At 47.1% G+C, this 263,442-nt stretch overlaps 13 protein-coding genes across 14 annotated transcripts; 7 read left to right on the top strand and 6 right to left on the bottom strand.

Annotated features, from left to right (window-relative positions):
- Positions 1 to 14,869: 14,869 nt before the first annotated feature.
- Positions 14,870 to 15,598, top strand: LOC119399027 (zinc finger protein 596-like). Its single transcript, XM_037665843.1, has one exon. It carries the CDS (start codon positions 14,870 to 14,872, stop codon positions 15,596 to 15,598), a length of 729 nt encoding a protein of 242 aa, XP_037521771.1.
- Positions 15,599 to 42,822: 27,224 nt separating this feature from the next.
- Positions 42,823 to 46,405, top strand: LOC119400901 (uncharacterized). Its single transcript, XM_037667793.2, has 4 exons — positions 42,823 to 42,957; positions 43,939 to 44,130; positions 45,137 to 45,265; positions 46,159 to 46,405. Exons 1-4 carry the CDS (start codon positions 42,898 to 42,900, stop codon positions 46,384 to 46,386), a joined length of 609 nt encoding a protein of 202 aa, XP_037523721.2. The 5' UTR covers positions 42,823 to 42,897; the 3' UTR covers positions 46,387 to 46,405.
- An 8,917-nt stretch (positions 46,406 to 55,322) lies between these two features.
- Positions 55,323 to 59,535, bottom strand: LOC119400900 (putative chitinase 1). The gene is made up of 4 exons (XM_037667792.2): positions 59,382 to 59,535; positions 57,939 to 58,187; positions 56,582 to 56,881; positions 55,323 to 55,612 (listed from the first exon to the last, which is right to left on the bottom strand). Exons 1-4 carry the CDS (start codon positions 59,526 to 59,528, stop codon positions 55,367 to 55,369), a joined length of 942 nt encoding a protein of 313 aa, XP_037523720.2. The 5' UTR covers positions 59,529 to 59,535; the 3' UTR covers positions 55,323 to 55,366.
- A 1,134-nt stretch (positions 59,536 to 60,669) lies between these two features.
- On the bottom strand, positions 60,670 to 63,942 carry LOC125759151 (uncharacterized). The gene is made up of 4 exons (XM_049417503.1): positions 63,496 to 63,942; positions 61,442 to 61,729; positions 60,764 to 60,996; positions 60,670 to 60,679 (listed from the first exon to the last, which is right to left on the bottom strand). Exons 1-4 carry the CDS (start codon positions 63,940 to 63,942, stop codon positions 60,670 to 60,672), a joined length of 978 nt encoding a protein of 325 aa, XP_049273460.1.
- A 1,944-nt stretch (positions 63,943 to 65,886) lies between these two features.
- Positions 65,887 to 68,546, top strand: LOC119399938 (cap-specific mRNA (nucleoside-2'-O-)-methyltransferase 2). Its single transcript, XM_037666835.2, has one exon. It carries the CDS (start codon positions 65,887 to 65,889, stop codon positions 68,035 to 68,037), a length of 2,151 nt encoding a protein of 716 aa, XP_037522763.1. The 3' UTR covers positions 68,038 to 68,546.
- A 1,395-nt stretch (positions 68,547 to 69,941) lies between these two features.
- On the bottom strand, positions 69,942 to 83,388 carry LOC119399026 (Bloom syndrome protein homolog). The gene is made up of 8 exons (XM_037665842.2): positions 83,380 to 83,388; positions 81,537 to 83,258; positions 80,005 to 80,646; positions 77,382 to 77,678; positions 75,740 to 75,922; positions 74,850 to 74,999; positions 72,144 to 72,512; positions 69,942 to 70,904 (listed from the first exon to the last, which is right to left on the bottom strand). Exons 1-8 carry the CDS (start codon positions 83,386 to 83,388, stop codon positions 70,446 to 70,448), a joined length of 3,831 nt encoding a protein of 1,276 aa, XP_037521770.1. The 3' UTR covers positions 69,942 to 70,445.
- A 259-nt stretch (positions 83,389 to 83,647) lies between these two features.
- On the top strand, positions 83,648 to 99,062 carry LOC119399939 (lysophospholipid acyltransferase 7). The gene is made up of 8 exons (XM_037666836.2): positions 83,648 to 83,761; positions 86,071 to 86,327; positions 88,018 to 88,144; positions 89,168 to 89,315; positions 89,808 to 89,959; positions 90,827 to 91,035; positions 91,819 to 92,004; positions 93,007 to 99,062. Exons 2-8 carry the CDS (start codon positions 86,110 to 86,112, stop codon positions 93,353 to 93,355), a joined length of 1,389 nt encoding a protein of 462 aa, XP_037522764.1. The 5' UTR covers positions 83,648 to 83,761; positions 86,071 to 86,109; the 3' UTR covers positions 93,356 to 99,062.
- Positions 99,063 to 99,119: 57 nt separating this feature from the next.
- On the bottom strand, positions 99,120 to 111,931 carry LOC119399936 (40-kDa huntingtin-associated protein). 2 transcript variants are annotated; one of them, XM_037666831.2, is made up of 11 exons: positions 111,795 to 111,931; positions 111,577 to 111,623; positions 111,356 to 111,428; positions 109,052 to 109,343; positions 107,685 to 107,742; positions 105,468 to 105,527; positions 105,252 to 105,340; positions 104,160 to 104,247; positions 103,272 to 103,318; positions 103,127 to 103,182; positions 99,120 to 99,822 (listed from the first exon to the last, which is right to left on the bottom strand). In XM_037666831.2, the coding sequence occupies exons 1-11, from the start codon at positions 111,854 to 111,856 to the stop codon at positions 99,759 to 99,761; spliced, it is 936 nt and encodes a 311-aa protein (XP_037522759.1). In that variant the 5' UTR covers positions 111,857 to 111,931; the 3' UTR covers positions 99,120 to 99,758. The 2 variants fall into 2 exon arrangements, with proteins under 2 accessions (XP_037522759.1, XP_049273858.1); XM_049417901.1 differs by lacking the exon at positions 99,120 to 99,822 and having other exon boundaries at positions 103,123 to 103,182.
- A 5,296-nt stretch (positions 111,932 to 117,227) lies between these two features.
- LOC119399935 (uncharacterized) lies at positions 117,228 to 125,995 on the top strand. Its single transcript, XM_037666830.2, has 4 exons — positions 117,228 to 118,125; positions 119,202 to 119,525; positions 121,428 to 121,592; positions 122,996 to 125,995. The coding sequence occupies exons 1-4, from the start codon at positions 117,397 to 117,399 to the stop codon at positions 123,467 to 123,469; spliced, it is 1,692 nt and encodes a 563-aa protein (XP_037522758.1). The 5' UTR covers positions 117,228 to 117,396; the 3' UTR covers positions 123,470 to 125,995.
- A 2,672-nt stretch (positions 125,996 to 128,667) lies between these two features.
- LOC119399933 (acyl-coenzyme A synthetase ACSM3, mitochondrial) lies at positions 128,668 to 157,423 on the bottom strand. Its single transcript, XM_037666828.2, has 16 exons — positions 157,116 to 157,423; positions 156,878 to 156,977; positions 156,197 to 156,300; positions 153,389 to 153,501; positions 152,624 to 152,742; positions 151,952 to 152,010; positions 151,749 to 151,800; positions 145,896 to 146,014; positions 145,047 to 145,200; positions 144,293 to 144,421; positions 141,823 to 141,897; positions 140,017 to 140,097; positions 137,962 to 138,063; positions 136,328 to 136,455; positions 133,069 to 133,288; positions 128,668 to 129,905 (listed from the first exon to the last, which is right to left on the bottom strand). The coding sequence occupies exons 1-16, from the start codon at positions 157,238 to 157,240 to the stop codon at positions 129,807 to 129,809; spliced, it is 1,779 nt and encodes a 592-aa protein (XP_037522756.1). The 5' UTR covers positions 157,241 to 157,423; the 3' UTR covers positions 128,668 to 129,806.
- Positions 157,424 to 157,861: 438 nt separating this feature from the next.
- LOC119399934 (hepatocyte growth factor-regulated tyrosine kinase substrate-like) lies at positions 157,862 to 178,283 on the top strand. Its single transcript, XM_049417900.1, is given in 17 exon segments — positions 157,862 to 158,101; positions 158,650 to 158,734; positions 158,844 to 158,919; positions 159,033 to 159,125; positions 159,925 to 159,936; positions 159,938 to 160,049; positions 161,366 to 161,409; positions 161,411 to 161,488; positions 164,174 to 164,298; positions 165,508 to 165,589; positions 168,396 to 168,497; positions 171,016 to 171,096; positions 171,866 to 172,087; positions 173,316 to 173,532; positions 174,182 to 174,354; positions 174,703 to 175,435; positions 176,572 to 178,283. Coding segments are annotated over 17 exon segments (2,448 nt in total). The 5' UTR covers positions 157,862 to 158,061; the 3' UTR covers positions 176,745 to 178,283.
- A 5,386-nt stretch (positions 178,284 to 183,669) lies between these two features.
- Positions 183,670 to 194,683, bottom strand: LOC119399932 (2-oxoglutarate and iron-dependent oxygenase domain-containing protein 3). Its single transcript, XM_037666827.2, has 7 exons — positions 194,048 to 194,683; positions 192,128 to 192,203; positions 191,281 to 191,388; positions 190,402 to 190,458; positions 189,138 to 189,291; positions 187,338 to 187,464; positions 183,670 to 185,885 (listed from the first exon to the last, which is right to left on the bottom strand). Exons 1-7 carry the CDS (start codon positions 194,328 to 194,330, stop codon positions 185,737 to 185,739), a joined length of 954 nt encoding a protein of 317 aa, XP_037522755.1. The 5' UTR covers positions 194,331 to 194,683; the 3' UTR covers positions 183,670 to 185,736.
- A 6,444-nt stretch (positions 194,684 to 201,127) lies between these two features.
- Positions 201,128 to 240,999, top strand: LOC119399930 (uncharacterized). The gene is made up of 6 exons (XM_037666825.2): positions 201,128 to 201,351; positions 228,104 to 228,276; positions 231,191 to 231,313; positions 236,455 to 236,763; positions 237,602 to 237,853; positions 240,006 to 240,999. Exons 1-6 carry the CDS (start codon positions 201,240 to 201,242, stop codon positions 240,459 to 240,461), a joined length of 1,425 nt encoding a protein of 474 aa, XP_037522753.1. The 5' UTR covers positions 201,128 to 201,239; the 3' UTR covers positions 240,462 to 240,999.
- The last annotated feature ends 22,443 nt before the right edge of the window (positions 241,000 to 263,442 follow it).

Raw genomic sequence — 263,442 nt, 5'->3', positions numbered from 1 at the left:
CAGGATCACGTGTGGAATTGATGCGGTTCAACTGCAAAAAATCATTGAGGTCTTGCAGGTGGTCTCCGAGGGCCCAAGTCGGTCATCTGTTCTAACACGAGCTATGTTACACGAGAATAGAGGGAATGAAATTTAAGGCTTACCGCCAGTCCATATTTCTTTCCCCAAAGCTTCTTTGCCGTATGGTTAAAGATTACAACTCTGTCATAAACAATACTTGCTTATGCAGTAGGTTTGGTCGCAAGCCAAAATTTTCACTTCTGCTGATATTAGAGACCGAACTGTATGCCTCCACTACTGCATCGTGTGTCCTCAACCCATAGGTCGGCAAAAAGTGTGGAGCTCACTCAGACTCACTCACGAAACGTATCTTGCCCTTAGGGCTCACTCGGACTCAGACTCAAACTTTTCCTCAACCGGACTCACTCGGACTCAGACTCAACATATTTTTTATCAACCGGACTCACTCAGACTCAACAAAATATAATTCCCTCGGACTCACGGCTCGATCTCAGTCTGAGTAAGTCGACTCATGAGTCCGTCAGCCTATAATTCACTTTTTCTACCGTAGTATCAATGCTCTTTAACACCAATATCTCGCATGATCGGTGCTCTACTAGCACATGTTGATCTCGTACCTTCAAATACGAGTAATCAGTGTTTGCCATTCAGTAAGGGCATTTTTATTGAAAGAGAAGACTCACTCGGGATATTTTATTGCGATAGCAATTATATGGACAGTCTCGGCCGGATTTTGCCGTCGCCGCCGTCATGCACCGTATATGTATAAGTATGTATATATATATAAAAGCCCCAAAGAAAAATAATTCATAAAAATGCTTCCGAAGCGCGGAATCGAACCAGGGACCTCTTGCTCCGCAGCGAGTGGCGCTATCCACTACGCTACGAAACGCACATCCTCTACGTAGCTAACGGCGAGCGTGATATACACACCCTTTACCGCTGTGCGGACTCAGAGACGGCAGGCGATAATAAGCGTTTTTTCATTACCAGCGAGATGGCGCTAGAAGCGCGACGGGCGCAGAGCCATATATACCCTTCGGGAGAGTTTGGCGATTGTTTCATCTCGCCGCTCTCCGAGCTCCGCCCCAGCGCCGCCCTCTTCTTGTGACGTAAACCCTCTCTCCTCGCCGGCGGCAGCGGGCGGCAGTGCCGACAGCGCGGCGCGGAGTCCGGCGCTGCCGCGACGGAGAGACGCCGGCGCGCCGCACTTACACGATCGCTGAGGAGCGCGCGTAGGTTACGAAGCTTTGTGCGAAGCCGCGCGTATTCATGGCTACTGCTCCTCGCATTCAAGCGTGAATTTATTGCGTGCGATGGGCTGCTGTTGCGGTTGGCTGTTCAAACCGCAGCGCCCATGGTTTCCGCCTTTTAGGCTTCCCAAGGAAAAGAAGCGACGACGCCTTTGGATCAGAAACATCAGACGCAGCAAATGTACCCCGACCGACTGCTCCGTGCTATGAGGGATACGTACTTGAGTATTTAGCTTGAATATTGCTGGTATCATAAACGACGTACCATTAACACACACTTATTATTTGTTGTGCAATGGGGCCCTTTCAGGCGCACAATCTTTAAAAATAATTTTGTCACGCTGAAAAAAAAGGAGTTTTATGGTTCGCGTTTCGATCGCTTGGGCAGACTGAAATTTTGCAGCAAACACGCTGTAAGTGTCAAGCGTGATGTGTTGCGTTTACGTAATTACGTAAGCACGAGCTTGGGATGTTACCGTGATGTTGTGAGGGGAAGACTTATTTCGATATCGCAGGTTAATGCAGCCGCGCGTCAGCTGCGGCGGTATACCTGGCATGTGTTGTACGTTATGTACGTGGTCTGCGTTTCTGTGGCTGTCAGCCTATGATGTCATTTACCGCTGTGTTGCCGCTTGTGTACATGCTACCAGTTTCACGTTTAATTCGCGCATGTAAGTTAATCTGCGCCTCTGTGCTTAGCGAATGTGCCTCGCGCTTTTTAGTCATGCACGTATAGTGCACGATGGCTGTGCTCGTGCAGGAAGCTCTTCAATGAAATTTCGTGATTAGGAAGTATAGAGCGCGAAGAAGTTGATCAGAAAAATGATTTTGTAAAGTAAACCAACAGGATGTCCGCTATCAGACTAGCCGAACGAGGTATTGTTTTCATTTAACACGCGCCTACTGGGGGCCCTGCACCTGGTCTGACGAAACCTGAGATGCCTCCGCAAACGCGAAAATTGACCGCGGGCGTCGGCGTCCCGCGTCGGCAGCGTCAACACGAGGGATGTCAAAAATCATCGCGTAATGACGTGACCATACGACCTAAGATCGTGATGTCATCATGACGTCAATAACGCGACTTCACGCGATGAAGTCAGCACATGACCAGATGTGGTGTAGGAAGATGGCAGTGCCTCCGATCTTGGAGGCAGTGCAAAACAATGTTAGGTCACAAGGCTTTCGAGGGGGGAGGGGGTGGCGTGAGGAACAATACATCAACTGAAGAAAAGGAATACGGCTTTCGCCTTGGAGTGGTCTTAGGCGAATGCATAAGGGACCCTGTGAGTTCCTTTTTTTCTTTTTTATTAGAGAGTTTTAGTGCCGGGGACTCCAAGCCGCTTCTTTATTCACCCTCCTACGTTTTCATTTACTCTCAGCCGCACACTATACAAAGCAATGTAAGGGGCTTACCTGCGCAAGGCACTTTGGGGTCCCGGCACTAAAATTCTCTAAGAGGGAATTTTAGGGCTCGCGATCCCCAAGCCGCTTGTGTACGCCCGCTTTTGCGGTTTTGTGGCCTTAATACAATTACGTGCGCTGGTATCTCTGTTTCTTTTATAAAAGCAGAGTTGTTTAAGCTTGGAGAATTCCCGTTAGTGGCGAATAAAAATTCTCATCATCATGAACCGGCACGCAATCCGTCCTCTTCTTTATCTTCTTTGCTGCCAGAACGCGTGCACAGACTTTTCCGGCGTGGTATGCAATGATTCTCACGTAACACTTGTCACGTGACATGTTCCAAAAATCACACCTGTTGTATATGCTCGTCACAGAGTCAAAACCAATTTTGGTGTATATCAATCTGGCGGAACGGCCGCCATCGCACCATGAGCGTGGCACGTAAGTCATGCTGTACATGACACGCGTGTCATGACATTCACATTAACTCCCGTTATTTATGTTCGTCACACAGTCATGTCGCGCACTACCAATTTTGGTGTATATCAAGCAAGTGAAACGGCCGCCAGCGCGCTCCATGAGCGTGGCACGTAAGTCATGCTGTACATGACACGCGTGTAATGATTTTCACATTAACCCCCGTTATTTATGTTCGTCACAGAGTCATGTCGCGCACTACCAATTTTGGTGTGTATCAAGCTAGCGCAACGGCCGCCAGCGCACCATGAGCGTGGCACGTAAGTCATGCTGTACATGACACGCGTGTCATGATTTTCATAATAACTCCTGTTATTTATGTTCGCCATACACTCTTGTGAAGCCATACCAATTTTGGTAAATATCAAATTAACGAAACGGCCGCATGAGCACCAAGACTGTGGCATGTAAATCATGCTGTACATGACATGCATGTCATGATTTTCATGTTATGACCAGTCATTTATGTTTGTCATACAGTCACATTATGTCATACCAATTTTGGTGTACACCCCATGAACGAAACGGCCAGGAGAGCACAAATTCGTAGGCGGCTAGATAGGTAGATAGATAGATACGCTCAAAGTCGCAGAAGTTCGCTAAGAAATGCTTCGCATTTAAAAAAAAAACATAGACGCAAACCCACAGATCTTCATAGCTCGAAAAGTCACCGATGATCACGATAATCTGTCATGCGAATTCTGAGCGCAGATTTGTGTTGAGGCAACGCGAACTGTGTTTGAATTTCTGGCTATCCGCATTGGAACATTCGTTACATATTGCCACAGAAACTGCCAGTGCTCGAGTGCTACGCACGCCACTCTGTGCATTGCAGGCGTCATCGACATCCCCGTCACGACAAGCGAGACGGTAGCAGCGCACCCACCAGCCCTGCGTGCGCACGAGCTCCGACCGAAGGGCGAGCACGCATGACGGAGGAAGAAAGCGATGCAGTGGCTCGTGATATCGACAGAAGCCACGTTCGCTGTCTTTCGTCCTCGTTCGCTCTATCGGTTACGCCGACTACGCCAACGGCGATGCCGAACAACGCAGGAACAGACGCCTAAGAGCTGCGCTCTAAAAGCACAGCGCGTATCGTAGAACGTCGTGGACTCGAATCGGCGTGCACAACTCAGTTTCACGATTATTTGGACACGTCTAATTCATTCCATATTCTTCATTAAATTTTTATAACAATGTTCTTTCACAATTTCGCTTTCGCAGTTTGTTTAGGAGCGCTAGATTTCACGAATGAACAGCGCGTACATAGCCTCATCCGTGCGCCCGTCGCGCGGAAAGACTATATATGGCGGACGCCGCCGGAGCGGAGGCGTGTCGGTGACGTGAACAGCGTCATCGCCGCGCTGCGACGTCACTGCCCCGCCCATTCGCCAGACTCTCCCCATCGACGGCTCTGGACGGGCGCATTTAAAAGTCGTCGGCGAGCTCGCTCGCTTCTTCTTATATTTGCGCAGGCAGAACCTTGCCCTTCCGCTGTCTGCTCGCGCGGTTTTCTCGTGGTGAGGGAAAGAGTAATGTTTCAAACTTTCACCGTGATGTCCGCGCTCATGTTACGGAGCGTACGAAAGTCACTCGAGCTCAAGGGACGCCGCTAAACGAACAAACAGAAGATGAGCGCGAACTATCAAGTGTCACAGCTCGACACTTGAAGCACGCTAGTTTCCTTCGCTGCCTCGGCCGCCTTCGCAACAGGAGCGCTGTTCAAACTGAGAGTATTCATTGGCGAGCCTCACTTCGTATAGCATTAATTTCTTGCTATCGCATGCATTGCTTCGCCCTTGCGGCGAAACTGTGACTTTTTTTTATCGATGACTTTATGCGCAACTCACGCCTGTGATCATTAAGCATTGAGCTGACGTATGAACAGTAGCCCGTGGAAGTATGTGTGAGTTGACGTGAGTTGACGTGAGTATAAACGTGAGCCGACATAAGGCTGATATTAACGCTGGCGTTGAGATGATAGGACCATAGGTCGGCAAAAAATGTGGAGCTCACTCAGACGTCCTCACCCATGAAAAATATTTTGCCCTTAGGGCTCACACGGACTCAGACTCAACAAACTTTTCCTCAACCAGACTACTCAGACTCAAGAAACATTTCCTCAACCGGGCTCAGACTCAATATAGTTTTTCTCGACCTGACTCACTTGGACCCAGAGTCAGTACAATTTTTCTCAACCGGCCTCACTTGGACTCACACTCACAAAAACATTACTCTGTTAGACTCGGACCCTCCACCGCCCCTGCCATTCCCGCCCTACGCCCTTGGCAAAAGTGTGTAGCAAGATGCGAGTGTGAGCATGAAACTCAGTCGGAGAAGCCATGAGTATGAAGCGAGTGCGACTCATACTCAGTGCGAGTGTGATTGTTCGTATATGAACATCATCGAGTACCTTGCGCCTCAACTGTCGTTCTCCAGAAATCGGGTGACCTCTCCAGTTTTCGGGGTTCACCATGTGAATGCACGCTGATATGTGCGCGTATGGGGGGCAGTTAAGTGGGGCCTAGCATAAGTGTATATTGCGCAATAAGCACGCAGCGATGCAATTGTCCTGTTCGCGCGGGACTGCTGATCATCGATCATTATCACGTTACCGCGTGCATCGAGCAGCGGGGGAGGGGTTTGAACTACGGGTGTGCGAATATTCGAGTTTCGAATTCGAATCGAATAGTTCCTAATCGAATAATTCGATTCGACTTTCGTATACCAGTATTCGAATAATTTGACAGGACGAATATCTAAAACGCAACAAAGGCCAATGGTGCAACTTAGTGAGGGTAGGGTGGCTAAAACTAACGCCAAGGTCGCCGTTCGTTAAACTTTCACTGACAACCTGGTTCAAAAACGAGCGCATATGTTGTTCTTAAAGGAGATTACGTCGTTTCCGCACGTAGAAAAACACGAGAAAACTGTCAGGTCCTTCACAACTTCGCTCCCGAAACGAAGGCACGGACTTAATACGTAGTTCGGTCGCATATGCCGTAAGCGCCGTAAAACGGCGTGACTTTGGCCTGCGAAACCCTCGGCGATTGGCTTTGCATGTAAAAATTTGTTCACGCTGGGCAGTCGCCACTGCCGCACCGCACCACTAGTTCAGAAAATCCCCTTGTTCCGGCTCGCAGTTAAAACGCTGCTGTGAACGGGCTCTCAAAGACTTTTGGGCCCGGAGCCAGGGGCGTAGCCAAGGGGGAGGGGGGTGTTGGGGGGATTCAAACCTCCCCCCCCCCCAAATTTTTCAATTTTGCTTGCTCATATATACACGCACACATACAAACGCACGCACGAACATACATGAAGTATGGTTGAACCCCCCCGCGAAAAAAATTTCTGGCTATTCGCCCCTGCCCGGAGCACCCATGGCGATGAAGCGCATTACCTTTGTCAGATGAGCCACGTTACGCGATGTTACGTGACCACAGGGGAAAAGAAAGACTAGCTACCATACCCCCCTCTGTTAGGAGTGGCGCTGCTGACAGTACTGGCGGTGCGAACGGTGCGAAGACCAGCGCTACCGAAGCGACAGCATTTCCGCCGTCACCCCCATCTAAGAATGGAACCGCCTGAATTCGGCGCGCATCGAGCAGCCAAGGGCCAAGACAACGGCCCGTCTGGATCGCGCCTATCGCCACGGAAGATGGGCCCGTGCGTCGCATGAGGCGCTTTCCCGCCTATTTCTCAGCACGCGGCAAGTGCGGCAGCATTCGGTTCAACTCTACACAACCACTGGGCTCTCTGCAAGCCTTTATCGCAAGGCAGGTATGATGACAACTTCATTTCCCGTTTAATGCTATCGTATGCTAGCCCGGACAAATAATAAACTTGTCACGGAAAGAAGTGCGTTGCTGTTTTGCGTTGTTTTGGTTCACCGTATCCCGTTGATCATCATGCAAATCGAATATGGTATTTTCTTCTCGAAACAGTGGTTCTTTTCTTTGAAGTGAGGGCGACTCCTTTTCGAATATGGTTAGTGATAGCTTTGTAGGCACGCGGCAAGTGTAAAACTCACCATAAGACGCATGCGTCGAATTCGAAAACTACAATGTGGTGGCTAGCCACCGAAACCGCCACAGCGTCATAACCGCGATCTAGAGGAATGGACGCGCCCACTCCAACAGAGGGGCGGCCGGCAAGCCGGAGCGTTTTGGTCGCCGGAGTTTCAGCCGTTCACCTTGGCTGGAATGTAGAATATGTGCGTTCACGCAAGCTGCATTGAATAACCGCTTTTATAACCCTGTTTGAAACTTTCTTCGTAGCACGTTGGAGGGGGATGGCCTTGCGTTGGGGAAGTCGGCCCTGGATCAGCTGACGCTGGACGCAAAGCTACCTACCAACCGTTTATACTCTCCTCTCTGCGTGCTCTTAGAATTGTTTGCTTTTCTCCCATTTCCTCCCGTTTCTGATACCTTAAACGACGGCCGCGTTATTGTAAACTTTTTAAGCAAACCTCGTTATATCGGTGGCGGCATCGTACACGAAAAAATCAAGGCCCCTTTCTTAAAGAAATATGTTTTAACGCGAAGCTTTCTCCTGTGCAAACTGAATCAAAGTCAACGACCACGCCACGAATCCAAAAAATGTGGAGCGACCCGATGCGATGCATTATACGATTTGATTTGCTTGTATTAGGCTTGTGTTCTTTTAACATTGAAGTTGAATGATGACACATTTCGTTAAGTTGTATAGCCTGTATTTTAGATCACGTAGCCGTTGATTACATGCACACATTTACACTTTCACGGACGACTATACATTTCCACAGTATTCCCTTGTGATCGCTGTGGCACACAGCCAGAGGCTCCGCGTAACGTGACACAACCTGCTTACAAACGTGAAATCAATGCAAGAACGGTGTTGAATCGTGGGTCTTTGTACTAATTTTTGTCTATCACAGAGACGATATAAAGACATACGTTTGCTATATTCTTACATCAAGACATACATTTGCAATGTTCTTTTTTTTTTATTTTTTTAAATTTCAAGACATACTGAACATATGTAGCTAAAGATGAGGAAAAACATCGAAATTCTACTTTGAAGATGCGATTGCTCCGATAAACATAGTTTATTTCACATATTTTCGAAGACTTGTCTGCAATTCCGGAGGCTTCTGAGCGCGCGGCGGCTGCACGCCAGCGCACGCGTTTGCGCATCGACGGCCGTGACGTCAAGCGTCCCTGCAACGGAAGCAGGTTGCGCGCTTTCCTGTCCTGCTACTTCCCTTTTCCTCCTCTCCTTTACATCCCAGTCTCCACGTTCCACAAAGCCACTGAGAGATGCTCCACCCGGGAGTATTGTTCCCTGCTGGTGCCGTTCGTACTGGTTCTAGGAATTGTAGGGAGGGCGGAGCGGGTTGAGACGCGGGCGACGGCTAGCATATTTGGCTCGGCCATTTCCGGTGAAGTTTAACGTCACCACCTCTAGTTCACGGCGCGGCCGATAGACGCCGCAGTGTGTGAAAAAAAAAAAACTTATTAAATTTATTTTCCTCCAGTGTACGCCTGAATACGAGGATATGTGTTAACCAATTTCAACAGCCAAGCTTTCAATTGGGCTGGAAGTCTCGGCGGCAAAAGATTTGTTCAGTATACCTTCAAGTCATGGCCTTCTGGCGTCGAGCTATGATAGCTGATTTATGTGCTACTTTTTTAACAGGTATCCGGCCATGGGCAAAGCCAGAAGACGGACGTCTCAACAGGCCGCCAGCCCTGTTCAAAGCTCTCGTAGAACAATCAGCGAGAATCGGAGGCAAGATTCGGCCACCTCGACAAGCGACAAAGGGTTAGTAATTTGCGTGCGTCATACGTTTATGAAATGTTATAAGAAATTTCCTAGTGCTTGATCAATCCAGGTTATTTTCAGTTTATGAAAATTGCTGCTTTCTATCGCGTATTTTTTCATCATGTTTTACTAAACTTTATATTAGCAATAACATTTCAACATCACATTTTAATAATGTACAACATAATACACCTTCCGGAAGTTTAGAGGTTATTACATGGTTTTTTTGTTTTTTTACGAGAGCAGTAACTTAATAAGCTAACCTGCATCGACAGTTTCAGATGTGTGTCGAACTGTACACGATGCGGAAACCCTGTCTGAACCGGAGTTTTAGCCGGAAGTAAAGCCGAACCAACATTCTCAGAACGTGCCGGAACCCGAACTCATCCTGACCGGAAAAAAATAATGGTTACTGGTTCACCTTAGAAATGATTCAAGCATGCAGAGCGAGAATGGGAGCACGACAACATACAGCACGATTCTTCGTCCGCTTCTCCAACTAGCAGATCGTGATGGCTAACGAGTGCAGTAGTCTACACGAATGGCAATGCTTTGTAGATATGGGCTCAAAGCTATACGGATATGTACGCATAGACGCTTCCATTTCTGTACTAAGCCATACCCCTAGCTTTGCGCAGCCGAAACATTGTTCGAAGGAGCTTCGCATAATCGCCAAGTTCCCAATATGGCTGCTAGAATCTCTACTATCTAAGTCACCCCACTACACTGCACTAACCCTACTGCATGCCAAGGCTTGTTTAGGTAATTGTGACCGATTAGGAACAGCACAAAGACAGACTACTTAATAATAAAATTAATTTCATTACTGGCACGAGCAACGAGCGATACTCCTTGTTTCTCTTGTAAACCTTTGAAAGTTTTCGCCGTACATGTACGGCATGGCCTGTATGTTTAAAACGCGCGTCTTTTTCGATCATTTCTCTTGCTTGACATGTGCTCCACACTTAGGGGATACGTGGAATTTTTTTCATGCGCCGATGTCTCTCCGTTGTAGATTTTTGTTTTGCTTCCCAAAGCGGCGCGCCGGCTATCGCTTGCCCATCCGAACGCGTCTGGTTTTAAAGGAACACTAAAGGCAAATGACAATTTATGTCAGAGTGAAAGCTCAGTGTATGACAATGTCTAACACGGCAATATTATCAACATCAGTGCCCTACTTACCGAGAATTTAAGCTGAATGTATCACACGATGAGCGCCACGAGCGGCACATTTTCGAAATGATCCCGATGACGTATGAGAGTCTGCCTACAATTAATCACTAGTAATCAAACTAGCAGCAATAAAAAAAGAACCTTCCGTGCATCAAGAGACGTAATAAAATGCTGTTCGTTTCTGTTTGATTCATGAAAAAAAGAACCTCTTTGGCGTTGCCGTGGGGAACGGCGCGCGTGGATCAAAGGTTCCGTTTTCACCGAACTGCGCTTCGCCCGGCGCCCTGCTACGCTCACGCGGTCGCGTCTCAGTCGTAGTTTCGGTATCGCGTACTGCCGCGTGTGTTATGCGCGCTCGTGAAAGTCACTCTGACAAAAAGTTCGACAAAATCCCGCATGCATGTGATGTTGCCGGATGCCCGAATGGTGCACGCCGCCAGTGCACGCCCCCGCTCAGTAAAGGCGGGCAACGTTGGGCACGGCAACAGTGACGTGTGAAAGACTGATTTTAGGCGGGCGATTTGAAGTACGCTAACGCGATGCGGACCACTAAAACGTCATTTTATTTCAAAATAAGCACTTCCTTGACTTAAAAGTAGCACTGCGAGGTTTCTGGACCGCTATTTCAACAATCAACGTCGACCTAATATTTGCCTTTAGTGTCCCCTTAACCGCGCCTTTTTCGATCAATTCTCTTGGTTGGTATCTCCTTCCACGCTTCGGGAATGCGTGAAACTTTTTTCATGCGCCGATGTCTCTCCGTTGTTTTCTTGCTTCGCAAAAGGGCGCGCCCGCGGTGTGGCTGGTTTAAAACGCGCGCCTTTTTCGATCATTTCTCTTGCTTGGAATGCCACAGGATTTCTTTTGCTTGGAATGCTGACAACTGCCGCAGTTGTTACTTCTTCGTGTCAGAGCAGCGCGCTAAAACCCAACACGCTTACATTTTTGTTTTTCTTAAAAAATGCGGTGCATGGAGTGACCCCTCCGCGTCTCCTGCCGCGCGGTGGCGTTCGGCGCATTCTTTACCCGGCGGTCCACATCGCGAGTCGGTACAGAAATGGGCCTCCTTTTAGTGCGCTTCTCAAGGGCAGTTTTCAAACTAAAGGAAAATGTAGGAGCGTTGCTTCAAAGCGCGCCCTTCGGGCAATACCGCGGGTGATACTGCACAAGCTGAAGCATCTCCGAGCATCTCCGAGCTGAAGCATCGCCAGCGGTTAATGGTGTATATAAATAGATCGCCTTTAGTATCCTTAACAGCCGGCGGCACACACGTGGCTGAGATGTTTAAAGCGGCGTGCTGCTGAACGAGGGGTCGCAGGCTCGAATCCCTGCGCTTTGGAAATTTTTTAAATGCGAAGCATTTCTTAAGGCGCATTCACACTTGAGAAGCGAAGAGAAAGCGAAAGCGCCAGAGCGGCCGGAAAACCGTTTTCGCGCGCGTCGGAAATGTTCACATTTGTTCTGCCTCTCCAGCATGCTGTCGCCGCCGCCGCCGCCTTCGCCACTTCGAGAATTCATTCTCTTTTCCCCGTTTCCTGAGCATTTAATTTCGTACCGAATTCAAATTGAGCATGCAAAACACGGAAAATAAATAGCTTTCACCTTTTCAAACCGCCGTTTCGGGAGATACACCAGCAGAAACTACATAAGCGGACACGGCAGCAGTGGCTGCGGCGGCGGATTCACCCGGCTTTGCAAGAAGCGAGACACGTTGGGGCACGCCGACTCGCTACTGCTACACCTTTTTCTACTTCCAGTGTTCTTGTCAATCGTAATCCAAACCAGGTTCTCGAGGAACGCGTCCTTGTCGAGGCTGTGAGTCTTGTCGTGCTGGACGGGTAGTTTGCAAATGCGCCGATGTGAGCCACCGCCGACGCCTTGGCCGCCATGTTGAATTTGCGGTCTGTTGTTTACGTCACGTGATTTGAGCTAGCGCAGCCAAAGTACGGCTTCCCGTGAAGCGGAAAGGCGATCCGCTTTCGCGTGGCGGAAAAATCGGTCTCGGACCGATTTTTTCGCGTTCGCCTCGCGGCGTGGTTTTCCGGCCGCTTAGGCGGCGAAGCGAGTGAATTTCCGGTGAGTTTTGCCGCTTTCGCCCCCATCGAGGCCAAGTGTGAACGCGCCATTAGCGAACCTCAGGCACTTTGGCCGTTTCTATCTATCTATCTATCTATCTATCTATCTATCTAGCCGCCTACAACTGGGCGCTCCCGTGGTCGTCTCCATGACTTGTAGTATACCAAAAATGGCACAGCAGGGGCTGAATGTATGACGAACAAGATTCACTGGTCATGACATTAATAACGCAAAATACCTGTCGCGTACGTCATGAAACCATTTCTCTCAGTCACGTGTGGCACATACCCGCATACCAGAGTTCATATTATGCGGGTATGTGCCACAGGCGATACATAGTGTCAACCAACACAGTAACGGCGAACACACACATTCACGCCCAAGGATAGTGATAATAATAATGATAATTGTTGGGGTTTTATATCCCAAAACCACGATATGATTATGAAAGACGCCATAGCGAAGGGCTCCGGAAATTTTGACCATCTGGTATTCTTTAACGTGCATCGAGGTCGCACAGTACACTGGCGTCTACTATTTTGGCTCCATCGAAATGCGACCGCCGTGGCCGGGATCGAACCCGCGACTTTCGGGTCAGCAGCTGAGCACCGTAACCGCTATACCACCGCGGCGGACGCAAGGAAAGTGACGGAGCTGAAGACAGAACACCCCTGGAAGACGCTCAACTACCATCCACTCGTCCACGCGGTTCGCAACGATGACCACGTGGATTACAAAAAAACCGGGGTCAATGCATTCCTCTCATCATTACCGGTGACTTCAAAATTGACTTATCGAGACCCAACAACGCCTGGTCTTTATACTGCGTGAAAGACGGCTTGGATGTGGACAGGGCATCAAAGGACCGGGCTGCCACGTCCAGGACAGGAGGCATTACAGATAATTTTGTTGTAAGAGGCATCCAGGATTTCTACCAGCTGTAATATAACTCGCACTTCACTACACACACACCCCCCGTAGCCGCGATCACGAACGGATCCGATAAGAAGTCCGGTCCAGCTGCTAGTACTCACTGATAACAGTGATGACCTTGTTCAAGAACTGGCAAGAACCCTTTCTACACATACACACAGGTTCGTGAAACGTGTGCGCGTTCTCCGTCATAACGGACAAGTATAATCACAACAACTCTAACGCAACTGTAACAACTGCACCTGTGACTGTGACGTACGCGCAGTGCGCCTGCGCGTGCCGCTCGGCTGCGTGCAATATGTCCAGGGAAACTTTCCTGAAAGACGGTTACTTGCGAGTAACGCCCGCCCTGTGCATCTGTGTTCCTTCTTTGTCCGGTTCGGATTCGCGCTATCCTGTATTCAAGAATATTAAGCACTACATATGAGCTTACTGCGTCTGGTGTTGGTAACACCCATGTTGCTGTTGCCATCGTTACAGAACTGTACACAACTGGTTATATAATATATATTCGGCTATTCAACATATGAGTGTGTATGTATGCCACTTCCACATTTATTTACCGTCATTTCGTAACGTTTCGCTCAATGGGAAAAATTACGACACAGTCACCATCCCGCGCATACTTCGCATAACATCGATTCCCACGGTACGTGGGATCTGCCGAATTTTTTTTCTTCCGATTTCTTTTTCTTTGTGGCTTTTATATATATATATATATATGTATATATCCAGGACATGACGGCAACGGCGAAAACCAGCCGAGAGTGTCCATACAATTGCCATCACAATAAAAGCGGGTACGTGCCAGCAGCTCCTAGCATAGCATAACCAAGGATAGTACAGTAAGGGGGAGATGAAGGGAAGTGAGGGTGAGGGGGAGGGGAGAGAGTAAAAATGACATAGCCTTCTATAGTTTAGCAAGTGGTGCGAAACGGGGAGGATGAGGGAAAGGGCGAGACGAAAGGGTAAACGATAGCATAACCATGAACAGTATGGGATAACCAGGGGTCGTAAGAGAAGTCAGGGTGAGTAATATGAGGGTGAGGAGGAAAGGAAACGATATAGAAAGAGATAAGGAAACGAAGAAGACGTACAAAAATATATAGAAAAAAAACGCAGCAAAAATAAAGAAGACCAAGAAACAGGAAAGAACTGAAGCTCCGTTCGCCAAGTTGTTGTAGCGCTTACTTGCCAGCTCCGACGTTTACTCATATTGCACAGGCGTGGAACTGGCTTCGATTTCTTTCTATTTTCATAGCTCTAAATTAACCTGTCTGATTGATCTGCTAATTTGGCACTCCTAACGAGCTCCTGTATGGCCACGTGGATGGTGAGTCTTTCACGCGAGTCTATACGTCAGTTTCGGGGGTAATCAGACCTCACTTTTGCCCACTTTCAAATGAAATGAAATGGCTTTATTCATCACACTTAGAGAGCTAGCCATCGCAGGCAGTACCAGCTGTAGGATTTGGGCGCTCCGATTGTTGTTTTCATAAACGAGGGATGAAAAGCTCTCGTCTTGTCTAAGATGTGTCTAATGTTCGATGCATATTTCCTTCAATCGCAGGTCCCCTGATGAGCTCCATGTCTCCCACACAGAAAGAAGCGGCAAGAGGTCCTTGCAGTGCGGCGTGTGTGACAAAGTTTTCAGCAGCAGGACGCACCTGCGAACACACTTGTTTTCTCACGCTCGCGTCAAACGGTACGCCTGCGGCGTGTGCGGTAGGAAATACATGCTAAAGGCCAGTCTGGTGATCCACAGTCGCACGCACACGGGCGAGAGGCCCTTCGAGTGTTCGTCGTGCCCGGCCACGTTCACCAGCCGCGAGAGTCTGAAAAGACACATGCTGACTCACACCGGCGAAAAACCGCACGAGTGCGACGTCTGTGGAAAGAGATTTGCCATGAAAGCAAAGCTCGCGGACCATGTACTGACTCATTCTGGGAAGAAGGCGTTCGCCTGCCACGTGTGCGGCCGAAAATTTTCCCGGAAGCGCACACTCAGGATCCATGCCCGTACGCACACAGGGGAGAGGCCGTACGCCTGCCACCTGTGTCCGGCTACACTCTCGCAGTTGGCTGCGCTGAAAATGCACGTTGCGAGCCACACCGGTGAGCGACCTCACAAATGCGACGTCTGCGGACAGAGTTTCACATCGGGAGGCAACCTTTGGCGGCATAAGTTGATTCACTCGGGCGTGAAGGAGTTTAGGTGTGAGCAGTGCGGCCGCGCGTTTAGTTTGAAACAAGGACTAAAGAGACACATCCGCAAGCATACGGGCGAGAAGCCTTACCACTGCCACCTATGTCCCGCTGCATTCGCGGAGACGGGTACTCTAAAACAACATGTTCTGACTCACACTGGTGAGCGACCTCACAAGTGCGACACATGCGAGAAGAGTTTCAGATCAAGATGCAGCCTTCGGCAGCATAAGATGATCCACTCGGCTGTAAAGAAGTAGAGTTGTCAATTCTGTAGCCGCACATTTAATTTCAAACAAGCACTAACAAAGCACACTTCTACACACACAGGGAAGAAGCCGTACCACTGCCACCAATGCCCTGCTGCATTCGCGGAATCGGTGGCGCTAAAAAGGCACATTCTGACCGACACCGGTGAGCGACCTCATGGGTGTGACGTATGTGGGAGGAGATTTGCGCTTAGAGCGAACCTTTTGCGGCATAAGCGTATTCATTCAAAGAATAGCTAAGCTTGGCCGTCAGTTCAGTAGCAGTACAAATAATTCAAAATTTTTTATATGTGCAAGTGACTTGTTGTCCGAGACAATAAAATATGCCGTTAATTTAGACTGATCTTTTGTACTACGTGGCTCCCAGATGTTTTTGAAACTATGTGCATGTGGGCCGAAGCCCACATGCCTAATACATCAGCCAGAATATAAGTGAGTACGGAACTGATGAGCCCAGTGCAATATCGAAATTATTAGGTGTACGAGAAAATCGTATTTTATGCGATATAATATATGACTGAGTGCTTATTTTTTGGGGTGGTGGAATCTTAAATATGATATACCACTCTCTTCTAGTGCGAATGAGCTAACTTAAAGGGGGTACTGACACAAAATCTGGCATCGCTTTTTTCTTTGTTTTTTGCTGCAATGTGTGTGTCTGAGGACCATGCTGCAGCGCGCGACAGATAATTAATCACAGGCTCCTCATTACTTACCAGTCTCAGTTTCGGTATAAACGACAAGCCGCCGGGTGCAACGATCACCACCCAGCGTGTGCAACGCTCGACGACGTCAGCGCACAGAACTGTGACGCACTTCCGCGCGGTCCGCTGCCCAGACAGCACAAGGATATCAAGACGTCCTGTCTAACAGGAAACTGTAAAGCAGTGTCGCCAAACACAAAGCTTTCAACGCATGCGCCGCTGCCACAAACTCGCGAGCAGCTGCTGAAAAGTCTGTTGGCGCAAGCGCGGCAAAAGAGAAATGGCGACTATGACGTCATCGTAACTTGTATCGGCTGCAGCGTGGTGACGTCGGAGAAGTAGGGGGGTCGCCTTCGAGTTACCTTTAATGGTGTCAATGTCACGAGGTACGGCGTATAGCGCTCGATCGCACACGCGAACTTCCAGATTCGTATAAATTACCTTCCAAGCTATATCCGCTGTTGATATTTTGCAGATGATATCCGCATGTTCACGGTAATCGATCCCGCAGGCAATCTCGGCGGCGAAGTCTTGTGTCAGTACCCCTTTAATATTTCGTCAAGTGTGTCAACCACTCAATCCGTCGTACTTTGTATTTTAACTGTAATATCCCAGGTGACAATATTTATCTGGAAGCAGCTGGGACCAGCTGAAAGCCAATGGGTTACCAACTGGTTCTAATTCGTCCCAGGTGACAATATTTAACTGGAAGCAGCTGGGACGAGCTGTAAGCCAATGGGTTACCAACTGGTTCTAATTCGTCCCAGGTGACAATATTTATCTGGAAGCAGCTGGGACCAGCTGAAAGCCAATGGGTTACCAACTGGTTCTAATTCGTCCCAGGTGACAATATTTAACTGGAAGCAGCTGGGACGAGCTGAAAGCCAATGGGTTACCAACTGGTTCTAATTCGTCCCAGGTGACAATATTTAACTCGAAGCAGCTGGGACGAGCTGAAAGCCAATGGGTTACCAACTGGTTCTAATTGGTCCCCAGCAGGAACCACTCCAATCTCGAAATGGAACCAGCTGCAGCGAGTTTTCTGGCATTGAAACTAACTGAAGCCAGTTAGTAGGAAACAGAACCAGTTGGAACCAGTTGGTCTGAAAACCAGGTAGAAACCGTTGGTCTCCGAATCAAATAAACCAAGTGGCCTGGAGCCAGAACGTATATACTAGCTGACCTAGCAAGAACTTTTTTTTGTCTAGAGCCAGCTGCACCCCAAGCTAATAGCGCCCAGGATTACGTGTGGAATCGATGCGGCTCAACTGCAAAAAAGAAATTAGCTCTTGCAGGTTTTGTCTCCGAGAGTGCAAGTCGGTCATCTATTGCAACACGAGCTATGTTACACGAGGATAGAGGGAATTAAATTTAAGCTTTACAATCAGTCCATATTTCTTTCCGCAAAGTTATTTGCCGTATGGTTAAAGATTACAACACTGTCATCAACAATACTTGCTTTTGCAATAGGTTTGTTTGCAAGGCAAAATTCTCACTTCTATTGATGCCTCCACAAGTGCATCGTATGTGTCCTTAAACCGATACATTCATACGTGCGGTTGTGAAAATATTTGGCTCATGCTTATGTAGTGTGTGCCATCTGTCATTGGTATTTGTTGACACTGGAACGAGTTGGGACGAGAAGCCAGCAAGGTCTGGTTGGGACGAGCTGGCAACTTGTGTCAGCTGGGACGAGTAGGCAACTGGCCCTATCTGGGACCTAATGGCAACTGGTTCCAGCTGGAAATTATTCCTTAACACATTTCAACTTGTTCCAGGCAGAGCTAGCTAGAACCGTTAGAATGTTTTGACCTGGCAATGTAGAAAACTTTCAGAGCTCAGTTCACTGCAACTGAATATGAACGCTTATTCTGGCCAAATATTACCACTGAACATTTATGATTAGAAGCATGTTCCAAGAATGAAAATTGTGTACAGCAGGCATCGCGACTTCATGACCTGCCGTTTCGATACTTCAAATAATATTATCTGGGGTAAAGGAGGAGGGCAGAGGGTAGAGCATGGCATAGCCTGGTATAGTTTAGCAAGTATATGGGAAAGGGAAGTGAGAGTGACGAGAACTGATGTGAGGGAGAGGAGGAGGAGGGAAAGGAGGATAAGAGAGGGTAAAGCATAACAAAGCCATGTATATCTCTCTCTCGGCGGCCTCTTTCGGCGAAGCTAGGCTAGGCTTTCGCTCTCTGAACCTGGCGAGAAGGCTAAGCGCGGCTGGGCAAGCTTTTCCGAGCAACGCCGGCCGAACCTTAAGCGTTTTAAGTACCTACGCATTTTTTAAGTGCTTAGCACTTGAGGGGCCCGGCTTGTCTATCGACTGTCCCATGTCGCATGGTCACGCAGTGGTCAATGCGGGATTAAAACAAGGCTAACAAAGCTCAATATCAGCGCAAAATTAACTAACAAGATCTAAAATAATATAAACCACGGAAATAACCAAGAATTAATAGTAATAATATACCTAAGATCGCGAAAAACGATTCTGAAACAACGGGCTGATGCTCGAGTCGCTTGCGCGACTCGCGCAATCGCGCGGCCTCCAGACCGGTCGTGGATTGCCTAGGGAATCGCTGGGTTGCCCATGCTGCGCACTTCCTCAGGTTTCACGGTAGTGGAACTGCATTAACCCCTTCGGCCCTGGCGCCCCGTTAATTGATACCACAAAATGAAAGGCAGTTCTCGCACGTCAAAATTTTTTATCCGAGCACCTGCAGGCTCAAACGGCCCTTGCTGGAGACGGTACGTGCATCCGCCAAAGCGCCGATTCGGGGCGACCAGCCCCGCTCTCACCAGAGAGGAAGAGGGGAAAAGGTAGGTCCGGGTATAGCGCTCTGCTGACCTCCTCTGGCAGACCGTCACGGCACCCGCTCACTTGGTCGTCACTTGGGTTCGCAGAGTGAAACGTTAGTGTAGTTTTCGCTGGCAACGGAGCTGACGACAAGGGGGGCTGCACTGCCTAACCCTTGACCCCAGGACTGGGTAGGGAAGTGTATGGGGTCATCGAGTGAGAGGTCTTCGTGTCTTCGGGTTTGCATGTGCGACCAGACGCTATGCCACATAACTTAATTAGTACGCGAGTGTTTTCTACGCCTAGCCGCTTTGTAGCAATGTAGCGATCGCTGCATTAGTTTCCGCAATAAGCTTGCTAACAGGTTAGAAAAATAGAGAGAGAGCTCTTTACTGAAAGGCAGATAATTTAGCCGGCGTGTGTAAATTCGCTGACTTGCTACTCTGCGTGGGGAAGGGGATTGGGGACTGAAAGGTACAAAGAGAGAGAGAGAGAGAAAAAATATATAAAAAGTTAGAAACTGTCTAACACGTTAGTAATACGAATAGTCTAGCACGCAGCCATTCCTGAATGCAAGCTAACACGAGAAAAGTGATGGCACCTGGGCTTCTCTTTGTTGGGAGTACGACCTGCCTATTGTACCAAGACGGCAAGTCGGCCTCATGGACGTCCTCAGCTGCTTGAGCTTAGAGCCGAGAGAATCGAGAAGCATTAGTTTCCGCAATAAGCTTGCTAACAGGTTAGAAAAATAGAGAGAGAGCTCTTTACTGAAAGGCAGATAATTTAGCCGGCGTGTGTAAATTCGCTGACTTGCTACTCTGCGTGGGGAAGGGGATTGGGGACTGAAAGGTACAAAGAGAGAGAGAGAGATAGAAAAAATATATAAAAAGTTAGAAACTGTCTAACACGTTAGTAATACGAATAGTCTAGCACGCAGCCATTCCTGAATGCAAGCTAACACGAGAAAAGTGATGGCACCTGGGCTTCTCTTTGTTGGGAGTACCCATTGTAAACCCGGCGCGGGTATCAGCCGGATGTTTCAGAAGCGCTTTTCGCGATTTTAAGTAAATTGTTGGCGTTAATTCTTGGTTATCTCGGTATATCATGTTATTTTAGACATTGTTAGCTTAGTTAGCACTGGTTTTGTGCATTGTAAACCCGGTCCCTAATGTGTTAATAAGGAGGAAGCCGTGGATCGCTTCCTCCTGACTTGCTGACTTGCTACTCTGCGTGGGGAAGGGGATTGGGGACTGAAAGGTACAAAGAGAGAGAGAGAGATAGAAAAAATATATAAAAAGTTAGAAACTGTCTAACACGTTAGTAATACGAATAGTCTAGCACGCAGCCATTCCTGAATGCAAGCTAACACGAGAAAAGTGATGGCACCTGGGCTTCTCTTTGTTGGGAGTACGACCTGCCTATTGTACCAAGACGGCAAGTCGGCCTCATGGACGTCCTCAGCTGCTTGAGCTTAGAGCCGAGAGAATCGAGAAACGACGGCGAGCAGTCATCCTTTTTGTCGACAGCTCTCGCATCTCTTCCTGCCGGCAGTCGTGAAATCACGGCGATTATCTCGCGATAGGAGGCGTCCCGGCTCCAGGTACCTATGGAAGTCTAGCAGGACGACCGTATGCCGAACACGTCGGCGGATGAAGAGCGAAGCAGCGAAAAAAAAAAAAAGAAACAACCTCTAAATCCAGGGCTCAACGTAGCGCTAATACTGCACTTAATGCATCTCTGATGTACGTAGTTCTTGCGTAGGTCCTCGCGTAGTTCTGAATCCCGCACTAAATCCTGTGCTCATGTTGTTCTCGTGTAGGTCTTGGTGTAGTTCTGAATCCTGCGCTTAGTGCAGCTCCACAATCGTGAAACCTGAGGAAGTGCGTAGCACGGGTGACCCAATGATTCTTTTGGCAATCGCGCGCTTGCCGGGGCGGTGGCGCCCTCTCTTGCGCGGCGCGGGTATCAGCCGGATGTTTCAGAAGCGCTTTTCGCGATTTTAAGTAAATTGTTGGCGTTAATTCTTGGTTATCTCGGTATATCATGTTATTTTAGACATTGTTAGCTTAGTTAGCACTGGTTTTGTGCATTGTAAACCCGGTCCCTAATGTGTTAATAAGGAGGAAGCCGTGGATCGCTTCCTCCTGGATGGAGCAGAGGGGATACCGCAGAACCTGACCAGTACGTGCGAGTAAAAAAATCCCGCCATCTCCCCGTAAAGGGAACCCTGAGTAGTATGCGAAGCAGCCATGAGTCGACTTAGATTTCTGTAAATGTTTTATTTTCTTCATCAATGTTCATGGTCCTTCTATTCGGGGTTCCCCTGATGTTGTTACTCGTAATAAAACGCCAGGCCTGCGCTGATACCGCAGCACAGTCACAGCGAAAGCTGGAAGAGCGGCGTTTCTAGTGTACGTTGTAAGCTCTCTTGGGGCTACAATACAAGTACACTAGAACGGTACCCACTACGCCATAAATCACAATTTTTGTGAAGATGGGAAGCACCTACTAAGCCATTATTCGTCATCCGGCGGAGAAGCGAGGCACCAGCTACAGGTCTGTAAGGCATTATGTGCACTTTGTTGACGCGACGACTGCCGACGATGAATTATGGCTCAGCCCTGTGTAATGGGTTGGAAGGTTTAAACGGCCCACCAGTTATGTAATTTGCATTCGGTGACGCCCGGTCGCTATTTCCCTCGCCCGTCATGCTGTATAACATACGTCGACGTGGGAGAGAGACGGAGGGGGGGGGGAGAACTTTACTGAGACCCCGAGGAAATGGATCATGCGCTTATGGGCTTCCTTGGCAACCAATACAAGTGCACTTGCGAAGAACCCACCACGCTATAAATCATCGCAATTTTACTGAGACCCCGAGGAAATGGATCATGCGCTTATGGGCTTCCTTGGCAACCAATACAAGTGCACTTGCGAGGAACCCACTACGCTATAAATCATTGTAATTTTTTAGAAGTAGGGCACCAGGCACTGTGCCATTTTTCGTCATTCTACAGAGAGCCGTGGAACCTGCTAAACGCATGTAAGGCTTTATGCGCACTTTGTTGATGCTGTGCCTGATGACGATGAAGAATTATGGCAGAGCTCTTTGTAATGGGTTAGAAGCATTCAACAACCTACTCGTTGCGCAATTCGCATTGTTTGACGCCTGGTTACAGAATTCGCACTGTGCGACGCTTGGTGCTTATTTTACTCTTCTACCACGCCATATTGCATATGCTAATGTGGTTCCTTTCCGACATGAAGCCTGTATAGGACCTTTTTGCAAAGCAGTTTCAAGCACCGGCATGGCTCAGAGGTTGAATACTGGGCTCCCACGCAGAGGGCCCAGGTTCGAACCTCGTTCCATCCTGGAATTTTTTTCTTATTTCGTTTTTTTTTTCTCATTTCGAGCGATACTGGTTACGGACACCGGCGGCGGCGGCGGCGGCGGCGGCGGACAATTACGGCACCAAAAACGGCCGGTGAAATGATCTCATAACAGCTTTCGCTGTAATATGACTTTAAGCTCAGGGGAACGTTTTCCCTTGAGTATAACGGGGTCCGTAAAGTATAAAGTTAACGGCTCTTGCTACAAAGGTTGCAGCTTGAAGTTTGACAATGCGATGTCAACGCGCCCGTTTCGCTTCGTCCTCGCGAACCCGCCGCTCCGGATCGGCTGGGGCACTGGCTACGTCGACGCGACGCCGGGAGACAGTCCTCGTTCATAAGCTGCTTCGCATCTAAGGGTACCTTGCATGAATGACGATGATTTATGGCGAAGTGGGTATCTTGCATGATTTATGGCGTAGTGGGTAACTTGCATGATTTATACTACAGCACGCGCCGCAGTGCAGCGAGCGCTCTATCGCACGTCCATATCTCAGGCAAACATTCCTTTCTGCACACCATGCGCAAGCTCTCCGCTCGTGCGAAAACTTCGTTCTCTTCTTTCTTCCATATATCCAGTGGCACGCGGTGCACTGGTCACGCCGGGGGGACAGGCCTCGTTCATAAGCTGCTTCGCAGCTATAATTCAGCGAGGGTGCGCACGACCGTGTTGTGGCACATGCAACGACAGGACTCTGCCAAGCTTACAGGTATCATCACCATCATCATTTTTCTCATTATCATCATCATTCTCTGGGGCGCGCGAACATCGGGCCACTTCCCACAAACAGAGACAAGGACGACGCCGCAGCCATGGGTGAGTGGATTTACCAGTTGTTGAATTGTGTTCTTCCTGCGAGGCAATTTTTCTAGATAACTGTCGGAGCAGTCCCACTATGTGCCTGCACGAGAGCAGTGACATCGGGAGTTACGCAGCAGGAGATATCGTGCCGCTGTCAACAAAAATATGAGTGTTTGCCCCGTTTGAGTTAAAAGTCACCTAATTTAGTACCATTGTGGCCCTTCGGTGTGTCCTTTTAACGCGTGTTACTAGCCAGAAATCTTAGTGACCCACTTTCTTTGCATAGGCGTGGACGGCGACAGCGACGATGATCAAGATGGCCGTAAGTGTCAATTCGTAATGTACGCACAGCTTATCAGCGACAGTCTTTATTTGTATCTATCTACTCTCGTACGTACAGCCGTCAACACGCTTAACACGAACGCTCCATAGCGTAGCCTCGAACAGTTTGATTGACGCTAGCGCCGCGTAGCTTTGAGTTCCATTGTGGAGATGTTGCCAATACATGAAGACATACCATCCAAGCATACCGAGGTATTATATAGGCAACAGCGCCTAGCACTTCGCGGCTGGCATCAGTCAAACCAATCATCAGGCCACGCTGCGGAGCGTTCGTGTTAAGCGTGCGTCCAAAGAGTCACAAGTGTGTTCTTACTTACACGGGCTCACTTATGCACGGACTCGATGAGTATCCTTTCGTTAATTATGTTACAGAATGTTTACCTTTTTTTTTCGCAGGAGCCTCCGCGCGTTCCCAGGTAAGCACTGTAGCACTGTCCATCAAGGACAATATATTGTATTTTATGGTGTTTATTATTGAAACTCGCAACCCATTTTTGTGGTGCCCGTTTGTTTAAAGTAAAGAAAAACATGGTTGATCCCTCCGTCATAGGAATCGGAATAACACGAAAGTAAAGCGTGCCCTTACAGAAGTAACTGAATGTTTACTGTACATTGATATAAGAGAGTTTGCACAATGTATATTGATGTCTGGCAGCTATAGCACCGTTCAACGTGGATGTGCCCACTTTGATGGTTGGTGGTACGTCTCCATCCCGACGACTAACGCCCCTGCTAAATGATTAAACAAACCCTTGTGGTAGCTGTCGTAGTTAACGGTGAAAGCGTAATCAGAGAACTAGGTGTGATAGCCAGAAGAGCGTCGCATATTCGACGCAGAACTTGGTCGCCATCCCGCGGCATGTTAAAATGTGATTGAACACCACGGCCGCACTACAGGGAAACGCAAAGCGCGTCGTGTCGCCCCGGTAGCCCGGCCACGATTTTTCTCGGGGGGAGCGCGTGAGCGGGGAACGCGGTGTTACAGCCAGGTGAGGCAGGCCAATTTTTTTTTTTTTCTAGGTGGCGTTGGGCAGGCCAGCGCCGCGCGCGTCGCAGAGCTATGAGCGAGGCCGACCAACGAACCGACGCTTTTACGACGCTTGGATAAGGTCGCCGCCTCGCGGTGTGTTTAGGCATTGACAAAATTGAACTTCTATTGAAAACGCGCCGAATGGGAGGGACGCGTAACGCGTTGCAGGTGCTAATTGCGGAGGCCACAGTAATGACTAATTACTTTACCGCTCCCAGAGGGCAACAACACGCCGCCGACCGGGAGAGTGGTAGATATGAAAGGCGCGTTTGTAAAGCCTCTAGCGTCTGTGACCGTGGCGCAGTAGAACATTGAAGAAGGAACTGCCAGTTGATGCCTACGGAATTCGTTTTCTGCCTGTTCGTGGAAATAATGTCCCTTATGACCTCTTCACGCTTCTAGGTCTTTATAGCATATGGAGGTCACGTATGGATATACGAAATGCTGAGCCACAAGCGCGATCGGTTAACGCCTATTTTGTCGAACAGATCACGAAGCTCAGAGAAGTGCTTGAGCACCGAGGGGCATGTGATGAAATGATTTGCATATTAGATACACTGAAACAGTTAAAAGTTCATAAGTAGATCCAGCCAGCCTTACGCGTGCTGGTGGGTGATGTGTGGCACATGTGTATATGTATATAACGTATTAACATTGCAATAAAGAAAAAAAAAGTGACCGTGGCGCAGTGGATAGCGTGCCCGGTATCTGTTGCTGCGGACCGAGCGGTCGTGGGTTCGATTCCCATTGGCGGAACTTTTTTTCTTTGCCATCTGATCGTGTATATTTTTTCGACGTCATTTCCGTGACGGAAATACGTCACTGAAGTCTTGGTGGACCCCGGCATAAAACACTTTCGTGTTAAAAAGCTTATAAGCACTCTGTCGCGATGAAAAAGCGTTACCATAAAACGGTAACACTTTTTTAACGTTAAGAAATGCGTACCTACCATAAAACAGTGTTCGCGAAACATCCCATACCTATTCTGATTGTTTATCTAAGAACCGGGTGGTTATAACAAAGCAAACATCGGGGCCATAATTTAGTTCGCTACAGGCGATATTCGTTGTAACAGTGGAGATAAAATAATATTCTCTATAACAAATCGGAAATCTGTGCCGTGCAAAAATCCCGGATTCAAAAACGCATTGTTACATTCTCACAAAAAACCCGCTATTAGAGAGGCAATCCTTACTTGTCTGATTGTGGCATTCCACTCTAAACGGGCCGGAACAAGAGAAGGTGAAATTAGAGCCCAACAATGATTTCCGAAGCATTTCAACCACATTTTTAATGTCACAACCATATTTACCAAATCAGTATGGCAACACTGTCTTTCAATATTTATCTTGAGCTTCATGCTACTGTTCCATTTTCGAGCCTCGCGCCAACTAAATATTTTTTTTTTCGTTGCAGTCGATATTACGGCGGCTCTCGCGCTTTCGGTTTCGTAGTGCAAAAAGGATAAATCTCACCGAAGTGAGGCGTGGCCAACCGAAGTTTGTATTCCGTTCGCAATAACCGATAATTCGCTATATCATTGTTCGTTATAACGAAGATCAACTGTATATATTGACGCAAGTTGCATTCAAAGTACGCGCGCCGCGCGTTTCCTACGCCGTCCCAACTGTCCACGGCGTACTTGCGAAGTAGTGAAAGAGAATCACCGGTGGAGCATGCCAGCATGTGCTCTGACAAAACAGGCGCGTGCAAACCGCACGAGACAAGAAACAGGAGTGTGGGACTATGGCGAAAGACCGTGTTCTTTTCATGCGTAAAAAGCATGGAGGAAAGAAAAACTAGGAGGGAGCGTCACGTGACAATCTTGAAGCCCAGTCGTGAAAAATGAAACAGGAGCATGCTGGGAATTGTGACACGAACACGAGGAGGTTAGCGGCTGCAGAGGAGGTTGGCTTGTGGACGCTAGGCGCGCTGCCTCCTATTTTTTTTCCCTCCACGATAAAGAGACATTCTCTTTTAAGGCGAAAGCCTTAGATGCCTCATCAAACGCGAAAGTTGACCGGCGTCCCGCGCCAGCATCTCACGTCGGCGGCGTCAACGCGATGTGATGCAAAAAGTCGTCGTCACGTGATGACGTCACCGTATGACGCCATCGTGATGTCACTGCGACGTCACGTAACGTGGCGTTGCATGGTGACGCCATCACATGACATCATCGCTTGGTCAAAGGTGGGCCGATCCCGGAGGCAGTACAAAACAAGGTGAGGGGCAGAAAGCTTACAGTGCCTCCGATCCTGGAGGCATTGCAAAACCACGTTAGTTGCAGAAAGCTTTCGTAAGGGGGCACGGAATGTTCAGTACATCGACTCAGAAGAAAAAGAAGATGGCTTTTGCCTTCGAGTCGACTGAGGGGTATGTATAAAGTACCCTGTGAGTTTTTAGCTATTTAATTGTTCATATATATAGGGCACAAGTTCACCTAGCCTAAAAGATTTAATTAAAGTGTGTTCTTAAACTGTGCGTGACAGTGAGTATATATATATATATATATATATATATATATATATTGTGAGACAACGTTCAGGCCGCAAGACTCTTCTTTATTGCCATCGAGCCTGAGCCCCACTACTCAGACCCAAGTGGTGATGATGAGTATATACAGGTGAGAAGATGGCAAGTATGAAGAATGCTCACACTAATTTCCCCGTGCGCCGAAGCGGCCAGCCTGGCCGCGACTTAGACTGGGTAGAGACGTCGAACGAAGGGCTTCAGACGGGAAACGTGGACTATCTCTGAACCACGGCAGCGACGGTCGGAAGAAGCCTCAACTGGGGTGACACGATAGTTTACAGGGGATGTTTGTTCATTAATTATGTAGGGTCCAATGAATCGCGACTGGAACTTTTCACACAACCCGGCAACACGAGTAGGCGTCCAAAGGAGCACTTCGTCGCCAGGACGGAAAGAGACGTCACGATGGGAGCTGTCATACCGCTGTTTGCGATCGTGTTGACTGGCTTCTGTGCTGAGCCGAGCAAGTTGCCGACATTTTTGAAGCCGCGAAACGAACTGCTCGGTTAGGGTTGTAGAACTGTCACTTGGAGTGCATAAGAATGCAGCGTCAATGGTGAATGTCGCCGAACGGCCATAAACGAGGTAGAACGGTGAATACCCAGTAGTGCGTTGGACGGCGGTATTGTGAGCAAACGTCACAAATGGCAATATCGTGTCCCAGTTGTCGTGAGCTGGGCTGATATACATAGATATCATGTCAATTAGCGTGCGGTGGAATCGCTCTGTGATGCCATTGGTTTGAGGGTGGTATGCTGATGTTGTCTTGTGAACGGTGCCACAAGTTTTAAGCATCTCTTGTATAACTGTGGATAGAAAACTCTTGCCGCGATCGCTTAATAGGACGCGGGGCGCACCATGACGCAAGACGATGGCTTCGAGAAAGAAGGTGGCCACGTCAGAGGCAGAACTAGAGCGCAGAGGAGCGGTCTCTGCGTACCGTGTGAGATGGTCAACCGCTGTCACGATCCAGCGATATCCTGCAGACGTTACAGGAAGAGGTCCGACTAGATCCATTCCAACAATGGCAAAAGGTTCCTCGGGACATGGGATTGGTTGTAGCAAGCCAGCAGGAGCGGAAGTCGGCCGCTTGCGCCGTTGACATAGGGTGCAAGAAGAGACGTACTTGGCAACAGAAGTGGAGAGGCCAGGCCAGAAGAAGCGGCTCCTAAGGCGGCTGTATGTTTTGCAGAATCCCAAGTGGCCAGCAGATGGGTCGTCGTGAAAGGCCTCAAGGACCTGCGCACGAAGCGAACGTGGAAGAACGGGAACCCAACGGTGTCCATCATCATTGTAAACGTATCGGTGCAGCACGTCGTTTTCAAGCTTGAATTGCCTGAGTTGTCGGCGCAACCTGGCATTAGGTGGTGGAGACTTTCCGCAGAGGCGTTGAACAATGCGAAGGCAGTATGGATCTTGCTGTTGACAGGAGGCCAACTGAGCGTAGCGATTGGAAGACAGAGTGCCAGCAGCCGCTAGTGCCGACAACGTAAGCGGATGCGTAGCCTCATCATCATGGGACGAGCAATGAAGAGGCATGCTCAGAGAAGATGGTAATGGGAGGGGGCAACGAGAGAGGGCGTCGGCATCTTGGTGTTTTTTCCCAGATTTATACAGAACGTCAAATGTGTACTCTTGAAGCCGGAGCACCCAGCGGCCGAGGCGACCGGACAAATTCTTTAGCGATGACAACCAGCATAAAGCGTGGTGGTCTGTAATTACGGTAAAATGGCGTCCGTAAAGATATGGGCGGAATTTTGTACGGCCCAAATTACAGCCAAGCATTCCTGTTCCGTGATCGAGTAGTTTTGTTCAGCAGTCGTGAGTGCGCGGCTGGCGTAGGCGACAACTCGCTCTCGACCTGCTTCATCACGCTGTAGGAGGACGGCACCGATGCCATGGCCGCTAGCGTCGGTGTGGAGACAAGTAGGGGCATGCTCATCGAAGTGACAGAGGACGGGGTCAGATGTCAGCGCCGCCTTGAGCGTGTCAAAAGCGGTGTCGCAATCGTTCGTCCAAGTGAAGGCTGTGCCCGACGTCAGTAGCTTGTGTAGTGGCGACGCGATGGACGCGAAGTCGCGGATAAAGCGGCGAAAATAAGACGCTAGGCCCAGAAAACTGCGTAATTGCTTGTGATTTTCGGGGCGAGGAAAACGTGTCACAGCAGTCACTTTGTCAGGATCCGGTCGCACGCCATCTTTACTAACAAGGTGGCCCAACACTATGATGTTCTTTCTGGCGAAATGACATTTTTTAGTATTAAGTTGGAGCCCAGCGTTAGAAATGCACGTCAAAACTTCGTCCAGCCGCTCAAGATGCTGACGGAAAGTGGAAGAAAAAATGACAATGTCATCCAGATAACATAAGCAGGTTTTCCACTTAAGACCACGAAGAACTGTGTCTATCATACGCTCAAACGTTGCCGGAGCGTTGCATAAACCGAAGGGCATTACATTAAACTCATAGAGGCCATCGGGCGTTGCAAAGGCCGTCTTGTCCTTGTCCGCTTCGTGCATAGGTATTTGCCAGTACCCTGACCGGAGATCGAGACTTGAGAAATATTCAGCGCCCTGGAGGGAGTCGAGGGCATCATCAATTCGCGGCATCGGATATACGTCTTTGCGCGTGATCTTATTAAGTGCCCGATAATCGACACAAAATCGTACCGAGCCGTCCTTCTTCCGGACCAGGACAACAGGCGACGACCAAGAACTGGACGATGGCCGAATGATGTCGCGTTTCAGCATGTCAGTGACGTTGTCCTCGATGATCTTGCGCTCTGCGGAAGACACGCGGTATGGTCGGCGGCGTACGATCGAATTGCCCTCGGTTTCGATGCGGTGCACTGCGACGGAAGTACGCCCCAGAAACTTGGAGTGGACGTCGAAGGAAGCACTGTGTTTTCGAAGCAGTGCGGAGAGAGCTTGCTTCTGCGCCGCAGGGAGATCAGGATTGATGGTGGCAGTTAACGCTGTGGTCGTCGCATGATCATCATTAGCAGCAGGCGAGAGTGGTGGATCTGCGTGAAGAGGCGTCAGGGCAAGAGGTTCAGTGTCAGCAAAGCAGGCCACAACGGTACCTTGGGACAGAAGAAATGGCCGAGATGTAGTGTTGCGTGCTGTGACCAACGCTCGGCTGTCATGAAACCTGACCAAGCTAGGCGCAATTACAATGCCACCAGATATCCAGCGATCGCATGGAGCGAGAAACACGTCACCATTAAGGATGGTATCAGACGTCAATGTCACAACATTCTCATTGCCAGGTGAAATGGAGCAATCGGCCGCCGTGACCAAACGCAGTTTTCGAGCATCGTCATCAGATGAAAATTCCGTGTCCGTCATATGAACTACTCGCTGATGACAAGATATTACGGCCGACGCTGAAGAAAGAAAGTCCCATCCTAAGATAAGTTCGTGGGTACATGACGACAGCACGAGAAACTGAATGTGATGAAGTATGCCATCGATGAAAACTCGCGCTGTGCACACACCAACGGGCTGAACAAGAACTTCATTGGCACACCGAAGGGGAGGTCCAGTATACGGCGTTTTTACTTTTCGCAAGCGTGAACACAGTTCAATACTAATGACGGAAAGCGCTGCACCCGTGTCTACCAATGCCTGAGTCCATACACCTTCAACACATACCAACAGTACATTTGAAGGCCGCTGCGGAGGAGTTTCACATAGCCCGAATGATGCAGCTTTCCCTCCCGAAGCTGCACTATTTAGTTTTCCGGGCGGTGGACCGGGGACGAATTAGCTGGTCGAAGGGGAGAAGACGAGCGGCGCATCGGTGACGGAGAGCGGCGACGGGGGAAACGAGAAGCACCGGCACCGTCGAGGCTCTGCGGAGATGGTGAGCGACGTTCATAACTTTGGTAGGAGCGACCATGTTGCGGTACCGACGCACGAAACTCGTCTCTTTCATAGGAGTCGTAGCCCCGTCTTTCGTCCTGTTGACGGCGTCGGCAAAACCTGGAAATATGGCCACGGACTCCACAATAATAGCAAACTGGCCGAGGAGGGCGCCAGGCGTTGGCAGGCGGAAGCGACGTTCGTGGTGACAGAACATTCACCGAACCGTGCATTGTGGTCGCGTGGGGTTGTGTCTGTTGAGGAGGTGCGAAAGCTGCAACCTGGGCGTAAGTTGGCGTAGGTAGAGGGTCATGCCTGGGAACTTCCGCACACGTCATGGCAACAAGTTCTTCCCTGACGATGTTGCGGAGGCTGCTGCCAGAAGACGTCGTACGGAGCTCAAGTGGGCAAGACATAGCTTGTGCTTGAAGCTCCTCACGTATGATCGAACGAATCAACGCGCGTAGCTCGCTGTCATTGGTTGCGCTCAGATGAGTTGTGTCAGGCTGCAGACGTAGTAGATGGAGTTCATCAAGGCGCTGACACGTGGCGACGACTTCTGAGACTGTAGTGGGGTTCTGCACCGCAAGGGCATTGAATGCCGCAGCCCCAATGCCTTTGAGCAGGTGGCGGACCCTGTCATTCTCCGTCATTGAGTTGTTCACGCGGCGACAAAGGGCGAGGACATCTTCTATGTAAGAAGTGTAGGACTCGCCGGTTTGCTGAACACGCTCGGCTAACTTCTTTTTGGCGATGTCTGAGCGGATTGAAGGGTTCGCGAAAATCTGCCGCAACTGGTGTTTAAATGAGGTCCAATCCACGAAGTCCAGCTCGTGGTTAAAAAACCAAGTCTTGGCTACACCCGTAAGGTAGAAGGCGACGCGAGTGAGTTTGGCAGAGTCGTCCCAGTGGTTGAGTGCACTCACGCGCTCATACTGCTCCAGCCAGTCTTCAACATCGTCCCCACGAAGGCCAGCGAACACCGGTGGATCCTTCTGGGGTGTGGTGACCAAACAAGAAGGAATTCCCGTTGGGGCAGGCGTCGTAGATGCGCCAGGGTTGGAGCGCTCGTCTTGCGACATTGCTGAGATCTGTTGGTGCAAACGGCGACCTGAACGGAGCTCCAGGGGTGTGTTGTAGCGGAAGTCGTAGGGGCACCAGTAGAGCCAGAGGACTGAGGGACCGGACAGCACCTCCACCACTTGTGAGACAACGTTCAGGCCGCAAGACTCTTCTTTATTGCCATCGAGCCTGAGCCCCACTACTCAGACCCAAGTGGTGATGATGAGTATATACAGGTGAGAAGATGGCAAGTATGAAGAATGCTCACAATATATATATATATATATATATATATATATATATATATATATATATATATATATATATATATATATATATATATATATATATATAGGCTGGAGCAGAATCATTTGACAGTGATGTCGACAGTGCTGACGATGACGATGATTACACGTTGACGATGCGCAGGGTGAGAGCGCCGCGGAGGCGCAAGCGACATTCGACGCAAGCACCGTGACAACGGTGGAAGTCACGGCCACCCTCGGCAGTCAACCTCCGGAACCGGAAGTCGAGGACGTAGACGGCGACATTCGGCGCCTGATAACCACCATACCCGTCCTCTACAGGATGACACGCGAGCAGGCAGCTCTCAGGAGGTCAGTTAATCAATCTGCCGAGGGTTGATGGACGAAGAGTTAAACGGGAATATTATTATTTGTAATTGTTGGGGTTTTACGTTCCAAAACCACGATATCATTATGAGAGACGCCGTAGCGGAGGACTCCGGAAAATTCGACCTTCTGAGGTTGTTTAACGTGCACCTAAATCTAAGTACACGGGCCTCTAGCGTCTTGCCTCCATGGAAATGCGGCCGGCGCGGCCGGGATTCGATCCCGCGACATTCGGGTCAACAGTAGAGCACTATAATTAAAAGGAAAAACGGGCACAAAGTACTAGGTATGCAACTTATTAACATGAACGTTTGGGCCAGTTGGAACTCCGTTGCTTCGCTTCGTCCCCTCCCTTCCTCCTTCGTTTATATTTTTTTCGCGCAATGGAGTTAATCTCTCTCAACTTGGTGGACATGAGGTCACCGGTCGCCTTCTGCGGCGCCTTCGTCATAAGGCGAAAACTTCGCCTTAGAAATCCGCATGTGTTTCCTTGCTGGAGCAGGCGCTCGGAGGAGAATTTAGTGCGCCTTCCGAGACTCCTTACACCATTATGTTGCAAGTTCGTTTATTCGTGCACATTCATTTCATCAGTAGATCTTTGTTGCTGATACAAGAGGATAATGCAATTTAGAAAATTATAAACCAGGAGAACCCAGTGTTTGTATAGCCTTCAATCATTTGTAGATTTATATATCCGGTTACAACCTAAGAGTATATATGAAATTCGCCCACTGGCATCACCGTCCCACGCAGACTGAACTTGCATAGATGGTCCGAACGATTATGTCACTTATTTTTGTGACATCAAACACTTGCACGTGTTGAAGATAGTCGATTTTTTTCGACACAGAGAAATGTTTGTGTGGCTGCGTGGTTTTGCATAGCGAAAGAAGGGAAATTATAATTGAAAGGTTGTGGGTTCGGATTACTCCGACAGAAAGGGTACTTTTTCGTCCATTTTAGTTCAACTTATGTCGTGATTACTACGCTACAAGGTGCGTGTTTGGGCTAGTTGATACTCCATTTGAATAGATAAATAGCGCTAACTTCAGGGACGAAAGACGTGTGTGTCGCATTCTTCTGTCTTTCGTCCCTGAAGTTCGCGCTATTTAGCTGTTCAACTACGCTACAGTTAAAAAAATATAATGTTCTCTACACTTTCCTTCGTTTATTTGTCTGTCGGCTACATTTGGTTAGTTTTACACAGAGAACTTCAACGTTCCGACCATTGTTATCAGATTCCTACATCAGTACTCAGCCAAAGATGACAGAAAATGCACACAAAATTTTCAATATGCTTAGAGCATTTGCGTTAGGTAAGAAAAACACTTTCGCTTCGAACGAAACACAGCTTACAAAGGTGACAGACAAGAGCACTGCGGATTTGTGCCTGGAGGTTATACTTATTCTTGCGGGGCAAATGATTATACCAAGTGGTCAGATCATAGGCGTCCGCGCAGGGGGGTGGCCGACCATCTAGTCATACAAAGGGGGCGACAACTCTGCCCCATAACTTAACTCAGCCGGACCTGTCCCGTCCTTGCTTGACGTCCAGGGTTACGGTCTCGAGGGTTTTTGGCGATAATGGCAGCCGAGGACCTCCGATGTTTAACCACAATAATTGTTCACTTCTACCCCTTCATGGAAAGCCTCCCGGGGACCAAAGGCGCATCGTTGTGAGAATCGTTCCATCGCTTAATTTTCATTTTTTTTCATCATTGTACAGCTTGTTTTCATTGGGATTCGACGTAGAGGGTGGAGTGGGGGGTGGGGAGGCTGCGGTAAAACTTGCCCTCCCACCCATCCCCCTATGGAGAACCCTGCGTCCGCCTATGGATCAGAGAGTCTCGCCAGAAATGACTCCAGATGCGTGCGGAACCCTACGCAACGGTTTTAATCATTATCTAAGCCATGGAAGCGACCTTTGATTCCACGACGACCGTCATGACTCCTTGTTCTAGAATTCGCCAAAATTTCACCATGTTAAGTTCTGCAACGGTTGCCCTTTCGAGCCATTCACGCGGCCGTAGAGGCCCTACTGGCCAGCGGAGCTGACAACTTTTCATGAGACGCGCCGCGGTTGTCTAGTGGTTATGGTGCTTGACTGCTGACCCGAAGGTCGCGGGATCGAATCCCATCCGCGGCAGCTGCATTTCGATGGAGGCAAATCCTTAGAGGCCCGTGTGTTCAGATTTAGGTGCACGTTAAAGAACCTCAGTTGGTCGAAATTTCCGGAGCCAGCGTCTCTGCGGCGTCTCTCATAATCATATCGTGGTTTCGCGAAAAACCCAACAGTTGTTATTATTATTACGACCTTTCAGGAGGACGGAAAGGAAGCGCAGGCGCTACCTCATCTGTGCGTCCCTACTCGTCATGTACATGATCCTCCTCGCGCTACTGCTTCTCATCCGCCCACCCGGTACGTAAAGGTCGCACGGTCGCACGCTCACGCATAGCCTCCGTGATCCGTGACCGTAGCCTCGTAGATCATGGGTACGAAATGTTGGCGCCTCAAGCATAGCCTCCGTGATCCGTGGCCGTAGCCTCGTAGATCACGGGTACGAAATGTTGGAGCCTACATTTCTCACCAATTTGCCAATTGTGCGACAAATATATGGAGTGCATCACGTATTTAGATACGTAATTTCATCGATCTTGGGCGCAAATGCAGTAAACGACGCACCAAACGGCGATCTACCTGCAATGCGAAATACTGCATGCCCTCTTGAGGTGCACCAATCTCCTGACTTTTTTTTTACGCAAGTCGCGAAAGCTGCCACAGTTTTTATTCAAACACTTTATTGTTTTTCTCCTGTCTTGCGCATTTACTTAGACACCCAGGCTATCTGGAAGTATGCGCCTTGGCGTGCGTCTAAACAGCGCTAGAAATATGCTCGCGTGACGCAAGCATATTGAAATGTAAATACACCGTGTCTATCACGCTAACATTTTCACAATATTACTTTCTCAGTTACATGACATACTCCGTAACCGTTAGCGAGACCATTAGTTATTCCTTAATTTTGATTTAAGATAAATAAGAATAGCGAGCGTTGCAGCTGAAACAATCCCATTACTTCTGTGAGGCTACTGCTAACTTTACGCTATTTGTATTGTTGCGCATTAGCATTTTTTAGCGGCACGGGCACCGAAATGACTCTCTGCTTTCTCTTCCGAGCACTTCCGGTCGGGCACTTACTTCCTGTTTTCCGAATATTCAGAAAAAAAATCACCTAAAAAAACAACTGGTACAAAATCGATTGTTGCGGTTCAAGTATATTGGATACATATCACATCGGAGCATAATTTTACTTAAGATAAGGGCCAATTAACTGTCAGGATAACTAAATGAACATTAATTAAGTGAGCTCATTGGAAGAGCAGACGATTTTCTTGCGAGCAGCTGGGACTGTTGCGGCGCCTGGCGGAGCAGGTGGCAACTTCGCGCTTCTTTCTAGGTGGCCTCCGAGATCCATCTCCGCAGTGCGACGAGACACAAAACTGACCCAGCGAATACACCGGGGCACGGGAACGCCGAGGTGCGAGTGCAACTACGAGACAGCCAAGTCAAAGAATAGGGTCACCTGCAATTTTTTGTTTGCTTTTTTTTGCCGGACACATAAATATGTGTTATAAATACGGATGTGTTAATGTATGTAGAGTTTTTTTTTTTTGTGCATGTACGTAGAAATAAGCGTGTTTTGAATGTGTCATTTTGAATGTAATATGTATGAAAAAAAAAACATGCATATGATAGCATCTGAAACCAACCTTATATCTTGTGCCTAATGAAATGTATAATACGAAATGTCACTGACGCAGACTGTACTGGATATCACGGGGCCAATACCTCGTCAGGTTTTTAGCCTTTGCCTCCCGCAGAGAAATTTTGTATCTTTTTTCACTGAAAATAATGTTCCACGTTCAATGTTCAAACATGCGCAGATCCGATAGTGCGGCGAGTGCTGATCACTGTCAAACGCAAGACGACTACAACGACGACTACCACTACAACGACTACGACTACCACTACAACGACCACGACAACCACTACGACTACTACAACGACGACCACCACCACCACGACTACAACAACTACAACTACAACTACCACCACTACTACCACCACTACCACTACTACGACTACCACTACAACAACGACCACTACAACCACGACAACAACAACGACTACAACCACCACTACCACCACGACTACTACCACGACTACTACAACGACCACAACGACAACAACAACCACGACTACCACGACTACCACCACTACGACGACCACGACGACCACAACTACCACTACCACGACTACCACCACTACTACCACCACGACTACCACCACGACAACTACGACCACCACTTCGACTACCACAAGTTCAACAACAAGTAAGCGCCTTTGATATGTTCATAGCAAGCGGTTAATAACTGTTAGGGGGTTTTTACGTACCTAAACCACGATGTGATTATGAGGGACGTCTTGGTGGAGTGCTGCGGAAGTTTTGACCACCTGGGGTTCTTTAACGTGCACCTAAATCGAAGCACACGGGCCTCTAGCATTACGCCTTCATCGAAATGCGGCCGCCGCTATCGGGATTCGATCCCGCGACCTTCCGCTCAGCAGTCGAGATAGCAAGCAGTTGAGGTACGTATTGATATCCGCGTAGTTTGAAGGGGAATGCCGAGGGACAATTCCAATTCTTACTCCCACGCTTATCTTTCTGGAGCAATAATGCGGAAGAGAACATCAGATTTGTGAGCTTTCGCCGAAAAGAACATTTCCAAACCCGTCTTCTTTCCTTCGGCAAATTGTTTTACTAAGGAATCTGACTTATAGCAAAGTTGCTCCCGCCCTAGTTTGTCAAAAGAAGCTTGTATTGACTGACCTGTGAAGCTGGTGGTGATCCAAAAAACTCACCACTGCTGAAATAATACGTAGTGCGATCACCCAAAAACGCTCCTCACCCACAGTTGGCGAGCACCACAGAAATAATAAATAAAACGAAATGGATTTTCTTTCCGGGGTTGGGCTTTGCACCCTGGTCCCCCCGGTACAAGAGCGAGTGCCTTGACCACTAGGCCAAGCACCCATGCTTTCCCAACGCGAACTGAACTGAAACATACGAATGCGTTCTACCGACGATGCAAAAAACAGTTGGGAAGCGGTACACTTGCTGTGGGCGCTTTATTAAAACATTTTGCGTTGGCGGACTAAAAGCGATCTGCTGGACAGCGCGTAAGGTCGATATCAGGAATTTCACATTTCAGGGGAATTCCGACTTCGAGAAAATCGAATCCCTAACCCGCGTTTCCTTGATCGCGTGCTGCACCTTTCGTTGTGCCGTTCTAGAGGCCGACGAACGCTGGAAAGAACATGAAAGACGCCATGCCGAAAACAGCGTCGTGAGGACGGCCGCTGCCTATATTAAAACTGAATACTCACGTTAGGAGGGAGCATTGCACAATGAGAAAGAAAGAAAGAAAGAAAGAAAGAAAGAAAGAAAGAAAGAAAGAAAGAAAGAAAGAAAGAAAGAAAGAAAGAAAGAAAGAAAGAAAGAAAGAAAGAAAGAAAGAAAGAAAGAAAGAAAGAAGGTTGTTTCATGTTGTCATTTTCCTATTTTCGTGCATTTCACAGTGGTTTACTAGAATGCCCCAACTATAGCCCCTCAAGAAGTTCTAATTATTATATGTGTAAAATGCAGGTCAGGATAGTAGGTGTGCGCGTAAAGCTGTCATCTCGCTTCAATCCACGTTGCAGAGAGGCCCAAGAAGCTTCTGTACCCGTTGCTGTGCACCACTAGCAGTGAGGCGTACGTGGAATACGCGGCAGACCTGCCCCCCGACGGCATCTGTACGTTCATCTTCTACGAGTCAGTCTACAAGAAAGGCCAACACCCGTTCGTCAACAGGACTCCGACGCCCGGGCCCTCTCCGTTCGACATCGACTTTGACCACTTCGCACAGCGCCAGTTCCTGTTTATACATACGCTGCTCGGTGTCTCCTTCGCCCTGGAGTGAGCGTATACCACGTTTTCTTTTTCTTCCCGCATGACTTTTTATTGCGATAGCAATTATATGGACACTCGATGTACATTTTTGCCGTCGCCGTCATGTTCCGTATAAAATCCAAATCGATAACGCGCGTCGTATGTTCTGTGTGCGAGTGAAAGCGTGCGAAGACTGCCGACGGGCGCGGCTCAAGCAGAGATGAAACGCGCCGACCGGCTCCGTCGAGCGAAGGAGCATGAGGCGGTGCCGGTGGGAAGAGACTGCGTCAGTCGGGCAGCAACGGCGAACTTTAATTAAACGAGCGCGGTCGCGCGCGCTACCTGTGCTGACTCAGCACACGGCTCGTACCTTTGTACGTTTCTGTGCTCTCACCGCTTACTTCGCGTTGAAGCGATAGACAGCACGTTGAAGCGATAGACAGCACGAACAACACCAGTTCGTTCACTGGAGCGGCCGTAATTCACTTACGCCAGCGCTCTCTGGAGTTACGCCAGATCGGACCCTAAAGGAGTTAGGTGCTAGCCTTACTTCGTATAACATTACAATCTGTTGCTATCGGATTCTTTGTTTTCGCCCTCGTGGCGAAACTGAGCCGTTTTGAAAACATTCATTCGAGTTGCACTAGCTGCAGCGAACGTTCCTGCAGAACGTTTCTTTCATTTCTTTGCACTGTTCTTTTTTCCTTCTTTTTCTAGCAACGGAGACCTCATGAGGGACTACCAGACGCCCGAGTTCCGACGAAACCTCGACTACACCTGGAACAAGACGATCTACCAGTACGGTGTCGCAAGCATGAGGCCCCCGCAGATCACTACAAACGACATTCGCGACGCGCTAACCTTCATCAAGGTATATCACGTGACACGGCGCAAACGCAGTGGTGGTGGTGGTGGTCAAAAGCCCTCATTTCAGTAACGAGAGGTCTGAGTCACACAGCGGGGCTTAAGGTATTAGCAATATTAGCGGGTAGCTAGCTAGCCGCCTACGTGTTGCACCGTGCCACAGTATACGGCAGCGGCGTAGACAGAAATTTCTTTTGGCGAGGGAGGGGGGGGGGGGCACGCCCTTGGTCCGACATGGGGTGCGGGCAGGTAAGTGTGGTCGAGCGTCATTTTGAGCTCTGTGTTCCATGGGCGAAAAAATTTCGAGTAAGGGGGGGGGGGGGGGTTCACGGGCTCGGTGTGCCGCTCCCTGGCTACGCCACTGGTATACGGGACACTATTCTGTGTTAGTCCTCCCTGATTGGCCATTTCGAAATACGTCAGGGCCCCCCACATGTGCAAAGCGTGACGACGCCGAGCTAGCGGTATAGTATTCCGTATTCCATGGTACAGTATAGGCTTGTAGGTGGTGCCCCTAGTCTGAGACCCCATTGGTCGAATCCGCCAGCCTGGCTGTATGGGCCAAGTCCTTCTCGGGAGGCAACGCTCAAAGGAGCGAACTGGGGCTAACTAGCACGCAAGATTCTGTCCACACGCAACACTTTCGCGTGAGCGCACACGTATATATACATGACAGAGGTCGCTCTTGTTCTGCCTTTAACAGTTCGCACATAACGATACTAGGCGCTTAGCCAATCATAATGGTATGTCATAATGGTATTTAGCGCAAACACTAGACAACAGACAAAGGAGAGGACGTGGACGCAGCGCATAGTCAAATTCGTTGCTCAGCTAGTTGGTTGTCCTGTGCATCCTGCGCAGTCCTGTGCATCCTGCGCAGCCCAGTGCTGGACCAGCGCTTGTCCTGTGCATGAGCGTTCTCTGTCCATGTGTTGAATCCGCGCTATCCAGTATTTAACGTACCTAGGCGCGCAAACACAACAGCGCTGGACAGGAATCTTATTTTTTTCGATCGTTCTTCTATCGTTTTGTCCGTGTTCTCGAAAGATTTTTCAAGTCACATAAAGATACAAGCTGTAGCAGCAATATACGTCCATCGTGTTTTAGACGTCGAGCCTCTCAGACAGCCGGAAAAGACAGGCAATTTGTGTCGCTAAATATAAGAAGGCATTTCGACACGTCGGCAGGAATTGTTTTCTGCGGTCGGTACATCTCAAGAGCGTTTCACTACCAATTAGAGTGCAAGCTGTAGCAACCAAATAGCCAATATTTTCGTCTTAAACAGAGAAGAAAACCAGATGAAAGCAAGGCTCTCTTCTCTTGAGTGTGTGTACGCATGCAATACCTTCTTTCATGATGATCTATACTAATTTTTTCACCTTCCTCACTGCTCGGCAATCAACTGACGAGTTTTGAGTCGTGTGTCGAGTTTAGCAGCCACGCCAAGTCGGCGTGCCTGGTAAGCCCACCATGTGCACACAAGTCCTCCATTTGCAAACACACACACACACACACACACACACACACACACACACACACACACACACACACACACACACACACACAACACACCACACACACACACACACACACACACACACACCACACACACACACACACACACACACACACACAACACACACACACACACACACACAACACACACACACACACACACCACACCACACACACACACACCACACACACAACACACACACACACACACACACACACACACAAAACACACACCCACAACACCACACCACACACACACACACACACACACACACAACACACACAAACACACACACACACACACACCACACACACACACACGTCGATCAACCTCGTAACGCTTGACTCAAAGCCAAATAATGCAGCATAAAGCTACCGAGTGACTGCTTCGCATGAAACCGATTCCCACAAGGCGTGGGATCTGCCGAATTTAAAAATTTTGTTTTACTTGTTCAGATTGAAGATGATATTGTAACTGTTGTTGTTTACAATTCTTGCTCATGCTTCATTTTTTTTTTCGTAACTTATGTACAGGCTGTTTCATACTTAGGGGAAATCTCGGAGCGCCTGGCATCGCGATGCGACTAGCGCTGCAATCGCGCGCCAGCAGCAGCTCGCGCGTGCGCAGACGCTTCAAGGGTGTAGAGTTGTACATCTGCGCACGCGCGAGCTGCTGACGGCGCGTGGTTGCAGCGCTGGCCGCTTCACGATGCCACGCGCTCCGAGATTTCCCCTAAGTGTGAAACAGCCTGTACGTACATGTCTGCAACAAACATTAATTTGTGTATGATCTTATACCCATCTCTTATGGTCTCGAAATGAGACTGGCAGTAAATAAGTAAGTAAATTAATAAATAGGTAAATAAATAAACACTCATAGCGCCAGTAATGAAACGCATGTGCTGTCCATGAAGCCTGCGATCTAAGAAAGTTGATCGACTCTCCTTTGTGCGTCGTCTGCGCGGGCCGCCACCCCAAGTTAAAGTACTCTCGTATACGCCTGCCCAGCACCTGGACACGTACTGGCGGACGAAGCCCAACTTCACGGGCATCCAGCCATCCACCGCCCTGGGCATCCCGCTGCCCGAGAACCAGTGGCCTGATCTACTGGACATGATGCAGTGAGTCAACAGCGTCGTCGCAGCGTTTTCGGTAAAGGTTACACATGCGAGTAATCCAGTTGCTTAGCAGTAGCATTGCTTGAATGGCGCCTAGATTGTTTTCCTAAACTATGCGGGAGGCAGCTATACATTTAAAGGGGTTCTTCAGGGCGACCGGAACAACCATCAACGAACTAGACATTGGGTCAGTTTTCTGGCGCCCAAAGTGGGGAGGCCACAACGGGCAGCTTAAAATTTTAAAGGAGCAGTCAGTGAATTTGTGAATTTAAGTATTTAGCAACCTATGGATCCCAATTTCTCATTCAAATAATGTCCGCGCGTCTTAGGGTAATCCCGTTCAAAAACTACAGTCGTGATATCGACACAGGTAACCCTAATTTTTTTTTTTTTCTGGCTGCAGATATTCGCGGAAACGTATGTATCCAAGATAATCCATTAAGTTACAACCTTACATCTAAGAAACATCCGAGATATAACCACCTCAAAAACCTGAGAGTGTCAAGACCAGACGCGTCAAATATACCTGTAGCTGTCCTTTTTTGTTGTTGTTTTCCTTCGCAGGAAGTTCTTCACTCCGCACATATTCATAGCCATCAGCCACATCTCCATCGACGATTACCGCTTGCCGGAATGTCGCATAATGCCTACCTCCATCTACGAATTCCCACCAAACGTTACGGATCGCTACTTCCAGTCCGTGGTAAGCGATACTTTCTTCGTTTTACAGCAACACGCTTTAGCGCAGCGGCGGTCGTTGTTGTACATTTTCCACGTGATCACATTTATGCGCCGTGACGTCATGATAGTCTAACCTCTAGAAACGAAAGGGGAACTGGCCGGTGGATATATGCCATCTAGTAAATTCTGAGGCTGGTACAGGTTTACGTTCCAAAACCAAGATATTATTATGAGAGAGGTCGTAGGGGAGAGCTCCTGAAATTTCGACCACCTGGGCTTCTTCAACGTGCACCTAAATCTATAAGCACACTCACTGGCCTCTAGCATTTCGTCTCCATCGAAATGCCCGCGGCCGGGATTTCTGTGGTTTTCAGCTTTGCGGGTTTTTTTTACTGAACTCAATAAAATAATAGGATGTCGAGAACACTGCGTAAGCACCCCTTTAGCGCCACCATCAAAGAAGCGACCGAAACTATTGCATCAGTACGTATTTAGAACAATACGACCATACGCGTGCGAAAGAGGGGGCAAGCCCGCCCCCTAATCACCTAATGGAGGGGTGCAAAGTCTTCCCCATACTTTTCCTCATTCGGACTTGTCCCGTCATTGTTTAAAGAGCAGAATTATGGTCACGCCGGTTTTTGACGATAATGGCGGCCGAAGGCCCCCGATGTTGCGTTCCAAGAACTGTTTATTCTCCATCTTTACTTCAGGAAAGCCAGGGACCATTGTGAGAAGTCATTGGTAGAAGCACGCCATCGCTTCATTTACTTATTTTTTTTTTCATCCACTGCTGAAGCATGTTGTCCTTCGGATTCTACCAACGAGGAGGGGGGGGGGGTCGCTACAATGAAACATTGCCCCCCTAAAGGGGAACCCTAGCTGCGCACGCCCATGGATATATATTTGAACTTGTGTCACGTTCGATCCATTCTTCGCCAGAGAATCAGGCCTGTCGAGTGTCTTCTCTCTCTCTTTATGTTCCGTCTGCCTCGTCTACCAGAACGACTCTGGCCGGCTTCTTCAGATGATATGGGACCGGGGAATCCTGTCCGCCCTCTCCTTCTCCTTCACGATGCGGGCGCGCTGGTACTGGCCGCGTAATCCGGACCCCAACGTGGCCGCCATTGGCAACTTCGGCCTGTTCAATCCGTGCAGGGACGGAGGCGAGGTGCCGGACATCAGCCCCGGCAAAGTGAGTATTTACTCACTCGCTACATTAACAGCGGAGCCGTTCTAATCGAGCCTGTGCCGCCTGCACGTCTGTCCGGTGTCGCGCAGGTCACGTGACCAGAAGTGGGAGTGAATGAACAAATAAGTAAAACGAAATGATGATCCATGCTTGAAATTATGATCACGATGATGCTTATGGTGATACTGAATGATGGTGACGCTCGAAATGAGACCCTCACACAGTGGCGTAGCCAGGGGGTGGCACACCGGGTCCATGCCCCCACCCCCGGAAATTTTTTTTCTCCCATGGGATACAGAGCACAAAATGGCACTCGACCACACTTACCTGCCTGGACCCCATGTCGGATCATGGGGCTGCCCCCTCCCCGAAAAAAATTTCTGCCTACGCCACTGCCCTCACATACACTCGCACGCTGAAGCTTCGCTGTCCCGACGGTTTTCACTGGCTGTTTTCTTTCTTTGTTTAAAATAAATGGCACTGCAAGAAGTGCTTCGTGATCATCATCAGCAGCATGACTGCGCCCACTGCAGGGCAAAGGCCTCCCTCATGACAAAAACAGAGCAGAGTGGGGTCAGGGAACAAACGCGTGTTAAGGACGTCTTAGTCGAAACCAAGAAGAAATGGGCATGGGCAGGGCATGTAGCGAGAAGCCAAGATACCGCTGGTCATCAGGGATAACAGGCTGGATTCCAAAAGAAGGCAAGCGCGCCAGGGGGGAGGCAGAAAGTTAGGTGGGCAGATGAGATTTACTAAGAAGTTTGCGGGGCCGCAGCTACGGTACAGGTCCGGGTAAAGTAGAGAAGCATGGGCGGAGCAAAACATGCATATCTGGCTTAAAATTTTCGAAAAATTTAAATTCGTCTACTCAGTTCTCGGTTAATTTGCGCGGAAAAAAAGCATAACACCTATGCTCCCGATAATTTAACACGTCGAAGACTTTTCCTGCCAAGTTTAGATAGAACAACAAAGAGTGTTTCGATTCTTCCTCGCCCCTTTTCGCCCATAGGCTTGCAACGTGTCCTTCTGGGTTCGGAACAGCTCGAGGTACGACCCGACCTACTTCGTCAGAGTCGGATACGACAAGAGCCTCGGACGTACGCTCGTGTTCGACCCGCTGACAGGCATGCGGGTAAAGGTGGGACATCGTCACTTTCACATGAGAGTCCAAAGTTAAAGTGGGTGAGCCAACGGGTGGAAACACGATGTCCGACAGAGCTTGCACGGACAGCAATGAAGAGCCTAAACGTCGTGCCAACCTGCCTCAGGCAGTTTTATTCCTGTTCATATGACCCCCCACAGCGCATTATACGGGAGAGATTAAATTAGCGTATCGACATTAAAATAAACCGCCCTCGTCTGATCTGTATACAGCATTGTGTGGAAGAAAAACGACGAAAAAAGAAACGACTTGACACTGAGTTGCGAGAGGCTTGAAATTTGGAGCGCTCATCATGCTCACGGTAAGTCTCAGCATCGTCCAGCAATTATATGGACACTCGAAGCGAAATTCGGCGTCGGCGTCGCCGTCATGTTCCGCACAAAGCCGAAATCGATAACATCGCCCCTCACGTCGTATGTTCTATATATATGCGAGTGAAAGCTTGCAAAGGCTGCACACGGGTGCTGCGCGGGCATGGATGAAGCGCGCCGACCGGCTCCGTCGGGAGAGGGGCGCCGGCGGGGGGCTGCGTCGCTCGGGCAGCAAGTGCGAACATTGTTCAAAAGGGCGCGGTCGCACGCGCTATCTCGACAGACATCAATTGGAGGCTCCTACCATTGTACGTGCTGTGCTCCCACCGCTTACTTAGCGTTGAGGCGACACACAGCATGAAAGCCGCTTTGCTCCCTAGAGCGACTTATTCCCTTATGCCAGCGTTTTGTAGAGTTACGCGAGATAAGATCCTGGTGGAGTTCGCTGCTAGCCTCACTTCGTATAGCATTCCATTTTTATTTGTTGCTATCGCATTCATTGCTTCGCCCTCGCGGCGAAACTGTGACCTTTCTCTGTTTTTCTGTCTCTCTCGACAGATTTGCACGGCGAAGCGTATCTTCTTGCGCGTAAACTTCACCGTGTCCGCGTACGACGTGGAGTACGACGTCTGGAGGTACACCCGCTTCAGGAACAGCCGGAAGTGCGACCACTTCAACGTCAACGCCACCAACGAGAGGACGCAGTTCCTCGAGAACATTCGCGGATTCCTCAACCGGAGTTACGTCACCGCCCCGGATGTGCAGGACTGCATTACACATTGGTAGGGCGTCGCGTGGTCGACAACGCGGGCAGGGTGGATAAACATTTCTTCACAGGGCACAGCGGGAAAGAACAAGAACGGTGGTGGTAGACGTTACCGTAGGTGGGACAATATGTATCTTGGTGGGCACATAGTAGGCGCTGTGGGGCGCAGTGGTAAAAATAGTAGCAATCAACCTGGTCGTATAGACGTACTTAGAAGTCACGGAGTGTGGTAGGGGGCGCTGTGGGAGAAGTGGCAATGAGTGTAGTATGCATTGTAATGGGCTAAATACTCTAGCAAGTAATCTTTAGGCACCGTGAAGCCTAACGTGGTTGTATTACTCTTTCCGCCACGTCGTGGGAGGCAGTGATAGGTGTGTCATTGGGCGTTCTGTCGACAGGCTGGCAAACCTGGCAGTAAAGGGTGTGGTGGTAAGGACGGTGGTGGTGTGAGTCGGTGGCTGTACCGGCAGGCATCGTGGTGAATAGTGAATGCGGCTTCGTCATGACTTATAACTGCGATAGACGTTGTAATGTGTGTAATAGGCCAGCCGGAAGACCATGACGAAGCCATAGCAGTAACGAATGGCGGTGAGAAGACTGGTCTGCGTGGGTGACACATTTGTAGAGGAGCTGGCAAGGTCGAGTTAGGTGGTTCACAAGGTTTTCTGGAGCCTAAAACAAGCCACGACGCCATGAGCATCCCAACGAGCCCTGCAGCCATCTACGCAACCCCTATGCACCACTGCCTCAGCGTTTTGTCGGCTGTCACTACTCAGAACACGCACCTCATCGATGAAGGCTAATCTGCCACATCGCTACAGATATGCGGCTTCGTGACTTCATGGCAGGCACGTCAACACAAAGCCGTCGATGTTGGTGGACTTGTAGTGCACATTGACTCGACGCGAAATCTCCGCTGCCTGCTGCAATTTATATCTTCTTCCAATGTCCTGCTGCGATAGTCGACGTATTGTCTTTTCAGCTGTTATCGTGTAGTTGTGTTAACGCTTGAGCAAATACCAACTCCAGTTAGGAGAACACAGTAGGTAAGCGTTACAGCTTTAAGTGCGCTTTTCTACATCATGTCCAGCGAAATGGCACCCGCCCACCAACTTACGACGTTATAATTCCTGTGTATTGTTCTGTCGATTTAGTTGAGTTTCACAACATGTACGTTCGTGCGGTATTTGCTACTTATTTTATGTAATACATACGCTGTTAAAGAGGGGGTGCGCCTATGAGATCTCCGACGCACGACGTTCTATGTTATCACTGAAACTACGTTAGTTAAGTCACTGTGGTCGCGACTAAGAGTGAATTGCGTTCGAAACTGTGTCAGACAATTGTTGAAAACTCTCTACATTGCTACGATTATATATATTTCGGTCCCAACTTCATGAACTCTACGTGCAATTGGTGCACACCAATCTGAGACCATTTACTGATCTTTTGCTTGACACCACTCAGAGGTGTTTGAGACTCAGAACAAAACGCCGTTTGGGAATATTGCACCAGCAGTATTTCAAACATCTCTTGCTCAGAGGAAAGCTCCGAGTTTGCGAAAATCTACTGCCAAATATGCGTTTCATTAAAGGAGTATTGACACGAAACTTTCAGTTGTCGTTTTCTTGCGTCAAATAAAAGGTCAATCCCTCAAGGGCCTAGAAAATGAATGAATGAATTACAAATGTTTTTAAAAGCTAGTTACGATTGATTGCTACTGTACCGTGACGTCACGACACGGCTGCTTGTCACGTGCTGGCGCAAGATATCGTGTTTCCATGGCCGCTCCGCTCCGTGGTTCTCTTGGTGACGCGCAAGCGGCCATCTTGTATGTTTTGGTACCTGACGTCATCAATACTGGTGCGTGAAGTCGTCAGATATTGATACTATAGCCTGACGTCGTGCTGTTGTCAATGTCAGTAGGTACGTCATGCGAAAATTGATTATAATGCAAAATATACTCATCTTATCAGCACGTTCTCAACTTCACACTTGCTTAGAGCCGCCTCTGTATATACAGGCCATTTGTGAGGCGGAGTAAAGTCAACTTCGAAGAATAGGTGTAAGTACTCCTTTAATGTGAAAACCTCATATGTCTCACGAGTAAAGAATGCCCAGTGTCCGGCGTCGACGACCGTCGGCAGCGTGAGCACGAATAGGACTCAGTCATGTGACCCCACAGTCGCACCAAATTATTCAAAACGAAAGCGCCATATGGCGTCATCAAACGTGTCATGTCGCGCCGTCAATGACATCATGTTAAGACGTCACCTGGTTACGTCATCGCATGAATCGTCACGTGATCGAAGGTGGTCCGATCCCGGAGTTGGTCAACGCCGGGCGAGGCGCAGAAAGCTTAAAGGACCCCTGACAGCGAGATTTTTGTTTGTGACTTTTTTACTGTAATTTCACCAAAACCGAGGCGCCGAAGAGTGCAACGTCAGTGCATGTATAGGTTCCGAAGAGCGCCACTCAGATGTGTAGGCTAACTCACACCTGCGACTAGCACCGTTCGTGCGACCAAGTTTTACTCGCAAAGCGACTTCTCTGGCTCAGTCACTCGATTTTTCAATGGCGAGGCTGGGGTCGCAATCCTCTGAACCAATCAGATGCGCAGGAACAGGACGTCAGCTTATTTTACGGGGCGATGCGAGCAGACGTGGATTCTGTCTGGCGACGGCGACGGGTGTAGTCGCACGCAGATGTGAACATCGGTCGCGTATATGAGTCGCTTTCTGATTGCCAGTCGCAAATGGTGGCACGACCGGTGCTAGTCGCAGCTGTGAATGATCCCCAAAATACAAACACACGCACGAACATACATGAAAGGGAGTCGAACCCTCTTACCCCCTGAACCCCGAAATAAAATCTTGACACGCCCCTGTTGGCGACGGATTTTTTGAAGGCTTGCATTGCTAATCTTAGTAAGGCACTGAACTGTTGCGAACACAGAATGCAATTTTTCTTCCTGTAGGTTATCGTCATTGAATGGACAGCGATTAGATCTCGTTTCCTGCAAAGTAATAAGAGGCGCCAAGCGAACGGAGTAAAATTCGCGAGACCGCTTTAGTGAGTCCGTTGCGACACCGCTACAAGGGACGCGTAGTTATAGCGCTATCGCTTCGTCCCGTATATGACGACTAACCTGAAGCATCATGTTGAGAGCGGGGTCCCAAATGCGGCGTTGTGGTCCCTCGTTGCACCGATTAACTTAGCGTACTGTTTTGACCGGCGTAACTCAGTTGAACGGGTCGCGTGTTGCCAGCTGAATTTCCAGCCGTCTTCCAGTATCGGCGGTGACGGACGCGAGGGTGTGTGTATGCGTGTGTTTGCTTGCTGGCTTGTAGTACCTATGTACAAGCAAGCAAGCACGCAGGCACACACGCATACACACACACGTCGGCGCTATGTAACCTTCATCGACCGCAGTTTAACCGCACGCGTTTGAATCATCAGGCAGCACAGCGAAGCGTGACCGCGGGGGCACCAGTTCACTGCCGACAAAGCACGAGACCATCGCAAGACAGCTAACTGCGTGGAGCACAGCTTACGTAGCGAAACAAAGCCTACCATCCCAGTCCCCAACAACGCGAAAGGTTGAGCGCCTGTCCTGCGGGTCTCTTGCCTGCTTCCCCGTTTCTTTAGCCTGCCATTGTTCCGCCTCAAGTGTGAGCCCAAAATCACGTCTTACAAAGCGAGCACGGCGAACTGCAGTCACTCGCCGTGCTTCAAGTTCGGGACGCCGTCCATGAAATGCTCCTGCATATACAAATCATAAACATTACTTAGATGTCCCTATAGTTTTCTTATCCGTTATCGTTTGTTGCCAGGTTACAGCGAGCCAAAGAAGGTGGCTACGAGCAGATACCTCCGGCTGCGATGATCACCGCAAGGGAGGACACGGCAGACAACGGCCTGCAGAACATCTTCATCGGCTACATCGGGGCTTCGGCGCCATACTGATGCCCAGCGATGTCCCAAAAGTATGCGTGGCCAGGAGTGACGTCACAGATTGCAACTGCTCGCTGTGCGCTTTGATTCTAAGGACAGTTCTTTATAACTACAGACGAAGTTGCGCAAAGCAGTGCAAAAAGCTTCACGGCGAACTGCCAGCGCTCGCCGTTCCACAAGTTCGGGACACCAGCCACAAATGATGTCGCACTTACGCATCATCAAATTGTTTAGGCGCTCCGTAGTTTCATTTTTCTTTTCTTTCTGTGTTGTTGCCAGGCTGCAACGAGCCACAGAAGGCGGCTACGAGGAGATACCTCCGCCTGCTATGATCACCGCAAGGCACTTGCGTTGCCAGGGGGCGGGGGGAGGGGGCCCCCCGAATTTCTTTTCCCCATGGGATACACAGCACAAAATGACACTCGAACCCACTTATCTACCCAGACCCAATGTTGTGTCACGGAGGTGGCCCCCTCCCCCCCCCCCCCCCCCAAAAAAAAAAAGTTTCTGCCTACGCTATTGCCGCAAAGGAGGACACGGCAAACAACGGCCTGCGGAACATCTTCATCAGGCTACATGTACGGGGCTTCGCTGCCATGCTGATGTCCAGCGATGTCCCAGCGTGGCCAGCACTGACGTCACAGATTGCTATTCCTCGCGGTGCACTTTGAATCTAGGAACTTTCCTTTGTAACAATAAATGAATTTGCACAGAGAGTGGGGAGGGCTTCCTGTGAGAATTTTACTGTCGTGTGGTTTTCACGGCGATGCGTCAGAACTGTCTTTCCTTTTGCTTCCTCACGGTCGCTTCCCAGGATTTCTTGCTACAAGAAACAGCACGCGGACAAGACAGACGGACTGGACTGCCGCTGTCCGGTCTGTCTTCCTTGTCACGTTTGTTTTACCTGGTTCTTCCTGTCAAGCCTATGCAACAAACGCTACTTAAAACCCTCTTAAATTATCGGTACCTTGCTTAGCCATCACAACTTGCCCACAGCTATAGCCAGTGCCCACGGGGCAAGGATTATTTGTCTGTGCCAGTGCCAGAAGACATAAGGATCAGTTTCTTATAGACCACGCGCCGGTGGTTTTTGGGAAGTAGTAATAGTAGAAAACTTTATTTTTATTTTTGCTTGTGAAGTCCCAGAGGGTGGAATCCTCAATCCAGGGCTCCATTTGCTGCTGCTATCAACGTTTTTAGATTACTTTAGATACTCTAAAAACGTTGGCTGCTATCTGGCTGGCCCGGTCAAGAAGTCTTCGCTGGTCCTACAGGGCTGTGCTGGAAAGAGCGTCTTCGCACTGGAAGGAGGAGGGATTCGGTATTCTAAGTAAGCCAGTCGGTCTGGGGCATTCCCACGTGCAAGCTGGGATGTCCTCCACAGAAAGGACACCGTTCAGGATACTGTGTACGTTAAAAAGCGTGGCGAAGTGCAAGGTTGGGGAACGTATTAGTTTAGAGCTGGCGCCAGGCAGCAGTACCTGCACGGGTCTATTTTGCGTGTGCTTGGGAAGCCACTGTGTGGGAGTGTGCAGCGATTCGTGGCAGAAGATAGTGTATGTACTTTCTTTCTGCGCAGCTCATACTGCAGCATCGATTCAGACCGAATCGCGACGGAGTGACTCATGGTCTGTAGAAGTTCTACAGCAAGGCTGCAGTTTTTCTGAGGCCCCTTTGAGAGATTGTCGGCTTGTAGTTGGTATTCACTAATTAAAAAATTGTTGCCTGCCTGTACAGAGTGAAATTATTCACCCGCTGTTTCTGGACGTGGACACTGCAGGGTGAAGCACGGAGGGTGCAGTCAAGACTGTTGCTGACAAAATCTTTCAATTTTACACATCGTCCCGGAGACGGTCTCAAATGTCTGAAAATATTCCTACATGTAACGGCACCATGTGGGCTCATGTCAGCTCTACACGTGGTCCCGCACGTGGTCAATGCATACGTGGAAAATATTTGCACTGTTTTCGTGGCTGAACAATCACTAAATTATAGCCTTGCAGCTTTATCCTGGTTTATGGATTATCAGAGGATTTACACATTGTAAACACCAGACATAAGCATCTGAATGTCTAAGCCTGTTACCAAGATCCTGTAACAAAGAATATTCGCACGACCTTACAAACGCTTCTCTCAGTAGAAGTTAATGATCGCAGCGGCAAACGCAATGTTCCTTATGGCACTGGATAGCAGGTCGACTAGGGTATTTCATATGATCATCTCTTGTAGCACGTACATATAGGAGTGCGCTTGGGGGGGGGGGGTGTAGGGGGGCAGGAAGGCGCCCCCCCCCCCGTGTCACCTAGGAAGGGGGCGGGGCGCAGTCTGCCCCATACATTGACTTAATAGGGAAGGGGCGCGAAAAACCTTCGCCCCTCCCCGCCCAAAGGGGAACCCTGCGCACGCCCATGAGCATGTACAAACTCATTCTTCGATATCGTTGCACAGATGTTTATCTGCCCTTGAGGATCAAAACTATCCTGTTGATTTGCAGGTAACCATTTAAAACTAGCCCATAACTTCTGCAAACGCGAAAGACGCGTAAGACCACGAAGAAGACAGGACCTGTGTTCTTCGTGGTCCATGTGTTCTGTGTAGTCCTTTGTTCTTCGTGGTCTTACGTGTCTTTCGCGCTTACAAAAGTTATGGATCAGTACCAACTATCCCGATCTCAGTGCCTTCTAAAACTAACCCTCGAGTCGATGCCCCTGCACCTATAACTTGGCATGTCTAACTTGAAGTGAAAGTTACCGGAACAATAAAGATTACCAGGTCGTCTCCAGAAGCCTTAATGATAATATCTGGGGATTTACGTTCAAGAACCACACGATTATGTGGCACGCTGTGTACTGTATTGGTCTCCTGAAATTTTGACCACCTGGTTTCACCTGGATTTACGTTCTTCAAATCGCATGTAAATCGCTTAGAAATTCTGTGTCACCTTTGTGCCGTGATACACAGCTTCGCAGATCATCAACCCTCAGAGTGGAATAACATCTATCTATCTATCTATCTATCTATCTATCTATCTATCTATCTATCTATCTATCTATCTATCTATCTATCTATCTATCTATCTATCTATCTATCTATCTATCTATCTATCTATCTATCTATCTATCTATCTATCTATCTCTTCACGTAGCCGTATCATTAACTTGGCATATACCAAAATTGGCATAAGAGGATATGAGCGTAGTTGAATACCTTGAATTCCTTGTCGCGTACGTTATGAAATCGTTTCTGCCGGTCACCTGTGGCGCATACCCGCGTCCCGCGGCCCGTGGTACGCGGTTATGCGCCACAGGTGATTGGCTGTGTATGTCAACCCACTCTTAGAAATAACGCGACAGCATCAGGAGCCCGTGCCGCAGAAAATGCGGTGCCGGCGTCGGCGGCATTGTTCATGGGCGGAATATCCAGACGGAAGCAGAAAATAAAAAATCGCGGCTCGAGCCGGAATCGAACCCCGGTGTTCTGCATGGCTGTCGAGTATTCTACCACAGAGCCACGTAAATGCCTGAAAGTGCTTTTGAAAAAGATCCTTTACAAGCGTCGTGTCAGGGCTTCAATTGTGGTGTACAGCGATGACCACGCAGGCTATAGTCGAGCGTTGCGCAACAGGGGCGTAGCCAGAAATTTTTTTCGGGGGGGGGGGGGGGGGGGGTTCAACCATACTTTGTGTGTTCGTGCGTGCGTTCGTATGTGTGCGTGTATATATAAGCAAGCAAAACTGAAAAATTTCGAGAGGGGTTTGAACCCCCCCCCCCCACCCCCCCCCCCCCCCTTGACTACGCCCCTGTTGCGCAAATATGCTTACGGCGGCTGCTTACGATATGCACATCATCGCACGGTATAGCGTGTACTTCGTGCCAACACTACGTCGGACCGTGAGCTACGCTCTACACGCCAGTGTATACCCGGCGTACCTGGTAAGCCCACAATATGCGCAAAACTAAATTTACACGAAGACGTCGATGCACCTCGTAGAACGCTTGGCTCATAGCCAAAAAAAAATCAGGATCGACAGCTACTCACTGGCTGTTTCGCGTGAAGCAAATTCCCACGATGTGTGGGATCTTCCTGGATTTTTTTTCTCAGAGTTATTAAACTTGAAAGAAACAAAGCCGTAGTAGGATCACCGTGGGCGGGGCCCCTCTTCCACGGCCCCGCTGGCCACAGCGCCACAGCCCTTGTTCAGGCCACAGCCGGGGCCTGAACAAGGGCTTCCAAGGGACAGATCGGCAAGTCGAGCCTACTACCACCACCTTTTGCAGGCGCTCTCTACATAGAGTAACCTACTTGGAGTTGCAACCGCACAAACCACACAATATAATCTACTGAGAAGAAAAAAGAAGGAGAAGATTACTTTCGCCTTCGAGTAAGGGACCGCGTGACCTTTTTTCTTTTTCGAAAAGATTCCACGTCACTAAGTATTCGTAAGAAATAGAAAGACACGTTACAAGGTATCAGGCACGATAAGCACACTATTTACTCAATAAATTTCTTCTTATAATTATAACGTTAATTCAATCAGGAAGTTCAGAAAGCAAAGAGATATCGAGTAAAAGATATTTAAAGAGTATGGAATAAAAAGTGGATAGAACGAAAACGCAATATGTGGCTTGATGGCACTGCCTTGAAGTTCCCAATGCCATGCTTTAACATTATCCACAGCTGTGTTCTTAGTGTGCGTTTAAAAACCGTTCGCGCGCTATGTATCGGCAAGGAGCAAGACTGATCAAGCTCACAATGGTCGCAACGTTCGTATTAAGAGTCATACGATGATAAAAGTCACGAAGGTATAACATCAGTGGTCATAACATCACCATTAGCAATAAGGGACGTCACAATGTATTGCTTACTATACGCACAAAAATTACTCCACAGATGTACTCAAAACGTGAACGAAATCAAAAATACAGAAATCGAAGCGATATGAAGTGATATAGCAGTAGGCGTGGAACGGAGAGAGGATGAAACGAATGAGTGACTTGATGGTGTTCGAGGAAGTGTCTTTTGGACGTCCCCAAAAGGATGCCTACACTACGTCTCGAGCGGGTCCTCGTAGAGACGTTTCAGCAGCGGACTCATGGCGCCTCCGCATGCACCCAGCGGATCGTCCAGGTGAGTGTCCAGCGCGGCCAGGCACAGACGGCCGTGACCGTCGAGCGCCATGCGAGCCAGCTTGTGGCGCAGCGCCTCGGGCCCTTCCAGGGCGGCCACCGTGGAGCCGCTGCGTAGCATGCTGCACTCGCGGCTGCGCGAATGCTGCCTCGTCCAGCCGCAAACCTGCGCATGCACCACAGAGGGAGGCAATGCGTCTCTCTACGCAAAGAACAGAGATATGTCTTCTGACGTAGGAGTGTTCCTCATGGGCGTCGGCAGGATCTTGTCTTGGGAGGTGCAAACTCGTGCTGCCTCGCAGTGGGGGAGGGACGTGGAGCACGCCCCTACCCCCTATTAGAGAAGCTCGCTTGGGGGGGTGGGTCTAAACGCACGCCCCCCCCCCCCCCCCCCCCTTAACGAGCTTCGCAATAGATGTAGTGGATGGTAATTGAAGTTGGGAAGTAAACAACTCTTAGAATGCAGTATTTCACTGGTCCTCGGCAGCCGTAATTGTAAAAATTCTGCATGGCCATAATTCTCCCCAATAAACAATGACCGGGCAGACTAAGCAAAGCTCATGGGGTAGACTCGGCGCCCCACTCAGATGCCCAACCTTGAGGTGCGAACATTGGTCGGTAACTTACTTGTCCGCTTCCTCTTAGTGGCGAATGCACCGTCTTAGAAATTGACATGTCGCGTTAGAAGACGTCAACGATCGCATGTGCGCGCACGAACAGACTGGCGCCTTCGGCACGAGCGCGACTCGCGCGTCCAACGCCAGCCAGTGCTTTCTGCACCGCCTGAGCTTCTATGCGATAAATCGTCGGCAGCCGACAACGGCAGTACAGACGTAACAAAAATAGTGCTTCATACACTTGTCCTCTACTTCCGTAACAGCTGTTGGCGCAGCAGGGGCGTAGCCAAGGAGGGGGTTGGGGGGGTTCAAACCCCCCCCCCCCCGAAATTTTTCAGTTTTGCTTGCGTATATAGGCACGCACACATACAAACGCACGCACGAACATACATAAAGTATGGTTGAACCCCCTCTCGAAAAAAATTTCTGGCTACGCCCCTGTGGCGCAGTAAGCATCGAAGTTAACCGTTGCCAATTCGCACAACGTCCCACATATATAGCACGCGGTCGCACTTTACCTCAAAGTAAGCGGCCTTGCCAGGCGTGCCAGTGATGGACTGCGGCTCGCCGGGTCCGACGCTGGCGCCGTCGCCCTCGCTGGGATCGCCGACCCTGGCTCCGACGACCGCCGTGCCATAGTCGGCCAGGCGGTACGTGACGGCGGCCAGCGAGTGTGTGATGCACAGCTTGCCCCAGTGGCCGTGGAAGAGCCGGGCCGCCAGGGAATCCAGCAGGGCGCGCACGCTCGGGCCCTGGACCGCCTCGTAAGGGCTCGCGCAGCGGGGCCACGGGCTGGATGGACCGTACAGGGAGTGCGCCTGCGAGCAACCAAGAGGGCATACGGCGAGAATGTACGAGCTATCGCGTGCGATACGCGCTCAAATCGAATCTTTAAAATGAGGGTAAATGACCAGTTAAAGAACAACGTGCGCAGAAATACTAGGAGACGACGGGACGAGGCTGGACTAACAGATCAATGTTTGCGGAGAACTTCTTGGCCTAGTTGGTATGGCTTACTGAACGACCTTTCGCCGCTAGTAAAGACAACACACACAAAAAAGACACATCGTCGTGTTCGTGTGTTTCTTGTGTGTGTTGTCCTTCCTAGCAGCGAAATGTCATACAGTAAAACGAGAGTTTATCATAAAAAGACTGTATACCATGAAAACGCAAATGAGTAACATCCGGTAGTCCTCTGGTGCGCTCATGAGCGAAAGCTATCAGTAAAACGAACGCAGGATATATTAGTAACCTCGAAGTTTCTTTTTAATGTGCTAGTACCGATAGAATGCGATAACTGTCGGCTTTTCAAAGATAGCGATGACTAGAAAAATCGGGCTTGTAGGTCGGTGATCTTTATTAGGGACAGGTTACCGCTCTCCAATGGTACATATCGCTCAGAAGCCTATAACATTTTTCCAAACACGATTTCCCATCTGGGCGTTCTCTTTAGCACTTGTCGTGTGATCAGCGGTGGCGCCAAAGGGGGCACGGTGGTGGGGGGCGTCCCCCCACTCAGGATTTTTCTCCTGCCTCCCCCTTTCTCTGTTCATCAAATAGTCAAATCACAACAGATAAGTTCCCCACCTCCTTGCCCTCCCCCCCCCCCCCCCCCCAAAGGCACTGACTTCTCGTGTCAGTGCTATGGCACTGCACCACCTATGGTACTGACACGGCCGCCACATATGTAGCGGCCGTGGTACTGACTTTTCAATATATCGCGAAGCGGAAACACGCGTAGAGCTTCGCTGGAGTTTCGCATTAGGAGTATCGTAATTGTCGGCAAGTGTTTGCCCAAGTATTGCTCCGATTCACCTTGTTCTGACGGTATAATTAAGATATTCGATTCAATTGAATTGAATTAAAGGCTCGTACCTGGACCACGAGGAAGTCGGCGAGCTTGGCGAGCGGCGCCAGCTGCGACGCCACCTCAACAAAGTGCTCCTGCGGCGGCAGCGTCACGGCGAGAAGGAAATCGCGCGGCGCCAGCGGCCGCCGTAGACGCGTCCGCAGGAGCCGCACCAGGTCCGTCAGGGCGTGAGCGTCGCCGGCGCGGCCGCACCGGCCGCCCGGAGTCGACCAGTGAAGGTTGACGCCGTCGTAGCCCAGCGACACCAGCGTCTCCTGCGATGCGCGAGAAGTGCCCGTAGGTACCGTTCACATATGCGTTCACACATCGCGATGCGCAAAGCGCGCACGAAGAGACGCAATATACAGAAAAAAACAGTGTACGGACTGCCAAGTTGTCCCCGTGAATTCACACTAATAGTTCATTAGTGTAGAATATTAGTGTGTGGAAAACGCCCAGCGACATCAGCGTCTCCCGAGCAGCGCGAGACATGCGTTCACACAACGCGATGCGTAAAGCGTATACGAAGGAACGCTACGTATGGAGAAACAGTGCACGGACCGCCAAGAGAGTCACTTATGGCACATTCGTCTGAGAGTGCTCTGACTGTGTTCGAAAGTGGTGAACTCAACAGCTTCAAAGCGCTACAACGAGAACAAGCAGGTATGCAAGCCATGTGTTCCTCGTTCCTTATGTAGTGGCCCGATTATATTAGTAGTAATGCTTAGTTGCTATTTTGAACACATTTTTCAGAGCCTCCGGAGCGCTCAAAAACGACCATTCGAATGTAAAATTACTCGAGTGACGCTCTCATTTCTATTCCAAGCACCTCCAGTCGAGCACCTCCGGTTTTCCGAATATTCAGAAAAAAAAATTTATGAAAGAATAACACCATGGTACGAAAGGTACGAAACCGATCGTTCTGGTTAAAGTTAAGAGTTATGTTGCATACGCATGATATACGAGAAGTTTACTTAAGATAAGGCTCAATTAACTGTCTGAATACTAATTGAAAATTAAAGGGCCCCTAAACCACCCAGAGGTCGAAATTTAGTTGCGGCTACAGCGAACGCTGGCGGAGTTGCACGCGTTTGCTCGTTTCGCTCTTTCCTTCGCTGCGCTGCGTTCTTCGGTTCGTCTGTCCACCTCTCCGAATGCCCTTCCTCAGCGTCCGAGGTGAAAACGCAAGTAGCGCGCACATCTCCTAGCAGAAAACAGGTTCTTGTTCGCACACTGACAGCCTATGTTGCTCGCGACGTCACCTAATCGGACAGGTGACGTCCCGACGGCCGTTGCACATAACGGAAAGGCACGGAGAGGAGCACGCGAGCGTTTGACGGTGGCTTAAGGGCCCTTTAACTGAATGAGTCCATTGAGAGACCAAGCGGTTTCCTTGTGAGCAGCTTAATGTCCCTGTATTTCTGTATCTGCTGGTGATGTCAGAAAGGATCTCTGTGGTTGTCACTGACCTTGAGATCCTTGGCGAACGTTTCCCTGCGGACTTCATCGGAGGCAAGGCGCGACCAGTTGGCGTTGTCCGTGTCTTCGCCGCCCACTGTGAAGAGGAGCTGCGTGCCGTATCCGCGGTGACGAGCCACGCGAGCCAGCTCAGGCATACCGAACTGCCTGCCAACGAGAGAGAAAAAAAGGGAAGACACGATGACCAAGGACGTCTGTGTTTTAAAAAAAGGTAGACGATTGAGGGTATACGGTGTCTATAGTATAACGGTGTCCTGCGTGGCAGGACACCGCCGCGCCATGTGGAAAATGTGGACAGCGTGCCCTGCGCGGCACATTTCTCTTCGTAAATTGCCGGCGCGGAAGGACACTAGTTAAAGGGGTCATGAAGCACCCCTTGGGCTGATTGAAAAAACACATCCTGCGGAAAGCTGACACGGCTATGAACTGCTCTGCCAAATATTACAGTCGTGCGCGCCGCGTAATGGCCACAAGCGGAGCGCGAAGTTGCCGTTTCCCCAGGCACCCTCTTTTCAAACAGAGGCCGGTTCTCACTCTCGTCGGTGGGCGGGGCGTCTGTCCGCTGTACGTCGCAAAGACATAGCATGCTTATTGGCCGATAGCCGACGTAAATCGAGAGCGGCGTTCGGATCAGATGCGCTTCTTGCCGCGGAATGCCGCCACTTGCCGGCGCCGCACTCGCGCAAGCGAATCACAGCGGGAGAGCGATCGCGTTTCATGACGCGCGCTGGCGTAACTTCTTTCCCACATGCCATCCCTCCCTGTCTAGCTTCCAGTGCGCTCGTCGGCACGAGAAAAGAGAGAAAGCGCTGGGAGCGTGCGCCAAACCCCCGTAACTCCGCTGATTCTTGACGGATTCGAGAAATTTTTGCGGCAATCGATTCGGGAGGCAGTACACTCCGATACTGATGCCATTAGATCATTACTTGGAAAAGTGGTTCATGACCCCTTTAAGGTCTCGAGGCGCGGGCGCCCGCCGGCTCGCGGCTCTCGCCGACCAGTAGAGAGGGGTGCGCGGGGTAAAACAAACCGACACTGCGCATGTCCGTTGCTACGACGACACACGCGCGACGATGAAGAGGAGGAAACTGACTTTGGCTGATCTTCAAGGTCAAAAGCACACGCAAGATCGCTTTGGGTTTGCAGCGGGAGGTATAGAGTTATCGTTCTAAAGGTTCTGGGAAGATTGAGCCTTGAAGTGATGAGAAGTTTTTGGCTCAGAAACATTCCTAGTTTAACTAATTCTCATCGGTTTCAAGTACAGCAGTGTGCTTCGCACTACAGGAACCTGCATGTATTCACAGTTACACAAAAGTTACAGGTAGCCAAAAAAAGGTATTTCACATTACCAAGTTAGTCAGAGGGGGCGCACCTGTCGAATCCCGGGTTCCGGTACGCTAACCGCCCGTCGTGCAGCGCGAAGGGCGCGTGGTACACGGCGTGCGTGCAGTATCGTAGCGCCATTTGTCGCGGGAAGTAGGCGTAAGGCGGCGGTAGCCGATGGGCGTGCCGGTCGTAGAAGCAGAGCACGGCGCGTGAGCCGTTGCGCACCAGGCGCGGAGCAAGGAACTCCAGTTCGCTCGCGTTCCACGACTCCTCGCGCTCCTGCGTTGATATTTTATGCTGTGTTCAGCGCGTGACCACAATAACAACAGACACGTAGCCGTCATGGTGGCATTGTAGTTGTACTTAAGTGGAACATCAGCGACACAATTCTGCATAATACGTTTTTTAAGAGAATACTTTTCTTTATTTTCCTGGCCAACGTCTGAAAAGCGCAACGTATTTTGATTGCGATATAAATTACAAAGACACTCCAGGCGCATTTTTGCCGTTCGCGTCGGCGTCGGCGTCGCCGTGAGGTTCCGTATAATGTCCAAGCTGCGACAACATCGCCCCGCGCGTCGTGCGTTTTATGAGCGATAGATAGATAGATAGATAGATAGATAGATAGATAGATAGATAGATAGATAGATAGATAGATAGATAGATAGATAGATAGATAGATAGATAGATAGATAGATAGATAGATAGACGTCGAAGTGAGCACCTGCACGAGCTGCGCCTGGCAGTAGGGGTCTGCCCCGCCGTCCAGCGGCGGCTCAAGCATTTCGCTGTCGCCGGCATTGGCGGCCGCCCCTCCTAGGTGAGCGCCGCGCCCCTGCGCAGCGTGCTCGTCGTCCTCGAGCCTCGAGCGGACGCCGCTGTCCAGCCGGAGCAGCGGTCCAACCGACGGCGGTGGCACAGCGTGGTCGGCGGCGGAAGGTGCGAGCAGGAACGATGCGGCCACCACAATGGCGGCGCACGTGGCACCCGTGTACAGCCACAGCGGCGAGCACTGCGAGTGACGAGAACGGGTACTATAGAGTCAAAGCGAACCTGCAACACCTGTTACTTGGAGCCAAAGCTCTACTACGTCATGTCTCCCAAGGTCATTCATCGCGTCGCAATGACCTTGAGCCACCGGAGCGCACTTGTCAGCCGTGACGTCAAGCCACGTGATCCGCTGCGCTCGCTTGGAGTTTAGCCGCTGCGGTACCACGTATACGTGACCATGAGAAGACAACACCAACGTAACACTGCGTGCAATGGCGCTACGATACTGCACAAATGGCGCTACGATACTGCACGCACGCCGTGTACCACGCGCCCTTCGCGCTGCACGACGGGCGGTTAGCGTACCGGAACCCGGGATTCGACAGGTGCGCCCCCTCTGACTAACTTGGTAATGTGAAATACCTTTTTTTGGCTACCTGTAACTTTTGTGTAACTGTGAATACATGCAGGTTCCTGTAGTGCGAAGCACACTGCTGTACTTGAAACCGATGAGAATTAGTTAAACTAGGAATGTTTCTGAGCCAAAAACTTCTCATCACTTCAAGGCTCAATCTTCCCAGATTTGTAAAATTAACCAAAGAAAAATTTGCTTCCTTCACTTGTGATAACTATAGGTTTAGAAGCATTAAACCTCTGCCAATATTTTATAAGTATATCGTAGAAACTACTTGCTATTGGGCTCGTTGCCTCACGGATCTCTTGCCGAAAAAATAATAATGATGATAATAAAAAATAAAAATTCAAATCCATCACGTGTAATCTTAGTTATCGCTATAGATCAAGCGTTTTCTTTCTCATTTCATTGCTAAGAGTGCGCTAGAAGTTAACATGGTGGGAGGTGTGATGGCTAAGGAGGCGATGCGCCGTGTGAAAGTCACTTCGCCGCGTATTATTATGACCTTGAGCATTTTATTGCGATAGCAATTATATCGACAGTCTCGGCTGGATTTTGCCGTCGCCGTCGCCGCCGTCATGCACCGTATATGTATAAGTATGTATATATATATATATATATAGATATATATATATATATATATATATATATATATATAAGCCCCAAAGAAAAATAATTCGGAAAAATGCTTCCGAAGCGCGGAATCGAACTATGGACCTCTTCCTCCGCAGCGAGTGACGCTAGCCACTACGCCACGAAACGCAGATCCTCCACGTAGGTAACGACGACCGTTATATACACACCCTTTATCGCTGGACGGACTCAGAGACGGCTTCGCTTATAAGCGTTTCTTCATTACCAGCGAGATGGCGTTAGGAGCGCGACAGGCGCATTTAAAAGTCGTCTGCGAGCTCGCTCGCTTCTTCTTATACTTGCGCAGGGAGAACCTTGACCTTCCGCTGGCTGCTCGCGCGGTTTTCTTGTGCTGAGGGGAAGAGGGATGTTTCACGCTTTCACCGTGATGTCTGCGCTCATGTTACGGAGCGTACGAAAGCCACTCGAGCTCAAGGGACGCCGCTAAACGAACAAACAGAAGATGAGCGCGAACTATCAAGTGTCACAGCTCGACACTTGAAGCACGCTAGTTTCCTTCGCTGCTTCGGCCCCCTTTGCAACAGGAGCGCTGTTCAAACTGAGAGTATCCATCGGCGAGCCTCACTTCATATAGCATTAGTTTCTTGCTATCGCATTCATTGCTTCGGCCTTGCGGCGAAACTGTGACTTTTCTTGTTTATTTGCTCGTGGGGTGAGGGGTGGGTATTTGACTCCCCCCCCCCCCCCACGCCTATGGCGGATATCCTTCACTAGCTCACCTTCCTCCTGAGCGTGGCCATCCTGCGACCCCACAGGGGCGCAACGTAGACCGACACGAAGCGCTGAGCTCGAGTTGGGTCTTGCCGAGGTGCCTCGGAGACGTCGCCTGCCTCATTAACCGAGCCGCTCTCGCCACACCAACTGGACGGGGCTGGCCGGCTGTACACCTGCTGCTGCTGACCGTGGACCACGCGCCTGGCACCTCCACTGCCGTCCACGGCGGCTTCTTGCGCCGCTTCCTCCGAGAGTTCGAACTGGCAGCCGCAGTCGGAGCTGCTGCTCAGCTCCGACTGCCACGCGGACGACGATTCGGGAGACGTAGCTTGCATGTCGTTCCGCCTAGCTCGCTCGTCTTCTTCCTGACCAGGCTTCCCAGGTGGTTCCGCGTCACGAGCCAGTGGCCACGCGCCAACGGTGTCACTGTGGTGATTTTTGATGATGATCATGATGATGATGATTATGAAGCATATTTCATGGCACATACCCACTAAGTTGGACGGACACACCGGTGCTCACGGGAAGAGGGGGAGGGGTGGCACACCAAGATTGGGACTCGGACTTCTCCCATCATTGTTCGAAGGGCCCCAAACCACCTCCGATATTTTTTTAACATTCCAGGTAAACACGCGCATCGAGTTCAGAATGCCGTCACGATGAACATTGCAAACGCAGCAGCGTTATGAGCCGCGGATGCGCCGCAAATTCGAAGAAACACTCCCTTGTCCTCTCCTGGCCTTTCGGTAATCCCCAGCGTTGGCCGTGACGTCAACGTTCACGTCTGGTCATGTCATCCCCGAAAAGAACCTTTTTGTCAGCCGCTCTTCCTCCTCGCACGGCGAGGAAGAGCACTCGGCCAGGAGGAGAGACGAGCCGATGAACGGATCTTTGCGAAGGAAAGAGCGAAACGAGCGAGGGCCGCTTTTGGATCATCAAACGCGTGTAACTTCGTTATTACGGCACCGTTTCGAAAAATTCTCGCGGGTGCGTGTTTGTTGAAGACTTGCGCACAACTGCAACAACACAATCAAATTTCGACCTCTGGGTGACTTAGGGGCAGTTTAAAGTGCTTTCTTAAGGCCACTCAGGTCTTAACCACAATAGCGGCCGAGGATTCTAAGAAGTGTTAGAACCCTGCACATGACTATGGTTATAACGTGAGTACCGACGTTACGTCGGGGCATCAGCTACCCTTTACACGTAGGCCAATGTAGCCAGTGTGCCTGGTAAGCCCTCGGTATCTACACAACTACTGAAGATCGATCGACCTCGTAAGATTTGGCTCAAAGCCACAAAATGCGGCATACGCTGCTACTCGCTGAGTGCTAGCTTCTCATGAAATCGATCGATACCCACAATGCAGGGGCGTAGCCAGAATTTTTTTTCAGGGGGGGGGGGGGGATTCAACCATATTTTATGTATGTTCGTGCGTGCGTTTGTATGCGTGCGTGCATATATGCATATGCAAAATTGAAAAATTTCGGGGGGGGGGGGGTTGAACCCTCCCCCCCCCCCCCTTCGCTACGCCCCTGCCACAATGCGTGGGATCTACCGGAGTTTTTCTTTTTCTACTGTTATAAATGTGAAATTGTTGTGTGGGCCTACGTTATCGAACGCACAACAATCAACGCGTTCAACACCAAGAAAAGTAAATTGTTTGGAAGAAGGCGTACGGATTATTGCTCCGTTGGCAAAATATTCAAAACACATATCTTGCTTGTGTTCGCTGCTGCCTGCGCTAATATGTTTAAACACTCGTTGATGTATTTGAACCCTTAGGCCTCACTAGGAATGACAAACCTGCATTTTTATACACATTCTGAAGTTTTCATATGCAACAGCTTCCGCACCGTTTTTGCACGCAACATACAGATAAGAATATTCTAGCATAAACTTCATCTTGGCGTTTTTAGACAGCTTGACCTATAGCTTCAAAAAGAAGACACTCGATTTTTTTCATCGACGATACCGTTATTGATCTTTTTATCTCTGTTCCCTTTTTTTTTCTTTTTTTTCCGCCCTCTCCATATGTCTTGTTTTACGCTCTAGCTGCACGCACCATGGCTTGCACACTTGTCGCACAGTTTTCTAGTTATCTTATGACACTTGGAATCTTCATCATGCACATGCAAGCGCCTCATTATGCCCGCATAGCTAGCGCACGTTCAAGTCTCCCGCCTTGTACGAAACAGCGGTTAGGTAACGCACTGTAGTATTCGTTCTTTTTACTTACTATAAAGGAAACTATTTTCTTCGATAATAAAATAACACAGACTCACCTGATTTTAGCTGGTACTATTTGTGTTAGAGATAGTATTTAAGCCGATATCGTGATCCAAACAATACTACATGCGGCTTGGCCGAATCAATAACAACTTGAGGCTTGTTTGTTTATGTTTTATATTTATGGCGTGCTTTTGAGTTCGGGGGCTAGCCTTCATTTCGGTAAGCTTTACGATGGTTCCGATGTAGCCACCACCGCCGCAGTCGGGACGGAACGCTCCCCGAGAGGTCGCAATAACATAATGTCCGTCTACGAAGAAGCCTCGCAGCTCTTTCGGCGTCAGTTCACTTTCAAAGCTTCCTCTGCATGGCGACCGCCGGACCCGAACCGCATCTGCTCCGACGCGGATGCCGACTGGTGCCTACCGGCGCTCCAAAGGATGAAGACAGACCTGAACGCCACCAAGAGCCTACTCAACGACATGGAACCCATAGCCTGGCGTCGCCACACGACGTGGACCAACCGCGCGGCCAACGTCATGAACCGGGTACGCCAGAGCGCCGCGCCCGAACTGCTGACGCAGGCGTGGTGCAAGTTCTTCCAGCTCCTCCACGACTACGAGCTCGCGGACACCGTCCCGCTGCGGTCGTTCCACCTGTGCGAGGCTCCGGGCGCCTTCATCCTCGCCCTGCAGCACTACCTGCGCTCCGGGTGCGGGGGAGACGACGACGTCGAGTGCGACCGCGGAGGCGGCGACAACTGGACCTGGTTCGCGAACACCCTGAACCCGTACTACGAAGGGAATGACTTCAAGTCAACCGTCACCGACGACAGGCTCATTTTCACGACGCTCGACCGGTGGTATTTCGGCCAGGACCAGACGGGAGACGTGATGTCGCCCGAGTTCAGGGTCGACCGCTTCCTCGAGACGTCGTCGACCGACGCAGGTGGCGGCTTCCACCTGGTCACCGCGGACGGCAGTGTCGACTGCCAGGACGACCCTGCCGAGCAGGAGGCGACCGTGGCGCCCCTGCACGCGGCCGAGGTCACCGCGGCCCTCAAGCTACTCGCCGAGGGCGGCCATCTAGTCTTGAAGATGTTCACCTTCTTCGAGAGGTCGTCCGTATCGCTTCTCTACTTGCTCAATTGCGTCTTCCGACAGGTGCACGTCAAGAAGCCCGCGTGCAGCAAGCCGGGCAACTCCGAGGTGTACGTCGTCTGCAAATCCTTCCGCGGGGAGGCGCTGACGGCCACTCACGTGACCGCCTTGACCAATCAGGTGGCCGACCGGCGCGCCTTCTGCGTGTGCGGCGCGGAAGACCTCCCGGCAGACTTTGTGAGCCAGGTGGAAGAGTGCGCGCGGTATTTCAAGGAACTCCAGGAGCGGACCATCCGAGAGAACATTCAGTGGTTCCAAAACGACATGGACCAACCGAGCTGTCTGAGACTGCAGAGTGTGAAGGACACTGTGGCGTCGCTCTACATCGAGCGCTACGAGTGCAGGCACGTTGGCCAGCCGCCCCTGCCTCTCATGCAGGGCGCAAGCGCATTCCTGCTGCGCTTCCGGGGCTGGAACGTGGCCAGCTTCAGCGAGCGCAACGGCCGCAGCGACTGGTGGAAGAAACACGCTGAAGAACTGCGGAAGATGCTGGAAACCGTCCCGCTTGCAAACATCTCCCATAAGCCAACCTTCCACAGAGCACCGTCAGACAGAGTTGCTCCGCGCGCGTCTTGGATCCGCACCGGTCGAAAATACGGGAAGGTTCCGGGTCTGTCGAAGTTCTGCTCGTCCGCATTGCTCGACATGGCTCTCATGCTCGGCCTCTCAGACGCCATTGACTCCACCAACGACCTGGTTGAGATGGTGGACACCTCGAACGTCTCCCTCGTGGAATGCGGTCGGGACAATGTGAGGTCGGCCACGGACATTGCAAACGCGGTGTCCCAGCTGGAGTTTGGGACGCAGCTGGCGGTCAGGTTCCGCGAGACGCTGAGCCGGTTCTCGGCTGGCATGCTCTATCTCCTTGCTGGTCTCTTCAAGACCGTGACAGTGACCTTTTCGGACGTCCCCGGAACGTGGCCCCTGTGGACGTTCTCGGATGTTGACGTTGATTGCGCGGATGCACTGCTCGAGTACTTTGCAACGATCACAGCTGTGGAAGTCGGCGACACTTCGACAGTGCTGGAAGTCGTTCCCTTGCCCATGCTGTGCGACACGAAATTCAGCAGGTTTCTCAGGTCCGTCAACGACAGCATACTGCATGAGTTCGTGACGGACGTTCTCGATACTGCTGACGGTTGCCAAACGCCCTGTGACTAGTTGAGTACGTGTATATGGAGTTTCGTGTGTGCACCTGTGAACTGAATGCAACAGAACAGATGCTGGTTACATTTGTGCCAGTAGCAACCAAGTTCTGTGTTCCTTTACTATTGTTTTTGTCGGAAAATGTGTAGCAGGCAGTTCATTTTACCAATAACATGTACACAACACGTGGTATACGTACTAGACAATGTGCCAATGTCTCATAGGCCCGATAACTATAGGCCCGGTGTTTTAATTGCAGGTTATCACTTGGAATGTATGATGAACAAGTCATTGCTGTGTGTGTGTGTGTGTTTATGTCCCAATTACGTATGTGTCTGTAATAAAACAGTGTACAGAATCGTCCTCGGACGTCTCGGAGTACTTCACTGCAAAGACTGTAAAACTAATTTTATTCGTAGCAGGTACACAGCACTTCTTGCATCTTCATGAGCAGTTGTCACACATGGCGATCATTCCCCAAAAGAGTTACTGAACTCAGTGACAACCTGTGAATTCCGTACCAGCTCCACATACGAGCAGTGCACCCACTCTTCACCCTTGTAAGAGGACTGTCTTCATCAAAGTCCTTTGTTGTGTTTAGCACTATGCACACTCCTCATGCATGTAGCGCAAACTAGTACCCCAAGCGACAAACGCTGCCAAGTTGCATTCCTGTGAGAGAGCTTTCCCAGCTGGAGTTAACTTGAAGCTCAAGCTTACTTGCTGTAAATACAAGGTTAATGCAAAATTGAAAAGTTCCATCGTTTCCACCTGAAATGCTATCGTTGGATGAGTACACTGATATCACAGTCTCTCGTGAAATTCCCCAGAATGTTCAGGTTTTCAACACAAAACCAGCAGAACCAAGGTACACATACGCGGTGAAACTGACAATGTTAAACACGCATAAGCCCTTGATGCTATGAAAATGGACTAATGCTATTGGCCGGCACATCCATGTGAATCGTCATTCGTGTGGCAAGCAGCACCCGTGCCACTATATGGCCCACATTAAGGGGTGTCTCCATGTTTTGCATTCCAACAACTTCATTGCATTGCATCCCGAGATGTATGCAGAACAAACTTTGAGAACTGATGCGGGAAAGCAAAAGTCATTCAAATGCTCACTACTTGCTCTTCATCATGACAGCAAAAGATAAATGGCAAGACCTGCCTAGTATCACCTCATTTCGAGGACGAACTATAGGCGATGTTTTGTCGTTACCGATAAGACGGTTTTTTTTTTCACCATTAGGCCTAGGATGCCGCAGAGCTGCAGAAGTGTTCATAATTATGCCCACTAGATGACGCCGCAGCATTTAGCAATGGCAACAACGAACATGTTCTCACCGGCAATATATCAACGATGTGCCTTCACAGAGTCTCGCCACTTGCTCTGAAGATAGTATTATAGATGATCTGTCAGTACTGAGATCATATGCTCACACCGTTAGACCTCGAGCACAGCAGAGCTGCAGAAGTGTTTAGATTTCTTGTTCTGAGATGGCGCCACAGTAATGTTAGCAACGTAGACGTTTCTTTTTTTAATTTTCAATGAAATATATTAAAGTAATATCTAGCAAAACACCTCTAATTGTTTTCCCTCGTAGTACACCCACAATATCTGAGTGCCCCAGGACTGTTCTTCAGAAGTTTTTGCCATACTTCGTTTGGTGATGTTGCATGCGTGTGGTAGATTCACAAATCAACGCGACAAAGTCTTCGCATCATGTCTTCATCACCTGTTGCATGTTGGTGCTGCTAATGCTGCATCTAATACGTTGCAAAAATATTCAAGGTAAAACGGTGCTTAAAAATTTCTTAGGTATGCTTGATTGCGGCACAAGATACATTTTGTGACAAACCAAAGTGAAAGTGAAGAACCAAAAAAGTAAAGAAAGTGGAGTGTCGGAGCTTCATTTTTACCTCTTTTGTATACCTTTTTTCACAAAATGTATTTCGTGCCACAATCAAGCATACATAAGAAATCTAGCACCAACTTGCCCAAGAGGTTCCTTCAGAATATGCCTAAAAAATTGGCAGTTTGCTGCAGCGTGGTCTCTTGAGATGACAAAACAGTGGCAGCTTTTGGTCACTGAAGGACGAATCTCGTACTGTTAAGAAGTAGGAAAATCTCAATGATATGGTCATTGAAGTTGTTGTCCATATAACACTGCTTTCACTATGCACAGAAGTTGCTCTTGTAAGAGCGGTTTATTTAACCCTGTCCTTCAACACACTATCTACACTGCACCGACTGTCCTCATATAACAAAACAAAAAAACACTTTGGTAAAGACATTTGGGCATTAACCGTGGCTATATAAACAGCTAAACACCGTATTTACAAACACTGTTGAGGCACTTCTGGCTTGCCGCCATAGCGTTCCACCGGCAGCTTCACGTGGCGACGACTAAGGGTGCTCATATCTCTACGACGCGTGGCTTAGCGAGAAACGAACGGCTTTTCGCGACGGACGAAGCCGGCTTTGGCATGGCGAGCGCGCCGAACCCGCCCAACGAGCCTCCGAAAGACGAACCCGCAGCCGACCTCCCTCCCGGCTTGGCGTTCGACTTGCCGGCGGCTCCCTTTCCGGCTGTCCTTCGCTTCTGGCCAAACTTGCTCTGCGACTTGGCGCCAAAACCCGTCTTCTTCTTATAGAAGGTGCGACGACGCTTTCCCGGCGAACCGCCACCACCGGACCACGTCTTGCGCTTGCGCGTCTTGCCGGGCGAGGCGCTGGTCGTGGCGAAGTCCGGCGGCGGCTGTGGATTCTGGAAGTCGTCCTGTGCTTCGCTCGCAGCGGCGTCGGCCATCTCCGCCTCGATGACCATCTTTTCGGCCGCGTAGCGCTCGGTGACCTCAAGCAGCTGGGCACCATACTGGAAGAAATAAGGAGAGCGCGGGACACAAAACAGTCATGGGAGCGATCAGTGCACTATGCCATAGCGACCAGATTCCTTCAATCATATCAGTTGCGAAACTTCGTTCCAAAACCTAGACATGCCCATGGACGAATTTACAGAGGACTGCAAACCGACATGCCACCTGGGGGCGATGATAGAAAATGCACCGCATTGCCACGGTCGCTGCAATCCTCACTGTTATTGCACAAGTTGCCGCCACAAGAATTATAATTTGTACTTTTAATTAAGGTTGACAAGTTCATTAGACATAGTATCATCTGCAAAATGTAAGCTGCAAGTGTAAAAACACCGCTTGCGTTATCAATGCGGCACCCCTTGTGGGCTTCAGCACCGGAACAGAAAAAAGTGTCATTTATTAGCTTGTTCTTTCGCCTACAGATGGCACCACAATCAACAGACCTCTGCGATTTCAGCCAACAGTGTATCCGCATTTTGATAGGTGGAGCCTATCAGAAGTTTTGCAACCTGCACGATTGAAGAACTCTGGTCGCGACCGAACTGTTCTGCTGAAATCACGAGCTTGTTACGTGTGAAATGGCCGTGAAGCCTGTCAAGTAGATATTGCGAAATGTCACCTTGAATTAAGAGTTATCTGAATTGCATTGTCTGAACCAACGCAAAGTCTAAAGAGCTTACAAGAGTCCGGGATTTAGCTAACACTCGTGACACAAGTACACAAATTGACAAAATAAAACAGGCACATGCCTTGTTCAAAAGGAAATAAACATATCTTGACTTTAAGGGGCCTACGGGTCCCTCATTCACAATCTTATGAATGTGAACAAGGGTCCCGTAGCGGCCCCGGAACGTCAGTATATGTTTATGTCCTTTTGAACAGGGCGAGCGTTTGTTTTATTTTGTCAATAAATCAACCTCGCTTGACAAGTTTTCATTTAACCTTGGATAACTACACAAAGATTATGTAAAGGCGTTCCTGGATGAGGTTCCACACTCTCAGCTTTTGCAGGAAACTCTGTAGACACAGCAGCTACCCGACACAAGATACCCAATAAGGCCCGTCTTACTGTACAATCTATTCAAAAGCACAAAAAACAAACATCGCACGGGCAACATGAGAAACACACAAGCATTATGCGAATTCCGTGCATAGTGTCTGCTTTTTCATATTGTTAAAGATAATGTACAGTATACTACACAAAATTTTCCAGCAACAAAGTTTTTCTGAAGGCCTACTTTGTCCACCAGAGCCTTGGTCATGTGCGGAACCTGCAACATGGCCTCCGCCGTTGTCGGCAGGTTCTCGGCGATGCCGCGCAGTGCGTCGATGTGAATCACGTTGCTGTAGTGCGTGTTCTTGGCCAGCGCCAGCGCCTTGACGATGGACACCAGCTCCAGGTGGCACGCCTCGGTGAGCTTCGCGATTTCTGGATTGGCACGGCTGGGCTCGGCCGCGGATTCCTCGGCACGCGCGGCCGACTCCGAGGGTCGAGACTTCTTCTCGATGGAGAGGGTTACGCGCGCCGGGCCAGACAGAAGCTGGGGAAGCTTGCCGCCGGGCCGCAGGTAGGACATGGCCATCTCGAGGTAGTTCATGGTGATCTCCTAGAGCATTAATCGACTCCTATTAGAGAATGACATCTTTCTGCACTTGCATCACCAGTTTTTCAGTTGTCACTGTTGTCATCGCACTGTTCGAGGGCACAAGGTGCATCCAAGTACCGCGGTTAATCAATTGACGTTTTGATTGACTAAGCCTTTAGCCATTTTTTGCTTCTCCAGCATTTCTTGCAACAGTCACCTTACTTTATGGGGGGCAAATGTGCCATCTTGGAGACTTTGCAAGCTTTTGTGGACACCTTCTACGCTGAAGTATGAAAGAAGTCGTGTAGAGCACTTGCCAGTGAGCTTCTTTTTCTAGAGCTTTTTAGTGTAAAAAATACACTACAGACTACACGTCATCATCGTTGTCGTCAGCCTATTTTGTGTTCAGTGCAAGACAAAGGCCTTTCCCAAAGATTCTCAAATTTGCCCTGTCCTGTGCGTGCAGATTTCATTTTATGCCATCAGATTTCTTAATTTCATCATCCCACCAAATCATCTGCCGTACTCGGCTGCGTTTCCCATCTGTTAGTATTCACAGCATCGCTCTAACTGACCACTGCTTGCCTGTGCTACACATTCATGTGGCCAGCTCAGGCCCACTTGTTTGGCTTAATGTCAATTAGACTATCCGCTACCACTGTTTGTTTCGTGGCTCATTCTGCTGTTTTCCAATCTCTTAATGTTTGCCTATCATTTTCCATTCCACTTCATACTACGAGGTCTGTAACTTCTTTCCATGTTTCTTCGTTATCTCCCAAGGCTTGGTTTCTAGGTTGGATAGAGTCGAGTGTTTCTTTTATCCTGTTTGAAATTACCTTCATAAATATTTATAAATAATGCTGAAACTAAGCTGACGGGCCTATAATTCTTCATATTTAACGTCTCCTTTCTTGCGTGTTGATGTAATGCTGGCATTTTTCCAGCTCACTGGCACTTTTGATGTTTCGAGGCATTCAGTGTAATGCGCTGCAACTTTCTTCAATATAAAATACCCTCCATCTTAGATTAAATTGACTGTTATGCCATCTTCAATGCACACTTTTCCACAGGACGTGTTGCATATGGCCTTTCTAATCTTGTCCGTAGTTACTATAGAACTGCAGTGTCTTGCTCGACTTTACTTGTGCTCGAGGATGGATGACTTATCTACAAAGTGTGCAATTCAGAGCACAAGCCTTCTGATGATGTCATTGAAATTGCTAACAGTACCCTGCTTATCTTTCTGTGCATGCATTTTGGTCCTGCCTAAGCAATTTTTTTTGTCGAGCTCTGCATCTCCTGTTTATGATGGCTGCGACATCATGGCACACTTCATTAATGCTATATCTCTTCACCATGCTGGTGGCATCACCTCTCTTGTGTAACGTCATTCATTTGCACTGTAGGCAACTTCCTTTTTAAAAATTACTCTTTTTTTTTCTTGAAATATCACTTCAAGTCAATGTGATGTGCCAGTTTTTGCAGTAACCCACTTCCCGTAGTGTTAGGAATGTTATGAAATGCAGACAGTGTTTATCCTTGGCATCAGGAAATGAAGTTGTGCAAAGGGCTAGGAAATATGCAACAGCTCCTCCATAAGCATATTACGTCGACGATTTGGCAGTCAGAACATCTGTAATGCAACATGTCGTGTTGTAGTGGCGGTGCAAGATGATGCGATAATGCGTCATGCCATAAAGCGTCGTGCGACAATGGGTTGCGTGATAATGCAAATAATGCATCGTGCCATAAATCGTTGTGCCATAAAGCGTCGTGCAATAATGCGGCGTACGATAATGCAACGTACGATAATGCGTCGTGCGATAATGCATCGTGCGATAATGCGTCATGCAATAATGTGTCCTGTGGTAAGGTGTCATATGGATAATGCTTCGTGCGATAATGCATCGTGTGGGTAATGCATCATGCGACAATGCGCTGAGCCATAATGCATCGTGCAATAAAGCGGGGTGCGATAATGCGGCGTACAATAATACGGCATACGATAATGCGTTGTGAGATAATACATCGTGAGATAATGCATGATGCGATAATGCATTTTGTGGTAATGCGCCGTGGATAATGCTTTGTGCGATAATGCGTCATGTAGATGATGCATCATGTAGATAACGCATCGTGTGGGTAATGCATCATGTGACAATGCGCTGAGCCATAATGCATCATGCGATAAAGCGGGTGCGTTAATGCGTCGTGTGGTAATGTGTCGTGTGACAATGCGACGTGTGATGATGTGCCGTGCGAGGATGCGTCGTGTGAGGATGCGTCGTGTGAGGATGTGTCATGCGATGATGCATCGTGTCATTGACATCACAGTAAGGCAAAGCGACAGGCAACAACCTCCTTGAGGTAGCCGTCGAGCACCAGTCGTCGGACCAACCGGTTGGCATCGTTACGCTGGTAGGTCTTTCCACGGCCGTGGAGCGGCAGGGCGTCCAGCTTCTGGTCTTTCATCTTCTTGTTCATCGCGCCTTTGAAGATGTCCACAAGCTGCATGAGAATTTGCAAGGGGTGGGTGTACAGCCTCCGTCAACACTTGCAAGAAGGCCACGACACATTTGTGCAACAGCAGTTGAACATCGTTATGCATTAACGATAGCCACAGGTGACGCAGAATTAGGTCCATTTATCTTAATTCGTAACAAACATATGCACGTCACACTGTAATAGTGGCGAGATTTTATTTAATTCGTTATACTGACATTCATTATGTTGTGGTTCATATCTCTATCGTCATGAAACCACTAGCATAGCACACCTTCCTTCCAAGGACTCTGGTGGTTGGTCCTTACAGTATGCACTTCCATTGTTCGTGTTGCCTCAAGGCAGCTATGCCCGATAGTATCTCAATCAAAAATTTCTACAAGATTGTGAATCTCTTCCAAGAGAGAAGCGAGCATGGTAGGTTGAATACATTCAATAAGCCTTATTAGTTGACAGGCACTAGCTGAAGCACACTTGCATGACGAATCAGTTGCGGCATGATACAGTGTGTCGCTTGGTTACCATCTTGCATTACAGAGCCACAAAAAAGAAAATTAGACTTTCACTATACTGAACGTCAGATGTTACTTTAGGACCTCAGCAGTAAAAGCTTTAGTGTCTTTCCAGACACTGGATTGCATCACACTCCGCTTGTGATATATAAACTGCAATTCTGACATATACTGATGAAATAAACGCAGTTAAAAAAAATTAATGGAGTGCAGAGCCCTTTCTAGCATGCATACCTGATTCACTGTGACGTTGACGCGTTTAGCATTCAGGGCTTGCACACATCGGGCCACTTCTCGCGCGTCCTCGGTGACATCTGTCATGACCCAGCGCGTCTCCGCTAGGCAGTTGTCGCAGGCGAAGCGTCGGTTCTGTTTGCAGAACTGGCGGTCGAAATTCTCGCCGAAGTAATGCAAAACCTGAAAGAACAGGTTAAAACATTGATGGTGTTTTTGAACAAGACTGCCATGATGACATTCGGTACTGACATGTTCACATGTTCCATGTCACGAGGAAAAGAAAGTGTTGACAAGCTTGCCAAGGTGAGAGAAAAAAAAAGTTGCAGGTTTCGCAGCAAGGACAAAGGAATGAATATGATAGCAATAAAATGGAATGTTATACGAATTAAGGCTAGCAGCTCACTCCTTTAGCATTGAACCTGGCGTAACTCAACAAACGACAGCACAGGGAATAACGGCCATTGCAGCGAGTGAAGCGACCTTCGCGTTATCTATGGCATCAATGCAAACACAACACCAACAAAGGTATGAGGCATCTGCTAATCCCTGTAAAGATACAGCGCGTGTGACCATGCCTGGCCAGTGGCGTAGCAAGGGGGTGGCACACCGACTTGTGCCCCCCCCCCCCCTGAAGTGTTTTTGCAATGGCATACAGAGCACAAAATGACACTTGACCACATCTGCCTGCCCAAACCCACTTCAGATCAAGAAGGACCTCCCCCCCTTCTCCAAAAAAAATTTTCTGCCTATGCCCCTGCACCCGGCTGGCCAAAGTATGGAGTTCCTGCCAGAGATACGCAGTACCCCTCCAGGACCCTTCCATGTGCCTTTCGTAGATGGCCGGTGCATTTCATACCCGCTTGAGCAGCGATCATTGGCAGCTCTTACCCATTTTCATTCGCACAAAGAAGGTACAACGTGCGGGGCGATGTTATAGATTTGGACTTTATATGGAACCTCACCATGGCACAGTCCACAACGGCAATGCTGAAGTGCACCAGGAGTGCCTATATAATTGCTATCACAATAAGAGCCCTCACTGCCCACCCTCTAAGCAAAGTGGTTTAGGGATTCTCAAACTGCGCAGCAGGACAGGACGCAAAGAAAGAAGAGACAGGTGAGCGCAGTACCAACTCATCCAGCTTTCAACGCTATACTTTCTTACAACCTAAGAATAAATACAAGCTCTGCCCGCAAGATCGCAGAGCGCTTGTCAGTCACCTATTGTAAGAGATTCGTGCAAGCTGGTTTCATGTCGAACCGTAAGTACTTTTTCTGTGCTAAAGTAAATACCACGCATATCAAAAACTAAACATTCGTTGCACCTACCTAAATGATTACCTTTCTCTAAGCAGTGATGCACTTTGCCAGGGCGCTCAAGTTTTCAACATAAAACTAGCGAAAGGAACATGTATCTGTATGGCAGCACCATCTAAAACACCCGGAAAGTGCTTGACGCCACGGAAATGAGTAAATGTGATTGGATGGAACATCTGTGAAAGTTCTCTCTGGGTGGGACAGTGACGGCTGTGGGCGGAGCTTGTTTATTCTTCGGTTGAAACCGACTATAGTTACGCATAAAATTTCACATGCACAGTGCACTTTACACGGTGCGGAAGACGTGGACATTTGATCGCACCTGCGCCCTCCGGCAGTCTGTTCGGTTCTCGCAGAAGTTGACCATGTGCCACAGGTTGGCGATGTGCGTCTGCTTGGCTGCCGCGTTGGCCGTGGAGTCCTTGTCGATCATAGAGCGGATGCGGTGCATGTCGTGGTAGTTGTAGAAGAGGATGCAGGAGGCACGCTGGCCGTCGCGCCCTGCGCGGCCGGACTCCTGGTAGTAGCCTTCGATGGACTTTGGCAGCGTGTGGTGGATGACGAACCGGACGTCTGGTTTGTCCACCCCCATGCCGAAGGCGATGGTCGCGCACACCACCTGCGACGCGTTTTTTTTTGACGACATCAACACAGCAGAGGTCAAATTATTTGTAGTCCGTGTCCACAAGCCACTGAGGAGCGATTTCAAGATGTTTTGATTAGACACTTGTACATGGAGAACGCAAGTATTGAATAGAATGTATGTAGAGAATGCTGAGCATGTTGGTTATATTTGTGATCTGTCTATGCGAAACAGAACACATTAAAGGGACACTAAAGAAAAGCTAAGTTATATTGCTTTTTTACTTGCGTTGAAGTCTATCACCGCTTTATGCATGCTAATAAACTCCTTCTTTTGCTTCGAAAACAGCTACCGAAAGTCCCACTCCCTGGTGCCACTGCTCAATTTTAACGGCTCGCATTGAATCTAGGACTTGATGTTGCCATCTCGGCTACCGATTTCTGAGAGTCAGCAGATGTCTAAGAGCTCCACAGCTATAATGTGTAGCAACAATTCTGGCTTACTGTGTGTTTTTATTTATTATCAAAGTTCATGTAATTCGCTTTTCATCTGTGAGCAGCAGCAGTAATTGAGCCATCAAAATAGTGTATCTGGCGTCATTAAACGGGTTACCCACCGGGCATGATAGAGGGTGCCACTGCAATTTCTCAATTCTCAATTTTGTCGTTTTCTTGCTTACAAATGCTCTGTTCTGGTGAATCATTTATTACGCAAGGCTAACCTTTCAATCTAGCTCAACTTAATATTTCCCCTTAGTGTCCCTTTAGGTATGCAATACCAGGAGAAATGGCACCACTTTTCACCTAAAAGTCTTGTCAGTCATGGAGTGGCTTCTCAGCATTCAAAAAAGAACTGCATAGGGAAGAAATAAAGGCAAGCTGAGCACAACACAATCTTCTAAACAGCGGATATCTGTTTAGAAGATATCACATTTCACTCAAACCCTATAGGTGATAGATGACGGACAAGGAATGTCACTGGAGCCGTTTGACAAGTCGTTTCCAACCCTCGTCGAAACGCCGGCTCCAGCAACATCCCACATTTCAACAACGTCTTATCCGTTCAAGCATGTACCCTCCGCTCAACTTCAGTCCTGTTTGGATTCGAACTCAACAGGCATAATCATGAAATTACACTCAGCGACAAGTTTTCTTGGCAGTGCTGGGAAAGCTACAGAACCGAAACGCATGCCTGCTAGTGCACCAAGAAATAGTACCTAACTTTATTGATAACTTTCACGTTTGGCTCGCACAAATCAATACTGTTTTATTTATAATGAGACTAAAATGGTTACGAGAAGCTGCAGGTAAAATAACATTACTGTCGACGTTAAGAAAATTTTTTCCTTTTCTTCCCTGACGTGTGCTCGTCCATGTGCGGCTGCAAATGGCAATTTAGTTCTCCAAGAAAAATGTGCAAGAAATGACGCTGAAATGTACACTGAACAGTAGAAATGTCTCTTTCCCATTCACATCTTTTGTGTATATGTTTCTCCAAATGCGTTAACACTGCGAGCAAGAACAATCGAAACTGGAACTGAAATCAGCTGCAACCTGCCGTACTACTTAAGGGCTAATGCAAATGTATGGATGCACCGCCTTCGTAGCCTTCGCTCCACTGCCAAGATGATCTGTCCCAGTAATATAATAATATCTGGGGTCTTACGAGCCAAAACCATGATATGATGGCGAGGCACACCATAGGGGAGGGTTCCGGAAGTTTTGACTATCTGATGGTCTTTAACGTGCACTGAAATCGCACAGTACCTACATGGGCCTCTAGCATTTCGCGTCCATCGAAATACGACCGCTGTGGTCGGTATCGAACCCGCAACCTTCGGGTCAGCAGCCGAGCACCGTAACCGCCAAACCACAGCGGCGGACAATGAGCTGTCCCCGAGTATAGTTACAGTAAAGCACGCGAGAGACGAGATTAAACTCACGTATGCTGATGTAAAGACCACCCATAGATTGTACATTCATAGAAGCATATCGTACACTTCACTAAACACTTCTTCTGTCATGACTGAATTTTCGCTTTTGTTGGAACGTTGTACCACGTGTCAAACAGGGAGCACATTGTTATGTACTCTAAGTACATAACTCTTTCTCTTAGTACATTGTTATTTTCGCAAGACCTTTTTGCACTGTTGTACCGCGTTATGTTAGTTGTGTATAATTTGTAGCATCATCGTCCTGCCTTCCGTCAAATGTGACGCTCAGTGGAAACCTTCAAGCCCATTTTAGAGGCCTTTTTTCCTGTACACTGTACAGGACACTTTACGCTGCATCTCGATGCTGAAAGTAAAAACTGAACTGAAAAAACTGAAAACTGAACTGTACCCTGTTCAGAGCAAACTCACCTGGACCTTGTCATCGATCCACTGACGCTGGACAGTGTTGCGCCGGCTGTCGGTGAGCCCGGCGTGGTAGGGCACCGACGCAATCCCTTCCTTGCACAGGTCACTCGCGAGCTGGTCACACTCCTTCCTCGAGAAGCAGTAGACAATGCCACTCTGCCGCTTGAACTTCTTCTTGATGACCTCGACGATGTCGTTGACGACCGACTTGCCCGTCTTGATGCAGACTTCGTAGCAGAGGTTGGGACGGTTGAAGCTCTGCAGGAACCACTTGGGGTCCCGCATGCCAAGCTGGTGCAGGATGTCGGTGCGAACGCGCGGTGTCGCCGTCGCCGTTAGCGCCATCATGGGGACGCCGGGGAACTTCTCGCGCAACACGCTCAGCCGCTTGTAGTCGGGCCGGAAGTCGTGGCCCCACTGGCTGACGCAGTGCGCCTCGTCAATGACGAACCGCGTGAGCTGCCCGTTGGCGTGTAGTCGATGCAGAGCGTCGAGCAGACGACTGCTGGCACTGACCTTCTCGGGCGTGACGTAGAGGAGGCGCAGCTGGGGCTGCGACGACCTCAGGTCGGCGTACACGCTGGCATTGTCGCTCTCGCCGGACAGGTGGTTCGCCGGAATGTCGAGCGACGTCAGTTTCTGGACCTGAAAGACATCGATGGGGAGCGTGTAATCATACGCAACTCGTGACGATTCAAACGAGCTTCAAATGATCATACCACAACTTTTGCAGAATTCATGAAGAAGTACAACCCACTCTGTTTTACATCGAATAAAAATGTGGTAGCAGCACTTTGAGAAGATAACTGATGAGCCACACCATTTAAACAATCCTTTGCTTCCAAACTTAAACATCGTTATTCCTAGCAATGTTCTATTTTTTCCCAGAAGAGTTTAAAGCATGTTTTGTCTGTTTTATGTGTTTACAGAATAGTTGATTTCCGACCCACCTCTACAGTAATTGAGCGCATTTTGTAAAAGCAACGCCTTGCATACGACGTTGTACAGGAAACACAGAAAGTTGGTCTACGCATGGTTCGGTTCGCATACGACAGCGCCACATTTCCTTCCAGTAACTGTTGTAGGAAGTTGCTATAATGATATTCAAAGTTGGAGCTGTCTGCCAGATTTTAAAAAGAAAATGCTTCTTAATGAATGAAGGCAGTTAATTGGTAGCTATCACTGATGAACGATGTTATATGCACTACGGAGTGCGCCGACACCGGAAGTGGTTACGTGCCTGACCATTGGCAAAGTACTACGAGTATCACTACTTTGTCGGTGTCAGTGGTTAGTGCACGTCTCTGGGGGTGCCAGTAAACAAGCGGTGTCACTTCGCGGTGCTCACTCTTTTGCCAGCATCACCACTGACAGGGCCAGGGAGCTTTTGTGTTTCGCCGCCGTTGGCAGCACCTTCGTTGCACCGCGTGTAGAGCAACTTCCCGTGTTTCCTGCTTAACGTTGCATGCGGAGCGTTGTTTTTTCGTACTGCCGACAGCAAGCGATGGTTGAACATGGCACAACAACCAACGGACCTGATCTTGAATGAGAGACTTGAGAGGCGATATGACAACGGTCACGCCATCACTCATGACGGCGGGGAGCTGGTAGCAAAGACTCTTGCCACCTCCCGTCGGCATTAGAATGAAGCAGTCCTCTCCCAAGAGCGCTGCGTTGATAGCCTCCAGCTGGTTCAGGCGGAACTGCTTCAAGCCGAACACCGAGGCAAACTTCGCTCTAAGCTCGGCAGAGTGCGGGAACCCGAAGCCTTTGAACTTGGCCGATGTGCCGTCATTGCGATACTGTCCCAGAAATCTTCCCGTCGACCCGGAATTGTTGCCGAAGTCCTTCTGGGCCTGTGTTTGGGCTTCGACAATGCCAAAGTCCAGGTCCTCGGTGTCGAAGTCCTGGATGAACTCGGTGTCGCTGATCGCAGCCGCCTTGCTCGTGGAGGGTTTTGAGTCGAAGTAGGGAGAGTGTGATGCACTACCGAGTGACGAATCCGCCGATCGCGCCTTCTTGAGGTTCGGACTGGCGCAAGAAGTTGACGGTTTGTTGAGGGTCTCGTCGCCTAGCCGTTTCAGTCTGTTAGAGAGAGACGTCTCGTAAGCAGGGCTGTCGGAAAACGCACTGCTGGAGTTTGCGGGTTTCAGAGACGGCGCACTGAGGTTGCCGAAGCTCGTGGAGGGTGTCGGGAACGACGCGTCGCTGGCCAAAGGCTTCTCCAGCCGACTCCCTAGAGAACTTCTGGAAAACGAAGTCACCCCCGCGGCAGCCGAGCTGGTTTTGGGCTTCGAGGGTGAGGGGCCGCCGCTACAGGAGGACGCCTTTCGGAACTGGCGGAACACCTTACGGCGCAGATCGAGGAGCGACAGGACGTCGTTCGAAAGCTGTCGCTTTTCGTCGAGCAGCGAGCAAATGTGCGACGAGAGTCTGTGGTCGTAGTCCCGCAAAAGCGCCGCCGCGGCCCGCGAGTCAGCCGAACCCCTCAGGAAATTGCGCTCGGACGACAACAGCGCGCTTCCTTCGATCTCCCGCAGTTCGGCGGCGTCGAGCTTGCCGCTGGGCGAGAGAAGACACGTCGCGGCAGCACTCGACACTCGCGCTTTGCTCGGGGACGGTCTCTTCAGGGAAGGCGAAGAATGCCGCGACGCCGGGGCAATGAAGACGTCATCGTCCTCACCCCAGACGTCGCCGTTCCGAAGGCCGTCGTTTTCCGACGGCCGCTCTTTCGGGGGTGTCGGCTGGGACGGAATGTGAATGTACTCCGGCTCGTCGGCGTCGGACCAGTCGAACTCGGGACTACTCGGTGGGAACTGGGTCTCCAAAACCTGCTGCACCTCAGACTGCGGCGCGCCGCCGGACACCTTCCTCGGAGACTTGAAGGCGCCGTTAACGCGCTCCCGACGAGGCGACTGTACCGCGGTCTTTCGGGCGGCAGCGCATCGCGGAGACTTGAATTCGTGCGGTAACCCAGGACCGCCACCGTAGCTACCGTCTTCGTCTCGTCGAAGTTCATCGTGGTTCGCGCCACTCGAGGCCTGCGGTCGCTCGCGTGAAGCACTCGCCTTGAGAGCACCGGTACGCGACGACGGGTTCTCGTACGGTGTCACGCACTCCGCTACGAGTTCCACTAATTTTCGGAGGTCGTAAAACCCGAATCCGGAACTTTTAACGGCGGTCGTCGAAGACTTTCCGTCGCCTGGCGACAGAGTACGACTTGGAGCGGAGCTCTTGAAAGCGTCGCCTGCACTCTTCTAGGTTATTCACCGGCAGACTCGTAGACATTTCCGCGAAGCGATCGCGAGCATTATGTCTTTCAAGTCACACTTTCCTTTTCCTAACGACGCGTCGACAAATTAGTTCACGGTCATTCACAGCTGACATGCTAGAGAACCGCCATAGTTTAGTCGCCAGGCTTGCCCGAACAAGCAACGTTTCAAAACATTCGCTTAGTGAGGGCGCTGCATTCTGCCACCAAATAAGCCTTGCAGGGACTATTTAAGGCACCGTAAGCGCTCTATCTTCACAAACTCACTTCATAAAATTATTGCAAATTTCAGCTTTATTACTGAGCATTTAAAAGGTATCTAAGTCTATTTCTGCGGAATGTGTAAGGCTTCTGGGCACTCCAGCCCCGCGTGACATCCTTTTGACGTAACGGTAAAAGCCAGCGAGGACGAGGCAATCCTCGCACGATTTGTTTCCGAAAGCGTCAACAATTACGGAAAATGGGAACAGCATAAACGTAGCAGCACACGTGAGTCACGCCTGCACGCTTCGTCTAAATGCGCGGTTACGCAAACATTCGCGCATGCACACAAAAACAACGCGACAGCTGCACGGTCAAAGAAAGACGACGCGCGCATTAATGCGCTCGAGCCGTCGATTCCAAGGAGCCAGCTGCTCTAACGCTGACTCGAGAGTGCGTCCTGCGATATTCTAACGCCGCGTCAACGTCGCACTATCTGAAACACGTGAGTTTTGAGTTGCAGATCGTAATCGCGCACAATTGGAAAGTGAACTCCCCTGAAGGACTGCTTCTCCGCAAGCACGGAAGCTTAACAGCGAAAGCGGATTTCCCGTTTGCGAAACGGACCCGTCTTGAACTGAGAGCTTCTTCCGGTTTGTATAGCTGCAAATGCTGGCCGCTGATATATAAATCGGCGGCCGGGATGTCTCGATTATTTGTCTGTAATTTAATTGTTTGGTGCTGTGCCTCTCGCGGTGTAAATTTGACGAAAATGCATAGAGGTTCGGGCAACGTGTGAAGCGACGTGTGTTCCGGACTTCCGTGTCGGCAAAGAGAAAGAAACCCTGTAACATTGACACGTTGTGGCACACATGCAACGTCTGAATTGAGTAGAATTTATTTTTAAACTGTACTTGAAGGTTCTGCTGTTAGCTCATGCCATTTAATGTAGACATATAATGTAAACTATGGGTAATATAGGGGCACTATTTCAAGCTTACTGAGGTTCTTTCGTAAATTGCGTACAGCGGCTTAGACCTGCTATATATTGTGATAAATATGCTTATTGCAAAGTTTCACTGAATGCCGCGTCCTAAATACCTGCGAAGTATGAGAATTTGACGTATCCTAGGTACGTCAGCTTTTAAATTGCAGCGACAAGTTCACGAACGACTTTCTTGAAAAGAATTTTTTTCGCAAGAGTGTGCAGTGGCACACGAGATTTTACAAAAGAGAAATGGAAAAGAATAGCTCTGTAAATTGAATGCTATTTTGTGCGTGCACCATTCTAAACAGTATATATTTTTTAAATCAATAACGGTAACACAAATAAAAAAAAAAAGTGCTGGCTGTTCGTGTATAGGCACTGTTTAGTGAACTCTAAAAGTACACCTCATAATTTGTGACTATTCACCAATTAGTATGGGTACGTGATGCAATTAATAGATTTGCGAGCACAAATAAAAATTGGGTCACACAGGGCAAGGAAAATTGGAGATAATTTGGAGAGGCCATCGTTCTGCAGTGGAAATAAATTAGGGTGATGATGATTATGAAATTGAAGCTGTCTTGAATATTGGATAATTTCACTGGAATACTTTAGGCCGGTGTGTTAAGGTTAATTGTGTGCCAGAAACAGAACTATAACTTTCACTAAAAAGACATACAGTGCTTTATAGTTGCTTGCTACACCATTAGACTGGCTGGTTATGCACAATAGATCGTTTCGTCACGTTGCAGAAACTACAGCTTGAAGCATGCGTGTAACAGAATGACAAAGACAGTATTCTTGAGTCATTATCTCTTTTTTCTGCGGAAGCATACTTCGCTTTTTCGTAGTGCAACTACACAATGTCTTGTTCATGGTTAATGCCCCTAGCTAGATGACAGTAGCTGTCCTCATGACATCATTTCACTTGTTTCGTACACTGGACCAGCTAGCTATGCATCGCAGAACACTTAAAACTGATCACTTTGCAGGGGCTGCAGCAAAGTGAAATCCTACACGCAGAAATACATGTACCTATGTGATTGTTGTTCTCTCGTACGAGTACTTTGCACTGCTGCTGTACGTGTAACTGTAAGCGTCTTGTTCAACTACGGCGATGCACTTTAGTCCAACAGTTGCTAGCTGGTGCAAAGTGTAGCGCGTCTTTCGCAAGTCTAGCTTTCACAAACACGTGCCACGACTGTTCTCATCTGTTCTATTCATGTTAAAAGGCAAGGTGTACAAACACTGACACTAGAGATAAATCAAGACAACACAAATGCCAACTAACAACTTGAAAAGGCGCGCAGCGGCAGTAAAGAAGGTATAGGCACCTGCGTATGCCCAGGCAAGAGCCAATACCTATCACTCCGGCACACGTGGGGGTCTGCACGAGAGGTAACTGTTCAGGCAATAGATTTATGCTAATTAATTGATGGTTGCTTTTGTGCATGAACTACCACTATTATTGATATGCCAGGCCTCAACCATTAGACGAGTTTCTTCATTCCTGTGGCCGTTTAAAACGCCCAGTCTTTTAACAGGAACACCTATATAGCAACTAGCTCAGCTGTCTGTTATTCTAATCACCTGTTCTTCCTTCTTGCAGCAAGTTTCGTGGCACCACAATTAACACCGTTCCTCGACCATGACCGTCGCCTTGACGGACATCGCCTACGTCGGCCTTCTTCTCGTCTCGGTCGTGGCCGGCAACTTTGTGCACCGCATTAAGGAGGTGCGTCACCGCCGGGTCTACTGCACTGCCCTGGGAGCCTTCCTGGTGTTGATCGTGTCCGGTCGGCATGCCGTGCACCCGTGCGTCGTCAGCGTCGTCAACGCTTTCATCATCACCACCTTCTCCATGAAGTAAGCGACAGTGCCGAGGTTTGACCTAGTCAGTGTGACGTAGTGACAGTTCGAACTTGTTAAGAAGTAAGGACAAATAAACACAGTAGATACGGGCACTTCACACTATGGGCGCTTCACATTGTAGTGACAGTGTGAAGCAACTGAGCTGATGACAACATAATGTGAGCGCTAACTTTCAGCAAGCAGTTTATCTGAAACCGAAGCATGCGTACCTTCAACCCACATTATAACGAAGTCACATCTGGCACGAAAATGCCTTCGTCATATTCGAAAATTCGTTGTAAGCGCGAATTCCTAACACTGCGTTAATGGCAGGACTGTGCCCTGTTCACTTCGTTATGAATGATAATTCGTTATAACCCTATTTGTTATGTAGAGGTTTGATTGTACATACATGACTTTCTCAGCAGTGCCTGACATGCGCACAGATTAAATATAGCCACTCTCTCTTCTGTTTTCTTTTGCTCAAGCACTTTATATCGTTACTAAGTGATAGTGTTTGCATTTATGTTGTACAGACTTCCAGATTTCCGTCTAGAACAATAGACGGCTGTGCTGTGGAGCAAAATGGTAGGCAATAATTTTACATAGCTTCTTGGTTTGAGTGACAATGCATGTGACAGGCATAAAGAGACGAGTGCCACGTAGTATTCATCCCAGTACCTTGAACCTTGCTGCCGCTCTGCAGCATTGTGCTCTGTAGCAATGTGAAGCACTGCAGTTGGTTGTTCTAGAGTACAGCGTAGATGCCTGTACTCGCAGCAAGCGCAACCAGCAGTAAGGCATTAAGCCAGACGAAATGTGGTGACTGAATGATACTCCAGGTGAACTTCTTTCATTTTGCGATTTCGACAATGATTTAAAAATTCTTGCTTCTGCAGGTAGCACAGTTACCGTAAAGTCCCGAGAATGCCCCCCCCCCCCCCCCACCACGGTGAAAGATAATCCGACAAGGTTTGGAGGGGGTGCCCTTGCTCGATCACGGATCAAAATTCAAGATGGCGGCGGAGGAAGAGCCGCGCGTGCTTCCAGTGAAATGTGTTATTGAATAGGCATGCATTCACTGTCGTTCTATGCCCTCGTCAAGTGAATAAAAACACTGAACGAAGCAGTGAAAATGCTGGGAGGCCAGGGGGGGGGGGAGTCTTGCTCGGTCATGGGTGGATATTTCGAATCTCCAGAAAAAGGGAGGGGGGCGCTTGCTCGAGATTTTAAGGTACACTTCTTGAGCAGGATCACATGACGACCGAGGCCCACAAGACTTGCGCAAGAAATTTTAATCCATCACTGACTAATTAACTCAGTTATACCGATTAAGTCATAACCATAAAGTGGAGCATACACCCTCTGTTGGATTCGTTGACACTGCACAGCATGAATGTGAAGGTGCACTAACCTGATTAGATTACAGGATGCAATGCCTTGAAACACAGGGCTTACATGAAAGGCGGTGCTCATGGGCTCTGGATTAACTTATGTCTATACCTGGCGCATGTTTTTGCATTTCACTCGCATTGGTACGCAGTATCTTACAGGCTGATCCCATGACATCGTTCTCCGCAGGAGTCTTACATGCAAATACGAGGCATGTGAACGGCTTATTCATTCAAATGCCTCTTGTCTCACTGTAGATAACTAGGATCGCCCTACCACCCTTTTTTATTTTATTTTATTTTATTTATTGCAGATACCGGGCAAAGGCGAGCTTCGTGTTCTGCTTTGGGTACCTCGTATTCTTCAAGTACCTGAAGCTGTGGAGCACCAATCCGCCACCGGGCATCACCAACCTCGTCCAAATGATGCTCACGCTTCGGGTCAGTGCATCCGCATTTTTGAAACATGCATAAGTGAAAAAGCAAACCACATAAAGAGATTGAATGCGAAATGTGCCAGGGATTGATTATACAACAGACTTCCTACTGAGGTGAACGCAAAGGAAGCTTCGAAATAATTTGTTGGTATAATCAAGAGTTCACTGTGACATAAATGTACAATAAGTGCACTGGGAACTTCATGAACAAAGCTCCCATAACTGGAGGCAGATCAGCAATTTTTACGTGATTGTGATCTCTGATTAGATTCAATATTCGCATAACTGAGGATTAGTTGGAAGTTGGCGCCCGTTCTGTTCCTTCATGTTATGTGCCCTCGTTCAATTTGCACCGAAAAGTTTCCCCAGTTATGAAACAATACCGACTAACTCAAACCAGGATTCTGCAAGAACAATATTTGCGTTCCTATTTCTTTTAGAGGAGGCTAATGTATTGATCATTCAAACAAGTCAAATGCACAGTTATGTTTTCATAGAACAGAGAGCAAGTCGAATTGGCAATGCACCAATTCGAGTCTTGCTTGATCATGGAATTCTTGTCATATCGCATTGTGTTGAGTGAGTGAGTGAGTGAGTGAGTGAGTGAGTGAGTGAGTGAGTGAGTGAGTGAGTGAGTGAGTGAGTGAGTGAGTGAGTGAGTGAGTGAGTGAGTGAGTGAGCAGCAAAGTAAATTTATGGGTGATTATGGTAAGCAAGTGAATGAGTGGGTGGGTGATTGAGTGAGCGAGTGAGAGTGAGTGGGCAAGCGAATCAGTGAGTGAGTGAGTGAGTGAGTGAGTGAGTGAGTGAGTGAGTGAGTGAGTGAGTGAGTGAGTGAGTGAGTGAGTGAGTGAGTGAGTGAGTGAGTGAGTGAGTGAGTGAGTGAGTGAGTGAGTGAGCAGCAAAGTAAATTTATGGGTGATTATGGTAAGCAAGTGAATGAGTGGGTGGGTGATTGAGTGAGCGAGTGAGAGTGAGTGGGCAAGCAGAATCAGTGAGTGAGTGGAGCTTGTAATAATGTCTGCAGATGGCAGGATTGGCCATGGAACAACAGATCATCCACGAGCAGCACCAGGAAAAGGACACCGACAAGCAGGTGTACGAAGAGGGTGACATGAAGCCTGGCTTTTGGGATGTCATCGACTACGCCTTCTGCTACATTGGTGTGCTCGTGGGTTAGTTCATCATTTCCTTGCAGGCAAACACCTACAGCTGCAGAAGAACTTGGTTTTTTTTTTTAAGGAGCACAGGCACCTAAATTCTCGGGTGACTGATCTTAAAGCCAAATTTTCTTTACGAACCTCGCTGGGTTTTTTTCGATCGTAGCTGCTGCTGTTAATCCCTTGCCAAGAGGGTTCCCGACCAGTCCCAATGTGACCAAAATACTGAGCCTCTAACACTTCTGTACTCGAACACAGCAACACGACGTGCTAGCTATTAGGCAACCACCACACACATATGTGACAACGTTAATGTTGTCAGCTCTAAACAGCTTCAATGATGACACCGTTGGCCATCAAGAACTTCGTGCTTAGGTGGTCAGTGGAGTATTGGTAGTAAAGGCGCACTTAGACGAAAGCTTGATTTCATTTTAAAAAATATTGTTTTGTCCTTTACGGTCAAAGCGATATCGAGGCTTGTCGATGCAATCACGTGCACGAATGCAGGGCCGTACTACCGGTACCGGACGTACCGCGACTTCCTGAACGCGCCTTACCTGGACGCGGTCGACCGCAAGGGAATGTGCCTGAACCGTGTCAAGATGGTGCCGATTTACGCTCTGCTCTGGCTGCTGTTCGTCCAGTTCTTCCCGCCTGACGTAAGTCGTTGTTTCTCAAAAGCCTGAGTCGCACTGCTAGAAGAGTTAGGGTTGGGGCACTAGATGGCAATAGCTATTGTGCCACTGAGACATACCTGAAAGATGCAAGGAAAAACGTGCACAAACAGGACACATGCTTGTACTGTTTGTGCATGTGTCTTTCTTGCATTTTTGTGCGTGTGTCTCAGTAGCATGCTGAAATCACTAGCTGATTTGCAGCCGTCATTGCTCTGCCACATTACGTCACAGCATTGACATCCATCGTGAGACAGCGTTCTTCTCACTACTTCCTCCTAAATAACGACTCACCAAGGGTGTTAGCCAATGCTTTTAGTCGCCAGAGTCTCATTTTTGTAGAAAAGGCAGCAATAAAACACCATAGTGTGACAGATGCTGACATTGTGTTGGTTACCTGATGTAGCATCTCACAACTGTGTGAATGAGAGCTTACAAGAATGCTCAAGTTTAACATACAATAAAACCTATGTTTCTGATTGTGACTATGTGTAGGTAACACCAGAGCATAGTCAAAAGCAATAATGGTGCAGATACAGCGCTGTGTGTGTCATTCATGTGTGTGTGTGTGACACACACACACTTTCTCCCAATGCAACTGACCAACCTACAAACTCAGATTCATTCCACACACTTACAGTTGAGTACAATGTGGCATACTTGCAGTGAAAATTGCAGATAAAATGAGACATGCAGCAGCACCAATGTGCACCATGGTTACCTAATAGTATATAAGTTCAAACAGTATTTCAGTGCGTCACTATTTCAGAGTGTGTCATCCTTATCTCCAATACTAAACACAAAATGCAAGCTGGCATGACAACATAATGAATACTCTTGTTTTTCTTTCAGTACTTTGGCACTGAGGACTTCTACGAACGTGGGCTGCTGTACAAGTTGCTGTACCTGACACCCATGTTCATCATCTTTCGGCTACGGATTTACATCGGCTTTGTGCTCGGCGAGTGCGTCTGCATCATGGCCGGTCTTGGCATCTACCCAACTGAATCCAAGGCGTTGCCTGGCGTTGGCCCCACCGACATCGACGCACTGCTGAATGTGTACGACGTACCTTTCTTTCAGTGGCTAAAGCTCGCAAAACAGTGGATGCTGTCATTTTTTTTAAAGCAACAACGACTTTGCACAGTTTGATGCGATCACATATACGTAATGAGAAGGTTTTAACAAATTTTGCAACTGCCTAGATAATAGCAGCGTAACATTTTTCACGCACAGAAGTTTACAGTGTACTGCACGTTTTTCCAAGCGACATCGTTAGTATATTTCTAATTACTGCAACTTCTCAGCTCTTGCAATTAGTCCAATATGATTTGTTATACTTTAATTAGGGCTCCCTGTGCATGCAGTTTATGAAATTTCATCGTATGTCTGATCATATCAAAATTAACCAGAAATTTCTCATTTAGGTCACACAATTTGTTTGATACAATTTCCCACATTAATAGATTAATTAGTGCTTCCAGTTAATGAGTTATGAAATCTCTGGTTTGTGAAATGGAGTGAAGATCACTAGGACTCCCTGGTACAACTTTTATTTCAAAAAGTTTTATTGCAATTGGACTCACTTAAAATACTCATGCAGTTTTTGACTAGCATAATATCTGCTAGGAGGAGGTGACATTCAGGCATAAGTTCACACTGCGCGAGAACAGTGGACATTTATTTACTGTAAACGGAAACATTTTTCAGGTCAGAGTTTGCTGCGCATGGACAAAGCATTTACTTCAAGGTCCGCAGTGCCAAGCTTCTGAGATGTTTTTTAAGTTTTTCCAATAAATGAAGCTTGCTCGAATAAAAGCAGAGATTTGGTTTCGTGTCCCCAGGTGGCAGGGTAAGAACAGCGACTGGGAGAAGCAAGAGTTTGACTATGAGACCGTGCACAACATCGATGAGGCGCAGGCCGAACTGAGCAGCACGATGCGCATGGGCATCCGCAGCTGGAACCGCACCGTCCAGTACTGGCTGGCCGTCTACTTCTACAAGCGGCTGCCACTGCCCAAGCCACTCCGGTGAGCCCTCATGCCAATCGCTGTGCAACGCCAGTCGTAGACGGCGCTGTCCACGCCTTCATTGCCATTGCTGCTCCAATTGCAATAGTGATGACTGCGCTTCATGACACAAATGGTGGACAGTACTGCATATCATAATGTGAAAAGTTGTGAATAGGACAACTGGATATGTAGTCATATGATGACTACATATTCTATGTACTTGTCTTCCTTGCACCTTTTCGCATCATGAATCAAAGCCAACTCATCCAACTTTATAATCTCCAGTTTATCATCACTGTCACAAATGAACATGTGATAGCAATGAGGGTGCCATCTTTTAATGCCAGTCATGAACAATTCTCACCGAGCTTAGACGGTTCAGCTAGTTAGTGTTGGTTATAGCTAAGTAACGTGATACTGGCGAACAGGACACAGATGAGCAGAGAGACACCCACGCTAGTCATCAAGTGGTTGTGTTACATAGCTACGGACAATTCTGCCTGTGTCATCACTATCATAAATGAATTGCTATTTTGGTGACAACGCTTCGTAACACAAGTTATGGAGAGTACTGTCCATGTCATCAATGCTATCACAAGTTCGTTTTGTGGTAGCCATGACGACACTTTCCAACTCACACCGCAGAGATCGAGGGGCCCTTTGTTGGACGCAGCCGTATCAAGGCAACAGGTAATGCAACCACAAAAAGCATAGGAAATGCCATTTGTCGTTTATAATTGAAGTCCTGTAACCAAGAGATAAAAGAAAAAATGAAATGGCATGAAAAAAACAACCTACTATGCTTCATGATGAGCTACAGCGCAACTACCGCGAACAAGGACGATAAGGACAAACAAGGCACTTTGTTCAGCGCATTGTTCGTCCTTCTTCTTATTGTCCTCGTCTCGCTAGTTGCACGGTAGTTCACCATGCATCAACAAGTCGCACAAGTTTTCACGTTACTGCTATGCTACTCCCATTGCAAAGGCAACGGAAACTCAACGGCCGCCTACTACACAGGGCCATGCTGACGATGACACTCAGCGCCGTCTGGCACGGTCTCGAGCCGGGCTACTTCCTGTGCCTGGTGACCTCGACCGCGTACATAGTGGGCGAGGAGCAGGTCGAGGCCGTGGTGGAGCGACAGCGCTCTCTGGTGGGGCGTCTCGGGGGCCGCCTGCTGCTCTGGTTCTGCAAGATGCAGTCCTTCACGTACATGCTGGCCGCCTTCCTCCTGCTCGATGCCGGCCGCACGTGGCAGTACTACCGCTCCGTCTACTTCCTGGGCCACGCCTACGTCGCTGTGCTCCTGCTGTGGCGGCTCGTCGCGCCGCTTCACCGGATGCCAAGCGCCAAGCTCAAGCAGTAGAGACGGACTGGACAACGGTCGTGCCACCCAGATGAAGAAAAGTTCCATTTCCAGCTGGATCACTGAACCTTTCCAGTTCGAAAGATTTCCGGTTCGATAATCGAGCTATATAGCGCTGTAATTCAGCTCGAAGTCGATGAATGTCCAGCTGGAATATGGCCAAATTCCAGCCGCGAACTGACAAAGTTCCATCCGGATATTCATCCGCTTTGAGCTGAAATATCCAGCTGGAAATAGAACTTTTTCTCATCTGGGCGAAGAGTGGCGATAGATGATCAGTAATTTATTTATAGTAATTTTTATCCCGTCTCGCTCGCGATCGAACTTTTCCAGAGTTTAGTCTTCCTCGTCGTACGCCATCGTGGTCACTCACTGCAGTCACATACGTCGGACTTTTTCCTCTTTTCTTTTTTTTTCTGGGTTGGCACACTGTCGTGTTTTAGAGTTGAGGAATGAAGCATGTACGTCGCTGAGAAAAACATAACGCCTTAATGAGTTACAGATGTAAAATTGCGCTCCACAATAGTTCTAAAGAAGGCACGTGCGAAGAAGACTCAGCTGCACGTAAGATGATGCACATCGTTCTGCGTGCGTGATTGCGTTTTCTTCCTATGCGCCTCTTAGAGTAAATCAACCCAAGAAGCAGCTACCTTAGCTGATACACAACTGTTCATTGGACCTTCTTCGATACTGTTAACTGCATTTACTGCTGACATACCGTATTTTTCTCGCCATAATCTGCGCCTCGTGTGAAGTTGCAGAGCTAATTTGGGCTTGAGATGCTCATTTCGTAGATAGTGCGCATCCACTGTGTAGCCCACAGGGACAAAATCTGGCTGAAAATAAGGTGTTTTTTTAGGTTGTCCACAACCGAACAATTTCTTCAGCAACCTCTGTGCTTCCTAGCAAACCAGCCTTTGGAGGATACATAAGAAAAAAATGCCATAAGTTCATTTAGTGTCGCATTTGTGATTATGTGTGTTCTCCTAATGTGATACGTACAAATACGCACTCAAGTACATTGGAGAATTAATAAGATAAAACATGAACACAAGTTAATGGATAAAATGAAGCAAATCCTAAAATTCTCTAAACGCCTCATTTTATTGCTACAATGAAACCAAAGATGCAAAATTCAAGGCGTATTGGTAAGAGCTGAGCATGTTTCTATTTGATCATGGTTTAAATTGAAATGCACAAAAAGCAGTTGGAGCTCGTCTTGGCTCGAAGCTTGGCTTTTCCTAACTTGTAAAATTTTTAAAAATTTGTTGTAGGACCCCAAGCAGTACTTGAAAAAAATGCCCCCAGCTACCCGAAGGGAATCGTGAGGAAATGTGAATGCATTTCTTGCGCCGAGAGAGGGTACCGTTGCCTTCAGACATTCGCCTTCACCGACTTATGCCATCGCCTTGAGAGGCGCCCAGGCAGCGAACGGTCGAGAGTGAGGCGCGAGCGGACGAGAAAGTGGGGCGCAGGGAGGAGAGAGAGTGAACGGCAAGAGAAGGAGCGGCGAAGCGCTGCACCTACCCTCTCCTACACTCTCTCGCACCACATGCTCCGGTTGCTAGGGGCGAGGATAAGCGCGCGCTCCCGCGGCTGTTGCTATGGGAGATGGCGCCGCGGACAACGCCGGACGCCTGACATAGCCGAACTAAGAAATGCATTCGCATTTAAAACAGTTTCGTTTCGAATACGGCTTTGTTATACAGGAGCTCGAAACATGTAAACATGCCTGGTGCTTATGACAATTCCATTGTTGATGCACGGACTGCAGAGTATGCTAGATGGTATGCTGCTTATATTAACGGCCGATATCGAGCGATTTGGTCAACAAGTTTAATGCCACTGCTGTAAGTGGGCATACTCTACCTCCCAGATATTCTAGCCAGAAGTAAACTCGTCCCATCTGGCAGAGTATAGGTGCTTGTTCGCTTTACGAAACATTGTCGTAGAGAATAACGTAGTCATGTACGAACTAAACTGTAAACAAGAAATTACAATGTGCTAGAACAGCTTTTACAAGTGATGACTTAAGAGCCAAATCTCACACTACCTGTCATGTGGTCGCCCAGAGACAGTTTACGATTTCCGATAAACATACAATCCGAAGACATGCCAGCATATGCGCACTTGCAAAAATAAACAAGTGAAAGAACGCATTTCCATTAACCTTAACTTGTTCGTATTTCAATTCTCCACGACTGTACGGTGTGCTCGGAGATTCAAAACACGGTACTTGCACTCGCATGGTGGCCAGCACTTCCTGCACTAATGGTGGATGCCAGGAACATCGCACTGATGCATTGTGGTATATGGTGAAGGCGGGAACATTTCTTACTCAATCTGACTGCATTTGGCCCCGTAGCGATAGCCCAGAGTGCACAGATGGCACAAAAGACACTGGCAGTACCAGCCGATCATCACGTTTGAATCGCCGAGCACTGCACCGTTCGATTTCCTCATAACAATACCTCATTTATCAGTAGCCAGTTGAGACAGCTGGTTTTGCGATGCAGCAGTTGTAATGAAAGGATTTTCCAGCTTATTGAGTACTGTATAAGCTGACTGCACTGACAAAGTAATAATTTCTTTATCCTGGAGTTTGATGGGACATGCTCCACTGTTGTGGTAGTTACTTTCTATGTGGAAAGAATAGTGCATGCTCCAATGTAGCATCAGTTCTACTAAGTGAAGTTTTCATTAATACGAATCTGCAACTAATTGCTAATTGTAATATCACTGTTACTGTATACACAAGCAAGTGCCAGCCCCAGCTGCACGTCAATGTACCTAATGCCTTATTTTGCACTGTAAATAGACCTCTTCACACTCCTTTCTAGACTCTTCGAAGACTTTGTTGAAACATTGAGAAGGATAAATGTCAATACTAATACAATGTAGGTTTCTCAGGAGAATGTTTATCTAACTATTTTTAGCTGATCTTGCACAGGTGCAAGTGTAGATTTATTTGCACAAATCTTCTACGTACATCTTTTGCACAGGTAAAAGTGTAATTTACTTGCACAAATCTTCTACGCACACCTTGAAACAAGGAACACCGCAGATATAACGGACACGCTCACTCCTAACGTTGCCTTATCACAAGTTCCGCAGTGTTTCCGCATTTAGTTAGTACGGGGTCCCGCAACACCTTTTGAGAAATGTGCAAAATTTTGCATTCCCCCAACGTCTGTTCGAACGAAATTTTTTCGGAACGTATATTGTCTAGCGACATTCTTGGCAATCATGCAATACTTCCACTGCACTTTCGAGGTGCTTATTTATATTTGGTCTTCCCTGCCTTGCTCGAAGCTTCGTAGCAACGTCCACAATGCCATGCCCGTCATTGCATGAAACTCGGGTGCAACGTATAGTCTTCGAGGCTTCCTGTGCAACCACTTAAATCTCTGAGGCCATACTGTCGATCAGCGATACTGTTCTCTACATGTAGGTGGCATTTGCACCCTAATAAACTTTCCTTACTGCCGTTTTCACTAGAGGGACTGCTTAAGTCGCGATGACTGAAGAAATCAAACAAGTATCAATTGTGCTTATTGGTGTATCACGATTGGCACAAAACACTGGCAGCAATTTCGAAAAGTTGAAGTGCACTGCGTGCTGTCGTTGCGGTGATAACCATAGCTGCATATATTCCTATGATTAGATAAGATGTTAAAAAAAAAACGAGTCTAATGATCAGGCAGGTTCACTTATCACATTCAAAAAGCGTTACAGGGCCCCTTTCAAGCATGCCTGTTCTAGCATGAACTTGACTTTACACTGTCGCAGCAAAACCTAGTCCTGGCCAACTGTATATAAAGAATTAGTAATATTTTTCTAGGTTACTGAATCTATATAGTGTTAGCTTCAATTTAGAGCCAGCAGCACCTGTTTTTGGAACGCAACTAAAGCAACATTCTCAGAGTTTTCATTATGCTCTCCTACCTGTCCACGTTGTGCTTCAAGCTACAGAGCCTTTATTTTGATAATGTACTGCCTACCGATATGTAGTATAGGAACAGTGTGCTTTGTGTGATTACTTCGAGCAAGACTTTTTTGGCAGATAGCAGTAAATTGAACCTCTGGAATGCGTTTTTGTGGACAGGAAAGAATGGATCGCTAGAAGACTGCATAAATGAGAAGGGCATCAAGCCGTCAAGCCATCTTAGGCAAGGTTGCGCGTACAGACAGACAAGCACAGGAGAAACAAAGTAGATGGAAAGAACGCAAGAGCCATCTCGCTGTGCCAATTTCCTGTGACATCGGTAGCAGCTTCCCGAAACGAGCTATTGTTAACCACTCTAAAATGAAGACTGAAACACAAAGTTGCTGAGCAGTCCCGGTTGTCACATTAACACAGCAACTTGGGCATAAAATTCAAGACAAAGAAATCTGGCCACAGTTCATTCCTTTCTGCAACACAAATGCCGATTGTGTGCTCTGAAAGTGGGGCCTACCAACTTAGGCTGGTTACACGTGTCCCTCGAGTAAGCTTTCTAAACAAACGTTATTCCGTTTGGTTTATGCCTATGTCTGTATCGGGAGATCTTCAGATTCACCAACGTTATTGACAATGTTGCACATGCAACGCACGACACTTCTTCCGTGTATTTTATGGCGAAACTGACGTGCACCCTTTAGCACACAAAACTTGACAGTATCTCATTACAGCGGTTATATGTGCCAAAATGAGTTTATGCACTAAGCAAAACTGCAGATGAAATGTCATTTGATGGAGCATCTGTTTCTAAGCGCTAATACCAATCTTGGGGCTGCACTTATGCTTGCAAAGATACTGTGTGTTTGCAAGTATTTTTGGCAAGTTAAAAGTCAATAGAGCCTCAGGAACGTTGATGGAAAGCCAGTCATTTTTAGTTAGCGTTTCATGCACCAGAACATCTATTATGCAAATAAGATGTGTGTAGGGCTTAATCCAGCTTTTATTTGCGCGAGCTATATTGATCTCAAAGTTGCCAATATGCTTCTAAGGACACTGTCTTTAAAACTTTTTAGATAAGTTGATACCTGAAGGTAGTCAATTGAAAGTTTACAGTTTACAGTCTTGTTAGTGTCATTTTATGCACCAAAATTTGTCTACAACTAACAAAACCGACAGACAATTAAGCCAAGGAAAACATAGGGGACATTATTTGTGGTTTCTTCGCTGTATTGTAATAATTCTCACTTAAATTGAAAGAAATTAAAGTCGACGAAAAATCACCCTTTCAGTCGGTGGGATCCGAACCCACAACCTTTGAAATTCATCCATGTATCATAAACAACAGAACAAAAATTAATTTGTTTTTTTCACATGCTGAAACCTCAATAAGACTATGAGGGTACGCTGTAGCAGGGGTCTCCGGATTGATTTGACCACCTGTGGTTATTTGACGTGTACCTAAATCTAAGTGCACGCGAGTTCTTGTACTTCACCCGCATCGAAATTCGACCGCTGTGGCCGGGAATCGAACCCACATCCTTGGGCTTAAGCAGAGCAACACCTCGGCCTACTAAGCCACCACAGTAGGCATGAAAAACAAGTCAGATTGTGTTGTTACACTCAATATAACGTTTCCTTTTTTACAAGTGGATATTGATCTCAAGGTTGTAAGCATGCTTACAAGATGCTGTCTAGAACATTTGTTACAAATTGATATCTCATAGATGGTCAACTGAATCTCTACGATTTCTTTCAGTAGCTTGGATTTATGTGCCAAAATACGTTGGTGCATTATGCAAAAACAAGTTGGACATTGTTTTAAGTTCAATATAATGTTTATTTGGTGTTTTTACAAGAGTCTGGTCATTCCATTTACGTAATACTCACATGTTATGCATCCAAAGTGACTCCACCATTCTGAGCCAGCACGTGAATTTAGTCACTAGTCACAATAGATCACCTTCACTGCCTCGCAAGTACTGCTTTCAACAACTAGTCATTTTATCTTGAAACAAAGCTGCGTTTCACACCCAAAGCACATCTTTGCTCGGATGCTGGTACTAGATCACAATTTACTCGTCTTTTGTGTTGGTTTACAAGTCATTCCTGACTTCCACAAGTCTTCTGTGCTGTACACGTTCCCGTGGCCAACGCAGTTGACATCAGCCCACAGTCATTTTATCCTGGAATGGATCGTGCACCTTTCAATTTTAAGAAATAAAAGCACAGCCTGTTCTTTTTTTCAACTGTCGGGGCTTGCGTCTGTGACTTTCTTCAATAATTTACAGGTATGCAGTCTATTCCAACAGCAAGCCTCATCGGAATGCCGACGCTGTACAATGCGGACAAACACGTTTCCCAATACTGCCGGTGTTGGCAGTGACGTTATATACAGGCAACAAAACGTTGCATACGGCAATGACTGCACAACGCTTGTGCAGCGTGACTGTCCTTGCACCACGGTCATTTGCAAAGTCTGTCGACTGCTTCGTGGAGAAGGTCGTTTTGCTCAGCCTTCAGCAAAGGCCTACAAAGAAAGAAAGAAAGAAAGCAGTTGCTGATGTACAGGATTTTCCTTTTCTTTCTTTTTTTTGTAGCAAAACAGCCATTTGGGCTAGTTAGTAACGGCTCATATCTTAAAGCAAAAAGGCGCATTGTGGGAACAAGGACATAAGAAGGGCAAGAAGGACGAGCAACAGTTATGTAGAATACAGTTATGCAGATATGTGTTTGTGTCGTCGGTTCCTCCCTTCTTATGTCCTTGTTCCTGCAGTGTGCCTTTTTGCTTTAAGATAGGATTTTCCTTGCACAGTACCACACATTCGCATGCATGGGTGTGTGTGCGCGTGAGCGCACACACACACACAAACCAAGCAAATTTAAGCACTATTGTAAAACTATTTTGGAATGCGGGTGCTTGCTAGTAACTTGTGTGTAGTGCAACACTCTGCAAAGCCAATGGATATGTGTTTGTGCTATGAGCTTTCAATCTGTGATACTATTGGACAGTACTAGAATAGGGTAAGCAGAGCTTGGCGTACGTGATTGCCTTCTATTGTCACCACTGCGCATGCGGTGTACACGAACCACTCTTGGGGAAGTGGAAGGTTAATGTTTCGGCCCCTGTTTTTCAAAACGAGCACGCATATTTGAGCCACCCCCAAAGCTCCCTTACGTTGATGTCACGAACATTTGAGCGTGGTTCACTTGCATTTTGAGTTTACAGTGGACAAGCCCTATTCTAAAACACCTATGGTGTGCTTGCACAGACCCAATGAACTAGAACAACACAAGGCCTAGGTACCTAATTCTAAAACTTTTTATTAGTTATTTCATGTTGCACTTGTGCTTGCAGCTGCGCATCTACACTGGGACTTCAGCTCTTCAGTACTTTTACGTTATCTATTATGTGTGCACATGTACAGGTTAGCAGGAAACGAATATAATGAATTATCAGTCGTAACAAGGAATAGTCTTGCCATTGATACAGTGTTGAGAATATACCTTTGAAAAGTTTTTCAATACTACAACAAAGCCATTTTCATGTCGGATGCAACTAAGTTTTCATGATGTTTGACTGTACAGCATGACATGCACAAAGTAAAAAAAACATCTCATTCGTGTAAATTAGAGGTGTGCGAATAGTGAAATTTCATCTCGAATGAAATTCGAATCGAATAGTGCCGAATAGTGGCCAAAAATGTCAAATATCGAATCGAATATCGAATGCAAAAGATTTTACTAAAAATTGAAAGAAAGAACAAAGAAATGAAATCTGCTCATGTCTTCGAGTACATAATGCGTTGAGTGACTGCTACCGAAACATAAACGTCATGCAGAAACACAAGCTGTTCCACATGATCTGGCTTCAGGCTCTCTCGACGTGATGTCACGGTGTTTCCTGCAGTTGAAAACGGTAGGACCCGGAACTATCTTATTTTTTATTTACACCAAACGCGTAAATATGATAGACGGTGACAGCTATATTATTCGCTTGCTTGGAAGGGTTTTTTTTTTCCTTTTTTTTTTTTAGCTTTTACGGGCGTGCAGGCATGTTGATAGAAAAGCCATTTTTCTGGTCAGCAGCGGCACTCCTAACGTCTTAACGGCTAACAGAGAGGGGTACTGTAGGTAGTTTTTTTTTCCCCCAGCGGTCGCGTAACACGGCTCATCTGACAACGCTTATGTTGTGCTTCATCGTCATGAGTGCTCCAGGACCAAAAAATATTCGGGCGCCACTTCACAGCAGTGTTTTAACTGCGCACCGAAACGATGGGAGTTTCTGAACGAATGGTGTGGTGCTGCAGTGGTGACTGCACAGCGTGAACAAGTTTTCACAAGTGAAACCAGTCACCGAGGGTCACCATGGGCCAATGTAGGGACGTTTTACGGCGCTTGCGGCATACGCGACCAAACTACGCAAGAAGTCCTTGCCTTCGTTTCGGAAGTGAAGTTGTGAAGGGTTTTACAGTTTTCTCATGTGTCTTTTTTTTTTACTTGCGGTAATGACATACTAAACTCCTTTAAAATAAACATGCGCTCGCTTTTGAACCAGTATATCGGTGAAAGTTTCAAAGAAAGGCTTACTGTAACGGCGTTAGCGTTAGTTTTAGCCACCCCACCCTAACCAAGTTGCACCACTGACCTTCCTCGCATTTCAGACATTCCTCGCGTTTTCGAATACTAGCTATTCAAAAGTCGAATCGAATTATACGATTCAAATTCGAAACTCGAATATTCACACACCCCTAGTGTAAATAAACAATCTTCACAGAGTGACATGACTACTGTAAGAATGCAAAAAAAAAGCGACAGTTATGTAGAATACAGTTGCAAGTGACTCATGGTACCACCAAGAGTTCTGAACACCAGTGAGATCTGTTTAACATGGGTTTCTTAGTTCACCGAGATGTTTTCCTGCAGCCTGAAGAACACCGTATAACTATGTAGCACACGGGCTGACCTCTGTTTTCTCTTGTTATACACCTCGGATGGCATTTATTTACGTTCCACTGAACCAGCAGCTCATATGACACAACCACATCGAGAAAGCTTTAGCTTAAAGATGTTTGCTTCGAGAGGACATAATACGTTTATTCTCGCTTACCGACTGAAAGATCTGTTCTTTCAGCAGTCCACAGAGTTTCAGTACTGTACACTCAAATTTCATTATAGCAAAGTTGCATCAGACAGAAAAATAACTTCGTTATATCTAAAGTTCGTTATAAGTGTATATTCATAGCACTGTATCTATGACGACTATTCCTCATTTACTTCATTATAACCGATAATTCGTTATATACGTGTTCGTTATATCAAGGTTTGAGTGGATACGAGCACCAGAGCTCGAAAGAATATCGCTTTTCTTTCTACTTCATATTTCTATGAAGTCCACAATTAGCACAAGTATAATATCTGCGGTTTTACCAGCCAAAACTACGATATGATTGCGAGGGACGCCATAGTGCAGGTTTCCGAATAATTCTGACTGCCTTGTCTTCTTTAATGTGCACTGACATCGCACAGTGCATGGGCCTCTAGCATTTCGCGTCTACTGAAATGCAACTGCCGTGGCCAGGATTAAACCTGCAACCTTTGGGTCGCCAGCAGAGCACTGTAACCATTGTACCACTGTGGCAAACATCTTTGTTTTTCATAACCTTTGAAATTCGATCCGTTGCTTTCTTTCCAAACACAGTTTTTCAGCGAACTTCATAGTATGGTATAAGTATCATAGTACGACTTCGTAGTTCGCAGAAGTATCTCAAGATCAATGTCGGAATGTTGAAAAAATCAACAAAAGTTGAATGAAAGCGAACTGGTAAGCTCACCACAGATGACTCTGAAGCAGCTTGACCGAATCTCGGTCCTTGCTCTCAAACGCCATCTGCATTGGCAAAGTGGCATCGCGGTAATCAAAACACATGCCACACAGTAAAAAAAGAAAAAAAATGAGAACGTAGTGGTGACCCTCACCACTAGTGATTGCAGGAGCAGGAAAACGTCCTCGTTCAGGTAGCTCGCTAAAAGAAATAACGAAACAAGCAGAAAACGTGCAATCAAACTGACAGTCTGAGTATTACTAACGTATTTCAGCATTTCCATTGTGATGCACTTCTTTTTTTTCTTTTTTGGTTTGAAGGGAGCAATGGTGTTCAAACGCTGCTTGCTCAGACTTGTGAGCCTCCCTGTCAAAACCCCAGCCCTCTAGCTTAGGACATCCCTCGTTCGACCACTCCTCTTTAAATGTCAGTCTTGCTTTCTGTCTTTCCAGCAGGCTTAACCTTTCCGGGGAGCTTATAAAGAAAAAGCTCACAGGGTCCCCTGTGCATTCAGCCAAGACGACTCGAAAGCAAAAGCCATCTTCTTTTTTTCTGAGTTCATGTATCGATCCTGCCCCCACCAGCCTCCGAAAGCTTTGCGCATGTCTTGATAAATGTTGTCAGGGATTCCGACATAGCTGTTGAGCCAAATGTAATGTTTTAAGTAATGACAACAAACCTTTAACTCGTAATATGCGCACTATTTACATGAGCCGAGAAAAATTACGGTGCCAGTGGAAACCAGCCAGGAGACCGTCTTTCACAGACGAAGGGTAGGCACGCTGTGTTTTGATGGGTGGAGCTTACATTTCTTTCTTGGGTTGCAACCAACTATGGTATACACGTCATTCTATGCAAAGAAAGTCGACTAAACTTAACCAATTTAGCCCACCGCCTGGTTTACCAAGCTTGTTCTCCCAGCAAGAGTAGTCTTTTTTTGGTTAATTAATGGGGTAATTTGCTGTGGACTCTACTGCGCGTGAATTTTTCGCCAATGTATGGTGGCTCTTGACACCAACAGAAGCAATACCGTTGCGCTCACGTTTGCTCGGCGTTGTCTCTTCCGGGCTGTCATACAGGTAACGGTCAAGAAGGGCAGCGTGCTCCGCAGGCATCTTTTGCGCCGATGGCTAGAGAAAGAGGAAAAAGCGAGATCAAAAGTCCAACACTGAATTGTTCGTTTCCAAAGCAACACAATGGTTGAGAGCTTTGCATTATTTCTGACAAGGTATTCCTCAACTAGTAGCTGAATCAACGCACACGAGTGCTCTCACGTTTCCCTCACCATTGAAATTGTGCTGCAGCGACTGAGAACCAAACGCATGGCTTTGAACTTAACAACACAACACTCAACAGCACAAATGCCACACAGGACCTCACAGGACTAGAACAATCTTCCAGGATCAATCATATGCATTGTTCATCATTCCCACTTTCATAATGTTTCAAACACATGTGTACTATTGTGCAACGAACCAATTAAGTCACTGGTTTTTGCAAATCGTCTGATTCTTGTTTATTTGTTACGGCTTGTACTGTTACTTATTGCTTTAGCTACTGTATTTGCAGAGCAAAGTTTGTATTATGTGTTTTTTCCTCAATATTCCACTCCTTTCTATAATGCCTCCGGTCCTGAGGGTAACTCAAATAAAAAAAAAAAGATAAAATGAGTAGGCATTCACATTTGCTCTGACAACGTGTTTCAGGGTAGTTAATAATTCTTAGGGTTTTATGTCCCAAAACCACAGTTTGATTATGAAGGATGCCATAGCGGAGGGCTCCGGAAATATTGGCTATCTGGTGTTCTTCAATGTGCACTTAAACTTAAGCACATGGGCCTCTAGCTTTACGCCTCCATCGAAATGCAGCTGCCACAGCCGGGATTCGATCCCGCGACCTTCGAGTCAGCAGTCGGTCACCATAACCACTAGATCATCGTGGCGGGTGTTTTAGGGTAGCTATCTATTACGCAACAAGTCCAGCTGTCCATGTGAAAAAAAATACAAGAAAGAAATACAAAGAAAAAAACTGTCTTTTCAAAGCCCTGCAAAGTGTTTCGTTGCTTCTGCGATGATGACCTCACGATACGCAATCCAAAATCACCATTTTCTTTGCAACATAGACGCAACCTTACCTGTAGTACTAACAGCAGGAGGAGCCGCATGATCTCGGCTGATGCCAGAGTCGTTGCCATGGCGCCCATAGGGCGACCACCGAGCATGCCTACACCGAGAAAAGTGGTCGTAAGAGAAGAGCGAGGCGAAACAGCTCAAACTGTGCCCGTACGGCTATCATACGGGGAAATAGAATGTCTCTCCCAAGTTGCAAAATCGCAAACTTCGTCACTTACTCTTTTCCTGAGATATTGTGTAAACTTCGGTGAACGACGACAGGGCGCCGGAGTAATCACCTGTGGAAAGCAAGAGTACACCAGTTTAAAGAATGACGATGAGTTGAGCAAGTCGCAACCATGCTGCCTTCATAAAAATGCGAACGCCGTGGCTGGCATCGAACCCATGGCCTTCGGGGTCAGCAGTCGAGGACCATAACCACTGTTCCACCGAGGTGGACGAAGGAAAACGAGGACCCTCAGCTTTGATAAGTTAAACGTTTCACCGCATTTCCTGTATCTTCAATATCATTGAATACAAAAGTTTTTGCAACCTGATTAGCGTGCATGCAACCCAGACCGGCCATAGGCATTCTAACAAGCACACCTTATATAGATATGTGCTTGTTAATTTTCACTCGCTCTCAAAGTGCAGCTCCCGCAAAAAGAAGGGAGTGTGGTGTTCACTTTTAAATTTCAACTGTTTTCAGAGCACACAAGTGCTTCATAATTTGCAGACACAATCCTTAATAAGCGATCTACACACCACACTTGCTTGTTTGCAATGCTCCAACCTAATGAGGGGCTTTTTAAGGAAACATTTAAGGCATCCCTTAATCTCCGAGATTGTACAGAGGAGCGACATTGGTTTTCAATATCGTAAAGAGGCCCTGCAACACTTGTCCAAGTAATCATCGAATGACCTCACTATCGGAGTTTACTGCCTTACAGATCTACTGTCGTAAGAAATTTTAGAATCTCTCAAGTACGAGCCGAGTTACAGAGATGCATTGCACGCTCTAAGTGCTTTCTCTTTCCTTTCATCCCAGCGAGCATGCTCAAAGCTACACGGGGGGGCCAAGAAGCTACATTCATACGTCAGTGCACATCATGACCTTGCGCACTTTCTTTTCTTTTCTTTGAATGCCCGCCTCACTCTCAGCGTGATCGCAAGTGTGCGCTAGTGTAATTCTATAGCGTTACTCTAGCACTGCAGAATGTGGCGCGGGCACACTGCGGTAACTGTGCTGCTCACAGTGCTCAAATTCAGCCAATGGCCGTGTGGATGTGCTTTTTGGAATGTGACGCAGTTGATTTCGGGTATACGGCATCATTTTTCGAGGGAGGAGCAAGCGATTTCTAGCTAACTTTGAAATGTAATTGTAAATTCTATGCCCCATGCGGTGGTACAATGGTTGGCTTACACGCTTGCAGCAGACTCGACTACCAATCGGCGGCATTTTCTAACCATGTTCAAGAAGGGTTGCAGGGCCCCTTTAAGTAATTGTGCGCCATCTCCTGCAAGTGGAAATGGCAGTGCTTTATTATTATCATTTTCTTTTAAGTATTAGCTTCAGGAACGTCTACATCCGGAACCCTCGCATGATGCACCCGCTTGTGTTTCGGATTACACGCTTCACACGAAAGGCTGTCCCATAGTGACGCTATCTTAAACAGGGCTTTTTGTGCAGAGCGAAATTTCGACGCAATTAAAGGAAGAAGATTGGTTTAAAGGGGTGGTGCCATTAAATTTCTAGGCTATAACAAGCTTGTTGTGGGTTTCCTCTGTATGCAAGGACATTCCACACGAAGGGTCGGATACAGCAAACGTTTAGAATATATTTTAATTCACTTCCAAAGTGTACCTAAATGCCCATTCTCCCGATCGAAACCCATCGCTAGCACGCCAACACTGACGTAGATCTGTAGGATGGGCAACGAAAGTTGTAGTGACGTCACACCAAATCTGCTGTAGTAACGTGAGTGACCTCCGCACCTCCGCCACTTCCGCAACGTACGTACCGACTGTAGTGAACTAGAATATATTCTAATTCACTAAAGTACCGGCAAAGCATCGGTTGCTACATCGCTCGCCGAGTTTCGATCACTTCCTGGCTAAGTGCGTCACAGCCTTGTGTGGTCACGTGACCACGCCTCCTACACTTCTACGTCACTGCCCAACCTCGGCGCCCAGAAACCGAAACCGAAAGTTGTCCACATCAAGAGGCGATATTAAATTATTTAGCGAAAATACATGAATCTTGGTGCGTGCATCATGCTCCCTGGAGCTATAGGAAACGCTTACAAGAAAGAACGCACAAGCCACAAATTTGGTGGCACCACCCCTTTAAGATACAGCAACATATAGTATACAAACTGGAATGCAAAATAGAAGAGATGAGTATAAAAAGGAAAAGCCAAAGAAGGACTGTTGCACTGCTTGTTATGTGAACTCACCGGTTTCAATTTGGCAGCTGGCCAGTTCTTGAAGCGCATCCACGTAGCCCAAGGCACACTGCACGCAAGAAAGTCACACATGCAACTTGCCACTCTGCAGTACTTTTTTCACTCGTCAAACAGATCATCGGTTCAAAACAAGAGAAATCCGAGCAAGATGGCAAAAATTTGTGGAACACGAAGGCGCACACACAAAAACACGGACACAAGAAAAATATAATAAATTTGGGGAATTTTACGTGCCGAAACCATGGAACGATGAGGCATGCCATAGTGGGAGATGTGAGATTAATTCTGACCAGCTGGTGTTCCTTTTACGTGCACTAAAGTCTAAGAGCATGGTGTTCTTGCATTTCGCCTCTGTTAAAGTGCTATTGCTGTGACAGGGAATCGAACCCGCAACCTCTGGCTTGGCCTGCAACGCCACAGCCGCTGTGTATGACCGCTGTATCCTGTTGTAGTCGCTGTATCTCAACCACGAGCTTCTTTCAAATGTGGCCTCTGAGATCCGTTTCGGCAGTGCGACGAAACACAGCTAACCCAAGGAATACAGCAGGGCACATGAATGCCATCGTGTGAATACCACTACCAGACAACCAATTCAAGGATTAGGGTCACCTCCCAAAATTTTTTTTTCATTTATTCCAGATGAATGCCTGAAGTTTTGTTGCAAATTGGTAAGTAGCTTAAATATTTCATTTTAGCAGTCATCACCCTTCATTCGACAATGGCTAGCATGCTCGCTGCCAATCTTTCTGCTCTATAATAAACAATTAAGTCAAGCAATCAATCACTATAACCCTCGCACATCAGTAGATTGGAACCACCTACCCAAAGACATTGTAACAATTACTGATAAGCATCTTTTCCGAAAAGCTTTCGTTAATATTGTATAATTAATAATTGCTGGGGTTTTACGTTCCACAATCACGGCATGATTGTGAGGGATGCCGTAGCGGATGACTACGGCAAATTTTGACCAGCTGGGGTTCTTTAATGTGCACCTAAATCTAATTACATGGGCCTCAATGATTACGCCTCCATCGGAATGTGGCTGCCGTTGCTGGGATTTGATCCCGTGACCTATGGATTGTCAGTCGAGCACCGTGATCCTTAGACCACCGCGGAAGGGTTTATATTTAGTATCTATCAAAACACAAGTTTGCATTATATACTCACTACTGTATTTCAGTCCTCGTCCTTACACAGCTAACATTGTATAATCAGGAGTTTTTGTTTGTTACACATTTCATTTTCATGCCGTATATATTTTTCTTACATCTTTTACATTGTAACCACTCCCCTCTATATTGCCGTAGGCCCTGAGGGTAAGTAAAATCAAATCAAATCAAATCAAATCAATCCACCTTGCTCTGCAACTGTACAGCGCGCTGCAGGAAAGACATCGCCAGGTGCGCTCGGTCGATGGAGCGGAGGCACTGTCCGGCTTCGGTGCACAGCGCGGCAGCCAGGGACGGCTCCTGGAGTTGAACGTAGAGGTCGATGGCCCGCGAGAAGCAGTGCACTGCCGCCGCCAGGTGTTCGTCGATCGACGGACACAGCAGCGCGTGGTAGTCTGCCTCGGCGGTGAAGAACTGCCGCGCCCCTTGCGCCAGTGCCTGGGCTTCAGCCGCGCTGTTCCCCATGGACTGCTCACACCTGCGATGCGTTGAAGATACCGTGGCGCTGTTTTTCACACCCGAGGAGTGATCCACCAATAAGCCCAAGTACACAGGCTTCGAGTGAACTGTGGCATTTCATGGTGGCATAGCCTACTTTGAGCTAGGAAACTAGCGCAACCTATTGGACCACAATAAAGTTTTTCCATTCATCCACCCGTCCATCCCCATTTCCTGTCTCCAAACGTGGCTATTTCACCTGTGACATAGTCACTTCTACAGCAGCATAGCCGCTTCCAGTGTTTGCAGACACAGCCACTTTCGGCTTGTCCAGTGATATCAGTCTGTGGATAATAGGGAGTTTTCGAATAGGGGCCCCAAAAGTTTGGGGCCTCAGAGTCCTTTGCGGGTGCTCGCTTTGGGGCCAGCAGGAGCTAAGAGTTTTCAAATAGGGTCTGCGGTGCTTTGGACATTCCCCATATTCTAGGTCACTCTAGTCTTGGCCAAGAGCCGTCGTTCCAGTGGGTGCCGTCACGTTTGTTTGACGCAAAGCCTTTGGGGCAGGCTTTGGGGCTCCCGCTAAATGTGAGAAATAGCATCCCCAACGCAAAACCCAAATGCAGTTTGGGTCTCTCGCACACGCAGTGGAGTTGACGCTATTTTTTGGGGGCCCCTATTCGAAAAATCCCTAATGTAAACGAGTTTTTTTCATGGAGCAGGTAGCGCAAAAATTACGGGGACACAAGAAAGCAACATAAACACGAGATGAGCGCTATCTCGTGTTTATGTTGGTGAATGCGTGAGTTAGCGCTTGTCTCGTGTTTATGTTGCTTTCTTGTGTCCCCGTAATTTTTGCGCTACCTGCTCTATGATGAATTCTTACAAACTCACCCAGATTTCCGTTCTCGTGAGTTTTTTTCGTCCTGGGCTGCTATTCGGGACATTGCCCAATTCGCCATCTTCAACGAGTAGTGTATCTTGGGCTTGTTAGAACTGTGGGATGGTTTTGGGTTGCACTTACTGTTTAAACAAGTGCAACCCAAAAGCAGACACCACCTTGTTAACTCTGGTTTGTCCAGAGGGCTTCCACGGCCTGTCTAATAGGCTTGAAGTGGTGCCATTACGAAATCTGATAATTAGGTGCAATTCCACAGTGTCCAGAACAGCATTCCCTGCTATATCCACTGCCCCTGTCCTTCTGTTGACCACTGTCTCATTTGTCGAAAGGTGACACTAAACAGTTAAGTGCAGCCAGCAGCAGCTCCTTTACTTGGCGTTACGTAAAGACAAACAACCAATCGCTACTATTCGAGTGAATATTCCGGGAAGCGCCTGTCTGTTTTAGTCGTCCCTGACGATACAGTTCGGTACAGCAACAACAAGACGCACGGAGACTGCATCACTGCCCGTCAAGAAAGCAACAGCTAGCCAAAACGACTCGTCTTACTGTTTATTTCTCTATTAATGAGAACTAACAGACATTAATGCCAAGCAAAGTATAGGGGATGTTATTTGTAATAATTGCGATATAAATGTGAAGAAAGTAAAGTGGACGAGTAGATAACTTGCCGCCGGCAGAGACCGAACCTGCGACCTTCGAATAACGCGTCCGATGCTCTATCACCGAGATACGGCGGCGGTCATCCCTCCGTCCACTTTATAGGGTATATATGTGCATCTAAACCTAGGAGTGTTAGTCAGCGCCGATCGCAGCCAAAGCGGCGAGTGTGGAACACTCTTTTTCTGGCTTTTGGCGTCACGTAGCACGTGATCTTTTTTTTACGAGCTGGCAGCTGACCAATAAATCCCTCGCGTACTACCTGAAGGCACGAAGTCTGCCAGAACGAGACCCTCGCTATGAATGAAGGAAAGAAGATAACATTTAAGGGTTCGTTTATCTTTGTTAGACATAATATTAATGAGAACTAACAGACATTAATCGCCCAGAGTTATCGCACACACGGAGGCCACATAGAGCAGTGCACTAATGTTTCGTTTGCGGTGGTTAAGCCACGAGCGTCTTACGGCTGTACAACAACGCGGACGACTTACTTGGCGGCAGCAAGGCTGCACATCCCGGCATAATGGGGACAGTCCTGGTGCTGCAACTGTTTCCCGAGGGCGCCTGAAACATGACAAAGCAGGAGAAAAAGAAAGTGGGCCATCCAATCAAAGGGTAAAACTTCGTTACGTTACACTGTCTTGCGGCTGACAGGACAGAGGTTCAAACGCGTCGCGATGAAATCGCGCTGAGGAAAGAATCGCTCGCTTACTGTACTGGTCGCTGACTTCGGCCAAATTTGGTTTGCGAAGAAATCTCCTGTAAGACGAAACGCACATCAGCAGATGAAGTAGCGAACTAGTCACTCGGTTCCGAACACGTTTAATACAGCCCAAGCCGGAGGGTGCAAACAACAACAGAAATAAGACGTTTCGCTTGAAGAAGCGTTAGAGCGTGCAACGCACGAAGTGTAAGATCAAAGGCGCTCACTTTTTGAGTTTCAGGGAAATTGTTTTGTACTGCTGCATGAAATCATTCTTGCCGGCCTCCATGGTTTCGTCGCCGCGCAATAAAACGGTCACTTATTTGCACGTCTATCTGCTTTACGTTGTTGCCAACATAGTTTTGCGTTCTCGCTAAACTAGCGCGAGCATCCCAAATCTCTCTCGTTTCTCTCCTTCTTTTTATAAATTTCGCGATTCTTTTTATTTTATGATCCCGCCTAGTTGTACAAGGGTTTAGACATAGGGTTAAACTACGGCCACCAGCTTCGAAGGGCAAAACCGCAATGATAACCTACAAAATTAAATTAATTAACCTGCAAAAGCAAATCTCTCGCTACGACGAAGTGATCGAGCTCAATCACAACTCCTAAATTTAGGCTGTAAACGTCAATATATAGTAAAGCGAATACCTTTACAACACCGCCTAAACACGGAACCACACAACAACGAGAGAAAAAAAGGTGGTAACGGTGCCACTGTTTATGCTGAAGTTTTTCAGGGATTTCCCCAGATTTTTCAACTTTCCCTGGCTACACGTAATTTTGCAAGTGATTCCACTCTACAAATGACTGGGCATGATCTCTGGAACTGTTGCTCCATTGTTGCACTTTCTGTCCTCGGTTTTTTGCATTCACCTCTTTTGGAAATTACGGCGAGAGTGGGCATTCCAGCAGGACATGAGTACTGCTAGTAGCACATCATAACTTTTTTTTCTTTCCAGGTTTTATATGTATAAACTTGGGAGCCCTCTAAATCTCACTGCGCATGTACCATTAGTTCTCTAGCCGAATTCCCCAACAGTGAGCCATTAGAGAAATGAATCACCATCATTGCCATCATCATCAGAGCTGTTGGGCCTTAATTGAAACTGCCACAACCCCCAAAGCAGCCAGAAAAGATCTATAGATAACAGTGCCCCTACCTCTCCTGTTTCCTTAGCTGTTGCAGGTGTGTCACGATGTTTGCAAGTGCCCCAGAAAATATGCACCATTTGGAAACTTAAACATGCGCAAGCATAACTTTTCTAGCTTGCCCTTAACACAACTAAACAAGACGCACCATTCTTTTTTTTTCAAGCTTGCATGCAGTGTTCTGCTATTTATCTTTGTACTGTGCAGAACCGCAGTCCAACACACTAGGCCATGGGTGTCCAGAAAAAAACAAAAACAAAAACAAAACTGTGTTTGACAGAGTGTTGTGTCTCAGGGGCAAAATAGATAATGGGCATGTAGGTGCGGCATTATTTTGACGTTTGACAAACGAGGCAATTAAACGAGACAAGTTTTTAAGCAGAATGCATAAAATCAGCAACATGCAAAGGGCAGCCAGTTACAAGGAATATTGAAGTAAGCAAAACACCGATGAAGACTGGCATGTAGAAAACATATTTACTCCATCGCATACAACATAACAGTGCAAACATCTTAAACTTATTACATCAAGGGCATGTTGATAAGGTGGGGAAGCTGGAATCAAACACACCACTTCTTGGTGACACCAAACTTAATCGATAAAGTCTCATTATCATGTTTACTGTGCCCTGTGTTTTTGCACCCCTGCAAGTTCTGTTTACAAAAAACAAAAAAAAAACACGTAGAGACAAAAACAGACACTGCTTTGCAGGCCAAGTCTAACCTGTAGGCACCTGTTCACAGACTCTAAAATGCACAAACATTTCTCCACTGTGCAATGAAAAAAATTCAGACAGGTATGCAGAAAAGCCATTGCAAAAAAATACATACATATACACTTAATAACATATCATGAGGCAGTTTACCAACATAAATCAGCCATTTTTGCATAATACCTATGGAAACATTCAGTGTGCCATTCCAGTTAATTCGTATGATTTCTACATAATTTCACAGACTATATGCAGATTTTCTATAAGTTCCATTAACCCAATCCCTGTTTTGGATGAGTTTTCGAACTGTCCCCAAACCGCTTCGGACGAGTCTAGCTCATCCGCTTGACGGAAAAGCTTGTCATCGTCGTCAGAATGATTAAAATCGTCAAAATGAGGAAACCATTCACCGAATGCTAAAAAATTTTAACAACATTCTTTTTTTTATTAATTATTAGTAGGTAGCCGGTCTTTTTTCCCCAGAGTAATTAACAATCAACTTCATTAGGCTAATTTGACTTTGTTCTCAATTTTTTTGTTCTCAAAAACTTGCATTTTAGAAGATAAATATTCAATATCAAGTTTTAAAATTGTAACCATTTTAGGAAGGAAGGTTCTGAAAACATCTAAATGGTTAAGGGGTTAAACTTCCATAACGATCTTGCGGACAACGCAAAGTCATTGAAATACGCATGGAATGCTTCAATAGGGACGTACTGAACTTATAAAGCTGTGCAAATGCCAGGCTGACATCCTAAGACGTCCTTTTCTCAACACTCGAAGTCCGGGTTCTCTCGCCTTTCCGGAGGGTCTCGACAATGGAATACAATAGCGGTCTGGAAAACATACATGCAAAAAAAAAAAGGCTAAGATGTTGCTCATGCCCGAGTATAAAATTACTGCATGCTTCGTTTTGCAACTCAATGCTAAACACAACACACAAATGCTTACAGCTGAGAAGCATTCTCTGACAGCGTGACGTGGAGTTCTTTCTCGAGGAATGCACGCCCGACAAGGCTTCGCTGGTACCCGCTCTCTGCGAGGTGAACATAATAGAATGATACGATATGTCATTTGCAAAGTAAGTGATCAAATTTTGAGCAAAAGTGACACGAAATTGAAGCATTTATCCAGAATAAGAAGAAACACTGTTTGCAGTAATACTACCCCATTAAGCCATGGATCTTCGGCTGAATTTTATGGGAACTTAAGAGCAAATCTCTCTTAAAAGAAAATAAAGCTAGATAGTAGAAGTAAAATTCAGCTGGGATAAACGTAAAATGATTTTGTTTCAATGGTGTTTGGCTCTTCGGATGGTTGACAGGAACGTCAAGCAAACTGAATCATTATGCTATAAAAGCCCCAAGTTTGCGCAAGCACAGACTACGTAGAGCGTAGTTAGTTGCTTAACGGATATTCGCTGCACTGCACAGTACAGAAGGAGAGAGTCAGCATAGGAACAAAAAGGGATTAACTTTATTGTTCACTGTATGTCTTCTTTGTACTGTGCAGCAAAAACTACAACGTACAACACATGCCTCAGTGCAGACAGCTGAAGCAAACAAATGAGCCAAATGTCAAATGATATGCACAGGTATATACCGTATTTTCTTGCATACAACCTGTACCAAAAAGCAAAAAAATGTGCTTAAAAAGTGGGGGTGCAGTTTATATATGCAGGGGTTATATGCATTTTTTTTCTTTCTGTAAAGTTAAAGTTAGGGGTGCTGGTTAGATCAGGGGCAGGTTATATGTGACAAAATATGGTACTTTCATAGGGATAAGACTGATAATGGTGAACACCTGCCCTACTGCATACAACGTGGAAAGAGTATCTGAAAGTGCTAAGTGATTCGCACGTGAAAACGAACAGACAGAACATGTTCGTTTCAAGCAACATTATGTGACATTTAACTGCACATCCTTGGCTTTCTTTCATGGCTTCAGCACCCCTTACCGCTATCGCAATGAATAGAACGCTGTTCTGTGTTCACAGTATGCATAAATTTGCACACGAGCCACATGTTCACTGATGTTTTTGCAATCACCAAAAGCCAAACGGTCTGGAGACTTGCCTGACAGAAAGAATTACGACTTTCTTCGCAACCCATGCATTACTTACATCAAGGATTTGGGTAAGCAGTCGCAGTGCTCAGGCACTGCACATATCTAAGTACAATTACACTACCAAATGAATGCAGCTTTCCTTCGCGCTGCAGAATGTATCATAAAAGGAAGGACCTCGCCAGAACGCATTCACGCTATCGAGCCCGCTATGCCTAGCTTTTCTGGTGTATAGTGTGCGTTTTATTGATGCGAATTGGTGTAGCAGTTTTCTTGCAGGTATACTAACGGATAGTGGCCATGCCGAAATAAATGCACCGCTAATAGACCGATACAACTTCTCCGCCTGACAAGTATACGAAGGAAACAGCACCATTTCATCATGACATATGCAAAAATTTGCTATGCATACAATGCACGCAGGAGTCGTGCAATGCAGGATGACGCCCGGAACTGCACTAAAAGTTCGAAGGATGAATGCCATAGATGATGACCAGATAAAATGGTCACAAGGACACTTATGCATGTGCCTAGGACAACTTGAAGGCGAAAGCCATCTTTTGTCTTCTCAGTTGATTGTAGGACTCCGCCTCCCCCCCACCAACCACCCCTCGAAAGCTTTCTGCACCCTATATAGTTTTGCATTGCCTCCGGGATCGGAGGCATTGCAAAAGCTCTCTGCACCTCACGTAATTCTGCAGTGCTTCCAGGATACGGCCCACCTTTGACCAAACGACGATGCCATGTGATGACGTCGTCGCATGACGTAACGTTATGTGACGTCATGATGACCTAACAAATTTTTGGCGACCTGTGACGTCGTGATGACGTCATATGGTGACGTAATCACATGCTTTTTTTTTCGTCACTCGTGTTGACGCCGCAGCCGACGGTCACTTTTTCGCGTTTTATGAGGCATCAAGGGCTTTCGCCTTAATGAAGTATACCTGCGGCATTACCGGATCTCGGCCAATAAAGTCCTTCCTCCGCAATACGTTCGCTTACCGGCTTCGAGAATAGACGCCGTTCGCTTGTAGTTGTTGAACGCGAGGTACTCCAGTATAAGTTCGTTAATGAGGCAGTTCTGTTCGGGCAGCCTGGGTGGTCTACGGGTAGTTCCCGATGGCTCCTCCAGAGCCTTCATGATTTCCGAGCGCAAATTTGCGCGTAACGAAGACAACACGCCGTTTCCTTCCAAGATTTCCGTCAGAGCTGAAATAAAGAAGAATAAACGTTACGAGCTCTTTACAATCGCCACACTCCCGTAAGACGACCTATAGACGATAGGAAAAGAGCAGCGCTGCGTCGAAACGAAACTAGCGAACAAGTGTCGAGATGCCGCCGCTGACCTGTCTTTACGTCCTTTTCGGAGCTCATCGTTCGGCGTCGATTTAAAAAATAGCCACAGCGAGATGTCTGTAAACAAACAATAAAGACTCCAACACGTCGAAGTGCAGAAGACGTTAAGAGCCTACCCTATTCCAACTTTAAACGTAAAGCATTCGTGCTACAGGTATTTCAAATAAGCGCCATTCTATTATCACAACAAAAGGCCAGCCATTTGGAAGCGTTCAAACCTTCAATATCGTATCTAAAGAAAACAGTAAACAATGTTAACAAACAATTCTTTACTTAGACTGTTAACTAATAATTACAAAGTCATTTATTGTAAATGTCTTTAGTGGATTTGTACGTAACGTACTGCAGGTTTGAAGGTAGCACGGTAAATACGTTCCCTTCGCTCGGTGTAAACGAATAAATCAGCACTCTCTATAAACAGCGCAGGCGGGGATGAGGATTTGGAGGTTGCGGTGTTGAATTTCTCGTGCCCCTCGAGCTCAGTTGGAGTCGTTCGCATTTCTTCAACCCCGAAAGCTAGCGATTTCCTTCGATACCAGCCATGCGAACGAGCTTGACTCTCGTCGGCATCTTGCTGTTGCTGTCGTCGTCTCTGCTCGGAACGTCGTGTGGTCAATCGGGCGAACCTGCCGACTCGGCCTCAGCGGACGTGGATGACTTCTACAGGAGTCGCTTCGGCAACGGCGACACGTCGCGAATGCGCGTCATCCTGGGCGACACCGAGGGCTGGGTGAACCCCCACGACATGCTGGGCGTCGCGTCGCGGCCTTCCTCGTCGGGCAAGCGAACGCAACAGTCCAAGTTGAAGAAGAGCTCGGGCGCGCGACCCGAACCCATCTCGGAGGACACGTCGTCCCCCGAAGCCCGGGCCCAAATGTACAGCGAGATCAGGGCGCGGGCTGCCGCCGAAAGCAAGAAGTTTAGCCGATACCCGGCGGCGTTCGAGGAACCTGACGAAACCGTGGTCGAAACGACGAACGAAAAAAGCGAAACCGTGAAAGAAGGCGCCAGCTCGCCGACGCCGACTAGTAGCGATGGTAAGCAGCGGAGTAGCTGTGACTGCGACTGCAAGGCGATGCGACGCGAGGCCAAGAAATGCGGCGAGCAGGTGAAACAGCTGAGGCTCAGTCAAGTGCTAGCCGATGGACAGCACGACCGTGAGTTCATCTACCTACGACGTCTCGCGCTCAACGTCATCTACAGTGCCAAGTTCGGTGGAGACGAGATGCCGTCGAACGTCAAGTTCGAGATTCTGCTCTCGTCTGACGACGTGAGTGTTTTTCTTTCCGGCGATGGTGGATAAGAATACAATGGTGGGCGTATCCGCGTTATCGGATGCGGCTCGAGGTTGCCATGGCAACTGACGCTTTGTGATATGCGCGCGCGCGGTTGTTGCCATGGCGACTAGTACCACACCAATGTAGCCGAAGACTTCGACGTTAGAGATGTGCGTGCGTTCGCCGACTCCTGGAAGCTAGTAGTAGTAGTCGCTGCGTTATCACGTGCGGCCGTATGTTGCCATGGCAACTGGCACGCCGTGATCGGCTGGCGTTGCAAAAGCACACTTATGCATTGAGATTTTAGTGGCTCTCAAGGAACCTTTAATGGTCAATATTCGTCAAGATGCTCCCTCCACCCCCACTTTCATTTTCTTCGGCACAAAACCTTACAGGCGTACCGTCGCTATGACCTAGCACAAAACATATCAGCAATCTGTGAGGACAAACAAATATAATGAAGTTTGACAACATAAACACAGTGTGTGTGTAGTTTCATTCATGCATACCATATCGCTAAAATTTTGTTAGGTTATTGACTTTTTTGCTTCATCTTAGTTTACTTGTGAAATGAAACATTTACCTTGTATAACTTCCCTTCTGAAGATTTGTTACAGCAGACTGCCTCACCTGTCTGTCTTCACCATTGAACGAAAGAAAGGAATTGGATCGAGGGGGGTCTGGTTTTTTTTTAGCACAACCTAAGAAGCGAAGGGAAGCATAAAAGGACATTATTTAGAGTTTAATTAAAGTGTGGTAATAGTGACATAAAAGAAATTAAATTGTACCATAGCTGAAGACTATCGAATATAAAGCATATATGGAATCAATATGTGGCAAAATTCACAGTGACATGATGTGGTCTACTTGAGCAATTGTGCATACCAGTTGTTATATTAATGATGTCTGTACCTGTGTTGCTTTCGCCGGAGCACTTTTTCATCAGCAATCTTGATTCTTGAAATGGCACACCAACTGTCCCAAGTTCACATTTCTACAGCTTGTTGTCTTCTTTCTAAAGGAAGAATGTGGGAAATTCGACAAAGGTGTCGTTGGTGATCATTGACAGGTGGCGACGTTGGAGAAGCTCGCCACGGACGCTGGTGCCAAGTCGTCACAGCTGGAGCAGAAGCTGTCTACCATCCTGACCAGCTCGGTGGTGACGCCGGACGAGCTGCCGCACGGCGCCAACGCGCTCCTGGGTCGCCTGGCCCAGGCCTGGGGCCAGACCATGGGCCCCGTGGACGTTCGGCTCGCAGTTCCAGCATGTGCTATGCTGGGCGTTTTCCTCATTGTACTGATGCGCGGCCGTCCGTGGAAGGCGATCATCCTTATGAGTGCCTTTTACTTCCTCCTGCTCAGCTTTGTCTGGCACTGGGCCCTCTGCTATCAGGTGACCATCTTCAATCACTCAATCAATCAACTTGATTCATCTTCCCTAAACTAAGCTCTGAAAGGGAATGATAGTCAGATAACAGGGAGTAGGTATGTGGTTCTCCTCCCGCTGTGTTGAACTCGCAAAGGGAGTATTCCTGCAGCAGTATCCCATTTTTACAAATGCAGTACTATGCAGTGGTACTCCCCATCATGAAAGGTTCATTGTTGTTGTAGTACTCAGTCTGTGATGTACCTTTTCTGTACGACTGTTCAAGAAACTGTTCCTTACTGTACTAAAAACAAAGTGCAACTTGAAATGCACGATTCTGGCTTAACCAAATGAATTGAACAGACAGTTGGGCCAGGGAAATCATAGAGGGCATTAATTGTTGTCGTTAACTGTAGTGTACTAAGTGTGACATCAATTGAAATGAATTGAAGTAGACGAAAAATTACCCTTTCTGTCGGTGTAGTTCTAAATCCCGTGCTAAATGCAGTTCCGCTACTGTGAAACCTGAGGAAGTGTGTAGTGTGGGCACCCAGCGATTCCCGTTCGTAGAGTTCCCACTTCTCCGTTTACCAAACCGCCGATGGCGTCAGTGCTTGAGGTAAGCATGTACGGTTTCCCCGGCACAAGTAGAACAGGGAGATTTGCAAACTCGGTGTGCGACCTGCGTGGTACTTTTTGCTGCGCTTTATCGAGTTCCCGCTTGCTACTGCAGTTGAGATACGTATCGCCTGCAGCGAGTTCCGTCAGGTTGTTCTCCCCCTTCGGATGTAGCGGCGAAGCGCTGGTGGGAGGAGCAATCACTCGCTCAGCGAGGCGGTGGCACCTTCTCTGGCGCGGCTCGGGGGTCAACTGCATGTTTCCGAAGCGTTTTTAGCGATTTTAAGTTAATTATTGCGATTACTTTTTGTTTTTTTTCTGTTAATTATATTATTTCAGAGCTTATTCGTATATTTTAACCCAGTTTTGAGCATTGCTAGCTTTGTTTTAGGCCTGTATTGAGCACATGATTGTGAGCATGATCACGCCACATAAGATCTACGGACGAAAAGCTGGGCACCTAAAGTATGCGTAGCACTTTAGGTGCCCAGTGTTCCACACTCGCCGCTTGGGCTACAAGCAGCACTGGCTAACACTTCCAGGGATTGTATGCATAGAAATACCCAACAAAGTGGACGGGGAAGTGCCTTCCACCGTAGCTCAACTGGTAGAGCATTGGACGCGTAATTCAAAGGTTGTGGGTTCAGATTTCACTGACGGAACGGGTGATTTTTCGTCGACTTAATTCATCTCAATTTATAATCACAATTAACACTACACTTAAACACAACAATTAAGGTCCTGCATGCTTTCCTTGGCCTGATTGTCTGTTTGATTCATTTGGTTGCGTCAAACTAAGCTCTGAAGTATAATGGTAGATAACTGGACTGGGAGTAGTTCTGTAGTTGACCTCCCTCTTTGATGCACTCGCAAAGGGAGTATTACCGCAGTAGTATTCCTTTTAACAAATGGAGTACTACTGTAGTGGTACTCCCTTTCATAAATGGTGCACTACTGTAGTAGTACTGCTTTGGTGGTGTACTCTTCTTGTACTATCCGCGTCAAATGAAACCCGAACACTGGCAAGCCTTCGCATGGTATAGTGCACGCCGTCCTGTCATCACCATTGACAGGCGCGTGCATCTGGTTTGACCGCACTGCGCATATGCGCACCTGTCTAGGGTGATAACTGGACAGCGCGCACTATACCGTTGCGAAGGCTTGCCGGTGTTCGGGTTTCATTTGATGCGGATAGTACTGTTGTTCTATAAACTGTTCCTTAATGTACTAAAAACAAGGTGTAACTTGAAATGCAAGATTCTGACTGGCATACCCGTAACTGTGTGCACACCTTCTTCTCTTTCGGGATAGCTGGAGCATGCGCGAAGAGATGCGTACATCTCGCAGAACGTGGTTCCGCCCGAGCACTGCCAGCCCGGCTACAGCCCCGGCTGGCTCCAGCGGATTCTGGGACGAGCAAGCAGCGTGGAATGCGAGAAGTACTACGAAAGCTTGCATGTTGACCCTGTGTTGCAGGTAAGATGCTAAATTCAATGCTATCTGATGTAATTGTTGATCAATTTTGGCCGAGTTTTTGTATATATTTGTGTGCTGATTTCAAATATGCAATTAGTCTTCTAGTATAATTGTAGTTTTTAATATATAAAATATTTCATGTTCCCTCTGGGGAGCAAGATTTCTTTGTAAACTGAGAGAGTTGCAACGTAAATCATCACATCACAATAATCTAGAATCAGAACTGTATGCAGTGCAACAGGAATGGGTGTTCTAAACTCAATTTAACAAAAGTTACTTGTTGAACATTCATGACTGAGTCAATGTTACGTTGGCATTTCATCAGCTTGACATTGACATCACCATCTTTGACGTCATGTCGAGTACACCTCTTACGAACCGAAAGCAAAGGTGGCTTTGCAGAGAATCCACTATAGTAAATTATTTTCGGGGCTCTGACGTTATCCGGTGTAGTTTTTCGTAATTTTGTGGTTGTTGAGGACCTACACATTTATTGCAAGATGTAAAAAGTTGAAATTGACTATTCTCTCGAGAAATACATGAGGAATGTTTGTAGTGTTTCGTGTCTAGTTTTGATGATATACATGCAGCATTGCACAATTTTTCAATCTCTAAGGCTGAAGCTTGCACTGGTGCCATTATCTGAACCTAGTACCAGTATCGGTATGTTGAAGGTACCTGAAGTATATGAAGGTGCCGGTATCTGAATCTCGACACTGCTATCTTAGCCAGTTCAAAGAGACGCTACAAAATATTGCTAAATTGAGCTGCATAACTAAACTGTGCATCTGCAGTGTCATTCGGAAGAAAGGTTATTTTGGCACAGTGAAATAATTGCATCATTTGGAGACCGCTGCAGTGAAACGTGCATTTCGCCATAGTGGTGACGGATAGTGTTAATGTTCTGTCACTGCAAAATTGACATATCTGGAGTGCCGTTGCCACATACGATGCATATGACGGCTTTATTGTGAAGTAGGGTGCTATTCAGGACACTTTCAAATTCTGTCATTATGTCAAATTTCATAATAGCGGAAATTGAAGCCAATCCGCCAATCACTGTTGACCACTGATGGGATTTCACAATGTCCAGAATAGAACATCTACTATATAGACAAGTGATGATCGGAAACGTGGTATTAAAACTGAACTTGGTACAATTTGCTAACTACGTGTGGAATTTCAGTGGAAATGTGCCAGCACTTTAACGAGAGTCATTTATCACTTGCTCTTTTAATTAGTAGTATGTAATGCTTAGTTTGACGGTAAAAAATTAGTATTGCTGAATGAGGCCTGTATGTCAGTAGTCAGCTGAAGCCAGTCCCTAAACACTGACTGAGTGTGTGTGTTAACGGCACACTGTAATGTACATCTTTATGGGTGTGCCTTCACGTTCTTCGTAGGTCAATCCGTTGTTCGTGCTGTCTGAGCTCTTGTCCAAGGCCCTCTTCAACCCGCTGTCCAACCTCGGCACGGCGCTGGGGAAGTTCGCGCGAAACTTCGCGGAGCACCAGACCTGGTGGAGCATGCTGAACAACATCGTCAACGCCATCTGCATCGGCGTCCTGGGCGTGTTTGCAGCCATGATCTTCGTGAAGCTCTTCGTCTTCTTCTACTGGACCAGGCCGGAGAAGCCGAGGCGCGAGCGCGTCGAGGAGGTGTCGGAATCCGAGCTGAGCCGCCCGGCTCCTCAACGTCGCATCGTTAGTCCGCCGAAAGAGTCGCTTCCCAGCCGCAAGGAGGATAAGGAGGTCGCGGAAGATGACATTTCGTATGAGGAAAGCGGCGATGAGGACGTCGACGAAGAAGAGGTTGACGAAGGGGCCGGGGGGGACGCTTGCTGCCAAGAAGACGCGACGAAGCCTGGTAAAACCTGACTCGTCAAAACGCAGATAGACGCGCGTGCGTTTGTGCCTTCAAAGGTTTTTTTATAGCGTCTAGTTCAGAAACGAACGATCCTTTGTGATAACGCTCAAATGTTCCTTTTTATCCCCGTCCCTTATGCCGTCAGAGCGCATCTCTCATCGCTTTGTCAGTGCACCAGTGCTTGGCCCTGTCCACGAATCTCTAATTTAAGTGTGTTTTTGTGCCAATCATGTAGTCCCTTTCTAGATCTCAAATGTATCGTTCGGCTTTACATACCAAAGCTTGCATAATCAGCACCAGCATGTGCACCACTTAGCTCGTACGTTTCTTTCAACTCATGAAAAGGACTTAAGTATATATAGCTGTAAGGTGGCATCTCAGGCTGGCTGGTGATACGTCTTTCAAACAAGTAAAAAACATAGTGCGCGAAATGCTGAAAGGAAAGCAATGAAAGAGTGCGTTGTGTATATTTTTTTTTCCCGATTTTTTTGCGTGCTGAAGAAAATTTTTTTACTTGTCTGAAAGGCATATGGCCATTATTAATTTATACCTTTACAGGAGCATAAGTTAGTTTTGTAAAATATTAGGCTAGTCATTGGTCTAAGTGGCTCCGTTGCGCCAAGCAAGAAAAGAAGCGACTCTCGCAGCAGTTTTTAAAAGGTGCCCCAAATGTCAGTTTCATTGGGCAAAAAGAGGCAGGTTTAAAACCAACCTGACTGCCTTCTTTTTGTCGACATTGTGTGCACACAAATTCAATGTTCAATGAGTGCCCCACTGTCGCCAGTGTGATAGTATGCCCACGCTGCGAACACATTGCGTGAAGTTCGGGCCTGTAGCTGCGAACCGCGAATCGAGTCAGCTGCGGAAATCGCGGTCGATTATCGGAAATTTCTTGTCACACAAGTTGCTAGGTTGTGATGTCGCTTGCGTCAGTGACGACGATGTAAGTGCACCGATTGCCTGTGGTGCAAGACTTCAGAAATGAAGGGAATGTAAAGGAATATATCAAAAGCAGAAGCCACTGCGATTGTTACCATGTTGGTGGCTATTGTCCATATTTCGGAAGAAAGGCATACGCTATTCAAGTGATAAGAAAACAAGACTTCGACTGTTTTGACGTTGCAACCAGTGCACATAGTTCTGCGTTTTGATGCTCCCGTTTCAGTAATAATAATTGTTGGGGTTTAACGTCCCAAAACCACAATATGATTATGAGAGACGCCGTGGTGGAGGTCTCCAGAAATTTCGACCACCTGGGGTTCTTTAATGTGCACCTAAATCTAAGTACATGGGCCTCTAGCATTTTTGCCTCCATCGAAAATGCGGCCGCCGCGGCTGAGATTTAATCCCACGACCCGAGGGTCAGTACTTGAGCACCTTAACCACTAGAGCACCATGGTAGGGTTGCTTCCATTGGAATTGACTCTCACATAATACTATAAGACAAGGTCCTTGCCCTTTCCCACCTTTACCAACACCGGAGATTTTGTCTAGAGTTGCTTCGCAGTGTGATCACACGAGCAAACCACATTGCGTCTTTTTGTATGCGTGTTGTTCCGAGCGTATGTGCATAGCATATGTAGTCAGTGCATGTTTGCAGCTTTTCAGCTTTTCTGAGGAAGTCGACAAATCACTTTTTTTGGTTATGTTGGACTTGCATTAATTTTACTTTTGCCAATTTCATTTTTCAGTGGGTGCCCATACACTATTATCAATCCAATATTTGCGTTATTTCAATCCTGATATATTCTCCTTCGCACTAGTCTAGACGGTGTGCACGCTTCTACACACAGTATTGAACCCAACAGCAGCAGCATCAGCCTTTGGCAGCTACTAGGGAATGGGGGGGGAATGCGTCGAAGACACAGTGTTCGAACAGGTTTCAAAGTGAATGTGGCAGCTTGAAATAATTTTCCAGCATTTTGCCGTCACCGACTGCTGCAGCTGTGCATGTACGTGGAGTTTTAATTTACACGTTCCAGCAAGTTTATACCAGGACGGTAGGCTAGTTGGTTTGTTGGGTTTAATGTCCCAAAGCGACTCTGGTTAAGAGAGACACCGTAGTGGAGGGCTCTGGATATTTTCGACCAGCTGGGGTCCTTTAGCAGACACTGACATCGCACAGTACACAGGCCTCTGCCATTTCGCCTCCGTCGAAATGTAATCGCTGCAGCCGGGTTCAAACCGGAGTCTTTCGGGTCAACAGCCGAGCACCGTAACTACTGGCCTACTGTGGTGACCTCTACCAAGATGGCTGTCACGACTTGTTGCGATTTCATAATGACATGGGTGTGTTTAGGCTACCCGTTTCAATTGTAATTTGCCCATGCTACTTGCTCTGTTGGAATAAGGAAGTACCAGGGACGAACAGACACCCACAAGGGAGACGACACTTACACACAAGCGCTGTGTGTACATGTCTCTCTTGTCGGTGCCTGTTTGCATTGGTACTTCCTTATTCCAAGGTGAACCAACTCGCCCAAAAAGAAGTATACTTGCTCTCTGTTGTGTTTTCAATAAACCAATGATAAAACCATGCCACTGGTTCATTTCATCTCAAGTTAAATAGAACACGTAAGTGGTGTTTTGTTATCTACATCACTTTCCTAGTAGGACAAACATAACGTTGAAGCAACGTTATGGCAATACTCAAGGTTGCGGCAACTATTAGTGCTGCCTGGGTTGTTTGTCCTGACACTGCCGGACCTAAAGATGTGACACTGAAGTGAGAAAGTACATTAGTTTCTACCTAACAAGTGGCTTCACAGCATTGCACATTGGTGGTGCCACCTGTCAGTTGGGAAAAAGAAAAAGCGCGTTTTCCTGCTTTGTGCAACAAATGCTGGTGAAATTTTTGCAAGGCTGGTTTCATGCCATTGCAGCTTAAATGCCGCTACGTACCATTACAGAAAAGGCAGAAGTTCAGGGGAAGATGGAAAGTTGAAGAGATGACGAAGTCTTGAACATGGGGTGTCAGTGGAGCCAATGTTTCGACTGAGCAGACTTGTCTTCTTCAAGGCTGCTCGTTGAAACATTGGCTCCACTGACACCCCGTGTTCATGTACCATTACGCCACAACACACTGTCGAGTTCCTGTCAAAAGCATGCAATGTGTGCCTTGCATGACTCTACGAGTTGTTGATGTGGACACGAAAGCTGTAAAAAAGAAAAAAAAAAACTTTCCTGTCGTAGACAGGCTGTGTGTGACAATTTTGGCCTGCTGTTTAGTACTATACTGTATCGGTGTATGCATAGGACAGCTTAAAAACTTAAGAGTTCATATCCTAACTTTCTCAAGTGTTGCGGGCCAACACACCCAGGCACACCCATCTATGGATACCCACGAAAGTGTACGACGGTAACCACCGTCACCATAGTGCCAATGATGGCCCATCGCTCACGTAATGTGAAGGCTGTGGATTCAGTCCGCACCAGCGGCAAGTTGTTTCTTTCACTTTTGTTTTCCCTTTATCACGTAACTGCTACATTTTAATGAAAAAAACAAACTACAAACATCACTCATGCTTTCCTTGGCTTTGTATAGATGTGTCTCACAAGAAACTGGCCCATCGATGAATTCCCCCTTCTTTAGTTGTACAACTCTCGTTTAAATCAGTCTAGTGGTCATTGCGTGAGAACACTTCTATGGTTTACCTACAGACTGCTTACAATGATTAGCTGCCATGTTGGGGGACCAGCAATGTCGGAAACTTGCGTCTGCTGTGGTCAGCCACAGTAGTTCTGCTGTAAGTTCTCGTACACACACTGGCAGCGTTCCGACTGCGTCTTGGAGACATTGAAGGTCATGGTGGGTCTGCTGTAAGTTCTCTCTCTCTCTCTCACACACACACACACACACACCAGCAGCATTCCAATTGCGTCTCAGTGACATTGAAGTAGAGTGCCCGTGGCATTGAATATGATACACTGACGTCATTTTATAGCTGCCATATTGGGGCACCAGTAGAGTAAGAAGCTGTCCGTCTGACGTCACATTCAAAGCATCTGTACTCAAATTTTTAAAATCTGAGTTTGTCTCCAGCTAACAATACACCTCAAGGTAACGATGCATTGCACTGGCCAATTGTCTGCGGAAAAAATGTGCGTGCAAAACTACCAATGCACGCAAAGTATGGCAAAAACGAAATCACGCGTCATGACAGCGCAGCTCCTAAGATGCACTTGAATTGTGGGCGCACGACTGCTCCACATGCCACTTCACGAATGACACAAGAAATTCCAAAAAATCCATGCTGGATGTATTTATTTGAATCGTTTCTTCCTTTGATTACTGTACTACCTAAGCTTTTTCAGAGATGAGATCATTGGACAAGTGCGCTGTCAAGATCAATCTATCAACACTGGAAGTAAGGAGAACCGTCGACAATTCTAGGCAGGTCACAGGTGACAACGAATGTGTCACATCATGGTACAAGCTAGCATTTGATTTGTCAGTTTACTAATACACTCAAACCTCATTATAACAAAGTCACATCTGCCACGAAAATAACTTCGTTATATCCGAAAATTCGTTATAAACGTTTACTTTGAACACTGTAGCTATGACAGACTACTTTTCATTTACTTCGTTATAACCGATAATTCGTTGTATCCGTGTTCGTTATATCGAGGTTTGAGTGTAATCGATTTATACATCCCTCAGTCACTTCTATAGGCATGTTTAGTATGTAGCAGTTAGCATAATTACCTTCAGTTAGGTTTCGCTTTGTTGCACTGCGACGCTACAAATGTGCAGTATAAAAGTAAGGCCAACGTGTTGGTGTAAAATAGCCATTTACTTATTCTCCAGTGTAAAAATAGATTTGCGAGAAAGCATCATACAAGTATGCTCATCTTGCAAAGAATGATTGTAGGTTATCACACACGTTTTCCACTCACTTAACCAAAAAAAGTTTGTACTGCTACAAAGTTCACACTTCCAGCTAAAACAGTAAGAAACAGCGATTTAAGTAAAAAGGGGTTAATTCCTGAGACGTGCCTTTCAAAGAGTGCTGACACATATTTGCAAAGTTGTAAGTCTACCACATGTTTCTTGTGTGTAAAAAGACAACACGCTTTAACAAGTGTAAAAGTTTAAAAAGAACGCTAGTTTTGTAGGGTCCCAAGCTAGCATCATCTATACATCACATGGAGCAATAGATATGTGCAAGAAACCTTAAGCGTGTGGCCTTTACTTATATAAAATTAATTTAACTAAAATATCTGGACATGCACAACAAAGCTACATCAGAGTAATAAAAAAACACAAAGAAATTGGTAAGTATTAACTTTCATGACAGCGAACAGGGGTGATGAACACCACAGCCCTTTTAAATTCAGCGACACCTAGGGGACCTTTGTACGTTCTTAGCCTTAAATGTTTGTCAGCGAAGTATTGTTACCATGCCACTGTTACTGCAGTCTCATTGTCATCACCCCCTACCTATCTCCATCACCGATGTCATGTACTCGTTATGTCATTGTGGCTTTGTTAAAAGTCGGCTTATTTGTCATGCCCGAGTTAACCAAACCATGGCGAAAGAACAGCACAAGAGGCACCTGTTTTTTGGCTCATAAAGTACTGTGTGCAGCAAAACAAACGGCTTTGTGACAAGCACTAGCATTTGCTGCGAGTTCCACGCATCCAAATTGTCTGAAGCGCTTGAACCGTGCTACACGCTGTTACTCAATTGCATACAAATGCACCTGGTCGTGTCAAACTGAGGATTTACAAAACCCATTTGAACAAACGCATCAATGTGAAATCTAAGATTCCACGAAGACATGGATAACAACATTAAAGTCTTTCCTCCACGACCGTTTCTAGAGTTGTTCTCCAAAAGTCACATTTAGAAACACATCATGACAACCTTGTTGTACTATGCCTAAGGACAGGCTTTCAATATTCAATATTAAAAAACACTGAAAGCTACGACGAAATAAAGCAGGTGTTCGAGAGCAGTTGACTCGCACGGCAGCAACGAAGGGCACTCTCGTACACATTTATCTCGTCGCAGATTTCTGTACTCGTGGTTGGGCCGCGCCACCAGTACCTATCTTCTGCTGTTATTCAGTTTCAGCTTAGGCTGCTTGTGACTGTACACCGCTCCCGGATGCTTGCCGGGAGCGGTGTACAGAACGCCTTCGTAGACAGTGGTCCTCTCCTCCTGGGGGCATGTTAACAGGACAGTTTGGTTTTCTTCTAACTCCTTCAATAATGAACCGATATAAAATATTTCTTCGGTAAAATGCTCCCTAGATAGCACCTTACAAATTTCCAACGTGTAACCAAAACTTGCAGAGAAGCCTGGTGAGGCGTGGGCCCCTCACCAGACCACAACGGCCATCTTATCGGCACTGTTCAGCGGCCAACCTTTCTCTCTCGCGAAGCAGGTGGCGCAGAATCTTGCCGCTGATCGTCTTGGGAAGTTGGTTCACAAACTCCACCTGTTTGGATAACAAGTTGATGGTATACACACGAGGTGTTTCACTGAAAAGTTGAAGTTTAAAGGGGCCCTGCAACACTTTTTCAGCATGGTCAGAAAACGCTGCTGTTCGGTAATCGAGGCTCCCGAGGGCGTGCCAGCCAATCATTATAGCACAGCACGCGGCCTGGAATTTACAATTAATTCTCAAAGTCAGTTAGAAATTGTTCCTTCTTCTTTCTACAAATAATTCCATATACCCAAATGACCACACCATATACCCAAATTCACGGCCATTGGCTGATTTGAGCATTGTGAGCTGCATAGTTACAGTAGCCGCCGCAGGAGGCCGCCACGTGCCTGCGCACGTGATCACACTGAAAGTTACCGCGCGTTCGAAGAAAAAAAAGAGAAAGAGCTGAAGGCCATGACGCGCGCGTGACGTAACTTCTTTCCCCCGTGACATCCCTCACTGCTTAGCTTCCAGCGTGCTCGTCGTGACGTGAGAAGAGAGAAAGCAATTGCAGCATGCGACAAATACCTGTAACTTCGCTCGTACTTGACGGATTCTAAAAATGTTTTGTGGCTGTCGATTCATGAGGCAATAATCTCCGTTAATGAAGCTATTTGATGGTTACTTAGAAAAGTGTTGCAGGTCCCCTTTAAGAAACGTACAGTGCAGTAGGGATAAAGTGGTTATTTTTATGGAAATTCACTCTTTGTGCCAACAAACAACAAAAATCCTGGGGGGCAGTCCCTGATCAGACATTTATTTTTCAATATTTTTCAACAAAACTGCTAAACCTATATCTCGATTGGTATCTGCAAGCCACGTTTCAAAATATCATAGTTTAAACCAATCAGCAGTTCTTTACTCATGTCCTCTCAAGAAAAAAGTATGAGACTACATTCACATCTAACATCTAGCACATGCCCAGACTACATCTAGCATCTAGAAACATGCTAGATAAATATCCAGAAGTTTCTAGATATTTATCTCAAGAATTTGCCATGAAATCCATTAATTAGAGCTGTGCGAATAGCAAAATTTTGGGTGCGAAACGAATTCGAATATTTTTAGAATATTTCTCGAATATTTCTATATTATTTTTCGAATACTTCGAAGTGAAATTGCAGAAAAAAAAAAGCTAGAGAGGATTCCTAAGCATATTCTTATGAGATAGCAACATGAAAGTGTTTCTTTTCGCTAGGTTGATGAAGCACTGGTGGGGTGGTGTTTCATAGTTGTCTTATCAAGAATGAGGCAATGTAGAGGCCGAATTCTATTTATGTACATGATTTCGTGTAACCAAAGTGTTGCCGACAACACTTTATACGTGATAGGCAAAGATGCCATTTCCTCAGCCTCTCCTCCTCTTTCAACTTCTGTGGAAGCCCAACTGATGTGGCGGACAAGGGTGCGCTCCCTTCAAGTCCGGAGTTCCAAATCTCCCTTGTAGACATCGATATATAAGAACATCTGAAATTTTGGATGCTAAAAAGCTTCGGCGTCCGATTTCTCGGACTTTCTGCCCAAATTTCAGGTCCAAAACAGCCTTAATTGAGCCCCCACCTCTGCCACATCTTTCATCTCCATGTTGGAACCAACGTTTTCTTGAGTTAATACATTTGCGACCGTAGCGGAGCTTGAAAGGCAGCTTTGCCGCTATACCGGGGTGTGATGAGGTGAAGCATATTGAAAATCTAGGGACCACTTCCAACAGACATCGACCGTGTCTTGGCAAAGTTCGACCGTAACGGAGCTTGAAAGGCAGCTTTGCCGCAATACCGGGGTGTGATGAGGTGAAGCATATTAAAAATCTGAAGGGGTCACTTTCAATCGGACGTTGACCGTATTTGTCTTTGGGAAGTTCGAATAGTTCGAATAGTAAAATTCCAGTGCGAATCGAATCGAATAGCAAACACTATTCGAAAAATATTCGAAATTTCGAATATTCGCACACCCCTACCATTAATCTTTCACATAGTTTCATGACATAGTAATGTGATAAGCAGTGCACAGATAACTGGGGGTCTACAGGTGTGGCGAAGTGGGTGCCAAAGGACAGTCCAAGATGGCAGGGAATCAGGTGGTCTATTAAGATAAGGAAATCTAAAATCACAACACGGACTAAACTGGCACGACACGTATGCTATTGATCGCAGAGACATGCATCCGTAAATGCAGTGTACATAGGCGCCCGGAAAAGGGGGGGGGGCATGGTTGGGCAGCTGCCCCCCCTCTGTAATTTCGGATATTTTTTTTTATGCACTGGCTATAAGCTACACAGCTTAATTAGCACACTCATGTCCCACATATCCGTGTGAAACGGCCTTCAGGATTGGTACCCAACTTTTCACGTCACACACTATTGACAAATCTTGGTAGTCATGTAACGGCAGAGAAAGAACGGCTGCCTGTGCTGGATGCACCCCCCTGCAAAAATTACTGTGGATGCCCTTGGCAGTATATACAAAATAGACTGGTGAGAATGGCACGTTAAGGAATGACTACTATTGGTCATTAATATTAATATTGTGTCTAACAAAGAAAAATGAGCCCTTAAAAGCCATCTTCTTTCCTTCATTCTTAGCAAGGGTCTCGTTCTGGCAGACTTGATGCCTTCAGGTAGTATGCGAGGGATTATTGATCACCTGCCAGCTTGTAAAAAGATCACGTGCTACGTGACGCCAAAAAGGCAGAAAAATAGTGTTCCACACTCGCCGTCATGGCTGCGATCGGCGCTGACTAACACTCCTAGGTTTAAATGCACATATATACCCCATAAAGTGGACAAGAGGATGGCTGCCGCCGTAGCTCAGTGGTAGAGCATCGGACGCATTATTCGAAGGCCGCAGGTTCGGTCCCCGCCGGCAGCAAGTTATCTTTTCGTCCACTTCTTGACATTTATATCCTAATCGCTACAAATAACACCCCCTATACTTTCCTTGGCATTGTCTGTTCTCATTAATAGGGATGAAACCGCAACATTACATTGTGGAGTGATGGAATGATATCTCAGAACTGATGCTAGTGCCTGTGTGCCCACTAAGTAACTGTGCTTTCGGCTCAATGACTTCGAGGCCCTGGCTACTTTCCAATTAACAAATTAGGAACGTAAGTAATGAAGTTTAGCTTACTAATTGTTAAATCTATCACAAGTGTGAGTGACAGTGCAGTTCACCTTGCGAGGGTACTTGTACGGTGCAGTGTGCTTCTTGACGTGCTGCTGCAGCTCTTCGGCCAGGCGCTCGAGATCCTGCGACTTGTAGTCCGGGTGCAGCACGACAAAGGCCTTCACGACTTCTCCGCGGTCTGGGTCGGGGCTCGCGACTACGGCACATTCCACGACCGCTGGGTGCTCGATGAGCATGCTCTCGACTTCGAAGGGTCCGATACGATATCTGCACGATGCGAAGAGAGGTGCAACGAAAATGTAGCCTTATCCTGTCTGTGAGCTTTTACCATTTGCAACATCATGTGGCACTCTGTTCAACTAAAGTACACACATGCAAAATTAAAATGTAGGCAAGGGCGAATATACGAGCGCTTCGAATATTCGAATTCATATTACAGTATTTGAATTCGCTTTAAGACAAGTTTAAATTGTTTCCAATTTCGAAGTATTCAGGATGAACGAATAGACATGTATTTGACCAAACCCCCATCCCTCCACCTCCGTCTCCCTGTAAAGGTGGTTTCACTGCAGTGCGGGGGTGCTAGCCGTGAAACCACCTATCCATGAGAAATCCGTACTGCTGTGAAGCCACTCTTTTTCCTCCTTTCAGCTACAACAGGTGAAGGCAACATGTTACATGCACAATGTTACATGTTACCTTCACCTCGATTAATTATTTTTTAAAGCTTGAAAGCTTGTATAACGGCTCATACGCACTAAGCATAGTAAAACTTCAAAACTTAACATATTTTACTGCTTCTAACTTGCACCCTACTGCTATTAAAAGTTGCTTCCACTTCAATCTGAAAAAGTGACGTTAGCACAATCCAAGCCAGTGCAACTGGTCTTCAGATTGGTGCCCCCTTACTGGACGAAACAGTTCACCAGCACCACAAGCCTAGTTCCAATTCTTAAAAATATTGTGCAAGTTAGTTGGGTCATGACAAAAATGCTTATTTTTCTTTATAAAATGTTATATACATTATTCGAACTATTCAAATTGAAATTATATTTGACCAAATCACTATTCGCTTCAAACCTCAAATTTACTATTCGCCCATTCCTACTAAAATGGCAACAACCATGTTCTGCTTGGCTACTGTTGTAAAGGTGTCTGCAGCTGCAATATGCAGCTGTCTCTTATCTTTCTTTTTCCTCCTTTCAGCTATAACAGCCCCATGCAATGCAAAAAAACATTTGTAAGATGTTAACGTGTGAAGCAGCGCATTTCAAAGAAAAACATGGTTAATATACATACATGAACGCGTACCACGTGTTTTTCTTTGAAATAAACTAGTTGTGAGTGCAGTGGTTGTCCTGTCGTTTCGTTCCTTTTGTGCCTTGTCTCCATGCACTGCTTCACACGTTAACATGAGCTATCATCAACTCGCCCAATTGTCAACTTTACTGGGATTTTTAACACGTCATGGTTCAGCAAAGTGTCACAGGAGGGCTTTGCTAACATTGCCGCTATGTATTCGATGCTCCAGTGTCCTTCCTGCAAACAGGGATGGCACAGCTTATACCACAAACCAATGTGACTGTTCACCACCTCAGGTACAGAATTAAGTAGAGCTGTGCGAATAGCAAAATTTTGGGTGCGAAGCAAATTCGAATAATAAAGATTGAGTGCGAATCGAATCGAATAATTTCGAATAATTTTCTAATATTTCTCAAACATTTTTCGAATAATTCGAAATGAAATTACAGAAAAAGTTGCAGAGAATCCCTAAGTATGTTCTTGTGAGATAGCAACATGAAAGTGTTTCTTTTCGCTTGGTTGATGATGCGCTGGTGGGGTTATATTTTATAGTTGTCTTTCTTATCAACAATGAGGCAATGTAGAGGCTGAATTGTATTTATGTACATGATTTGGTGCAACCAAAGTGTTGCCTACAACACTTTATACGTGATAGGCAGGGATGCCATTTCCTCAGCCTCTCTTCCTCTTTCAACTGCTGTGGAAGGCCAACTGATGTGGCAGACAAGGGTGTGCTCCCTTCAAGTCCGGAGTTCCAAATCTGCCTCGCAGACGTCGATATATAAGAACATCTGAAATTTTGGATGCTAGAAAGCTTCGGCGTCCGATTTTTCGGACTTCCTGCCCAAATTTCAGGTTCAAAACAGCATTAATTGAGCCCCTAACTCTGCCACATCTTTCATCTCCATATTGGAACCAGCGTTTTCTTGAGTTAATACATTTGCGACCGTAGCGGAGCTTGAAAGGCAGCTTTGCCGCAATACGGGGGTGTGATGAGGTGAAGCATATTAAAAATCTAGGGGCCACTTCCAATCGGACGTTGACTGTCTCTTGCCTAAGTTCGACCGTAACGGAGCTTGAAAGGCAGCTTTGCCGCAATACGAGAGTGTAATGAGGTGAAGCATATTGAAAATCTGAAGGGGTCACTTTTAACCGGACGTTGACTGCATTTGTCTTTGGGAAGTTCGAATAGTTCGAATAGTAAAATTTCAGTGCGAATCGAATCGAATAGCAAACACTATTCGAAAAATATTCGAAATTTCGAATATTCGCACACCCCTAGAATTAAGCCAAAACAAGCAGTAGTCAAAGGAATCTGCAAGTGTTCAGCTTAATCCTCAGTCACCTACCCTCAATCAGCTACAATACTTCCTATAATCATAATCTGCAAACTACACTGGCATGAGCAGCGAATCTTCAGAATAAATTAAGTCGCACATGAGCAGCCTCTCAATGTTAAGAGTGACGAGGCATCCATTCGATAATTGATCATTCAGGCATTTTGAGACATGAAATTCTCCATTATACAGTGGAAATACATGAAATGGATGTTCTGTAAAATCAATTCAGCAAGTGTACATTAAAGCTCCTACGTTGTGGATTACACATGCTTCATCCAACAGTCTGGTAGGTTTGCAAGTTGTTTCTGCTGTACTACAGCTTCTACTGTGCCACGATTGAACATTCCTTTGTTGTCTCACCACTCTGCGTCTCCATCCATCAATGCTCCACACATGAGCACTCTAGTGTTGACTTCCTTCACCGCGACACTTGCACCATCTCGTGTTTCATCGGGCAGCTACAGTCAGTCGTGCGCTTGGCCTCTGAGAACCGCAACCTGCTTCGCCTTGCGAGCTCTTGTCATAAGCTTACACCACAGCACTCTTCCTAACAACTGAATCACGCAACAGTGTCGACCTGCATCTATCTCGAACCTCCTTTTGGGGCTCACAATAACCACTGCTGGGTTCTGCATTCAAAATTGGACGCCCCTGAATGACCTACCCTGCCGAGATGATGACGTCGTCTGCACGGGAGTAGAACCAGAAGTACCCGTCGACGTCCATGGAAGCACGGTCGCCCGTGTAATAGAAACCGTTTCGAAACACGTTGGCCGTCCTCTCCGGATCATCCTAGAAGGTTCAACCAGAAAAGGACACCTGAAATCAAACATCCTGAAAAGTACTGTGTCCCGAAATACACAGCAAGATGTCTCGCTTCACTGAAATGCAACAGAGATCTTTGGCAGGAAATCTGGTGGACATAACCAACGCTCTTAGATTTCGTTACAGTTTGAAAGCTACATCCGGTGGAGTGTCTCCTCTGCGTTCCCTGCCGCTTGGTGGCGTTCTACACGTTGTTAGGCCGATGAGCCGGCTCATCACCGTCTTCTTTGTACTGTTGTGGCTTTAATATAACCAAAATTTGCACAGCATGACATGAGCGTATGACGAACATAAACATCAGTTCGTAACATGAAAATCATGACACCCATACCTTGTATATCATGATCTAGCTGTTTGCGTCTGTTTTTTCATGGCCGTTTGGTTAGCTTCGTATATACCCCAATTTGCATAGCACGACATGAGTGTATGAGGAACATGAATGGCATGTGATGACAAGAACATCTTGCCTTGCGTGTAATGTGCGCCACCTGCTTTGCATAACATCGCTCCCACAGTGCGTGGGAACCAGCGTCCCAGAAGCGCTGCATTAACGTTAGGCATGTGGAGCGTTCTTTCTGCGCAGTGGCGTATTGTTTACCCGGCGTTCCACATTGTGAGTGGGTGGTCTTGGTGGTAGCATTCAAACTGAAATCTAAGAGCGTTGGATGTAACTGCACCCAGAGTTCTTTAGCCACATCACTCATGAAACTCCCAACATGCGGCATATTTCAAGGCACTGTTCAGCATATTTCAAGGCGAAGCTATAGAAGAACGAAGATTAGAGGAATTGATGCGTTACTACCCACCGATCTCCCTCCATGATAAAGTGCTGCACCAGTATAGTGCACATACACTAGCGCCATATTTCTGCCTGGTAATTTTAGTAGGTGACTTTACATCTCATCGGGAATGGGACTTCAATCTGACCTAACGAAGTCTTATCCAGCACAACACCTTGAGTACATCTGATAGTAATTTCATTTGTATCGCTACGTAAAGAAACACGAAGCATGACGATTTACAAGATGAACTGACACCGAGATAGAGAGTCTCTCAGCATCAATAATATGGCAGACAGCCCACACACAGAACGGCACCATTTTCTGCAAAGTCTTGACTATGGCGATGGGTCTTCCTTTCAGACTTAAGTAGCCTCGTAGCGGCATATTTTTTACTTGCTGATTTCCGTGAGAAAACGTAAAAACGTATTTTTACTTCACTGCATTCATGTTTGTTATGCATATCAAGCTTTGGATGTGCTGGTGTATCTTTCAGCCAGTGCATTGCACCATCAAATGTTTGCCATAGATTACGGCCGACATTGTAATTACCTGGCTTTGTACAGATTTTTTGGTTGCAGTCATAAATGCATTTGCATGGTTCCAGCACATTTTAACCTCAGCAAGTTCAGTCATGCCCAGCAAATGCTGCAAGAACCACACTGTCAACACCACGTGCGCACAAAGAGCTCACCCTGTAGCCACCGAAAAGTCCAAACGGCCGTTTCCTGCTGATGTCCACGGCGATGAGGCCGGTCTCACCAACAGCCACCTCTCTCCCTTTCTCGTCGTGAATCTGAAATACGGTGTGTCGTCTAAAACTTCAGTCTTGTCTTTATCAACGACATCGCTGAAGAAATTTCCTCGCGATATATGCAATGTATGCCACTTTGCTCATTGTCGTTATCATCGTTATGACATTTAACGTCATGAAAATGCACGTGTTACATGTAATATGTGCATTTACATTGCATGTAACAGTGTTAAAAAACATTAGGTACTACCCAACTAGTGGCATCAGCCTCAACCTTTTCCCAAAAGTATTTGCCTATGTGCAATGAAGGTAACAACAGCTAACAAACATGCTGCATTTTCAATATCATGTTTGCCGAAATATTCTTGCTTGCTGGCACAGAAATTTTGCTTTGAGCCAGTTTTTACAGCGAAGCAGCATATGCATGTTCGAAACGGGTGGCGCAAAAACAAGGGACAAAGGAAAGACTACACACCACAGAGCGCCTTCTCACAACAGTTGTGAGAAGGCGCTCTGTGGTGTGTAGTCTTTCCTTTGTCCCTTGTTTTTGCGCCACCTGTTTCGAACATGCATAACCAATTCCCACTTGCCCAGGCAGCATATATATGCCAGGAGGTGGAAAAATGTAGTGGTCCGTGAGCGCGCAGCAATGGTAGCATACGCTACCTCGAAGCGAGAGTCCCCGCGCTTGCAGTAGTTTCTCCTCAGGTATTGCCACCATATCTAGCTAGGAATGATACCCCCCGCTGCACGAATCACTACTACCCATAAAATCCTTTAGGAATTCTTAATATCCTTTAAGATAACGTCACCAAGTGCAATGTTTGAAGCACGCGTACCTTAAAGGGGTCATGAAGCACCCCTTGGGCTTGTTGAAAAAACACATCCTGCGGAAAGCTGACACGGCTATGAACTGCTCTGCCAAATATTACAGTCGTGCGCGCCGCGTAATGGCCACAAGCGGAGCGCGAAGTTGCCGTTTCCCCAGGCACCCTCGTTTCAAACAGAGGCCGGTTCTCACTCTCGTCGGTGGGCGGGGCGTCTGTCCACTGTACGTCGCAAGAGACATAGCGTGCTCATTGGCCGATAGCCGACGTAAATCGAGAGCGGCGTTCGGATCAGATGCGCTTCTTGCCGCGGGGTGCCGCCACTTGCCGGCGCCGCACTACTCAGTACACGGTAGCCGCACTCGCGCAAGCGAATCACAGCGGGAGAGCGATCGCGTTTCATGACGCGCGCTGGCGTAACTTCTTTCCCCCATGCCATCCCTCCCTGTCTAGCTTCCAGTGCGCTCGTCGGCACGAGAAAAGAGAGAAAGCGCTGGGAGCGTGCGCCAAACCCCCGTAACTCCGCTGATTCTTGACGGATTCGAGAAATTTTTGCGGCAATCGATTCGGGAGGCAGTACACTCCGATACTGAGGCCATTAGATCATTACTTGGAAAAGTGGTTCATGACCCCTTTAAATGGGGTAATAGAGAAATCAAAAGCTACAACAGAAGACCCTTTGATAGATCCCAGCTTGTCATTAACACTGGGGCCGCACGCCTCAGCTTTGCTGGTTGACCATCTGTACGGAGTGCTTGGAGAGTGATTTCTTTTTTCCAACTTGGGAGGAGAAACTGTCGGAGATAGCCAACAGACTATTACACTAGTCTCAGTAATATGTTTATCTTGTCACAAGGTAGACTCGCAGGAAGAACACTTGACTCACCGGAAACTAAACAAAGGTGCCCGTGCCCGAGAAGAATGCACAAACTTGGCAGATTGGTAAACAAAGCGTGTAAACGACATCAGATACTCCTTTCTTTGTATCCATGTTTACAGATACTGCTTCACCGTGAAATACATTCAACTTACTTAAGAACTGTGCATAACAAAATTTGAGTAATGGATAGCTTGTGGTTCTCGTGCAACACTAGTGTAAGTGAAACAGAAACGCAGAGGGCGATTCCCAAGCTCCTTGAAAAACTTCCAGGATAATGAAGGTACTGGCCTGTAGCAATACGTTCCTCGGTGGAATGCCCATAGAGCCAGGTTTGATTGGATGGTGCTTTGGTGAAGCGCACAACGCTACCTGGAATTTGAAACTGTACATTAGAAAACTCGGTCAAGGCCGGGAAACCATTAAACCCACTTTAAAAGCTAGGTGTTAGAACCGAAACAGTATAACAGCGTGGTACTTGGGAAAACGTACTGCATGACACATGACTCCACATATCAGTATAGCACTGATAGCCAATCACGCATAACTCCTTCGGATACTACTAATTAGCTTTAAAATATCAAGCATCAAAATTCGCAATGAGTGAGGTTCGTTTGACAGGTATGATGCCAATCTTACAGAAGCACGACAGAGGTAAATAAGAAAATTTGACACCAATGCCAACTTACGATGTGGTTTTTGAGCTCTTGCCGATTACTAAACTGGCCACTTAGAAATGTACATACATTTGCGCATCAATCAAAATGAGCGTCATTACAGTGCATTTGCGCTATCATCTTGCTTCATAACAAAGCGTATTGATGTTTGGAAGGAAGCATTCACTCAAGAGACAAATACAGACCATAAACCTCATTAATGAAAAAGTAATCAGTGATTTATCTCAATTATGAAGTTAAGCTGGTTCATCCAAAGTGTCTTTATGGCTAATTGCACAGCCTAACACATGCAGTATGTGTTGCGGTTCAGCTATTTTGTTAGTACTTCTTTATTATATGAAATGTAAAGACAACATCATGTTACTTAAAACATGTCTAATAAATGTCTAATGGACATCTAATCAATGTCTAATGGACTTCTAATGATATATACAGTAGAATCTCAGTGATATGAACTTGGCTGATACGAATTTCAGTCTGGTGCAAATTCGTAAAATTCCCCAGCCAAATTCCATTGTGTCCAATGAGCCAAAGTTCAGATCTTCCAAGCATTTCCACGTTACGACGGGCAATACGAACTTGGGTACAGGAACTGTCAAGCGACGGCCCACAGCAGCGTGCTCCGGAACCTTCAGAAGTACGCACGCGGCCAGCGCATACAGCCAAAATTGTGCTTCTCGTCTGCCACAACCGCTGCAGACGAAGCCGCACTCGCTATCAACACAATCATGTATGGCGACAACGAAACTATGAAAGTGCACGCACATCCAATGATCGTTGAGTCAAAGCGATGCTGCTTGCCAGAACTGCTGCAAACAAAACCGCGGTATATGCGATCATAGATGGCAATGACATAGTTTTGAAGGCACGTGCGTGGCCAGCGTACACAGATCGAAAACGTAACTACCATTTGCCGCAACCGCTGCACACGAAACCACAGTCGCTATCAATGCGATCAGCAATAGCGACAATACGTAGCTCCGAAGGTACATGGCTAACGCAGTGGTAGAAAAAAAGAAATAAATTGTAAAAAGGCACAAAGCGTTTCGGCGTTTCTGTCGTTTGCTTACGACTATGGTTTGCTTACGATTTCGGCACTTAGTTTTCAGTTGGCCTCAAGCGAAGCTCTGACGCGTGCGTTTGCGGCAGCTGGCTGCGCCATCCCTTATTGCTCTATTCACGTGCATCCCAGAAAGACATACACGAGTTCTTTCTACGGAAATAAATGTTTTGTGCGTATATCGTGGTTTCAGAATGCGTTTTGCTAGATTTTTGGACGTGGTTCCAGAACGCGTTATGCTAGTTTTTTGGCGATATGATATTTCGGGTGATACGAATATTTCTGCTGCCCCTTGAGATTCGTATCACCGAGATTCTGCTGTATAAGGTACTAAAAGGTGAAGGACACAAGATAACGTACCGTTTCAGTCTGGCCATACACTTCCCTGATCTCCACTCCTGTGAGATTCTGCCACTTCATCATCACCTCTGGGTTCTACAGAAAAGCAGTTATACATTCATGATGACGTTGGGTGCCATTTGCATTGGCATGTAGTACTGCATTTGCATGAACGGATCACTTCATAGATATAAGTTGAGAGGTACTTGTGACAATATGTAAAACTTAATATTTATATAGTACTGCATAATACTATGACAATGATGTTATTAAAACACACAAATATGTTCTGAAAATATTATAGTAAGCCTAACTTGATACACGTGGCTGTGATTAGAATGCCCAGTGCCGTCTATGTTGTGGAGAGATCTTTTTTTCATAAGCCAAGAAGTGATTTTTTTTTAAATACTAACGATGATGTAGCTGACGTAGTCAAGATCTCTTAAGGTGTTGATAGGGGAGACCCACGCCGTGGGAGGCGCTGCGGTGCCTGGCGCTGTCAGTCAATGTGGGGAGAAAACTGGTTACTCAAGTGTTGACCCTGCGCTGTCCCCTTCAAGCTGCCTTGAAAACGCGTTGCTTTGCTCGCACGCTGCACGCGTTCTGCACGTGTTACTGAGAATTTCACGTCGCGCGCGGTTAGGATGTGCACGCTTCTGTCCGCGTGGCAGCAATTTGGTGAAAGGTCAGCGTCTGCTCAGCCATGTAGCAGATGCGGAGCAAGTGATAGCAGACGACGCCGTCCTCGTCAGAGTGAAGTGCATTTCGCAAGTGAAGGACGACGCTGTTTACGACGTGAAGTTTGCACAATGTTCTGTACGTTCATAATTATATACCTGTTTTATTTGGTTTGCTGTGTGTACTACGCACTCTCTATGTTTGTTACTCGATGCATGGGTAAGGCCGCTTCTCGTGCTTTAGGTTAAGCGGCCCTGGCGCTGTGACTGCTATTATTTGGGATACCTTAATTTACTAGCAACCATTCGAGTTATCGTGCGGTACGCAACACTACAAAAATAAATGGTCTATTTCAGGCTTCTTTCTTTCCCGCAACAAAAATTGACATCTATCTCGCGTGTCCTTCCTTGCATTATCGCCGTTCTCATAGCCGGTACTCCGAGTTCACGAACAGCGTGCGTACTATCAACGTGACATAGCATTATTAATAGGGAAATGACGAGCGCCCAGCTTTCAGAAAAACATTTTTGTGTGCAATATGCGGGGGAAGAGCCAATTGCTGTCAAGGCATTTTATAATTACAGAGAGCTGAGCTAGTTGGTAAGTATTCATTCTAAAAAGACAGGGCGTGCAAACACGGACACAAGAAAGAAGTCAGCACACCACAAACGGCGTTTGTGGTGTCCTGACTTCTTTCTTGTGTCCGTGTTTGCACGCCCTGTCTTTTTAGAAGGAATTTTATCTTGCTCACTATCGAAAGTGCACCGTGTTGCACGGGCTGTACCTGCACACTCAATAACAACTAGTTCACTGTAACTGCCAAAAAAAAACCAATGGATGTGCAACAACGGCTAATGCTTTTTTTTTTCTTTTTTCGTAGTTGTCGTGGTCGTGCCCTTGACTCAAGCGTGGGCTTCGCATCCATGCCTGTCGTCTGCTTTTTTCGTTCCATCTGTTTGGGAATCGGTAGAATTCCACTGCTGGAGCCGACCCCTTCCCGTTTGCATGACCATTGTGACAATTGACGACGCAGCAGTAGTTCCCCCCTTTCTACCGGGGTGAAATCACGGAACGAGGGGCATTTCACGTGCAGCGCGCGCTTCGCAAATGCGTGGGAGCCAAAGGGAGCGGAAGGGTCGTAGCACGCTACTAGTGTACGCTTTTTCCGGCAGGGGAATGGCAAGCGCTGGCGTCGGCGGGCAAACTTGAGCGGGTCTTCCCTATAGGTACTATCACAATGAAAACAAATGCTAACAGTGTAAAGCGTGGCTTTCGGCACAGTCCAACTTTGAAATGCCTTGACTGTCGCTACGCGAATCAGTACTTTAAGACAGCGTCACTGTAGCACTAAAGCCTAGCTCTGGCTGGCACTATCGCAGCGCGTGTGTTCCAAGTGCCAGACATGTATGGCAGATGATGAGCACACGTGCTGCGATAGCGCCAACCAGAGCAAGACTCTAGCACAGTGGTGACGCCTGCTGAAAGCAGAGATTTGCCTAGCGACAGTCAAGGCATGTCGGAATTGGACTATGCCGAAAGCCACGCCTTCCGCTGTTTGCATTTCTTTTCATCGCGATAGTACCTACCTGGGCTTAAAAATTGAGGATAGAGGCATTGTCTTTTGTTGTTGTGTTTTTTTGCTTCCCCTCAGTTAAATGCAGCAGTTCTGGCCGGGACTTGAACTTATCACGTCACATTTCGCAGCAATCTGCCATAGCTAGCCATCGAGCCATCATAGCGGGCTTGGGAAATTAGACGATATGAGACAGCACACGCACACAACACAGCTGTGAATGTGTCTCATATGACATACCATAGGCTCTCCGGCGGATATGCAGTCGACAAGGCTTTTAAACTGGAACAGAGAGGGGTCCTGCTGAAGCAAGGCACGGTACACGGTGGGAGGGGCGCACATCTTGGTGATGGGGTAGTCCCGCAGAACCTGCAAGACATGTTTAACCGCTCCACTGCCGCAGCTGACTAAAGAGCTTCCACAATTGTCGTGGATACAAACAATGGACCTGACCTTTAGCAAGTCATTAATTCAAAACTCATAGGACTTCCAAACGATGTCAGAAACTCTGAGGAAATTTACCCAGATGTTCAAGTTTCCTACCTAAAAGCAGTGACACAAACGTGTGTCTGTATGGTAAAGTGAACTACCTGAAATGATCAAAAGTTCCTGACGTCATGAAAATGTGCAAGGGCTATTGAATGGAGCATTTATGCAAATTCTCTGAGGGAGAGATAGCAATTGCTGTGGGTGGAGCTGACATTGTTCTTTAGGTTGTAACCGACTATGCCAGCATACGGCTTCACAGTCTTGGAGAGTGGACAAAATAGGATTGTGTTATGAAAGTGTGTTCAGTTGCCATGGCAAGTGGGATGCTACTCGATGTTTACTTTTTGGCCACCAGGTGTCGTAAGAATACACTCAGCTACATAAATACTATGAGCGAGCACACGGGTGATGTCACATTTTCCCAGTCACAGGAAAGAGTAAACTTTTGCCTCTTATTATTCACGTTCTTTTGGGCAAATGCAAAGAGGAGGAGTAATCGACTTGCAGCAAGTGTCGCACTGGACAGGAACTTTGGCATCTGGGCCTGGAAGAAACAGGCACCCATGAGCCAGGTGGGGAATGTGCCCCACGCCACCTTCGCCCAGCCGGGGTCCGCGATGCACCACACCACATCGTGCTGCTCGGGACTGTGCACGTGGCTGCGTTCAGAGACATATCCAATACGTCATGGCAGGCTTGGTGCCAATTCATATAACGCTTTCACAGTGAAGATGACCTCGCAGTGAAGATGAGCGTTTACAACGATGCAATGCCACGTCACCAGTTCGACGGAATAATTGCACACAAATAAGCGGCAGACAATGAGATAACCCTTCTCGATTCTCTCAGCCACACAGTTGTTGAGCATTCCCAAACTAGTGGCAAGACACAGCGCTTTTGACAAGTTGCATGAAGCTGGTGGGTACGGGGTTTGGATGCCATCTAGGCGTGCATCACATTTCGCTCGCAAAGACATGGTAGCTATAAATGGCTATCAACAGCAATTTCCATACATACGGTAGAACCTTGTTCATATGTTTTTGAACATAAGAAATGAAGGGAAAATGCGATATCTCGGAAAACGTTTAATCATATATCAGTGAGGTTCTACTGTAATGTCTACGCATGGTTCACGCAAGTGGCTACACCATGAACTGCTACACCATACTGGCTAAGATTGAAAACTGGGTGTGTTGGTATAGCCATTACTGTAGACTGTATAGCGCAACGAATCGATGGGACACAAGAAAGATGCACACACAACAGTCTGCTGTGTGTGTATATTTCTTGTGTCCCGTCGATTCGTTGCGCAATAGTCTACAGTGGCACTGCTGGCCATGTTGAAATCACGCACCATGCCGTGGACAAGTGGGCGAGAAAGTAGCCCTGATTGTGCTCCACCATCTTGGGGGGACCGGTTGTGCCGCTCGTGAAGAAGACTATGGCCGGGTCCTCCGTGTATGTCGCGTCGCCCTGCCAGTGATACGGGAAGGCGTTAAATGACAACCACACCAACAACATCGTCGACTGCAGCAGAAGGAAGCGTGGAACTGAAGTGGTTCCAAAAAAAAGTCTGAGCATTCAGCAGAAGCAAATATATTAGGAGAAAGTAGGATGCCGATGCGATGATCAGAGGGGCAAAAAATTGTGACGAATTTACCTAATTAGAACTGCTGCGAGTGCCACTCACGTCGTGCAGTGGCAACACTATAGCCATTAAAGGGGCCCTGCAACACTTTTTCAGCATGGTCAGAAAATGCTGCCGTTCGTTAGTCGAGGCTCCCAAGAACACACCAGCCAAACATTACAGCACAGCCCGCGGCCTGGGATTTACAATAAATTCGCAAAGTCAGCTAAAAAGCACTTCCTCTTCTCTCGACAAAAAATGATGCCTACAGCGTCACAGGCAGGTTCCACGCCATTGACTGATTTGAGCATGGTGCGCTCGGTAGTTACTGCGGCCGCTGCAAGAGACCGCCACTCGCCCGCATGCGCGCGATCACACTGAAATGTGCCACACGCGTTTGAAGAAAAAAAAAAAAAAGAAGTGCTCAAGGTCAGAAGGCGCGACGTACCTTCTTCCCCCATGCCATCCCCCCCTTGCTTAGCTTCCAGCGCTTTTGTCAGGGCGAGAGAAGAGAGAAAGCAATTAAAGGGTGTGACAAATCTTTGTAACTCCGCTCGTACCGGACGGATTCTAAAAATTTTTGCGGCGTTCGATTTGTGAGGCAATAAGTTCCTTTAGTGAAGCCATTCTATGGCTACTTGGAAAAGTGTTGCAGGGCCCCTTTAAACAGTTAACGACCATTAAAGGGCTATACTAACATGAAAATTTTTAGTTGTCAATTTTCTTTGCATCAAATGAAAGGCAAAGCCCTCAAGAGCCCAGAAAGTGTACCGGTAAATGTGAGTGCACCCTGAAGAATCAATTGCAGCATGTTTTTTTAAAAGCTAGTTTCGGTTCCCACTGTACCCTGACTTCACAACACCGTATGAACTTCTCGTCACATGCTCGCACTAGGTATTGTGACGTTTCCACGGCCGCTCCACTCTGTGACTCTGTTAGTGATGCACAAGTGACCATTTTGTATGTTTTGGTATCTGACGTCACCGCAACCAGACGCTAGTGCTGGTGTCACTATGTGCACCATGCGAAGAATGACCTTAATATCAAAATGAAACATCAGCATTTGCTGAGCTTCACACTTGCCCAGAGCCGTCTCTGTATTCAGGAGATATGCATGACAGAGTAAGCTCAGCTTCGAAAATTAGTGCCAGTATCCCTTTAAAGGAGTGGTGGCACAAAAATTCGGACACAATTTGACTGTTGAATCACACTAATGGGTGTATATAGGTGCCATATGTACAATATCAACCACAAATACAGCCTCAAAAGTATTTAATTGAGTTTTGAAGTTCGTGAAAGTGTCGAATCGGAAATAGAAGCAAAAGGCGATGCTGTCTTCTAGCGGGGCCGTTTTGTAAACAACGTGCGTTACGAGTTCTGGCCGGGTTACCGGAGGCGTGCACGAGACGGACAACGCTGGTAGCGACACCTGATGATGCATAGCCTAACCAGGGACCTACAAAATAACATCGCAGCGACTTACCCGCTTACTGACTCTGTGTAAAGCATTAGCAGGGTGTGTCCGGATAAGATCGAACACGAGGTCCTGGTCACCATTCCCGATTTTGATGAAATTTACTGTAGGCCTACGCATTACATCCAGAACAATGGTTTCGAAGTTAGTTTTGGGGAAAAAAATTTTGTTCGCCTGAAAAAAAAATATATAAATTTTGGCCACAAAAAACACTTTACCGCCAATTTCGCGATTTCTGAATTTTGAGCGCGCCTAGGGAAAAAACGGTGCATTTCTTGGTCACAACATTTATGACCCTCAAATAACAAGTGAAATGCAATCTTATGAGTCTATTATTTCTCTTGCTTGTCGAAGCACTTTTGAAGAAAAAAATCACAAACTTGGCAAATCGCGCAAAATACCTGTATTTCATGAATTTATTGCTGCAAACAAGCAAAAGCGAGGATAATAAAAATCGGTACACATAATGTTTGATACCTTCGCTCTCTTTTAAAATAATTTTTGTGGTTTTATCGCGCTCTGTTTCACTCGATAAATGGGCTGAAACGTAAGTGGTTTACCAAAAGCGCCGAACTTTTAAAATAGTTTTCTCAAAAAGACCATTTTTATTTTTTTTAAATCGCTCTGATTGAAGTCAAGGACGTCATCTATCATTCTGCATAAAAAAACGTTGCATTATTTTGGTTGCTAACAAGTTATAAGGCGTCAAATGTGACCAAGTCAGCCTAGCGGCCGCGTCGTTCCTTATGTGCTGAAACTCGGATATAAATTGTCGAAAACACTTGTACGTGACATAATCACAATTCAGCAGCTACACACCAACGAATGCGCAGCCAGGTGCCATGATTCAGCAAGCTTTGTCTTGCGATCAGCCGCTTCACAAACCCGCAGCAGCGGTTGCTCGATGCTGCAGGCGCTCACATTACATGAGTGCCGCTTCGATGGCGGACGAGCTCCGCTTTCGGGCCAAACTACGCTCAGAGGACGAACCAGAGAAGGAATGCATCGCTGTGGAAGTTAAAGGCTGTTAAGTGCCAACAAAAGCCATAATATACAATGAAAACATTGCCGGAAATTGTGCAGTGAGCGCCTCCAGTAGTGCGCTCATGTGTTGCTTCCTCTCTTCTGATGGCCTAAAGATAATTAGGCTCACTCTATCAGCAATATATGACACAAGAGCAAGCCATTGACATCTAAAGAAAGCTGTCATACGTGCTTCCGACGGTCGAACAACGCAAACTGCAGTTGTTCTCCATCACGTGCAACACTTGTGTCAGCCGGCTGCGAAGAGAAGTGTGTCCAAGTCCTTTGCTTCATTAAAGCACCGATTTTACAATACTGTATTGTTGTGCGTCTGCAGATATAATACTCAACGCAAGCCAAGCGTTTATCACGTTACATTGCGGCTGCGGGCATAACAGCAGGGGTAAAAAATACATGCGTGCTGTATTGAAGGCGCTCACTGCGAAAGTTGCCGGCAGAGTTTTCGTTGCATATTATAAGATTTGTTGGCACTTAACAGCCTTTAACTTTCACAGCGATGCATTCCTTCTCTGGTTCGTCCTCTGAGCGTAGTTTGGCCCGAAAGCGGAGCTCGTCCGCCATCGAAGCGGCACTCATGTAATGTGAGCGCCTGCAGCATCGAGCAGCCGCTGCTGCGGGTTTGTGAAGCGGCTGATCGCAAGACAAGGCTTGCTGAATCATGGCACCTGGCTGCGCATTTGTTGGTGTGGAGCTGCTGAATTGTGATTATGTCACGTACAGGTGTTTTCGACAATTTATATCCGAGTTTCAGCACATAAGGAACGACGCGGCCACTAGGCTGACTTGGTCACATTTGACGCCTTATAACTTGTTAGCAACCAAAATAATGCAACGTTTTTTTATGCAGAATGATAGATGACGTCCTTGACTTCAATCAGAGCGATTTAAAAAAAATTAAAAATGGTCTTTTTGAGAAAACTATTTTAAAAGTTCGGCGTTTTTGGTAAACCACTTACGTTTCAGCCCATTTATCGAGTGAAACAGAGCACGATAACACCACAAAAATTATTTTAAAAGAGAGCGAAGGTATCAAACTTTATGTGTACCGATTTTTATTATCCTCGCTTTTGCTTGTTTGCAGCAATAAATTCATGAAATACAGGTATTTTGCGCGATTTGCCAAGTTTGTGATTTTTTTCTTCAAAAGTGCTTCGACAAGCAAGAGAAATAATAGACTCATAAGATTGCATTTCACTTGTTATTTGAGGGTCATAAATATTGTGACCAAGAAATGCACCGTTTTTTCCCTAGGCGCGCTCAAAATTCAGAAATCGAGAAATTGGCGGTAAAGTGTTTTTTGTGGCCAAAATTTATATATTTTTTTTTCAGGCGAACAAAATTTTTTTCCCCAAAACTAACTTCGAAGCCATTGTTCTGGATGTAATGCCTAGACCTACAGTAAATTTCATCAAAATCGGGAATGGTGACCGGGACCTCGTGTTCGATCTTATCTGGACACACCCAGCAGAGAGATAATTAGCAACTCACAGTATTCTCATTGCTTTTTTTTTTAACAAGAACAGCAACGCAACAGAGAAAACAGAAAAAAAAAATTATCGTAATTGACAAAACGCCACAAGATGTCGCTACGGGCTCCACGGCTGCTGCAGCTGTCAACAGCTTCGGTAACCAGGTATCTGCAAACGTTGAGAAGTCTACAGACAAACTAAAGCTCTCTACTGCTGGGATCGTATTGCGTAGTGGACAGATAACTGCTTCGGCCCTCCAACGTGTGTACGTGGGATTTGTATGCCTTGAGAATGCGGCGTTTCCCGATATAAATACGAGTCAGTAAAGTGTACATCACGTCACTTGCATGTTACGCATAAACACTGTTACAGAGCGCCAATGTTGTGATTTCACTGCTTCCTTCGTCACTTCTCAACCTGCTACTTTATAAATGATCGGAGCGATAATGTTTCAGCAACTCTAATGCTGCGGCTCCTCCAAGCCTCACGGAAAATGTCAGCTTAGTTGGACGATGACGACAAGAACAAAATCGCAGCTACCGGCGAGATTCGCGAAGTGAATTGAGTTTTTCTGACTGATTTTTACACTCCTTCCAGCTCTTTCGTCCATCAAGGAAACAAGCACTCGCAACGCTCAACACAGCAGACGAAACAGGAGCGCTGACAACATGGCAGAAGCTGGCCAGTGACGTCACTGGCTCTTGCGGTCACCTGATAGTATTTGTTAATGAGTAGGCTAACTACATCACGGGGCCACCGAGTGCTCTTCGAAATCGAAACTGCCTCCAGTCATAACATATGAGCACATAGTTAAACATTCTTCTCGGGCTGGGGCAAATGAGTTTCGTTGCCGCTATTAACGAGTCAGTAGCCACTGATTAAGAGCAAAAAACCGAGGTTCACAAATTTTCTGTCACCACGCCTTCAATGAGTGCTGGTGTCATGCATCCAACGGCTTTTCCTCACTTAAAATCTGTATACTGTCTTCATCATGAAGCTTTCTTTCAAAATTACTTGATCATCTTCTAGTTTTTGCTTTTGTCTTGATAATTGCTCTACATGACAGATTTTTAGGTCTTTCTTTGTTACTTCGTTAGATTATTTTGAGCTCAATTTTTACCCTGAAAACAGCATTTTTAAAGCCAACACAGAAAGTGTAGGTTGCTGAACTAAACGCAAGCTTGCTTTCCCTTGTATGCTTCACATTAAATGAAACGGCTTGAAATGTAGCACTACATCCGAGGAACAGTTGAAGCCACTAGCTTTGCAGCTAATGTTGGGAAGGAAGACTGAGACGGTTTAAGTATTCGCTGAGAAGGAATAAGAGGCACTAAAGAAATGAAAGGCATTTAGATTCAGGGGATTTATGCTCTGAGACCACACTCTTTGTCACGAGAGGCTGCAGTGAGGGAGACTCCAGATTGATATCGGCCACTTCTTTAACGTCCACCTAAATGAGAAAATAATCAGCGAGTGTGGTTTGATACAGGTGCATATTAAACCCATGACGTTCAACTAAGCAGCACAGTGTTAAGCCACTAAGTTGCTGCTGTGGGTCATAGCACAGTTTAAAAGAGGGAACTTAAAACATACCTCATGCTCGCGACAGTTTCGAAGCAACGAGTCAAACAGCTTCCAGTCATTTCTGTCAAAAAAAGAAAAACATAGGGTTAAAACAAGCGATCACAGTTTTCTCTACACAGAAAGCCTTAAAAACGACAGCGTATTACAACAGTGCAAATGTTAAGACGAGCAAGTTCAGTACACATGTCTTAAATTGTAGAGAAAATGGCTACCTCGCTGCTTCTTTAGAGACGGCAACCTTGTGCTGCACGCAGTCGAAGTTGCCTACCACCTGCGAAGGCAAGAATCTTTCAATTCACATTTCAAGAAGCACAAACATTCTACTCCCATTACGTAAACGTGAACAAAACAAGAATTGCCTGTGCATACAAGCTGTGAAAATGATCACGTAGGCTACCTGTAAAAAGAAGCCCGACGCGAGGCATAATAAAAAATACATGAAGAAAGGACCTGTTCCATGGCAACATAGCACTGAGAACAAAGCAAGCAGCTTGCCTTTCACCTTTCAGCTCATTTTACTCAAACACTTTACACATATTATTCAAACTAAAAGCGCAGGTCCAATATGGGAAATTTCAAGTGGTATCATATGACGCGTTATATCATTATTTCATTGGGCGGTTTCGCTATTCACACAAAGGTGAATAACTCACATTCCTGCTTCATCTTTTACAGCTCCCGCTTTTTTGGTCCGGGTTAACCATACAAACACCTACATTAGGTGCACATGCAGGTGTATACAAACTAAGAAGAATGGGAGCACTCCATGAGAAATGACAACAAGAGAAACAAGCAAACTGCAAGTAAAGCAGTAAGAAGAGTATCATGTATGACAGGTGTATGAGTAATGAAGTATAGTAAACAAACAGCCTACATAGCAGGACCTCATCGACTGCAGCCATCTCGTTCGATCCGGCTATGATGCAGTCGGGCTGGAACTTGCCGAGCCGGAACTTGATGTCCTTCGCGGTGAGCATGGTAGTGCAGGTGGTGAGGGTTATGCCTGAGAAAGCAAATTGTAGCAGCAGCTGATCGCCGAAACAGTGACACTCTACAGAACAGCAAATACAAGACAGACAGTCTATTTGTACAAGATTTTATTACCAATTGTTCAACTTTGATATTTCTCCACAAGATGTGTGGGTGGGAGAGGGACAGAGATGGAACACAAACGCTAACGGTTGTGTATGCACTGTATATAGTTGACTTCATGGCATTACAGGGTCTTTCCGTAAGTTAACGAGACTAGGTATGGTAAGAGGAATTTATCGATCCGATCAAAACATATTATTTAACTGGGAAGGCACAGCGCAAAAAGGCGAGGACAAAGGAAACGTGGCAGACTGGATGAGCGCTGTACTTACAACCGAAACTTTATTGTGACAACCACTCGTTTTTACAGCGCGCAACACCGCGCCACTTTTCAAATCAAAATTGCAGGCTTCTTCCTGCAAACAGAAAACTGTCTGCCGGGCTCGCATCAGGGCTGATGCAGTCCTGACGTGAGCCCTGCAGACTTCTTCCTGCTCTAAAAGCTCGAGAGAAGCCAGAAAGGTCACCGTTTCGACGCTGTTCAGTATGTTACATTGAGTGGCCTGCGTCTAGACTTCCAAAGTTTTTATTGTGATTACATATCAGTGCTGGCTCACCACATCTGATGGCTCCTAAGAGAACCAGCCAGAACTCCGGCGTTTTCGGCAGGATCACCAAAAGCCGGCTGTTTTTGTCAAGCCCGAGGTCGTGCATGAGAAAGCCAGCTACCCTGCATTCACAGTATGCACACGAGATGGCTCGCAGATGTGACTATTGAAAGCAAATGCCGCAAACTTGCAATGAATTCGAACAAAAGTATTCGAAATTCTAGAAGAATCAAACAAGTCCGGAAGTTTCCATTGGCCAATCGTACATCCAAGAGACATTGAAGCTACTCAATCAAACAAGCCAACAAGCCAGTAACGTGTGTTTTGGCATGTCAAAAACACTAACAGACAATGTTATTATTCATGGCATCCGGAGCGCTACAAAGTGACCATAGTTTGTCCCATGACAGGTCATCCAGCTTTGCGTCTAGCAAAAATTCTGCATATTGACTCTTGTACAACATTGTTCTTATTAACTGCGCGAATGCCAGCACCATCGATGAGTCACCAGACTGTGCAGAATACATCAAGTAGTTGCTGTTCCTGGAGTGACTGATTGCTAAATAAATGTGCAGAATGGCTCTGTGTGTCATATTCTTATCTCTTACTTCAATGTGTAATCTGTTTGTGCTCTTTACTGGATTTTGCTTCAAAACCAGGATTATGTATGTACATCGTCGTCTGATCTTGTGCAGACAGATAATATGCGCAAATAAAGAGACGGGGAAGCTGCCAATTAAGGCTAGACAACCAAAATAGAGACTGTTCTATATTTTACGTCACATGCACAATGCACAAGATATTCGGAAGCATGGCCTGGAGCTATCTACTGTGCTGATATCACATGAATGACAAGTAAGCTGCATCATGGAAACAGCTTATTTCTTTGCTGCGATAAGCTGCACAAGTGTTGTTTATAAGTACTCATTTGTGACCTGTCAACTCAAACCAATTGATCTTGCCAGTTGGCAGGGATGTACAGGTTCTCGTGCTAACGAATGGTGCCTTGAATAACATAGGCGGAGAGTACGGGGGGGCTGGGGGGCTTGCCCCCCCCCCCCCGGACTGCCTTATGGGGGGGGGCAGAGCCCCCCCTGGCACTGGCTCAGGGTATTTTTTAAGAGCTTGGCTTAGGTCCCCGGGTCGTCCTTTCTGGCAGCTATTTCACAGGAGGCTGTTTATGCACGCTTCTTTTTCATTTCAGCCATTTAAAGTTCGGCACATGGGCCAGTCAGTGACAAGTCAAACATTCAATAGAAAAATGCCCCTCAACCGGATTTTTACGTGCATACTAAGTTGTGCTGATGAACAACTGAAGCGACGACTTATAAGCTATGACAAATTAAAAAATTCACCGGCGATTAAGATACTGCCTAATTCGCTGAGCGCAGCCTCGTGTTCGGGCAACGCCAGCTGTGTCTGAAGTCTTGACTATCCGCAGTTGTAGCAATGTAACATTCGTTACATACTGCCACAGAAACTGCCAGCGCTCGAGTGCTACGCACACTGTATACTCTGTGCATTGCAGCTGTCGCGAACCAAGTGAAATGCCCACAGCCCCGTTACGACAAGCGAAGCCAGCCGCGGTGCACGTGACAGCCCTGCATGCGCACGAGCTCCGACCGAGGGGCCACCGCGCGCGACAGAGAAAGAAAGCGAGGTTAGAGGCCAGTATCTCGTGATATCGAGACTCCACGTTCGCTCTCTTTCGTCCTCGTTCGCACTATCGGTTACGCCGCCGACGCCAACGGCGATGCCGCTCAACGCAGGAACGGACGCCTAAGAGCTGCGCTCTAATTGTCTTGAACCCCGTAGTGAATGGTTTTGAGAACAAAAAAATGATATACTGAGAATACAAAGCAATCCCGACACAGTCAGTCAGTGAACGCTTTCGCACAAACTTACTCGCCAATAAAAAAAACGGGTAATTTCTTGGTTGCCTACATATTGGTACCCTTCAACATGCCTGCTTATAAAAGTGCCGAGAAAAGATAGTACACAGTTTTGATTTATCAGTAAAGGGTTTTACTAAAAGTTCGGCCACCAATGAGAAGCTCCATTACTCGTCCAGATTCATAACCGCAGCTTCGCACAAGGTGTAGTGGTAGCAAATGGTATTTGGTACCATTTCATAATTACTTTCGGCCATCTTGAATTGAACTCACTGGCATATAATTAAAGCTTCCCGTGATAGTGTTAGCCTACTCCCTCCTGTGTGGTGCATGTTTTAACAAAGTAAAGCCTAACCCCACGCTTGCGTGAATCGATTTTACGCGATGCAGTCAACGAGTCAACGAAAAAGGTCGTCTACGCGACCTTTTTCGCTCCGAGCCAAGAGTTACGAGGTGGATCGATGTCTTTGTGTAAATTGAAAAATAAATCTAGGGTCTTCTACTTACAGATTTTCATTATGATAGTGTGGGCACCTAAGAGACTAAAGTTACATAAAATCTTTAATTTGGAAGTTGGACTCTCTCTCTCTCTCTTTCTCTCTCTCTCTCTCTCTCTCTCTCTATATATATATATATATATATATATATATATATATATATATATATATATATATATATATATATGAGAGAAATGTGGAAGAGCAAGTCGGGCCCCTGCCCCCTCTGGTAAAGTGAAAACTCTCCGCCTATGTTGAATAATGTTACGGAGCGAAGCAGGCATGGTTTAGTGAGGCACTCTGCGAAGTGACGAAGACAACCAGTGTTCATGTGTAAAATGCTTGGCCGTGTGGCTCTTCAGCCATCCTGTTTGCCTACCTAAGTTTTTTTGAGATTTGCACTGAAAATGCGATTTGGGCTGCCTTACCTCCGGGACAGATGGCTGAGATCAGCAAAAGTGTATTTGATATCCGGCTCGTTGCTGCTTTCCTTGGCAAACCAGAAGCCCGGCGTGTCGCCACATGTGCTTTTCTGTTAATTAAAAAAAAAACAGCTGGTCAACAATGTTGCAATGTGACATATTGGCTTTCACTTTGGGATTCCATGCACTCGTAAAGTTAAGCGCAAAATTACCAAAAATTAAACATATTAATGAACGAGTGACATGCTCCTATACTGTGAAACATAGACATACTGCTTGTGATTCACAATGTTACATAGTCAAAAATTAAATATATCAGACAGACTTGTCTACTCACATCATCTATTAATTCTAATCATATAATATAGTTCCACACATGCTGAAACTGCAGTTGGGTGGTAAGTTTTTGACTAGGAATTGCTAGAGCCAACTCCATCCAAGTTTGTGTCCAAGTGGAACCAGTTGGCTTTCAAATGGGGCCAGTTAAACCAGTTAGATCCCCGCTAACACCTCTTCACGTTTATATAATTATTAAAGCGCGCGTACCACATAGAGCCCATGACACGCCTCAGCGAAACTGCGCACCTCGATCATCAAATGATTTCCAAGGTAATTATATACATAAGGAAACGAAACAAACGCGCAGGAACCCGACGTACATTAAAGACGCACGACGTATATACATACCTGCTTCTCGTGCGCCCAGAAGTCGATAATGTCCCTAGAAAAGTTAAATTCTTTCGGCGGATCATCGAGAACATCCCAGCAGCCTTCGACGTCGTTGTTACTGCGAATTAATAACGGTACTTCGTGAGGACACACGCGAGCATATGCCAACAAAACGATCATGCACGCGCATGTGGGACACAAAAATCGCTATCTGTGCACGCGATTGCTCGCATGAACAACATTCAGCAGCACTTACGAAAGATGCTTGTGGAGACGGCTGACAGATCTCACTTGTTCACACTTGAGTAACCTACCGAAATTTGACGGCACCAGTAGACGAGCGCAGCTATGCGATTTAGCAAAGCGAGCGGCGATGTTCATCTCGTTGCAGTCAGCTCGCTGCTACAGAGATCTACTGCTTTGACAGCGTAAGTTCACTCGCCCCACCCAACGACTACTCTTCCAAGCGTTATAAAACGCCGGCGTTTCAAGATAAACGTAGCTCGAAGCACTTATAGATCTCACAAACATTTATTATCCTCGACCGAGCCTGGGAGCCGGAAAAACATTGAGCACGTGACACATTTACGCGCGGAATAGGAGAACCGAAACCAACGAACTGTCACCGATAAGCGAAACAATCTTCAACAAGTGTTTGTGCGCGAGAAGCGCTAACTATGCGACAAACAGCCGAAGACCCACAGCGGAATACAGGATTACAGCTCCGTTACACGCCCTGTAACTCGTATAAAACTGTAGATTTCTCTCAAACGCTACAAATGCGCGCAACGTGAAACCGAAACCGAAACCAAGCATTGGCGTTTGTTTAATCATTGGTTGCGGGTATTTAATGCTGTCCCTCACGCACTTTAATAGAAAGAATATGTTCACTATCTAAACGCAGCTGCGTTAGACTGAGAGCACGTTTAGTCGAATAATTAATCCCGCTAGGTAACGCCTCGGTCTCAAGGAGGGGGCGAAACAGGAAAAAGTTGCGTTTTCCGGTTAAAAGCACGGAGCCATTTGCTGTCACCTGATTGCAGCCGCTTGCAGCGTCCTGCAAGTGAAGTAAGAATAAAAACAAGTAAAATTATTCGGCACTCCGGGTCGCTTCGGAGGTGGGCTTCGGGAACAAGTAAGCACACACTTTTTTGCGACGATATTTCGTCGAGCCCCGGTAAGCGCCCGCGAAATCGGCGAATATGTTCAGCTGGTCCACTGCGGCGTTCGACAAGCTGTTGGGTAAGCAAGCTCGCTCGCTTTTACAGCTACGGGCTTCGTGTTTTGTTATTTTATTTTCTCTCCCTGTTTCGTTCTCACACAAACTACCACCCTTGTGCGTTGACGTCAGACATTCAGGGCTGCCAGCGCAAGTGCGATCAGTCCTCTTGTCGCCAACAGTCAACCAAGCCTTCGGTCTATCGGTGTTTGCAGCTTTTACGAGCTATCATCGCTGGTGTACTGAATCGCTTCTGGATACAACCCGTGTTCCCGTTCTATTCGCAGTGTTACCACCGCGTCTTTTCCTCCCGTAATACCAGTTTTGTTGGCATTTGCGTTGTTGGGGTTGAGAACCTCACTATCTTGACGCGCTGACGTCATTTCGTTGTGATCGCGTCCCATGTAATCGCAAGCGGAGTGCCGAAATCCTTTCAGTGTTGTTTTTTTGACGATAGCGCGACCCTCGTGCAACATGAATCAACCGAATTGACGATAGAATAACTTGCATGCAACAAGTTTCGACAGTTCGTGGTGGTTCCATGTTGACCTAGCTGTCATCTTGCTTTCAGACAAGGCTACGAGCCATTTGCTGTTGGAACCTGACTGGCCATCGATTATCCAGATTTGTGACTGCATTCGCCAAGGCGACGTGCAGTGAGTGTTTTTGTACCGATTGTAGAGATTAGAAGTGCTTTAATCCGATAACGCCGGCGCTCACCATGTCTTAGCTGCAAACTCACACTAATCTTTGTTTTCGTTACAGACCAAAGTACGCTGTTAGTGCAATCAAGAAGCGACTGTACACGCGAAATCCACACGTGACTCTGTTTGCTCTGCAGGTGATTTTGTGAATCATCGCTTTCTGCATGCCTAAATGTTAATTCCACGGTGTCGCTGCCCTCCAGAGATAAACAAAGTGTGACACTGTGGTCTTGGTATGCACTGCTCGCAGGTTCTAGAGTCGTGTGTCAAGAACTGCGGTTCCCTGGTTCACAATGAAGTCGCTACCAAGCCTTTTATGGAAGAGCTGCGAGATCTTGTGAAGGTAAGCACGCAAGTAACATTCTCTCTTGAGATTGCTGGCAACCGTAGTGTTAATCTTTTACTCATTTTCGTGTGTGAACATGTCTTTCCTTGCCATTTGCCGAGTGTAAACGTGCTTCTGTACGTCACGAAAAAAGGGTAAGGCGTGCGTAAACGGAAGCAACAGAACCACACGAAACAAACGCCGGCTGTCAACTGAAGACGTGCACAGATCTATGAATGAAGAGGCAACAGGAGGCCCCCTTACAGCTTTGTGCAAGTGTTCGTGCTAATGCACAAACATAATAAGGTTTTACGTGCCAAAACCACGACATGATTGTGAGGCATGCCGTAGTGGAGGGCTCTGGGAATTTCGACCATCTGGTGTTCTTTAACGTGCACTGACATCGCGCAGTACTCAGACCTTTAGCATTTCACCTCTATCGGAATGCGACCGCTGCGGCCAGGATCGAACCCGCAACCTTCGGGTCAGCAGCTGAGCTCCGTAACCGCTACACCACCGTGGTGGACAGCATGAACACCTGCACAACGTTTGTACATTTGCACAGTGTGTAAATGTTCGTGCATTTGCACAAAGCTGTCTGGACCTCCTTGCACAATATTTGTGCAAACATTTGCGCAAACATTGTGTCATTGTTAGCACAATGTATTGTGCACTTGAAACTGGAAATGAAGGGAAGTGCATCATGTTTGCTTAGCGTCACAGCCAATAATTCACTATTTTTTTTTTTTTCATTCTTGTCTGCAAAATGCTCAGTACTTGGGGCATCGCTCAATGGCCTTGACTTTTTTTTTCGCAGGCAAACACCAACTGAAGCCGTGCGTGATAAGGTACTGGAGCTGGTGCAGGCCTGGGCACACGCGTTTCGCAACGATCCCAACTACAGGGCTGTTCAGGACACGCTGAACCTGATGAAAATGGAAGGTGGGGCACTCGTAGTAGTTGGCTGTGCTTGCTTTGCCAAATCAAATCCTCTGTTCATTTCTTTTTGTGAAAGGGCAGCATTCGTTTTTTTTTCTCTTTGTGCTGTGATTCGGTTCCGTTTTTGTATGTGTCGTAGAAGTAACTAAGAACCAACAACTCTGGATAGGTATCAGAGAGCTGACATGGGGTGCTTTCAATAATAATAATATTTGTTAGTTCTTTACATCCCAAAACCATGACATATTTATGAGAAACGCAGTAGTGGAAGGCTCCAGAAATTTCGACCACCAGGGGTTCTTTAATGTGGACCTAAATCTGAGCACGCAGGCCCCCTAGCACTTTGCCTCCATCAAAATGCACCCACCATGTCCAGGATTCGATCCCGTGACCTTTGGGGCAGTAGTTCAGTGCCATAACCAGCTAGACCATTGTGGCAGGTGGAAGTAACCTTAATTTTGAATGCAATGCAATGTGTCTTTTAGTACTCCAAAATGCCTCATAAGATTTTGACATCTTTAACTCCCAAGTGCGCCCTTCAACAGATTACTGCCCCGCTTTTATGTAAAGTTTCTTCAAATACCATTTTATACCTGTGTTTGCTGACTCTTTCTTCTTTTCCTTCATCTCTCCTTGGAAATTACAAGTGCACCATTAACAGTAATTGACCGCTTTGAAAAATTCATGAATTGAATGATTTTGAACTAGGTTGAATGCAGATGTGGGCTGCAAGCATTGAGCTAAATACCAAATGTTTTTCTTCCCGTCTTTCATTTAAAACAAACAAGCTTGGAGAAAAAAAGCTAGTAAAGGAAAACGAGAAACTTTTGTTTATTCTTAATTATCGTCATTGCTGCAGGGGGTTGAGGTGTGTCCGGTTAATGTTGATGGTGGCATATAAATGAGAGAATGTGAAAGGTCTCACTTCTTTAAGGTTGGGTTAGTTTGGGTACTCAAAGAAACTAGTTGATCAATGATACAAGTTGATTTTCATGACAGCAAGCTGTCTTGATTATGCCAGTACCTCTTTGTTTTGTCATAATGACATGTCTACAAAAAAAAAAGAATACAATATTTTCAATTCATGTTCCTCTTGGAAGTACTGTAGCAGCTTCTCATTACTGGCGCGTAGTTCTGCAATGACCCCAGTTTAGCGGAGTTGCATTTGCTGATCCGATGGTGTCTGTTTTACAAAAGTCGAGCCTTCTGTGGATTATTGGCACGGTGTGATGTTGCCTGCATTTAGCGTGCCAGTACTTTTGCAGTGCGACTGAGCAAAATGTTTAAATTTGAGAATTTCGTTTTTTGTTTTCGTCTAGGGTACAAGTTCCCGTACTTGAAGGAGAGTGACGCCATGTTCTCAGGCCGACCAGGCACCCGAGTGGGCGGACGGCGACTGCTGCCATCGGTGCCGCGTCCAGTTCTCGCTCGTCCAGAGAAAGGTGCTTCGATTTTCGTGCTGACACACTCCGTAGACTATGTTTTCTGCATGTTAAATGGGTGACTGTGGCTCACTACAGCAGCAGCACAAATGCTTTGGGAAAAGGTATTGTGCTCAAAGGCCCAAGAGAGTACTCTCAGAAATGTTTTTACTTGCCAAAGAAATTGGGGGGGGTCCTTCAAGTGAAAAGCTGCTATACAGCTTGAATGTGCCTCAAGGCCCTCAAATGGCAGATGGTATTTACACGCGTTCGCCAGCGCTCGCGACCATCCCCGTCTCAACGGCGCCCCTTATGGTCCCTTGCCCGACGAAATAACTGGTAAGCAAGCGACGACAGGCCTCGCACGCGGAGCGATGTTATCGCATGTGCCCTTCGCGTGACGGTGACGGCCGGGTCGTTTCATCTCTGCTTCAACAGCGTTCGTCCCTAGCGCTAGCGCGCATTTACTCGCACGTGAAACAGACGATGCGTAAGCGATGTTATCGGTTTGGACTCTGTACAGGTCAGCGGCGACCGCAAAATCCCGCTGACAGTAGGCAGTTTTAGAATTGCGTACGCTAAGTTAGCGTTAGCGTTTGCAGCCCGCTATTTCCGTCACTCAGCGGGAGCTCACAAGCGCTTAGCGTACGACGCACGCGCAGTTGCGCTAAAAGTCAGCGCAAAGCTTTGCGTACGCTGTTCTAAAACTGCCTAATGTACATATAATTGCTATCGCAGCATCCCCCCCCCCGTTGAGTAAATCTCCCGGATTCCGTTTTCTCCAAACTTGGCAGGTATGTATTTTACAGTCACCGACGGATTTTCCGGACTCCAAAAATTTGGACTTGATGGATATTTCAGACTTCATAAATGCACCGTCAAGGTTTCCATAGCACTAATGCATTTTTGCAACCGATGTTGGTTTTTTCTTTACATAATTATGCCCAAAAGTTTGATTTTTCGGACTAAATTGCTTGTTTCAAGCCATTATAGTGGCTAGAACAGAGCCATGCCACTAGATTGGCTCGATTTTGAAAGTCGTCATGCTGGATTTTCCGCTGGCTTGGTCAAGTTTAAATTACAGTGGCCAGTTGTGTAGCCTCCAAGATTGGGAGCACGCTCAATATTCCGGTGTCGGAGGCCAAGCCCGCTCTTTCTTGGCTGACAAAATGCTCTAGGGGACGCAGTATTTTCTTTTTCAGTCAGCCTTATCAGCATCATTAGTACGCAGGTAGTTTTTTTTTTTGTTTGTGCACTTGTTTTTTCGGTTGTCATTACCTTGTGGTTGTGTTGGCGGGGGGTCAAGTGTGTTTTTAAGAGGTTGTGCGCATCGCATGTTCTCTGCCGTTGTGTTTGCTAAGTGGTTACGGGTGAGACGAGAGACGCTCGTGTAGTTACGGTGCTCGGCTGCTGACCTGAAACATGCGGTTCATGGATGTCCCCTGCGAGGGCTCAATCGCGGCCGCAGCGGTCATGTTTCGATGGAGGCGAAATGCTGGACGCTCGCGTACTCTGCGATGTCAGTGCAGGTTAAAGAAACCCCGGCCCTCCACTACCACCTCGGTAAATCCCGCCAACCAACCAAGACATTGTGTGCATCTTTCTTGTGTCCGGGTTCAAATTTTGTGTGCTTGCTGCCATGGGGCCAACACCTGTGCCTCCTGCAGTGGTCGGCTGCAGCGATTGCCAACACGCTGATGATGTGACTGTAGTCCAAGTACAACCAAATCTGCTCGCCTGCAAGTGTAGCATGAAGGATGGCATTATTGTAGATCGTTTTAGGTGGCTCTAATCAAATAAACTTCAATTTCATGTCTTCACAAATTTTTCTGACTCTTTTGCGGTCCCCGCCACGTCCGGAAAATCAGTCGGCGACTGTATGACACTCAATGAAAGCACTAGAATAAACTTAGCTATGATGCACAATATGATGATGCGCTGTGTTATGAAACACTACGATTGCGAAAACGTAGCGAAAACTTGGAGGTCTTAGATGGTGTTTGGCTGACGCAAGAGGAGGGTAATCAGAGGACCTCTCAAGTGTGTCCTGCAACGAATTCGAATGGTTTAACTATGATTGTACTACCTTGTTACACTTGTTTATATTGCATGAGAAATTGCAGTGCCATTGTAGAAGGGGTAGGATTTTAAAGGTTAAGCATGTGCCTTTAGATGTGCCTGGCACCTCCATCAGTTGAAACGCCGGGGCGTTTTGCCGTAGCACTTGTTTAGAAAACGGTAGAATGTGTTGTGGCAAGTCACTTGACAATGGCAGAGCCAGCGCAGTTGTTGAGATGCGCAAACTCTTTCTTCTTTCTTCAATGAATAATGTGGGCTGTCTGTTGGAGTGGGGCTGATCTTCTTCACTACAATTAGAATAATACCACCGCGAAGCGATTGTGGCCCATTTTCGTAATTGGCCGGGAATTTGACTGCGGTGGCTGCGTTATGGCTGTGCGAGAATGCTGAGGTGCTTGCGTACAAGTGCATTATACGGATTTTAGGCGTTCGCTGCCGCAGTCTAAAAAATGTTTCTATTGGATTGATCGTGCAGCTATTGGGACCCAACACCCCATAAAGGATTAATGTTGTATATGAAAAGGCTAATCTGCAAACGCCTATGTCAGTTTAATTTTTCCGGTTCTTCTACTCGTGCCTTGTCGACACTGTCGAATTCGGATGGTTGTTCTCTCTCTCTCTAAACAGCACCACTGCCGCAACTGCGGCCAGATCTTCTGCCAGAAGTGCTCCTCGCAAAACGCGCCCATCCCTCGATTTGGCATCGAGAAAGAAGTGCGCGTCTGCGAGGCCTGCTTTGAGAAGCTCTCTGCGTGAGTGCACTCCTCTTGACGTTTGGGATGCATCTTTTTCACGTGCTGTATTGCCACGCTATGCAAACTGGTCTATTTAATATATCGTATTTATTCCAATCTAAGCCGATGTTTTTTTCGAAAAACCGATGTGCGAAAGTGGAGGGGTCGGCTTAGATTCGAGTACAATGAATAGGTTTTTTCTTTTTTCTGGCCTTGCGAATTTCGGGGGTCGGCTTAGAATCGGGGCCGGCCAAGATTCAAGTAAATACGGTAGGTAGCAAAGATCACATGAAGTATAACCGATAATGAAGCCACGGAGAGAGTAGGGGTGTTTGAGTTACAAGTTGTTGTCATAACTTGCATCTGCCATGCGATTCAGTTGAAATCCAAAACTAAAAAATGGATTTCGTTGGTTTTGCTCAAATGCAAAAAGCATTTAAAGCAATAGCAAGGTTTAGCTTTGTGCTGAAGGCATCTCAGTATGCTGGCATGATGAAGTGTGTCCCAGCAGAATTTTGTCTTGATGGGGGATGAATGACGTTGGTTACAGGCTGTTCATGGGTTCGAATCCCGGGCCAGGTTGAATTTTTCAACTGGGAAGCTTTCTCTAAGGAATGCTATGTATTATTGTTTCTTACTGTACTGTGTAGCATGCTTTTTACCACTGTACTGACACCACCTTCACCGCTGTCTGCCCTGGGGACTGCAGCTTTGTCAAGCCAAAGAATTGCGGCTTTTTCTCCAGTTCACCCTTTTTCACCTTGTGTATGCAAAGGTGAAAATAAAACATTTTGATTGATTGAAATGCATATAAATTTTCGTGAAGCTTCACGCGTTACAAATGGGTAAATGAACCTTCCTTTAGCTGCAGGCTTCCACAGAAACTACTTGACATAATCTGAAATTTCTGTGCCAGTATTAACGTGTAACGACTAAATGCTTATAGCGAATACGGTATTGGATATTGTATTGAGGTAAAAAATATGTGGTGTCTTTGGACATGCAGTTACGAAATATTAACCACTTTGTTATATCGAGAATTTTGTTATATTGAAGTTTGTTGTATCGAGGTTTAACTGTAACAGAAAATTATTTTCATGCTGTCCTTTCACAACACAAGACAATTTTTGTTGTAACGAATATTCTTTACATTGCGGATCAGTTGGTATCCTCACATTTCATTCCCGTGGCAAGTTTCGTTGATTGATAGTTCGCTCTTTTCAACAGCGCAAGCAAGGCCCTGGCGGCCAAGGCGCCGCAGAAAGGAAGTGGCTCCGAGCAGTCGTCCCCGAGCCAGACCTCTTCCGCGGTAAGTGTACAACCGAGTCTCGACAGTGCACTCCACAAATTGAAAGGGACCAGCAGTGCTTTTGAGTACAGCAGTGGTTTCATGTACGAAAGCTCTACAGAAGTGTGAACGAATTGCGTCAGGAGAGAAATGCTGCGAACGAATTGCGTCAGGAGCCGATCATCAAATTCAATATTTTCCTGTGGTTCTTTCTTCACCGAAAAATGCCTGCATCTGCCAGCATGCCGCGATGCTCCGCAGAGCATGTGTGTTGCACTTTCTTCTGCATTCTTTCTTTCGTTACTTTCGTTGGGCCAGAACTGGCTACAGCTGGATTTGAGTACATGACCTATTGCACGTGCTTGGCTTGTGTCTGTACAGTACTTGCGGGTTGAAACGCGACACTTTAGGGCTGTGTAATGCGCATGTTTTCGTTTCCATCGCCTTCAGTTTGTGTCCTATCACTGCAGTTTTGGCTCGAATACTTGAATTAGAGCCAACATTACCTTTAGCGGCCATATTCGTAGCAACATGGCGCGGTTATCTCGGGCGATTGCACGTACCAGTTGTCGCACTAAAAGCTTTGCTGTCACTTACGATTACTGTACGTCGCGTTCCCTATTGTTCATGGCTTCCTCAGCATTCAACTAGCGCGCGTCGGGTTGGGGTAGGAAACATATGGCGTATTCGGGTGGGCGATTTTGAGCGATCTAGAGCGCTCTGAAAAGTGGTCGCGCATTCGGTTGGCAAAATCCGAGCGCTCGAACTACCTTCGGGTGGTTCTTCCGGAGCGTCAGCCTCCGACTCGGAGCGCTCCCGACCGCTCTGACTTCGAAGTGAGAGCGTGGTGCGATCTGGCCGGGAGGGGCGCTAGACGCCGCGTTTACCGGCAGGTGACAGGGTGACAGCACGAGCGCGCATTTCAGAAGGCGAGAGCATCGGACGCGTAATACTTCGTACACGTGTGTTGTATTGTGTTCGTGGCGTTTTTTTGAGCGCTTGTGTGGTGAGTTCACATGTACCAAGCCATAACTGCACCATGTCGAAACGGAGGCGGCTACTGAAGGCGGACGAAACGTAAATGGTGTTACAGCAGCTCGCAGACGAATGCCTTCACATCGATGACGCCGAGCAACTTAATAGCGTATGGCAACGCATTACATGCGAGTACAAAGCTTAATCGTGTTGGCAAAAACAAGCGCTCTATGCTGAGCTCGCGTGTGATCGTGAACGGCGTAGGAGACGGCCGGCGTCCGCCATGCTAGGCCTACCTCTCGGAATCGTGAGTGACGGCGAGCTATTGCGATGTGCTTGTCGTTCGCGAAGGCGTAGTTGTAGTGATTATTTTCTTATATAACGAAGCGTGGCTGTGCAAAGTTGTTTGTTTTGTGCTTTATTACGAAGATACGAAGTCCTCCAAGTGTGCATGCCGAGGCGCCCTATGTGGGCGGAGCCGCTGATTGCTCGTTCGCCCCGTGTGTGCTGAATCGCCGTACGCCGCACGCCGGATCGGAGGCAAAAACGTACCATCTGTCTCGTCCTTAAACCAGCAGCTCGGACGATGACGCCAGCTCGGATGGTTGACCGCATTTGTCGATGTTTACCCGGCGGCTTCCCGCGCTGGTTGCACGGTGGCGCTACAGGCGCGCTGCTCCGAGATCGTCGATCCATTCGGTTGGTATGCTACCTCTCGCGCTCCGATTGCGGGCTGCCTCCGCATCTGCCGACTCCGAGCCAGAGGATCGGAGCGACCAACCGAATACGCCAATAAAAACAGTAACTTTCAAGGGCGAATCTGAGATGAATTGAATGCTACCCAAAGCAAACAATGTTGAATATTGAACACATTTCTGAATGCCTTAGAAGTGCGAAAAGTGAAATGACTGGTTGGAATTACAAAGTGATGCTCAGATCATAGCGTTATTCAAAATTAGTGAGTATCTGTTGTATAAGTCTGCAATACGAAGCTTTGTTCATAAGTGCAAACGGAGTTTTGGGAACGAATGATGATTTAGTTCACATACGCAGCACTCTCCAGACAGCTTCTATAGCTGGTAAATTTCCTGAGGAACGTAGCCTGGCTCTTCAATGCAAGTCCTCATGTATACCTTATGGAAATTAAATTTGTCATAGTTTTGCTAAAATCTTGTATTTGATTGTGCACAGTTCATACTATGAAATAATTTAAAACTATTATAAAGTATTTATATCTATGAACAGCGGCTAGTAGATCAAGTCTATTGTGACCCCATCCCATTCGTTCCTCAGATGTATTGAATATTTTTCGGTGCCCCTAATTGTCGCAGATGAGCCAAGCCTTCGGCTTGAACGTTCACAACAGCGACTTCTAATGACTTAAACGAAGGTACAGCTCAGTAGCGATCTCAAATCGATTACTGCTTTACAGTATAGCTTGTACATTTGAATGACCATAGTAGTGGCTTGTTTCGGAGTGGTGGCAAGTGTAAAGTCAACATATCACCAGAAGAAGGTTACCACGTTGAATGCACTGCATTTCGAATTGAACATGATCAAAGGGTTGTGTTTTGATGCTTCAAGCATTTTTTACTGAGTCAAGTGAAAGACGTACAGCGAAAAATAAGGAATCGGCATTTTAGAAGGTAGTTATGAAAAGCAACTGGTCAGATGTTGTAACTTATGCCTTTCTTTTTGCTTTAATTCTTCGCTTACTTGTACGTCTACGTTGAGATCAGTTTCAATTGAAGGTGGGTCGGCTGCTGAGAAACACTTGCACATACTTATTGGCAGAGGCCTTGATCTCTCCAGCTTAACGTAAAACGAGCTCTTTTCCTTTTATACGCCGCAGCCTGCCGGGGGCAAATCTGAGCAGGAATTGCAGGAGGAGGAAGAGCTCCAGCTGGCGCTGGCACTCTCCAAGAGTGAAGTGGAAACCAACCAGCGTTCCACTGTAAGTAGTCGTAGCGGCTGCCGTAGGACAGCATGACAATGGTGGTGGTGGTAGCCATAGCTGCAGTACTAAACGCTTGTTCAAAACTGTGACTAGCACTGGTCGCGCAACCACGTTAGCCGCAAAGCGAGTGGTCGCAAATGGCCGCTTTGGTCGCAAAGCGACTGTCTTGGCTCAGTCGCTCGCTGTTCGATTTTTCAGTCGCAAACCTCTGAACTAATCAGATGCGCAGGAAAAGGACGTCGGCTTATTTTGCGGCCCAATAGCAATGCGAGGAGACGTGAATCCTGTGTATCGACGGGTATAAGTCACACGCAGTTGTGAATGTCGGTCGGCTTGAGTCACTTTTTGGTCACCAGTCGCAAATGGTCTCGCGACCGGTGCTAGCCGCAGCTGTGAATGAGCCTTAACAGTGATAGTAGCGGTATCCTAGGAGCTGGAGGTGGTTTCAAAGGCAGCATTGTGAGTTGTGGCAAAGTAGTAGCAATAAGTAGTGAGTTCTGGGTGAGTTGCCTGAGAGGGCAGAGCGGTGGGTGTGATTAGTGATATCGTAAGAGCAGGGTGTTGGTATTGGTGGTGATGGTGGGAGGGGGAAAGTTGCAGAAATGTACAGTGTCACTTGGAACTAAAGTTGGAGGGAGTAGTGAGGCTGTGGGAGGAGCACTGTAGTAATAGGGGGTGGTAGTAACTGTAGTAGCATGAGTAGTAGTAGTAGTAGTAGTAGTAGTAGTAGTAGTAGTAGTAGTAGTAGTAGTAGTAGTAGTAGTAGTTAGAGCGTAGTGGCAGAAGTTTCACATTCCCATTTGTAATGACAACAGCATCACCCAGCCATCCGTCATGCTGTGTCAACAAGAATTGCATGCAGTAACAGGCGGTATTAGCAGTTGAGTTGTAGGACAATCTGGCATTAGTAGCAGTAGTAGTAGCAGCGCTAGTTGATAATGATTTTGAGGGCCTTGGAAGTAGCAGTAAGGGCCTAGAAATAGAAGTGGGAGTACATATGTAGTAGTTAGTATAGTACTAGTAGAAGTCGGTAACAGGAGTATTAAGGACATCTTGAAGTTGTGTGTGACAGCCTCATAACCTTAACGGTTATATTTAAAAGCAGCCTAGGAAAATCACTTTTTAATAATAATAATAATAATAATAATAGTAACAAATTTAGTAAGCTTCCTTACAGGGTGATGGCCTTTTCTAAAAAGCTCTTCAACTGTTCTCATGAAATCTCTATGAAGCTCACCCTACGCATGCATACTTCGCTCTCAACACTCTTTCTGACCATATGCTGACCGACTGCATTTCTCATGTATTGGCACCCTTTCTTTCCACTTTAGCTGACCACTGTTGACCTCTTCTGCATGTTACGTGCACTGCGCGAATCTTTTCTTTTGAGTTCACCTAGAACATCACTCAGCCTGCATTCGAACTATGATTCTTACTGTATTGCATTTCCATTTCTAAGTGTAGCTTGTTTGAACTGAACAGCTTGTTTGACTTGTGTGTGTCCACCTTCTGTAGTGCAGCTATCGACATGGGGCGCGATATTGTGCACATTCTATAATAGAACCAAACGCAACGTCACGAGAGAACGAGAGGGAGGAAACAGCCAATAAGCGAAGGGGAACCGTATAATGAATTCATAAATATTTTCAACACTTGAAGAAATATAGCAGTATTACAACTTGAACATCATTATTTGGGAGCTTGTTTTTCAGAGCTTGAAATTAAAGAACGTAATGACTTTAACAAATTTATTTGTGTTGCTGTCTTGATTGGGTTACTAGGTGGCATCGCAATTTCGCAAGACGTTCGGTGGTGGCTGAGGTGGCCATTTTCGCAAACTGTCTGCGCAGGATTGGATTAAGCCAGACATAAAGCAAGCTAATTCGCTTCTCCGGCCTGAGCACTTGTATTTCATTCCAATCCAAGTCGTCCGGAGACCGTTCTGTATCCATTCCATTGGATGGAACGGTGTTTCCCTCTGTTCTTTGCCTAGCAGACGACAAAATGATTGACAGCACTTCCTCTTACGGTTGCTGGTCTCATGTGTGACCGTCAGACATATATGCATGCGCTTCGACCAGTCCCGTGTGGCGCAGTAGAGCATTCTCTCACAAAAAATGTGGCAAACTTGCATATTCATCATTTTTCAATTGACAGTGGTCAAATTCTTTTGTGGTTCTGCCAAGATTGTAAAGTTTTTTACAAATACCTAAAGGAAAATCTGGCACTGGAAGCCGTTGCATGCATCTGGCTAGCATCATTTCGTTTGTCACAATGATTAATTTCATACTTAAGCAGCATGTAATTAGCAATATTTATTCTTGGTATAGTCAAAAACAAGTTCGATTCAAATTTTAAGAACTTCTATAGTTCTTAAAAACTCTTAACAAAGTTGCATTTCACACAAAAACGACTTCGCTATATATCTGAAAATTTGTTATAATTGGTAATCTTTTATATCTGTATAGCCAAGGATTGCGTGTGCACGCACATTCTTTTTTTTTTCCTTCGCCAGCGGAGATCGTGGCAGCCTCCGAGCACCGTGTCGAACACTGCCACAACCAATGCGTCAAGTCCGCCGGTATCCGCTACCGAAGTGAGTCCTGTGTTGTGTTTTGCATTGCGAAAAAGTTGCCAAAGCAAGACGTTCATCTTAATAGGTTGACAAGTGTAAGCATTGAATTTGTTAGATAATCATTACGGAAGTGCCACGAAAGATTCATCAGCGGAGAGGAAGCTGGCTGGTCTGCACAATTCTTTTACGCTTCCAAGGTCTAGCTGTTGTGTTGCGACGTTAGATCTCGGAGGCCATGCTCTGTCTTGATGCCAATGCTTGGTTTAAGTTGGATGCCTGTCCAGACAGAGGGAGCCACACTTTCGTAGAAGACTGAAAAATGAGGAGTTTTAGGCTAGGGTGCAACACGCGCTGGAGGAACAAAAACTGCTGGGCATACAAAAGAATGCAACTGAAGCGTGAAAAAGAGCATTGGGTCTACGGGTCTACAATGGAGTTTGCAAATCGCACTGCTTGGGTCACCTTAACCTTAAACTCTCACGCAGAGGGCCAAACATATTGGGATGAGTATTTTAGACGTACAGTGCGGGAACATCATACAGGTCAAACACCAGCTGCACTGACTTATAACTTTGTTGCAGTTTCACACGTTTCTGGCATGCGGCTGATTTTGAATGCACGAAGTATACACTGCGCCATGCACTTCTTTTTTTTTTTTGCGATCAGTTTGCTGTAAGTAAACACCACGCATTTCATATACTACTCTTCGCTGTGCATTCCTGCACTGTACGTCTAGTCACAGAAAGCACGTGATACAACGATGCGCTCTGTTTGTTGAACGCCAAAACAGGCTGGTGACAAGGGCCCGGACAAAACGCGCCGCAAAGACCTGGCGGACGGCGACCCGGAATTGGCACGCTATCTGAATCGCGCCTACTGGGAACAGCGGCAGCAACAGCAGCAGCAGCAGGACACCAACTCGGTCGACGGTCTGCCATCGCGGCAGAGCCCCATCCCGAGCGCGCCGACCTCTGCGGGCTCGCCATTTACCGTTCCACCTAAAAACGCTGAGGTGAGCTAAGTGCCTTGCATAAGGCAGGCTGCTCTGACGATTCTAACTGCACTTGGAGGGCCATGGGAATCTGGGTTCATGGTATCGGAATGTGGCATCACGTGAATGTGGGGTTCTGGTACAGAGGACTATGGTACATAAGGTCCTGAGAAGGCAGGGTCATGAAAATGAAGGGCTCTGGGAACACAGGGACATAGGAATGCAGGATTGTGGGATCTGATGGCTGTAAGGGCATAAAATTATGGGAACGCGAAGTTGTCGGAACAGGAGACATGGGAATGCAGGGTTGTTAGAATGGAGTGCCATTTGGTTGCAGGATCATCGACATGGTAAGTTTTATCGAATGCATGGTTATGGGAGCACAGGCTCATAGGAACACAAGCTCGTGGGAACCAAGAGTCGTAACAATGTAGGGTTATAGGAATGCAGGATCGTTAGAAAGGAGCACCATTGAAACACGAGATCACAGATGCTAAGCTTTTGCAGGATCACAAGAATTCTGGACCATCTGAACTCGTCACCCTGCGAACTCGAGAGTCATGATGACAGTGCAGAACCACGAGAGTGTTGGATCACGGAATGCAGTACACTCAAACCTCAATATAATGAACACGGATATAACGAATTATCGGTTATAACGTAGTAAATGAAGAATAGTCTTGTCATAGATACAGTGTTACGAATATACGTTTGTAACGAATTTTTGGATATAACAAAGCTATTTTCGTGTCATGCGCGACTTCGTTATAATAAGGTTTGAGTGTATCATAGGAACAGAGCTTCACAGGGACATGGGGCACGCACATGCAACACGAGAGTGTGTGCTCTTCCCCTTGTTTTCTAAGTGTGTGCATTTGTCGTCTTTTGTCAATTTGTCCTCTGTTGCGCTAAGTCCTCAGCAATTGAACTGACACAGTGCTTTTGCGGGACTGTTTGAAAGGCAACTGGATTTCCTGATGCTGAGGTGTTCACCAAGACTGTTGCAGGTGTGAGGCCCTTCATAGTAATGGCGTTGCTGCTTCGGTTTTAGTGTGACGTCGCTGTAGTGTCACATAAACACCACAACCTGACGGTCTTCCCATTCTTCCAGAAAGTGGAAGAACAGTAGGCAGTAAGGCTGTTACACTTGTGGAGCCCATGAGGATAGCAGAGCTTCGGGTTATGCCTGATGTTGCCCTAGCATTATGTCAACGCCACGGCCGTGACAGTCTTCCTGCCACTATTTCAGAAAGTGGATATCCTTGGGGGCGAGGCGGACTCCCAGCTCGAGGAGTTTGTCGCCCAGCTGCGGTCCACGTTGGAGGTGTTTGTCAATCGTCTGCAGAGCAACGCGGCCCGCGGAAGGCCCGTAGCCAACGACTCCTACGTGCAGAGCTTGTTCATGAGCGTCACCAACATGCACTCGCAGCTGCTGCACCACCTCCAACAGCAGGAGGACCTGCGTGGTGAGTGCTCTGTTTGCTTGTTTGTGTGTTTCCCATTAACTTACAGCTCCTACATGGCCAGCAAAGTTTCATTCATACAGGTAAAGATTCACAGAGATTGTACTACTGTTGTTTACGCTATTCCAAGCTCGCTTGGTTCACTTACTGCTTGATTTGAATGTCTCAAAATTGCGTAGACTATGGTGGCTATACTAACAAGAGCATATGCAAATGAATTTGTAAATGTTGACGTGACTTAGCATAGCCACATGTGGAAAGTGCCATGCATAGACCAAGTGGTAAAACTGCAAGATTATGACATAGGCTGTGTGTTGCCTATTGCCGTGTAGTTGCGTAGTATGTCAACTTTGACAAATGCATTTGTGCATGATGTTACTCGTCCGCCTATGTATGTATATGTGACGATCCTAAAGAAAGCCTCTTGGAAGTTAGGGCCTATCTTCATCGTATGTCCCTCTTTCCATATGCCGTTTCTGCGTTTAAAGGCTGAAATCGAATGCCAACGTGTACAGACTTGCATCATTTCACGGTGTGGTGCCCTCTTGCCACTGCTTGACAACACCTGTAGTGTTATTACTCGCTTCACTTTTAGAATGCGCAGCAACTTCTTGGGCTGTAGCAACGTCCTCAAGGACTTTTTCCCACGCAGAGTACTACGAAGGCCTGCAGGATAAGCTGGCCCAGATCAGAGATGCACGCGCCGCCCTTGACGCCCTGAGGGAGGAGCACCGCGAACAACTCCGACGAGAGGCGGATGAAGCTGAGAGGCAGCGGCAGATACAGATGGCCCAGAAGCTGCACATCATGAGGCAGAAGAAGCAGGTAGGACCTGGCTTTGTTAACTTATTTGTTCACCAGCAGCATTCCTACAAGTCAGTTACACACTGAGTTGGCTTAGCGGCTACGGTGTTACACTGCCGAGTGCAAGCACGTGGGTACGATTTACAATTGCATTTTGATACAGGCTAGATGCAAAAGCCTTCGTGTGCTTAAAGTTAGGTGCAAATTAGAGAGTTCCAGGTGGTCAGAGTTGATCTGGAGCACCCTCACTACAGTACACGTTGTAGTCGGGTCGTGGTTTCGTTATGTAAGACATTGCAGCTAGCCTCAGTAAGTGTTTACCTCTGTATATATGGTAAGACGTGTTATGCACATCACCAATTCTCGCAGGAGTACCTTCAGTACCAGCACCAGCTTGCCCTGCAACGCATGCAAGAGCAGGAACGGGAGCTTCAGATGCGGCACGAACTGCAGAAGCAGTACCACCAAGGCGGCGCTGGATTCCCCAATCAGCCACCGGGACTACCACCGCAGGGAATGCCTCCGCAGGGCATGCCTCATCAACAGCCCGGTCCACCGGTGAACATGGGGGTACCGCCAGGACCACTCCCACATGCACCTGCCTCCGCAACTCCGCGGCGGGCCCATGCCTCCCGTGGGACCGGCATCAGGTCAGATGATGCCACCCCTCAAGGCCAACCCATGCCACAGGGAATGCCCCCACAAGGACACCCCATTCCACCGCAAGGACAACCACACGTCATGACAACGCAAGGACACACCATGCCCCCGCCGGGACAACACTCGGTGCCACCCCAAGGACAGGCAATGCCTCCGCAAGGACACCTCTCGATGCACCCGTTGCCGGCCCACTCCGCGCCGATGTCGATGCCCCCTCAGATTCCACCGCAGCAGCAACAAGCAAGACCTCCCATGCCCATGCCGGCAATGCCGCCACCCTACCGGTCCCCAACACACGTTGTGGCGACCACTGTACCCATGCAGTACATGATGGGGACAGCGCCGCATGCCGCCATCATGGCACAGGGCCAGTACGGCCCCGTGAGCATGCCCGCTCCAATGGGGCTTCCCATGGACTTCCAGGCATTCAGCATGCAGCAGGGTAAGCTTACTCGCTTTCATGAAAATGTCTGTTTGTACACCTACGCGCAAACTGCATTGTGTTGTTGATTTGCCAGAGAACTACAGTATATGATAATGCTTTGGGTGTGTGCAAGCAGAGTTAGGTTTCTATGTGACAAAGAAATGTTTTACTGCAGTATAGTCAAGGTGGTTATTACGAATTATGAGATATAATTAAACATGGGCGAATATACATGCATATAGAATATTCAAATGAATACTACAGTATTTGAATTCACTCCGACACGAATTTGAAATTTCCGGACTCTCGAAGTATTCGAAATGAACGAATAGCCGTACATATTTCACTGCAAGTAGCCTCCCTGAAAGATGGTTTCACTGCATTGTGGGGCCACTGTGCAACGAAAACGCCTCTACAGGGGAAATTCGCATGGCAGCAAGGTCACATTTAATGGCTGAATGTAGTACATACTATTACCTGCACCCAGATGAATATTTTCATTGTTGTAGCTTAAAAGAGTGTTATGTGGGCTTATGTGCTCTAAGTACTATAGCAAGTTTTAAAATGTGACATATTTTACTTCTTGTAACTTCCACCCTACTGCTATTCAAATCCTGTTTCTATTTGAAGTTGCTTCCACTTCGCTTCATACCAAAACATGACATTCGCACAAGCCTAGTTCTTATTTATAAAAATATTGTGCGACGTAGTTGGGTCATGCTAAAAATGCTCATTTTTATTTATATTACGTGACATATACTATTCAAACTATTCAATTCAAAATTATTCGACCAAGTCACTATTCACTTAGAATTCGTTTCGAACCTGAAATTCGCCCATCCCTAGATATGACTAATGTTAATGCTTTCCTTTTTTTTTGCCGAAATGAGCATTAAAGAAATACGTTTATAAGAGAAATATTTTTGATGTCACCTTCAATATTGTTATAACATTTGTCTGGATCTATACTGAGAGTAATCGGAAAAGTACAAACAGCATAAATAGGTGTAGTGAGAGATTAAAGAAGTGTGATGTATGTAGCGTGACCATTACTGTACCTACATGGGAGACAGATGTGCAATGTTTGTACTGGCCTCCGCCAGAGAATCTGTGCTTACTAACCCGAAACGTTTTCCCTTTTGCACGTCTTACAGCCATGTCGATGGGCATGCCCATGATGCACGGAGCCATGCCGCACCAGGAAAACCCGGCAGCCTCTCCGCCGCCGCAGCACCACCGCCCGCCGAGCAGCAACGAGTCTGCGACGGGCGCGCCAGTTGGGGCTCCTCCGGCAGTGCAAGAGGCTGCCCTCATAAGCTTTGACTGAACTCTGCGTATCTCTTAGCGCGTGTGTGACTGGCCCGCAGTCTTTTGACGAACTCGGTTGCGCTTTCCATTTAGGAACGCTTGCCCGGCCTGCTTGAAGCGAGTGTACAGTCTTGGCACATTGTAGGATATGACCTTTATTGCACGCTTAATGCCCTCGAGTCAAACGCCCAAGGTTGGAAGTTTGATCGAGTTTGTAATAGTTCGTGGCGATGTTTCCTGTGCAGTGCACAAAGGGTTGTTTTTTTTTCGTTAAAAAAAGTCAAGAAGCTACAGAAGAAAGAGGTGCTTCGTATTTCTCCTTTATGCCTTTGTTTTTGTGACAGAACAACCACTTGTGTGCCGCACAAATCAACCTCACGAACTATTGCCCACCCAACGGAAAACTAACGCCTTTGTTGGTTCCCTTCGGCGAGGTGGCGCCGTGAACAACAGCTGGTCGTGTTTTTTGTGTTGTTTTTATTCTTTAGAAAAGTGGGGCTGTCGAGTGACTTGATCGGCGATTGCGCTGGGGATGTCGGCATCCGCATTCGTGAGAGAAAAAAAAAAGAAAAATGGCCGGCTAGAGGCACTTTATGGCGTCATGTATCAAAGCACGGTAGCACGTCTAAACAGAAAGCCGGCGCTTTGAATGCACAACTGCTAGTTGGACAGCAAGTCACCCGAGGACGCAATGCATACACAAAATGCACTGTCACGCGACTGCGGAGGTTGCAGAAATGTCTTTTTGTATGTCGACGGGGCCGGCATTGGCGTCTGCGGTGCACACAGTGATGCTTAAATGGGGATCTTTCTTAAGATCAATGTGGCTATGTGGAAATTTACTATGATTCGCTCGTGGCTGCGTTGGCGTTTTGGATTTGAGCAGCCTTTTAATTTCATAACCTCGCTCAAAGAATTGCATGCTAGTACCGACCGTCTGGGCTTCGAGATACCGCTCTTAAGATTTTTATTTGATGTCGAGTCTTTTACTTGGATTATCTTTTCTCATACAGGAGGTAAAAGGGATTGGCTCAATAACACTTAAGTGCTGTTAGGGTAGCATTGAACTCAGTGACATCAGGCTTGTAACCCAGTATTGCATGTGAAATGTGGAAGCTTGGGGTAAATGGGGGGGCGGGAGATTGCAGCGTTGAACTAGTGTGTGCTTGCCATTTTCCAATGCTGTCTAAAAAACGCGCAAGAATGAGTCGTAAATAGCATCCAACTGTTACTGACATTTCAAACGTTGACCATACTTTCCAATAACCAGGCCTTCATGAAGGTGGAGTTCAATATGATGCCCAATTATCGCATTCTCGTCACTCTTAAAGCATGGCTGGTCATTTGCGATTGTGTTCCTGAGTCTTTCTTGTGTTTGTGTCTGAAGAGGCTAGAGTTGGTTTACGATAACTACAGAATGTGCTATACGTATGAGGAAGCAGTTAAGCGGCACGATGGCAATGTTTGTAATTATATATAGGTGCACGCTGGAGCTGCTTTATTTCCTGTGTACATTGCTATGGCTCTTATATATTAAAGGCTTTTTTTCTTTACGCCAGTGCCTCGGCGTTGTTTGTGTCCATTTGCGTAACGTGTTCACAACAAGAAATGAAAAATAGTTGGAACAGAGGGCGTCGCTAGAGCCAGCGTTTCAACAAGTTTTCTTTGAGGCAGCAACTTGACCACTTGTCAAAATGTTGGCTCCTGTGACACCCCCCTGTACAAGGATTTTTCATCTCTTCAAGCCTTCATCTTCTCCTGAACTTCTGCTATTTTCACGCCAACGCAGATGTATTAGGCTTGGGTTATGCCTTAAACAGCTTGTTTCGCTGAAATTTCAGTGTCAGTGGCATCGGCGTCTTTGGTTGTGAGTGAAAAATCAGCGTTGTCCGTGAGTGAAAATTCACCGACGGTAATGCAAACTCTGAGCGCAGCTTTCTGTTGGGGCAAGGCCAACTGTGTTTGAAGTTTTGGATTTCCGAAAGGTATCCACTACGCCTTAAATCATAATTTTTGTGAAGTAGGACAGCACCCACTACGACATCATTAGTCTTTCTGTGGATAAGCGAGGTACCCGCTACACATCTGTAAGGTATTATGTGAACTTTGTTGATGCTGCATGTAGCTGATGACAATGAAGAATTATGGCTGAGCAATTTGCAGTGGGAGGAATGCATTAAACCTCACACTCGTTGCGCAATTAGCATTGTGTGATGACTGGTTATTTTGCTCTTCTGCCATGCTATATCACATAGGTTAACGCGATTCCTTGCCCGACACGACGCCTGTGTAGGGTATTGTTGAAAATGAGTTTCAAGCACCAGCATGGCTCTGTGGTAGAATACTCAACTGCCGCACAGAGTGCCAGGGTTCAAATCCCATTCGATCCTAGGTATTCTTTTCTCATTCTATTTTTTCATGTCTACGAGCTACTTTTTCATGTGTTTCGGTTACGCCACTGACGGTGACGGCGACACCGCTCAACGTAGGATCGGCCGCCTAAGAGCTGCGCTCTTATAAGGAAATAAAAAAATCTTCAGCTCGAGAGGGATCGGGGATTCGAACCTGCGACCTCTCGCTCCATAGCACGATGCATTTAGCTGCTCGGACACCACGCATATATCCTCTAACATACTAACGGCGAGCTATTTATAAACAGTAGACTCTCCGTAAACGGAAATCTCTTAAACGGAGCAGCTGCCTCTAATATGATTGGTTTCGTATTTCATTTCTGCTCCCTAGTTCATCTCTCAGTAAACGGAACTCCTGTTAAATGGAACATATTTTCCTGGTCCCCTCAGGTTCCGTTTAACGCGAGTCTACTGTTCCCCATTTAGCGTTGGTGGTAGTGCCATCACGGAGGTTCTTCAGCGGCTTGACAGAAAACCCGTGAGATGACGCAGAGGGCCCATGGGTGTGCTTTTCGTGTTCTGTCGTGCCGCATGCATAGATATAGGAGCCGGAGGGCGTCTGCACTTTGACTTTCCTTGCAGCATGGTTTGGGTGTCGACCGAGAAGCGAAGCCAGGCTAGCAATTGGGAAAGCGATACGAACACGGTCCAACTACGCTATCGTGTTCTACTCTTGAAAGCAAAGCTCAATTGTCCTTCAAGTTTTTGAAAGCCTAAATACTATATCGTTTGTTTTGAAACATTAACGCTTTGTCCTGCTGGGATGGATTTGCTAGGAAGTAGATGGCTTTAAGGTGTCTGCATGAATAAGCTGTCATCTCATGTCTGCGTTAACGAGTTGTCACCATCTCTCCGAGTCTCCTAGAAGCTCGTCTATAAAAAAAAAAATTTTATATGCAGTCAAGCCTATGGCAAATTCGTTTATAACGAATTATCGGTTATAACGAAGTAAATGAGGAATAGTCGTGCCACTGACACAGTGTTATGAATATATGTTTAAAACGAATTTTCGCATATAATGGAGGTGTTTTTGTGCCAGACACGACTTGCTTATAGTGAGGTTTGCCTGTACGTAAATCAGAAGTTTCATTGGTGGCGTGAAAGGGACACTAAAGAGAAAAACGATTTTTCTCGTATTTGTAAATCATGCTCTCGCAATTCCAAAATCGCCACACTTGCCACAATAAGACGCTTGGTAAGCGAGAAAACGTGCAAAAACAACATGCAGGTAGCAACGCCACCTTAAAATTCCCGCACCAAACGCCGTGATGTCACAGATTTTTACGGCATCTACTAGGTCCTATGTAGTTCCTAATCGGCAAAAATAAAGTACATTTTCCTCCGAGGGGGCCATAGACTTAACATACCAAGTTTCAAGAAATTTCATTGAGCCAGTGTTGTCAAAGTATGAAAAATACACTTCTAAATCTGTGATGTCACGCACGGAGATTTTGGCACGAAATTTAATAATGAGACTTTCGACTTTGATTTTCTCCTTTATTAATAAGGCTATGATGGTGAAATTAACGGCATTAGAGTTTTCAGAGTGCAATTTATCAATCTAAACCGATTCAATGTTTCACTTTAGTGTCCTGTGAAGCCCGAACACCCACTGTGGTAGTTTAGCATCTCGAATGTTGCGCTGCTGAGCTCGTGGACAGAGTGTAGTTCTCAACCACAGCAACTGCAGTTAAATTGGGGCGAAATGCAAGAACACCTGCGTACTTAGATTTAGGTGCTCGTTGAGGAACCCCAGATGGTCAGAATCAATCCGTAGTCCCCCCACTTCACCACGCGTCATAATTGTATCGTGGCATTCGCATGCAAGTCCCCCAAATCAGGGGCGTAGCCCGAAATTTTTTTCGGGGGGGGGGGTGGTTCAACCATACTTTATGTATGTTCGTGCATTCATTTGTATGTGCGCGTGTATATATACGCAAGCAAAACTGAAAAATTTCGGGGGGGGGGTTGAACCCCCAAACCCCCCCTGGCTACGCCCCTGCCCCAAATGTATTTCAATCAAGCGCCGACATCAATGGTAGGTTTAGCATTACATGTGCAGTCCTTCAACATTGGTAAAAGTATCAATGGGTGCTGTTATACGTAGGTGCGTGAATAGTTATGGTACCCTTGGGAACTTTAGTACACTCTATTGTGCGATGCTTTAGAGCTTTAGTGCAACGACGTTGTGCCGGAATTTTTGCACTGCCTGTAGAGTAACATCTCTTTATGGTTGTGAACACTAACCAATGTTGCGTTGAAATTCATAGCTGTTTTGGAAGATTCGAAACTAAAGGCGTATGCTGCACATTAAATGTTTTATGGCTGTTATTAGCACGTTGTGATGTTAGAAATGCCCGACGAATATTTCAGTACAAACCATAATTCCTTATCCGAGCAACATATGCATTTTAGTGCTATGGCATCTACCCAGCATACTATGGCATATGTGCGACGTATGTGTAGCATCGAGGTCACCAAAAATTTACTTAGTGTGTCTGTACTTAGATTCATGCATGGGCTGCAATTTGTTTTTCGCTGTCTTGAAAGGTGTGGTCCCCCTCATGAGGTGAGGCCAATTGGTGTAATCTTGCAGGCGACTACGAAGTGCGTTGTAATCTGCTGTATTCCTCCTTTTCATAATGACGCTGGTCATTTTTATAACGAATTCATTCATTCATTCACAAATCCCGTGCATTTGACGACTCGTCTTCGCCGTTGCTGCTCCTTATGCTTGATTTGCCAGCACTTGGCATGGAAGATCGCTGTTACTTTAATGCCCTTAAAAGTTACTCAAACGAAAGGACTAATTAAATCATGCGAGCAAATGGCTTGTCTCTCGTGGGGACCGAACCCACAGCCTTCAACTTACTAGAGTGGCAGCCATTCCTCCTTCCAATTACCAAGTATTTATAGAATATGTCTGTTGGAATGTCTGTTTCTCATTATTTTTTTCGGATGAATTTTTTCTCCAAAACATTCTGGGCTGCCAAGTGTGTTCTGCAGCCCTTATGTTGCTTTGGCCATTACACAAGATATGATGTTTGCTAATGTAATAAAAAGAACCTTACTCTAACAAAAGAGGGTGTATTTAGGGTGTATTTTTGTCCCTCAACAACAATCGTAATGTGGCTTGCTTGCATTTCCTTAGTGCTTGCCAGTTTACTGTCAAGAATGCTATGTCACTCAGACGGTACCTGCCACGGTGGTCTAGTGGTTGTGGCGCTCGACTGCTGACCTGAAGGTCGCGGGATTGAATCCCAACCGCGGCGACCACGTTTTTGATGGAGGTGAAAATGCTTGAGGCCCGTGTATACTTAGATTTAGGTGCAGGTTAAAGAACCCCAGGTGGTCCATATTTCCGGAGCCCTCCACTACGGTGTCCCTCATAATCATATCGTGGTTTTGGGATGTTAAACCCCAACAATTATTATTATTACTCAGATGGCGTAGTGTATGTGACCTTGAATTTATCAGGTGTGCTTTGATAATGCGAGGAACGGCATGCAAGATAGACACTGCATTATTGTCGTGGGACAAAAATATGCCCCAAGTATGCCTTTTAGCGCGATAGCGTTGGAGAGCTCGTTTCGCAGAAATTCCGGCGTTGGCGTCATTGGTTGTGAGTGAAAAACCGTCTGTGACCGAAAAATCGAGAAAGATGCAAATGAAATAAACAACAAAAATCTCTGGTCCCATTGAGGTTCAAACCCGGGCCGTTTGCATGGCAAGCAGGTTGTGTCCTACTACAAAACCAGGATGTTACTTGCATCGGAAAAAAAACACTACATAAATGCCATGTAGTGGAAGGAGACTCCTTAACGCATTTAATGTTGCATGGCAGAAGCGCACAATCGCGCAAGGCGACGCTTAACTGCATCAACTGTATCAGTGCGATTTTCGTCTGTGAAAAACTTGGAAGTACACAGGCACGTGAAGACCAACTTCACATCTTTCGCACTCCCATCGGCTCTCGGACTTCTTGCCGTGTGCCTTGCAAAGCAAGCACAGCCTTGAGGGATTCTTTATTTTGTTTGGCAGGTGTCACGACGAAAATGAGCCCATTCGGCGATTTGTAGGCGCATTGGTGAGGCCATCAAACTACGTTTTTTGCGCGATACCATGCTTCGAAAAAGCTGGGATAGTGCACCCATCGCCGCTAAAAACACAAACACACACACACAAACTTACAAACAGCTCCAAAAATGGATAACTATGTCCATCTAGCAGAAAACACATCAAGCAAACAGCAAACATTAGATAATGAGCTGCCATCTGTGAGACATTGTGAAAAACATGTCTCCACTACAGCAGAGTCTATATGGTTCCGCCGTTCTAGCACAGGGAAGCCGCGTGCGTACGTGTATGTCTGTGTGCGTTAACAACGCACATTAATTAAGTATGCACTTAGTGGTTGAAGTGCGCACTAGGGGCCGGATTTCGCTATCGCATTCAACTCTTAAAGACGAAGCGTAAGGGTCCCCCAATTTTTGTTTTTAGTGTGTTTAACTTGCCCAGAGATTAAAGCTGGCACCAAGTAGAACAACGTGTTTTATTAACAATGAAATGTATGTACATTCAAACAACCAGAGGTGCACTTCATTACATTGGTCGAAAAAAATACTTTGAAAAAACAATTTGTTCCTTAGCGCTTAACACAACAACCGGGCAGGCAAAATGCATAGGTAGGAGAGGTGAGAGCTGTTTTGTCAAGACCCGTACGGGAGTCGCTCAAAAGCGCAGTAAATACTGAACAGGCGTAAAACGTGGCAGAATGTTTATCAAAAACAATAATGCAAAACCGTAATTGTTAAAGGGACAGCAAAAAAAGAAAGACGTCGCAGGTTTATGTATGCCAATCTGAGCAACTGATATACTTCAAAATCGGTGAAGCTATTGGAGAATGTTCAGACCCTTTGGAAGCATTGTAGTGGTCTGTTCACTGGCTGCTCTTAGCAACAACTTTTACACAGTGTGCATACGGTGCAGCTAGACAAACTTGTAGCCCTCCATTGTGAAGTCGGTGAAATGAGATGCAAGAAACAAAAATCACTCATTACTGGCTAAACAAAAGGAGCGAATAAATTGTTTTCTATTCAGATAAGGTATACACCAGGCAACCTTTATTTTACACTGACTGATAATCATCTTTCAAGGTAGAAATTGGGAAGTATATAACTTCTTTTAACGTTTTATAACAAGCAGTGGCTGTGGAACTTGCCTAACAGCTTTGCTGTAAAAAAAGGAATGTTAAGCTGCATTCAAGAAATTATGCTACTGCAGTAGCAAAGCCGTTGTTACCGCAGAGGAACTTTTACCTCGCTAGGCAATTGCAATACCGAAAAATGACCAGAGCTGCTCCCCTGAAGTCGCCGCACACCAACCTGTGGGGATGCTGTGGATCTTGAGATCGTCTTCTAGCGTTCATTCACAAGTTAATCTAGTAAAGAAAGACTACATTACATCATAAAAGAAGTCGTAGATTACCGGGGCAAAAATTTCCTGCGTCAAAGGCAATACAAGATGATGCTCTGAAATAGGTTACACTCCACTGATGTGCTGGTACCGACGCTTCGGCACAAAATAAAATAGTGGTAAATTTGGGCTCTCATCCTTCTGTCTGCCATATGTATAAAGGCAGATTTTAAGGAATGTACACCTAAGCTAGTCAAGTTTTCCTTTTAGCGTTCCTTGGTCTACCAAAGATCAGCAAAAATGTGGATGGCAGTGATTTCAGTAACGATATTACTCATTATGAATGATGATGCTGTATTGCATCTTATGCGGGATAGATTCGAAAGTGTGATGTTTTCATGATTATGTGCAGATTGTGCGCATCGTGAAAAAAATTTGCACGACTATGTGCAAATCTTTTTCACGATTACGTGCATCTGTATCTTATTGCCCAAAAGGTGGCGTTTTTCATAATTATGTGCGAATCTATTGTCTCTTGCCACCAAGCGGGTTCTTGGTATACCAGTGTACTTTTTAATCAACATGGATAATGTGAAGTCTCATTACATACGAAATACCTTCTCATTATGACACCCTTTATCACTCGAGGTAATGTCATTGTCGCGTTTTATGCACAAGAATCTATGGTCACTGGTCGTGAAAGCTTCTTTTTCTTTTTTAAAAATAAAAGCTTCCACTTCTGTTAATTCATGCACGCATCAAGAACTCGCATATCACACCTGTAACACGGCATGAAATCGCTATGGAGGACATCGTCGTCTAATCTCGCGCACGAAAAACAGCTTTGAAGACAGGAAAACTGACTTTGCGCTTTTAGCACTTGTTTCATTTCTGCTTTCACAATTAGTATAACTAAAGCAAACATGGGCATAAATTTGTTTATAGGGCAATTATTGAAAGATTTTCAAATCCTTACTGACAACGTTACTGCCCCTGTGCACGTCGAAAGTGCCTTAGTCGTTGAACTCGGCATTTCGTGAACACGAAACTCGTACCACTTCCATTTTTGTTATACGTGCATAGAAGTGCAAGATTGCATAGAACAACTTGTACGTCGCATTCATTAACAGCCTTCCAGCACCTCAGTCTTCGTAGACCACATCGCTATTCGTGACAAGTTGCAGCTCAGACGGCCGGTCGAGGCCTGCCGGGGTCACGGATGGCCTTTGAAGGATCGCAGGAGAAAGACACAGTCAGCGCGTACCGGATGCCCTTGTCCACTTTCTCGACGAAATGCGGGTTCTCCGAGCCGGATGTGAATGCCAGGACGCGACCTGCGGATCACATCGTATGCATGAGACATGGACTGTCTTATCCAGATAACACGTTTTTATGAAAGGGATAATTTACAACCACACGCTTGTAGCATGAAGCTGCAAGAAAAATCCATACGGATTTCTCAGGAAGGAAAACTTCTAGTCGAAGGAAAATTCGTCCTGGTCTGAGCATTGAACACGGGAGCAACACCTTTCCGGCGCGGACGCTCTACCAAATTGTTCCACAGAACTCGTTTGCAAGACACGTTTTTGAATTATGCTGCCTGTCTTTAAAAGTGTTTTAGCTTGTCTGTATGGAGTGGCGGTTTATGCACCAGCTTATGTACACATGAAAGAATTCCTCATTTACGGTGTAGTGTCCAGATGTTATACCCCATAGGCAAAATTATTAGCTATATAACGTATAAGCGAGGAGGAAAAAAAAATTAAGCGTACTGCAGCAAAACATGGAAAAGCACAAATACGTTTAGCCACACATAGTTCTGTAGTACCGTAGCCAAATGCTTACTACAATGCTGAATGAAAGAAGGGCGGAATTTCGAGGGCTCGCTTCTTAGTTTGACTAAATCTTAATGAAAACCAGCAGATAATGAAGCCAATGAAGGTATGGGAGGCGTCAATTGTACTGTTTTAAGTGTATTGTAATAATAATATCTGGGGTTTAACGTCCCAAAACCACGATATGATTATGAGAGACGCCGTAGTGGAGGGCTCCGGAAATTTTGACCACCTGGGGTTCTTTAACGTGCACCTAAATCTAAGTACACGGGCCTCAAACATTTTCGCCTCCATCGAAAATGCAGCCGCCGCGGCCGGGATTCGATCCCGCGACCTTCGGGTCAGTAGTCGAACGCCGTAACCACTAGACCACCGTGGCGGGGCAAGTGTATTTTAGTAATTGTGACAGATGTGAATCACAATTACTACACAATAATAATGAGAACCGTCTGTTAGTTCTCATTATTATTGTGTATAACAAAGAAAACGAGCCCTTGAAATTAACACTTCTTTCCTACAATTACTACAATACACTTAAAACAGCGAAATTAATGCCCCCCATACCTTCCTTGGCTTCATTAACTGCTGGTTTTCATTACTAAATTGCTGTAAGACAAGCCGATTAATTAAGGTAGGCACCTGTACTAGAGACAGCAATAATGTTCTGTAGCAGCAGCACCAAGATGCAGCAACAAGTAAATGACTTGGCAACAGTAGCCACGAAAATATTTGAATATTTCAGTGAGGACATATTACAGCATAATGCAGGGACGTTCATTCAACATTATGCATTGTAAAGTGATGCAAAAAACCACAGTGGCTCAGTGACTGCTGCAGCATTCTGCTGGGGTGCACAAGGTTGCGGGTTTGACTCCTTCTCTCCCTGGCTTTGGCAAACGAGTGCCAAAGAGACGCAGCGCAGCAAAGACAGAGGTGGTCACGGCCGCCCACCTTTCTTTGGTTCCACTGTAGCATTCCCCCGGGTGCCGTCCACAAAAACCAGGCGGCCTCCACCGAAATCGGCATTGTAGTCAGTCAGATAGAGCAGCGAAGTATAGTGGAACGAGCCGTACTGCTCCTGCAAGACAAAGCATGCTAGGAGTTTGTACATGCAGCGCTCGGAACGAGGAACTGTAACAGCAGCCAAGAGAGGCATTTTTTAAATGGATGCTAGAGATGTATACAAAGATGGCACAGCAGTAAAATGATAGAACGGCTGCCTCCGACGATGGTGGTACTGGTTTCTGTTCCCAGTCCCTTCAGGTGCCCGCTTCTTTTAGAGCGATAGCTCTACTCCTCCCAGTGCAAACCCAGAAAACGACTTTGTGCATGCATTTGACCTTGAAGCTCGGCCAAGATCAACTTCCTCTCCGGCCATGTGTCGTCATAGCAACGGACATGTGCAGTGTCGGTTTGTTCTCTCCTGCACACCCCTCTCCGTCGGCCGGCGAGAGATGCTAGCCGGTGGGAACACGTGCCTCAAGACCTCAGCTTTTGTCACGTGACTCCTGCACTGGCAATATGAATAGAAACGTGGACAGCATGTCGTGCGGGAGTGCCGATGCGTGGGACATCGTCATGGAGTGAATTCCGCGGTAATTGCGGCTGTCAATCGACAAGCTTGGTTTAACAGGGTTCCACCAGGGCATTTTTTTTTTGTAAAAAGAAGCGAGGTGCCGTGACGTGGCACTCGGTGGTGCATGAGTACTCGTACTTCGAAAAAAGTGACTGCTCCTTTCCACTCTCCTCTGTCTTTTCCTCCTTCCCTCCTGCAATCCTGCGCTGTGCTCCTTTATTGGTTTCAGAAATAAGGGCATTTGCTAACCTCAAACCGCTATCACGAGCTCTACAAAAAATGTTCCATGAAGAATAGCACTGGAGAGCAATAGGCTGGCTCTCAAAGATCATGAAAGACAAGATGTTAGCCTCTAAACTACAGTTTGTCTGATCAGTGGCAAGCTGTGGAAAGGTTTGAGATTGGGCTAGTTGGTAAGTGATCTTCAACAAACAGTGCAGGAGCGGACAAAGAAAGGAACCAAGACAAGCGCTGACATCCAACTGAGGATTTATTGAAAAACGCACATACGTATATACATGTTTGCATACTATATCACGTGAGCGCATGCAAACAGTCGCGTAACAAGCGTCGACAAGTTAAGTAGAAAAATCTTATCGGACTTGACACACTTTTTATTGCTTTCTTCTTGTGCTTTTGCATATCGTGTATTTTGTTACGTCTGATAAGATTTTTCTACTTAACTTGTTGACGCTTGTTAATCGACTATTTGCGTGCGCTCGCGTGATGTAGTATGCCAACATATATATATGTGCATTTTTCAATAAATCCTCAGTTAGAAGTCGGCGCTTGTCTTTGTTCCTTTCTTTGTCCGTTGTCAGCTCCTCCGCTGTTTGTTGAAAACTGTGGAAAGGAACCAGTGACAGTCTAGAAACCTGATTCCAATAGGGCTTAATCTTAATTGCATTAGACCCGTTTCATAATCCACAAGTGCGCTTCCCCGTGCTGCATATTCATCCAACTAATGTTGGCACCTGTCACGCTTCAAGTGGAGATGAGGTCCTCATTGCATATGCTGGGGCTTATCTATTATGCGTGTTTATATCGTGAGAGCTGAGTCTACATTTTCCAAATCATAGTGCAAGCAAACTGCGCTTGAACACGCTGCTTGCAGAAGCGAGTAACGTTAGTTATATTAGCTCCTGCTGTAATGAAAGTTTGCTTAAAAAACTGACCTTGTCGACATGTACGTGCCAGTACTCGTCATGGACGGTGACAGCAGGCCGCACCGTCATTTCTGAGAAGAATGTCGGGTGTGTCAGGTGCAGGGTGTCGGGCCTGATGCCGAACTGAAAGCCAATCAGGCTTCGAATCTTGTCTTTGACCTGCCTGAAAGGTGTGCGGAAACGAAATTAAAAATTGGTCGGCAGTAAATGCTTGGCCACATACAGAAGGCAGAATTGTGAACACTTCAAGTCCCCAAATTTTCAAGTTTCAGTTTCAGGCGTTGCATGTTAAGCCATGCGAAGTGCACTTCAAGGTAGCAGCACTTTAGCACATTAGTATAGGGGTACTGACACAAAAATTTTCAGTGGTCATTTTTTTGCGTCAAATGAAAGGTCGTGTCCTCAAGCACCTAGAAAATGTACTGATAAGTATGGGTGCACCCTGAAAAATTAATTACAACAAGTTCTTAAAACTTCGTTTCGGCTACTGCTGTACCCTGACGTCGTGGCACGGTATGAGCTTCTCGTCACATGCTTGCACAAGATACCGTGTTTCCACGGCCACTCTGCTCCATGGCTTCGTTGGTGACGCACAAGCGGCCATTTTGTATGTCTGTGGTACCTGACATCATCACAACTAACCATACTGGCGTTTCAAGTCACAAAGTCACAAGAATTGACACTGTACCTGACGTCACACTAGTGTCAATGTCAGTAGCTGCACCATGCAAAAATTGCCTTTAGTGTCAAAGTACAATACCTTATAAGCATTTCCTGAGCTTCACACTTGCTCAGAGCCGTCTGTATACAGATTTGTATGGCGGAGTAATTAGCTTCATAAACTGGTGTCAGTACCTCTTTAAGCGTGGTAGCATCACGATCGAACAGTGTAGCAGTCTGGCAACACTGACAGGTGGAGTGAAGTGTGCCCAACGCGTGTGGGCCATGCACAGTTTCAATTTCGTACACTATGCGTCATTTCAGCCATAACCCAGGATAACTGCCTACGGGCGCTCGCTGGTGTTGTTCTTTTTTTCGTGCAAGTAAGAGAATTGCAGAACCATGCGACATTGACACACTCTCGGCACTGTTCGGTGCAAAGTGCACGGAGTGTCTGGAACGATGCACACGTTTAAGTTGCTCCAATACTGGACTGTCCAGTGTAATTGTTATTATGCACTGGTCATGCAGGCGCACTATGAGAGAAGGAAAAAAAAGTTGTTCGGATATTCGGTTTTTTACTAGTCAGGACGACGATCAGAGGTGAACTCACTTGTAGACTTTCAGGTCATTCTCGCTGAATAGCGTGGTGCCTTTCTGTTCAAGCAGTCTGCGGGAACGAAAAGCCACCATAAGTTATGTAAGAAAGTACATGTTGTTAACAATGGAATCACAAAGTTGAAAAGTGCTCTCCTTTGACAAAAATCTCTGCTGAGAAGGGGGCAGGCTACCTTAATAATCTTTCCCGCCTTCATAAGCTTCCCCGCAATCGTCTGCCGTACATATGCTACATCAATTTAGTACACTGCATGTTTCTGCAACTTAATCACCAACACAAAATAGAGACTGTTTGCTTGTAACAACCTGCTATTTAATTTCGCCACACGTTCGTGCACGTCTAAACCAGTGCACACCAGCCACATGCATATCCAAGAGCTTATGCTGGAATGTTATCACTCTTCCTTGTGCTTTTTGTTTCTTTTCTACATTCAAGCATTGACGCCCACCATCTTCGAATCAAATAAGTTCTCAGCTGACACCAACTGTGTTACCAATCACAAAGCATTTGTAGACTGCTGGACGTCCTTTTTTGAGTTTGAGTTTAAGTACACAAGGTTACGACACCCTGTACAGATGTGGTTATAGTTATAGAACTGAAAAAGTATTCAATCATCACTATGCTCGAACTGATCTTGGTGATCTTCTGACACATTGGCGTGCTACTGTAATATGTGCTACACATTCTGTTTTAGTGTGTTCAATGAGTTTGTTTTCTCGTTTACTAGTGTACGCTAGGAAGATGCGTTATCTCGTTCTTTTTCATTATTATGCCCTCCTAAGTAATGCCTGCAGTGATATCTGGGTGCATGAGTAATAATTTTTTAAAAATCTCCATCGAAACAGGAAAAACGGGAAAGGTCGAACTACTTGCTTGTAGACATTGACGAACTTTTTCCCCAGGGAGATTGATCCAGAATGCAGATCGAGAATGGAAGCCCCACCATCTGAGTGACTCAGCGCTAAGCCCCGCTTCGCCAGGCTGTAAAGACGAAAAAGGCATGAGCACGGCTTGCCACTTGCACAGAATTTCAAATACAGACGGGTGGTGCGCGCACGAGACTGCGGTATAAAACATATGATAATCCATGCATTAGCTTTTTGCAGACAGACAGCAGCAAACAGCACATTATTCACTTACTCATTTGGCCTAAGGTGTGAGCTGAATCTTAGGTGCACAATTATACACTCGTTAATAAAAACAGTAATTAACTGATTCAAGGACAAGGTTCACTATACCAAAAGTATGCTGGATTGCAGAGTACCTTAGTGCGCTGACGAGCAACTATCATAGGAGATGCCTTATGCTTGCACTATGGCCTGTCTACTCCTTGAGATCAAGGCAGGAATGTGAGATAACAAAAAGAGATTCAATTGTTACTGAAGAGATTCTATGACTGAAGTGAAGTTGAGCAAATGCAACCCCCCCCCCCCCAAACACAAACTTTTTTCTAAATTCCACAGCAAGAAACCAAAATGGCTTTGATTTCACAATTTCGAACCCAAATTACGAGGGGAAAGTGGCAAAGAATACACATGGTGCTGGAGGGACTGCTGGCATGGCGACGAAATCTAATGTTGCTGTGTAAAACTGCTACTTGCAAAATTACAATTACTAAGTGTGTACAATACCAACAGTTATACTAACACTGCAGAGTTGCAGAATGTGCAATGTGTGTCTACCTTTCAGTCATGAAACTTATAGTAGATGAATGTCTTACCTCAACAGTGCGTCCGTCTCATCACTGGTTACCACACTGTCCGAAACCACTCTTCCGCACTTCTGGGGAGCACAATCTGCATGATGGTGCAACAAAAACCAGTGTCATTGTTGTGCATCTATCGTGACAGCCACATATAACTTTTGGTAATTTCTGCATAGCTTCAATATTGTCCACTGTGAATGTCATAACTCTGCACGGCACAACAACTAGTTTGCTGGTAATGATTACCTCGTATGGCGATAAAACATGGCAGAGGAAAAAGAGGCACTTTGCAACCACCCCCGTGTAATCTTTACCCCCTCCCCTAAAACTTGTTTGGCATGCACAACGCTGATTATGAACGTATTGCTACTAAATACAAAGACTACAGCTTTCACTTGAACGTGGAGTGAAATTCTGCCCAATCCCCCCCCCCCCCTTTCTCCTTACTTCCCTTTTAAGGGAGGTATGTGGTTCGAATCCTGCGCCCTAATATGCATCGGTTTAAAAGGGTAACCCGTTGTCATAGGTTGGCAATCTCACTCGTGAGTCGACTCACTCAGACTCAGATCGGGCCGTGAGTATGAGTCTGAGTGAGTCCGGGTGAGTAATATTTTGGTGAGTTTGAGTCAGAGTGAGCCTGGTTGAGGAAAATTTTAGTGAGTCTGAGTCCGAGTGCGTCCAGTTGAGGAAAATATTGGTGAGTCTGAGTCCAAGTGAGCCTTAAGCCTAAAATATATTTCTTTAGTGAGTCCGAGTGAACTCCACCTTTTCTTGCCAACTTATGGCCCTATCTACTCATCTTCAGCATTGCTATCTGCCTTATATCGGCTTATGTGTATACTCAAGTCCATTCACACATATCTCAACACACTAGCATTCATGCGCCACCTCAATATCTGTTAATCAAGGGCGTGAGTTAGGAGAAGGGGTGACATGACCTCCCCCCGCAAACTCTTTCATGGGAAGTTCTTGATAACAATATCTCGTGTGATTTGTGTATTTCATAAAAATGTCCTCACTGGATTGATATATGATATATGATGATAACTCATATATGAAGGTACAAGATCAAAAGGCGTATCCATGGTCCCCAAAGTACTGAGGCACTATGGCGTATCGTGGAGTGCTGATTATGTGAGATATTAGCGTTAATGAGGATTGACACCATGATCAAAAAAGCTAATTTTACGCCAACGGACTCATGAGTCGACTCACTCAGACTCAGGTAAAGCCGTGAGTCTGAGTGAGTAATATGTTGGTGAGTTTGAGTCTGAGTGAGTCTGGCTGAGACAGTGGCGTAGCCAGGGGCAGGCACACCGGGCCCGTGCCCCCCCCCCTCCGAAATTTTTTTTGCCATGGCATACACAGCACAGAATGACACTCCACCACATCTGCCTGCCCTGCCCCCACTTCAGATCATGGAGGTGCCCCCCCCCCCCCCGAAAAGAAAATTTCTGCCTACGCCCCTGGGCTGAGAAAAAGTTTAGTGAGTCTGAGTCCGAGTGAGTCCGGTTGAGGAAAAGTTTGGCGAGCTTGAGTCCGAGTGAGCCCTCAGTGCAAAATATATTCAGTGAGTCTGAGTGAGCTCCAATTCTTTTTTTTTTTTTTTTTGCCCACCTATGCCCGTTGTACGACTGTGTATGTGGTGGTGTGGTAATCAACTCCGGCGTGTGCCAACGTCTACGGTGTTGCGAATCTCTAGGTCGTGAATACGGACGTGAATACTGTCGTAATTGCCTAACTCTTTCCGACTTAAGTAAATACTAGCCCGAACCGGTAATTTTAAAACTTTGCCCGGTCGCCAATGGATAGTACCCTACAGACAAATACGTCAGTGTACGTCAGTGAAACACATCTCACTACTGCGTTGGTGCGAGCACACCGTAGCTCTCCGACTTCGGAGACCAGAGATAACCTCGCGAAGAGAGCACACACCCTTGAAGAGGCGACGGTCGTTCACGTAGTCCCTGGAGCACTGCACCGTCTCCGACTTGATCGCGAGGACTTCGTCGCGGGAGGCGAACGTCCTGACGCTCTCGGACTTCCACCACGCCGGCACGTAGAGGGCGGCCAGCAATGCGACGGACACGCCGACGCGCACGAAGATTCTCCTAGCCGAAAACACGGGCGCTGGCGCAGGAGCGGCCCGCTGCGTACCGTCGGACGAAGCGGCTTCGGCCGCGGTCTTCCTGGTATCGCCACGTTTTCTCACCGCCATGGCTTCAAACAAACGAGCTCCGCTGTCGTCACACAGCGCGCACGGTGCGATAACGCCGCAGGCGCTCCTTCCCCTGATGTCACGTACGGATCATCGAAACGAATGCCAATTCAAGCACAGCTGTGGCGAGTTGAATGACGCCACTCAGTAGGTCTGGTCACATCACAGTCGTCACATGGAGGAGCGGTTCCCGGTCTGCGAGGTTAGCGATGGCTTCGCTCACTACGGTCCGGTGGAAAGCAGGAAAAGCGTGTCGCTTTCTTGTCACGACGATGATTGAGGAAAACCGTAAAACTATAAAACGGCTGGGGGGAAAAGCCGGCCGCAGTTTGTTCCGTGGGCGCGGTTTTTACGTCACAACGCACTGGTGGCGACCATCTTTAAAACCAAACAATAACCGAGCGTCAGAGTTGTCATAGCAACCAGCGCTTGTTTCTTGGATGCAAATTAGGTCATTTTAAGTTAACACCGCTTCGATATATTACATATAGTCGAATTTTGTTTTGGAATTTGATTTAAAGTCAAATAAGATACAATATATCGCGTCCACATTGCTGGAGAGTCACTGAGGTTTAAAAGAGCGCGCATTTCGAACAAAGATGGTGAGGATATATATTCAGGACAGCGTTTTCGATCACTGAGTTTCAAGAGTGAGGAGATTCTGCTAATGCCCACGCGTAGGGAGTCCATCTGACGGCCGTTATAAAGTGTTACAAACGAAATTGAGCTGAATTTGTGAACGAGCGAGCCACTCTAGCTTAGAGCTCCATGGCGCGCAAGCTGTCTGCGAGTGGAACGCGAAAATGCCGCAGGTTAGCTCAGAAAACCACACATTGACGACTGAATTTCGTATGTTTGTCTTAGATGCCTGATGAAATTAGCATTAGTTGGTATACTGCCTCCAGTATAGCTGCTTCCGGGAAAAAAGGTGTTAGGAGGTCACCGTCGGCGGGCGCAGGATTCTCACTTCAGGGGGGGGGGGGAGGGGGGGGGGGGGGGCGAATGTTCATCGCAGCGGCTCCTCCCCCCCCCCCTACTAAGTCAATGTATGAGCAGACTTTGCCCACCTCACCCCCCCCCCCCTCCCGCAGGCCTGTGGAGGTCTAACCTCTCGTAGTGAGTGGGTGGAAGCTCAGCGAAGACAGGCAGAGGTTTAGAGAGAGAGAGAGAGAAATAACTTATTTTATTTGCCGGAAGATTGGGGAGGGGGGGGGGTGTCAACCCCACCTAGATGCTGCCAAAGCCTTTGGGCTTTGGCAGCATCCTCGGCCTGCTGGATGGCCTCGAGTTGGCCCTGCTGGACGGCCATGAGTTGGAGCGCCATAGAGGAAAACGTAGTCGCAGCGATGCCAACGCAGTCACCGTCAAGAGAGGACATTAAAACAGCTTCGTGACACGTTTCTTTAGCTTCTTTGTTCTTTCTTTATAATGTTTTTTTTTTCTTTTTGTCTTGACACGTACGTCACACTTTCCACAAAAGCGTGTCGAAAAGTGTTTGTCCCGAAAGCCCAAGAATGTCGCGGTCGCCACAAAAGCGCGGTGTTTCACGTCTTGAACTCCGAAAGAAAAAAAGCTGCTCTCTTCAGTTTGTAATGGGTAACAAAGGTAAGGTTGCCAGCCAACCAACCAACCGCAGCTAGAAGCGCCTACGGAAGTAGTCCTTTTCATTCGCCTTGCAGGACTGTCGGCTCCTTAATTGCAAGCGCATGCGCAGAGATGACGACGTGAAACCACTGGAGTTTCATTTTTTGTTACCCGGGTTACCGTGTTCCAGAACCCGGATGTAACGTGGGCTCTGAGCTTATGCTGGATTCGGAAGGCACTCACCGCAACCGAGGCAGCTATAAAAAGGAAAAAGGAGACCGGAAAAAAATGTTCGCGATGGTCCGATTAGTAGTGCGTAAAGATTTGAGACAAGGCGTGTTCTAAAAGGCGTCTCTTCGCTGACGGAAAATTATGGACACACTGAATCCCGAGAGACAAGGCGGGGCGAAGTGGGTCTATACGAAGCTGCTGACTCGTTTGCTATAGAACGGACTGTTTTTACAACGCAGCTGCTAACCTGTGTATAACTAGGCCATTTGTGACTCCGCGAGCAGCTGCCTATTCAACGGGAAATCCCAAGCCGGTATATATATGTGCCACGGAAATTGGGGGAAACCCCACTGCTCACCACTGGTCCAATCAAATTGAAGACGTTCTCGGGCAAAAAAAAGGTAAACTAACTCATAAACAAGTTAATTAATGAGCAAATAAACAAACAAATAAATAAACTGCGCGCTGCACATCTAGCTCAAGCAAATTGAGGTCAATGTTCTTTAAAAGCACATGCGCTAAATTCAAAAGAGACTTATACTGTATCCTTCTTTGGCTTTAAGCAGAATTCTGTGCTTTCGTGTATCATTCAGCCCATAGGCGTGCGCAGGGGGGGGGGGGAGCAGGGGGGCGGCCGCCCCCCCTAGTCACCTAAGAAGAGGGGGGCGCAGAATCTGCCCCAAACATTGACTTAATAGGGGGGGGGCGCCATGATGAACCTTCGCCTCCCCCCCCCCCCCCTTTAAAGGGGAACCCTGCGCAACCTTTGATTGAGCCGTATTCTGTGTCACGTCTATGCCGCGTGAAACACAGCTTCGCTGGTCATCAAACCTCAGATTGTGGAATGGCTAATGAATTTTGGTTACCCCTCTCCACACCCTGTCTTTAATTTTTTTTTCGGCCACAGCCCTCTGTAATACCCTGGTCCCGACGGTACAATACAATGAAATAGTTAACAATAATAGATTAAACAAGGTGACCGTGCACGGATGAGAGAACGCGTGAACAGTCTAAGATGAAAGTTAATCCAGAAACAGCGAGGATACGCTACAAACACAGCGCCGTGTCTGTAGCCACTCTTGCCCTTGTCCTTCGCACTGTTTCTGGATCGACTATGGATAACCACAAGCCCAATCTACCATTGTTATCTAATGCCAAAGTTCCGCGTCAAAATTGAGTGCTTGATCATACTGCAGTACGGTACAGCTTTGGAACCGCAGAGCGCCCTTTCCAGCTCACTGACGGATGTGCACGAATCTGCACCAGTGAGTATGCCTTAATACTGACGTCATAAACCGCACGGCCGGTGACACCGCTGTCGGAGAACATCGCCGTGTAAAACATACGAGCGGGATAATCTGCTGCCGCGCTTCGGTCATCCGGCCGGTGCCTCTCCCGCCTTCTATAGGTTGTATACGGCCACTCGTGATCCCGTAATCGGGAACAATGTGGTTGTTTTTGATCTACACTCCAAGGAAAAAAAGACCCCTTTGACTCTTTTAGGGGAGTCCTGACTTGCCCCGTATATGACTCTCGTTAAAGAGACACGTGAACTCTCTTTCAAGATCATCATACTCCCGTCGGAGAGTCGTGAGACCTAAAAAAAGAGAGTTAAAGTGTCTCTTTATACATATTCATCTACGTGGCAAGTAAGGACTCCCATAAAAGAGTCAAATGACTTTTTTCTCGTAGTGTACTCCGGCAACGAAAAAATGATAGAGGTAATAATAACCCTAAGAAATAGGAAGACAGCAGTGTGGACCAGAGAACAAACAGGGGCTATGGCCGATATCCTAATGGATCTTGAAAGACAAGAAATGGACCTGGGCGGGTCACGTCATGATAATTGGGCAGACCACAGATAACTGGTCAGTTGGAACATCGCAGTGGGTACTAAAGAAATGTGAAGCGCGGCCAAGGACGGCAAATGGTTTGCGGGCATAAAACGGGAAACACCTCGTGCGCGGGGCAGGGTGCACACTAAACATTTTACACCATTAAGGGTGTAAATGACATTAACACCCTTTTTACACATTTAATGGTGTAAAAATGTTTAGTGTGTGGGTTGGAGATTATTGGGAAATGCCTTTGTCCTGCCGTGTACATATAGGACATGGTGATGGGGACATGGGCGTCCGGAGGGGGTGCAAGGGGGGGCAGCTGCCCCCCCTTGGAATTTCGGATATTTTTCTATGCAGTTGCGATAAGCTGCACAGCTTGATTAGCACACTCAGGTCCTGGCCTTCAGGTTTGCCATTCAATTTCGCAACTTATAAACTACTGACTAATCTTGCCTGTCATGTCACGGCAGTTAAAGAAACGCTGCCAGTGCTGAATGCCCCCCCCCCCTGCGTATGCACCCCCCTGCAAAAAGTTCTGCGGACGCCCTTGGATGGGGATAGCGAGGTAGCGAGCCTATAGAAGTTTTGCTGGATGCACGATGTATTGGGATGGTTTCCCGCGTACACGACAGCTCTATTTAGACGCACATTGGTGGCGTATAGCCAGATACATCATTGTGGAAATGTTTTTTGTCGGTTGACCGTGAATTAACATTCCTTGCCCCGTGAATAACGTAGTTCAGAGTGTGTGCCATCCGTGAAAGCATGACTAGTACTTTAATTGTGCTTTCGAGGAGGCGAAATTAGATACTCAGTACCAAGTATACGTACGTACTGGACACCAGATGCTTCATTTCAGCCAGCACATCGCTCGCTCGCACCAGGAAAAAATGACGATTCACGGATTACTCTTGCAATAACACACATGCCTACTCTACTAGACTGGAGATGAGGACATAATATGGAGAGAAGGACGTACATCTAGAGAGATAACTAAACTTTATTTCCTAGACCAGGTTCTTCACGCCCGCAGGTGGGTGGCCACCTAAGTCCAAGTGACCATGAGCTTAAGCTGATAGTCTGTAGCCCTGTTCACCAACTGTAGCTATATGGCCTTCGGGATTTGGTTGTTAGCTGTGCATCCTGCTGGTTCTCTGTTGGTAATTGGATTGGCGTTGTCTGTGGATAATTGCTACATTCCCAGACCACGTGCTCCCATACCTCCTATAAGGAGGTATTCACTGAGTTCCTCCCGCCAGGCGGCGCCAGCGAGTGTGCCGCCATAGCCGTGGTCCTTCAGCGATCCGGCGCATGACAGTCTGATGTTCGGCGGCGCTGCACTTCACTACGCCGTTTTCTTAGAAAAAATATCAAAACAACACGTGCTGCCGAGAACTTTGGTTGTAGTCCAACGATGACGTCCGCGCGCGCGACCACGAATATGGTGACTTGAAGTCCCATACTCGTGGGACCTTATGGACCTTATGACCTTAGGGACCTTATGGCGACTGCCGCGCTAGCGCCCCCTGCAGATGACGTCACGTGAATACCTCCTAGAGAGTGTTTTGGGCAACATGGAAAATTTGCACTCTTCCATATGTTTCGGGTTACATCGCATGTAGCAGAGTGCCGTGGAGCTAATCATAAGATTCTCTATAGGAGGGGGGGGGGGAATCTTCACCTCCCCCCCCCTTCCCCGTTTGGACGAGCCTGAAAGAAAACAAGCTTTACAATGCATGCAACAATGAAAACGAAGCAATGGCGTGCTGCTGGCAATGGCCTGCCTCTGGTTCCAGTCCTCTAGCGCCACTATCGTCCAGAAACCTGCATTAAACAATGAAGGAACATGTCCGACTGAGTAAAGATATATGGAGCTCACTTGGCGCCCCTCTTAGATGCATAGTAGGGGGGGGGGGCTTCCTTCTCCCCCCTGTGCGCACCACTATGGAGGTAATTGTCCACTTGAAGTCCTAGAATGCGAAAGTTTCGATTCTCCCGAATAAGCCGCGCGCTATAGCTACGCGGGTCTGCATACGACAGCAAGACTCCTTTTCTCGAGGAAAAGAAAAGGACAGGTTCTCGCGTATATGTGTTTTAACGAGGTTGAGAGAAGATACAGATGGCACGACGACTGCGCGAGCACGACCGATCTGCAAAAGGTCACCGAGAAGCGACCGAGCAAGCCGATACCTTTCGCAGAGGCCCCTCTGGTCTCCGCTCTTTTGCTTCGAAGTCCTGATCGCCTCCGGCAATCGAAGGCGAGGGGCTATGCCTACCGAAATAAATAAAGTCGAAACACCGGGGGGTACCCCAATCTATAAGCGGTGGGGAGAAAGTGCACGGTTCCTCCTCCGAGCCTAAAAAGTGCGGAGAGGGTGCCACGGGTGGGGGGCGGGGGGGGGGGGGCGAGTGAAAGTAACGCGGCCGTTACGGAGAGCAGCCGAAAAAGATGTGACCTACATATATGGCGGCAACTACGGCGGGTCTTCCGGACCTCACCAGGTCCGCTCTCACTCTCTCCCTCGCATTGCCGCCGCTTCCTTGCCGACTTTCTTTTTCCCCCAAGTAAGCTAGACGGGCCGTTTTTCTGAGAGCAGTCGTCAACCGCGATCTCTTAGCAGCCGACCGAGAAGCGGGTGAGGGCAGTGCACACACACACGACAGAATTCGTGCGGGTCAACCCCCCACCCCCCTCCCCACCACGCCACCCGGTACAACTCGTGCGGGACAACGCACGACGAAGTCGTCACGCTGTTGTTGCCTTTTGGCTACGTTGTCGGCCCCACCGTCGTCTGCTTGGTGTCCGCGAGCAGACGACAACACCGTTCCCTCAGCGTCGGTTGTTTCGTCTTCACTAAGCACTACGAGGCTGCTTGGAAACCGAAACCGGAAATCGGAGGACGGAAGCAGGTTGGGCCTGTCTTAACTTCCCTGCCAGACAACGTAAGGGCGTCCATCGGCGAAAAGCAACGTCGTCTTCGCGCTGCCATCGCTGGGAACAGATGGTGGACTGAACGTCTGCCGGTGGTGTTGTGATCTTCTGTTGGTGGGCGCACAGCGCCGTCGTCGTCGGCTATAGTTACGATTTCGCCCGCTTTCGAACTTCGAGCACTCTCTGGAAACGTGAGTCACGTGACTGACATCGCGGCAGGCGCGTCGACGGACGGAAGAGGGACGTTTCGGCGAAGGAGAGCGAGATCGGTTTGTTTCAACAGTGATGCGGAGGTAGCCCCGAGGAATAGCCCGCGTCGAAATGTTCGCGAAAGAAGTCAGCGTGGCCGTCATGGCGCTGTGCGTCGTGAAGCTTGTTACGTCTGGTGACGAGGTGGTCCTTCCGTCGTCTTCGTCTGGTCTGAACATAACGGGTGAGTCGTCCGTGTGGAAACTGCTTTTACCTAGTCAATTTCACTTGTCCTATATGACCAGTGGATATCCTAATATACAGTCAGTGAACTTCAAAATATGCCCTTAACATAGTCATTGAACTTCGAAATATGTCCTTAGTCAGTGATTAACGTCTAAAAGGTGGCCTGATGACCCTCACGCTGCCTTGGATGCCATCGTCACTATTCTACCAGAAGACTCTTGAAATCACACAAAATTCTTGTTGTATAGAGTGCAATGAAAGTGTGAGAAGCGCACGATCATATTCATTTCATTTCATTTCATTACGTTCAATTTTATTCACCAGAAAGACAATCTGGAGAGACATCTGGGCAAAAAGCTGTCGCAGCAGCATGACGACGGCCCAGTGTCCCTTACCTGGCAATAGCATATACATTACACATTTCACAGAGTGATTTTTACGTAGCATTCACATGGAAACATTCATAATCATCCAATCATAACAATAACCATACATCACACATATACATAAAATGTAGCATCGACATTTCGCACTTGAATGCAGGGTAGAGTTGTTATAAAGATAAAAAGTAGTCATGCAGGCGTTTTTTTATTTAATGTGGTTCTGAGAATATACCGGTTTAATATGGTTGGAGTATTGCGGGTTAAAGATTGCAGGCTGTTGTTTCGGGACCAAGGTACCTTCCATACCTCAGGGCTCCGTGTGTGCTTTGTGTCAGTGCAGGATTGTAGCTCTGTGAGTGACGTAAGATAACTTTTAACATTTGTGTACGAGAAGTAGATATTTTTCTAATAATCTGTATTCATATAGCCTGTCGACGCCGTGTAATCTGTGTTTGAGAAATATATGTATAATTTGTGGCTGAAAGCCAATGTTCTCAATGTAGCGGACTATTTTCGGACAAATTGATTATCGGTGATCAGGGAACTGATATTTGAAAATTAGCACATTGACATGAACAACCACAGCGCAGCGGGCTATTCAAGCGCCCTCTCAGATATCCACGTGCCATCACGAACGTGACACGTTACAGCGTTACTGTACACAAGCTTTCGCTAGACTACTCACGAGCATGTTTCGCAATCTTTTCCGTTGGTGATTACGTGATCCGTGAACCGCTGGACTGTGTCAAAAGTGGCGTGCGAAACTATTCGGGCTACTACAGTGCACACCGGATCTTCAAAGCGCTAACGGGACCGTGGCAAAACGCTCGCTCACGCTATGTAGTCTATATGCGTGACACGAATGCGGGGTGAGTGTGTAAGTACGTGCTGGTGTACATGTTCCCCAGGAAGCGAAGCAAAACGGCAGGTCATCTCTTTAAAGTGAAAAAAAGAGAAAGAAGTGAAAGTAAAAGAAAGAAAAGAGACGCGCTAAATGTTTACTCGGGTGGTTGCCTCGACCTCTTGAAAAGCTTCAGTGCTCTTGGAGGACAGTTTCTCTGCAGAGGTGGCTGTGTAGCACCGGAAAGTGACTATAGATGTAAGTAGTCTTGGAGACACGATTTATCTAAAGTGAGGCATCTGTGTACTATCAAAATCCTGTCAAGGCACCTTCGAGATACAGCACTATGTAAAGTAAGGCATATACAAACATTGTCGTGACACTGTCAAGACATATTCAGGATACGTTCTTGTAGTAAGATAGCTGAACACTATCATAAGAGTGTCAGTGTACCTGATACACGAAATTTATGAAAACTAAGACATTGTCGTAACACACACTGTAGAGATACGTTCGATATACAACGTTGCTGTAAAGTAACATATCTGAACATTGCCAGAACACTGCCAAGATACATTTGGTATATAACTTGTGTGTAAAGTAAAATATCCGAACACTGTTAGAATATTTGGCAAATATTTTCTGGATGTAACGTTTTGTAAAGTAACTTATCTGAACACTGTTCCGATATTTCCGGGATACAACGTTTATATTGAGTAAGGTGCCTGAACATTGTCGTAACACTCACTGTCAAGATACCTTCGAGATACGTTTCTGTAAAGTAACGTATCTGAACGTGGTCAGAGCACTGTCAAGGTTTATTTGGTATATAACTTGCATGTAAAGTAAGAAAACCGAACACTGTCAGCATATTTTGCAATACGTTCTGCATAAAAAGATTTCTGTTACTTGAACTGCCCTGACATCTTCGGGATACAACGGTTATATCAATTAAAGTATCTTAACATTGTCACAGCACTGCCAAGATATATTTGGTGTATAACTTCTATGCAAAGTAAGATATCCGTACACTGTCAGCATATTTTGCAAATATCTTCTGGATACCAGGTTTTGGTAAAGTAAGATATCTGAACACTCTTCCGATATCTCCAGGATACATCATTATGTCAAATACGGTATCTGCACATTTTCGCAACACACAATGTCAAGATAGCTTTGAGGCACAACGCTTTTGTAAAGTATGTGAATATTGTCAGAACATTGTTATGATACGCGGACTTGTTTGTAAAGTAATATATTCGAACACTGTCGGAATATTTTGCAGATATCTTCTAGATACAACGTTTTTGTAAAGTAAGATATCTGAATAGTGTTGCGATATCTTTGGGGCGCAACGATTATGTCAAGTAAGGTATCTGAACATTGCCAAAACGCACACTGCGAAGATACCTTCGAGATACAGCGTTTAAAGTAAGGTATCTGAACATTGTCAGAACACTGTCAAGATGTATTTGGCATAGAACTTGTATGTAGAGTAAGAAATCTGAAAGCTATCCGCCTATTTCCAAATATCTTCAGGATACAGCATTTTTGCAACTTAAGATGTCTGAACACCGTTACGATAGCTTTGGGTACAGCGGTTAAGTCAAGTGAGCTATCTGAACATTGCCAGAACACTGTCAAGATATACATAATTTGTATGTAAAGTAAGATATCCAAACACTGTCAAAATATTAGGCAAATACCTTTTGAATACAATGTTTGTGTTAAGTGAGATATCTGAACACTGTTCCGATATTTCCAGGATACAAGGTCCACGTAAAGTAAAATATCTTAACACTGTCACAACACGGTGAAGATATTTTCGCGATACATATCTTCAAAGTAACTATCTTCGGAACACAGCTTTTATGCAAAGTAAAATATGTGAACAGTCAGAATTCTGTCGAGAATTTCGTGATACCAAGTTTAAGTAATGCAAGATTTGTGAACGCTGTCGTAATATAGTCTTCGTGATACAAAGTTTAATGTCCGGATATTCTAAGAACACTGTACAAATACCTTCGCAATGCAGCATTTAAATAAAGTAAAAAAAATTACTACATTATAAGAACGTGCTCAGTATATCTTCTGGATGCGACATGGGTTGCATATCTGAACACTGTCTCGATATCTTTGAGACACAACATTTATGCAATGTAAGATATCTGAACATTGCCCAAAACGGTGCAGATATATCTTCGACAAACAAGGTCTAAGATGTCTGCACTCTGTCAGAACACCGTCAATGTAGCGTCTGGGATACAGCGTTTAAATAAAGCATATAAGTTAAGAACTCCGGGTTTTCCTGTGCGCACTGAGCGCCTACATATGCATCAGCAATGACGTCGTGTGATTCGCCCGACAGCATCTACATTTTAAAGCAGGACACAGACGAAGCTTAGCACAATCGCCTTTCTTTTTTTTTTACAAACCACGGACCTGTATGTAGTTTCGTACAAATATCACCAGAGCAAAATCTGGCGTTTGTGTCGGCAGTCGCTACAACCACGGCGGTTCAGCTGCAGCTATCAAATGATACAAAATGACGGTGTTTTATGTGGACTTGCCCAAACTTCGTGCTTGCGGTTTCAAAGTGCTTTCTGCCTTGGAAAAGTTATTGTTTTCGACCATGTAGTGCCTGACAAACACAGCAGCAATTCACCATGCGTAAGCTCACACATTTCTTTGTCCTCCGCGTTGAGAAAAGTAGAGCCACTTCGACATTTACCCAATGGTGGCAAATAGATCCCATATTAAACAAAGGTACGAGATCGTATTTAATGCGAGTTCATTAAGCTCAGCTATAGGTGTTTCCTTATTACCCCCAGAATGCCGCCTGGCCATTCGTCCATGGGTGGCCTTGTTTTCTTTTACCTTTCACTTCTGCTTCATCATTAATTTTCCGCTCCGTTGAACATTACCTTAGCTTCGAAATGACATTCAGCATTGATATTTCTTATGCCCGTTATCTTGTTGCAGCAGAGCTGTTCTGCTCGAGGTTTGCCGTGTGTAGTAGATAGAAAATTATCATCATGATGAACCGGCACGCGCTGTCTTCATCCTTTTCTTCCGCTTCTGCTTCGCTCCCATAACACGTGAGTCGACTTGTCCGGCGCGGTGATGCAATAACTCTGACGATAGGCGAGAGAACGAGTAAAGAGAGAAAGAAAGAAAAGGACAAAAACAAAGAGATAGAAAGAAAGAGAAAGAGAGAAATTCTTGGCGAAGCGAGATTCGAACCCACGTACCACGATCCGAAGGCTAGCGTCGTAACCACTCGGCTGCAGGCACGCTAACAGAGCATAGCGTGGTCTTGTATAGTATAGCATATCAAGGGTGTGGGAAATGAAACTGAGGATGAGAAGGAGAGATGTGAGGGTGAGGAGAGGGAAACGAGGAGGGAATTGAGAGAGAGTACAGCTTAGCACAGAATGAAATAGAGAGAGAGAAGGAGATAGAAAGAAAGAGGAAGCGATACATAGAGAAAGAAAGGGAAGAAAGCGAAAGATAGAAAAAGCGAAAGAGAAAGAAATAGACAGAGGGAAAAAGAATGAGAGAGAAAGAAACAGATTTAAAAAAAGAAAGAATGAGCACGCACAGCCATGTATAGTACAGCAAGGGGTGGGAAAGAGAGAGGGGACAGGGTAAAAGCCAAGCCAGGACCAGCTAGGTACCCGCCAGTTCTGCAGTGATCCAGCCTTGTGCGACTAAATGCAAGATGCGCTAATTTTTTTTTTTTCGTTCGGCCATCCATGGGATTTTCAGAGCTCTACGCCAGCACCATATCTCAAAAGAACCTAGCTTTCTTCTATCATGTTTCCCCAAGGTCCGTATGACTCGTACTCAAACAATACCAAGGAAACATCGTGAGGATGAATCAGAGTTTTCTCTGTCAACTTCAGTACGAAACTCTACGGCTTTGGACAGGAACGCAGGCCCTTCTACAAGTGACGTCACGGAGAGTACAGACCTTCTGTTTTCTAGCAGTTGTTGCGGGGATACACCTTACATTGCTGTTACCTGCCTGACTGAGTGTAGACCGTTCTTTCCTGTCGGAAGACGTGACAGGTTGCTTGCATGTCCATAATTCGCAGGCTTCGTGACCTTAATGCAGCACAAAGCACCGAAGTGCGGAAAGGTGGTTAGTGGAAAGATGCACCCATAGCCACAGACGATCGCTTTGCACGTTTCAGTGCTTTACTCAGCAGTCCACGCATGACCTTCGACCAACTCGCCAAAATAGCTGTTACTGATCCACCGCACTTAGTTGTACTTTTCAATTATACAGGCTGTCTTCGCCATCACGTCACCAGAATCGTTTTCCCCCCCTCTTTTAGATGAATGTTATATTGTGCATACATTTTAACAAGTTTACTCTCTGCGGGCTGTATCATGTTCCTAAGCAATAAATGACAATGGTATTGCTTGGATTTCCTTTCTTGAACACTCGGCGCCCTCTGCATTTCTCGTCGAAAATGCTGCGTCACGCTCCTAGCTTTTACGACGTTCGTAACCTGAAGTAGTGGACACGTGACGTGAAATCATGGAAATTAAAGGGACATCAAGATAGTTGACGATTATCATCTTGAAGAGAAGATAAGTTTGAAAGGGCGTAAACACCTCTTAAGAGCGTAGGAAGGCGCAAACATTAACTGGATTATATTTCAGCCTTCTTTCGATAATAATAATTGCTGGCCCGGGTTTCACGCGCCAAAACCACGATATGATTATTAGGGACGCTGCAGTTGAGGGCTCCGGAAATTTTGGCTAACTGGTGTTCTTTAATGTGCACCTAAGTCTAAACACACTGGGCCCTAGCATGTCGCCTCCAACGAAATGCGGCCGCCGCGGTTGGGATTCGATCCCGCGACCTTCGGGTCAGCAGCCAAGCACCATAACCAGTAGACCACCGCGGTGAGTCAACCGTTCTTCCACAGCTTGTATTTTGGCACTCTATTGTATAACTAACCAACATTATATTTAGCCAACTTTCCAAACAACGGCTTTTCAATTTTTTTCAAAACTATAGAGAAACAGAGAAAGAGAGACAGAAACAAGAATTTGTCGAGAACACGTCGTTGGTAACTTCTTGTATTACGCGCACACGTCGCTACGGTTTTTTTTTATTTTTGCAGGTCACCGAATCCGGTTTTCGTAAGTATATATCCGCTTCCGATCTGACCCAAACCGGACTCTGTAACCAGGGAGAGAGGAAGTAAGAACGGAAGAAGAAATAAAAAAAACGGTGCGTAGATGGGACGCGTCCCCGGAAAGAGCTTTTTTTTTCTTCTTTTTGGTTAGCTAAAGGGGTTCATGGTGGAGCGTTCACGCCGGGTCGCACAGACTAGACGCATTCGCGCAGTGTCGCGATTACGTCATCGAAACCAGGAAGTATATATACACGCTAGAGAAATAGCCGCTCTCATCTCGTCTGCTATAGAATGAAGAGATGACGAAGAGGAAAGGGAAAACCACACCTGAGTTTTTTTTTCTTTCCGTATTTCCTTACACAACTATCACACTGGATGCGTCGTGCAGAAGCCCGATTTACCATTCGTCCCGAAGTGCACGAGCCAGGTGTTATCTTCTGTACGCGGGTTGACGGACGTTAGCCAAGCTTTTCTATTTTGTATGTGTGTGCGCGTGCGTGCGTATGTGTGTGTATGTTTGTGTGTGCACGTGTGTACAAAATTACCTGGTCAAATAAGGTTTCTTCACGTTGTCGGTACGAAGGCTAACGATGTTCGGTCGTCTGTCCCGTTTCACCGCCAGCACACTTGTCTAGTGTAGTGATTACTTGGCTAATTAAAAAAAGATAATTTCTGAACTAAAGAAGCAATTACGCGGCTTTCGTATTACACATGCGATGCTCCGCCAACTAAGCGCAACCATGGAAGGCAGTGGTTTCCCCGCCCACTTTTCTTGATGACGTCTCGATCGAAGGTTGTGGGCACGGCCCCACCGCGGCGGCAAGTTATTGATGACAAATAGAGCTTAATGGTACAAGGGTCTGTTACAACCAGATAGCGCCACGACAGAGTATAATGTAGAGACAAGCGAATAATAGACAAAAATCAAATGAATGCAGTGTTGCGATCAATCTTCAAGAACCAGCGCAGAACGGACAAGGGACAAGAAAGGGAACATGGACGAGCGCTGTCTATGTTCCCTTTCTTGTAGGGAACATAGACGAGCGCTGTCTATGTTCCCTTTCTTGTAGGGAACATAGACGAGTGTTGTCTATGTTCCCTTTCTTGTAGGGAACATAGACGAGCGCTGTCTATGTTCCCTTTCGTGTCCGTTCTGCGTTGGTTGTTGAACATGGATTACCAACTAGCCCAATCTCAAAGTTTGCCTCGATGCGATCAATAATAAAGGGTAGGTTCGAGGCGGCTCTATAAGGGCCTGATATACTTCAAGCAACAGCGCAAGAAAAACGACAGGACATACAGGAGAAGACGTGTACACAGCGCTCACTTTCAACACTTTTATCGCGAATAAAATCGCAGCCCCAGCACTCCGTATACTGATGCATGGTAAACTAGCGAAGCTGTGACGTGCGGAGCCGGTGTTTCTCACTTGGTTAATCCCGACGGTTCATTAAAGCTTTTCTCAATTACTGGTTACGTCCGTTCAGAAATAATCGTAATTGGTGTTCGCCGCCCATGTGTTCCTTTCTTCATTTTTTTAGTGGACCAATAGTGAGTATAAACTGGGGCTTACCCAATTTCCGTGGCACATAGGATGGACGAATAGGTTTTGAGCGATAATGGCGGCCAAAGGCCCCTAATGCTGCATTCCAAGAACAGTTTACTTCTCATCTTTACTGCCGGTTAATTAGGGACCAAAGGCGGGCCATTGTGGGAAGCACGTCATAGCTCTATGTTTTTTGTAGCGTTATCTACACTTGCCTAGCCGGAGCAGATTTCGCGTGGATCCTCATGAGCCGTGCTGCGCATGCGCGAGGGTCAGTGATGTCACACAGCTGGCTCACCGGAGCCGGCATCTCACGCGCTCTCCGCCACCGCCGCGCGCGACTCGCCGCTGCTGGTCTGCGCATTCGAGAGGAGTGACGTCGTAGCCATGGCAGACACACTGACGCCGGCGCGCGCGCAGCTGTTCGCCTTCGCTGTGCAGTCGCCGTCTGACACTGCGCTGGAGCCGCTTCATAGCGCCTCTGACTGGCGTTTGCAGGTGGGTAATGCCATGGAGAAGGAGAGCGCAAATGCTGCTCAATGGCGCAGAAGAGCCGAGAAGCTTATCTCATCGGATCCCGAAGTAGTTGCCTGGCAATTAGCGGTTCAGCGTAGGAAGAATGAACAGAAGAAGGCTAATAATCCTAGACAATCTGGAAAGCTAAGAATAATCAGCTGAACCTTTGCTAACGCTACGTATATCGAGGCAACCAAGCTAGCCACTGCATTTTTTTTTCATCCGCTGTGACGCAGGTTGTCCTTTGGGCTCGTCCAACGCGAGGGGGGGGGGGGGGGGGGCTAATATGAATCTTTGCTCCCGTAATGGGGAACCCTGTGCACGCCTATGCGTATAGTGTAGTTCTATACAGCCCTGTATGAAAAGCTGTATGTCCCCATATGAACGCATATGATGCTAAATGATTATGGTACGGGACATGCGGGTCTACTTCAATTAGGGAATAACCTCACCGAACGGGAATTATCCACTATCTTCGTATACAGCATTATGTTCGTTCTGCTTGTCCCTGCTCCTGCTGCGGCCGCTTTGCAGAAGTGTTGAAGGGAGAGTGATGTTTCGCCTATGTGCGTACGGTATTGCAGACTACTTGCGTACAGGTATTTAACAATGCACATTTAATCTTATACACCTAGCCTTCCCTTTCTCACCTTGTGTGCGTGTTCTACTTCTTCGTCGTGTTTGCACGCGTACACTGTAAACCATTTTGCACCGTCAGAGGGATTTCAAGAAAACAAACACTCTTTTGCCAAACAAGAATTTGCAAAAATTGCGGTTTAAGGTTGTTCTGCTTCCCCAAATAGCACTATGGTTTGCGTAACGGTTGATGTTTCACCTAAAACACCCCTTAGAAGCTAAAGGTGTTCTGGGTTATCGAAACAACTGTGGCCCATAAGACAGAGTGCCAGCTGATAATTGGAACTTGCTAATTAAAAAAGCGTTGAATATTACGCGGCTTTAGATTAACAGATCTATCTGTTTTAGGGCTATCTGCAAGCACACCATAAATTTATGCGTATATTGTGAATGCTTGTTCTTTAATTATGCAAAACAAGAATATCCCCACTGGCATTGAATGGCGGCTCAGATACCATGGCTATATATACCCGACGGCAGGTGTCTGGTTGTGAAGCGCGAGCGCTCTGTCCATTTAGTGTTTCCCAATGCTATGTTGTGTGTATGGTTGGGCGCGTATACGTGTCCCCTTTATTCTGATGCGACTGTATGTTTCCTGAGTGCTGGCGTTTATTTTATCACTGTTTTTCAGTGATAAGGGTGTTTAGACGATTGGCAACCCCCCGTGATATGGATGCTTTGAACCGCCAAAATGCCTTTTTGTCATAGACACGGCAAAACCCCCTTAAGGGTGTGAACTGGTTTACTGTGTGTATACGTGTATACGTGTATACGTGTATACGTGCATACATGGGACCACTGTCAAGTGTGTGCGCGGAGTGATTAAAGCGCTTTTTAGCCCCTGCATTGGGAAAGGGATGAATGCCAGGTAGCTGGTCAGCCCGGTGTTGCACCATGGGAAGCCTGCCTAACCTCCGTCGCGGGTCAGCCCGGTAACGATACCTTCGGAGTCGGCCCAATTTTTCTCTTTCTTTTCGGCCATAGACAGACGGGCATGTCTGCGGATTGACTCGTGACATAACGCAACGCGTGAGAAAGTTCGGGTGCGAGGTGTCGCGGATTGCTTTGGAAACTAAGGGTTTTCGAAATGCACACACATTATATTGCTGCAGTATGGAGTCACCGCGCGGCAGAAGCGCGCTCAAAAACAAACCCCGCCGCGAGGCGGGGATCTTTCGTGGTCCACTGATCGCGGACGAATTGGGTTCCTTCCTCCGTGCACCGTACCGTCGCCGAGCCAACTGCCGTTTCCTCGTACGGTTCGAATATCCGCGTCGAGGCGGAAGATGTGTGTGACTTGCTGTAACAGGCGTGGCGTTGAACGTCCATACGATGCAGTACCGAACCGTATAACTACTATTCATTGGAAGACGCCGCGGCGGTACAGTGGTTACGGTGCTCGGCTGCTGACCCGAAGGTCGTGGGTTCTATCCCAACCGCGGTGGTCGCATTTTCGATGCGAAATCATAAGAGTCACTGTACTGTGTATGCCAGTGAGCGTTAAAGAACATCAAATGGTCAAAATTTCCGGAGCCCTCCACTGTACGGCGGGCCTCATAATCGTATGGTGGTTTGGCACGTAAAACCCCAGCAATTATTAACACGAAGGTGTTTTATGCCTGGGTCCACCACGGCTCCACTGACGTATTTCCGTCACGGATATGACGTTGTAAAATATACACTAACAGATGGCAAAGAAAAAACTAGAAGAAAAAGTTCCATTGCCGGGAGTCGATCCTATACGACCCCTCGCTCCGCAGCGCGAACTGACCCGGCCCCAGACGGCACGTTCTTCAGCATACTAACGGCGAGCTATATATATACACCATTTACCGTTGGCGGTACTCAGAGATCGGTGGCACTTCAGCGTGTTTTCGTTATCACCAGCGAGATGACGCGAAGGGCTCGAAGGGCGCGCTTTAAGGGACACTAAAGAGAAACAATGAATTGGTATAGGTTGATAAAGTGGGCTCGGAGAACTCTGGTGTAGTTTATTTCACCACCATCAGTTTATTATTAGAGGAAAAAACCAAGTTCAAAGTTTCATTTTTAAATTTCGCGCCTAACTTTGTAATTCGTGACGTAAAAGGCTTCAAAGAGCATTTTACGTGTTTTGGCGCCACTGGCTCGACGAAATTTCCGCAAACTCGTTATGTCAAGTCTCCGGCCCCCTCAGAGGACAATGTACTTGGATTTAACTGATTAGGAACTACGTAGGCCCAAGCAGGCACCGTCAAACATATGTGACGTCACGGGCAAATGGTGCGGGAATTCCAAGGTGGCGTCGCCAGCTGTATTTTCTTTTTGCGCGTTTTCTCGCTTATTAAGCGTCTTTTCGCAGCAAGCGTGGTGTTTTTGGTATCTTAGAAGACTACTTTACTAATGCGAGAAAAATCGTTTTGCTCTTTGTGTCCCTTTAAAGGTCGTCGTCCCGCGCGTTGCGATGCGCGCGCGCCTCAACAGGGCGTGGTCGCTCGTGCCCGCGCGCTTAGCTCGTGATGGGGGGGGGGTGTACATCTAGTGCTCTCACCGTAAGTTCGTGTTGAAGAGACAGAGACCACGAAGGTTACCTCGCTCACTGCAGCGGCCGCTCACTGCAGCGGACACACACATAAGTTAAAACTGTGACACTTAGTTCGCGCTCATTCTGTGTATACTTGTGCGTTCGTTTCATGCGTCCTCCTTTGTATTTGAGTAGCGCGCTTTAACTGCCGAGCTGTGACAGTTGTTAGTTCGCGCTCATCCTGTGTATGTTCTTTTCATGCGTCCTTTCAGCTCGAGCAGCGCGTTGCGATTTTCGAGCTGCTTGCCGTTCTTCGCATGACATTACAATTTCTTGCTATAGCATTCATTCCTTCGCTCTTGTGACGAAACGATGCACAGCAAACGCTCAACTACGTCTGTGAAGACACGTTTCACTTTCGTGTTATGCTGATTCCTATGACAGAGGGATCAGCTATGTTTTTTTTTTATTATATTCCTTGGGAAGGAATGCGGAGGCTTGAAGCGGTGAGAAATCGTTGAACAGGGGATGTCGCTGGAGCTCGTCTTCTTCAGGGCAATCTGCGCTACCTTGACGAAAGTCACTCCTCTTGTCGAAGCCCTCTGATGGGGCGACACCTGTGTCAGCACCCCGTCAATAGCGTTATCGTCCAATGAGCTAGATTTCTTGGGCAGAAATTTTTCATAATCTGTCTTCACATATGTAGTACTGCTGGTGGCCGTTAATATGAATTTGAAGCACTTCCTATTCGTGGTACGCTGCATGATTCGGAACGTGGTATATTTATATGCGGTGCGTTTGTTTAAAACAAAGAATCTGTATATGGCCAGGCGAAACCGAAATTCGTCCATCGTACATCCTATGTGCCACATAGTATTCGTCCTATCCTATGTGTCACATAAATTGGGTAAGCCCCACTGTATACTCACTACTGGTCCACTAAAAAATGAAGAAAGGCTGTTAAAATGTTCGTCAGTATCGTTATGAGACTCGAGCTGCCAAACCATACGCTATTTGCTACGGATAGTTTAAGCTCGCTGCAGTTTCCTGTCTGCAAGCTCTTTAAAGTTTCACTTTGTCCTAAAGAACTTCTAACCAACCATCCGCGCAGGCGACTGATAGCTTCAAAGCTCCCGTTATAGCAGTCATATACGCCGCTGCCAAATTCGCCTTCTCTACAAACCCCAGAGGGCGTGGTGGTGGTCGTCGTCGTCAGCTGCACGACGTCAATCGCGTTACACGTCAGCTCACGTCACGCTGCGCGTGCCGTCTCAGACCCCTATACAGCCACGACGCGTGACGGAGCTAGGTCCTCACTCGCTCTTCAAGAAAAAAAAAAAGAAAAAGAAAGGTCCGCGACCTCGGAAAAGACATGGACGCTCGTTGCCTTCTGACTGGCATTCAACGAGGAAGTAGCCCTCACCGTCAAACGTCGGGCAGCTGCGAAAGAAAAAGAAAATATATATTCTTCCGCGATGCCCTCGCGTGCTCTCTGGCCCACAGGCTATACCGACCGACTGATCAACCGACCGCCAAAGATGTCTCTTGCACTCAGCCCTCATCACATCAATGGATGTGGAAGTTCTCAGCATCGCCTTACTGGCTAAAGTGAGCCAGTCCTTGTACACCCTTTTTCTTAGAAAGATGCCCTTTACTGGGTGTGTTCGCTATAGAGACAAAGTTGTTTCGCTCTGTTAATGTAAACACTATAGGTTAATTCTGAAATAAAAGATTATTGTTCCCGACGAACGTAACACGTCGAGATGAGCATTGATGACTTGATCTCCGATAGAATTTGCCACGACTTCGAGGAAAACAGTCACGCAAGAACGCACTGAGCAGTATCTGTCCGGAAAAATGTGGCATATTAGACTTTTAGGGCTTGGGGGGAAAACGCTCCTCTTTCTTCGCTGAACGCTTTTTATCGTGCCCCTACTAAGATGACGGCTGCGGCCGCCATCTTAGAGTGGGTATACGGCTTCACTCTTGAGGCATCATTTTCACTCCAGCAATTCTTTTGAAACCTCCTTGGGTGTTACACTCTAAGAAAAAAAAAAAAAAGAAGAGGAGTATGTGTTACTCATTTCGATGAGTTCAGAGTTGCCCCGTATATGACTCTCTTTAAGGAGACATGTTAACTCTCTTTTGGGTTTCACGACTCTCCAAAGAGAGTTTAATGATCTCCAAGGGGAGTTCACGTGTCTCGTTAAAGAGAGTCATATATACGCGGCAAGTCTGCACTCACAAAAAAAAGTCAAAGGACTCCTATGCATGAAAGAAAGAAAGAAAGAAAGAAAGAAAGAAAGAAAGAAAGAAAGAAAGAAAGAAAGAAAGAAAGAAAGAAAGAAAGAAAGAAAGAAAGAAAGAAAGAAAGAAAGAAAGAAAGAAAGAAAGAAAGAAAGGAGAGCATGGAGTTTAATGGCGTTTGCGCAAAGTATAGGCAAAGAGTGTCATGTAAAAGGGACCTCATTGGATGTATTAGGAAAGCAAGAATGCGCGACTTTTTATCGCTATGACCATTTCTGTGTAGCCCGAGACAGAAATACAGAAAAGAAGATAAAGTGAGCCAGGAGGTAAGAAAATAAAGAAAGAGAGATGGGACTTCAGTGAGCGCAAGGGTCTGTTGCCAGAGAGTGCCAGGCAGAACGGTCACGGGATTTCAATAGATATATATATCAAGAAGACAAGAAAGCGCAACACCATTCCTTGAAGAAAAAATGATAGAAAGGCAACGAAAGTGATGGTGAAGGTAAGAAGGAAAGACGGAAGGAAATAAAGAAAAATAAACGGCTTTGTCGCTTTACCGAATCTTTTGGCTGAGAAAAGAAAGAAAGAAAATGAAGGGAGAAATCGAGGAGCACGTAAGAAACAAAGATATAAGCTGCTCTAGGAATAGCCAGCCATACTATAGGTGTGTTACTGAAGACAGTACAGAAGAATGAAAGACGAATACGACGACTGCGACCTCAAGGAGGTCAACCTCGGATGACTCTTCTTTTGGGGTCATCGCGAAGTCATCGTGGTCGGTGTATGGAGACATGCGATTGGTTTGCAAAATCACTCGCCCTTTAGAATATCTGGTACTTCCTGTCTCCACGTGGTGTGTGTGGTAGGAGCTGTCGAACCTTTTTAGTCAGGAAGAGTGTCTGGAATAAAGGGGGCAGTACTTGCGAGCGATCGAAGAAAAATGGTGTTTTTTTTTTCTGCCAGTTTGATAGCAAAGCAGGTTAAAGCGGATATCGAAAGCGCGTCAGCAGCGAGTTTGTGAGAGAGGGAGGGAATACAAAGAAAGCAGTAAGGGTTGCTACCCTACACGCGGGAAAGGGAAAAATGGTAATAAAGAGAGATAGGGAAATCACGAGTGCAGACAATTCGCCATTTACATGCACAGTGCACCGTATCTACCGGCAGTCACTTAAGTCCGTTAGCCCTGCAGAAGGGCTCGTATGGCTCTCTGGGCTCCGCAAATGGTAACTGCGGCCAGCCACAGCTACGGATGCCTCACTTCATGCTTATTTTCTGAAGGGCATGCACTTCGGCTACTGATAGCTTGCACGTGACGTCATGGCCGAAGCTTCTTATGGTACTGGTACTGCCCCACACTTTTACTCATTAGGAACTGTCGCTTCATTGTTTAAAGAGCAGGGTTATTCCCACGCAGGTTTTTGACGATAATGGTGGCCGAAGGAACCTGACACTGCAAGAACTGTTTAATTCTTATCTTTAATCCCGGAAAGCCAAGTACCAAAGGCAGTCCATTGTGGGAAGCACGTCATCGTTTCATTTTCATTTTATTTTTCGTCCATTGTGGGACGTGCTGTCTCTTGGACTCTACCAACGGTAGGTGGGGGGGGGGGGGGGGAGTTGCGATGAAACTTTGCTCTTCCTAATGGGGAACCCAGCGCACGCCTATGGTATAGGTGCGACATTTGTACGAAGATGTGCGCTGGAGTGGTGCGGAAAGCACATCAATGGAAGAATTACATGGAAGAAGAGACATGGACAGTCCCGCGAGTAACGGGACGGGTGGTCACCATAGGGAACTCTGAAAGTACCTTAAAGAGAGAATTGGGGATATACAGTTGCGAAGCAGAAGAGGGTTTATGAACACTATATGTTCGAGCGGAAAGGTACATGCGTATTAGTATGTCACATTAATTCGTATCCGCACATCAGGCGTGATGGATGCCTATAAACGTGAGTTCGGTGTTCCCTTTCGTAATGCTCACGTCTGTACCGACTTAGACACTCAACTGAAGCGCCAGAACGTACGTGTTCCTAGAGTTTAAAAGAAGTAATAATGTAACGTTGGAGGAAGCTACGTTGGTGTGTTACAGTTGAGTTGACAAGATGAAGAGTTTTAGTGCCGGGGCCCCAAAGCGGCTTGCGTAGAGAGCTGCTTTGTACTCCCAGCCGCAACCATGGAAAATACAAAGGAATGCAAGGGCTTATGTACGCAAGCCGCTTTGAGGCCCCGTCACTAAAACTCTCTGATAACCAAATACATGTATTTGACGCAAGAAAAGGTGGAAATAAAAAAAATGCGAAGGAGACACTGCCGAGAAATGTTAGACGCCAGTAGACAAGAATGATTTCGAAAGGGCTTCAGGCTGTCTGTGAGTGCGCACGAAGCACACACACACACACACACACACACACACACACACACACACACACACACACACACACACACACACACACACACACACACACACACACACACACACACACACACACACACACACACGACATAAGAGCAGTTCTGCATGTCTTGCGGCTGTGGATTGATGTGGTATAAATAGCGCGCTGTACGTTCTCTCTCATTGCTCGGCATTTATCACTGACACCAAGAAACGAACAGCGCGCCCCGCAGTGGAAGAGACGAGCACGGGACCGACCAACAGCAGACGTCGTTTTTTATTTCCCACCGGCGTGTCAGTGATCATTTCGGCATTCTCTCCGCCCATCGCGCGTGCGCGTTTCCGAAGGGTGTTCGGGCACGCTTCTTACTCTCCTCCTCCGCGGCGTGCCGCCGCTTCCTGAGGGTGTTCCGTCTTCCGCGGGCACCCCCCAATTGCTTGCTCCCCCAGATCGCTGCCGCGCACGATTGCCTCGAGAGGATGATTGCCATCACCCCGCGCGGAGGACCGCCGATGTGTCGTTGCCGTAGCCGCTGGACTCGACGGGCAATTTATATCCCGGTGGAGCACGAAAGAAGATATATAAAAAGACCGGTGTGCTCTCGGTCCTTCTTTTACTCCCCACTTCACGGCGCACATGTACCGTGTTTTCCGCGCTGTTGCGTGGGGCCGTAAAACAGTACACGCCAATGCTCTGAAAGGATCCCGGGACGTTCATCCAGGATGAAAGGACCGCAAGCTCCCTCTGTAACTGAAGGGTACTACACGTCTACACAATTGACGCTATGTCTGGCATCTTTAAAATGATTTAAAGGAGTACTGACACGATTTTGAAGTGCAGCAAAATGGACGTTTTTGGTTTCCTTGGCATGTAGTGCTAACGCTCTCCCCACACCGCATCCGGGAAGCACGTATAAATATTTAAATTTGATTTTAAAGTTTTCATCTCCCAGCATCTGCAAGGCAGCTTCACCGCATGGAGAGCCCTATGACGTTTCAAGTCAGCTCACTTGGTTTGCGAAATCTGGGTTCTGCATGCAGCCTAAATCACAGAAATCGCTGTCGGAGGCACTGGACGACAGTTCACTCATCATGAACCACGTTCGACTGACAGCAAAGGACAGCAGGTGCATATTTCGTGGGTTGCAGTCTGCCCGTGACGTCACGGGCAGACTTGACACGTCACTATGAAGCCGCCCTCTCGAAGCCGAAACCGAAACTGCTGGTTGAAAGAAGCGGTATTAAAAATATATGCAATACATCCCCAGGCACCACGACACTCTTTTTAGGGTTCTCGACACCCGTGCTTTCATTTAGAGCAACAACCCGAAAAATTTTAAAATTCATGTCAGTACTCCTTTAAAGAGAGCTGAGAACAGGTCGAGAAGTAAGCACACGCCGGCACTTCTTGCCCATCCTTGATGGTGTTTAAAGCTTTGCAACATACCAGCTGTAAATGCCTTGCTCTGACGTCACTGAAACCGCCATGCTGGTGTACCCATCCAGAGGGCCCGCGACATGGCCGTGGAGTTTAACCTCCCCGTCCCGTCGTGGGAGTGGCCCACCGGTGTCACCCCCTAAAGGGGGTCGAGCGCCGCCTCCGGATAATAATAAACTTCTTTGCCTGCCTGCCTGCCTGTACCAACATGGTTTGCGATTAACGTTAATGTAATCAGTACACCACATGCAAGTTCTTTCGTTCACGTACAGAGGCCAAAAACGTTCCAGAGGCGTCGTCATCACATTCAAGCAGGCGGCCACGAGATCATAATGCCCCCATGTCAACAAAGCCGCCATGTTGGAGTACCAGTATATAAAGGACCTGCGTCAATGGCGTAACGTATAAGCTTGCACTGATGTTACTGAAACCGCCATGTTGGAGCACCAACATGGCGGCACGCGAAGTTTGTGATGACGCGTTAATGTTACCAGTAAATCGCACCAGGTTCTTTCATTGTTCACGCACAGATGCCAAAAAAGTTCCGGTGTCGTCGTTGTCACATTGAAGCAGATTAACCGCCACGTGATCATATGTTGCCTCGAGGTCCCCAAAGCCGCCATGTTGGAGTACCAGTACGTTAAGAACCCGCGGAAATGACGCTATACGCAAGCTATTAATAACCAGACTTCTGGCATGTGTGTTCAGAAGATTACGCCGCTGTGGCCGAGCAAAATATAGGCCGCAATGAGCTTTTTTTCACGGGGAATGTATACGCATGCTCGGCGGCGGTGACGAGAAGCACGCCGTGTTTTTTGGGGTCACAGCGCGGCGACAGGAGTGAAGCGTGCGACGACTGGCGTCGCAAGCTTTCAAGTTACCCTGAAAAGGAAAATGCGAATTCAAAACCCCCCTGATTGTATACACCGTTGCGCGGCGGACAACTTCGGAGGCCGCGGACTCCCAGTTTCGATTTCGGCGATCTCCAGTTAAGGCACTGTTCGGACCTGCAAAAGGTTAATTCAGAGGTCGCGAAGCTTCTGGAAAGGGGCTGCTGCTATTTAGAGAAATGAGTGGAACCAATATACGTGAGTGTGACTGTCAGGTCCGATAAGAAAGCGTTTTCTTAGAGATGAATTGATTGGTGCGCATACACGCGGAAGCGACAGACACACCGGGAACACAAACGTACACACCGAAATGGCTAGGAGGAAAAAATAAAATTCCTCTTTTTTTTTTTATTGCGGCACATCTCCCGCCTTGATCGGATGCCCGTGAAATCTTTCCAATAACGATGAAGGCTCCGCTGCGTATACGCTTAGACTTTTTTTTTTTCTGTAAGCTCTCTTCCTGGCGTTCTTTTAAAGCAGTCACGCCCAACGTTATATTGTGTATGTATCAGACGTTCAATGACCGCTGAGAAAAACAAGGGCAACGAAATCAACGACGCGGACGCGTTCTTTTCGAAAAGTCTGATGGGGGAAGTGATTTGGAGGAGCACCGATCCGGTAAAAATAAATATAGAGACACTCGCACCTAATCGCAAGCGCTTTTTTTTTTTATTTATCTATTTATTCGGCCGGTGGGAGCGCGATGCTTGGAGGATGACGACGTATGTCCGCGCTTCGTAAGACACGCCTTTTTCTGTTTGCCATCTATTTGTAATGCGAGGGACACTACACGGAGTCGAATGCAAGCCAAATAATTTATTCGTGTGCCAAAATGAAACACTAACAAAGCTACAAAAAAAAAGAAGCAATCAAGATAACATTCTCGTGGATACCTTCACACGGTGTCAGCGGCAACGAAAAAGCAGATGCCCTAGCCAACGAAGCACTTTCAACACAACCGATAGTCAGAGAGCTCCTGTGAATCAGCAACTATACCAAAAGAGACAAGTCGATGCCATTTTCGCTCTTTATGGAATTCGCCACATCAGCCCTGTGTCACAACAGCATTTAGTCGCGCCGAGTCAACCTTACTGTGTAGTGTAAGAACACGATCGGCCTGCACTCCTGCATGGTTGTTCATATCAAGGGGCTCTCCTTCCACATTGTGTAGAGGGTGCAATGAAGTTGAGGATACAGACCACTACATCTGGCCCTGTAAGCGTTTTTGCCCCGAAATGGAGATACTGATGGACAATATGAAGAAAAGATCATTTCCCCACGGATGCCGTGAAGAGATTGTGCTTCCGGAAGATGTGCGGATGATTGGCAAGGAAGTGACTGTTCTTTTACGTTTTCTGCGAGACACATGTTTAAGTGATGTATGTTGAGAGAACTTGAGACATACTGCGGGGAAATAGTCGCTCAGGCGGAGCGATTGCCGGCCAGGTCTGCTAGGCTAACCCCGCCTGCGGCAACATCACCACCCCCACCAGAATAAAGTTAATTCAACAATAACAACCACCATCACATGAAGCGTAGTATATAAGTGTGTCGTTGAGAAGTTAGAGCGTCCAGCCACCCTTGAAGTCCCTAGGCTTATTTATCATTTTGTTTAAGTAGCAACAGTCGTTGAAGCGCAGCTGACGAAGATCACTGGGCGACGCTAGTTTCCGGTGGCCATGTTAGTCCTAACGATGCTCTCTGTAGCACTTGGCCCCACAGAGTCGCTGACCAGGGTTGCCGTTGGGTACATTCTGAAAGAAGCCAGAACTCAAGCTAAATGTCGTCATAATATCCAAGTCATTTAATCTTATCGCCATATTTGTAGCCACATGGTGGAAAAGCGGTAGTATGGCAAGAGTTTTTATTATTGAACAATGAATAATATCATTTTGAATCGACGATGAAATAGAAATAAGAGGAGAGTTTTTTTCTCCCCTTGCTTGGTCTTCACGCCATAAGCAGGTTGCAAATAAATGAACAAATTACAAGTTCCATACGCATGAATATGGTCCATGTGGAATAGACAGAGCGCTTGCCAGAGACACAGTATACGATTGCAACATTCCGGCCAACCAATCAGTAAAAACATTAATTGTAGAAGTAGGTCGTGCTTGAAGTCGCGGACACCGGAACTGATTAGTAGTTACCATAATGCCAGTACCGCCTCATTTTGTTGAGGATCTCTGTTTTTGTGAACTTCACACGAGAACACGCGCTGTGCATCGGCATTATAAACTGGCTCGTATAGCGTCAGCATCGATGGCGGGCAGCGTGAACAGCGCGTGCTAGCCACGAGTTTGCCAACATGCGCCGTCGGAAAATAGTGACAGGAGACAAGGGTGGCACTCGATATAATTCTGCTTGACCCAATCAGGGTTTATTCAGGCTTGTAATCTAATGGTGCATCCTTTAGTGCCTGCAGTAGCAGCCGCGGGCTCAGCGTGCACTCCTCTTAAAGGAACAGAAAGTGCTGCGGATGCATTCACCAGTTGCAACGACAAATGAATCTCATGATATGCAGCAAGAAATGACCGAGGTTATAGACTATTTTACGGATGGATTTCGGCGTCGCCATCTTGGGCTGTTGACCGTTTTTATCTTCAACAACTATAAACGAACAGTGCTACGGCATACGCATGAAAACGGTCGGGTTGGTGCATTCGACGTTTCACGACCTTGTTAATGTCACGTCACGACATACGAAAAAAAATTCACAGCATATCCACGGGTGAATGATGAAGAGCTTGGGCGAAGCTCCTGAAGCAATCATGGTTACACCGTGAAATCTTCAGCGGTTTCGCCCAGCAGTAATCAAAGCGATAGCCCAGTACATCATCAAAGACGTGGCAAACACTGTATATATTTATACAAGAAATTTTATTAATCGTAAGTGGTAGCTAGACGTGGCTTCCGTTCCCCCTTCAACGGCTTTATGGTCGGTGAAGTGATGGATCGGTGATGGGTCGTAGTGGGATGTTTGCAAAGGCGAAGTAGTGGGCAATTTGCAAAGGTGGCTTCCGTTCCCCCTTCATTATAACGGCTTTATGGTCTGTGAAGTAATGGATCGGTGATAGATCGTAGTGGGATGTTTGCAAAGACGTAGTGGGCAGTTTGCAAAGGTGGTTACGCCGGACAACGGAGACGTGACAAGGTTAGACTATGAGAAGCTTCGCCCCTAAAAAACAAAAAAAAAAAACATTGGTTTACCTGCCCAAGATGGCGGCTCCCATGCGTCGGAAGTAAAATCGTCTTTGTCACCCACTGTGGTGGTCTAGGGGTTTGGTGTTCAACTGCCGACCCGAGGGTGGCGGGATCGATTCCCGGCCGCGGCAGCCGCAGATCGATCAAGGCGAAATGCTTGAGACCAGTGTACCTAGATTTAGGTGAACGTTAAAGAACCCTAGGTGGTCGAAATTTCCGGAGCCCTCGACTACGACCGACGTCCCTCAGAAACATATGGTGGTTTCGGGACGTAAAAGCCCAACAATTATAAGATCGCCTTTGCCAACGCCACTCGGACGAATGTCGCACCGATTAAAACTTACCGGTACCCAAAGAACCCTGGCTGAATCCGCGATTTGTAGGTCACGTGATATACGGGCTCTCTAATACACGGGAAAGAGAGAAAGCGAACGGAACGGCTGCACGCGGTTGCTTGGTTTGCAACCGCTGGATGTGTGACGTATACGTCACTTATATATATCCTACACCTAGCTGCTTTCATTCCCCAATGATGCGGCGACTGTAATACCAATATCTGCCTGCACAGAATAGTGCGAGCCGAAATAGCCTGCTTCTTCGAACATCGACGCTTTAACGATGCCATTTCCCCGCGTGTTGCACAGTGTATAACCGTAAGTACACGGTGACTTTAATGACCCGTGCCAAAGTGGCAGTTTCCGTGTTGCCGATGCAGCGTTCTAAATGGCTGCCCCCTGATGGCACCCCTCCGCTACGAAATCGTCTGCAGACGCGCTTCCCTGCATTACAGTCCCTTTTTTTATGACCCGAGAAATTGCTCCTTTCCGGGCCTTTTGGTACATACCCATCGAAACGTAGACAAGGCAAACGCTCTGTCGTCTCGTCTACGTGTTTCTAATCATGTCTTCGTCTTTATTCGGCGCTTATTAATCTTTTCTGGCTCGCACCCCCAGACGCCGGAGCTTCTAGTTGACAAATATAGCACACCCTGAGTGTTTTGGCATCGTATAAATGAAGTGCAACTCGGCTGTAAGCGCGGCGTAAGTTTGTCGGCTAGACTGGCTTCGTAGCAACTACCCTTATCCTGGGGCTGGCTCACACGTATAGCCTTCCATTTGTAAGCCGTGAACGCATGAGGCGCAGATTGTGTACCATTAACCTGTCATCATCACACGATTAATGTAACACCACTCAATTGTACGCGATTGTCAGCTCACAAGATTAGATGGATGTGTGCGTATTACCGTTTCGCATTAACTTGCAAAGTATATACCCGCATGCAGCTGGTACGTATAGTGATTTCTCGAAAGCCGACGAATTCGAAACAAGTTTCCGCTTTTGGCAACTCGGCGTTCAATATGGCGGCGCCCTGGGGCAGCTGCACCGACTGAGGACTGTTTCTTAAATTCCCGAGCTTCGCCCTGTTCATGGAGTCATCTAAGAAAATTCCTAGAGGGAAGTCTGATGTTGTTGTTCATGGGAACTGAAAGTATACGTTCAGTGAATCCGGCGTCTGAAATTTCATTGGAATTTTTACGTGGCCTAAGATTTTGTTGGAGTCGCTTTAAAAACTGCAAATGGGGAGTGGGGGTTGTTAACAGTGGCGTAAACCGACTCTCCCTTAGAGTGAAACAATTTCAGCCCTCGGGGGCAAATCAAGCGGCCCCCTTTAGGGTGCTAATTGACAATGATATGAACCGGTTCTCATGAAAGGACAACATATGCACCCTTGCATCCGTATATTTTAGTTATTTTGACCACGGCGCCGTGGTATATGCGTCCTTTTTTCGTCCTGTATTCTTAGCGCCGTTTTCTTACTCGTAATCGTGAACCGACCAGCTGAAATTCGTACCCTACTGGACCCTTCGCTGCGGCGGTGTCAGCCAGCATCCCTGAGGGTGCAGAACTAGCGCTTACGATTGAAAAGAAAGAGTCAACCAGCACCTTTAAGATAGTGTTCGTCGACAGTGGGATGGATAAGCACCCTTACGGGTGTGCAAAAGTTTTCGCCCCGCATAGGAAACTCCGTGATCGCGTGCTTTTAGGTATACGCCAGAGCATATACCACGGACACATGCGGTATTGCACACACAGCGCTTCCGACATCCAAAGAACTCAATCCACGAGAGAAGATAGAGCACTGCGCGCATGTAAAGAACGCCTTTTACCGGCACAAAGAGAGCGCCGCCGTGTATAGCGGAAACGTAAGTTCCGTTTCTCGGACACGTATTATACGTTTTAAACGTCCCGAGAAAGCGGCAGAGCTTGCTTGATTCCGGAAGCGGAAAAGGAAACTGGCGGGACAGAGTACATAAGACGACTGGAGGAAAGAATGGCGACAGTGGCTTTACAAGATTCACTTTTTGTATTGTTACATTCCCCCAGTGTCCTTCCCTCACCGCAAGTCGTCCTCCATACGAAGTCAGACATAGACACATTGTATCTATTTTAATGCGCGGACTGTATAGCGCTCACTCACTGATATATCGCACATGCACGCAACTCAATCACGCTCGGTGCGGTATATTTACTCACTCATATCCGCACCATCTGACTCTCGTAGTCTGTATCTATATAGTATGCACTACACGTATTGCACGGAACTCGGGTGATTACCTAGATACGAAGACCGGAAGTTTAGAGGAAGCGTTTCCGCGGGGAGGCTTCAATGTTAACACGCGTTGGAACGGATGAAACCTTTTTAGAAAGCATTTGTGGTGAATCGATTTTCGATGGCGTTTTCATTGGTGTCTGGGATATGAACGATATGATCTGCTGGGTAAGGGCAGTGAACATTTAATGAATACCTTCATATTATGAGTGCAAATCAGCGCAGCCGACAGGAGGGGACAGAAGAGAGGACACATACACATCTGTCCCCTCCTGTCGGCTGCGCTGATTAGCACTCATAATCATGTTGTACCAACACGCCCAATCCTACAGTCTTATACCTTCATATATCGTGCAAGAACTGCCGAATATAGGAATATCTCGGTAGCTATAGGGGCGATCGATGCCATGTCTGTGGCGTCATAATTGTGATAAGAGCAGATTATCGCTATGTTTCTAAAAGTGTCTAGCAGAATGTCAAAAGCGGACGACGTTGGTGTATCAAATGTGGTCCCGAAAAAGAACATAAATGTTTATAAATGGAATTCTTGTAGGGATGTGCGAATATTCGAAAGGTTCGAATAATCGTCGAATGCTACATTCGAAATATTCGTATTCGATTCGAAAATCGTGTATTCGAAAAGTTTAGAATAATCGATAAATTCGAATATTCGAAAAATTCGAATATGCGATTCGATTATCATGCATAAAATAACTCGTCTTTCACACTGCTGCGTTCGTATAGCTAAAAACGTTGCCGAGAGGAGCGATACACATCGTAAGTACACGGAGGCACGATATCTGCCTGCGACGAGCGCCCCAATACGTATGATTTATTGCTGGTGCATCTCCGACGTGCAGCGCTGTTGGCGATCATGTAACCTTACATTTTTAACCGTACACTCGTTCACTATAGGGGACCACTTCTGAAGAAAGACAGTGACCCATGTGACTGGTGGCGGACTGTAGGCACTTCAGATACCCCAGTCTGGCAAAGCTTTGCCCCATGTACATATCCCTATACCAGCCACTTCTGTTCCAAGCGAGCGTGCCTTTTCAGTGGCAGGGGGGGGGGGTTGTCTCTGTTAGAAGGGAGCGCCTGCTGCCTGATCATGTGGAGCAAGTCATATTTCTTCAGGATAACATCTAGTCATTAGTTTCATTGTGCCGTGATATTTGCTTGGGTTGTGATGTGCATTGTGCTAGCCTGGACATTGTGTTCTGTGCCAGTTAGGCTGTTAATGTTTTTTTTTTTTCAAATAGCTACATGTTAAATAAAATATCGTTACTGTGGAGGCATTTTTCCTTTGATATTCGATATTCGATTCGATATTCGAAGGTGGATATTCGTATTCGATTCGTATTCGAAAAATTTGATATTCGCACACCCCTAAATTCTTGTAATGTACAAACACACACACACACACACATACATACATACATACATACATACATACATACATACATACATACATACATACATACATACATACATACATACATACATACATACATACATACATACATACATACATACATAGTATTGCCCACGTGTGTACGCCGACACATTGAGAACTACTGCCTTGTTTACACTTAAAAACAGGCGCAAATGGCAGCGAACCCGAATTACGACAGACCCTTATACGACTTGATATACCGCAAGGACGTAAACTGGAATCCAAGTAATGCTCAATCAAGTTTTCCATTTTACGGCGAACTGACTTGACGACTTCATATAACGTAAAACGCTAAATGCACCCCATTTATGTCCAAGCGCTGTTCCACGCCAAAGAAAAATGGAACAAATTATTCATTGTACGTCCAATAATAGCCCATGGGGCGTACATTAGCGGCGAAAAAAAAATTGAGTGATGTTTGAAAGAAAACGTAAATGATTCGATGATAATTATTTCACTCACTGGTTTGGGTAACTGCGCAGAGACGAAACTTCGCTCAACTGTATCAAAAACGAAACTATAGGCTTTTCGTGATAGGTGTGAACACAGTGAAGTACGAAGCTCTGCGTAGAAAATAGGCGTACGCACAGGGGGGGGGGGGGGGCCCTAATCACCTAAGAGGGGGGCGCGGAATCTATCCCGTACATTGACCCTTCGAGTCACCTGAGAGGAGGGGCGCAAAATCTGGCCCATACACTGGCTTGGCAGGGTGGGGGGGGGGGGCGCTGCGACGAACCTTTGCCCCCACCCCTAATGAGGAACCCTGCGCACGCCTATGGCGTAGAACATCTGTATATGAAGACTTCAGCAGGAGAAGCTAAATCCTAATTTGTATCAATCTTCTCAATCTCATCTATGCTCTCCGGATTGGACCTATAGCGCAATTAACTACATGCGTAAAATGCTGATGATTTGCGCATGCGCCATTCGCAGGCAACATGCGTTCGATGGACGAGGACCAGGTGATGTCGCTGCACGAGCTTCTCAAGCGCAAGCTGGAACGCACCCGGGGCCTTGTGAGCCTCGGCATGGACCCTTTCCAGGCCGGATCCATGGGCTTTCTCATACAAGAGCCGGGCGCCTACATCAACGTCTCGCTCACCAAGGTTAGACATACACATCTACTTTATACAGTATACAAAGTTAAATGGGCATACCGACACGACGCTTCAACCTATCTGTTTTCTTGGTTAGCGAACGTGAACTGAAAAAAAAAATTATATGCCGTACCAACAAGGTCGCTAAAACTTCACGCAAACGAAGTTCTTCGGCGAGACCAGAATTTGGGGACATGTTAACGTGGCGCCATCTCTCCCCCTCCCCCGTTGCTGAATTGGAAATATGTGAAAAAAGTCGCCCGCATCTTCCCACAGGGGGAACTCGAGTAAATGCGTCGCAGAGTGGTGGGGGTATCGCGTGAATGTTCCGTAATTGGGTATGGTTTGGGAATGCTTAATTGTTACACGATGCGCACACCAAGTACGACTTGAATGGCTCCGGCGTGCACGAAGTTCCGGGTCCGCAGCTCGCTTCAAACGCTTGCGTTCAGCGTCGTATGCTCGTCTCTTCGCAGCCTTGTCTTCTGCGTTGCTTGCTGTTGTTGACGCCGACGACGGTGAGGGTGGGGTAACGTTGCCTTCAACGAGTGTTGGGACGCTGATTGAAGGTGCTGTTGCTTCCATCGCATCTACTCGAGTCAAGCAAAGCGTCAAGTCAAGCGATAGCCAAGTAATGATGCCCTTGACTGAATTGCGAACGCGCGCTCCACCGCTTATTTACACACCGCCCGCGTTCGAGGGAGAGGAGGGAAGAAGGGAGGGAGAGGAGAGGCTTGCTGCCGGCACGAGACGAGCCGAGCATGCGCAGTGGGGGTGTGGACGGCGCCGCCGACGCCGCAGGTGCGACTAAGAAATGCTCCGCATTTAAAAAAAGGATCATATCTGACAAAAAAAAGTTATGAAAGTCAACTCCCAGTTCTATACAGTAGAATACCATTCGCGTTCGCACCGACGCCGGATATTTTGAACAGAACAGGAAACAATGAGGTGAGAACAAGTACAAATAAGGAATGAACATAGGCGTGCGCACGGGGGGGGGAGGGGGGGCGCCATACATTGACATGTCAGCGCCACACATTGACATAATTAGGGGGGGGGCGCTGCGAAGAACCTTCGCCCCCCCCCCCCCCTTGAAGGGGAACCCTGCGCACGCCTATGGGAATGAATACCATAGGACAAGCGCTGATTTTTTTTTACTCATGAGACATACATGTATAGGATTTCCCGCTTAGCAATGAACGCATACTGTCGTTGAGCTTATCAGACGAGTTACGTGATTCGACACCAGCTTTCGTTTGTTTGTTGAAAGCAGCCTCTTTCTAGAACTCTTACGCCTACTTTTCGTAATGGGCTTTTACGTCGACGACCACTTCTGACCTAATTTAACTACCGTATATACTCTCGCACTACAAGCACTAGCTTACGTTGGCTGCGGTGTTGGTTTAATCATGCCTAGTGTCGGACAATGTTGGCTAACGTTGGCTTTCTGCCGCTATAGGAGGAACACGGTATCTGCGTTCATTATCAATTAATTAATTTTTATCATCTACCAAATCTGAATTTTTATTAATTATTAAATAATTAATCTGTCTACTAGGCACGCCAAGCGCTTATCGTTAGTCAAGTCAAAAGGGTATGCAAATGAAAACTGTTGAAAACGCGATCCAGATCTCATTTTCGATCATGCTTCAACAGCTGGAGGCTATCGCCTGTGGCGTCTTAAAGGGGCCCTGCAACACCTTTTTAGTTATATTGGAATAGTCTCATTATTGACGTATGACTCTTCACGAGTCATATGCCGCAAAAATTTTTCGAATCCGTCAAGTCTAAGTGGTGTTACCAAATTATAGAGATCACGTTCCGCAGCTTTCTCCCTCAACTCAACGCCGCGAGCACGCGGAGATCTAGGTAGCGAGTCGAGGGAGGGAGCGCAGACGAGCGAGGCTCCGCCGAAAAGCGCCGGCGGAAATTTTTTCTTCATTTTTTTCTCTCTGACGTCTGGGCGCAACCACGTGGTCTGTGCCGCCACTTCCGGTCGGCTTGCGTCGTTCTCGTCGAGCGGAGCCAGGCGGAGCCGTATCTCGCGTGCTTGAAAACTGCGCGTCGGTTTGGTAATGTTGGGTGTGCACCTCGAACGCCGTAGTGTTTTCATCGCTTTGCCAACCATGGAAGCAAACCTGCGCGCTCGTTTGGAATGAATGACAGCTGAGATCGGTTTCGGCCCATACTCCGATACACCGCCTCGTAAGACGGCACTGGCAGACGACCCCGAAGCGCCGCCATTACCGGACGCCAGCATTGTTATCGGAGACATGCTGCACGGCTGCCTCGGTCGGTCGTGAGAACGTGCCGACGATGCAGTTCCCAGCTGACGAGGCAACACTCGAACGGCTGCCACTCTCAACGGCAACCGGCGATGGTCAAAAGCACAGAAATATTCACGTTTTCGGCACTGCGCATGGCGAAGAAAACGGAACCACGCAACTACGAGCAGACGAGCTGTCGGTGAGACCGGAAGTGCTAATATTAATGTTTGTTCGGTGTTTTTAACGCGATAACAGAATATAAACATACATATCTACTTATTGAACTCAAAATTAACAACGAAAGTAATAATGAGGGTGTTATCGTGATTATAACATCAGCCAATGGTGGAACTGCCGACAATCGCGTCATATTTTGCGGACTAATACATCATTTGTCGAGAGAAGAGGGAGCGATTTTCAGCTGACTTTGAGAATTTATTGTAAATTCCAGGCCGTGCGCATCGCTATAATATTTGGCTCGCGTGTTCTCGGGAGCCTCGACTACCGATCGGCAGCGCTTTTTGAGCATGCTCGAAAAGTGTTGCAGGGCCCCTTTAAACCGCTGTGACAAGCCAAGATGACGTCACAAGCCTGTGGTGCGCTGCTGCTGCTTATGCAAAACTGTGTCACGAATGCCTTACATATCTTTATTGCAGCTTGCCGTGACGGGACTGTCGAACTTCACCATCCGCGACGTGGCCACCAACAACGCCGCGATGCGCGCCAGCGTGCTCATGATAATGCCCCGGGTGGAGATACGATGCGCCTACCGCGTCAAGGTGAGTCTGCAGACCACTGCTGCCGCTCCAACGATAATCCCGTTGAAATGACGTAATAAATGACCGTATACACTTCACTAGAGCTACTGTTCGTATCGCCCCGCCAGGGTGGTCTAGTGGTTATGACGCTTGACTGCTGACCCGAAGGCCGCGGGATCGAATCCCGGCCGCGGCGGCTGCATTTTCGATGGAGGCGAAAATGTTTGAGGCCCGTGTACCTAGATTTAGGTGCACGTTAAAGAATCCCAGGAGGTCGAAATTTTCGGAGGACCGGAGCCCTACACTACGGCGTCTCTCATAATCATATCGTGGTTTTGGGACGCTAAACCCCAGATATTATTATTATAATACAGTTCGTATCGATGGCTTAAACAGATGTCGAGTAGTCTTAGACGAATGCACAAGGAACCGCGCGGCTCTTAACACGAGTGTTCTATGCCGGGCTCCACCAAGAAATCACTGACATCATATCCGTCACGGAAGTGATGTCACTAAGTAAATTGAAGCTTTGGGCTATTTGGTTTTGCTAGAGTGTACTATAACGGGGGAGTGCCCGGAACGAGATTCGAAAAGTGAAGCCCAAACAGGGTCAATCCGCCTGCAGCGCCTTAGACGAATGCACAAGGAACCGCGCGGCTCTTAACACGAGTGTTCTATGCCGGGCTCCACCAAGAAATCACTGACATCATATCCGTCACAGAAGTGATGTCACTAAGTAAATTGAAGCTTTGGGCTAGTTGGTTTTGCTAGAGTGTACTATAACGGGGGAGTGCCCGGAACGAGATTCGAAAAGTGAAGCCCAAACAGGGTCAATCCGCCTGCAGCGCTGCGATCGGTAGTCTGCAATGTGTCGTCGTTTAAGAGATACGCGCGGCTCCGCCAAAATGGTGCAGGGGTAGAATGCCCGCTTCCCACTCAAAAGGCCCGGGATCGAATCGCAGCTGCAGATGGTGGGTTTTTATTCTTAGTGTCCCCTTTTGTAGCTGTATTGGCTTTCCTTCGTTTCTTAAAACTAGCTTAAGTTGCTACGTGTTGGTTCAAAAAGTAACGCAAAATGTGAAGTAAAATAGAAGAAATTAGAGCGCGAGCGCAGGTATTTGCAGCGCCACCGCCCGGGATTGTACAAAAACGTAAAGTATGGCCTCCGAGATTTTCGCGAAGACGAGACTCGAAACAAGATTTCATATTTTACGTTACTTTTTGTAGGAATACGTAGCAACAGAAGCTTGACCCTGTTTGGGTTTCACTTTTTGTACATTGGTGCTGCGGCCGTTCCGAGCACTCCCCTGTTCTAGTACACTCTAGTTTTGCATAACGAAATAGGAACAGCGCGATTTATACACGGGGACACAAAAGATCACCACCCAAGCACTCCGTACATATGGTTAACCAGTGAAGCTGAAGAGTGCGGCCCCGGCGTTAAGCAGTGGGTTAATCCCGACGTTGTATTGAAGCCTTTCTCAATTATTGGTATGGTTTGAATGGCGAAATCCGCCGGTCTTTGAGGATGTTGAGGATCACGTCGAAGGTCTTGTTGACGTATATCGCACACGCCTCAGGATCATTGTTTCAAAGTTCGACGCTAGGGAGTTCGAGCAACGCCATCTCTTGCACGAACCAGCGCGTCGTCGCCGTGTCCCCTGATGTGTTCGAGTAGCTCAATTAAGCGGTTCCAATGAACTTCGGGGGCAGACAAAGTTGGAAATGCCGTTGACTTGCCGAGCAGCGTTGTCATTGCGAACACCTCCTTCTTGCCTTCCTACCAGCAATGGACCGTGTTAGGGCAGACGCGGGGCCACCAGTCGTTCCTTGACGACGTTGAGCCTGGGCAAATGTGAAGGCATCGGTGGGTAAACGTAGCCGTTAACGGGGCCTAAACTTGGCATACTGCCTTTGATTAGCGATTCCTTGCATGTCCCACAGACCCGAAACTGACCGACGTCGGGAGCAACTGGGGAACCGGCGCGTCAATACCTGCATGGCATTGTTTCGTTGTTGTTGAGACCGGATCCCGTCGATCGTAGCCAGGTTGTTGTCGAACCACAGGCGGTCGCAGACGTCGCAGCCACAGCCGAAGTGCCGCTAGAGAAACTCCCGCCGAAAGCGGGCGTCGGCCCCGGCGAACGTGTTGCGCCATTGCCATGTTGACGCTTCCACAGAACACCTACACACCTCTACCGGCACTGCCGCTTCCACATCACCTCCGCCCGCCATGGCGCGCATGCTTGGGTCCGACTAGAGTTACTGTATATGCTACCTTTAGGTAGCAGATCATAGTTAATTTACAGCGCGAAAAACGAGAGACAAAAGAAGAAATACTACACAGGACAAGCGCTGACTGCCAACTACAACATTTATTGCGCGTAACCCATGCTTAAATAACATCGCTGCGTACCACGTGAACATGAGGGGGCGGAAAGGAAAAAAGAACTTATTACAAAAACCAAACAAACAGAAACTCTAGTAACTATCATCGTATGCCCAGATAGTCTATCTCTTTTTGAATTAAGCTGATTGAGGCCTGAGCAACGCACACATCTGACAAAGAGCTTATATGCGCAGCCTCCACGATTTCCCGCTGCGTCTGCCCCCTGTGTCGATACAGAATGGCCGTGTTACCAAATAAAGGCACACAACCACAATCGCGACAGTGCAGCGATATGTGCGAGCTAGCTTGGCCTTTCAGGGAATTATTGTGCTCACGCAGACGCACATTAATGCAGCAGAGTTGTAGGTAGCAGAGTTGGGCATATGTCCGGCTAGCAACCACCGCTATGCGGTGAAGTAGCACTCCGTTTGCGCAGGCGACATGCCTATCGTGTCGGCAATTAACATGTCCGGCGTGTCGAAGACCGGCGATAAGCATTGATTATAGATGTCTAGTGTTAATTCAGTTCGCTGCAGAGGCGGCGTCCAAAAATACAAAAAATTAGCCCGAGCGTCAGCTTCTCCGCAATGCATGGTTGCTGGCGGCGTTTGGAAGACAGATGCGCAACTCTGCTACCTAAAGGTAGCATATACAGTAACTCTAGGTCCGACGGAGAGACGACCTCACTGACGGCGCAGCCAATGGCGTGCGCGCTTGGGTGCGACGTAGAAAACGACGTAACTAACGGCGCAGCCAATGGAAACCGTTATCGAAACATGTGGCCTAGCCATATAAAGCTTTCGCTGTAAATAACGACACGGACAAGCTCTTGTCCGTGTCCCCGTGTTAAAATATCGCTGTTCCTATTTCGTGATGTCAGTAAATGTGAACTATTTGGAGCCCTACATTCTACTATGGGAGTGCCGTATACAACTGTCCCTACTGAAAGCACCAGCAAAGCAAAGAAAACGTGGTGCGTGTGGTTAGAACAAGTTGCTTAACGATTCAGGGCACTTTGTACTTTACTACAGGAGAGCAGTAAGCAGTCCCAGGCCGTGCTTAGACGAAATCTGCGCAAAGCTACAGCTAGCACGTTCGACTTCTAAGTAAACGTTTTTCAATTGCAAAGTGTTGACGCACGATATCTTCAAGATGCCACTCTACGCACCCCTCAGAATTGAGATAGGCGCGTTGGCTCATTTCTCTGACATATTGTGTCAAATGATTTTTTGGTTTGAATGCTGTCAAGGTAATTCAGGAGTGTTTAAACGAAACCATATAACGTTTATCTGACACAGCGTGATGTTCCAGACGTAAAGGAAATAAGAATGTCATTTACTTACAAAATTTCGGCAAACTACGCGCTGAGAATGCCTCAGTATATACGAGGACTCCAAGCCAGACGTAACAGACGCGTTCTTATGCAAGGCCAACGCAAAGGAGGCTCTGCCAAAGCAAGTATTTTCAAGCGTTTCCCTCGTGAGTTAAAAATTAAACAATAAAAAAAGTATAGACAACTCGATTATATTGTGCAGTGTGCAATGTTACGCGCTTGTATTTCCCTTGGATTTCTTCAATTCGGTGAAGGCACCTTTCACCTTCGTGTTATTATCGATTCCTATGAAAGAAGCATCAACTGTCTTATTCGTTTCCTGGATGAGATTTCATCACACATATTTATTTACATCAGGATTTATCCTTCCTTGTATGTTTTTAAAGTTAAATAGCGTGCAGTACCGTTTCATTTCGTTTCATTTTTATGCCCCTCAAAGCCAGATGCATTACAGAGGGGGAGTGGTAAAAGCATAAAAAAAGGGAAAAAATGCAGAAGTGACGGTATTTTAAATACAACCTGAGTATACAATTTTAGCTGTTGTATTGCGGTATCGCTCACAATAATTAATGTCCAGAATTTCTACAACGTTCATAACAATTAATGTCTGTTAATATCTAAATTTAATTCTTCGTTCGCGCATTTCCCTTATGAACTTCAGTGTGGCCAGTCCCCCTTGTGGGCATGAGCCAGTTTTATAGGGAACAGCAACAACAACAAAAACTCACAAGGGTCCCTTGTGATGATGACGATGATGATGATGTCCTCTTCCCTTACGCATTCGCCTAAGACGATTCGAAGGCGAAATCCATCTTCTTCTTTTCCTTCTCAGTCGATGTGTTGGTCCTGCCCCGCCACGCCCCGCTCCGAGAGCTTTGTGCACATAACGCGGTTTTGCATTGCCTCCAGGTTTGAAGGCATAGCAGGCTTTCTGCACCTTATCTGGTTTTGCGCTGCATCCGTGACCGGCTCACCTCTGACCAAGCGACCGGGTCATGTGATGACATGATCATGTGCCGTCACGTTATGTGGCGTCACATGATGTGACGTTACATAGTGATGCATAGTTGTGTATAGTTATGTGACATCACAGAGCAGGCACGTAGCCAGGCTGGGGCCGCCCCCCCCCTTGAAATTTTTATGGGACATGTTGTTTTACGGAAAATAATGAAAATAGACCTTTCTGTCAAATAGTGAAGGATTTCAGCAAGTGCCCCCCCCCCCCGAAAAAAATTCCTGGCTACGGGCCTGCGTCACAGTGACGTTATGATGACGTCGCGATTACGTCATGAAGACGCCATATGGTGACGTCATCTCGTGATGTCAGTTTTTTGCATCACTCTAGTTGACGCCGACGGTCAATTTTCGCGTTTGATGAGGCATCTAAGTCTGTAGCCTTAACAATGCCTTTGACAGTGAATCATTTGTCATTTCGCCCAGGGCTACATCAGCGGCGAAGGCGAGAAGCAGTCGCGCGTCATAGACGAGAGCGGTCAGTTCGAGGCGGTGCTTGGACGGGCTGCCATGTCCTGGTTCGCCCGGGTGCTGCACGTCGACAAGGATGACCTGCTGGTGGCCCAGACGGGTCTGAGGACACACGTGGACGAGGTCGTAGCCAAGCGGTTCCTGCCGACGGCCAAGGCCAAGACCCAGTCCGAGGACCAGGACGTGATGGGTGTGGTCGGCAACAGCATCGTGGACCACGTGCGCCAGATGGTCGAGGACAAGCTGAACAAAGTCATAACCAAGGTGACGAGACGTACACGATTACGGGGAGCCTTGTGGCTGATGTTAACACTCTTACAGTTGGACTGATGAGAAATCGTTGAACAGGGAAAAGTCGCTGAAGTCAACGTTTCGGGAAGTGGACTTTGTCTTCTTTAAGGCAGTTAGTTGCAGCTTTGACGGAGACACGTCCACTTTTCGAGACGTTTGCTCCAGTGGTCACGTGGTGAAGCTTACGTAAGGTGGTAATTCAAACAAGGGGGGTTACGTGATGAAGCTTATGTAAGGTGGGTGATTCAAAGAGTGATCTGAAAGGGGATCACGTGATGAAGCTTACATAAGGCGGTTCATTCAGACAGTGCACTGAGAGGGGTGCTATTTCGAGAGTCCAGACTTGTTTTTTTTTAAAGGATAGAAAGCTCTCTGCGGGCCGCAACAGTCTCTCTCACTGGGAAGAACCGTGCAGAAAGCCAATTAGTTTTTGTTGCCGCGCTCCAACTAGCAGCAGTATTTGAAGCAATGTGAACGCTTGTTTATTGTCCACATACCGGACTGGTCGTTTTGCGCAGCAGCAAGAGGAACAGAATGGTTACCAAGGCATGAGAAACACATTTGGGGAAGGCACAGGATAGGGCAAAGTGAGATCGGGAGAGGCCTTCGTCCTGCAGTGGATCTAAGTAGGATGAATACGATGATGATGATACCTTTAACGCCTGACAGGCTTTATACTCGTATTGTTGACACCACCACCTTGCGGGGGTTGTCTTTGTGCTATCTAAAGCCATAACACAGCAATTCTACCGCTACTTTGTGAACGGTACACGTGACCATAAGCTTTGTGGACCACCTCCACATTTCGCAGGCGGTGTCCACGAAGCCCAGCGAGGTGCAGGACCTGCTCGAGTCGCTCGTCGTTCCGACGCCTCACTCCGAGGTGCCGCGCACCTTCTCGCCTCACGGTCACCGCATCAGCAAGCGCCAGGTCCCTTGCAACAACGGCACCGAGCTGGACGACTACGTCGACTACCTGTTCCGCTTCGCCACGCGTCTCATCCGAGCCATGGAGCCCATCCAGGGACCCAACTTCACCATCTACATCGAGGAACATCTTCAGGTATGCGATTAATTAAACGCCGAATTGAATTGGAAAATGACTACGTGAGACGATAGTCCTTTTTTCTGCGTCGCAAAGAAAGCCCGCGAAATAAGAAAAACAATCCTGCGCTAATGTCGTTCTTGTGTAGGTCTTTGTGTAGTTCTAAATCCTGCGCTTAATGCAGCTCCACTACCGTGAAACCTGAGGAAATGCGTAGCACGGGCAGCCCAGTGATTACCTTGGCAATCGCGCGCTTGGCGGGGAAGTGGCGCCATCTCTCGCGCGGTGCAGGTATCAGCTGGATGTTTCAGAAGTGTCTTTCGCGATTTGAAGTAAATTATTGCGATTCACTCTTGCTTACTTCTGCACTTTATATTACTAGACCTTGTTAGTTTATTTTGCACTGGCTTTGAGCCATCTTAGCCTCGTTTTAGGTCTGTATTGACCACTGCGTGACCATGCGACATGAGACAGTGAATGGATGGCAAGCTCGTCCCCTAAAATGCTACACACTTTAAAAAAGATGGTTGATCCCCCCGTCATAGGAATCGGAATAACACGAAAGTAAAGCGTGCCCTTACAGAAGTAACTGAATGTTTACTGATAGCTCCGTTTAATGTGGATGCACGCACTTTGATGATCGGTGGTACGTCTCCATCCCGAGGACTAACGTCCATGTTATATGATTAAACAAACCCTTTTGGTAGCTGTAGTAGTTAACGGTGAAAGCGTAATCAGAGAACGAGGTGTGATAGCCAGAAGAGCGTCGCATATTGGACGCAGAACTTGGTCGCCATCCCGCGGCACGTTAAAATGTGATTAAACACCACGGCCGGACGCAAAGCGCGTCGTACCGCCCCCCGGCCGCGATTTTCTCGGGGCGAGCGCGTGAGCGGGGAACGCGGTGTTACAGCCAGGTGAGGCAGGCGCGCGTCGCTTAGCTATTTTTGGTTTGAATTAACGTGATGCTATGAGCGAGGCCGACGCTTTTACGACGCTTGGGCTAAGATCGCCACCTCGCAGTGTGTTAAGGCATTGACAAAATTGAATTTCTATTGAAAACGCGCCGAATGAGACGGACGTGTAACGCGTTGCAGGTGCTAATCGCGGAGGCCAGGATAATGACGAATTACTTTATTTTACCGCTCCCAGAGGGCAGCACCACCACTCCGATCGGGAGAGTGGTAGATATAAAAGGCGCGTTTGTAAAGCCTCTAGTCTGTGACCGTGGCGCAGTGGATAGCGTTCCCGGCATCTATTGTTGCGGACCAAGCGGTCGTGGGTTCGTTGCCGGAACTTTTTTTCTTTGCCATCTGATCGTGTAATTTTTTTCGACGTCATTTCCGTCACGGAAATACGTCACTGAAGTCTTGGTGGACCCCGGCATAAAACACTTTCGTGTTAATAAAAAGCTACCTGACGGAGCACGTGCGCACTGCTGTCACGCTGCTTTCAAACGTGCTAAAGGTGCACTAGATCGCCTGCAGCGTGACTGTGGCCACGGGGAACTGGTAGTGTGTACAGGTGGTGGCCGAAACTGCGCCACCGGCTGACGGCGCAAATGCATGCTGCTGAGTGCTGCCGAGGTGATAGGGCGCCCATAGAACGCTGCAGGCTACCTGCTTCACCAATTGCACGCTTGACAGCAGTGCGCGAGCGCTTTGTCACGTGACTTGTTTAGCATACTTCGCGGGCTTCCTTTGCAACGCGGAAGGAAGTGCTTCGTGAAACGTATACCGTGCAGGAAACAATTCAATCGGTGGTTTTTGAAGGTGCTGTACAGCTCTGCGATCATACTTCGAGTCTTCAATCAATATTTCAAAATTAAGGTAATTAAACATGACGAAGGAGTTAGCTATAAGGGGAAGATAAAAATACCCTAAGTATATGTTAGTGCAAATAATATGCCTCCAGGTAAATTCCCTTGCGACACGACTTTTATTTTTAAAGTCTTTCATCAAGTTACGTGGGACAAACTATATATAGCTTTGAATTCCACGCTGCATGCTTGCAAATGAACCCGCGGCCGTTGTGCAGTTCTGAACAGGCACGACAGACCGCGGTTCGGAATGAAACGGCATAGTCGGTGTGTAAGTGGGGTGTGTATGGACGCCGTCCGCGTACCTTCACAAGTTCCTTAAGCGCTGACGTCTCGCCTTCATCCGCGCAGGTCTTCCTCTACGACGTCCAGGCTCGAAACGTCTACACTCTGTCGCGTCGCAAGCCGGCCTACGTCATCTGCAAAAACGGCGACGTCACCGTGGGGTTGGTCATCCTGCTGGACAGCATCATGGCGACGGCCAAGTACCGCGTACTCACCGACCACCGGCACCTGCTGTACAACGGCGACGCCGACATCAAGCTCTCGGGCACCGTGGTGTGGATACAGATATCCCAGCTCGCCAACGGCAACAACCGATTAGACGTGGTGCGGATCTGGAGGATGGGCAAGGCGCAGGTGTTACTCAAAGGACTGGGCAACCTCACGTCGGCGATATCCATGTTACTCACGAGCATATTGAACCACGACCCGTGGAACGTGATACCAGTGGCCGAGGCGCAGGCCATTACGTTCGGCAGGGAGATGCTGGCGAACATTACCGTGCCCATATTCTCTTTAGTGTGAGGGCGCCACCGTCGTTCCGCGTGCCTCTAATCCGGACGTCACGTGGTCGCGTCACTCTGTGGGCATGCCTGACCGAATCACTTCCGGTTAATGCGTCCAGTAATTTTACACAGGCTGTCCAACTAGGGTTCCGTGGGCGTTGCCATATATGATGTCGTCTGGACTTTTGTGATTCCACGTGATCAACTGCCCAAAAGCACGAAAGGGCGTCTGACAACACGTGGCTCGGACGTTTACGCACGCGCAACAGTCCACAGTGGGGATGTTATCAAGCTACGGTCGAAAGGCTTATATCGGCCACATGTTTCCACTAAGTGTTTGCGAAATCAATGATAAGATTTCGTAGAATTTTCATCCAACTTTCGCGAGAATTGGACGAAGGGAATATCGAATTACTGGACCGCATATTCTAGAATGTTTCACTGCGATAAGCCATTGTGGCGCTTGAGGGAGAAGCTGTCTTCCGATGACATAACGTTCGGGTTCGTGCGCGGCACAGGAACGTGCGTCGTCACGATGATGATGTAATCAAAGTGAGTTCCAGATATTGATGGCTTGCACGTGACGTCATGGATGGGGGTTTTTAATGTACTGGTGCTCCAACATGGCGGCATTGATGACGTGAAGGCAGCATAATCACGTGGCGGTAAACCTGCTTCAGTGTGACAACGACGACGCTGCAAGCAACCACAAATAATGAAAGCACCTGCGTGCGATCTACTGATAACAGTAACGTGACATGACAAATTTCAAGTCCCGACATGTTGGTACTCCAACATGGCAGTTTCAGTGACGTCAGTGCAAGCTGTCTATAGACTCGTGTCTCTGTCACTTGCGTAGTTGTCTCGGTGTATAGGTTGGGCGTTTCCGGCAAAATCCGGATATTTCCAGATTTCTGTTGACGTATGCGTGTCAGCTGCCGGTTTTATTGTGTGCCAAACCTGCGAAGCCCTTCACCCCCAGTAGTGTGATTTCCGCGAACTTATAGATTTTTCTACTCTCACGTAGACAACGGCCCTTAGCGTTGCGCCGACCAAATCAAGCGTCCTTAACCCAGAATATTAGACTGTGGAAGAAGCGTCTCAACTGGCTCGCCGTAGTATTAGGGAACGACGGTTAATCCGTATTCGCGTACGCATTACAGTTTGCGAAACACCGGTGACACGTCGGGCAGCGACAGACCTAGTATGGGCAGCTTGCGGCGTTTTGTTAATCCGCAGAGCTTCATCAACGTGTTTTTTTTTCTTCTTTTGTACAAGGAACGCGGGAAGATACACTTCGATTCATGATTATACTGTTGTCGACGCCTCTACGCCAGTACATAGGCAGCCACATGACCTCTTCACCAGAGTAATGATAGTATTGTGCGCTCGGGTTTTATTCAGCATCTCAAGATGGCGCCATTAGCGACGCTGCTCACGTGTTTCTTGTGGTGTATCGTAGGCGAATATGTAAACTGAATGTAAGCAAAATGAAGTGGCGATGCTTCGAATACAAGTCTTCATAGGTGAAATTTTGTTAAAGGTTTTACATCACGTTTTGGTACGCTCGTCAGTCGCTTGTATAGTCCTGAGTCATGGGGGACCAAGATAATGGAACAGTGTGCACCATTTTCGCTCGTCATGCGGCCCAAACTGCATGGTCATTGGTCATGCCATGAAACGACGTCATAAGCGTCAACAGCGAGTGATTGCCCAGATGACGTATTAAGGGGAAAGCACGATGCGCTCGCTATGCAGCATTTATTGAGCAGATATGAAAAAAAAAAACAAAAAACGGTGCCGGTGGGAGTTTCGAACAAACAGGCTGCCGACACCATGAAAGGAAAACCGGCTGCGCCGGTCGAAACCCCGCTGGGTGCTAACATAACTGCTTTTTTTTTTTTTTAAATGAATGGCAATGTACATATATGCACAACCTGAAGCCCTGTTTTTTCGCCTGTTGTTTGAACACAGTTGACAGGGCAGTTGCGATTTCTTTGCTCAGTGATGCTCAAGAGCTCGCCATATAGCCATCTTCTACAGGACCCTAAAGTAGCATTGTATTTCCGCTTCAGTATGGCTGTCCAGGAGAAATCGACCGATATTGGAGCTACGTAGGCAGCCGCTTTCAGCTTCTACCAGGCAGCCGTGTAAACACATTGTCCCCGATACAGGACATTTCAGTCGGTTTGAAGTGTCATCGAAGGAACACCAATAAATATACGAAAGAGCTGTAGCCAGCGATAGGTCAAGAATGCAGCGGCAACAAGTCGCCAAATGGAGAACCTCAGCAACACCTTAAGCGTTTGACAGCTGCAAGAAAAGATATCGCAGCATCACGCTGTCCATTTCTGTGGATGACATGGAAAAGAGGGTGATACACAGAGGGTATCGTGCCCTTTCTTGTCCCTGTCGTCTTAGCGCTTGTAATATATAAGTGTGGTACACAAGCCTGTCGTTGCCATTACGTATGAGGGTACTGGTTTGGGCTTGTTGGCAACAATTCCTGGTCAGGTTATTCGCGCAACACTTAGAGAACGATGACACGAAATTAACAGACATGCGCTTGCTTCTAGCTGTCTATTTCATTGTCCTCGTTCTTCAAGTGATGCGCGAATGACCCGACTTCGAGTTGCATTACGACTGGTATCGAGTCCAAAAGCTATCGCCTATTCTTGACTTGTTCGTGACTTGTCGCAAACGCGAGAGCCACACGAAAGCGCAGCCAACGTTGTTAAGTTGATGAAACAAAACAAGGTCAGTTCTTGCTAAGATAAAGACTGTACTCAGGAGGTCTACCCTGATCGATAAGGTTGGCCCTGGATGCGGAGCCTCTGACGTCATGGGATGACGTCATCACGTGGCGTCACGATTGCGTCATAATGACGTTGATCACCACATGGGTTTTTGTACTACTTCAGTCCACGTACGTGACGTCACTTCAGCTACAGCGTACTGCTTCAAATAACAGTTGCGCGCACATTGTGTTGCAGTCACGCAGGGCGTGTCACTTAGTTTGTGCACAACTGCGCCAATCATGACTTGTGTGAAATATAAACAGGACATTTCTTTCGTAAGTGTCAGTGTTTGAATCGAGGAACTTTCTAATCGAGCTCTTCAACTTGGCATCTCTGTGAACGAGCAAAAAGTGAGCGGCTATCTCAGTTTCTTGGTGGGCCCATAAATGGTCTTGTTCGTTATGTCATGCCTTTTTCGTGCAGGCCAAGGGTCTGATAATCGATGTATACTACAGCGTCGTAATGGACAGCTCGAAGAAATCAGGCATTTGCGGTCTCGAATCAGTTGTTCCGATTGAAAAGAGAAATAGAGTGTACGATGTTCGATTTTCCAAATTTCGATTATTCGCTCTCGACCTCGCAGGAATCATAAGCCTGCAATGAAGTCAGGTCGCCGAGCCAAGGTAATCCGAAACTATACCGCGTTGGCGTTTTTCCGACGGCCATGGTTGCCAACAGTCGACGATCTTCGTTCGTACAGGTGACAGACAACTGTGAATACGTGTCGCATATATCCGAGGCTACCTTTCATAATCATTCGCATCTTATACGGGAGGACGTGGCAATGAATGAGGAGTCTGCGCCTTGCAGTCGAACATTCGCCAACGTCGATTGCATGTATCCAAGAGGTAGCCAAACGAATCCGAGCCCTAGCTCGGTCGTGAGTGTTTGTACAGTGCCCTTCTACTACGCTGAAGCGCTTGAGCTGAAAGCTGTCTCAGTCTTACATTGTAAACGGGTATTGTCGTCGTTGTTATTGTGGTTGTGGAACATAAATAAGAAAAAAAAACAGGATTTTTGCTATTCCCGAACACTGTCCGATTGCGCCATCTTGTCAGTTTTGATTGGCCCACGGGACGGGCACCTGTTTTTCGTGTTTCGGCTCAAAACGCAAAATACGGCGGTATAGTTGACAGTGCTCATAACAGTGAACTAGACCCGTACGATTTACACGCGTCATGACTTGTATACTAACGTATTGTATATCGCTTATGTTCGAAACTATTGTTCGTGCTGTTGATGACATTGCCTCATATAGCAATTATCGTGATGTGTTTCGCAGTGATGTAAGCTACTTCTTAACTGTGCAAGCAAGTTTATACATCTGCTTGATCTGAACATCAAGATAGAGTACACTGTAAGAAAGAAAAGAGCCCTCTCACTTTTTTTGTGGGTCCAGGCTTGCCACGTATATGACTCTCTTTAAGGAGTCACGTGCACTCTCTTTGGAGATCGCTATACTATCGTCGGAGAGTCATGGAGCCCACAAGAGAGTTCACGTGTCTCTTTTAAAGAGTCATACGCGGAAAGCCAGGACAAACGGAAAAGAGTAACACATACTCTTTTTTTTTCTTACGGCTACACGCGTTAGAAGAATCTGTGACGGTTAGCAACTTCAAACGTTCTGTAAATAGTCCTCTCGAACAATGACCCTGCTTGCATTCTTGACGCCGCTTACGCACTACCCTGATTGACACTTCTGTGAAAATTACACGTGACCTCATCCGACTTTGAATCACCCAACCAGAGCCTCTACCAAGTCGAAGCCAAGCGAACTGGTCTTCAACTGCCGGCCCTGCAACTGACAAAAGATGAATCAAATGTTAACAACAGCTTATGCTAACACGTCTAATAAACAACGAACAATTAAACTCTCTCTGTCTTCTGAATGGAGCCTTGTTTCCTTTTTTTCTTTGGGAATTCCCCTAAGCACGTAAAAGGGGCCTTTCAGCACAAATTAAACATGTCGTTTTTGTCCCTTCTTCTGGTACTGTGGAAAGCACTGATATCGTTGCGCAAGTGGTGACGCCAAAAACAACTTTCTTATAATTTTATTTCAACGAAGAAACCACTTTGACTTCGGACTACAGAGACACACAACGACTATTTTTGTGATCGTAATTAAGTGACGTTTCATCAAGCGGCGGTTACGGAAATGGCAGGGTGTTTTGATTGGCTTGATACAAAAAACGCTTTTTATACTTCCTTAAATACATCAGAATTTTTTAAATATCAAATTTGGATAAACAGTTGCAAAACGACGTTAGGTGCGCTGCGCAACTGCAGCATCCATGAGGCGAAACTTCCGGTGTCTCTCTATAAGAGGCGCGCGGTGATTGGAACCAGCAGCTGACGTCAACGACAGAGTGAAATGCGAAACGGAAAGTTTTATTTCGTCGACTGCTGCGGTTTGGAAATTCGAAGGCTAGTAACGTCAGTTCCCGTGCGCAGGGGCGTAGGCAGAAATTTTTTTCAGGGATGGAGGGGGGCACATCCTTGATCTGAATGGGGCCGAGCAGAGAAGTGTGGTCTAGTGTCATTTTGTGCAGCTGTATCCCATGGGAGAAAAAAATTGGGGCGCACGGGCCCGGTGTGCCCCCCCCCCCGGCTACGCCACTGCCTGTGCGGTAATTTCGATAATTCTTATTTTGCGTTCATCTCAGTATTCAACGGTACACACACCCCAGTGGTACGGCAGGTAGACGAAAAAAACGTTGCAAGGCCCCTTTAAGTTAACGGCTGAACAAGCAATTATATTTCTAAGCAAATAAAAACGTGCATGTGCATCTGCGAACAGTGGCGTAGGCAGAAATTTTTTTTCGGGGGGGGGGGGGCACCTCTTTGACCCAAGATTGGGTCTGGGCAGATAAATGGGTTCGAGTGTCATTTTGTGCTCTGTATCCAATGGGGAAAATTTTTCGGGAGGGGGGGGGGGCACGGGATCGGTGTGCACCCCCCCCCCCCCCCCGGCTACGACACTGTCTGCGAGTGTCGCGCCATTGGGCAGTTAGGGTGGAGTGACCTTGAAATACAGTTAGGTCGCAAAACCGGCCAGACATATGGTCGCCGCCAAAGAGGTTCTTTTTTCCATGAATCAAACAGAAACGAACGAGCAGCATTTTATTACGTATCTTGATGCATGGAAGGTTCTTTTATTATAGCAGCTAGTTTGATTACGAGTGATTAATCGTAGTCGAGCTCTCTCACGTCATCGGGATCATTTCCAAAAATGTGCCGCCCGTGGCGCTCATCGTGTGATACATTTAGCTTAATTTCTCGGTAAGTAGGGCACTGCTGTTGATGATATTGCCGTTTTAGACGTTGTCATACATTGAGCTTTCACTCTGACATAAATTGTTATTTGCCTTCAGTGCCCCTTTAAGTAGTTGCAGCCGGCATACGTCGGTCCCCTTTAAGCTCGTGTGCGCGCTACCATGCAGCATGTCACGAGCTAACGAAGTCTTCCCCAGCTGTGACTACGTCGTTGGTACGCGAACGAAATTCTTCTCAAGGTTGTTGCTGATCGATCCATTATCGATCACGATCTCAAAGCTGGAGCTACTGACCTACAACTGCAGTAATCTAACCGACCCTGTAAACCGATATGTTGCAATTAATTATTAGATCCCCTAAGTACGTTGTCAACGTCACGTAAGTGTTACTCGGAAAGTTCCAAAACTGCCTCCGCGACAACTCTTAGTGTTCAGGCGCAAATGCCACGTGTTCGAACGTCAATTTTATTACGGCGAATCTGTTTATCCCTAGCCCATGCGTTTTCCAGAGGGGGTATACTCTGGCCGGCTCGCGTCCGTGTGGTAGACAGGAATACGGAGACGGCGCAGCGCACAAGTAGTGTGGCGGGAAATAGTGTCACGTCTGTCCAGAGATCTTAAAAACGGACAGACAACCGCTCAGAACTCGAATTTAGATAACCCTACTAATGGAGATTGTACATTGTATTGGCTAAAACGAGCCCTCTTTTTCTCGTTAGACTTGGATTTATATTTTCTACATTAAAGTCACTTTTGGCGCCTCACGCGGCAAAAAAGCGGAGCACATGATTGCGATCACGTGACCATTCACTGGTGCACGCGGTTAATGGTCTCTACATCAGTGTTGAAATACAATAGATCCATTATTATTGTAATCTTTTCTAACCCAAAATCAGGGGTGCAACAGCCGAAATAGGATTTGGAGCACAAAAATCCAAATTTGGAGCAGGTTACGAAAAAAAAACAGAATTTTTTAGCACGAAATCCCAAATTTGAGTAGTATAACAAAGAAGGCTTACTTTTAGAAAAGAAAACAAAAATACGTACAAACCATTCAACATCAGCTAACTAGTGCACAGTGCACGTACGTGAAACATTGCTATTTCAATAAAAGCAGCGTGATGAGCCACCCCAGAGTGCGAACAATGACTAAGTCCACATTAGCATTTGCAGGGCCTGTCAAATAATTCGACAGGCACTGCAAGTGGACCTGCGAACCTGGCAACCAGAAAATATGGAAGATTCGTAAAGCAGGAGCAAGTGGGGGTGGCGAAGAAAGAAAACTGGCATACGTTTTTGTCTATTTGTTTCTCAAGGTCGCAGAAACGCCATACACAGCAGCTCGAAATGATTGCCAATAATTTTTAGACATCAGCGATCATACTAGCACTCGTAATTACATGGCGCGTGCACGAATGAGTAATTAGCAAACAAAATGTGCTGTGTCCCGGACAGCTAGTACTAATAGCCCCTTCTAAATCTCAGTACGCTTTTCCGCAGGACACCAGTGTACTGCGGCAAAAGTGGCTTAAAAACCGTTCTGCACGCAATAAAACGAGCATCAGGAAATTTCAGAACAACTGTCCTTTCTTATTGCGATAGCAATTATATGGACACTCTCGAATGATTTTTGCCGTCATGTCCCGTATAAAGTCCAAATTGATAACATCCCCCCGCGCATAGTATGTTCTACCGCGGGTTAAAGCGCGTCAGTGCAGGTGACGAAGGCGGCTGAAGCAGTGATCAAACGAGCCAGCCCATCTCTGTCGCTCGGAGGGCGCATGCGATAATACCACTCCGCTCGAAAAGCCTGCCATCGAAGCATAGAGGAAACGCCCCGCCCGTCTTGAACGAGCATGAAAAGACGCGAGGGAGGGTGGGGAGGTGCTGTCGCTCGGGCAGCAACCTTGAACTTTGATTCTAAGGGCGCGGTCATGATCGCTGGCGCACGCGCTATCTCGGCAGCCATCGGCGGGCGGCTCGTAATCCTGCTACGTGCTGCGCTCTCAATGCGAAGACACTGTGCAGAAAGAGCACCTTTCTCTGGAGCGGCCGTATTCTCTTACACGATCATTTTGTAGAGATACGCGAGATCGGATACAAATGTTTGCTGCCAGCCTCACTTCGTATGACATTACAATTTGTTCACGGGGGGTTTGTCTGCGCGTCTGTATTAACGCGATAGCGTTAGAGAGCTCGTGTCGCAGAAATTCCGTTGTCGGTGTCGGCACCGTTGGTTGTGAGCGAAAAATCGACCGTGAGCGAAAAATCGAGAAAGCAGCAAATAAAATAAAGAATATCAGTTTCGGTTTCATTGAGGATCGAACCCGGGCCGTTCGCGTGGCAAGCAGGTGTCCTACCACGAAGCCACGAGGTTACTTGCAGCTACTTCGGAAAAAAACACTACATAAATGCTATGTAGTGGAAGGAGTCTCCTTAACGCATTTTGTTCGACAGGTGTCACGACGAAAACGAGCCTATTCGGCGTTTTGTAGGCGCATTTGGGAGACCATCAAACTACGTCGAAAAAGGCCGGGATAGTGCAGCCATGGCCGCTAAAAACACACACGAACTTTCAAACAGCTCTAAAAATGGACAACTATGTCCATCTAGCGGAAAACATATCAACAAGCAAACAGCAAACGCTAGATAATGTGCTGCCATCTGTGAGGCATTGTGAGACTCTTCATGGCCTCCGAAATGGCGAGCGCGCGGCGTGTATCTGAGAGGCCATGCGACTCTTGCTTTAGATCGAAAACCTGTGCCATTCGCGCGCGCGCGCGCGCGCGTGTCTGTGTGTGTGTGTGTGTGTGTGTGTGTGTGTGTGTGTGTGTGTGTGTGTGTGTGTGTGTGTGTGTGTGTGTGTGTGTGTGTGTGTGTGTGTGTGTGTGTGTGTGTGTGTGTGTGTGTGCGTGTGCGTGTGCGCGTGTGTGTGTAACAAAACACATTAATAAGTATGCACTTAGTGGTTGAAGTGCGCACTAGGGGCCGGATTTCGCTATTGCGTTCAACTCTTAAAGGCGAAGCTTAAGGGTCCCCCAATTTTTGGATGATGATACCCACACTCGCTAAAATTTGCGCAACTGAGAAAACCTCGAAGCTGGTCGGGAATTTTGGCGCAGCGTGGCGCAATTTCAACAAATTTCACGGTTTTGGCTCAGCTTGGCGCAAAAATAAGGAAATGTATCAAATTGGCGCAGCTGTTTCACCCCTGTAAAATGTGCCGATACACCTTCGTTTGTAGCGAGCAGAACAGTGGCGCTGCCTTCGTTTGACGTATGATATGGTGCTCATGACGGCAGCACGCGGCCTCCGCGATTAGCTCCGGCAATGGCGCCAATACCGGAAGCTTCGGGCAACTTTTCTTGGCAGTGGCTGTAATGAAGGGAAAGGTTAGAGAGCCGAACTACGCGTGTGCTACCGCTGAAGATTGTAGACCCACAATTGCGTCCGTGTTTTTTGCGTGAGAATAATAAAAAAAAAAACAAAAACATTAGTTTATTTCTTAAGGGGCGCTGTTTGAAAAGAGGGTCAGCGCGCACCAAGGAGATATTTATATTTGTTTTGCTTGATGCAGTGTCATTTCGCGTTTTTGCACCTGTGAAAACGTCGCACCTTTTACGTGCACCTCACAGTCAAAATGGCGTCTGCGTCTTCAGGTGAGCGCTCGTCACCCTCCAGCTTTTCCGACGATTCGCCAAGGGAGCTTGTCACGAATTTCATTTACAAATGGGTCAAAACCTGTGACGGCCGCTCGAATAGCCAAATGGCCGCCATAGTAGGTACGGAAGGTTCACAAACCAAAACTTAATTTCGAAACGCGCGCCGAACCGGAGTACTTCGCGGAGCAGTACATGTGCACATGGAAGAAGGAAAACTAAGGAGAGGCCCTATCGTATTTCAATGCATTGCGAAAAGTGTGGCGGAAGTGACGTCAGATTTATGGGGCATGGGGCAAACAAACCAGTATGGGGGCAAACAAACACCAGACGCCCCGCGGCGTGCTCAGTGGCGTGCTCTCCGCGGTGGTTAGCTTCTGCGCAGATTTGTAGTCCCGGCGTAAACTTGGCGCGTATTGTGCGGTTCGCACGCAGTAAAATGTTGCAAGCAGACGTTTACCAGGCTGTTCGTGCGTGGCAGGCCCGAGCGCTGCGTGCTGAAATTCTTCGTGGAGCGTTTTTGTGCAACAGTACAGAATACCGGTGCGTGCCGTCATCAAAAACGTTCAGCCCCTGCATCATCGTATTCGAACTCACCTAGCAGTGACTTACGCGTTCTGCTGGGCGTTAGGCCTTCCCTTTCCCGTAGCCCGATTTCCCGATCTGTTGCCGGATTAGCGGTTCTTTGTTCGTGTATAGGGCTGACGCGCTGGAGTTTTGCGTACTGTGGCGGAGCCTGGTGGCGTGCGCCGAAGTTGCTTGGGTAGTCAAAAATGGACGCCGACCGGCGAGTTACGCAGTTCTCAGTTGCTTTGAGCGTTTTACTTAATTTTGCGCCTAGTTTTCAGGCTCAAAAAGTGCTTAAAACGTACGCAGGAACTTGTCCGCTATGCCTGCAGTCTGACATGTTTGACGAGCGATCCCTGCTTCAACAAGCCGTGCCGAAAGCAGGTGGTCCGGGCGACGGCTCTGAGCAGCGCGCGGTCCCGAAGCGCGGTCGCCGCCGTTATTGTTGCGTGGTTAATTGCCTCGAAAGTGGGGGTAAGGATCCTAATGTGCGGTTTTAGTACGCGAGAAAAACGTGGTTTGCAACGCAACGTGCTGATTACTTTCCGTACGCGCGTGCACGCGTTGATATATGTATATATTCCCTGTGTGCAGTCCAGACGGCACGCCGTGGCTGCCGACGGCGATCACGAGGATATGCAGCCGGCATTTCGTGGGAAACGAGAAAAACGATGCCATGAGTCACCCTGCGTATGTGCCTACGATTTTTCCGGCAGCTTACAGCCGGCTGCTTCCAGCGGCCGGCTGTAAACATTGCGCGCCGTCGCTTCTCGACCGCCACCGCACGCTGACAGAATTTGACGAATTCCCTAGAAGCAAATGTTGAAAATTACGACCGTGCATGGGGAAAAAGTGTGTTTGCGACTGAATGCGGCAGAAAACGGCACACGGCGCGAATGCGCTCATTCGGGCCGCCGACGGCTAGCCTTCGTCACTGGACCTTTCTTGATTCCCTTTCGTCGTGTAATGCAAATCATTTCGGCTTTCTTAACAGCAATATTTTCGTTTATGCACTGTCGTTAATCGCGCGAGCATGCCTCGTAAAACTTAACTCGAGTTCAACGTCGTATGAGATTCGCTGCACTTGCGAGTTGCAGCGCGCCGAAATGGTTCCTTCAATCTCCTGCACGTCGTAAACATACTTTACGTTGACGAGCTTCTTGCGTTTACGCAGATTGCTTGGCCTGAAGAACTAAGCCACGCCAGAAATTGGCCGAGATCCAAAGCGCAGCACAACCGACAGCGGCGGTTCCATTGCGCATCTGAGCTTAGTTACCACTTTAGAGAACGGAAACTGTACCTTTGACTGTAGTACGGAAATAAGGGTAGCGGCGGCGTACTGAACTGCAATAGAGCGAGGCGAGATGGCGCTGCAAGTACTATCATCATCATTACACAAACGCGTTTTTGCGGCTGGTTCGCCCTGGTCGCGCTACTGCGGTTTTTACTCCCTATGGTATTTTGTTCTTTGTCGTTGTCGTTCTTTGTCGACTGGCAAAAACAGCGTCAATCAAGTAAGGTTTGCATCGTTTATTGTGAGTCCCCAAGGTGGTACAAGCAATATATACAGTCAGGTGCAAGCAAAACAAGTCACTCATACACGTCGAAAGCTTTCAACCCGTACGTGTGTAATCAGTCTGAAAGCTGACAAATATGTGCATATAACTGAACACCGAGATCGCCGAAAGAACGTTGCTCTCATTGTGTAGCGGCGTCCGAGTTTACCAGCGTAGCTTTAGGACAAGGGTCTTATCCTTCCGTTAGTTATGCGGCGCTTGCCAGGTTGTGTTTATCTTTGAGTGCATGGTGTGGAGTCGGAAACGAAACGTGCGCTCCGCCGACAGATAGTTGGCGCAGTGAGAGCAATGTAGTTTTAATTAATCTTTTACGTAAACAATCGCGGATGCGTACAGTTCTGCATCTTTCTCGCTCTGCGATGTCACCTTGAATGCGTTACAAATAAGGAATATTGCGTTGTGTCTACAGGGCAGGCACGAATTTCTCGGCTAAATTCTCGGCCGTGAAGCCATACCATAGGTATCGCGTATTTAGGTAATAGGTGGAAGAAAATATTTCAGGCTCGTTTTGTTCTTCGTTATAGTTCAGTTACACAGTTTCTGCAGCTAGATTAAAAAGTACTTGTGGGCTAGTTGGTTGGTCATATTCACGATAAACGGCAGCGCACACCGGGTTAAGACAGATACACAAAACACGAAAAAAGGACGACACAAGCGCTGATTTTTGGCGCTAGTAATAATCGGACTACTGAGTATGCAGCGTAGATGAACGCTAAAGAAACAGAGATATAAGGCGAGTGCTTACGGATTCTAGAAGCACAATTCTAAGAAAATAACCTTAAGGCATGCAGTGTACATATTTGTTGGTGTTCGCACAGAACACTAAACAACTGCTCAGCCGTAAGCACAATCTCTGTATCACATAGACATGTCGATAGAACTAGCACTCTATTGCAAGCAAACACACACGAAATCAAACTGTGGGGCATGATGTGAACCTGTGCCAATGCTGGATAAATAAAGGTCATATATATGTATATTGCATACTTGTTATTGTGTTATTTACTTTTTCAATATATTTGTCCTTGGAAGCTCAAGTATGTATTCTCCCTGCTGCTTTTAGAAGCTCCGGCTTGAAATACTGCCACACGCGCTCCTTTCTTTCTATGTTTTATGTTATTGGTCCATTACACAGGTAGTTACCGCGTTGCGCAAACCGCGCCAGGATGTCTGGGAACATTCCAGATTATTTTAGGATCTTCTGTTAGGCTGGAGCATGCAATCGCGAACAGCTCAGTTTATTCTCGAACTAACGCAGCCACCAGCGATAAGGCTCGAATGTTCGATGCCACATGTATAAATGCCGACGCATCTTGCCACGGATCAGTTTATTGACGGCCAACGCTCTGTTCGCCGCTGTCAGTGTGTATTGCTGTAGTTTGACTTTTCGTTTCCCGGCCACAAGTTCGGCCAAATGAAAAGTTTCATCTTGGACACACCGACCGCTGCCTTCGTCGACGTCACGACCCCGTGACAATATCTAAAATCTTGTAGTGTGGCTGTGGATAAGTCAAGTTCATGTATGTTTTAAATTACGTCTTCGATTTCCTACGTTTTTTTCGTGACTTTAGTTCACAGACTTCATAGTGGTAGGTGCTATATTCGTGACATGTTAATTTAATCAAACAGCAGAAGTAGGTGAGCTCAAACAAATTTAAAACGTTTCTCTGCTATAAAAAAAAAACACTACCATATTCAATAAACACAATCTCACTCATCACGACAACGTAAATGTGTTCGGTGAAGCTGTGCTGGAAGAAGTGCTCGTCACATTTCTGTAAATAATTTGAAGGAGCGCATTGAACATATGTGCAAAGGCTAATGTAATTGAGCACAGCCTTGTAAAGCTTCGTCATATCTTTTTGTAAACTTCTATGATCTAAACACAGTTAATTAAGGCAAAACAGTTTTGAGCGTAGTTTGTAAACTGTCTCATAAGGCACAACTAAACGTTGCATTTATGTTGTGCGGGGGCTGCATTTTCGATAAAGGCGAGAATGTTTGAGGCCCGTGTACTTAGATCCCAGGTGGTCGAAATTTCCTGAGCCCTCCACTACGGCATCCCTCATAATCATATCGTGGTTTTGAGACGTTAAGCCCCAGATATTAATAGATGTTGGAAAGACTGTTAATTCCCCTCACTGCCGTGATGTTCGTTTTGTAACGTGATTTATAATTTAAAATAACTGACCCTACGTTTCGAGGCCTTTCTGGCTGTTAGTTTTTTTAAATTAAGAAGATTAATGACTAAACGTGGCTGGAGAGTCTTTTTATTCTTATAATCTTGCCCAGCCAGACAGTCTTCTGTCGAATATGTTTACCTTTAAATTTATAATTTCTGATGATTCACATGCAAACCATGATATGATTATGAGTCATACAGTAGTGGGCAACTCTAGATTGATTCTAACTGCCTGGAGTTACAACAAACGCAGTTGTAGCCTTGAAGGAGACAAGACCTCTTGTCGAAACATTTGCTCCAGCGACACCTCTTGTTCACAAATTTTTCGTCTCTTCAAGCTTTTGTTTTTCCCCGAACTTCATACGCAAATCTGAGCACACGAGGGTCCTTGCCTTTCGCCCTCAATGAAATGGGACCACCGTGGCTGGGTATAAAATCTGCGTCGTTGAGCTCAGCAGTGCCACGTAATGTAACTAATGCACGGAGATAGTGTTCAATTTCAACGCTATTGCGGTGTAGATTGCATGACACAGTAAACAGCTAATGCTTGTGGACGATTGTAAGCAGCCCTCCATGAGATGCCTGGTAAACCATTCACAAATACAACTTTGCAAGCATGACGTTCAAGATGACCTGTTGTAGCAGACATTCACATGTTTCACTGCACTTGCAGAGTGGACATTCGGGGGTAGTCATCCTGTCGTTGCCTGGCAATCCTGGAAAAACAATGACATCACCAGATATTGATAAGCATAATCAATGAATATTAAACTTTGCAAATGTAAACATATAAACATAGTGAACAAAAACAGCGGTTTGTAATACATATATGTAAACGTACCTTATAATGCATGTTGTTTCACTCCGGCTAGCTTCTTTACAGGCGTGTCGTGTAACAGGTGCCTTGCTCACTGCACACAGCTGTTTCCTACTCAGGCCAGGAGGCTATGGCAGAAAAAAAAATATTTCTGATTATAGTGCCGGTTTCTTTATCACAATAAAGTGAAAGTGCACTCATAATTATGTGAAGCTTTCGTTGCACTAAATGTGTAGTAAAAATAACCTAAACTGACAACAGGAGAAATGATACCTCTAAACCTGGCTTCTCAAATGCGACTGCGGCAAAATATAACTCGTATCTTTTTTGCTCTGATATGCGGGCTAGTTACGAAGATACATGCGAGGCGTTGGTGATGCAGTTGCCTTTCTTTATTGCAGCGGCCTGGTTAATGTGAACCGAACGATAAACTCAGCAACTTGCTCCCACTTGAAGCCACGCCGCAAGGATGGCACGTTTTCTCATCGACAGAGTTTGACACGTTGAAAATTTTAATATTGCAGTGCGTCGCCTCCGTGTGACACCCACACGGTCATTGGTAAAAAGCTGAAGCAGTGGGTTTTTGTACTCACCGGTTCGTATATTCTCGGGCTTGAAACGAGTGTTCATCCGGTGAACGCTTCAACGGTCCCTTCGTTCTCCAGAAGTCTGCTGAATGCGCTTCGCGAAAGCATTTCAACGAGTCAAAACAAACAGAACGAAAGCGAGTGTCTCGGCCGGCAGTGGCTGGAAACTTTTACAGCGAAACGAAAGAGCGCGAGACCCATCCGAATGCACCGTGAACCGTTACCTACCGTTACGCCGCCTCTGCCGCCGTATATTTTGAAATGAAGATAATGATGTCGATAGGCTGCTGACAATTACGAGTCAGCTGGAGCAAAAACTGTTACAAAAGATTGATGCCGCGGTACCTGTCAAGGCAAGGCCACTTGGTATAAATAGCAATTTGTTTTATTGCAGTGTAGCATTATACAAAGATGTAGCCTTCGGTTATTTGAAGAATATTTTGAATTCATAATTGGCTCCGACGAGGGCGCCCCTACAAGAAAGTGCAATATTCTCGGGCGCTAGAAGGTAGCAACATTGGATTTAATTTGTCACACAAACAGGTCGGAGCGATGGTTGAGCAGAAGCTTCCTGGTCTATTTTATGCTGATGATATTGTCTTATTTGCGGACAGTCAAGATGATATACAGCGACTGGCAGATATATGCGGAAGGGAGTGTGAGGCTCTAGGACTAGGATTTAGTGCAACAAAATGTGGATTGATGGTATTCAATGATCACGGAGACCATACGGTCTTAATACAGGGCCAAAAAATACCGAGGGTAAGCGAGTACAAGTACCTCGGAGTATGGGTAAATGAGGGGGATAGATATATGGAAGTACAAGAGAAAGCATCGGTAGCAAAGGGAAAGAGGAATGCTGCAATTATGAAGCACAGAGCTTTATGGGGATACAATAGGTACGAGGTGCTTCGAGGGCTGTGGAAGGGTGTGATGGTTCCGGGGCTTACATTTGGGAACTCAGTGGTGTGCATGAAGTCAGAGGTGCAATCAGGAATGGATGTAAATCAAAGGACGGTGGGCCGCCTCGCGTTGGGCGCTCACGGGAAGACGACAAATGAGGCGGTAAAGGGTGATATGGGATGGACAGGCTTTGAAGTGAGGGAAGCGCAGAGCAAAATGAGATTCGAAGAGAGGCTGAGGAAAATGAAGGAGAGTAGATGGGCAGAGAAGGTTTTCAGGTATTTGTATAGAAAAAGCGTTGACACGCAGTGGAGAAAAAGAACTAGGAGGCTCACCAGTAAATATACGGCTGGCAGTGCGGGCGATATGACAACAAGGAGCATTAAGCGGAAGGTCAGAGAGGCGGAGAGGACTTATTGGATGACAGCGATGGAAAAGAAGCCGGCTCTTAGTAACTACCGAAAAGGAAAAAACGAAATAAGGAGGGAAAGGTTTTATGATAATTCAAGGGGAAGCGCTTTACTGTTTGAAGCAAGGTCGGGCTGCCTTAGAACGCGTAGTTATAAAGCGAAATTCAGTAACGAAGAAGAACAATGTACATGCTGCGGGGGAACTAAGGAAACGATGGAACATGTACTGATTGAATGTGGCGATATTCACCCAGGTATACGTGTGGGCACGAGTCTACATGAAGCCTTGGGTTTTAGGGACAACAATGGAAAGCTGAACACGTCCGCGATAGAAATAAGTAAGAGACGGTTAGAGTATTGGTGGCAGAAAAGTAGAGATAAAGTACAAAAATAAATAACTGGGAAAAAAAAAGGTCATTCTGCCTTAAGAGGCAGAGAGATGGACCGTGAATTTATATTTTTTGGTATAATAACGTAGATTTAATCAATGTAGATAAGGCATTAGGACAACATGAAACAAGGAAGTTTATTTTTTTTTTCTTTCTTTTTTTCGCCTTCGAGCCTGGTGGCAGACATGTCACCGCCCCGTTATAAAGGGGACGCTCATAGCATCCATCCATCCCAATAGAGCGAATGGCGGCGCCCATGCGACCCTAACACAGAAGTTAGTAGATCCACTCCCGGTGTTCAAAGCCGGAACGCGCCGCGGTTGATTTTTTCGCCCTCTACGGCGATCGCTGGAACTTGAGACTTTCCGGCACGGCCGGGCTAGACCGCACGCGCGCTCCTTTCCTTACGGCCTTCTCACCCGTCGCGAAAGCAATGGGAGAGTTTCTCAGTATGTTTCGCCGCCCGTCGGCGGTAGGGGCGCTGCGACCCTGACCGTGCTAAGGTCCCTCCATAATTTTTAAGGTAGCGACATCTGCCGCGCGCGCCACCTAGAAAGTTCCTGTAGCAGACGACGCCCAGGTTAAAGCACGGCATTCAGCTGGTGGAAAAATATCTGCACATGCTAGGAAATAAAAGCTACTGATGCCTGACTGTAATGAAGGCCGAAATAAGTCCCCAAAATGCTAAAGCTGTGCCTTTATTTCAAATAAACATTGAAAAAGAGAGCGGAAAAAATGTTTCATCGCCTACATTTGGCATGTTTACATCTCGTTTATTCGCGCTCGTATTACATTGCATTTGGAAACGACTTTCTCAACATGTTGTAAAACGAAGTTAACAACGCGCGCAGAGATAGAAAAGTCTAACAGTAGAACTCACTGCCGAAATTTATGAACTTTTATCGCTATAACAATAATAATAATTGCTGGGGTTTTACGTGCCAAAACCACGATATGAGTAAGAGGCACGCCGTAGGGGACTGCTCCTGTAATTTCGCGACTACCTGGGATTCTATTACGTGCACTGAATACGCGCCGTACACGAGCCTCTAGCATTTTCGCCTCCATCGAAAATGCGACCGCCGAGGCCGGGATCGAACCGCGTCTTTCCGGTCAGCAGCCGAGCACCGTAACCGCAGTAACTGTCATACCACGGCGGCGGACAAATTTTGATCGCGTGCAACACAATGCGGATATCTGTCGGCGAGTTAGTGCGCTTCCCTCGATTTATTTACTTGCATGCTAGGTTCGTACTGCATGACCTACGTCAGCGGGTTCATAAAGCACTAGAATGAATAATCTCGACAAATGTGGGCCATCAAAACCAGCGCGCACGAATAAAATGCTATTGCAGCTCGGCACATGCACGCGTATGCTTTTTCTTGCGCCTTTGTGTCGCGTTACTTACCTCGCATAGTCGTGCAGTGGCCGACGGTTCGAAGTCTTTCCGTCCAATTCTGTGCAACCACACTTTTCTTCTGGTTAGGTTCTGTTTGCCCCGCGGGATGCAAAATAACTTCTTGCCGTCTTCCGTCCGGTTTCGGCACCCAAACGCGCAGCAACAAGGCATATCGGACTTTCCAGAACGAAATCACCGCACAACGTGCATAGCGGAACAGGCGAAGCGAGCGCTCTCCTCCCGGGGCGCGGGAACCTTCATGGCGGGGCAAGGTCACGTGTCACAGATCAGCCTATCGCGGGCGCCGTCGGCTTCATGAAAGCTTTTCGATACTTTTGAATTTATTGAGGGACTTTAGACCGTGTATCTGCTGCGCCGCGCACACGGCACAAGAGCGTTGCTCGATGTGAAACCGCGGAAGGGGGGTTCTCGACGGAGAAAGGGGAGGGGGATTATTCAAGAAGTCAGGGGTAGAGGGAGGATCGTCTCCTTTAAAAAAAAACTAATGTTATCAGACGGCTCTCCGCATAATGTCGGTATGCATGTGCTCGTGGATAATACAAGCTTAAACTCAGTAAAACTGCGGAAGAATCGGCTAACGAGGCATAATGCAGGAGGGTAGCGAATTGGGCGAGTTGGAAATTGCTCACGATGGTTAGCGCAAACGCAACACGGACGAAAAGAAGGAAAAACGACGACACAAGCGCTATCTAACAACTGAATGTTTATTGGAAAAATCACAAATATATATGTATAAGAAAGAGAAAAAACAACAAACCCGCACATGCGCCAAAGATAATTGACAGATAAAAACGTGTATGCTAACAAACTACGCCCTTTCCAGGAAAGACACTTCCTCACCAATCAAAGCGATAGAAGGGCAGCTCACGCAGTTCTCTTTCTTAGACATATATATTTGTGATTTTTCCAATAAAGATTAAGTTGTTAGATAGCGCTCAATTGTGTCGTCGTTTTTTCTTCTTTTCGTCCGTGTTGCGTTTGCGCTAACCATCATGAGGCATAATGCAGGAGTCATAAAGCACTGGCAACGATCAGAGAGAGAGATAAACAACGCTGCACCTGTTCTGCAAGCAGGGAGCACCAAATACCTTTGGCCCTTGGTCTCGTTGGACAATGAGGCCGCAATTAAGAGAGCTCGCCTTCCCTTCGCTAGCTATTTTCTATTTATTTATTTTTCCAAATACATTTGGAGTGGTTTTCAGGGCTAAATGCTGCGGTCTGCAGCTTGACAGCTCTTTGAAACACGTACGTGAGTTGTATGTCTAATGGTTGAAAATAACTGCGTATAGGGAGAAAGAAAGTAAAAAAAAAAAAAAAGAGAGGATCCTCTTGCTGCTGAATAACCCCTTCGGACGGCACGCCCCGAGAGTGGTACCTGGTGTTAACACCACCTGGAAACATTAATTCCAGGGACTCCGAGCTCTTTTGCGTTCCTTTTGTTAGCGTCAGGATGGCTGGGCCGTAAAATAAGACACAATAGAAAACGCAACGCCCGACACACAGTTAAAAGGGAAAAAGAAGTTTACATTTAATTATCAACAACTTGGTTACAACGCAAAACTCATAACACAAAGTCGCATACGCATATTCGCTCAAATCGCACTGCTAACAACGCACAACCGCTCTAATCGCACCGCTAAAACGCACAACCGCTCAAATCGCTCGCACTTTTCAGACTCTCCTCGTCGCTTATTATTATTACAGACCTCGGATTTGACTCTTGCACTGCGCTACTGACGACCAACAACAGGCAGCATCAGCTGTACAAGCTACTGGGAGCACAAGACAGGAACGAACTACACAACCCGAGGCCTGAGTTTCTAGCTCTTTTGGACAAGATAGTGGTCTTTTTCGATAAGGCCTCTGAAAACCTGCCTCGCAGGAATGTGCTAGGAGTTTTGGAAACAGCAGTCCAGCCCTACTTGCAACGCGCTCCCATCTTAAGTTGCCCTGAAGGCGTTGACGACAGCCAATCCCGACGATCCGCAGATCTCATAGCCGAAAAATTCCTAAGAATTCTCCTCGTCAATCACACAAACCAACTGACTGACGCGAACGACAAGCCTTCCACCTACGCACACAAGCCGACTAGGAAGCATTTTAGGTTGTGAACGAGATATTTGTGAAGTCCGGCAAAGTTTTCACTTGAAAGCGTTCAACTATTTGCGAGTGCTTACGAGCAATAAATATTTATTTCCAGACCTCAGAATGTTTACACGTTTGATGGCGGAGCGCTGTACTCCCTGCTCTTGCATTTATACGTTTTTCGATAAGCTTAAGCTCGATGCACATTGCGCATATAAGAAGTCAGAATAAACCATTTGTGCGTCTTCAACGATTAGGCAACTTGTTTTTCAACGCGCGGTGAGTGAAGAAGCGCGCCCGAACTCATGCGCCGGCGTTGCGCGCGCTGCACCAGCTGCACGGAGCGGCGGAGGATGGATGGATGGATGGATGCTATGAGCGTCCCCTTTATAACGGGGCGGTGACATGTCTGCCACCATGCTCGAAGAAAAAGGAAAAACTTCCTTGTTTCATGCTGGCCTAATACCTTGTCTACATTGATTAAATCTATCTTATTATACCAAAAATATTTATAAATTCACGGTCTATCTCTCTGCCTCTTAAGGCAGAATGACCTTATTCCCCCCCCCCCCCTTATTTATTTTTGTACTTTATCTCTACTCTTCTGCCACCAATACTCTAACCGTCTCTTACTTATTTCTATCGCGGACGTGTTCAGCTTTCCATTGTTGTCCCTAAAACCCAAGGCTTCCTGTAGACTCGTGCCCACACGTATACCTGGGTGAATATCGCCACATTCAATCAGTACATGTTCCATCGTTTCCCTAGTTCCCCCGCAGCATGTACAGTGTTCGTCTTCGTTACTGAATCTCGCTTTATAGCTTCGCGTTCTAAGGCAGCCCGACCTTGCTTCAAACAGTAAAGCGCTTCCCCTTGAGTTATCATAAAACCTTTCCCTCCTTATTTCGTTTTTTCCCTTTCGGTAGTTACTCAGAGCCGGCTTCTTTCCCATCGCTGTCATCCAATAAGTCCTCTCCGCCTCCCTGACCTTCCGCTTAATGCTCCCTGTTGCCATATCGCCCGCCCTGCTAGCCGTATATTTACTGGTGAGCCTCCTAGTTCTCTTTCTCCACTGCGTGTCAACGCTTTTTCTATACAAATACCTGAAAACCTTGTCTGCCCATCTACTCTTCTTCATTTTCCTCAGCCTCTCTTCGAATCTCATTTTGCTCTGAGCTTCCCTCACTTCAAAGCCTGTCCATCCCATATCACCCTTTACAGCCTCAATTGTCGTCTTCCCGTGAGCGCCCAACGCGAGGCGGCCCACCGTCCTTTGATTTACATCCAATCCTGATTGTACCTCTGACTTCATGCAAACCACTGAGTTCCCAAATGTAAGCCCCGGGACCATCACACCCTTCCACAGCCCTCGAAGCACCTCGTACCTATTGTATCCCCATAAAGCTCTGTGCTTCATAATTGCAGCATTCCTCTTTCCCTTTGCTACCACTGCTTTCTCTTGTACCTCCATATATCTATCCCCCTCATTTACCCATACTCCGAGGTACTTGTACTCGCTTACCCTCGGTATTTTTTGGCCCTGTATGAAGACCGCATGGTCTTCGTGATCATTGAATACCATCAATCCACATTGCACAATGTGGATTGATGATGGATTTTTGCTCTAAATATATTTCCATTTCCAGGAGGGTCAGGGTCGCAGCGCCCCCCTCAAAGCAGCGGCGAGAGGTATGTACTACACCCGATGCGAAGGCCGTAAGAAGCGAGCGCGCGCGTGCGGTCTAGCCCGGCCGTGTTTCCGGGGCCTGGCTTAGTGCTGCATGCGGCCGCCAGTCTGACTACGCGAAACCGAAGAACTTATCGTAGGGGGCGCTTTTTAGCACCGTTTTCGCAGCGCCGCCTGGGCAGCCAGTCAGGCCTATAAAAGTTTGTAATTCCAGTACGCACGCAAGCACGCAGCGCGCGCACACCGCACAATACATACATCGCGTAGTCCGATAACAACATAAGTTTATTGCCCTTTCGTTGAACGACACAGCCTCTAAAAACGTACGATGCCTTCGGCGCAGTGTACGGCGCGTCAGACGCCAAAAACAAAAGTTCACGTGTGTTCTGAGTTGACACAATGAGTCTAGGCAACAGCGCACATCCGAGAGCTTCGCATGCAAATACCATGCATTAGTGATCAGCAATGAAGCGAACGTGTACGTACATATGAAAAGTGACACCCGGTACTTTCCGCAGTGCACGCGATTAGCACCGGGTATACGCAACCATACGCAACAGCTGGGCATTGCGTAGCTTTCCTAAAGAATACACACAAGGAGCAGAATGCGTGAATCGACTGCGCCGTGGCGCCGCTTCCGGTAATCC

Source organism: Rhipicephalus sanguineus, chromosome 7, assembly GCF_013339695.2.
Source record: "Rhipicephalus sanguineus isolate Rsan-2018 chromosome 7, BIME_Rsan_1.4, whole genome shotgun sequence".
Classification (NCBI taxonomy): Eukaryota; Metazoa; Arthropoda; class Arachnida; order Ixodida; family Ixodidae; genus Rhipicephalus; species Rhipicephalus sanguineus.
This window is presented reverse-complemented; position numbering and strand designations above follow the sequence as displayed.

What these genes read in the sequence shown, in the direction of transcription:
- LOC119399027 (XM_037665843.1), top strand. Translation starts at nt 14,870, where the DNA reads ATGCTAAAGGCCAGTCTGGTGATCCACAGTCGCACGCACACGGGCGAG.
- LOC119400901 (XM_037667793.2), top strand. Translation starts at nt 42,898, where the DNA reads ATGCCTACCTCCATCTACGAATTCCCACCAAACGTTACGGATCGCTAC. An exon ending in ATCGCTACTTCCAGTCCGTG is followed by an intron (nt 42,958 to 43,938) that starts GTAAGCGATACT and finishes CTCGTCTACCAG; the next exon opens with AACGACTCTGGCCGGCTTCT. An exon ending in CGGACATCAGCCCCGGCAAA is followed by an intron (nt 44,131 to 45,136) that starts GTGAGTATTTAC and finishes TTTCGCCCATAG; the next exon opens with GCTTGCAACGTGTCCTTCTG.
- LOC119400900 (XM_037667792.2), bottom strand. Translation starts at nt 59,528, where the DNA reads ATGCCTGAGCTGGCTCGCGTGGCTCGTCACCGCGGATACGGCACGCAG. An exon ending in CGTTCGCCAAGGATCTCAAG is followed by an intron (nt 58,188 to 59,381) that starts GTCAGTGACAAC and finishes CGCGCATCGCAG; the next exon opens with GAGACGCTGGTGTCGCTGGG. An exon ending in GCAAGGCCGCTTACTTTGAG is followed by an intron (nt 55,613 to 56,581) that starts GTAAAGTGCGAC and finishes GTGCATGCGCAG; the next exon opens with GTTTGCGGCTGGACGAGGCA.
- LOC125759151 (XM_049417503.1), bottom strand. Translation starts at nt 63,942, where the DNA reads ATGATCATCATCAAAAATCACCACAGTGACACCGTTGGCGCGTGGCCA. An exon ending in TGGCCACGCTCAGGAGGAAG is followed by an intron (nt 61,730 to 63,495) that starts GTGAGCTAGTGA and finishes CGTCACTCGCAG; the next exon opens with TGCTCGCCGCTGTGGCTGTA. An exon ending in GCCAGGCGCAGCTCGTGCAG is followed by an intron (nt 60,997 to 61,441) that starts GTGCTCACTTCG and finishes ATATCAACGCAG; the next exon opens with GAGCGCGAGGAGTCGTGGAA.
- LOC119399938 (XM_037666835.2), top strand. Translation starts at nt 65,887, where the DNA reads ATGTTTTATATTTATGGCGTGCTTTTGAGTTCGGGGGCTAGCCTTCAT.
- LOC119399026 (XM_037665842.2), bottom strand. An exon ending in AGTCTCTCATTCAAGATCAG is followed by an intron (nt 80,647 to 81,536) that starts GTCCGTTGGTTG and finishes GATGTCTTTCAG; the next exon opens with GTCCAGAAACTGACGTCGCT. An exon ending in CAGACTGCCGGAGGGCGCAG is followed by an intron (nt 75,923 to 77,381) that starts GTGCGATCAAAT and finishes CTGTTCTTTCAG; the next exon opens with GTTTTGCATTACTTCGGCGA.
- LOC119399939 (XM_037666836.2), top strand. Translation starts at nt 86,110, where the DNA reads ATGACCGTCGCCTTGACGGACATCGCCTACGTCGGCCTTCTTCTCGTC. An exon ending in AAATGATGCTCACGCTTCGG is followed by an intron (nt 88,145 to 89,167) that starts GTCAGTGCATCC and finishes TAATGTCTGCAG; the next exon opens with ATGGCAGGATTGGCCATGGA. An exon ending in CTACATTGGTGTGCTCGTGG is followed by an intron (nt 89,316 to 89,807) that starts GTTAGTTCATCA and finishes GCACGAATGCAG; the next exon opens with GGCCGTACTACCGGTACCGG.
- LOC119399936 (XM_037666831.2), bottom strand. Translation starts at nt 111,856, where the DNA reads ATGGAGGCCGGCAAGAATGATTTCATGCAGCAGTACAAAACAATTTCC. An exon ending in ATTTCCCTGAAACTCAAAAA is followed by an intron (nt 111,624 to 111,794) that starts GTGAGCGCCTTT and finishes TTCGTCTTACAG; the next exon opens with GAGATTTCTTCGCAAACCAA. An exon ending in TCCTGCTGTTAGTACTACAG is followed by an intron (nt 104,248 to 105,251) that starts GTAAGGTTGCGT and finishes CTCTTTCTCTAG; the next exon opens with CCATCGGCGCAAAAGATGCC.
- LOC119399935 (XM_037666830.2), top strand. Translation starts at nt 117,397, where the DNA reads ATGCGAACGAGCTTGACTCTCGTCGGCATCTTGCTGTTGCTGTCGTCG. An exon ending in ACTGGGCCCTCTGCTATCAG is followed by an intron (nt 119,526 to 121,427) that starts GTGACCATCTTC and finishes CTTTCGGGATAG; the next exon opens with CTGGAGCATGCGCGAAGAGA. An exon ending in ATGTTGACCCTGTGTTGCAG is followed by an intron (nt 121,593 to 122,995) that starts GTAAGATGCTAA and finishes CGTTCTTCGTAG; the next exon opens with GTCAATCCGTTGTTCGTGCT.
- LOC119399933 (XM_037666828.2), bottom strand. Translation starts at nt 157,240, where the DNA reads ATGAACATCGCCGCTCGCTTTGCTAAATCGCATAGCTGCGCTCGTCTA. An exon ending in CTCAGCCATCTGTCCCGGAG is followed by an intron (nt 153,502 to 156,196) that starts GTAAGGCAGCCC and finishes CTGTGAATGCAG; the next exon opens with GGTAGCTGGCTTTCTCATGC. An exon ending in GACTTTTCGGTGGCTACAGG is followed by an intron (nt 136,456 to 137,961) that starts GTGAGCTCTTTG and finishes TGAACCTTCTAG; the next exon opens with GATGATCCGGAGAGGACGGC.
- LOC119399932 (XM_037666827.2), bottom strand. Translation starts at nt 194,330, where the DNA reads ATGGCGGTGAGAAAACGTGGCGATACCAGGAAGACCGCGGCCGAAGCC. An exon ending in AAGTTCGTCAATGTCTACAA is followed by an intron (nt 190,459 to 191,280) that starts GCAAGTAGTTCG and finishes TCGTTCCCGCAG; the next exon opens with ACTGCTTGAACAGAAAGGCA. An exon ending in GGCACGTACATGTCGACAAG is followed by an intron (nt 187,465 to 189,137) that starts GTCAGTTTTTTA and finishes TTTGTCTTGCAG; the next exon opens with GAGCAGTACGGCTCGTTCCA.
- LOC119399930 (XM_037666825.2), top strand. Translation starts at nt 201,240, where the DNA reads ATGTTCGCGAAAGAAGTCAGCGTGGCCGTCATGGCGCTGTGCGTCGTG. An exon ending in TCAACGTCTCGCTCACCAAG is followed by an intron (nt 228,277 to 231,190) that starts GTTAGACATACA and finishes TCTTTATTGCAG; the next exon opens with CTTGCCGTGACGGGACTGTC. An exon ending in TGAACAAAGTCATAACCAAG is followed by an intron (nt 236,764 to 237,601) that starts GTGACGAGACGT and finishes CACATTTCGCAG; the next exon opens with GCGGTGTCCACGAAGCCCAG.